This window comes from Stigmatopora argus, chromosome 19 (genome assembly GCF_051989625.1).
Source record: "Stigmatopora argus isolate UIUO_Sarg chromosome 19, RoL_Sarg_1.0, whole genome shotgun sequence".
In the NCBI taxonomy this organism is placed as follows: domain Eukaryota; kingdom Metazoa; phylum Chordata; class Actinopteri; order Syngnathiformes; family Syngnathidae; genus Stigmatopora; species Stigmatopora argus.
Window position 1 is genome coordinate 8,381,286 of NC_135405.1, and position 282,172 is coordinate 8,663,457.

At 41.3% G+C, this 282,172-nt stretch overlaps 15 protein-coding genes, 4 long non-coding RNA genes and 23 other non-coding genes across 60 annotated transcripts in view; 34 read left to right on the forward strand and 8 right to left on the reverse strand.

Annotated features, from left to right (window-relative positions):
• The first annotated feature begins 26,126 nt into the window (after nt 1-26,126).
• Nucleotides 26,127-26,198, forward strand: trnah-gug (transfer RNA histidin (anticodon GUG)). The gene has a single exon. It is a non-coding gene; the product is annotated as a tRNA-His (tRNA).
• Nucleotides 26,199-26,729: 531 nt separating this feature from the next.
• On the forward strand, nt 26,730-26,801 carry trnah-gug (transfer RNA histidin (anticodon GUG)). The gene has a single exon. It is a non-coding gene; the product is annotated as a tRNA-His (tRNA).
• A 444-nt stretch (nt 26,802-27,245) lies between these two features.
• On the forward strand, nt 27,246-27,317 carry trnah-gug (transfer RNA histidin (anticodon GUG)). The gene has a single exon. It is a non-coding gene; the product is annotated as a tRNA-His (tRNA).
• Nucleotides 27,318-27,728: 411 nt separating this feature from the next.
• On the forward strand, nt 27,729-27,800 carry trnah-gug (transfer RNA histidin (anticodon GUG)). Its single transcript has one exon. It is a non-coding gene; the product is annotated as a tRNA-His (tRNA).
• Nucleotides 27,801-31,313: 3,513 nt separating this feature from the next.
• trnah-gug (transfer RNA histidin (anticodon GUG)) lies at nt 31,314-31,385 on the forward strand. The gene has a single exon. It is a non-coding gene; the product is annotated as a tRNA-His (tRNA).
• A 287-nt stretch (nt 31,386-31,672) lies between these two features.
• trnar-acg (transfer RNA arginine (anticodon ACG)) lies at nt 31,673-31,745 on the forward strand. Its single transcript has one exon. It is a non-coding gene; the product is annotated as a tRNA-Arg (tRNA).
• A 102-nt stretch (nt 31,746-31,847) lies between these two features.
• Nucleotides 31,848-31,920, forward strand: trnar-acg (transfer RNA arginine (anticodon ACG)). The gene has a single exon. It is a non-coding gene; the product is annotated as a tRNA-Arg (tRNA).
• Nucleotides 31,921-32,070: 150 nt separating this feature from the next.
• trnah-gug (transfer RNA histidin (anticodon GUG)) lies at nt 32,071-32,142 on the forward strand. Its single transcript has one exon. It is a non-coding gene; the product is annotated as a tRNA-His (tRNA).
• A 287-nt stretch (nt 32,143-32,429) lies between these two features.
• trnar-acg (transfer RNA arginine (anticodon ACG)) lies at nt 32,430-32,502 on the forward strand. Its single transcript has one exon. It is a non-coding gene; the product is annotated as a tRNA-Arg (tRNA).
• Nucleotides 32,503-32,604: 102 nt separating this feature from the next.
• On the forward strand, nt 32,605-32,677 carry trnar-acg (transfer RNA arginine (anticodon ACG)). Its single transcript has one exon. It is a non-coding gene; the product is annotated as a tRNA-Arg (tRNA).
• A 101-nt stretch (nt 32,678-32,778) lies between these two features.
• Nucleotides 32,779-32,851, forward strand: trnar-acg (transfer RNA arginine (anticodon ACG)). The gene has a single exon. It is a non-coding gene; the product is annotated as a tRNA-Arg (tRNA).
• A 150-nt stretch (nt 32,852-33,001) lies between these two features.
• trnah-gug (transfer RNA histidin (anticodon GUG)) lies at nt 33,002-33,073 on the forward strand. Its single transcript has one exon. It is a non-coding gene; the product is annotated as a tRNA-His (tRNA).
• A 286-nt stretch (nt 33,074-33,359) lies between these two features.
• trnal-uag (transfer RNA leucine (anticodon UAG)) lies at nt 33,360-33,432 on the forward strand. Its single transcript has one exon. It is a non-coding gene; the product is annotated as a tRNA-Leu (tRNA).
• Nucleotides 33,433-33,533: 101 nt separating this feature from the next.
• trnah-aug (transfer RNA histidin (anticodon AUG)) lies at nt 33,534-33,606 on the forward strand. The gene has a single exon. It is a non-coding gene; the product is annotated as a tRNA-His (tRNA).
• Nucleotides 33,607-33,708: 102 nt separating this feature from the next.
• Nucleotides 33,709-33,781, forward strand: trnar-acg (transfer RNA arginine (anticodon ACG)). Its single transcript has one exon. It is a non-coding gene; the product is annotated as a tRNA-Arg (tRNA).
• Nucleotides 33,782-33,883: 102 nt separating this feature from the next.
• On the forward strand, nt 33,884-33,956 carry trnar-acg (transfer RNA arginine (anticodon ACG)). The gene has a single exon. It is a non-coding gene; the product is annotated as a tRNA-Arg (tRNA).
• Nucleotides 33,957-34,058: 102 nt separating this feature from the next.
• Nucleotides 34,059-34,131, forward strand: trnar-acg (transfer RNA arginine (anticodon ACG)). Its single transcript has one exon. It is a non-coding gene; the product is annotated as a tRNA-Arg (tRNA).
• A 102-nt stretch (nt 34,132-34,233) lies between these two features.
• trnar-acg (transfer RNA arginine (anticodon ACG)) lies at nt 34,234-34,306 on the forward strand. Its single transcript has one exon. It is a non-coding gene; the product is annotated as a tRNA-Arg (tRNA).
• A 150-nt stretch (nt 34,307-34,456) lies between these two features.
• trnah-gug (transfer RNA histidin (anticodon GUG)) lies at nt 34,457-34,528 on the forward strand. The gene has a single exon. It is a non-coding gene; the product is annotated as a tRNA-His (tRNA).
• A 282-nt stretch (nt 34,529-34,810) lies between these two features.
• Nucleotides 34,811-34,883, forward strand: trnar-acg (transfer RNA arginine (anticodon ACG)). Its single transcript has one exon. It is a non-coding gene; the product is annotated as a tRNA-Arg (tRNA).
• Nucleotides 34,884-34,985: 102 nt separating this feature from the next.
• Nucleotides 34,986-35,058, forward strand: trnar-acg (transfer RNA arginine (anticodon ACG)). The gene has a single exon. It is a non-coding gene; the product is annotated as a tRNA-Arg (tRNA).
• Nucleotides 35,059-35,383: 325 nt separating this feature from the next.
• trnah-gug (transfer RNA histidin (anticodon GUG)) lies at nt 35,384-35,455 on the forward strand. Its single transcript has one exon. It is a non-coding gene; the product is annotated as a tRNA-His (tRNA).
• Nucleotides 35,456-35,833: 378 nt separating this feature from the next.
• Nucleotides 35,834-86,874, forward strand: runx2b (RUNX family transcription factor 2b). Its single transcript, XM_077587618.1, has 10 exons — nt 35,834-35,970; nt 49,770-49,867; nt 51,949-52,642; nt 52,807-52,914; nt 71,446-71,756; nt 73,173-73,329; nt 75,385-75,489; nt 82,589-82,756; nt 82,963-83,124; nt 85,979-86,874. The coding sequence occupies exons 4-10, from the start codon at nt 52,857-52,859 to the stop codon at nt 86,473-86,475; spliced, it is 1,458 nt and encodes a 485-aa protein (XP_077443744.1). The 5' UTR covers nt 35,834-35,970; nt 49,770-49,867; nt 51,949-52,642; nt 52,807-52,856; the 3' UTR covers nt 86,476-86,874.
• Nucleotides 86,875-94,318: 7,444 nt separating this feature from the next.
• On the reverse strand, nt 94,319-100,477 carry clic5b (chloride intracellular channel 5b). 2 transcript variants are annotated; one of them, XM_077587718.1, is made up of 6 exons: nt 99,941-100,477; nt 97,022-97,131; nt 96,754-96,879; nt 96,400-96,506; nt 95,903-96,084; nt 94,319-94,818 (listed from the first exon to the last, which is right to left on the reverse strand). In XM_077587718.1, the coding sequence occupies exons 1-6, from the start codon at nt 100,382-100,384 to the stop codon at nt 94,654-94,656; spliced, it is 1,134 nt and encodes a 377-aa protein (XP_077443844.1). In that variant the 5' UTR covers nt 100,385-100,477; the 3' UTR covers nt 94,319-94,653. The 2 variants fall into 2 exon arrangements, with proteins under 2 accessions (XP_077443844.1, XP_077443845.1); XM_077587719.1 differs by lacking the exon at nt 99,941-100,477 and adding an exon at nt 98,269-98,509.
• A 760-nt stretch (nt 100,478-101,237) lies between these two features.
• On the reverse strand, nt 101,238-106,132 carry enpp5 (ectonucleotide pyrophosphatase/phosphodiesterase 5). 2 transcript variants are annotated; one of them, XM_077587845.1, is made up of 4 exons: nt 105,897-106,132; nt 104,271-105,134; nt 103,849-104,025; nt 101,238-103,391 (listed from the first exon to the last, which is right to left on the reverse strand). In XM_077587845.1, exons 2-4 carry the CDS (start codon nt 105,118-105,120, stop codon nt 103,006-103,008), a joined length of 1,413 nt encoding a protein of 470 aa, XP_077443971.1. In that variant the 5' UTR covers nt 105,121-105,134; nt 105,897-106,132; the 3' UTR covers nt 101,238-103,005. The 2 variants fall into 2 exon arrangements, with proteins under 2 accessions (XP_077443971.1, XP_077443970.1); XM_077587844.1 differs by having other exon boundaries at nt 104,271-105,137.
• Nucleotides 106,133-106,857: 725 nt separating this feature from the next.
• Nucleotides 106,858-109,106, forward strand: LOC144064996 (uncharacterized). Its single transcript, XM_077587928.1, has 8 exons — nt 106,858-106,875; nt 106,983-107,068; nt 108,160-108,254; nt 108,320-108,436; nt 108,503-108,619; nt 108,687-108,803; nt 108,871-108,987; nt 109,042-109,106. The coding sequence occupies exons 1-8, from the start codon at nt 106,858-106,860 to the stop codon at nt 109,104-109,106; spliced, it is 732 nt and encodes a 243-aa protein (XP_077444054.1).
• A 49-nt stretch (nt 109,107-109,155) lies between these two features.
• LOC144064863 (uncharacterized) lies at nt 109,156-111,795 on the reverse strand. Its single transcript, XR_013296915.1, has 3 exons — nt 111,650-111,795; nt 110,266-110,427; nt 109,156-109,260 (listed from the first exon to the last, which is right to left on the reverse strand). It is a non-coding gene; the product is annotated as an uncharacterized LOC144064863 (long non-coding RNA).
• A 3,662-nt stretch (nt 111,796-115,457) lies between these two features.
• On the forward strand, nt 115,458-119,566 carry hmgn3 (high mobility group nucleosomal binding domain 3). Of its 3 annotated transcripts, XM_077587877.1 has the most exons (7): nt 115,458-115,649; nt 116,705-116,755; nt 116,944-116,973; nt 118,150-118,230; nt 118,314-118,415; nt 118,528-118,627; nt 118,978-119,566. In XM_077587877.1, exons 1-7 carry the CDS (start codon nt 115,635-115,637, stop codon nt 118,983-118,985), a joined length of 387 nt encoding a protein of 128 aa, XP_077444003.1. In that variant the 5' UTR covers nt 115,458-115,634; the 3' UTR covers nt 118,986-119,566. The 3 variants fall into 3 exon arrangements, with proteins under 3 accessions (XP_077444003.1, XP_077444004.1, XP_077444005.1); XM_077587878.1 differs by lacking the exon at nt 116,944-116,973; XM_077587879.1 differs by lacking the exon at nt 118,528-118,627 and having other exon boundaries at nt 115,459-115,649.
• Nucleotides 119,567-122,852: 3,286 nt separating this feature from the next.
• Nucleotides 122,853-140,306, forward strand: phip (PHIP subunit of CUL4-Ring ligase complex). Its single transcript, XM_077587260.1, has 40 exons — nt 122,853-123,037; nt 123,169-123,227; nt 123,315-123,344; nt 123,483-123,542; nt 126,050-126,200; nt 126,335-126,433; nt 126,900-127,060; nt 128,111-128,332; nt 128,563-128,663; nt 128,891-128,961; nt 129,074-129,174; nt 129,475-129,515; nt 129,686-129,784; nt 129,967-130,123; nt 130,549-130,683; nt 131,049-131,177; nt 131,285-131,510; nt 131,772-131,933; nt 132,472-132,655; nt 132,790-132,892; nt 133,141-133,275; nt 133,399-133,496; nt 133,793-134,000; nt 134,079-134,189; nt 134,542-134,649; nt 134,789-134,913; nt 135,001-135,083; nt 135,150-135,261; nt 135,464-135,525; nt 135,601-135,756; nt 135,948-136,068; nt 136,146-136,271; nt 136,942-137,017; nt 137,082-137,141; nt 137,358-137,510; nt 137,819-137,971; nt 138,233-138,447; nt 138,516-138,742; nt 139,061-139,207; nt 139,345-140,306. Exons 1-40 carry the CDS (start codon nt 122,998-123,000, stop codon nt 140,136-140,138), a joined length of 5,601 nt encoding a protein of 1,866 aa, XP_077443386.1. The 5' UTR covers nt 122,853-122,997; the 3' UTR covers nt 140,139-140,306.
• A 3,221-nt stretch (nt 140,307-143,527) lies between these two features.
• LOC144064182 (uncharacterized) lies at nt 143,528-171,281 on the forward strand. The gene is made up of 5 exons (XR_013296730.1): nt 143,528-143,643; nt 143,722-143,802; nt 144,457-144,552; nt 147,443-147,500; nt 171,156-171,281. It is a non-coding gene; the product is annotated as an uncharacterized LOC144064182 (long non-coding RNA).
• Nucleotides 171,282-177,575: 6,294 nt separating this feature from the next.
• tbx18 (T-box transcription factor 18) lies at nt 177,576-184,724 on the reverse strand. Its single transcript, XM_077587897.1, has 8 exons — nt 184,448-184,724; nt 183,700-183,844; nt 183,350-183,451; nt 182,785-182,956; nt 181,741-181,908; nt 180,370-180,434; nt 178,923-179,017; nt 177,576-178,837 (listed from the first exon to the last, which is right to left on the reverse strand). The coding sequence occupies exons 1-8, from the start codon at nt 184,653-184,655 to the stop codon at nt 178,302-178,304; spliced, it is 1,491 nt and encodes a 496-aa protein (XP_077444023.1). The 5' UTR covers nt 184,656-184,724; the 3' UTR covers nt 177,576-178,301.
• Nucleotides 184,725-195,354: 10,630 nt separating this feature from the next.
• LOC144064972 (hormonally up-regulated neu tumor-associated kinase homolog) lies at nt 195,355-201,132 on the forward strand. The gene is made up of 10 exons (XM_077587896.1): nt 195,355-195,708; nt 196,226-196,348; nt 196,424-196,593; nt 197,860-197,915; nt 198,397-198,535; nt 198,618-198,745; nt 199,380-199,515; nt 199,990-200,158; nt 200,225-200,423; nt 200,524-201,132. Exons 1-10 carry the CDS (start codon nt 195,505-195,507, stop codon nt 201,024-201,026), a joined length of 1,827 nt encoding a protein of 608 aa, XP_077444022.1. The 5' UTR covers nt 195,355-195,504; the 3' UTR covers nt 201,027-201,132.
• Nucleotides 201,133-202,625: 1,493 nt separating this feature from the next.
• Nucleotides 202,626-207,550, reverse strand: selenoi (selenoprotein I). The gene is made up of 10 exons (XM_077587802.1): nt 207,318-207,550; nt 206,173-206,241; nt 205,797-205,905; nt 205,576-205,650; nt 205,246-205,508; nt 204,875-204,983; nt 204,706-204,754; nt 204,452-204,632; nt 204,163-204,342; nt 202,626-203,900 (listed from the first exon to the last, which is right to left on the reverse strand). The coding sequence occupies exons 1-10, from the start codon at nt 207,375-207,377 to the stop codon at nt 203,835-203,837; spliced, it is 1,161 nt and encodes a 386-aa protein (XP_077443928.1). The 5' UTR covers nt 207,378-207,550; the 3' UTR covers nt 202,626-203,834.
• A 1,173-nt stretch (nt 207,551-208,723) lies between these two features.
• Nucleotides 208,724-217,556, forward strand: agbl5 (AGBL carboxypeptidase 5). 5 transcript variants are annotated; one of them, XM_077586750.1, is made up of 16 exons: nt 208,724-209,153; nt 209,633-209,895; nt 210,004-210,175; nt 210,255-210,421; nt 210,543-210,720; nt 210,800-210,978; nt 211,498-212,038; nt 212,199-212,368; nt 212,439-212,574; nt 212,680-212,891; nt 212,998-213,194; nt 214,043-214,228; nt 215,423-215,544; nt 215,621-215,673; nt 216,128-216,228; nt 216,290-217,556. In XM_077586750.1, exons 2-16 carry the CDS (start codon nt 209,693-209,695, stop codon nt 216,340-216,342), a joined length of 2,670 nt encoding a protein of 889 aa, XP_077442876.1. In that variant the 5' UTR covers nt 208,724-209,153; nt 209,633-209,692; the 3' UTR covers nt 216,343-217,556. The 5 variants fall into 5 exon arrangements, 4 of the variants coding, with proteins under 4 accessions (XP_077442876.1, XP_077442874.1, XP_077442875.1 ...); XM_077586748.1 differs by having other exon boundaries at nt 216,591-217,556; XM_077586749.1 differs by having other exon boundaries at nt 216,594-217,556.
• Nucleotides 217,557-217,639: 83 nt separating this feature from the next.
• Nucleotides 217,640-218,425, reverse strand: ost4 (oligosaccharyltransferase complex subunit 4 (non-catalytic)). 2 transcript variants are annotated; one of them, XR_013296766.1, is made up of 3 exons: nt 218,266-218,425; nt 217,854-218,020; nt 217,640-217,745 (listed from the first exon to the last, which is right to left on the reverse strand). XR_013296766.1 is itself a non-coding variant. In XM_077586755.1 (2 exons), exon 1 carries the CDS (start codon nt 218,017-218,019, stop codon nt 217,906-217,908), a length of 114 nt encoding a protein of 37 aa, XP_077442881.1. In that variant the 3' UTR covers nt 217,640-217,745; nt 217,854-217,905. The 2 variants fall into 2 exon arrangements, 1 of the variants encoding a protein (XP_077442881.1); XM_077586755.1 differs by lacking the exon at nt 218,266-218,425 and having other exon boundaries at nt 217,854-218,019.
• On the forward strand, nt 218,282-221,330 carry c19h1orf198 (chromosome 19 C1orf198 homolog). Of its 2 annotated transcripts, XM_077586753.1 has the most exons (7): nt 218,282-218,410; nt 218,605-218,935; nt 219,379-219,429; nt 219,603-219,725; nt 219,815-219,982; nt 220,065-220,385; nt 220,473-221,330. In XM_077586753.1, exons 2-7 carry the CDS (start codon nt 218,630-218,632, stop codon nt 220,527-220,529), a joined length of 1,026 nt encoding a protein of 341 aa, XP_077442879.1. In that variant the 5' UTR covers nt 218,282-218,410; nt 218,605-218,629; the 3' UTR covers nt 220,530-221,330. The 2 variants fall into 2 exon arrangements, with proteins under 2 accessions (XP_077442879.1, XP_077442880.1); XM_077586754.1 differs by lacking the exon at nt 218,282-218,410 and having other exon boundaries at nt 218,584-218,935.
• Nucleotides 220,599-269,091, forward strand: LOC144064312 (pleckstrin homology domain-containing family G member 1). 4 transcript variants are annotated; one of them, XM_077586745.1, is made up of 19 exons: nt 220,599-220,683; nt 223,696-223,760; nt 228,871-228,983; nt 251,060-251,634; nt 255,567-255,667; nt 256,374-256,443; nt 259,182-259,228; nt 261,142-261,292; nt 261,533-261,664; nt 262,597-262,779; nt 262,854-262,949; nt 263,260-263,346; nt 263,536-263,569; nt 263,647-263,739; nt 263,828-263,889; nt 264,006-264,197; nt 264,298-264,417; nt 264,490-266,281; nt 266,469-269,091. In XM_077586745.1, exons 4-19 carry the CDS (start codon nt 251,209-251,211, stop codon nt 267,443-267,445), a joined length of 4,563 nt encoding a protein of 1,520 aa, XP_077442871.1. In that variant the 5' UTR covers nt 220,599-220,683; nt 223,696-223,760; nt 228,871-228,983; nt 251,060-251,208; the 3' UTR covers nt 267,446-269,091. The 4 variants fall into 4 exon arrangements, with proteins under 4 accessions (XP_077442871.1, XP_077442873.1, XP_077442872.1 ...); XM_077586747.1 differs by lacking the exons at nt 220,599-220,683; nt 223,696-223,760; nt 228,871-228,983 and adding an exon at nt 234,387-234,454; XM_077586746.1 differs by lacking the exons at nt 220,599-220,683; nt 223,696-223,760; nt 228,871-228,983 and adding an exon at nt 239,605-239,846.
• Nucleotides 269,092-269,755: 664 nt separating this feature from the next.
• tcp1 (t-complex 1) lies at nt 269,756-273,903 on the forward strand. The gene is made up of 12 exons (XM_077587800.1): nt 269,756-269,920; nt 270,515-270,600; nt 270,678-270,806; nt 271,027-271,124; nt 271,409-271,519; nt 271,606-271,787; nt 272,163-272,289; nt 272,549-272,724; nt 272,810-272,933; nt 273,004-273,196; nt 273,269-273,432; nt 273,528-273,903. The coding sequence occupies exons 1-12, from the start codon at nt 269,848-269,850 to the stop codon at nt 273,739-273,741; spliced, it is 1,677 nt and encodes a 558-aa protein (XP_077443926.1). The 5' UTR covers nt 269,756-269,847; the 3' UTR covers nt 273,742-273,903.
• LOC144065200 (small nucleolar RNA SNORA29) lies at nt 270,126-270,261 on the forward strand. The gene has a single exon (XR_013297094.1). It is a non-coding gene; the product is annotated as a small nucleolar RNA SNORA29 (small nucleolar RNA).
• A 909-nt stretch (nt 273,904-274,812) lies between the features above and the next one.
• Nucleotides 274,813-276,826, forward strand: LOC144064549 (uncharacterized). Its single transcript, XR_013296823.1, has 4 exons — nt 274,813-274,885; nt 275,622-275,699; nt 275,783-275,911; nt 276,723-276,826. It is a non-coding gene; the product is annotated as an uncharacterized LOC144064549 (long non-coding RNA).
• Nucleotides 276,827-276,867: 41 nt separating this feature from the next.
• LOC144064547 (uncharacterized) lies at nt 276,868-279,223 on the reverse strand. Of its 6 annotated transcripts, none has more exons than XR_013296818.1 (7): nt 278,968-279,222; nt 278,699-278,784; nt 277,538-277,654; nt 277,356-277,472; nt 277,173-277,289; nt 276,993-277,107; nt 276,882-276,937 (listed from the first exon to the last, which is right to left on the reverse strand). It is a non-coding gene; the product is annotated as an uncharacterized LOC144064547 (long non-coding RNA). The 6 variants fall into 6 exon arrangements; XR_013296820.1 differs by having other exon boundaries at nt 276,884-276,937; nt 276,993-277,096; nt 278,968-279,223; XR_013296821.1 differs by lacking the exon at nt 276,993-277,107 and having other exon boundaries at nt 276,868-276,937; nt 278,968-279,219.
• A 1,372-nt stretch (nt 279,224-280,595) lies between these two features.
• The window catches only part of acat2 (acetyl-CoA acetyltransferase 2), a 3,770-nt gene continuing 2,193 nt past the window's right edge, over nt 280,596-282,172 (reverse strand). Inside the window, exons 7-9 of the mRNA XM_077587173.1 lie at nt 282,120-282,172; nt 281,283-281,393; nt 280,596-281,213 (exon numbers count right to left, since the gene is read on the reverse strand). The exon at nt 282,120-282,172 is cut by the window's right edge and continues 102 nt beyond it. Of these exons, the coding sequence (XP_077443299.1) occupies nt 281,043-281,213; nt 281,283-281,393; nt 282,120-282,172 (335 nt within the window). The 3' untranslated portion in view covers nt 280,596-281,042. The remainder of the gene's footprint in view (nt 281,214-281,282; nt 281,394-282,119) is intronic.

The window sequence follows — 282,172 nt, forward strand, 5'->3', positions numbered from 1 at the left end:
ATTTAAATGTGAATCTAATTTGAACTCCTATAAGAGGATTTTGAAATTGTCAAATTAGGAGCAAGAAATGGACCGATAAGACTGCAACTAAAACTCTGCTTCTTTGATGTTGATGACTTTTTAGTGCTGTCACCGGGCGATTTTTCCTAAAACAGGACAGGAAAGTCGCGGGCCAAATAGACGTAAATAAAACGAGCTCGGGGAGAAGGGGAGCCTCCTGCGGGCCATGAAACTTTCCACAGGTTCTCCGTGTTTATGTGAAGTTGGCAGTTCTTCCGAGAGAGTCTGGTCTTGAGCTTCCCTTCTCCGCTCGCTATCTCTCCCGACTTTTCCTCCATCTTGCACTTTGTGTGCCCGGGAAAGGAAGGCCGAGGCGTTAAATGGCCTCAAAGTGGCCCTTGGGAAGGAGCCATGTTCCTACTTTACAGCCCCTAGTCACCATTGCTGTGTTAGCTGAGCCATGACACAGCTCCTTTTCCCAATCGCCAGCCTAGATCAACAAAGCTCGAGTAATAATTTCAAACCGTCACCGTCTCCAAATAAGGTATGAATTGACGGATCCCATTGGAAGCAATAGAAGTCCTATTAAACGGTCGGACATGGCTCCAGGACCGACCGCATGCCCACACAAACGCTGCCTGTCATTGAAGAAAAAATATTTTTCCTTTTGCGTTTTAGCCTTTTGACCTCTCACTTATGATAGTTGGAATCAAAAGGTTTGAGAAAGCACATTAGCAGAGTCACAAATTAACTTGGCATGTTAATGGGACTTTTGAGAGGGTCTTAGGGTCTTTGATTTTTATATTTAGATGGGAAATTCATTGCCAACATTCCCAGTTTAAATGGATTCGACATCTATCGCATCAATGGTGACCAATGAGTTAAAATGGTAATAAAAGGCTTTTATTCTTTTTCAGCACCTTAACCAAACCCAGTTGTCGTATTGTTCGGACTTTAAGTCCCAATGGGGTCTTTGAGGAAAACTTTATTTTACAATAAACAACAATAAAACTGAGAATATTAGTCTAAATTGGCGCCTGTTATCTTAACGTGATCAGTTATTCCGATAACTAAATAACACAAAATAAATGGACAGCAAATAACCCAAATTTCCATTTCTGGTAGAAGGCCATTTTCTGGATATGCGAGTATACGAGGCAGAGCTTAAATGCTAAGCGTTTTCACCCGATACTAATCTAACGTGGTCAGAGCTTTAGCCCAACGTTTCATCGTAATGAGTATCAGTTTTACTTTTGACTGGGGTGGGAGCATTTTTTTTTGTTTAATTCGGCAACCACCACCGCACAATGGCTGTAGTGTAGCCGCCGTCAACACCACCTATCAGCGGACATGTTTACTCTTCAGCTCTCAGTCGTGGCCCCCGTCTGGGGGCAGAAGGGCCACATTTGGGATATTTTGTTTACGATAAAGCAAGCGATACGAAACCCCTGCTAACCTTCGCGACACCTCCTATTTCTGGGCCCTTGGCCGTCCGCCCGGAGCTGAGAGCGGCAAATTTTGCCACCCGTGGGGGGCGGCGAGCATGACGAGAAAGTGTTGTTGATTGTGGTCAGGGTCTGAATGGGGAGTAACCGCAGTGTGTGTGTGTGTGTGTTTTTGTACTGGAATGAACTCGCAGTGCATGGGTCAACATATGATGTCCTGCAGATGCAGTAGTTGTCAGATGAACAGATGCTAATACACACACACAAACGCACACACTCGTGCGTGCTCGCGGTCTGTCTGACAGCTCACACTTCTGCTTTAAGCATTAAAGGTCTCCGCTGTCTGCGGAATGAGTCGTTAGTCGTAAAGAGATTCCCTCGTCTGGTAGTAAGCGCCGTCTAAATCGGTCATTTGCGGTAAAGCTCAAACATCGAACTGACAGTCCGAAGCCAGCGCGAAATGAAAAGTTTCTCACTCTTTTTTTTTGTTGACCGTTTGACCGCCGCCGCGGACGTCAAATTGAACGGAATCCATCGCTCAATTCGACTCTGCGGGTTGCTGAAACCGAAGTCCCGAGGCGTACGAGAATTCCGATACCCTTAACTGATTTTGCCAGGGAAATCTGCACCCGCTTGTTTGATCACGGCAGCTGATACGGCACCTCCTTTTAGTTGGATGGTGCAATATTACGATAAGCGCGAGTGTCGCCAAGGACAGGCGTGGCGCTGTAATGAAAACGGGAAAGCCGTTGTTTATTAACTTTCCACTACGGCTCCGACTCGCGACGCCTCGGCGTAGACGGCACCGAGAGTGTCAACAGTGGAGTCGACGGATACGATAACATCGCGTCTCCAGCTCGCTTTTTATGCTCTATGATTGTCGTATCAAAAAACTCCACAGCAGCGGGCCAAAATCAACCCATAATATCAGCCAACAGATGTACGATGTGTCACTCTTGGCTCTGTTGAGCGTTCAGCCATTTTCTGTCCAAAACTCCATCGTAAAAGTACATTACCTTGCAGAGCTCTTAATGTTTATTCATTTTTTTTGGTTTAATTTTGCACACTATAGCCCCACTTTATTTTGGGAGTGTTTTTTTTCAGGACAATTCATCAGGATAGAAGGCAATTTAGTTTTTAACGAAGTTACAGCATTTTTTAAAGAGGATTTGTTGGTACTGAAGAAAGATTGTTTTGTAACTGGCTGGAGTATGAAAATGTTTATTTACACTTAAAAGAACCGTTCATGAGTCTTTGTAGACCTAAAAGACAATTTGGGTACATGACTTATTTTGGCTAACCTTTAATGAATACAATTTTGAGTCTGCAAAATAACTTATCTGGAAAATGCATATCTTTTGTAAACAATGCCATGAGTTTAAATATCAAAGACTATGAAATCCTTGCTGAAGATTCGGTCTTCAACAAACCCGTTAAATCTGTTTTTGTGAACGTCAAAGACTTGTATGTAATCAGTCAACCTAACACGATGTTTTTCATACACTTGAAAGCCAGGTTAGTCTTTAACAAGTATTTTCGTACACACTAAAGGCGATTTACAGTCTTCACAGAACTTCACGTATTCGTAGCAAAGATCAACAGTGTCTGATTAGATGGGAGGCCGGCTCCATTTATAAAGAAATTATAGTATAAAGTAACCGAATTTTATACGGCGAGCCAGTTAAGAAACTGTGACAATGATTTACTTGATCCGTGATAGTGTTTCCCTACTGGGAACCACAAATAGGTCACCAAATATTAAAAGGGGGACGCAAATTGAGACGTGCACTCATAAAGGATAACGCATTAAAACAATTGTTGCTATAAATCTGTTTTATACTGACTACCTTTAAGTCTCTTCTTCAGTACAAATGGCCGACGCACGAGTGTTGTAGATTATTTTTGGACACGTAACTAGCGAGATCTATCATGGAAAGGAGGCAACATCGTATACCGCTGAGAAAAGTGTAATAGCTTTTCAACACTCGGCTGCAACTGACGCATTTTAAGCGCTGTTGTTTTTATGCTTCCAAATGGAAACCATACGATCGCTCGTATATCAACTGGGCCGCAGTAGCAGCTTGGCGTTGAGGGCATCTTTTAAGTCCAGACGTCGTTCCTGTTACCTCTTTGCAGTGCGGCTAAAGTTTAGAACGTTCCCTTTGTGTCTTTGGATTTGTAATGTGGTGTTTTCTCTTGTGGAAAAAGTGAGCTGTTATCCGGCTGCTAGATTTAGATTTTTTACTCTGCTTCCTGGTTGGCAGGGTGTGGAAATGCGGAGGGAGAATATTGCGATATTGCTGAAAGTTAACGAGGAAGTTTTATGGGAATTCATTTCTTCAACCTAAAGAATGCATTGTTTATTGTCGTGTTTACTTGGTTATGAGTCGTTTATTTTTTTCGTTCAATTATCGTTGCATATTGCGATATTATGACTCCAAACAACTCCGAACCAGTGTTTCTCTTCTGAAAAACATCTACATTTTGACAGTCTTTTAAGTCCGAAACGAAATCGATTAAAGTAAATTCTTGGAAAGCAATGAATAGTCAGTGTTTGACTCATCCAATATACATAATTTCAAAATAGTTACGCTAGAAAATACCGTGTTATCGCTTTATGTACTAATAATCGTCCATCGTTTCATGATTGACACCCGAGATAACAATCTTGTGTTTTTGTAATCATCAGATGAATAAACCTTCAACTCTTTAGTAGATATTTTGTAAATAGACCTCGCGCAATCCAAAAATGTTTGTTAAATATTCTTAAACTGCGATATCCCAATTTTTGGCCCACCCCAATGTCGGTCTTTCTGACCTAGTTAAGTCCATCCAGCCTACTGCCACTGTTCCAATAGTCCACCAAAAGGCTGACAAAGGTAAAAATTCAGTCCGTCTTTCGTAGAGTGGCTCCAGTATTTTTAATTCAAACACATCCAAAAAAAAGTTTCCTTTTGGTCAGAGACACCTCGACAGCGCCTTTTGGGTTTTCAATTGCGCTGACCTATTGGATTGCGCTTCAAAGTCCCCGATGACTCTGTGTAGAGCAAAAGAGAGGGAAAACGCACAATGGTGGCACAATGGCGTCTTTAAGACGTGTCGGCGGGGTTTGTGCTTTCGGTGGTTAGCGCTCTTTTGGAGATTACAACCTCCTAAATCCTGAGCGGCTCCAAATAATCTGGAAAGTGCATCAAGTTTTCGCACAGTTAGAGCGCCATCAAAAGAGTTGGATCGCCATCCACCGCGGTAAATCTGCATGCTCACTTCCTCAGGCGAGGTCGGGGTCGATCTGATCAAAATGCATGACCGTATGAAGGGCCAAGTCTCGGCACAGTTTGCCTTGCTACGATGTTTAGCCAGGCTTGTTTTCAGCCAAAACAATCACATTTCTGAAGCGTAAAAGCATAAAAATTGATATGCAGGCCAAATTTTTGGAGGGAAAAAAAGATGCAAGAAATTAAAAAGAACTTGGCTATCATGTCAAATATGACATTTACCAGGAAGCACATCTAAGGAGCAATACTAAAGCAAGAGTACTTTGAATATTTTAGGTGCGTCTGATTGTGTCAAACTGATGCATACCTCGTTTTATTATGATTGTTTTTACCACAATTTCAACGTCTTGTATTCTGTGTGTTTTAAAAAAGACGCTCTCACATTTTACCTTTTTTCAAATGCAAATTTAACCACACGTTTTGCATATCTATATATTTTATATATAACATACAAATCTGACTCATTAAGGACTACTCTGCAATTACTGCTCTCGTTCATCAACTGAAATTCGACTTCGTTTGCTACATTGATTTCGTTATGTCGTCAGATTTTGACCCCGGGCTAATGGAGAGGCATTGTTTCAGTGACTAGCTCTATCTAGTGTTGAAATTAAGAAGTGCAACACAATGTTGGCTGAGCTCGAGCTTCTTGTGCAGGTCATATTTAAAGCTATTTGCTTGAGGCCAATAAAAACTAGGCCGCGGACCGTAGTTTGGACACCACCGCCTTGGAAGATGCCACATCCAATTTGACGTCCTTTAGTGAGGATATCATATTCCTATGTGTTGCTTGGCTAGCGTTGGCCCTAATTCAGAGTCCAGGCACCCGATGAGCGAAGCGTAAAAAGCCAGCAAAGCCCGGAAAGGAGGCCAATAAAGCAGGATGAAGGATGAAAAGTCTGCAAAAAGTTGTAACCATAAATCAGCTGCGTTTAGATCCATGCAATGCTCAGAGGATGAGATTTATGACGTCTAGGGAGGTGGCATTAAGCGTGGCCCAGAGTTGCTAATGGAGAGGCTTTAACTTCTTTTACCTGGCTGTCAGAGTGATACACTTTCCCTTCACGCTGGGAGGAAACACTAGCCTCCCAGCTTTGAGGAGTCGGCGCTGAAAAAAAAAGACATCGATGTCATCACTCGGCGGGAGAAGGCGGACGCCGTATTTCTTCTTCTTGGAAAGTCGGCTTAACTCTTTAGAGTCGCCCGGGCGGGGCGGCTCACCAAAAAGTGAAAAATCGCCCCAGTCAAAAAGTTTCCCACGATGAAACGAGACGGCGTGCCAGTGCCAACAAAAGTTGAAGTGATTCATTTGACGGCGCTATGAAAACACATCAAATCCAAAATTGCGCCTCCAAGCTTTCTGCTGCACGTTAGAGCACTTTTGCATTTATTTATTTTTATATTTTTAACATTCGTTCTCATGCATTTTAATAACGACCTTCCACTTGAAATCTTCCTGCCGATCCTTAAAGCCGACCAAAAATAACAAGGAGTTCTGTGTTCATTATGAAATACTGCGTCCAATCGCTTCGTTAATTAGGAAGGCTGTCACCGCTTTGGCAGGATGACGGACAGGCCTGTTTGCCCGCTGGGGGGCCGTCCAATTATTGCCAAAGTAGCCACTGCTTAGAGGTTAACAAGAATATCAGAAGTTTGTATATATATATAATAACCCATTTTTATCCGCTGGCAACACATTTTGTGGTCATTTTTGACTCACGATCTCATTTCTGAGCGATCCAATCCAAACCTTTTCCAATTATATATTAGTAGAAGATTTTAACACGGTTTCCCGACAGTTTACTGATGCCGTAGAACTTTGAAAATTGTCAGGAATAGATTAAGGCTGGGTTAAGTAGTATACTCACTAATCAATTTAAGTGGTTAATCATTTTGAACCATGCATTAACATCGGAGTTACCAAAGAAAAAGTCCCTTAAATGATTGAAATCCTATTAATTTAAGAATGGCATTCCTTGATACAGAGACGAACTTAGCATCAGTTTTAAAGTGCTCTTCATACAATCATGTTATCTGATTCAGTGTGGTTCTTATATATACTACTAGTATGGGTTCTATGTTCAATTTTCTAGCTATAATTCGTTTTACAGGCTCAATTTGACTTAAATATTAAAAACGGAAGGGGAAAGCCAGGATAGATTTAGTACGACTATTGCTACTTTCTATACGAGATTTTATTATTATTATTATTTAATTATTTTTTGGAAAAACAACTTTTGTTTTGTTAGTGCGTGCATGCTATGAGATTTAAGGGCAGTTTATCGACATGATCTCATACTAATAATCACAATTGGAGAGGAAGGCATAAACAGGGCAGTATGGATGGATTTGGGTATGGCTAGATATGGCTTTATATGTTAATAATTTATTTTTAAAATGTATTTTTTAATCATTATATTAGTTTTGGTGGTGTGGTATTAATTGCAGGTTACCGCAAAAAATCTCATACTTTTAATCCCGACATACATATATTATTTAAAACACAAAAATTGATGGAGTTAGCGACATACCAGAAAAAAAAACATTCCGATTGCTGTCATGATTGCCTTCCAACAGGCTCCATTTTTTGTTGTACACATATACGAGGGGGCGAGGGGTGGATTCCTGTGGGACACCGTTCGTCACTCATCACTGCTACGTTGATAACATCATCGGCTTTTCTGGTATTCACACTCACACACAGGACACGGTCAGCTTCCAACTACACGTACTTGCAGATCCATCTGTGATTTGCAGATGTCTAACAGGAAGTTGTTGAGGAGTGTATAAAGCCTGGTTTCCTTCCTGCTCAGACGGCATTGAAGTCAGTCCAACGGCTCTTCAGCCCCCTCTGTTAGGGCAAATTGTGTACTATCCCTAACCTCCATCTCTGCAGCTGTCCCCTGATGTATTCAGCTCAGGGACCGCACATGTGTGAAAAAGCCTCATTGGAGTATCAGGAGGGCTGATTAGCGAGGCGGCATGCGTGAGCACAACCCCTCAAGGCCGCCGAGTCAAAAGAAAGGTTGACGAGATGACACGAGGGGGGCAGACGCTTTAGAAAAGGGGCTTATCGTGCAAAATTGCGCGTTGATGACGGTGTTGCCAGTTGAAATATTCAGCAGATTTCGCATTTACAGTAGAAAGGGAGAAAGGAGAAAAAAACATATATATAATTGAATGATTGGCCTTCAGGTCAAAAGCAGCTGCTTTGAGTTTGGGTGCAGTCGGGATACTCCAGATGTCCGAATATTTTAGGAGTACATTCGATGCTGTTGCTTTCATAATGTAGCCTATCTGTACATTTTTTAATGGAGACTATGACTACAAAACACAATACACAAGTTTTTATTACAACACTTTCAAGCATTGTGGACGAGGAGAATAGCAAAAGTCTCTTTTAAGCCTAAGACAGAGTTGACAAAGACAATGAATCTGGATTTGTACATTTCATCCATTTTTTTTCAATTACAGTTTTTGTGCTATTTGTGAAAAGTTAGCTCCTTATCAGATTGAAGCAAAACATCCTTGGCTGAGGTAAGAACCAAAAATAGTGATCGACTGATCGGAAAGTCAAAATATTTGAAATGGAGAAAGCAGGATAACCACAATGTAGATACAACAAAAATTAACATTTTGATCCCTTATATTTCCAATCTTGTCTTTTCAACTCATAACCAGAAAGTCTCTCACTTTTGATTAAATGGCTGCAAGTAAGTTAACTTTTTTAGCTAAAAAAAAACCCCTGCTCCGGCCGACATGAGGTCTAGTTGGCATGACTCTGGCCCGCGAACCAAACTGTGTTTGACACCGTATATTTAAAAGAATCCTTTTCACCCTTTTGAAAGCAATTGCCTTTTTGCCCTTATGTGCAAAAACAAAACATTTTACAGCAGCCAAACACAGACAATAAAACATCTGCCTTTAAATGTCTCCTCACACACTGTTCCTCCCAACGTGGCGTGATACCACAAACGACATACACATAGCCTTTGCCTCGAGGCCAAAACTGACACCCCCCTCCCCCCAAAAAATATCGACTCCTCACACGCTACTACATTCATCATACTCCAAGCACCCTCGAGAGTCATCTGATCGCGACGTATAGCAAAAGCAGGATGTCGCGCAAACGGCGTCAGTCGACGGGCGACTGACAGGAGGTTGGAAACGGGCGGGGGATTTTGGGGGGGCGTCATTATTTTTTATTTTTTTTCGCCGCCATGCTAATCGCCAGATGAAATGTCTGCTTGTTTGTTGCGTTCGAAGAGCTTCTCGAGAAGTTTACCTTCCACTGGAGATGAGCTAAAACCGCGTTCGGGATGATTAATAATTGCTTTCACATGATGGCGTTGCACCAGCGTGCGATTAAATCACTCCGCCTGGGAAATTGATAAATGCCCCAATTTTGGCGCCACGCAAACATGGAGCAGAATTATAATAATGTAATCTTTGCCGGGCCCAATTTAAATAAATCATACCGGAGTGATATCAAAAGAGAGCCAAAGGCGTAACTAAAGCCAGCTTTGTTATTGACAAATGGGGGGAAAAGTGGGGGGGGGGGGGATTGAGGAAACTGACTATTTCGTTTGCCACTGGGATGGTGCCTCTTTAAGAATGAAAACCGCAAATTGCTCCCAACAATTCCTTTACCTCTGCAGCTGACCACTTTAAAATTGGCTCGGTCGGAGATTATAAATACGGCTATTTGATGGCTCTGTTATTACGCGCTGTGAAGGGGGCTGGAGAGGGACGGGGGGCTTTGTGGCCGCAAGGACTGATGGTTTCTCTTGATGTGGGCGAGAGCTTTGAGCTTCCACGCCGCACACGTTTGGTGTTCGGCAACAGGAGATGGCTTCCAAATGGAGGCCCATGTGCGTGCCTGTGTGCACACTCCAGTCAACAGCGTGAGGTGACATGACAGAAACGCTCCACCGGACGGATTGTCACGGAACTCAAGGAAACAACTCATTACATTTTCTTGCATCTGGCAGAAGTGGGAGTAAAATGCAGTATCTTGAGGGCATTAGAGTATAATCTCGCCAATTTCCAGTTGATTGAATGACAAGGTGGGCTGAAGGTTGGGGGGTGATCTCACAGTCTTCAATTTTGTTCTTTTTTTTAAGAGCAGGGTGCCCAAACTAAAGGCAGTTGCCATTTTTTTAATCTGCCTGTAGCAAATTATTCAAATATCATTGAATATGGCCTGCACAAGAAGCTTGAGTTCATCCTACATTTTGGTGGGCTTCTCAGCTTTAACAAATAGTGCTTCCCCATAAGATCAGGACTTAAAACTTGATGGAATTTTAAAATTAATGTAATGTCATGAAATGTTGTCTTACATAAACATGGACAAAAACAGTCAATTTAGCTACCTTTGTTGAGCAGTTTTTTTCTCTTTGTTCTGAAAAGTTGTTTTCAGTAATGAAAATGCACATTTTCATTTCCAAATCGTTATGCCTGTTGCTCAATTTATTCAATGCTACTGACCGTTGTAGAATTTATTTGAACTAGGCAGGCCAATTTGACTGGGGATCGTTGCCAGGCTTCCCATTCAAAGTGGATTGGATAGCTATTGTCGTCAGACCCGATTAATTTTCCTTTGAAAATGACTGATTGGATGGGGAACTTCCTCAACAGTAGTTGTTTGCATCCAAATATGATCTTGGCTAATTAAGTAGTTTATCCAAAAGATTTGACTGAAAAGCACGACAACTTTAGAGTCGACTCGTGTTGAATTCCAAATAATTGGTTTTCGAGTGTCGACCACACAACAGAAAACGTTGGCATGAGCCTCCTCGCATGCATCATCCGTTTCCCCATTTTGCGGAATTTCCAGTAAACAGGGTGATTAAGTCCTCCATTTCTGTGCCGCGAGGTCAACAAAGGAGTCACAAAGTCAAACGGCGAGCGGCCAAGCGAGGCGCAGCGGGGATCTTTTTACGATTCCCCAATTTAACAGGAAGCGGGCCTTGTTTTCCCTCGCTCTTTAAACCTCCTACTTGTCTTTGTATATCTGGCTCCCTCGCAAGTACGCATTTCTCCAAGTCTCGCTGCCTCTGTGGCTCGTTGAGGCGGGCTGACTCAGCCCTCGGCGTCTATTCTCGGACCCCGACAGCTGCTCCGACGCCGTAACCCCCCGTCCTTTTTTTCTCGCCGCTTGACCTGCCAACCGATGAAGCGTAAGCACGCCACTTGAGGTCAACAGAATGAGTTTATGTTTCTCTAAGTGCGTCGGCCACTCCAAGGGAACGTGATAGGGCGCAAGCGCGGCAGCCCAACATAGAACTTAAGAAAACAAGATGACCACAACTATGTTGATGTGTTCCTAGGCTTCGGGGTCAGGGCGAGATGTGCAGATGTTCTTTAGAGCAGCGGTGGTTGCGATGACGAGAAGACATCTCATTGCTAACCAGTCCGGATGTTTTGGAACGCCATTGCTGTGATCTATGATTACCAAGCGGCAATTGGAATAAGCGGGATTTTTTAGTCATCAGCTCGGTGGTTCGCCAAGTGTGGTATGAGTACCACCAATTTCTAATGTTACGCAAAAGTTTGACTTGTTCATGCAACTTTTTGCAGACCATTAAGAAAGTTCTGATTTCAGGACTACTTAATCGTTCATAGGGGACTACAGAAACATTATTCAAATTAAGTTTTAACAAGAAACATAGAGTTGATGCCTAGGGTTTATACACAAAATGCTGTGGCCGGCCGACCTCTGTACTTCTAGATATGGAAATAGTCCCAAAAATAAATAAATAAACAATAAAAATATGGATCTAGGCATTTAAATTGGAATTCCACTCTTGGACCTTTAATGCGAATCCATGCTAAAAATGTTGAGTAGCCGTGCCCTGTCGGAATATGATTAAATAATGCATTTTTGGCACAACCATAATTGAGTTTACATTATGTATTTGCGCTGCGGCTTTGTCCAATATCGTGTAATTGCATTTAGCTTTTAGCAGCATTCGGTAGCGTGGTTAGCCTTTTCGTTGCACTCTGCGGTGAATTCCTGGAGCATCTGGCGTATGTTAGGGCCTCTGATTTTGCTGTTCAAGACTCAATAAAATCATTAGGTCCTGTAGCATGAACACAAGCTCGGACTCTACAATCAATGTTGTCCCATCAACGCCGCCTACCGAGCTTAGCCATGTTTTTTTTCCCCTGAACCCACAAACTAGCCGCTGATCTAATAAATCGGACTTAATCAGATTTGCAAAAGGTTTCAGATACCACAGCATTAACAGTCCAACACATTAGAGTTCAGCACTCCATGCTTTCAAATAAATACAGCCTAGAAATCTCCTTCCACCGTTTTGCAAAGCGCCAGTCTGCGATGCTGTTGTCCTCCTTTTTAAGACGCGACATGAATTCAAAGCGCCTTTTCTATTAGTGGCGGGTGAGAACGCGTAAACTGGAACCATCTGCCAAAGAGGCGAAGGCTGAAAGGTAGAAGCGCTGGCTGTCGTCGGGGCCCCGCGCCGCTTATTACTGGTGTTGAGAGAAAATAACAAGACGGAGAGAACAAGGTGTTCTGGAAAATAGCTCAAGGTATTATCTCATCTGAGAAGGATGCGAAAACCAATGGGCCTTTTAAGCCTTCTCCGCAACGCAGACGTCAGGAGGAAATTAGGAACTCGGAGTGGGAATGATTGATGGGATGCCTGAGGATAGACGGGATCGAAAGTTGCGCTGACACAAAATTTGGATCGGGGTGTCAGCAGGCCCTGCTTTTTGATAGCTGACATGGCGGATTGGATATTGAGTTGGAAATCTTAACCGACGTGGATTGAAATCTGATTGGTTACGAGAGATCTAAAGCATTACAGCCGGTAAACTCATGTCAGGGTTAAAAGGTTTTTCCCTATTTGGGTGTTTTGATTTTGAGTGAGATCTCTAATTTTAAAAATGACTTTGATTGAAACGTGTGAGAACACAAGACGAATAGAATGCGTTTCCCACTCCCGTCAATTCAAACTCCGCCTTAAAGAGAACCCAAGCGAGGCCTGCAGACCTCTGCCTCTTCTTTAATTGAAACAGGACCGCCAATCCAGCAAGAACGGACGCATTTATTTATTTTGAAGACGTTTAAAATGTCTGAGATCTTTGTCTGGCGGTGCTAATTGCTATTTCCGACAGGACGATGCAGAGTCCACGGCTAGTTTATGTACAAAGAGATTTGAATCTGATCCCTGATCTCCCGAGTTGAACTTTATGGAAAATATAAACCCAAAGAGCGTCTTTGACAAAGCAGCATAATCCTCGACTGTTTTGCTAAGGTCGGTAAATATTTAAAGTGTTCGCCCTGGCTGTAAACCGCGGGTAATTGGCCTGGCGTAGCGCTCGTTGAGTAGCGTTGTTTTGCCCGCATCTCTTCAAGCCATTACATCATGAGAATATTTGTTTGGGAGTTTGATGAGGGGTCTTGGAAAATCCACAAGAATGCACAAAATTGCCCATTCTCTTGGCCCTGGCGTACACTCGACAGGAGGCTGGAAAGCCTGGAGGAAAAGAATGTAATGATTGTGTTAGATGATCTTTTGTTGAATCCCATACTGACGACTTTTAGATTACTTCAGAGGAATGTCCAAATTTGAAGCCTACTGTCCTACTGAAGAGATCCACCCACTGTGACTGGGAAACATAAATAGAACGGTTCATTTTAACTTCAGTTCATGTGTCAAGTAAGGGCGGGAATTTACCGTTTCATAACGCGTAAAAAATATATTCTTATTCGCACCCTTTAAAACTACAGACGTGTTCAACCCTACAGTTGTAACATACAATACACAACAATGGAAATTACAAATCGCGTTAGTTTAATTCTAACATAAAATGGAATGCACCATTCAATAGCTAACCAAAATTAGCTTTGATTCGCTTCATTTGACCCGCAAAAGAGTTAACACGATGTAGTAAGCAATGAGCAATCTGAAGGATTATTGCTTATGACAATATATTTGTATTTCTTGAATATGAACATACAATTGTTTATAGTATTTAGTATAGTAATGTGTAACTAATTACTTACTTAAGGGAGTAATAAACTAATATAATTACAATTTCTGAGTGTAATTTCTAATATACTTCTCATAGAAGAGACTAAGTGTTCGTAATTATGTCATCTCCAAAATCTGAAAGAATTTGTTCAAATATTTTTATTCTATGCTCAAGTGTGTTCTTATATTTTTAAATTTGTTGATATTCTGTCTGTTTAAACAGGTTTGGTGCCTGTAGTTAGGTGGGATAGGATCTAGCACCCTGTACGACCCTTGTGAGGATAAGCAGTTCAGAAAATGGATGAATGTCTGGAATCTATTAGTGTCTCATTATTCTTTGCATCAACGGAAATACTTTCACTTAGTCAGCAAATATTGTATCGATACTTTGAGAAGCAGTTTGACTTACCCATAAAAAAAACGACAAATATTTAGGTCACCCCCAAAAAAACAAAAAACTGAATGAGTAGACCCAGAACAGAACACTAAAACATTTGAAAGTTTTAATGTAATCTAATAAAAGTGCTGTATTACTGCGAGGTTAGCCTTAGGGAAATGATTTTTTGGGGGTCTTGAAATCACTCCCATGCAGACGCCAAGAGTCTGGGGTGGGCCAGCCTTAGTCGATGGGGGCCACATGGATGAGTACGGCCTGGTGAGCCAGACAGTTACGGATCGCTTGCTTTTAATTAGCGGCTTCGCATGCTGCCCGCGTGGAGCTGCGAGCCCACCGCAAACGCACGGGAGATGTCACATCCCCCCGCGGACCCCCCCTCCACACGCTCTCTCTCAGGCTCCGGCATTACTGCAGCTTTTCGAAGCAACACAATGCCCAATGTGCACGCCAGACCCAAAGCAATTAGCTTCTAAGGTTCCCCCTCGAGTTTTTTTTTCTCCCCCTCGCGCCGTCTCTCTTTTCTTTTTAATGTCAGAGCTTGGAAAGGCTCAATATAATCAAGTCAAGAAAAGTTGATGCTGTTTAGAATTCCATGTGTTTCCACAGAAGGGGGGCGGGGGGTAGTGAGGCTGCATGTACCATCCTGCTTACAGTGGTTGGGTGGGCGGGAGTTTAGAGGGCGGAGGGGTTCGCTTTAGCAGACACCCCGGCTCCGGAGCAATAGACTGGCCGACTGGTCTTTCTAAACACTGCTGAAGCCGTTCTCCCGTCACTCAGCACGCAAGTAGGGTTCCAACTAGAACCCCCACCCCGCCCTGCACATTTTCCTCAGTCTCGCGTTTTGCTTTTTTAAAATTTTTTTACTTGCTCAGCATCCAAGACATTTCTGAAGTTTCAGTGGTTGATTGTCACCTCGCGTGTTCAAAGATGGTGTTGCAAACCATCGGGGATTAGCGTGACCCCGTCCGACAAGGACAACATTGAAAATAATCAAAGCGAGGCCTAAAAAAAAAATCACCTTGAAACGCTTGTGGGAAATTTTAGAATCATGCAAATGTGGTGAAGTTAACTCATTGGCATTCATTACCAGGCCACCCAGTTGAAATCAGATTTGCCGCAGGGGTCTTAAAAAGTCTTAAACTTACTAAGTGACTTGAAAGTCTTAAATTGCACTGCATTGAGTGAAATTGTGTCCAGAGAAACGTCCATTTGGCAAAGAAAAACTTAAATTCATGCCATTTCTGACATTATAGGAGTTACTCATTTTTTTCTTGGTTTTTTTTTAAGAGACTGGTGTTGAAATGGCAGTTCTGTTCTATATAGTCTTAAAGCAGTCTTCAATTTCTCTTGTTAAAATAAGTAGGAGCCCTCTCAAATGGATTTGACATCTGTCGCTGACTTTGGAATGGAATTGGTAGTTTTTTGATCATTTCAGATTGTGTACGCCACAGGTGTCAAAGTGGTGGCCCGGGGGCCATATCTGGCCCGCCACTTCATTTTGTGCGGCCCCGAAAAAGTAAATCTTGACTCCCGACTTTCTGTTTTGTGATCAAATTCAAAATACAGAATATAGATGTGTATTATATTTCCTGATTTTCCCTTTTTTACCCGTCCACTTTGCAGAAAATTTTAGACTTGTAACTTCGCCCTATGTGAGTAAATATGTGCCGTGTTGCATTTGTACATTTTTTTAATTGCTAAGCATGGGAACTGCAATCATTAATAAGGGGAGCAATTGGCTGAGGTTGGCAGGTATGCACTAGTGTGCTACGATAGGCTGAATTGATTGGATGTCTATTGCCTTCAATGGCACCCAGCAAGTTAAACAATGAAATTATTCCACTTTTGGCTTATTCATTTAGACAATTCTTCCAAAAGTACTAAAGCTGCAAAAACGTTTTCAAAGCAATTTTCCTCTATTTAAAGTTTCATTTTAATAGGCCAGGACGAATGAACTGACTATTATTTTTATTTTTTTTAGGTCCAGTAATCTCGTGAAGGCACGTCTTTAAATGAATTATATTTTTACTTCTCTATAGACATTATTTCCCCTAATTTTTGAATTTCCTCAGAAGACTCCTCAGGTTACTCTGTACACTCAAGTGCAACGTGCTAATGTGTTCGCACCTGCACGAGCTCAGGCAGGAAGTAAGGCTCTTTTACTTTGTGGGGGAAAAATGCGCGGGTGGATGTGACCGCCGCCTCATCCTTGCGGACTTCTCCGCCACCGCGAATAGAGGCGGGCTTGTCTTCTGTCAGGCTTGCGTTGCGCCATAAGGGGAAGCCTTTTCACGGCTGGCTTCAGAAACCCTAACTGGCTTGTATACGACCACTGTGGGACCTCCAGGGTCCCAACCGGTTAAGAATAACACCGCCTCAACAAATTAAGTAGCCTTTTGCTTCATAGGAAAGCCCTCTGGTTGTAGTTCTGTCCCGTCATTTGTCATTTGACCTTCTGCGTCAACATGCGAATCCCCAAATGACCTTAAGTAGAGCCTTTCTGTGTTTGATCGTTGGGTTTTCCAGGCATTTCATGTATCGTAATCCCGCCTTTGAAAGGTTTCTGCCAGGACTAATTAATAGCCTAATGCTGATGAGACTTAAATCAGAGATGTTTCTCTTGGCTAGCATTCGCGATGTTCTTTTTCATCCCTAAATTTCCTGTCTTAGAGCCAACCTTTGCAAATATTGTAATCACAGAAAAAGGGTAAATGTATTATTTTAAACTGATTTGTGAAATGTCTCAAATTGGGATTTTCCTAATTAGGGCCTTGAATTAGAACTGTTGTGCTTTTATAAAGAAAACATCTGTTTTAAAGTTCCGCTATTTGGACCTAGTTGGTATTTTGAAAGCTGACCAATATTATTTTATTAACTTTCGCTTCCATTGACGGTCATCCATTTTTGACTGGGTCTAATGAACAAAACAATGGTTCGCCCCAATGGCAGCCATACGTTTGTTTTACTGGCAAGGTCGACTGAGACCCAAAAAAAACAAGTCAGATTTGATCAAGTACAGTTCCTTAAAATGTGACATTGAAAGCATGACCAGAGGTGTTCAATTTGATTAAAATTGCCTTAGAATTTCAATTGGACTTCCTTAAACACCCAGATAACGCCCAGCCAGCAAAAGGGATTGCCACAAAACAGTTGTTCCCCATTACCGCTCGTTCCTAGCATTCGTCTTGGAAATAAATCCGCCTTTCAGTGGGGATGGATCGTCGGCAAACGCGGTGTTATTAATCCGTGTCTGCAGTTTTAACAAATGAAGCCTTGGGATCATATGGAAACAATCTGGCCAGAGACAGAAAACAGAGCCAAATGAAGAACATCCTTTCTCTTAAAGCCTGTAATTTGTTTTTATTACCTATTAGGTAAAACACCTCATTTATCAATGTCAGCGTGGCGCACAGAATGATAGCTGTCTGCATGTAAATCAGCTAATGCCATGTATGGCTCAGAATTAAGTGGGCCCTTTCTTATGAAATGCTCCACTCTGTAGGCTCAGTGACCCAGCGAAGCCACCCACGGACCAGACGTTTTTCTTTCACCGCGCTGAAAGAGCGAGCCGGCGGGCGACGTCTTAAAACGCAACTGATTAAGCACAGACCCGACTGTGTTTTTCTCGCCGTCCTAGCGTGAAATGATTGAAATGGAGAAATGGGATAGAATGGCACTGATTAGCTTGAAAGGGAAAGACAAGAATGAACTCCATGTGAAATGCGGATGGACAAATTATGACTCATGGGGCATCCTACTTCGCGGCCATTTCTGGTCTTCATTATCCGCGATATTCGAGGGATCACTGTAGTACCCCATAATGTTTATATTATGTTTTCAAACAGATATACAAACGCAACTGGTATACTGTATGTAATCGTAGTAAACCAAATTTCTCGTACAGTATTTGGGTTATTTGAAATTTTCTCAAGGAAAAATGATTTTGGAGGGGAAAAATAACACTTTGGAGGGTCACAATGTCATTGTATACTTTACCTCACTAGTTTTTCTTTTTTAATCTTGCGTTCCCACAATTTGGGAGTCCTGGGTTAAGATAAACACAGGTTTGTTCTAGTGTCCTGGGATTGGTTTTGTTTCGGCCTTATCCAATCCCCCCCCTTTCATTTTATACCTCATCTCTGACCCCATAAGTGTTAATCTCACATTCCCCTTCCAGCGCCTGGTACCCCCCTGCTGCTCAGCTCCACACTTCACATCATAAATAAAACCTTTCAGAGTATATTTAGGCCGTCTCCCGAATAGAACTGGCAACTTTATTTCTCACTGACAAGTCTAAATATTGTTTTGTCCGTGAACGCCTCATGTAGCGTTGCCTTTGCACGGGTGGGGGGTTTCTAACGCTCACGTCCGGCGTACATCCGCCTGCCAGCTCGTTGACCGTGAGGCGCGGCATGCCATCACAAGCAACCCTGAACCTGCTACAGTACGTTCAGCGCGATGAATGACCAGGCCGCTGCCAAGTAACACAAGTCGAAATTGACGATACGGAACCGTCCAGCGCTTTTTGTTCGAGCATATCTGTCAGTCTGGCAGCCGGCTCGCTGTCTTTTACAGCCGCCAGTAAAACGTCGGGAGGACGTGGTCCCGCTCGCACGAACAATAGCGGGATTGTGCTGCCGCTGCTCGTCTCTTTTTATTTTTCAAGCGTTTGTTATTCTCGCTCAAACGGGCAGGCCGGGGGCCGCCGTGGCGTCTTGGAACCCGTAGTCCACGCAGGCCAGGAAAAACCCGCCGGAGCCAGACGGATTAAAAAAAAAAAAGAAGAAGCACAACACGCCGACGCCACGCAACTCCCAACTCCCAATCTGGTTCCTGTCAGAGGGACATCAAGGGAACACCCGCAACGCAATCTCCAAGCGTCTCCCCTTCCTTCGCTTCTCTCGATACGTCTTACAGACGACTGAACCGTCGCCAAACCCTCTCTTGTGTCTATGTTTGGAGTTACGGATTGGTATCAATTTGGGATGAAATGATAATTACGCTGTCAGATTCAATTCGGCTACGATGACGCGAGAAACAGGAAATGAAATGAACACAAGCACAATCCCGCCTCGTTTAATTGGGAGCCGTATTAAATCCCACTCCATGAGCTCCGGATGGTCTGCCTATTCCGTGCCATCCCAACTGAGAGGCCTTCATGCCTGGCCTCGAGCACCCCCCGCCCCTAAAGTGTAATGCTGCACATAATTACCGAATTCCACATTCGGCTCGGAGACAGTGTGCCTGGTACCGATAATTTTGAAACGTCGCCTCAGGAGTAATGATTCGTGTGACGTCTTTCCAGGGAGATGATTTGGTTGCCTTTCCCCGAAGCAGTCTCTTTAGATTCATAGTATGTGGAAAGAAGGACATGAATAGCAAAAATCCTTGAGTAATTGCTCATACTAGAATGTTTTAAAATGACTATAGAATTCAAGGGGATACAATCCAGACGCAAACCATGATGGGTGAAAATTTGCGATTTCTATTTACCCACTTTTTTTTAAAACACACTTTAACTTGTAATGATATTCTTTAACCTTTGTTGAGAAATTGAAAGGAAAAATACTCACATTTCTTAGAATAATTGAAGTTTGACAAATGGAAACCTAAATATTGAAACAAAACATCTAAATGTGTCAGAAAAATTCAGTCGCGGTGTGGTAACAAACTCTTTTTGTTTATGTTTTACATATGGTTGCTATGAAATCCTACAATAGGTGACTTTAAACTGATAGAAGGCTATATTTTGGACACATCTGTCCATAAAAATGACAAAAAGGCTTAATCTTCGTCTTCTGTTCTCAGCTACTTTGCCCCTGACAGCAAAAAAAAATCTCCAAACAATGTATATGTGCGCCATTGACCAAATTCTTAACACAACTACTAAATTCCATAGTCCGTACATCTTTCCAGATAGACGCCTCAGTTGCCTGTCCCTCAAAGCCAGGCGCCCTCCGTTTTTCCATCAAGCAAGAACCAAACTTGAACCATACCCAGTTTGGCGTTGCGCAGCGTATTTTGTACTAGCCTCGTCTAGCCGGGCCTTTGCCCAAGCCAGGCTCTTATACGACGGGGGCCGATTCCTGGCGGACTGCGCTTCGTCGCATGGATTTGTTTAACCCCGGGGATCAACCTTCAGACGGGGCATGTGCGCAGGGTAATGGCTGCCAGATGAGCCCGGGACGGCAGTCTCGGAGGCCTCGCCGATCCCGCGAAGACGAAGAATGAGCGCTCACATGCGCGAACAAATGCAGGAACTGTTCTGGGAGACAACTGTGCAAATAGAACAAGTCGTCTTAGAGTCACTTTTTTGAAGGAAGTGTTGATACAAAGGCGGGCTAATGCAAGGCGCCGTTTGCTGATGTGATGTCACTGTGGCTTTTGAGCCGTCTGGCCGTCTTGCCAAATAGTGAGACGCGAACGGTTCAAAGGTGAGTTTGTACCGGTGGTGTCTGGACATCGGGCGACCACAGTCTGCCTGGATGAAGGCTCAACCTGTAATGAGAAATAATTGGAACCAATCCCACTCACGGCCGTGCGTCTTCCTTCGCAAAACTAACAAAAAATAATGTCGGCGATTAAACACGAGGGGCATCTTTGGCACTTGCCGTGACCACCCGTAAAGCCGCAGGGGCTCCTGATTTTAGCCGTCTCCCGCAGAGTAAACAAAAACAAAGCTTCATTGCCAAGGATGTACAGTGTGTAATTAATTGGGGATATTTTGTCAAGGCTCATCATCTCACGAGAACGCAACGGAAAAGCAGTCGTGTCTAATTTTAATCTTGTTCACGTCGTGCGGCTAAATGTAATTCCTTCCTTGAAATGTCATCATGTGCTACGCCGGTCGGTCTCCATGGCTCTGAATTAATTTGCTTCCTTCTGCAGCCCGGGCGGTCAATTTCCTAGTAGTGTGTAGCTTGGAGAGTATGATGAGCGCACCGGAAGATTGAATTAGAGCTCGGCGTCAGGATTTTCAAAAGTCCTTGAACGACTCAAAAGACATACGGCAGGGGAGGTCGGCAAGAAGCTGGACTCTGGCGGCTTGTTTTGGTTTTGAATCCAGTCCCAGTTCATTTTACCTCTTAGTTCAGCCAATGTAAACACCATAAACCAATTGGGATGCAGATTTTGGTAGAGTTCTAACCGAGTTCTAACCAAATTCTAACCACGAAAGCAATTTAACTGGATCCTGAAAACTTCAGGTTTTCCCCCTAGAAAGTATGAAGGATTTGCCAGACTGCAGGGAATGATAGTTATCGTAAAACAGCACTTTCTGGACAATGACTCCACATTTGCAGAGATATTCTGAGTTTGGTGAATTAGTTATTTCTATTGGTTAGATTATAGTTCTCTTAATAACTGCTAATATGTCAACTACTTTTCATGTTGTTCTCCTTTTTTTCTTGTTCGTATAATGTACAACAATTGTTGTTGGCTTCCGATGAAATCGAATCCGCCACCAAAATACGATTGGTACTTTAGATGTCGTTTATTTTTGGGCTCGTGCGACTTATAGTCCAAAAAATACAGTCATGTGCTTTCACATTTTAGATTCGTGTATTTGACTCCTTCCCCCCTAGTCAACAGTTAGTATATCAGTGACAGAAGCTTTCCTTTTTCCACCCAACTCTTGAAACAGGGTACCTGAAACTGATTTGGGCTGGTGACTAAATCCACAAACAAACTTTGCCGCTGCTCCAATCCTTTTTAACCGGGAGGGCTGGCAGCGATAAATCACTTGGAAGCTTTTCCACATCAACCACCGCTCAGGATAATTTATCCTGGCGACCTCCCTGCTCCGGCAGCGAGAACAGAACAAACAAGACCCAGGGGTTTGATAAAGATGCCGAGTGATGAAAAGGCTACCAGAAATCAACCCCTACTCCCCTCCTCCTCTTTTTAAGCCAAACATTCGCAACTGGCCTTGTGCAGTCTACTTTCCTCTTCCTGTATTTTTGGGGTGGGGGGTTTTCCCCATGTCGTTGGGAGCAGGTAAAGGGGGGCATTCAAGTGTCGGAGCCACCTGGGGCAGCGGCAGCAGGTTGAGGGAAACGCCGGTGAAGTCAGGCTCTGGAACATGTCTGTGGGCAAATTACTCTGCCGCTACCGATTAGTCGGGCCGGCTTCTCACCTGGCAAACTCAATATCGTGACCTCACCACAACAAGTGGTAGTGCTCGTTTCAGTTACAAGGTGTGAAACTGAAGCTTGCAAATCGTTACTATTACTGTTATGGCAATAAAGTTACTTTTGAATTGCGAGTGTACAGGTATTGCGGTTCCTTGATTCATTAGTGGCTGAACTTCGGAGCTTTTTCAGGCACAACAGTGATTTTGTTGTGTGTGGCTATAGTGTTAACACCTTGTTGCCTTTTTTGTCAAATTAATGACATTACAGATCATTGAAGCCTCAATGATTTGCTCCCATAGACGCTTGTAGTCGCTAAATTGCACCATACATAAATCGCATTTATTTCACTATTAATTTTCATAGTTATTTTCATGAACTTTCTCAAATTGTTTTAGCATCATGGCTTTGCGTGATCATGTTTCAGTGCCATGGACGGCGATTACTGCCAGCCTTCCCTGTCAAAATGCACTCGGTCTATATCCCAGTCATTGGCAACCAGTTAGTTTTATTTATTTTTTGCATCGTGGGTTTAACTTACAAGATGAAGGAGATTCTATGCTGGATATTAAGTGATCATTCTGTAAAACTAAACGCCATTACAAAGTAGAAATAGAAAAAGATTGGACATCAGAGCAAATGGCAAAAAATATTTCCAACGGCCATTTCAGCTGAAGCGCACATAATAATTAAGTCTGACCAAACTTTTCCTTTTCGCTCTTTTTCAACATCCAGAAATAGACGCTGCCTTTTGTCTGGGGTCAATAACCTCCAAATGCTGCAATGAGTATCCCCATCAGGGAAAAAGATGGAAAAACTTGAGAAATCGGTGCATGCTATTTCTTAGGCTTTGCGATACTGAATATAAATTAGACATATCCACATCAGTTTTTTCATTCCAATTGAGTCAATTGATTTTTAGCTTTGCCTGATATAGAGTCCATTCCGATACGTCGGTAACAAGTTATTGTTTGCCCTGTCAACATTTATTTAAAGGTCGTTTTGAACCAGTTCCATTTTCTAATCTGTTGCTTTTTTAACTTTCTCATGACCATGATCAGCTATCAAGATTGACCTATTTTTTACCGTTTTTGGTACAGTTTGTGTGTAGTTTGGAGTATTTCTCCGCATGAACTGAAATCCGATCATGATGTTATATTTTTCTATCAGTTAATACAATTAAGCAATTTGTAGTTTTTTTGGTTTTTTTGGGGAAGGCCGGGCCAATATATGAACTTTTTTTGGCCAATTTGTCGCTGGTTTACTTGTATTTATATGTTCACTGTTTGAATGATTTTTGTCGATTTGTATTTTTCACGAGTAACAAAAGAAATTGACGTAAATTAATATAATCTGTATATAGTGTAGTAAGTACCCAATGTTTGAACTGTTTGGTGTATAAAGTTGATCTAAAATGTCGATTTCTGAAATGGCTTACGTATCACTTACATTAACTTTAAAAAAAAATACCAACTTGAAACAAACACGCTTTTTGTCTCTTATTAGCAGAACTCTCTCCGCCAAAGTCATCTTTTGGGTTACACAAAGCGATGTTATATGATATTCTCCCCCCCTTCTTTTTTTTGGAGCGAGAACAGCCAAGTTTTCAATTGTGTGGGAGTGCTAAAACTAAAACAGAATTTTTTTTTTTCCATCAGATCGCAAGTTTTAACCGAATGGAAGTTGAGCGTCCAAGGAAAAAAAAAACAAGGTGAGGGTTCACTGTAAATGTGAATGTGTCAATTTTACAGTCTTCCACTGAAAGAGGATATTAAAATTCCGTCAGTGGCTGTCCGATGGTGTTTTCTTCTTCAAGCAGGGCTTGCTTATTATTGAATGGCGCCTGTGTGAGCTCAGCATAGGCAGGAGGACATCTTATTAGGAGGTTAACAAAACACTCATCAGCTAATACCGCTTGTAATTGCAGCGGCGGTGAGGAAACGCAGCATACTAACACCCGGTATGGAAACAATCTGAAAACGCAAACACTTCACCCAAGCCACAACTTGTGTGCGTGGAAGTGCGTGCGCGCAGATGGCGCTTGTGCGAAGCGTCAAATTGGAGAGGGTGCAGGGGCGCCGGCGTGAGCGCACATCTGGAGGGAATTTCTAGCATAATTCCGTCTATTATTGCTGCGGTCGGTGCTTAAGGAGCGCGCGTACAATTAGCGTCCACTCGACCAGGCTGCAAGTGGCCGCTGGCCTAAACTAATAAACTATGCTGGAGAGCGCGGGATTCATTTAGAGTTATCATCATCATCATCATCATCATAACGCTGCTGGTTCCTTTGACACTCTCTCTGGCGACTGTTCATCAATAGGGAACACCCCGCTTTTGGATTTTCACCAGCTTACCGTAATGTGGAAGCTAAAAATGCCCAGTCAGATAGGTGTGTTTTTGGGTCAGAAACATTTGCATTTTCTGTCAGGTTCGTGGGGGTGCTGGAGCCTATACCAGACAACTTTGGGCACCATGAATTGGTTGCCAGACAATCGCAGGGCACATGAAGACAAACATCTATGCACGCTCATACCTAAAGGGTGTTCAGGAAGGTTATCGTGCATGTTTTTGGGTTGTGGTAAGAAATTGGAGTACCTGGAGAAAAGCCACACAGGCACAGGGACAACATAGATATACTCCACATAGGAAGGCCATTGATCTCAGAACTGTGAGGCATATGTGCTCTTTCATCATACTGCTTTGCTGTGCATATGATATTAAATTGTGGTCTGCCTTTAATATGTTCAACTCCAAAAAAGTTTAAAAAAATGCTTACTCTTGTTTTCAGACTTAACAGATTGCAATTGAAGAAAAAAATTGAATTTATTCCATCATGCCTTGACTAGGGCTTCACTTCTTGCTTTAAAAAAAACAACAACAACAGTGTCTTTCAACCAAACAAAATAATGATAATTTTAAAAAAAAGATTTGCGAATGTCCTAGTGTTTTGTTGAGACAATGTGAAGCTCAAACTAATAGCTCTTTTAAATAAACTTGGTTTTAATTTTTTTTCTTCCTTAAATGATTATTGACGAGGCGTTGGAGCGTTAAGATCTCAGCCCGGAAAAGTGAGTAGCGCGCTTGATTTAGGAGCTTCTAACAGCTCTGGCTAAAGCGGCTCGTAAACCACAACAATAAAGCGCCGCCTTCCGTGACCTCCCCGCTTCTTCACTTTCGGGGTCAAGTAGCTACACGTGTCAGGTTCGTGACCTCTAACCCCTCCCCTCAGCCATCTTGAGTCACTTTTTCTTCCTTTCCTTTTTTGTTGCTGCTTTCTTCACACACTTTCCAATGTGCAGGCATTGTATGAAGTCACAAGTCAATTGTCACATGAATTGACAACTTTAATCACTTCTGTCATATTCCATCAAAGCAAAGCGATTAGATTTATTTAGTCAAATTATGACATTTGTATACGAGTATAAATCTGTAACCCTTTCGGGTAAAGTATGACCAACATATTTCTCTGTTGTCACAGTTACAAATTAGTGACAAGTAATATTTAGAAGGAAAAAAAAGAACAGCCCTGTTAGGAACTAAATACAACATTCTTTGAATTTTAATAAACAAAATATTATGGAATACCTCAAAATATTAAAAAAATGATGCTGTCAGAAATCTACAAATGTAATGTGGATATTGGGAAAAAACAAGGATTACATAAACAATGCACAAATATTTAAAAATTAAATCATTAGAAAAATTAGGTGTTATGTTTTACAGAAAATTAAACCATTCAAAATAGGACTGATTAAATATGTAATGTTCTTTTTAAAATTATAACATTAACACTGATGAGCAAGGATATTTGTAATACTTTCCTTTAAATTTGTTTGACTTAAAAGCATGGGATGGCCATACACCAACCAGGCAGACATGCCATGATCGTATAGTGGTTAGTACTCTGTGTTGTGGCCGCAGCAACCCCGGTTCGAATCCGGGTCATGGCACTGATTTTATCATACGTTATAAGCAAACTTCGTTTTACCTTAGTGGCATGCATACTACTGCATCTCACCTCAATGTAAAGTGAGTGGTGCAATGGTCTCACTACACTTTGAAATTCTCAGAATTTCATTTTATGTGGTCTTCCGCCAAATCCAACGCTGTTGTGTTCTTATTTTCACCTGCAATGTATGGGTGACTGAAAAATAACCTAGCGAGGATAACAGTGTGAATATTTTTCATAATCTGTGTTGTTCATTTGATTCACAAGTTTTTTAAATTGAAGTGTGTCTTTCCTTGGTATGAACATTACGTCATGAAAAATGGTATTTGCAATTTACAGTATATCAGAAGTATCTTTGCTATGCTCTAAAGAAATCATTTGCGCGGGATAGTGCAAAATTTTGAATTGTGTATATTTTGAATTCTAGATATGGACTGTTGCATTGCTAGAATGCTGTCAATCTTACTGTATATCGGCTTTCTTGCAGGTGGAAGTGGAAGACTGACATTCCAGATACAGAAAAAAGACCTGTGCCATGATCGTATAGTGGATAGTACTCTGCGTTGTGGCCGCAGCAACCCTGGTTCGAATCCAGGTCATGGCAGGTAAGGCTTGAATTTTTATTTAAGTTTTTAGCATAGCACAAACACAGTGGTATGCATTGGAGCAAGACCAGGTATAAATTTTCTTTGGCCCTAGTGGCTATGGCATAGGGCTAGTGGAGCAATGGATAACATGTCTGCATATACGTCCAGAGATTCTAGGTTCAACTCTTGACTAGTTCAAGTTCATGTTTTTCCCATCCCCTTTGCTTCATGTTCACCTGCCATGATGGAATTTTTCATTGGCTCAGATTGGCATGGCGTAGGGCTTGTAGGGCAATGAATAACGTGCTTGACTAAGAATCAGGAGATTTTAGCTCGTGTTCCTGTGTTTCATGTTGGCATGGCTTTGAGCGAGTGGCGCAATGGCTCGCTCGTGTTCATGTTTTTCATCTTGCGGTTTTCCCAATCCTCCACACTTGACCTTATGTCGACCTGCCACCTGTGCCGTGATCGTATAGTGGTTAGTACTCTGCGTTGTGGCCGCAGTAACCCTGGTTCAAATCCAGGTCACGGCAGGCATTGCAAGTTTTTAGCATAGCACCAATATACTGTCATGCATTGGACCAAGACCATGTATAATTTTCATTTGGCCCAAATTGCTACAGCATAAAAGCTAGTGGTGCAATGGACAACGTGCCTGACTACAGATCACGAGATTCTAGGTTTCACTCCTGGTTAGCTAGAGTTCATGTTTTTCATCTTGCGGTGTTCCCAATTCTCTCCTCTGTGCTTTATGTTCACCTACCATGTTGGAATTTTTCTTTGGCCCGATTCGGCAGACCATAGGGCACTTGTGCAATGGACAACTCGCCTCACTCTGGACCAGAAGATACTAGATTTGACTGCTGGCTAGATCAAGTTAAAGTTTTTCATCTTGTGGTCTCCCAATCCTCCCGTCTTCACTTTATGTTGCGTGTGTGCTCTGTGCCGTGATCGTATAGTGGTTAGTACTCTGCGTTGTGGCCGCAGCAACCCTGGTTCGAATCCAGGTCACGGCAGGTGTTCCTTGCCATTTTATTTTGTCAAGTTTTTAGCATAGCACCAAGACACTGGCATGGACCAAGACCAGGTATAATTTTTCTTTGCCCCAAATTGCTATGGCATAAGGCTAGATGCACAATGCACCTGACTATGGATCAGGAGATTCTAGGTTTTTCTCCTGGCTAGCTTGAGATCATTTTTACTCATTGTTACTTTGCTTGGGTGTTCTAATGAACTGAGTCCACATTCAACTCTTCTTAGCAATTTTAATGCCGCAGACTCCCCCTTTAAGATTCTAAATCTGGTAGTGACAGTAATTCTAATTGGAATCGGTCATACCGACCATTGACATTTTTTATCATCAGCCGTTATCGGTAGACCGAAAGTGCTTCATCCTGTTTTTTTCTGTGGGTGCTGCCCAGTGTTTACTCTATTATTGATCTAAATATAAACATATTGGGATGAAGCGAGTATTGGATGAGTAACGCAGTTGTGGTAGATCTCCACCCTTGATAATGACGGAGGCTGTTTTATTCCCCCGTCACCCACCAAGTGGTTTTGCCCACTTTTTTCTTTTTCTTCGGCCCCTGCTATGCTTTGTCACTTTTCCAGTAAATGTGTGCGTGTTTGCGTATGTATGTGTGCTTGCTTTTCTTCCGGGCAGTGCCTGTGTTTTTGTCTTTGTGACTATTTTTACAAGGTTTGGAATGTCAAGTCACAGAAAAAGTGTTTCTGAAGCATAAAACATTTTCCCCTCTTTTTGTGAGAATGGTCGATTCATTTGTTTGTGGTTTTTTTCTAGATGTATATAACTGGTGCTGTTTACTTGACAATGAAAAAATATATATTTAGATTTTTCAAGTTTATTTTGCACACTAGCAAATGTTTTTATTGTTTTACATTATGTTTTTAAGAGCTATCAGTTAAATAATAATGTTTGGGTGCCATTGACGGTGACATCCAATCTGTTTTGAACAGGAGCGATCGGTCAAAATGGATTGGAAATCTGTGGCCTTAAATTGAAGCCACCAAAATGTGATTGTTACATTTTTATTAGTGACCAACATTCCAATTAGGAAGCTTTATATCGATTAATCATTTTTTTAGAGCATTGGGTTAAGATTAAGTAACCAAACAAAAAATAGCCTTCCACTAATAAGGACTTTCTTGGTGTTGGGATTTTTATTACAGATGGGATTATTTTTCTTCATACACTATATTTTACTGTATAGTGATTTTTTTTGTCCAAGTGTGTGTGTGTGTGTGTGTGAGCAGGGTCTGGAAAGAATATATCCAGTGGATGTAAGAGTCCAGCTCAAAGGCATCCTGCAGCTCATTTGGCTCTGACGTCCTTGGAATTATCGGTGGGAGAAAATAGTAGAAAAAGCAAAAATTCTCAAACCATCCAAGGGAGCGTAACTGTTAATGACAACCTTGGGAATGAACTTTTACAACTTCCCCGTTTAGTTTCTGTTCATGACATATGTAATACTGAAAAAAAAAAGACCGTGCAACTTCAAATAGGGGAGGAGGGAAAAAAATCAGTAATTTGCTCCAGTTGGGTAATTCATTCCATTTGTTTAGTTCCAATGAGCTTTGGTCCAGCTGGTACAGGAAGCGACAGAGACGACCGTCTTTAAAAGCGAAACGACTGGCCGCCGATCAGTCGGACACTTTGCGGCGCGACAAACGAAGGAAAACGTAGTCTCGCCCAATCTTAGGCCTCCATCCTTGAGAGGAAACGGAGTGTCGGGCCTCCCACTCTGCCACTTAACCCTCTTTTTGATCTCTTGTAACACGCCAATAAAACCGAGCAGAGTTAATTCAATCCAAAGGAAATTCGTTAATTTGCCATGGCAACAAGCGCTAAAATTCCGGCAACGAGAAATGGTACTTTTACAGATCATTAAAGTTTTTAGGAGTTTGGATTTCAATACATGGAGTTTACTGTTTTCAAACCAGCGAGGAGTACTGTATCTGTCCAAATCAGAATTGTAGTCCACACTGTAGGTTTGCCTAATTCTTGTTGGCTTGCTTTGAAAAGCACCGTCAGGTTCAAAGGCAAACAAATCATCGTCACGGATAAATTGTTCCTACACATTTCTGCGATTGGTAAAATGGAAGCTTGTCGTCATTTTTAACGTCCGGCTCACAGCTGTGTCTGTCTTCGATCATTTTCCTTCCCTTGACAGGCTCCTGTATAAGTCACTTTTACATCGCTTGCAAATCGCTATCTATTGAAACCATGTGTCCCGTATTAAACCCTTCCACTTCCAATAAATCAGCCATACTTGACGTTCTAACTTTATTGCAACTGCGTTCACGTCATCGCTTGCGCGTTGCAGTATGGCTTATTAATTATTTGATTATTTGATCTTGACTTGGTTGCATCCGACATCACAAGATGGAACCGTGTTGAGAGATGATCTCAGTCAGATTGTTTGGAAACGTACATTCGGAATGTCATGTTGCTGTTTGAGAGTTAAAATGCTTTATTTGAGGTTGAGCTTTTGATATATATATTTTTAATGATCTATTTTCTAACTTTATAGGCCGAGGGTGTGCAAACTTTTTGTTCTCCAAGGGCCGCTTTAAAAAAAGTCCGAATTTAAATCCTGATACTTTTTTTCTTACGTAGATAATCGGAATAATGTTTAAAAAACATTTTAAATGTATGTTAAGTATTAACTCACCACTGCCAATCCTCCCAGTCAAATTGGATTGAATGTTTATCGCAGTCAATGGCAGTTTGACATGACTAATTTTCTGTATTTTTTTCAATATGTTCTCAGGTTTTGAGCCCTTACCTAATGAAGAGGTGCTGTTAAAGTGGCTAGCTCCATCTGGTGTGAAAGATGAGACGTGCAAGGTAGGCTGGATTTAAGTTTCTTGTGCGGGCCAAAGTCAATCATATTTTCCTCGTTTGTCGTGGACCAATAAAAACTGGATAGGGGGTTTTAGTTTGGATAGCCGTGTTATTGACTTTATACTATATTAGTCTTGTTGAAGACTTGAAGGAAAATCGATGTTTTTTGCCAATTTTCCCAAATCGATGAAATATAATTCTCTCAGTTCTCATCCTTCCAGGCCTTAGCATGACTTGTATTGTGTTTTGCAAAACCCAAACCCGTTACACTCCCTCTCAACCTTGGCTGTGGACCCTGAGAACCACAATAGGCATGGTGAACCCTCAGGGGGTCTGTCACTGCCTTCTCTGTATCCCATTATTTGCAGAAAATCAAAGCCAGATCACATATGAAAAACTTTTTGCAGGTAAATTTAAGTGCCCCGTCATTTATCATGAGGCTATTTTTTCAGACCCATTCCCAAAGAAATTCACATCTGTGAGAATCAAATGTAGAGACCGGATAAAACAATTGTATTGTGCTACCCTTTCTGCATTTTAAGTTATGAAAAATACTACTCTAAAAACATCATGTACAAAGTAGTCCTATTTTTTTCAGTTTCTCAGTTTTTCATCTTGTTGTCCCAATCCTCCTCTCTTGACGTTAGATTCATTTGTCACCTGTGCCGTGATCGTATAGTGGTTAGTACTCTGCGTTGTGGCCGCAGCAACCCTGGTTCGAATCCAGGTTACGGCAGGTATCGCTCACCCTTTTGTTTTGGATTTTTTTTTGCATAGCACCGACACACTGGTATGCATTAGACCAAGACCAGGAATAATTTTTCTTTTGCCCGAGTAGCTGATCTATAGGGCTAGTGGCGCAATGGATAATGCGCCTGACTACGAATTAGGAGACTCTTGGTTAGACTCCTGACTAGATTGGGATCATGATTTTCATCTTTTGTTTGTCCCATTCCTCTACGATTTGCTCTATGTTCACCTGCCTTGTTGGAATTCATAGAAGGAACACATCAGTAGAGCACAGGGCTAGTGGCGCAATGGACAACGCACCTGACTACGGATCAGGAGATTCTTGGTTCGACTCCTGGCTAGCTCGAGCTTGTGTTTTTCATCTTGCGATTGTCCCAATCCTCTCCTCTGTGCATTATGTTCACCTGCCTTGTTGGAATTCATCAAAGGACCACATCAGTAGAGCACAGGGCTAGTGGCGCAATGGACAACGCACCTGACTACGGATCAGGAGATTCTAGGTTCAACTCCTGGCTAGCTCGAATTCATGCAATTGTTGAAGTGTTGGAATATTTCTTCGGCCCATGTTGTCATGGCTTTGGGCGAGTGGCGCAATGGCCCGCTGGTGTTCATGTTTTTCATCTTGTTGTCCCAATCCTCCTCTCTTGACTTTAGATTCTTTTGTCACCTGTGCCGTGATCGTATAGTGGTTAGTACTCTGCGTTGTGGCCGCAGCAACCCTGGTTCGAATCCAGGTTACGGCAAGTATCGCTCACCCTTTTGTTTAGGAAATTTTTTAGCATAGCACCGACACACTGGTATGCATTAGACCAAGACCAGGAATAATTTTTCTTTTGCCCGAGTAGCTGATCTATAGGGCTAGTGGCGCAATGGATAATGCGCCTGACTACGAATTAGGAGACTCTTGGTTAGACTCCTGACTAGATTGGGATCATGATTTTCATCTTTTGTTTGTCCCATTCCTCTACGATTTGCTCTATGTTCACCTGCCTTGTTGGAATTCATAGAAGGAACACATCAGTAGAGCACAGGGCTAGTGGCGCAATGGACAACGCACCTGACTACGGATCAGGAGATTCTAGGTTCGACTCCTGGCTAGCTCGAGCTTGTGTTTTTCATCTTGCGATTGTCCCAATCCTCTCCTCTGTGCATTATGTTCACCTGCCTTGTTGGAATTCATCAAAGGACCACATCAGTAGAGAACAGGGCTAGTGGCGCAATGGACAACGCACCTGACTACGGATCAGGAGATTCTAGGTTCGACTCCTGGCTAGCTCGAGCTTGTGTTTTTCATCTTGCGATTGTCCCAATCCTCTCCTCTGTGCTTTATGTTCACCTGCCTTGTTGGAATTTATAGAGGAACACATCAGTAGAGCACAGGGCTAGTGGCGCAATGGACAACGCACCTGACTACGGATCAGGAGATTCTAGGTTCGACTCCTGGCTAGCTCGAATTCATGCAATTGTTGAATTATTGGAATTTTTCTTCGGCCTATGTTGTCATGGCTTTGGGCGAGTGGCGCAATGGCCCGCTGGTGTTCATGTTTTTCATCTTGTTGTCCCAATCCTCCTCTCTTGACTTTAGATTCTTTTGTCACCTGTGCCGTGATCGTATAGTGGTTAGTACTCTGCGTTGTGGCCGCAGCAACCCTGGTTCGAATCCAGGTTACGGCAAGTATCGCTCACCCTTTTGTTTAGGAAATTTTTTAGCATAGCACCGACACACTGGTATGCATTAGACCAAGACCAGGAATAATTTTTCTTTTGCCCGAGTAGCTGATCTATAGGGCTAGTGGCGCAATGGATAATGCGCCTGACTACGAATTAGGAGACTCTTGGTTAGACTCCTGACTAGATTGGGATCATGATTTTCATCTTTTGTTTGTCCCATTCCTCTACGATTTGCTCTATGTTCACCTGCTTGTTGGAATTTATAGAAGGAACACATCAGTAGAGCACAGGGCTAGTGGCGCAATGGACAACGCACCTGACTTAGAATCAGGAGATTCTAGGTTCGACTCCTGGCTAGCTCGAGCTTGTGTTTTTCATCTTGCGATTGTCCCAATCCTCTCCTCTGTGCTTTATGTTCACCTGCCTTGTTGGAATTTATAGAGGAACACATCAGTAGAGCACAGGGCTAGTGGCGCAATGGACAACGCACCTGACTATGGATCAGGAGATTCTAGGTTCGACTCCTGGCTAGCTCGAGCTTGTGTTTTTCATCTTGCGATTGTCCCAATCCTCTCCTCTGTGCTTTATGTTCACCTGCCTTGTTGGAATTCATCAAAGGACCACATCAGTAGAGCACAGGGCTAGTGGCGCAATGGACAACGCACCTGACTACGGATCAGGAGATTCTAGGTTCGACTCCTGGCTAGCTCGAGCTTGTGTTTTTCATCTTGCGATTGTCCCAATCCTCTCCTCTGTGCTTTATGTTCACCTGCCTTGTTGGAATTCATCAAAGGACCACATCAGTAGAGCACAGGGCTAGTGGCGCAATGGACAACGCACCTGACTACGGATCAGGAGATTCTAGGTTCGACTCCTGGCTAGCTCGAGCTTGTGTTTTTCATCTTGCGATTGTCCCAATCCTCTCCTCTGTGCTTTATGTTCACCTGCCTTGTTGGAATTCATCAAAGGACCACATCAGTAGAGCACAGGGCTAGTGGCGCAATGGACAACGCACCTGACTACGGATCAGGAGATTCTAGGTTCGACTCCTGGCTAGCTCGAGCTTGTGTTTTTCATCTTGCGATTGTCCCAATCCTCTCCTCTGTGCTTTATGTTCACCTGCCATGTTGGAAATTTTCTTTGGCCCAACTCAACAGATCATAGGGCTTGTGGCGCAATGGACAGCGCACCTGACTACGGATCAGGAGATTCTAGGTTCGACTCCTGGCTAGCTCGAATTCATGCAATTGTTGCAGTATTGGAATTTTTCTTCGGCCCATGTTGACATGGCTTTGGGCGAGTGGTGCAATGGCCCGCTCGTGTTCATGTTTTTCATCTTGTTGTCCCAATCCTCCCCTCTTGACTTTAGATTCTCTTGTCACCTGTGCCGTGATCGTATAGTGGTTAGTACTCTGCGTTGTGGCCGCAGCAACCCTGGTTCGAATCCAGGTTACGGCAGCTATTGCTCACCCTTTTGTTTTGGCAAGTTTTTAGCACCAAAACACTGGTATGCATTGGACCAAGACCAGGTATAATTTTTCTTTTGCCCAAATAGCTGATCTATAGGGCTTGTGGCACAATGGATAACGTGCCTGACTACGAATTAGGAGACTCTTGGTTAGACTCCTGACTAGATTGTGATCATGATTTTCATCTTTTGTTTGTCCCATTCCTCTACGATTTGCTCTATGTTCACCTGCCTTGTTGGAATTCATAGAAGGAACACATCAGTAGAGCACAGGGCTAGTGGCGCAATGGACAACGCACCTGACTACGGATCAGGAGATTCTAGGTTCGACTCCTGGCTAGCTCGAGCTTGTGTTTTTCATCTTGCGATTGTCCCAATCCTCTCCTCTGTGCTTTTTGTTCACCTGCCTTGTTGGAATTCATCAAAGGACCACATCAGTAGAGCATAGGGCTAGTGGCGCAATGGACAACGCACCTGACTACGGATCAGGAGATTCTAGGTTCGACTCCTGGCTAGCTCGAGCTTGTGTTTTTCATCTTGCGATTGTTCCAATCCTCTCCTCTGTGCTTTATGTTCACCTGCCATATTGGAAATTTTCTTTGGCCCAACTTGGCAGATCATAGGGCTAGTGGCGCAATGGACAACGCACCTGACTACGGATCAGGAGATTCTAGGTTCAACTCCTGACTAGCTCGAATTCATGCAATTGTTGCAGTATTGGAATTTTTCTTCGGCCCATGTTGACATGGCTTTGGGCGAGTGGTGCAATGGCCCGCTCGTGTTCATGTTTTTCATCTTGTTGTCCCAATCCTCCCCTCTTGACTTTAGATTCTCTTGTCACCTGTGCCGTGATCGTATAGTGGTTAGTACTCTGCGTTGTGGCCGCAGCAACCCTGGTTCGAATCCAGGTTACGGCAGGTATTGCTCACCCTTTTGTTTTGGCAAGTTTTTAGCACCAAAACACTGGTATGCATTGGACCAAGACCAGGAATATTTTTTCTTTTGCCCAAATAGCTGATCTATAGGGCTTGTGGCACAATGGATAACGTGCCTGACTACGAATAGTAGACTCTTGCTTAGACTCCTGGCTAGATTGTGATCATGTTTTTCATCTTTTGTTTTTCCCATTCCTCTACTATTTGCTCTATGTTCACCTGCCTTGTTAGAATTATTTGAAGGCCAACATTGGTAGAGCATAGGTCTAGTGGCACAATGGACAACTATTCCACAAAGGGCCGCAGTGGGTGTGGGTTTTCATTCCAACCCATTGGGAGGGCACCTTTTCACCAATCTAAGTGCAATCAGTGGATTGTCAGGTGCTTCTTGTTTTCTGCAGAAATATCAATGGTTAAACTGTCTGTGTATATTGGTTGGAACAAAAACTTGCACCCACAGTGGCCTTCGACGACAGGTTTGCCCATTCCTGGTCCAGGTTAGTCTCCATTCTGGTTTACCTCCTTTTCTTCTTGTGGTAGTTTTCCCAGTCCAAAACCCCTGTCTTTGATTTAGTTAATCTGAAATGTCTGGGTTACGTTAGCTAACTTTCACAAGGATGGCATCATGAAAAATAGATTCCTTTATTTGTTGCTGTGTTGGATGGACATTCTCAATGGACTTTACACAGAAAATCACTTTAAAAATCAGTGCATTGGTCGAACCACAGAAACTGGACTTTGACATACATTGTGGTGGTTATTTTATTATGAAGAAAACTCCCCTACATTTTTTGGCTGATTAACAACTGTCGCCAGGAAGACAGAAAATTTTAGCATTATTAACATTTAATTTCGGGCAGAAAATCTGAATACTTCATAACCTCGGTTGTCTATATTGATATGCACAGCTGTTCAGCATTCAGAAATGCTAACAAGCTTCAATCATGATTGCTTTTTTGATTCTCTGTTCTCTGATGTTCACTTTGCCACGGCAGCCTTTCCGTAAATATTTTCAATTCGGTCAATTCTGAGATTCCCCCGGCGGAGGCCGTCTGGGAAAATAAACGCTTTGCCGTTGCAGCCTTGCAGTTGTTACTTCTACGCGTGGAGACGTTGCTTATTTTGTTTAACTCTCAGAGTGGCGCTTCAGACAGTCTGAGGTGCAATTTCAACAACAGTGTTGCTCTCTGTAATTACCAGCGATGAACGATGTAGAACAAAGAGTCTTTGAACATAGACTAAGGCGGATAATGTTACAAAAATAAAAATATAAATTAACAAAGACACACATGGTAATTTGTCAGGGAAGTCTAATAACTCAAGTGTAGCATTTCATGTTGTTTGTATTGTTGCTTAAAATTTTCTACGACTTTACAGGATTTAGATCATATTCCAGATAACATACATGCAGTGAGCCAAATTCACTGGAGCAAATGTAATCAGAATTTATTGACAATTTTTCCACAAGATAATCTTTTCCCCACAATTTCGACAAAATACAGCTGGGTGTTAATGACATCCTTAAATAAATGCTCTATGTAAAATTATTTGAATTCGGAGCCATTACAACCCACTTGCTTTGTCGCCAAATGATGCAGTTTGCAGTTGAAGGCGCTATCTTCTCCACCATTCAGAATTTTAAATTAACAGCAATTTGCAACAGGCAAAACAAAGGTCTCTTTGAAACTTTTTTTAAACACAGAAAATCCCAAGAGAGCAATTTGTCAACTAGGACGATTTTTAGAGAAAACCCAGTAGTGGGGTTCGTTATTGCTCGTAATTCTCCAAGTCGTAGAAATGTTGACACATCGGCCTCAAAAATGTCCCGGCGTTAAAGCAGCATCGCTTCCGAGCCAATCGTCAGCCTCTGTTGCGAATGGGCCAGTGACCATCGTGGCCCACAACCCTCCAAGTGGTCTCGTTCCGAAATAGAATGGTACATTCCAAACCAATATAACAGCGGCAGCGCACAGTCGTGCGACCGCAGTAAATGGCCAAATTGTTGTGCATGCTCTGAGGCACGCCTTTAGAAAAAAAAGGAAGAAAAAAAAGTCCCAGTGGTGCTAACATCAGGTAGCGTTTAAGTGTCCTTCTGCCTTAATGTATGACGAAACATGCCCAACATGCCATAAAGACACCACCCGGACCTTCAAAAACAGGATATGGTCTGCAGTTCTCGTTGAGTCCGCACAAACACCCTTTAAAAATAAAGCCAGACTTCTGTTGGATAGAAAAATATCAAATGAAAAAAACAAGACAAATAGTCACAAAGCAACTGCCGCCCATTTCCCGGGAAACTGCTATGGTGCTGAAGACGTTTTTTAAGGGTGTACTCGCAGCTGTTTTGCCGCCTTGGTGTAGTAAAAGGCAGGAATGTCCCCAAGTTATAAGAATACGACAGGATGGGGAGAAAATTTAATTAAAATTGCTCAATAGGATGGTTTTGTTGCGCTCAAAACACATTAACTACCAGCAGGTTTTCTTTCGGGAAAAATATTCAAGAGGTCTTTAATTAGTTTGTTAGACAGAATAGTTGTTGATGAAAACTGTTTTGTCATTTTTCCCTCACCTGCCGCCCTATAACGCTGCTTAGATAGGTAGTTCCTTAAAGCATAAAACAGTTCTAATATGCCACAAGGGAGTTTGGTATATGCACTTGGTGGCTGTTTATTTTGTGTTGTTGTTTTAGAAAATGCATTTGGACAGAAAAAAAGCTTGAGGGGAGAGGCAAAAAAACAGGGTATGCTACCTAGTTGTACCAATCTCTCTATGGCAACTCTTGCCAAGTGGACACCATAGTAGACAAAAGGACAGGAAGATAGGTTAGATATGGATGTGAAAGAGCAGGGTGAGTTCACGAGCAATGATACTGATGTCTAGTGACGAAAAAATTGTTAAGACAAATCGCCTGTGAACTTTACTGAGTCGCCGTCATCCTACTTTTTTTAATCGCTAATACTGACACAAACAGTTATATACCAGTGCTTTGTGTCTAGTGATGTCTTGAGACACTTCTAAGACAACCAGAACAGTCTCATAATAATGGTTACAATGGTTGGCGAATAGGCAACACATTTCCCCTCGATGTTATATAAATGATAATACTCTTTGAATCTTGGATCTTTGAGCGTTCTGGAAGATCTGCATCGCCTTGTCAATTGTCAAGGAGCCTTGCGAGTCATCTGCTGCGTATCAAAGCATCGTCAGTTTCATCTGTCAAAGTAGCGTCGTCGGCATCAATGTGTTCCAGATCTGGCAACCCGATAGCCTTCCTTTCTTCTGCTCCGTAAACAGATCATCCATTCAAAGCCCCTCTGCGTTTCAGTTAAAGCCGGGCCAAGCTCGGTGTCCGCTGACTGCTTCCACGTGTGTGTAGGCGGCGTTGAGGTGTGCGAAGTGCACTGGTGGGTATGTCGGTTCACGAGTCAGCGGAGCGGGAACATGACGGAGACTCTTAGTGGGGTCTTACTCTCATTACCGCTGGAGTGTCTTGAGATGGCCTGGGTGGCAATCCTGAGTTTAGGGGTCAGGGGGGCCTCTGTGCACCACGCTTGCAAAGCCTAAGTTCACAGGCTGTAATTGTGCCTGTTCAAAAAGCGCTACATTACTCAATCAACAGACGCCTTGGCGTTGTGGATGTGCGTAGGTCGTCGCCTTGTCAACTGTAGCTGTAATTGCCGCTGAGTAATGTTTGAATAGGGGATGAAAGTTGGAAATCTGGAGGCCATTTTGGGATGTCACCCAACAGGCCAGAAATTTCCACCGTGAGCAGCCTCGCCTGTTACAAGCTCCTCGTTCAAAGGACGGCTTCACACCTCAGGTCCCGGTGTCCGATTCCCAATTAGTGCCGATATTGCAACAATACATGTTTTTTTCTAGGAGGTCACCAGTCCGCAATGTCTGTTGCTGGTACTTGGATTGGATTTGGCGCTGTTTAAAATTCATTAAATCATGCCGGCTTGTTTCAACCACAGACGATGTAAATCCGATTTTGGCCTGGCAGTGTGAACAGGCCCCAAGTGAAAAAGAAACACAACTCACTGCCAGCACAGAAGCCTCCAATCCATCCCGCCGTCCGCAAAGACAATGGGTTTACATGGAGGTTTAAGACACTCAAGCCCAAAATGACTTCCAGAGTTGAGCTTTCTCGACATTTCAAGAGAACAAACGCATGCAAGGGTTCGTGATTCGCCTCCACTGTCCCTCCTCCATTAAGAGGAAATCCACCAGCGCATGGTGACCATATGTTATTCGCATTAATCCCCATCCAGGAGAACATAAAACAGAAAGAGATGAACTGAAAGGGGTCGAGGTGGAGCGATATAAAACAACTACATAGACTCAAACGTTTTTATATTATTCACAGTGGATGTTCCACACTCTCAAGTGGGGTTTTATTAAAGCATGTGCAAATAAGTACAGTGAATTATCGCAATAAATCGCTCTTTGAATGATAGGCTGATGTAAAGGTGGTTTGGTCGTCTGAGAGTTTTTATAGGAAGACCAATGGAAATGTACGCTGTTTTGTTGTAATGTTTTTAGATCAAATTTTAGAAAACTGCCACGTGTCTTGGGCGATGACAGTCCATTGTTTTTTATTCTGTAAAAACAGCAGAAATATGACTTTGACAATGTAATAATTTGAACCAAATGTGTGCACATTTCCGTACAAATCGTATGTATTCTTCCAATATAAAACTGGCAGTTTAGTTTAAAATATCACAAGGCAACTTGATGATATGATTGACTTGAGAGGAATATTTTTCTAAATAATTTCACATTAATGTTCCTGAGAAAAGGGCAAAGGTATCCCGAAGCTCCTTAAGGTTCATATCTTGCATGTTACAAATAATGAAATTACATGCTGCCTACGATTTGCAGCTGTTGCGCTAGTTTTTTGGTTTTTGCGTTACTCTACTTTAGTGGTAGCTTATCAGAACCTGGCAAATAAATGCCGCATGTAGGGCCCCCCCCATCATGAATGTTCCCCTTTCACAGGCGTTTTGATAATGGTGTTTTTGGCCACAGCCCAGCCCTGCTGCACCTACAGTATGCATAAGTCAAATATTTGTCTTAGTTCAAAAATACACGGCTATATTGAGATGGGAGCGAGGAGACGTGATTTAATGGACACGCTAGAGAGAGAGCGAGTGAGAGAGTGGCTTCAGGCGCCAAAAGCCGTGCGAGTTTGGTGGTCTTGCCAAAGATCAAGACCCGCCGACGGGACGTTGCGGAGACGACCAGATGCGGCTATTCACTCCGGGGACATGAAAGTGTTAAGGAGATGGTGGAAGCTCATGGAGGGCGATTAGTGTGAACATCAAGGCACGTTTGGAGGCTTGGCTTTATGACTTTTTTTACCTTCCCTAGACAGACAGGGGGGAAAGGGTAACATAAGAATTGTCTTCTGGAGGATATTATTTCTCATACTGAGAGAATTTAGTGACATTTTAAATACAACGTTACTTGACCTGTGAGTGCCTCAACATAAGAGTTTCACAGATTTTTGTTGTTGTTGTAAGCCAAATATGAATGACAAGCAAGCTCTAGATATGCTGACGATTGAAGTGGAAAAGATAAAAGGTCGCTTACAGACAACATATTAAATGAAAGGAAAATATTCCTGTGCAGAGTTTACATATTCTGCCTGGGTTTGTGTGGGTTTTCTCTGGGTGCCCTGCAATTGGCTAGCCACAAATTCAGGGTGCTTAACCCAGCACCCCCATGACCCTTGTAAGTATGATAAAATGAATGAATGAATGAATGAATATTTCTATGGCATTCAAGGATTAAATTGATGTACTGCTGAATACATTTAGACTTAAAGGGGGACTAAAATCACAAAAGGTGAGCATCTGTTGACATAGAACTGTTTTCTTGCATATTCCTTTGCATTTATCATAAGAAAGAAGCATTTGTGGGGGATAGTGAATTTTTAGGTATCGCTTTCCAACCAGGTATTCTGTGCCATATTTGGATAGACGTTTATAAAGCGTATACGTCGCACTTCATACATCACCGTTAACGTCAAGCGTCACGGACCTAGAAATAATATTTGCCTTGGTTTATTTTCCTGTGTGTTCAAACGTTTGATGAAATGTTCTGGAGTTGCATTTCTTTGTATGTTGTCCTTTTGGATACAGCACATGTTTCCAGAGGGCTCTTCTAAAGTTACGCCAGGAAGGGAATGATGGTTTTTTACTCCCGTTGAAGTTCTCCAAATAATCCCGATGAATGATTTCCATACATTATCGAATATGATCAGTCGGTCTGTACTACTTTCCTAACTAAAAAGAAAGACAACATAACGTTGTCAACTTTGGGAAGTTGAGCTCAGATATGTGATGGAAAATGAAGAAATGTGGGGATAAACTTAAAAATTAAAGTGCATCCATTTTTTTGTGGGTAGAATTGGGCCTCCATTAATCATGTTTTGAGAAACCAGACAAATTCTCAAATTAAGGAAACAAGCGGTTTGGTGAGTAACACTCGATTAAAGCGAATAGAGTAAATACTTTATCTACAGCTACATACTTATCCTTTCTACGAATCAGACGGAACCTAGACTTTGTACTTAAGTCGGAATGTGCCTTCACTTAGCAATGCGATCGCGTTCCTAAAAATCATAATTATAGTGACTGTAAGACAAACAGTTCAATGAAACAGTCAAATGAAATAGACTAAGGATCAAAATTACCTCTTGCGTGACAAAATGTTTTCCTGACGCATATCCAATTGCACAGGTACCTTGATTGACAGTTTTATTTCATTTTGTCTCAAAATTCTGGTGTTATAGTTGATAAATTGTTCCCGTTCCAATTAATTCCCTCTTTGGCCGCCACTCAAGCCAAAGTGTCCAAAATAAATTGTCAATTGTCATCCACGCCAGACAATGTCCCTTTCAAATGAACCTGAAAAATCTGCCAAAAAGTCTGAATCCCTCCGCCAACTTTCTCCGTGAAGCTCCACTTCAACCCCGCCTGAAAAGTCGATGCTATTTACAGTCAGACACTTTGACAGGTTTGACTTTACAGCGTAGCGTTAATAGCAACAATTTGACAAAAGGCAAACAGCTTCTGGGGGAATTCACAAGTTGTTTTCTCTCGGCCGGCGTGGAAGAAAAAAAAAACGAGGGATGATTACAGACGCTGGCTCTTCGCAAACGTGACTCATGGCTTTCATGCCAAACGCCCTCATTTCGTTTACCCTCACAACAGCTGGGACATAAACTATCGCTAATCCCGATATGGGCACGAATGACAGCCGCCTCCTTGAAGGCTGGGCCGCTGCCATGGGAGGTTGACGCCCCTGCTAGGAACAACGTGCTATCACTTAAGCAAGTTCTTTATGACTGGTTCTTGCCGATGAAAGATGGCGAGGGCCGTGAAAGGGGAGACTCGTCGGCATGTCTGAGTAATCGGGAACAGCCATCGGCGTTGTCCGCGTCGATTGCCACCGTCCAAATGTCTTTTCGGCTGACTGGGGGTCTGATCACCAAATATTGGCGCATGTAAAAATGAGCCACATTTTAACCCTTGACCTCTGAACTGTAAGGTGGAAGTGCTGAATACTGTGTTTTTACGACTAGAATTGGCGGATTTGTTCAGATATGTGATAATGCCAAACAATTTGGATTAAGGGATTTTAAACTGGTTGTTGTTGTGTTGTTTAGACTCTAGTTATCTGAATAACTTCATTTTGTAAAGAAATACTTTGTTTATTAACCCGCTCCTCCCTAAAATGTATTTTTTATTGTGCATTGTTTGGTGTGATTGATAGGCTGACAAACACAGTAACTGTTTCTATGATGTCGTGAACTGTGCTTAGAAAGTGCAGTTATGAATCAATGAATGTTTTCATTGATTATAGTTGATAGGCATGAAATTATATGGAACATATCTTTGTTATTGCCTGTTTCAGATCTTTAATCCATGACAAATGCACTATTGTTTTTGTTATGTTTTTTTGTAACTGTTCAGATGCCTGGAAAACGGTATGGTAGAGTGTGTATAAAGGCTGAAACATTTGGATTGTGTCATTATCGTAGTAAGGGTTCAGTGAAAACAAATCAAAATAGTGATATGAAAACATGATTGAATATGCTGCCTAGCTGTAAGTAGCATTGCAAGCTCTTTGCAATTAGGCTTACCAAAGAGTCATCGTGTGGGGACAGAGAAGGATGAGTATGCAATCAGTGTTAGTCCCATTTTTTAGTGTACATTTTGTGAGCGTTAAAAGTCAGTTGGTTGTGTGTGTTTTTTTGGAATCTTATAAAGTCAGGTGATGACCAGTTTCGTTTTACCAGGGTGGCCGTGGTGCTTTTCTAAGTCAACTCGAGTATGCGGTTTACCATCGGATAAGCTTGGACATTTTCCACCAGAAGAACGTGTAACGTCACGATGAAATATTCTATACTGTGTACGTTTTCATCAGGCTTCCTTCCGCCCTCCGTCGTTCCCGCTGCCTCTCACACTGTCAGTTTGCATTCTGGGGAGTTCATCAGAGGCACTTGTATTGTTTTTGCGTGGTCAGACCTTTTTATTTTTGCAGTCCGCTGTTTGCACACCTGGCGGAATGGTGAAAGTTTGTCTTGGGTCATGTGCGTGTTTATGCAGCCCCGGCCCCAGAGGTAACCCCGTCACGCCGACGAATGGCGAGCCGGTCGTTCGTGTGTGATTGCGTACGTGAGTCCGCGATTGAGTGTGACAGAGAGGTTGTGAGTGTGTATGTGTGTGTGTGTGTGGGTGTGTGGGGCGACTTTCAAAGTGGCCTTGCTTGGAGAAGAGCCACGCTCCCTTTCAGCAATCAAGCATCAGCACCCCACTCTCCCGCTGCACAGTGTGTATGTGTGCGCACATTGCTTGTGTGCAAAGCGCTACCATGTTTTCAGAAGCGCAGCTCAATACGGTGCCTGCAACTAATGAAAGCCAGCTTTCATTGCTTCCAATTGGACAGCGAGACGTAAGGCATTATGTAACACGTATAGTGTAAACGGTGCAAAGTTGTCTCTCAACAAATTAGACATGTTCGTTTTGTGTTACGGACCGCTTACGCTGCCTCCCCAATGATTTGAAGGGAATAAAACAAAGGGATGGAATTTGTCAATAGTTTCGTGATCCATTTTAATTGTACAAACCGGCCTTTCACTCTTCCTTCAAAAGGGGAGGGGAAGGATTTGTTTTGCCCCCTCCTTCCTATTGTCTTCCTATTACACTGTTTCAAGAGCGCCTTCAATGGCGAGTCTGCAGGCAACCCACCCTGTATCCCCCCAATGTAGTATGTGATGTTATAACTGTCCAGTCAGGCTGTCCCTGGCATTTTTATTGTACTTATACATTGACAAAAAAGGCTTATTTGATCTGATTTGATCTTGTGAACTTGGAAATTTTGGATTGTGGTATTCTGAAAAGGACGATTATGCAACAGAAGTCAAAGACACCAGATTGAGATGTACAATTTTGCCCTTTTATTATTCATAGGTCAAAATTCTCAACCGAAAGCAAAAAGACAACAAGCTTGTTTCACTGTATAGTTTGGTGGCATAACAAAGTTCTCGACTTGCGTGGGTATTCTCTGGGTATTCTGGTTTCTAATGGTTAGCTAGTTGAACACTTTTGCCCTGCAGTCTGAGTGTGCCCTGCGATTGGCAGGCCACTAATTTAGGGTGTCCAACATCCCCCGCGACCCTTGTGAGGATAAGTGGTACGGAAAATGAGTGATGTAATGTGAGTATAAACAGATAATGGCTTTACAACCACACGGCGAGTCTGCATCCCTAGAAGGTGCAATTGGAGCCGTGGATACTTCTAATGATATCAGCGCTGCTGTTTACCTCTGCTCACCCCGTAACCGCGAGACGGTGAGTAAGCACGTAGCCGCCTGCTGCTTATGCTATTAGCGGCGCTGATGAGAGACGTCTGAACGTCTGTAAAGTCAACCTGTAATTATCGTGGCTGTGTGTCCGCCAGGCAAAGAAATGCAGTCAGATTTATAGATTTATTCCGGCTTCAAATTAGCATCGTGCCTCGCATTCCGGCATTGGAATGTTCTGCAAGTTGATGAAATGTGCGTCCAGTGAGTTGGAGTTGTTTGAGAATTCGGCGTTGACCCTGTTATTTTCGAGGCATAATCATGCATCAGAAAACCTCGGTACTTGGGTTTCAATCTCAGTATTTGATTGGTCGGGCGAGCTTGGTGACTTGCCCATATTTGGAAGTGGTTGCGAAGTAGTCTACCAGGAAGGCGTTTTTTCTGCTTGGTTTGACATGAAGTAAACTTAATGTCATGTTTTGTGTATGGTAATGCACATTTATTGACTTCCTCACTCGTTTTGACGCTGGTTTTTTGGGGGAAAATCTGCTAAATTTTGGGGCATTGGGGACTCTGAGCTCACTTGGAAACTGTTTCTTTTACAGCAATTTGATTGACATTAATCAATACAACAATGCTCCGTCTTGAAGCAGTAGTACTGGAGTCGGAATAGGGTCTGCGTGCTCGGGTTTCCCACCTTTTTCTGTGACTAGTCAGTAAATGCATTTGGCAACATACGGTTTGATGAATAATTTTTGTTTTGAATGTGTTGCCACCACAAGCAGAAAACATCCTCGATTTTTTTCGTTCAAATGACTCACATTTTCCACATTTAGGACCAGTCTGAATTTATCAGCGCTCATCAATTGGCATTCGTGGACAGCGGAAAGTCATAAAGCATTTTGATTGATGGTCTTTGGAGCTTAAGCGCTGTAATTTAATTAGGATACCATTGAGGACGATGCAGTTTGTTGCTTATAATTAAATTAACTCCTGTTAATTACATTTACAGGCCGTTGCTACTGTACTAGTGCATGGAACTGGAAAGTTTTGCAGGGATAGCTGAGCACAAAAATGAATGCATTTTTTTAAAGGGTTGACGCCGTTAATTCATGCAACAATGCAAGTCCTCCATTTTCTTTTTGTCATTTAGTTTAAGAAATAAATCATGATTATTGGAATCTTTTTTTACCCTTTTAGGTAAAAAAAAAGTGGTACAATTTAATGTTGATTTTGTGAAACTCAGACATCCAATCATAGGTCTATTTTCATTCTTCTGCTGTAAATTGCAGTGAATTTGCCATGATTAGACGTCAAATCTATTTGGAGTAGCAGGACTGGCCATAATAAATTCGGGATAGTTCGACCTTGGCAGGGGTCTGTATGTAAATAAAGTATGGTCATCATTTTGTTGGCATTGTCACAAATTCTCGATGAATTTTGGACACTATCATCACTTTGTTTTGCAGTGCTAAAATGTTTAAACAAATCTGCAGTAAAGATAGAAGGCTTTTTTTCTGTCTTAAATGATAACCACAAGTCAAAATTGTCTCTAATTTGGTCGCTTGGATGCTCCCCTCCCAGCTTCCATTTGTCATCCATAAATACTTGGATCTTCCTTTTTTTGCTGCAATGAAGACGAAAAGCAGCTTCTTGTCCACAATGTCCTAAATTCAGCTTTGGAAGGACGAGTCACGGCATTGTGAAATCATGTGAGGCGGGCAATTATCCGCCACTAGAAGAAGACAGCGGAGGCTTTTGTTTGCAGCATTGTCGCCGCCACACGGGCCGCACTCATAACGGCTCGCTTCTGAAACGGGAGACGCTCGCTGCCATCAGGCCGCCTTTGTTCTCGCCGGCAAATAAACAGATTGGAACATAATGGGCCGCTTATGTGTAAGATCACTTGGCGTGCCCTGCGCTCACTGAGTCACGGGCCTTGTGCGCCGTCCTCACACTTCCCAAGTGACACATTTCTGTTTATGGCTTTTGGGCGTCATGTGACTTGCGTCGGGCTTGCATCATCACGGCGACGGGGTGTTATTACGAGTGCTGACTTTGCAGTTCAGGCACATAACTGGACCAACCCGTCCGTGAAGTGTTCCACCACAGAAAAACAGAGGATGCAACTAAAGTGTTCCCACGCTCAATGTTTGTTTCCGTCCTTGCCATAACACCGTTTGTGGGTGGAATGCATCGGTAGAAGTTTCGAAGTCAGGGCTGCATTATTATTATTACTAATCTCAAATTTGATTTTGTAGTTCAAATAACGGGTTCATTAGGGATTATTACATTGAGAATTCAGCTTCTGCTGCACAGCTAATCTAGAAATTGTCATCATTAAGGGTTGATTAAGATGCTTAAATATCATATAAGCGACCTATCCGTTGGGTACTCGGACGTTTGGTCGCCGGACGTTTGGTCGCCCGGAGTTTGGTCGCCCGGACGTTTGGTCGCCGGACGTTTGACAACATGACAGAGAGTTTACTGTTGAAACCAGCTCTCAAAATTATATTCACGAGAGAGAGTTTAATATCTAAATATCTACTGTTGAAACCAGCTCTCAAAATTATATTTACCCGGGCGACCAAACGTCCGGGCGACCAAACGTCCGGGCGACCAAACGTCCGGGCGACCAAACGTCCGGGCGACCAAACGTCCGGGCGACCAAACGTCCGGGCGACCAAACGTCCGGGCGACCAAACGTCCGGGCGACCAAACGTCCGGGCGACCAAACGTCCGGGCGACCAAACGTCCGGCGACCAAACGTCCGGTCACGATCCGTTGGGTACATTTTATTGTGTTATCAATAGACAAGACAATCCATTCATTTCAGTTTTATTTTACATCGCTTACTGTTGCTCGAGATACTTTTTCACAATCCCAATATAGATTCAAACTAATTGACATTTTCGGCAATAATCGGGCAGTCCTTCTGTATATATGCAAGTATTTGAACACTACTATAGATGTATTACTAATCTGTTGTTTCTGGAGGTGCTTGGTATCAAAAGAAAATTTGAGAAACACTGTCCATGTCAATTTACTTGGAACAAAAGTTAAAGCAAGTTGTCTGCGAACACATAGCAATCACGCTCATCTGTCAGCATATACTTTTGAACTACAACTGAGTGTTTATGCTGCAGCTTGATTAAAATGAGCAATGAAGTGTTTGAGAGGAAGAAATCAGCAGCAGGCAGCCGCCTCTGCCAGTGATTTGACCTCCCCCAACCCCTGCTCCGTTTTTTATTCATATAAACTGTAAAAGCTATTCTTAATGCGTATTTAGGTTGCGCTTGTGCCATTTGATATTAAACATTTCCCTCTATTTTCCCCGCGACTCCAAAAACAGCCCTCCAGACACCACATAAAAGATCACTGGAACTCGTAGATAATCACTACTGGAGTCCATCAGAAAAAAATACTAAACTTTCCATGATACAATACAGCCTAACTCGCTAAATGAGTCACTTATTCAAAAGAATTGTGTAGCCTTGAAGATTAGATTTCTTCCTCTATGTTCGGTTTGCAATGAACTTTTACTTTTCCATGACTTGTGTTTGTCTTCCATTGAAAGTAATTCAAACTAGTTTCAATGAGCAGCAGCATTGGCAGGTAATTTCATTTTTGTGGCGTATTGGTACCGCGCAACACCAGTATAGGTGATGAGAAGGTGACTGCTCATTGGCTGCGAATGGATAGGTCTAAACCACATCCTCGTACGGCCAGACAATGCAAATTTCTATATTTGCGGTAGTCCTAAAAATATAGCCCAATGTGTCATCATTAATAATTTCATAGATATTTTAAAAGCTAAAAGGCAAAATGAATTAGAAATCAGATCTGGGTGAAAGAATGGGAGCTTTTTTTTTCCATTGGACCATATCGCTAAACCCTAGCTTCCACATTAGCTGTCATTATCCACTCGCACTTTTCCAGAAAGGAAAACAACCTCTGTCCGAGCTGAAGAAAGGAAGGAAACCATAGCGAGCGCGTGTAATTTTCAGCAACACGTGAAACCTCTATTATGTTTCTGCGAGAGCTTGTGATAACAACGTTGAAGGTGCTTACATGTGTGGTCCCGAGTGGTAGAGCGACGGGGTGGGCCTTCCAGAACCCAGACCAGAACTTACGGCGCGTCCAAACTCTTCATCTTTAACTTGAGTCGCCAGAGTATTCGGCCACCGGAGGAGAAAATCTTATGAATTAAATATTGTATTCCGTATCGTATTCCAGCCTTTCACGTGAATGCAGCTGTCAGGAATTGTCCAACACAGCAGGACTCCCATATTCCCCTTTCCAATACCATGCCTTGTTTACATCTAGCAACAGTGCGATTTAGAAACGTTAAATCCGCAAAATTCCAGGTTTCGCTTGAACTCCAGACGTCGTCACGAATGCAATCTTGCGTGACTCGCTCGGCTCCTCTTACGACGTAATTGTCCCAAATCCCCTCCAATCAAGGGCCTTCATCTTTGTGTTTTAGCCTCCGAAGCCCGAAAAACAAAAGCAGAAGCCAGAGTTGGCGTGTGATCTGGGATCGGTTGAGTTCAACCTCTGTCGTCCAGGTTCAGCATAGTGGAGGTGAGTAAATCTTAAAACACACTTTGACCTCTTTCAAAAATATTCAGATAATCTCATCTTCCCATTGTTTATCAATTGAAGTTCTGAACAGTAACGGTTTTCTAGAAAATGAACAAAATCAAAATCTGGTCCCTGCTTTCGATCTCCGTCCAATACGGCTGCTTTTGTATCGGGGGACCACATCGGATTTGGTTACAAGATCCAATCCGATCCGCTGAATAGGACTCCTTTCTTTTAGAAACTAACCCTATTAATCGGGCATTGGATCAACATTGGCTTGGCATCGGACCGATATTGGCAAAACCGATCTTGAAAAAAATTGCATAATAAGTCATAAAAGCAGCATCTGGACATCTCTACCAATCGTCTAAGTCTGCTCTGTAGATGTGACTGTTAAGTAGGGGATCTTCTATTATTGTCATAAAACCCCCAACAAAAACAATCACTTAAGATGAGACGTAATTTCAAAGTGGCTCACTGTATATGCGATGAAGCCAAATAAATACTAACAGGGTTCCTCTGCCGCCTTACGCCTTTCCTCGCCCTTTTTACATTTATTTTTCATTCCTTCTTTTTAGGCCGGGTCGTGACGTCTAAATTACTCTGCCGTCAGATTGCTGGTAATTTGCCGCGCTCGTCGCTCCCGCGCCTTTACCGCTTTTGACAGCGGGGCATCCGATCTCGTTGGCGCGGGGGCGCTAAAAGTTGTTATTCAGAAGGCTAACGTTTCCAAATATCCAGAAAATACAGCGGGGATATTTTTAGCGGGAAAGGTAAACGCCACGGCTGACACTGAGCATTAAATCTCCGAGTGAAAATAGCCGGCGTGTGTCTGGTCCATGCCCAGGGCGTGTTTGCCTGCCGCCAACAGCCGCAAGGCGACGTCCAATCCCGAGCTGCTCCCGTGACCCGGGAGGCATGTTCTTGTTTTAGCCGGCAAATATTTACCGAGCGGCTAGCGCCAAGGTAAATTCTTTGCCGCGCAGGAATACGGTAAGTGGCAAAGACGTGAGGAATTGCTGGGATTTAACGTCATTATTCTTCAGTGTCCTAAAACACACACATATGGAGGCTATTAAAATGCGTTTAATCACGGCTAATTGGGCCCCACCGACATCAATTATACAAATAACTATATAAGATTTCATAGCTCATAAATATATGCTTTATTGATTCAAGCACAGGATTTAAATATTTGACAATGGAACAAAACCTCAGCATAAAATCTGACACATGATTAGAAAATTGTGTTGAAATACAATCAATCCTAAAGTATTGAGACTTTGAGAGCAATTCCTATAATAATTTGCCCTGAAAATATTAGCGTTGCCATTAAGTCATGTATGAAATATATGATATTATATAGTGTATATATATATAAATATATATATTACCATGGGACCATGTGTCTAACAGATGTGTGTTCACCCATCCCAGGAAGACAATCCTGTCCAAGTAAGATTTCATCAAGCCAAAACTGTCACCCGAACACAAACATACTCACGTCTTATTCGTCAGAATTCAGCAATTGTGAGTGATATGGTAACAAAATAATATACAGAAATCAATAATTGAATACACTTTCCATCCGTGTCTAATTACGTTTGTTATTCAAACAATATCACTGAATGTCTATGCTTTGGATTCAACACTACATTTATTCATTCATTCATTGTACAAGCTTTTCATTATCATGGGGGTTGTGGGGGTGCTGGATTCTATGTCAGCCAACAACGGGCATTTAAACGAACGTGCTGACTACTGAGTTACTGAAGGCAATGAGCTTATTACAGTTTCAACCCGTTTTTTAATCGTACAACTTGGCAACCAAAGCTGCCATTATTTATTATTTCCTTTTACAGTGTCGACTAGTTGTCAATCAATGAAAGGGTGTATCCTATAAATAAAGTCGTAGGAGGAAACATAGACAAAACACACACAAATAATCCAACCCTAATGTTATTTTTATACACACCTTTATAATCATTTAAGTGACAATTTTGTGGGTAAATATGTGATGGAACATCCCTGCCTTTTATGCCTCTGGGATCAAATCCTCCCCCTTTTGTCTTCTTCTGCAGAGTCCCTGGCAAGTTAGCGACGCTAACCAGCTTCTCGCCTTCATTCCACACATTCCCGCCATGGCTTCTACGCGCACCTGACACACGGCGCATCAAACATTGGCCGGAACAGACGAAGGAGGCGTCTAGCCAGATATACGAGCCCTGACAGGATTGGACGCAAAGTTATTGTAACTTTAGGATGCGACAGCAACTTCACCCCTCAGAAGCATCTCCTCTCAAGGGACACGCCCCTCTACAAATCAGCTTCCTGCCACCTTTTCATGGAGTTGCCAGGCCGGCTTTTGCAGCACGTACGCGGCCTCCCCGGATCTCGCCGGGCAGCTTTCAGAGGGCAAAAAGCCGGCGCGAAGCTCCCGGCCGAGCCTACCGACGCACGGGGGAGAGCCTGGAAGCGCGGCTGAGGAAGAGGAGGCGCGGAAGGGAGGAGAGAGGGAAACCACAACGCCGGTCCAGCCCACCGCCGTGGTGACGTCGCGGGGGCACGTGAGCGAGGCTCTCCAGTGACGGCGCGTGGAGGGCAGGAAAAGCAGTTTTTAAAGCCGCTGGTGCCGTTTTGGGGTTTTTGCGCGAGGTGCTCCTCCAAAACAACCACAGAACCACAGACGCGCGGCTCGGGACTCGCCGTGGCCGGGGCGTCAATGGTTAATGGTCGCGGGCCAGCAGCACCAGTCAAAGGGACGGCGCTAAGCAAGTAAGTACACCGTAGCATCAGATTTTTTTTTTCTCCTCCTCCATAAAAACCAAACCAGCTTCTTCCTTGTGGTCATCCGAATAGTTGATAAACGCATGTCTCGCGGCTTGCCGAATTTCTTTTCTCACCCCCTGATCCTCCTCCCCCCTCGCAACATGGTTTAGGACGTGTCAAGGTTCACGGAAACCGCCGAGGAGCGAGAACTGGTCCCGGCATGGCGTCAAACAGCCTCTTCAGCACCGTCACACCATGCCAGCAGAACTTCTTCTGGGGTGAGTAGCGCTTGGATTCCTTACATGCTGCTTGGGAGTTTAGTGGGGAGTGGGTGTGTGGGTCAGGTGTTTGGATGTGGAGCATCCTCGATGACCAACAGAAGGAAACTTCTTATCTCTGATGGAGAGATGCAAAGCTTATTCCACTTGATAGAAGCTAAAGCTTGAGAACCTTCAGATGTGTAGTGGACAGTTCCAATTTTTCAATTCAATTTAGTGCAACATAGATCAAGCTTTAGATGCAACATTGTGGCCCTTGTTATAAAAGTGACTTTTAAACTGTGTTTTGCAAAAAAAAGTAGAACAAAACTGTTCAATGATGGCCATACGCAAGTGCTTTTTATTTGTTCTATTCCGTTTCTAGTCTAAAGAGTCCAAATTTTCATGGCAGAGTTGGAATCTCTTTTTGTCCGACAAAGCTCGAGTTCCACAAACCACGTTTTGGCACGTAGTACAAAAGCCAATATGTGAAAACTAATACTGTGTGTCCCAATTAAAATGTTTTCCATTGGCTTTATTCTGCCTGCATATCTAATTTAACGCAGCAGACGGATTTTTATATTTAACCACATAAGGACTGTCAGATCTGTAGACAATGCAACCATCCACTTTTGTTTAAGTGGAAAACCTCAACCATGTTTCTTCATATCAAGGAATTGTTGTTCTTTACGTATTTGAAGTTGGAATCCACATAGCTTGAATTTCTGGTACTACAAAACAGATTTTTATATAACATCACAAGCATGAGCACAGTTATTATAGCCCTATTTTAGTGCCTTCAGATTTTGTAAAAGGATGATCTTCAGATCTGAGGTGACCCAACTACGCTTCTACCTCTAAAAACGTTTGTTTTCCCTTTTGTCGGATTCGGCAACCACATTTTGGCAAAATACATTCTTGGAGCTTCCAATAAATGAAGCATTCGTCCATATTCAACACCCAAAGCTAAAGTCTTAAATTTCGCCAACTCTGCATTCAGATGATCTGTCAGATTATCAGATTTTAGTTCAACTCCCCCCCCCCAAAAAAAAAAACTCAAATTGAACTTGTTTTTATTTTTCATATATTAAAATATGGCAAATTTGAAGTTGTGTACTTTAAACTTGTTCAGGCAGTAACACTGGTGTTGATTATCGAATTATAAAGAACATAGCAAAACCCTTAAAGCTTCTTTTGTAAACAGTAAAAATATTCCACCACACAAAGCACTGTGATGTTATAATTGCAGTTTATTTGTAGTGTGTGTAGAAAATGTCACATGCATGATTGTTGTCAGACTTTTGTGCCCTGTAATTTATGGTTGTTGTCATGATATTTTAGCATTATGGTAATTTTCTTGTAGTCTATAAAGCAAAACAACATTGTGAAACTAGATTGATCCCCAAAAGTTGATTTTGAAAGATTCCTATCTGCTTAACAAAGTAGTTTTAGTCCCGTGTGCGCTGTAATTTATGTTTTTTGTTGTGGTCTTTGGGTATTGTGGTACTGGATCTAAATAGTTTCTCAGCCTGTGTTATTTTTATGGTAGAATCTGCAACAACATTGTGATGGAAACGAGCAAGACATCCCCAAAATAATTTTAAATAATTTGGATGCACTCTAAACAGTAGCGTTATGTTTTTGGTTGTGGGTTCTAATTTATAGTCTGTTTTTTTGCAATTGTTTTCTTGTCTTGAATGGAAATTCCGCCAATTTCTTGCCTAATTAAGGAGGGATATATTAGGGTGTGCAATTCGCAATAGTGAACAAAATCTTCACACCTCTGTGTGCTCTTTTTGTTGTTTGCACATTTTGTGGTATGCGTAATTAATTAGTAAATTCATATTTATTTTTAGCCCCCTGTAATTTATTGGCTTCTTTTGTTGTTGTTGTTGTTTTGGGGGATTTTTTTTGGCGACACTTTCCAATCAGGCAAGCTTAAGCGCTCAGATTTGCAACAAATATTTACGCGACTGCCGAGTCCAAATCAAATATCTACAAGATGTTTGTCAGAAGTCTCCTGGCTCCCCACACACATCTGCTGCGGGCCTCTCCACAGAAGCAGCGTCGGCCTCTTAATGCGCTCCAGCGTCTTCCACCAATCACCTCCGCCTATTACCGCGTTAACCTCTCACCTGCGGGGAGCGAGCCCGGCAGGAAATTGAAAGCAGGGCGATGCTCAGGTGCTAAGGGGAACGAGTACGGCGAGGGGAGGGGCGTCTCAGGCCGATGGGCTATCGATTCTCACGGCGACCCGCTGATTGATGTCGCCTCCGGCGCCTTTTTACGATCATCTGGCTTGTAAATCTGTCAGCGCCGCCACGAAATGTCCCCGGGACCACCAGAGCAATAGGCTGTGTTTGTAATTTTGAAATAAAAACAAGTATTATGTATCAGGGAAAAAGGAATGCACTTCTTAACTTAAATTGAGTCAAAGAAAAGGAGGGGGAAAAAACCTAACATAACGACTGAAGTTGTGTTTTTCCATTCTTGGTGTCCTTTGCCTTCATGAATTTGTATGTTTTAAAGAAAATAACACAATTCATGAAATAATACACTACATTTATTTTTTGTTTTATTAATTACGATTTATTTTTTCCCCAAAATGAATCCTTCAATTAATTCAATCAGTAGTTTATTTATGTTTAATTGCCCATCACAAAATACACGCAGGCAACACTAAAACTAGAAATGGATGTCAAATGAAGTGTGAGATCCCTCTCCAAAATTAATCTAAATAAAACAATTAAGGGAAAAAAAATCATAATTTGTGCATGAAAGGGTTAATATCCGATTTTTAATTGACCCCAAAGCTAAGGAAGGGAGAAATGATTTGTTTAACGTTTGTTTAATTGACCGCCCGCCCTCATACGAAGGAACATTCCTTTTTTTTAAAATGCTCGGACCTGAAAAATTGATTGCTAATTATTTGGCAGACCCCCAGGCAATGGCTCGCGGACCCCGGTTTGAGACGCCCTCACTTAGCTGACATTGGACATGTAAATTGCTATGTATATTTTGAGAGCACTAAGGATTAATCATCTTTTCCATCATCCGTCAACTTAAATCCCGCGCGTGAGATCCGAGACGTCCGCGATGTTTTCTCAACTCGTTCCTGCTGGACTCGCTTTTTTAAAAGGGGTGTGTGTATATGTGTGTGTGTGTGTGTGTGTGGCGGGGGTCTGTGTGCGTATGTGTACGTTGTGGCGTCAGCCTCTTTTTTTTGCCTTGAACGCAAGTTGCAAAAATCTTTGTTTTACTTGCCACAGCGCCACACTGCTGCCGTCACGGACACTTTTAATTTGGGCTCCCGGCGCATTCCCGCAGAAAGATGACGCGAACGAAATATTCCCATCGCCGTGGAGATTTGTCTTGGCCTTGGCTTTGCATTTAATTGCCCGAAATACATTTTCGGGCTTGGCAGAAAAGTCCTCAACCCATCCACAAGTGCCAATCCCTGTCTGGTTAGCATATAATAGGCCTATTAGAAACTTTAACATAGATAATTCGGTCTTTTGAGCCATTATCCTTGTGGGGATGGTTCTACATCAGCAGGATCCAGAAAGAAAAGCTGGGTATAGGTTGGAAAACTTATCGGAGCTCTTAGATATGAAAAGTTGTTGTAACAGGGGTCTCAAAGTCTAGCTGAGTGTGAGCCGAGTCTCGTATTCCTCCCCCAAAAATGGATTTTTATTAAAAACAGTTCAAGCCAGTTTAACAGTTCATCAAGACATGAACTTGATGGCTATTACAGTCACTTATCATTTATGGTATTGACGTTCTATGCTGTTTTATTCGTTAGTGTTGCAACTTTCTGCATGCGTTTCTGACACATCACTTTTCCTGAAAGCTGTTAGCTGCCTAAGTTTTGAGAAATACATAATTGGGACTGGGCGGCAAGGCATATTTTCCTCCAACTTGGTGCCTCTATGGAATTACATCTCAACCAAGTGACTAATGCTGCTAATCCACTTTGGCTAACTCATCGGCATACACTGCTGAAAACTGTCATGAGTTTGAATTATGGCAGCTTATACTTGAAGTAATTAAAAAAAAAGCTCCAAGACAAACAAACACGAAAATTTTATGCCAAGTACCGAGTCGCAAATTATTGTCTTGCGGGCCTCAATTGGCCCCCTGGCCACACATTTGATATCACCCCTGCATTAGTGTATTTACGCCCTGTACTTTCTTAACTTCCTATACGCTCTTAACTATAATTCAACAGATTACTCGAATAACTGACACAATTTAAAATAATATATAAACAATAGGGAATTGTCACTTCAGATCGATTAGACCACATGTGTCAAAGTGGCGGCCCGGGGGCCAAATCTGGCCCGCCGCATCATTTTGTGTGGCCCGGGAAAGTAAATCATGAGTGCCGACTTTCTGTTTTAGGATCAAATTAAAATGAAGAGTATAGATGTATATTAAATTTCCTGATTTTCCCCCTTTTATATCAATAATTGTAATTTTTTAATCTTTTCTTCTGTGTTTTTAGTTCAAAAATCATTTTGTAAAATCTAAAAATATATTTTAAAAAGCTAAATTAAACATTGTTTTAGATCTATAAAAAAACTGAATATCCAGGGCTTTTAATCCAGTTCTTTTAATCCATTTATTTAAAAAAATCTAAATATTATATCTAAAATGGTCCGGCCCGCATGAAATCAAGTTGACGTTAATGTGGCCCGTGAACCAACCCGAGATTGACACCCTTGGATTAGACATTGATCGCCATCCATCGCAGCAAATGACTGAACTCTAACTTTACTGGTTTGATTCTGTTGTGTAACGATTGGTAGCAAGTGTCACTAATAGTGGAAAAACATTCCTGCAAAGATAGTTTTTCTATTCGTACACCTCAATCTTTCTACCAGCGCGCCTAATGGTTTTACTGAGAACAAAGAGTGCACTAATCCTCAACCTGGATATCAAGGATCTCCAATAAATCCTCAAACAGCATTTCATTCCAACCACAAACTTGAGACATCTTAAAAGTCCAGTACAGGCACTTTCATTAATAGGTAATTTGGAAGAAAAAAAAAACGCTTCAGTGGCAGCTACTGTGCTCTTACTCGTCCTCAAAGGAGGCTCTCTTCGACCCGACCGCCGTGTCATTGAAGTCTCAAAATAGTGCACGTATAGCTTCACGAGCTAATAGCGCTTGTTATTAAAAACCCACGTAACTGCCATAGGCAAGCGGGGGCGTGTCTGCATCATCCCATTTTGCCGGTGAGGACAATTAATGGCTTTGTACGTTGTGGTAGTTAATAGGAGAGTGACAAGGTGTGGTAATGAGTGGTATTCTCATGCTTGTAGATAAACAAGTGATACCAGTAAGACGGGGACAACAGTTTAGATTTTACGTGATTGTGGGTCAGCTGCTTTTGCCAGTGACACAAAGTCTTTTAGAATCAAACTTCAGGTCATTGAAAATATAATACAGAATAATTCTGCGGGGATTATTATTTCGCCACCCGGTGCTGCAGTGGTTGTTTTTGGTAAGGGCAGCCTGGGATAGATTTCCACTGTGATTTTAAATGCGAATGGTTGTCCCTACGATTGGCTGGCGACCAGTTGAGGGTGGTGTCGCCTGCTGGCATAGGCTCCAGCACCCCTTGACCCAAGTGGTGTTGAAAATGAATGAATGAAATTGAAGTGTTAATTACCTACTGTCATTTAGTATGTCATTTTTTTAATTACTTCATTTAATTTGACTTCTGTAAACTACTCACTTTCTAAACAATTGTTGTCGGTTTAGAAAATAATTACGCATAAATTATACGCATATTTGAATGAATAAATGTTGAAATAAATCAAGGAAATTTCAGTAAAAAACATTTTTAAATGATAATTATAGTAATTAGAATTAACGTTGTAATGAGACATTTTTTTATGATTTACAAACATGTCAGTGTTAAATACTTTATTAATTACAGATTATAGTTAATCATTGTCTTTATTTTTTCCAACTCTTGGGAGCACTAATATCAATAATGTGTGTATATATAGATTTATTTTTCCATCCATAGCCAGTGATTTTGGAACGTTGATAAATGGCGGTTCACTGTAAACAGTGACATTGGACATAGAAAAACAAACAAATAAAATAAGATCAATAATTAGAAGGATTCCAACAGCAAATTGTTTAAACACCCAGCTACTTTTCCACAAATTCCCTCTTCCCTCGTCGAGGGTGTATTCAAGAGCGTGCAGCCTCGTGGGTGTTTGTTTTCGGCCCGTAATGATGTGAGCGAGAGCGTGGAGGTACAAGGCCTTACCTGTTCCTGGTGGCGAGGGAGGGAAGAGGTCAGCCTTCCTGCGTGTTGGTTTAGTCTGGCAGGAATGCGGCATCCCCTCCGATGTAAACTCACTTAACGGCGGCTCATGAAAGGAGCGACCGAGGTGGGATCTTAACCGTGTTCGGAGGTAATTTCCACTCTTGAGATGAGGAAACACAGAAGGTGTCGAAGCAGAAATGCCGATTTAAGTCTTTGAAAAGCACTCGCGTCAAAGCTGTCTTCGTATGATTGGCGAAACTTGCAGTTTTCATGAGTAGTTCAACGTAAAGTCGTGTCACTTGCGGTTGGCTAACCGTTTTACCGTCTTAGTCTTCAGTGCAAGGTGAGCCTCAGAATACCTGTAATTGTCAACCAACGTTGTAAAACTCACTTTCAAAACAGTGCCTTTATAGCCTTAGGTTGTTAACGCTCATTCGTGAAAGCAATTTAACAACTTTTATCGGCTTCTGTCACGAGTTTTGCTGGTCTAAAATACGAGGAGAATTTGCATTCGAAACGCTTCTGCAAACAGCAGTCACGATCCAAGTTTGAAAAAAAGAATTATCACTTGTTACCGGTCAAAATGGATTGGATGTCTAGTCAATGGAACTGAAAGATGAGCATTCACTGCCAGTCTCGCCACGTTCAATGAATATGACATGCATTTAATACGGGAGTTGATTTAAGAACATTTTCTGCCTCCTTTAGTGGCTAATTGTACTGCAATTTAAACTAGGGATATCCCAATCTGATTCAATTTTTTTTCCACTGTATTTTTTGCCAATACAAACCAAACTCTTTTGCCATTAGTTTACAATGAGAAACTGTCCCACTCAGCAGACATGTTTGCGTAGTGGATTGATTTACTGCAGTCAAAATTCTCAATGGTACTGAAAAAACTACTACTGGATTCCATCCCATCTTGTAACCTGCCTGATCCTCCAAAAATCGCCATATTGTGTGCCGATACCGATACTAAGTTTACTCGGATTGGGACATCACTGCTAGTTACCAGTCGACCAGTTCTGACCAAGTCGTACACCACTAAAAGCGCACTATTCTAAATTGTAATTCTATACTCGTGAAGAGATGCGCACATAGGATAATCTTGGTTCTGGCTAGCGTTGCAACGCGAGTAGTCGTGCACAGGTGTAGCCATCGCACGTGCACTTAAGGTGTCCATGACAGGAAGATCTGTCGTCTTGATTAATGCTCTCACTCAAACTGCCACCTGGAAACAATCCACCCCCTACGCTCTTCTGTTTTATTTTTTTTGAACGCCCCCGTACGTCCTTGCGTCTTAGCACGTGCATACCATGAGGGTCGACTGGTGTTGAGCAGATGCCACCGGGTAGGACGAGGGGGGTAACTCAAAGGGGAAGGAAAAGAAAAGAAAGGTACGTGTGAACAATAGCGGACGTGCAGCCGAGGGTGTTGAATGTCTTTAATAACACATTTTGCTCAAATTACCAACCTAACGGATCAAACGCATCCCTCGCGGCGACGCCCACTCTTTTTTTTTGCTTTTAAGGCCGTGTGGCCACCATGCCTGCTTCCGTTAGACCTCAGACTTGGCCATATGCATCCTCACTTATTGTTAAATTTATCGTTTTGTTGTGTTTACGGAAATGGATTTTACTTGTGTTCAAAGTAGTCCTCAAAAGTATCATCTTTTTTAACAAAGTTAAAAGTTGCTTCATATTTTAATATGTCGAATAACTCAAAATATGAGATGCAAGCCTTTGTGTAAGCATTCATTCATTCATTCTCTGTACCGGTTATATTCACAAGGGTCTCCGGGGGTGCTGGAGCCTATCACAGCTCATTTTGGTGGCCAGCCAATCACAGAGCACGAGGAGACGGACAACCATTCACACTAATGCCTATGGCAAATTTAGACGTTTGTCCAGGCTACTCTGCATGTTTTTGGAATGTGGGAGGAAACCGGAGTACCCGGAGAAAACCCACACAAGCCTGGGGAGAACTTGCAAACTTCACACATTGAGGACCCACCTAAGAACGAACCCTCGACCCCAGAACTGTGAGGCCGACCGACACTTTTTTTTTTACACTTACTCTTTTCCTGTGCGGTTCATAAAACCTTTACGACTGTAACGATTGGATTATTTCCAATTTCCGCACGACAGAGATACTTTTGTGTTGGCAAGCGAGGACAACCATGCGGTCCTTATTTTTTTTCAAAGCATCTCCCATCTGGCTAGGGGGGCGACCATTTAAGTCCTTCCCCCTCTTCTCCTTCTCTCCTCCTCACCCACGCCGTCAGGAAAAAGTAAAAAGCTGATGACAAAAGTAACTGGGCGGCGTACCACCTGTGGCACACGCTAACTCACATAATTACCTTGAACGTGGCCTAGAGACCCAAAAAGTGTGTGTGTGTGTGTGTGCAGGTGGATTTCAGTCTTTGAAGCTAAAATACAACACAGCGCTCAAATTGAAAGCTGGGCGGCTTTACAAACGCCCTCATTTCTACTTTATTTCCCCTCCTGGTAGAAAAGAGGAAAATCGGTATGCAGTCAGAGTTTAACCGAAAATTGGAAAAAACTAAGTCAAGTCACCTGAACGACTGTACCCAAAAAATAAAGCGATGAGGACCAAGAAGCTTCGTAGTTCTCCGGAAAAAAAATATGGTGTTTTGCATTTACAAGGACACATCAACTTATTTAATTACCCCTAATAAATCACTGTGCGATTGCGTCATCGTCGTCGTCTATAACCGACTCGTCATTTTAAGCAAGTCTGTTATTATAGCTGTCACCAAATTGCACAAGAATGTGTTTTGTTCCCAGAAAGTCGAATTAAAAATTATAGGAAAAGTTCATTGGTATGACAAAAAAAAGGAATTCAACAACATTTTAGAAAAGTTAATCTTCCTTCACTTGAAAACATAATTTTTAAACTCAAACAGCTACATAATTAACAGCAAGTTAAAATTCCTTCAATTCTCAGCCTTTAATTGTCCTCCAGAAAAAAAAAGACTAAAATTTCACGTATAATTTCCTAAAAAATTGTATCATATTGTAATATACTCAAAATTCATGTATCACATGTATGGCAATACATGATATACTCGTCATTTGATGAAAATATTCTTTAACCTGACGTTAAAACGTCCTATTAGTCAAAAACAGTGACCCCCACAAAAACTGTAATTATTGATTGCAAACTGCCCATATTTATTCAGGTTAAACCTTCAATTAACCATTTGAATTCTTTTTAGATTGTGGAATTTAATGGGCGTGGCCTGCTATTCAAATCCTGCCAAATGTTGTCAAAGTTTGTCCATAAAATCCCAAAGTGGAGCTCCTTTTCCGCTTGCCCGGCAACTTTCCCAACGTCAGGCGTCGCGCTAGCTCCCACTTTTGTCATTTTTCTTCTTTTTTTTTTCTTTCCGTCTCATCTTCCGCTTCCCCGGCGTCGTCTCTGTTCGCCATCACTCCACTCGAGTGAAGTCGGCGTCGTTTGTCTGGTATTTCCTTTAAAACGGGCGGAAAAGTAGGTCTTTCTTCCCGTCCTGATGCTGAATGAGCAAAAGGTACCGAGGAGACGGGAATATTTGATCAGAGTGATAGACGCTTTTGATGGAAATTTAAGATGCCGCGTGGAGAAAATCCACCCATTCAAAGTTAAACGACTGTGTCTGGAGCGCCTGCGTCTCGACACAAACAAAAACAACAAAAAAGCAATCCCTTCTGTTTTTTTATTATTGCTGACACTTTGCTGAATATAGACATTTTTGCTATTTACGTTGTTTTTATTTAATGGGAATAACAGGTATGTCCGTGTTTTTTGTACACCTAATGAGCATCTTACATTAGGATTTGCTTAAACGTGCATTTTTTTAAATATGTCATTTGAGAAACTCACCATATTTCACGAAGTAATGTATAAAAATAGCTTTTTCAACTTTAACTTTGAATTATCTAGGACAAAAAAATGCTATATGACTTTCCAAATGCAGCATATTTTTTTAAAAAGTAGTTATTATTGTTTCCGTTAGCATCGCTAATGTTGCGTTGAGTGAGTTTGAAGCGTGAGGACAGTGCTGACTGTGGTTTTTCATTTATTTATTTATTTTTAACAGCTTCTGGCGGTGATAAACTGTAATTTGGTGTAATTATTCTTTTTGCGAAAAGAACATCCTTTGGCTCACAGTATGATGGATATTTTCTTCCTTCTGACCGCATTTCCACTAGTAAATGGCCGTCCAAATATTCACGTCGAAAAGACGTCTGTGGTTTGGATTTATCAAGAATGCAAGGGAGGAACACAAAATAAGAGCACGAGCAATCAGTGAATATGAATTTTGGTAATGATAACACTGGGTTAGCAATGTTATGGGATTTAAAGTATAATTCACCATTCACAAATTCAACAATCAATGCATTTTTTCCGTAAACCTTTTAATTACTGAACCATTGACAGCGATAGATGTCCAACTCATTTATATTGGGATTGGTGGAATAAATTTAACCAAATATTTTTTTTTTAAGCTGAAACATTTATCAATTAAAGATACATTTAAAATCATAAGGGTTCAAATGTGGGAAATGGATTCTAATTTGAAAAAGAAAATGAATAATGAGTTTCACTGGCGAATGCACGTCCAATCATAATCGTGATCCAACCAATCACTGGCAATTTGGATTGGACGTGTATTCCCATCAGTTGCAGCCAATTAGTTAAAATTGGAATCAACATTTTCTGAAAGTAAAGTAAAAAAAACATCACAATGAGTCAAAAATTGGATTGTACATAAAACAAACAGGCAAAATATACCCAACTCAGAAAAACAACATTTTAAAAATGTCTTCCAAATATGAAAAAATTAAACAAATCATAATGAAAACATGTTATAAACCTAATCTAGATTAAACTCCGTAACAATAATTTCTTCCCTGCTCATCACCTGCAAGTCTATTTTGAAAATCTGTTTGGCAGGAAGTCAAACATTTGACTGGCGTTATTTCGAAGCCAAGATGGATGCTTTAATTGTCTGTCGGTGAGCGACGACCCAACACGGGAACCTCATTTTTTTTCTTCCCGGTTCTCCTGAGATTTCACGCGTGATCTACGAGGCCGTAAAGAAATCCGGCTTTAGAGATTTAAAGCCGCTCGTATTTCACACGCGCAATTTTAGTGTCAGCTCGCGACCGCATCCCGCCGAAAGCGTTGCCATCGTACAACAGCGTGAATGTTTAAGACTTGGAGAATGATTTTCCCGTTGGGACTCGCTGGCGTCGGAGCACAGCCGACGGGAATGTTTGGAGAAAAGACACTAAAGCGGCTGCGCAACTTTTTCCCCCCCGTCCATTGTTCTCATGTGGCTCTTGTCTGGCAGGAATGAGTCAAAATTTGGACATCTATCGCTGTCAATGGAGTCAAATCCAGCGCGAAAACAGTCGGGTTGCAGAGTTCAGCGGTGCGGTGTGGCTCGTAAAATGTTGACAGGAGATCCAAACCCTCAAAAAATCATTCACCGTCGCGATTATTATTATTATTTCCTGTTTGTCCCAGTTTGACTGCAATGCGTTTTGACAGGCCGTCTTTTCCTGCCAATGACATGAATGAGTGATTGTCAGTGAAATGAAGACAACAATTTCGCTTAGTCTGCAGCAAAAGCTCGTCTTTCTCAATTTATCCACATGTTTAATTAATTTAGGAATGGGAAACTATAATATGAGAACTGTTCCACTAAAGCTAGACATTTCTGACTGTGTCAAAACTAGTAATGATGCTTTCTAGTGGTGACATATGTTTGTTCACATTTTTTATGTTATCGGGGATTTTTAGGGTTTCGAATAAACTCCCTCATCAGAAACTTTCACAACAAAGTTTGCGTTGCCCATTAAGAGATTTAAGAAATCTACTAAAAACAAAAAAAAATTGAGGGTCGCACCAATTTTCCATGAATTCGGGAGTTGTTGTTTTTTCAAATTTGAAGGACAGAATACGATTCCATGACCAATTCTGATTTAGATTTAATTTAAAAGCACAATAAAGTTAGCCCTCGAACACCCGCAATACTAAAACGCATCAGAATAAGTAGTAACGTATCAGTTTTATTTTTCATACTTATCATCTGAAACTAAAGGCAAAAACGCTGATCTAACATCTGGACAACAAATATTTTATTACACTTAATAATAATAAATATAAAGATACAGTAGAACGTCAGTCTTTCCTGGCCTTCGCCACGTTCGCTCAACCTGGAAGCGGACGCGATAACCGATAGCTTCCCGGTGTGCGGCGCTCGACATCCCCGCGGCCGCCGTATCCCCCTCGCTTGAACCTCGTTAATCAGCCGCCATGGCATCAATCATCCCCAGTCGTGACAGACCGGCGCCGAGATCAGCGGAGTAGAAACGGCGGCCGATAAATCCGCTGTTAGTTTTACCTCGCCCAATGAAACGCCGGTCCGGATAACATGAGACCAGCTCATCTTTGCTGATGTACTCATAATATTTTGATACTCGTGTGCCGGGAGGAAGCGGGCCGCTGAAAACGCACAGAGGAGAGGAAAGGGGGCGGGGGGCGGGGGGCGTCGAGTGGAATGTTGGCCCGGAACAAACGTCTATATTGTCTTTAGCACCTTTGGAGGCTCAGCGTCCAAGAACAACGCTCCTTACCGGGTTCCCGTCGTGCTCCTCGATACGCCGCATTTCCTCTCAAACTAATCCTTGTGGAGGTAGGCGAATTCGTCGTTTGATTAATACAGGCAACCCCACTTTTTTTGTATGGCTTTTTACGGTATACATGAAGGTCTAGGTCAGGGATGTCAAAATCAGTTTGCTTCGCGGGCCACTTTAAGGCCAACGAGATCTCAATGTCGGCCGGAACACATCAACAAGGGCTGGCTCTAGAGGTGACTGTGTATTTCCCTTCAAAAAGAGTGCATTCACTCAAAGCACCTTCTCTGTCCGTGCCTGACATACCTGGAACTCAATACCAATTACCATACGTGAACTCCCACGCCAATCATCTTAAAGCTTGGCTGTTACACAAACATAATTGAGATCACAACCCTGTCTAAAACTGTGCTACTTGTTTGTATGTGTCATCATTTACTTTCAACCTGCACAAGGGACTAAAGATGAAAATTAGCCCTCGGCTACAATCTTACATATTTACGTACAGTTCATTAACATAAATACAAATATGGTCATTAATATGTGCTGTCCCTCATTAAATAAATCAAACTCAAACATTTTATTTTTGGCCCAAAACGTTAACTTGCCGCCATCTTTGATGGCGACACATGGAATGCAATGTTCATTCGCTGCCAGCCTCCCAGTTCATATTGATAAGATGTCTACGGCTGTTAGATGAAGTTAAATTCTCAACAGAAGGATGGAAAGAGCCACACTACGGTTAGCAGTGTCTTTTACGTTCAATGGATGTTTGCATGTGTGTGGGTTTGTTGTCAAATCGTGGGACTTTTGCAAAAAGATTGGATTTTTATCAGGACCATAGAAAGCGAAATATGAACTTTCCTGGTGTGAATAGAAACTTTGCAGTGGCAAATCAAGACCTTGAAGCAAACGTCTATCTGTCTTCACAATGTAATGTTACTCCATAGTCTCCCATTTCTCGAGAGCGTGTTTACTTTTTGCACAAAGTTGAAAACTGTTTATTTAAATTCCTTTAGATTTGCCGGTAACATGTTTAAGGTTTGCCGTCCTTTTGCCCCAATTCAGCTGGGAAAAGCTCCAGCAGACCCACGACCCTACAATAAGTGCTACAAATAATGGATGGATTTTGCATATGGTTTCTCTATACTCTGGGTTTTCACTGTTTAAATACGGGTTCAGAAAAGTATATCCTTCGAAACAAATGTGCCTTAGCGCAATCGGATCTGATTGAGTGACAGAAGGGAAAAGCAGACAACCTTGGAGAGACTCTAGGCCAAAAGTGTGGTGGCTCCAGGCAGGGTTTGATGGCTGGCGTGGCTGAACTGAAGTGAAGGGCTAATAATAGTATAACGAGTGACACAAAGGCTGTATAGAAAGCGGCGTGGGCCAAAAACGCCTCGAGCCTCCAAAGATATTTGGTTGCGTGCAAAAGCGGAAAAGTTGAAATCCCGTCTTTTTTTGTCGGCCGGTTTTTGGCCGCCAACCCGGGCGCTGTCATTCCATCAACAAACCATACCATTTTGTCTGTTTCCATTGTAAAGCAGCCCAAAGTATGCCTTTGTTTAGTTCAGGGGTGTCCAAACTACGCCCCCTTGCTCAGTTTTAAGTGGCCAGCGGCAAATGATGAAACTATCATTGGATGTGGCCCGCACAAGAGGCTTAAATTTAGCCTATATTGCACTGCTCAGATTTACTACTAGATGGAGCTAGTCTCTTTAATAATTCATTATATAAAAGTACTATTTTTTTAAATATCCTCTCTTCTTTGAATTGTTTTGTTACTTATAACCCTTAACTATGGAAGCAATCAAACCCTTATAAATCGCAAATAATTCCAATTAAAATAAATAGACATTGTCGGAAAAAAATAAATACAAAATAGTGCAGCCTGTGACTATTTTGCTCTGGAATTGTTATTTATTTAATTTTGACAACCTTAGACGTCCAATCCATTTGAAATGGGAGGAGCTGGAAACAATTGAATAATAATGATCTAAGTTTTTTTATTATCAATTCTCTAACTACTACACCATTTAATCTGCTATAATAGCATTTGAATACATGTCCTCTCTCCCTGAAAGAGTTTAAAAAATAAAAAATCATGCCAGGATTTATACCGCATACCGTCCCACTGCAAGACCATCTGAAATGTACCGCGCATTTTGATAGAAACACGTCGCCCCCTCACATGTGTCCTTGGGACTCTTTTAACGCTCTCAGGTCTCGCTGCTTTATTTTCCCTGCCAGCCCACAGAAGTTCCTCTCTGGTGCTTATTTTTGCCTGCAAGTGATGTCAATTAGAGACCTCCGTGAAGGCGCTAGGCGGCAGACAGTCAGAGCCCAGAGAAAATTGTCCTCCCAAACCCCTCCGCCCTCCTCAACTGCTTCGCCATCATTTGCTGGCGATACGGCATAATCTCTGGCCTTTAACCTATAAAATAAGGCCGCTCGGTGTACTCCGGAAAGGCCGGCCAGGTGACAAACATTCATTACGACCGCCGTGAGGTCAGCGCGAGTAAGGTTACCGGACGTCGTCATCTACTGCCCTCAAGCAGGTCAACCGTCTCCGGTGCCGGCCTTCCCCGGCCCGCTTTCATCCCGCTGATTGGCTCTGTTGGCCGTATCCCTGACCTGGCTGGGCTGGCAAACAAAAACGGCGTGGAAACATCTCGCCCGAAGCCTAGTCGGCGGCCTTCTCCGAGAAACTGTAATTAAGGGTCTTGAAAAATGCACCGCTGTGAAATGGAGCCTTAATCCTCCCGCCTTTTCCCTTACTCGCTGATGACGCTGCTTTAAAAAAAAACTGAAAAAACAGAGCAGGCCTCTGTTGCTCGCTCATTTTTTCACAATTTGTACTATCATACATTCACAACTGTGTCTTGACTTACAAGTTATATTTTCAAGAAAGACCAGATTGCCTTGTTTTCTTTCTATTATTATGACTATTATTGTACTTTAGCCTCCGGGAAAACCTTTTCACTGCTCACTGCTTTAACTCACTTCTGAATTTCATAATGATGGGTTGTTTACTATCATGCTTGTCTTGTCTGAATTATGATGACAGACTGTTATCGCTAAATGCTAGTTCGTTAACAACACTATGGGCAGGCGTGTAGAAATAATTGTGGTTTGAAGCAACTCCAGGTTGAGATAGGAACAAAAATGCTTGAGTGATATGTATAAACAATATGTCGACATCATAGAAAGCCTAAGTGATAAAACCACGCTTTGTTGCTGCTGCCAAACGGAAACCAACAAATACAAAGATTATATTGCCCATTTTAGATTAGGATATGCCAACATCTTGACTTTGTCCTTTGTTATTGAATGTTTTTATCATTTTGCGATCTTTACACGCAGCACGGTTTCGTAAAATTGCCTCGTAGTTCCTAAAATTATATATATAAATCCTACTTTGACTCTTCACGTAGCAAAACACACACGCTTCCCAGAAAACTTCAGAGTTGTGCATGTGAATGCTTGTTTATTTTTAATCTCTAATTCAGATAAAATCGGGACGGCTCATGTTCATGTTTGAGAATGTCGAAAGCGTATGTCAAGAGGGAAAAGTAACCTGACCATCATCTTGACCATCATTCCAGAAGCACATCCCAATTTAGAGTTGCACACCTTCAGTGCAGTACTACTTTCCATTTTAGATGAAACTTTGGAGTTCCAAGTACTTCAAAACCCAAAGGAAGCATGCTTTACTTATTATTTAAACATAAGGACTCAATAGAGATCTCTTTTTGTTCCAATAGTGCGTTTAATATCTCCTCCATTTACAGTTAACCTTTTGCAAAGGTCAAAACTGTAGTTTATCTTTATGTTATACATTTTTACCTTTCGCTTACTGGTGGGTTTTCCTCAGCTAAATAACGGCTCCCTCACAGTTACACACTTGCAGAAAGATTGGCGTAAAACAAAATGTATTCTAATCTAGTTCACTTAAAAGACGTGTGCCTCTTATTCTGGAAGGAATCAAAGCATGGGGATGCAATAAAAGTCGTTTGAGTGCAACGGAAAAGCAGCATTGGCATTGCACACACACACACACACACACGGACACACACACGGACACACACGTGTTCTTGTATGTGTGATGTGGCAGCCAGGAGACTGACTGGAGACTGATGTCCAATCAGGGGGTTGAGAAAGGGAGCGAGGATGAATGAGAGCCTCACAGAGCGTCAATGATGCCCTCTACAGTAGACACACTAAGGCCACAGATGCACAAGCACATAAAACTTTTCTTTTTTGTTCATTTCCCAAATATGGAAAATGTACCAAACTCTACATATGTATGTTTTTGAAGTGAGAAAAAATGTGTCCACTAATAGCAAGGCTCTGTATGTATAGTGAGTAGTTTTACAGATGTCATTTATTTTGTTGGCATACTTTTTTATTGGCTTTCTGATGGCTCGCCACCAATTCCTGCTGCACAAAGTCAGCTGGGATAGGCTCTAGCACCCCCTGCGAACCTGTACAGAAAGTGAATGAATGGTATTTTACAGAATGTATGGTTTTTTTTTAGTTTTTAGTGTGTTTTGTAACCTTCTTAAAATAATTGGTTGCGTCATGTATTGTAAAAAAATGTCGGTAAATGAAAATCTAGAATTCAACATTTTAGTTAATTTGTGTTAATTGCATCACAAAAGCATCTTTCTTTACACCATTTATTTTTTAAGGGGTGTATTTGAAATTCATATAATAGATACCATTTTTTGTAATTAAACTTTTTTGCCCACCAGATGGGAGCAGAATATTTCTGAAAGATTTTCAAGATATTATTTTCTGCCTATTTTTGTAAACACCACTTCAATACTATGTCAAGTTTTCCTATTCTCAATTCCGCGACTATTGTCAATATATTTACTTTTACAAACAATTGCTGCACATTTCCAGTCAGTCTGAATAGTTCATGACGAGAAACGTGAATGAGACGTGTGTGAATTGTGACAATTGTGCACCTTTTATTTGTTTGAAAGATATTTTTATATTCAAGTTATGAATCATAACTGGCCCAGTCACTTGTAGTTCCTGCGTGACGGAAAACGCCTAAACCAGGGGTGGGCAAACTATTCCCGAAAGGTGCAGGTTTTCGATCCAACCTATAGGAGGAAACCTTTTCACCAATCTGGTATCTTAGAAGTGTAATCAGTGGATTGCAGTCAGGTGCTTCTTGTTTTCTACAGAAATCTCATTGGTTAAGTACTTTTGCTGGATCAGTTGCAACAAAATCCTGCACCCCCAGTGGTCCTCGTGGACCGGTTTACCCAGCCCTGGTCTAGACTTTTTGTTATGCTTTGTGGGGCACCCCACGCGTGGCTGTCCATTTGATGTTATTTATAGCTGCACGTGCGTGGTGGACGCCACAGAGACCACCACGACCACCCTCCTCTTCCTCCTCCTCCTCCTCCCCCTCCCCTTCCTCCCTTTTCTCACACTCCCCACGCGTGGTTTTCCTCCTGCTGCCCGGGAGAAAGCAGGCTTTCCGACTGGCGGTGCTACCGAGGAAGGATCCCGACTTTTGTCGTTGACTTTTGACTTTGCCTATCGGCGATTCCGTCTGCGATTTAATCGACTCCGATTGTGTGTCATGCGCATCCCCGTAGACCCGAGCGCCAGTCGGAGGTTCAGCCCGCCGTCCAGCAGCTTGCAGCCGCTCACGGGGAAGATGACGGAGGGGAGCTCGCCCGTTGGCGGCGGCGGTGGCGGTGGCGGAGGAGGAGGCGGCAACGGCGGAGGGCAAGCGGACGTGGTCTCGGCGGTGGTGCCTCGGCTGCGCGCCCACGAGAACCGCAGCATGGCCGAGATCATCGCCGATCACCCGGCCGAGTTGGTGCGCACCGACAGCCCCAACTTTTTGTGCTCCGTGCTGCCGTCGCACTGGCGCTGTAACAAGACGCTACCGGTTGCCTTTAAGGTGAGTCCCCAGTCTACGTGATTTCACGTTTTTTTGCTTTTATTCGGGTTTTTTTTTTCCATCTGGTAACGTGACAATCAATGCCCATTTAGCCCTATCGTTCCACTATTTGGTCAATTCACAATTGCTCACCATAACCAGGGGTCTTTATTAAAAGTAGGATGAAGATCTTATTTTGAGTACAGAAAGTTACAATTTGTTTTAACCCTTTCAAGAACAGTGCTCACATAGTTATTGAAAAGCCAAGTTGTTTTTGGTAATTGAATGTTTTTTTTTCTTCAAACATTTCAATATTAGCATGTATTCTAATTATTATTGTGTTTCTTTATTATTTTATCACCATTAATCAATGCATAAATGCAAACTATAAATAAAAACTAAGTTGATGAAATTAAAATGAAGAAAAACAAACTTCTGAGGACACCAAGGAATACTCTAAAGTTGTTGTTTTTTCCCCTAATATTTAACTCATACTATGACATTGTCCAATCCAGTTTGACAGGGAGGGGCGATCACTTCATTGGCCCCTCCCATTAAAAATTTATTGGACGTCTAGTGCAGTCAATGGTAGCCAATGATTTAAATGAATGAAAAAAACATAACTGATAGATGAAAGGGTTATTTAAATTGAATTATAGAAGGAGTGCACTCTAAAAATGTTACCTATTTGTTTTTTACCAATTCTAAACAGATTTTCCAACTTGTTGTGATTGTTCATACATATTCAAAGATGGATCAACACATCAAGCATGTTGCTTGGCTACCAAACAAACACAAAACTTTACATAATTCTTTCCCCCCTTTTTGAACAAGCACTTTTATTGCTGTCTGGGTCATTTTAGCAGCCGCCGACGCGTTTTTTTCTTTCTGCTCTGTTATCTCCATCCAAGAATCTTAACGAGAACCTCAGTGAGGATTTTTTGCTGTTATGTGATGAATTAAAACACACTTTGAAGGTGGTTTGATGTTTATCAAGAGTTGTCTAATTACCTTGGCCAGGGAATTGGCAGGTTGCCATTTTGTGTCTTTTAAACTGGCAGCTGATAAAAACAAATATTCCACTTTTGGAATTCATTTAAAATACAGGAGGTGGCTACTGCTGTTGTTTGGCAATGGTGAGGTTTCAACTCCAGTTACCGTTAATTTAATTTATTTATTTTAGGAACCTTGGGGGGAAAAAAACCCTAAAACATTAGCATGCATATATTCGTTTACTTCTAAAATACAAAACAATTGTAAATGGTTTGAAATTTCCCTGTTGTTGTATTACAGTTAAGAAGTAATGAAGTAAAGTCCATACATCAGTTGGTTAAGCAACGATCCAATTATAAATCCAAAATATTGATCAACATTGACGTATTTTTTGACTGCCAAATTTTTACTGTTTTTCGCATCATCTTGTGCCTTGACCGCCAGGTGGTGGCGCTGGGAGACATAACGGATGGGACGGTGGTAACGGTGATGGCGGGCAACGATGAGAACTACTCGGCCGAGCTGCGCAACGCCTCGGGCGTGATGAAGAACCAGGTGGCGCGCTTCAACGACCTGCGCTTCGTAGGCCGCAGCGGCCGAGGTGAGGTGAAAAACACGTCTGCACTTAACACACTTAGGTGGTGAGGATTAGTGGTCTCCTTGGCTTACTCGCCGACCACATAATCTCTTCCACGGCCAGCAAAACGTCTGATTCAAAGCTTCTGCTTGTGTGACTCTCACCGGAGCAAAAACACATGCCAAGGCCAAACAATCTTAATTGGTATCCGTCTCTATTCATAAGAATGTTGTTAAAAAGGCGCAAAGAAAAAGAAACACTAAGTTAAAAAAAAGGATACTAAAACCTTGACTAGCTCTGAGTTCACAATTCCTAACGTTACCATTTGTATCTTCTTGATCCTCTGCAAAAAAAAAAGTTACTGCAGTTTTGGAGTGACTTTTAGTGGTGAATCTTATAATTTTTTGTCACCATCTAGAGGTGCATTTAACTCATTAGCAATCATTGTCGGAGTTAGACGCCCACACTATTTTTATGATTGCTGCCAATCCTTCCATCTCAAATAGATTGGCTTTCTATTTCTAAATTGCAATGCAATGGACTGTATTTTTTTTGGAAGAGGCTTTAATTAGTTCATGGTGCATCCATTTGTTTGAATTAATGTTGCACTAATGCTTGCATAATAGTATCGTAAAATGATATTGACGATCTCCCTAGCCATCCACTAAAAATTACACTACTATATGAGAGCAGTAAACAGGTTTTATTGCCAAATAATAGAGAAGATTTATTTTAAAAAAACACATGCAATCAAAAGTGAACATTAAGTACAGCAGACTTATCGTTTTGCGTGATGTAACCTTTGATATTTTTATTTAAAAAAGAGCCACCATCTCTTGTCTCGTTGCCCATCTGAGGCGGCCCACTTCTCCGTGTTTGGCCTGTTACCGCGGTAACCCGTGATACAGAATCAGGGGACAGGAAGTGACATAGGAACCCGGGGCCGAGAGATCAGACTACGAGGTGTCTGAAATGAAACACCGGGACAGCAATGACGAGGCAGAATGCCGATGACACATCGGTTGACGTGTCGTGACGATTGATCGCAGGTAGCTTAGTGTGTAAGGGAATACCGTCGATCGCATCGTCCACTTGAAAGAATGGCGGCGAAAGCTTCAAAGGCAATAGGAAATTCCTATTCTTCGCATTTAGTCAGGCTTTGTAGTCAATTAGCCAAGCATGTGTGTGTTTGCAAAGTGGCAGGAAGAAGTGGGGAGGCATTTCTAAACGTGCGTTCCAATATAACTGTCACTGAGACGAAAACTTGGCACTCGGAAGACGATCCGGCGGAAGCATCCACTTCATCATCCAAACATGGCGCACACCTGTCACATGTGGACTCCCGTTTATGTGGCGGACGCCCACGCGTGGACAGCTGCTGCTGTGAGTCGCTGTGTTGAACCCCTTTAGACCGCCCCCGTTTCCTGTCCCACACCCGCCCCCGACCGTCGCCACGGTGACATGATGCATACCTTTTGAAGGCTTCATAGCGTCGCCGATCCGTTACCTCTGAATCACTGCATTCCTGCCGCTGACGCGTTCGCGCACACAAAGATGGGATTCAACTCGAGGTCTTGTTAATCGCCACCCATTTGTTAACTCACCATTGAGTGCTGCAGTAGACGTGCAGACTCGTCTAACTTAATTCGTGTTGAATTGAATTGAAAAATACAATTTTCGTATTTCACATGATAGTGGAGAAAAACGTATTTTCCGGACTATAATTCACACTTTTTTTTCTCTCACTTACTGGGCCTGCCACTAATACTCAAGTGCGACTTCTATGTTTTTTCCCCTGTCTCGGACCACCGAAACACTTTATTTTTTTAGGCTATGGTTATCCAAAAAACTGTAAATGTCGCATTAACAGGTGCCCATCTAGCCTGTTGTTCTCCATTGAACTATTTTTGCTATTAACTATGTTTGTCCTTGGTTTCTGATCAAATAATAAATTGCCCTCTCTAAAATCAACTTATACTCCATTGCGACTTATATATATATATGTTTTTTTTCCTCTTCATTGTGCATTTTTTGGCTCGTACGATTTATAATAATTATGTCATTCCGATGTTGCGGCAGGCAAAAGCTTCACGCTGACCATCACTGTGTTCACCAACCCGCCGCAAGTGGCTACTTACCACCGAGCCATCAAGGTTACAGTGGACGGACCACGAGAGCCCAGAAGTAAGTGCATGTAACACATATATAATTTAGGAATAGGGAGCGTCTGCAAATATTTTACACCCAATGGCATTCATTTTTCGTAAATTAGAAAAAAAATCTTTAAAATGGCTCATATAAAATACGAATTCAGCTCCATGCAATTTAATTAATTAAGTTTTAGTGTTTAAGATCCGCAGCATTGGATGTATGTCATCGTCAGTGGCACTGAAAAAGACATTTCTTTTTGGTTGAAAATACATTTGCACCTAAATTTAGTTTCCAAAAGCTTTTCGCCCCTGGCGTCATTCAAAGAAAAAGTTTATAGGGATTTTTTTCTTATAGGCGGAGCAAAGGCAGTTGAGAGCAAAAGACTAAATTGACTTATATTTCTGAAATTCTGTCAAAAATATGATCTGATCTCATTTGAAAGTGTCTTGCTGTAGTAGTTGATCACACCTTTTTGCCCATCAATCCAAAGATATAATCACAACAATTGAATTTTTGCATTTATTTCATTATAAAAGATCATTTGAGTGGGGAAGAATAAATAATATGTAATATGGCGGTCGGGAAGCATTAACACTTTCCCACACTGATTCAGACACCAAGACAGTGAGGTGGAATATTCCCGGGTAGCAAGAGAGCTTGAATCAGCTCCTTTTAATAGGCCGTATTAAAACAACTGAGCAGGAAGTTGGGGGAGAAAAAAAACAAAAGAACTTTACTATAGTTGAGTTGTCAGTGCCAGCTGGTCTGGCACGCAGCTGTTTGCCTCCTTCTTGAGAAAGTCGCGCAAAATCAAGAGGAAAAAAATGTACTCCGACTTGATAAACAAGGCTCACATGTGGCACCGGGACAGAGCGGAGCCGGCAGGCGATGTCGTTCATCCCGCTAGGAAAGGAGCTAACGCTGCCAAGGACGGTCTCACTTGCACTCACAAACGCGCTCACTCACGCAAGCACGCACGGGTTTGATCAAAAGCATTTCCTGTGCGTACATCACATGACTTTTTGGTAGGCGTTTGCTTGCATGGCGGCCAACGGACGACACTTCACAACAACCAATTTGTCATTGAAGAAGTACCCAAATCAAGCATTTTAAGGCGATAACTTTTGAGTTAACTCATGTCTATGGACGTCTGTGGCCTTATGTAGACTGAAAAACTGTAATGTGCCACATGGGAGTTTGATGTAGTTGTTCATATTGTTTTTATTTATTTGGAGAGAGCAGCGGACAGGTTTTAGGAGGGCAGGGGCAGAAAACAACCAAAGAAAAATACAAATTTAGACACACTACCTATCAACGTAGCAATGCTTTTGTGATATAATTATATTTAGAAGTGGACACCATGTGAGGGGAGGCGACTGGTAAACAATGGAAATGAGAAGGATAAGTCGAACAGAGTTTCTATTTTGAATGAATAAAATAAATTAATAATTTGGCATCCTACTCTTTGCTATCTGATCGCCAATCTCAACTACCGGAATATTTCACCTAGTCATGCGTGAACCCACTTAACCCATTAAATGTTAGTTAATCGCAAGGATCTCATGCTATTACTCGCAATTAAAGAAATTTAAATATACTAGTTTTAATTCAGCCCCTAATATGTTTTTGTGTTGGTATGTGAGGCTCAGGACACATCTTGTATGAACGTGTGATTGTATGTTCATGGTGTCATTAGCAAAGTGCAGGCACAAGGCAACTAATAGGCCTCATTAAATGTCATTTGCGGCTAATGGGTGGCAAGAAGTGGCCGTGTGCGAGTCCAGGTTCCTCGTGTGTGTGTGCGTTTGTGTGTGTTGTGTATGAAAGCAAGAGAAAACACACCAAAAGGAAACGCTTCCTAGTGGCAAATCTGCTGTTATTCAATCAAATTGATGGAACCCTTACACGAGAGGTGACAAAAAACATTGTGGTGTCACACAAAGTTAGCTTTGTGGCCAAGTGTGTGTCTGTGTGTGTGTGTGTGTGTGTGTTCGGAGGAGGTCAGAGTGTTAACAAGTCTGGTGAGGAGGCAGCGGTTGTGCAGACCATATTAGTGGTTACTTGCAAAGCCCGCACATAGCCGGGCTTTTAAACCTACTCATCTATATAACGTGCCGTAATGACTTACTGACAACTTTATGTAAAAAAAAAATGCTGTGTTTCCTCAAACAGTACCGCAAATTGAATGTAATTATTATCATGTCGTTAGTGTCCTGTTTAAAACAAGTAGTTTGTAAAGAAAATGAATACATGTGAGTACAATTGTTCCTTTGGTGATGGTCAATTTGGGATAGTCAAAGTAAAAATGGCAATTATTTGGTATGTAGGAAAACAGCATTTCATAATATTCAGGACTTGCAATTAAACTGTGGAAATTCCCAGTTTTTTGCCTGAGACAAATAATTAGTGATAGCTGTTTGGCTGTGTTGACTCTTTTGACACTGCATGTAGTATTCTCAAAATCCACCAATTAGAGTGGCCAATAATTAAAAAATATATGTTTAAGTTTGACCACTTTTTAAAATAATTTGGAAAATTCCAACACTGAGAAAACCACTATATTTTGCACCTATAAAAAGTTGTAAACAAGTGCCAGACCGACAACAATTTTAACAAATGGTGTTGTCTAGTGTTATATATCGTAGTTATATCAGTTTAATCTTGAAAGACTGAATACAGACATGAACAATGTTTAGTAGCAATTTTTCTTTGACATTTTCAATCAACTAAACAGTAGAGAACCGTCAATTTTAGTATAGAAAACATTTTGATACTGACTAGATGTCAAGATATTAACACTATCACAGCCGACTGATATCTGCAAATGAATTCGACATCCAATGCCAAAGAGTTTATACGGTTTGATTAGTGTGTACCTCATAAAAAATCATTTTAAAAATTGCATAGCACACAACAAATCAGTCACATGACAACTAAAAGAAGCAAGAACAATGAAGTGAGTGAGAAGAAAGGACGAAAAAAGTGACAAAAGGGACCTTCAGGCTTTTCCAGAGGCAGCCAAGCCAGTCAGTTATGTAAAGTTCCTTGAAGATGTGCCAAGCGTGTGCGTGCAAGAGTGAATCAGTGTTTGAGTGTGTATGAGTGTGTGTGTGAGAGTGTGCGACACTAGGCACAAAATCATTCGGCGGCCGTCTGAAAAAGTCAGCCAGAAAAAGAGAGAAAAAAAAAAGCTCCTCTCACGTTCTGAATCATCTCTAATGTGTTTTTGCGTGAAATCATAGTATCGCCTCGGGGAGCTTTCCTGGACGTCTATATGCATAAGTGTGTGTACGTGTGTGTGTGTGTGTGTGTGTGCTTTCCCTTGCCTGGCTGGACCACACAGACGCCTGGCAACGTTCCACCACAGTCAGCATGGCTCCGTTTCGCTAGCTTTTTCCTCTTCCTCTTTTTTTCCCCTTCTCCTCCCTCCATCTCTGTTTTTATCATCGGCCCTCATTTCTTCCAATGCGTCCTCCCTTGATACAAGACCCCCGCGGTGGACGGGCGCCTGGCTGTCACCCTGCCGCCAGCAACCCAACTCCACACTTTTTTTTTTCCTTTGGCAACCGTCCACTGGAATAATGTTCACATTAAAAAAGTGAATATGGCCAAGGTGAGGGCGCGTATTTAAAAAAGAGAAGGGAATTCATGGATGATTGACATGCACGCACACGCGCCGGGAGGCTTTAATCCGCCGCAAAACATGCTTACTGTGGCTTTCATCTGCCAAAAAGGTACATGTGATGGCAAAGGTGGAAATGTGGCCGTAGCCGAAGAAGAAGCGGAAAGTATTGCGCAACCAAAGTAGCATTTAGGACATGCCCTAGTAAATATTGTCTCGGAAGAACACTTAAATTCAAAAGTCAGTGCTCTTATTTTCATCCAACTGATACACTAAATAGTGTTTATAGATGAAAAGACGGTGACAATATGCACAGTGGGCCCAAGTAACAGAACGTACCGAGAACGAAAAGTTCTCTGGAAAGAGATGAAGAAGAAGAAGACTACAACAGACGCCTTTGCGATTATATGAAAAAAAATTTGATAACCCTTTGACCAAAAGTGATTGTTAAAAATGCTACTTAATCTTCAGAGTGGTAATATTAAATATAATTTGAAGAATATTTTGGGGAAAATTTAAAATAAACTGCTAGGCTATATAGTCGATACAAAAAAATAGCATTTAAATGTTTTTCAAGTCACTAAAAAGGCTTTTTTAAATTTTATTTTATATGGATTTTGCGTGAATCGCATTTACTCCGGAAAAAACGTAGAAATGGCAGCGGAGGTTGGCAGCTTTGTAGTCTTTCCTACTGCCAAGGCTGAAAAAAAGCTAAACAAGCTAGAAACGGCTTAAATCTGAAGTGATAGGGTAGGACAATGTTGGCCTATCTTAGCATAAATCATTAGGAAAGCCACAAGTCTCTCTGCTTGACTTGTATTTTGCTTAGACAAAGCCAAGCGGCTTTCAATTCTGAGCTAAGATAACTTAGTCTTATGTTCTCAGATGCCTCCGAGCGGCGTTTGGAGACGGCCCTGTTGTCACTTTAAATCCCTGACACGAACGTGAAAGGAAAACCACCTCCATTAATTATCATCACACGGCTTCTTTTTTTCTCTGTCTGCATTTCTTTTGATCAGATTAGCTCCGGCGCGCCACAGAGACTCACTCGGAACAATAATAAATCCTCTCGGATCACCGTTCTTAGCACTACTCGCGAGTTAGCGAGTGAGTTCTACATCTGGTACGAATCTGTCCTTGCTTCCGCCCACCGGCTCGGGCAAGGAAGGAAGTGGCGGGGAGGCAGGGAGGCCGCTATCGCCAATCTGTACTGCCACTTTCCGGCGGTGGCTCGTAGCAAACACTTTAGCGTGAAGGATGTTTTGTTCTGCGCTTTTCTACGGTAGTTAAATTTCAGTCCTAGCAATAACGTTTAGATGCAATCTATTGCAATTAGGGTGATGTGAGTTGAGGATCTTCGTTTACACAGACGTAGTCCTTTGCCTATATCTGTCGCCCCCTATAGGCAATTACGTTACGGAATTAACGTTATTTTGCCAAGTGTCAATTAGATTTTCGGTGTTTCGGGTGGGGCTCATTCTACTTTTAGCAGTCTGTATTTGTATTTTGGTAGACACTGGAGTACTTTTGCCACCACTGCTGACCATGATAATGTTGTTGGAAATGTCAGGGACTTTCCCCAAATGTGGGTGAAATCATCCGGCCCCCTTTCCCGCTTCTTCAGAAACACCCGGGGCTCATTGCTCAGCAGTCTGAGCAGAGTGCCGATAAAACGGCTGAGACACGAGTTCCACTCTGGCAGCATACAAAGACTTATTAAAAGAGGGAAAAAAAAGAAAAAGGCTTTCCGTAAGGCCATTTAACCGCTGTGCAAATGGGCTCAATTTAACATTTTAGGGGCTTGAAGTCCAACCAACAAACAATTCTCAGGTAAAAGTAGGATTTCGTAGTTAAATTCCAGACTTCCAGAAATTCCTAACCCTAACTCTTTTAATAACAGCAATATTTGTCCAATCCATTTTGAATAGCAAGGCTGGTAACAATCTGCTATTCTCTGTAGAAACCAATGAGAAAATGTATTAAATAATAAGGAAGGTTGTTGATTTGATATGATATCTGCAGTTAATGTAAAACAGTTCATTTTTAGAGCAGAACTGGTTTGTCTATCAAAATTAATTGCAGCCAATGAGTTAACTGCCAACTTTTTTTATAGGAGGCTACTGTAATATTAAAAAGCCATCAAAGGCAGCATAACCGATAATTCTGTTTTGAATAAACTGCATTCAAATTAATCGTTAGCCACATGGTTTGCTATTAATAGACAATTTCTTAGCATGGGAGCAGCGACTTTTTGCGTGGAAGTTCGAAACCCTGCGGCAGCAATGCGCGACATGTGACGTTAGGCAGTGTGACAAAACGTGGTCGGGGGCTGTTTGGTTTTTACCAAGTCTTGTGACTAAACATTCTTCGCCAATAAAACGCCTTCATCCTATAAGAAAATGACATTAACACAAATGAATGAATTGAAGTCATTTTTAAATCGTCAGTATTTGGAGAGTTGTATTTATTTCACAAAGAGGACGAAAAAAAATGCTGAAAACGTGATTTCTCTGCGTCACATGCTCAGGTTTGCGATTGATGCCGTGCGGCGGGAATTCCTCTGTAATTTGAGAGCTGCGCAACATCAATAGAAAACAAAAAGTGATGTCATTGCGAGTGAGTCGATACCTGAGACTTCAAATAAACTCGTACAGTAACTCACACCTCGGGGAAGCACAAATGTGACAAAAGGGGCGACTAAATATTGCCAGAGGAATCCAGGAACAAAGCCAAAATCTTTTTGGCAGAGCGCGCGACTCCTGTAGAGATGAAGCTGTCGTGCCGTGACAGACTCTTTTTACCTGAAGAGTAAACCTCAGTTTAACGAGCAAACGACATCTTTTCGCAATCAAAGGAGAATCCGGAGCTTGCAAAAAGAGTAACTTAAACCAGAATTTTAGATTAAGGGAAAAATTGAGTATTTTTGACAGTATTCTAAGTCATTATGGACTCAATTGACTTCCCTTTTCTACCTGGTGATTCTCTGGTTTGAACTTGAATGGTAAAATCTATGCTAACCCACTTTCAATTTTTTATTCCGACTCATCACCCGATAACGTCAACGAGTCTCGGCTACTGTTTTCCATTGATTCGCACGCCTCTGAATACTCTATCAACTATGCAGATTCAAATTATGACTAAAATGATTTGTTATTGCACAATTTCAATAGTAATGTATCTGTGTGAGTCTTTTAAACACATTAAGATGATGATTTAACTTTTTAAAGCCCAAACAGGTCAATAATTGACCGCAAATTACGATTCTTTAAATATACTCCTTTAGAACAAAAACACTACATCGTTTCAAATGTAATTTGACACATTTTTGTATCCTATTTATATAATACATCAGTTTTTTTCAAGGAGAAACTCCTTGGCGATAGTAAGACTTTAATATATAGTCATATAAATCTCTATTAACCTCTACTTAGAAATATTATTATTGCCTTTTACCTCCACTTAAGTCACTAATAAATAGAAAGTAATCTAACCACTATGTTGCATTCACAGGGCATCGTCAGAAGCTAGAGGACACCCCCAAATCGGGCCTCTTCTCTGACCGCCTGAGTGAGCTGGAGAGGATGAGGGTCCGCGTGGCGGTGCCCGCCCAGTCTCAGCGACCGCCGCTCAACACGACGGCCAACTCGTTCACGCCGCAGGGACAGACACAGATCGCTGGTAATGCCATTTTAAAATCATCTACTGGTAGCAAACTCATTTAATTTCATAGCAGAGGCATGAAAAGAGCCACCTAATTGGACGGCAACAACAGTATTTTCTCCTTCATCCATAATTCCTTATTTGAATACTTAAACTTTCTTATGAAGTTCATTTATGGTAGGTGTTGTCTTCCCCTATAACCTTTGGATTTTTCCTCCGCTCAGACCCGCGGCAGTCGCAGTCGTCGCCACCGTGGTCGTACGAGCAGACGTACCCGTCCTACCTGAGCCCCATGGCGTCCCCCTCCGTCCACTCCACAGCCCCGCTCTCGTCCAGCCGGGGCACGGGCTTGCCTTCCATCAGTGACGTGCCCCGACGCTTGCCAGGTGAGATGCCTTCATGACTCAAAATGTCAATCATAAAAAACGCTGGGAACAACCTGCGAGGTTATCTATCCATTATATATTCCTTTAAAAAAAGCCACCTTGTGGTGTAGAGGTTCACTCGCCTGACTTCGGTGCGGGCAAGCGTTGTGTGCCCTACGACTGACTGGCGACCAGTCTCGGGTGTAGTCTGCCTTTCGCCTGAAGACAGCTGGGTCAGGCTCCAGCAACCCCCGCGACCCTTTCGAGGATGGGCGGTATGGAAGATGAATGAATGAATATTCAGTAAAATTATATATACTCTATATATATCACTTTTAAGTACTCACATGTGGACGCTGTGCCTTGATATTTTCCAATTTTTCATAGTTGTACTCGCATTGAATGTGATTGGACAGTAGGCATCCAATCAGAATCCCGACTGCTGATTCGTCTGAATAATGGCAGGCTTCTAACCTGAAATGAAGTGTGTATCCAAGAGTATGTTTCGAACACGTATGTGCAATTTCACGTTACATTTATGGAATTGTGACATTAAACTAGCGCCATATTCCGAACTGACCAACAAAGGCGTCTTCACGAGGACACGATACTGCTTTTTCGCTCACACTTACTATGCATCACCTCAGAATTTGTACGCACTGTCACAAAATAAATTAGGCGTTCCTTTGAAAATCTCAAAACGAGTTTAATCTGCGTACACCTGTTTGAATCGCTGCCATGCTTTAAATGGAATCAGCTGCCTTGTCATCTTTGATGAGTTTGGACTTTCCCCTTTGTTGCCTTTTATCTTGTCGCGCTTTGTTCTCGTACGTACGAAGTGACGTTTAAACTCAAAATAACATTCTATTCTCAACCAAAACCTCTCACACTGATCAGAAACTCTTTGAAGTATCCTAAAACGTACGACAAAAGCTTTACAGCCACCAAAATAATTTAAATTCATAGCAGAAGGATGAAAAGTTCCCACGTAATTGGGTGACTTTCGCACCGAAAGAGTTAAGAATATCCTTAAACACAACTTGTACTGCAACACGTGCAGACAGACAATGTAATTCACCAGTAGTACTAGTCATTTTTTCTTTTTGTCATGACTGTAGATTTACGTTGGGCACGTGTAGTCGTTCTAAACGTCTTCTTTGTCTGTCGATATTTGCCTGATACTGCCTTCTGGTGGCCAAGCGCAATCAGTTGGAAATATAATTTGAAACACAAAAGTTAAAAGATTTCTCTCTAAACTGGAATCTCAAGGTACCACCTTTGAGAAAATTGTCTACTAATTTTGTACATAACATAATTAAATTTGACATGAATATTGTCCATAACATCAAATTCCTACTAGAATAAAAGAAGGAAGAATTTGGGAATTAGCATCATATGATACGTGACTCCCACCCCTTTCGTCCTTGTTTCGCAACAGACGCGCTGACAGGGAAGACGCCTCATGATTTACGATACCAACGCCATGGCTGGACTGAACCACTGTGAGAAAGAAATGAGGGGGTCGCAGGGGGGGTTCCACGTAGACCTCCCATTCTCTATAAACTCTGCACCCAGCGCCGCGCTCGCCGCAACCAGTTAGTGGTTTTGGGGGGCAATTTTTTATTTCGGGGGAGTTGCGCGCTCGCTTGGAGCCGACGGGAGGCGGGTGCCGGAGCCACATCAGAGCCGGGGGTCCGCCTCATTATAGATCTCATGGAAACTGCTTCTTGCACAAAGTGTTTCCACATGTGCTGCTCCTCATTCGGCGCGCACACACGTAAATATGCGTAAACATGCGAACGCTTCGTCAGCGTTGGCCAGCGAAACAGAGGAGGATGATGAATAAAACAATACAGGCATTTTAGCCACATGTATTCCTCCCCGTAGGAAATATGGGCAAAACAAGTGCCTTTTTTTAGAGATTAAACATGCAAGAAAGCCCCTGACACTTGGTACATCCATCGAGTCTGACAAAAATGTTGATGTTTTCAAGTTTTCGGGTTTATGAACAAAACAATAACTCGGTAGCGCCCCCTGCAAATTGTCAAAAAAAGTACTGTTGTCCATGATATGTTTGAGTGTTTAAAAAGTGTAAATAATGTTCAATAGACACCGTAAAAACACTGTCCTTTACATTGCGGTTATTCACTTATTCCGGCAGGTCTTGGAATTTATTGACCATGTTAAACGAGGGATTACTGTATTGGAGCATTTAAAACACGTGTCAAAGTGGCGGCCCGGGGGCCAAATCTGGCCCGCCGCATCACTTTGTGTGGCCCGGGAAAGTAAATCATGGGTGCCGACTTTCTGTTTTAGGATCAAATTAAAATGAAGAGTATAGATGCATGTTAAATTTCCTGATTTCCCCCCTTTTAAATCAATAAGTGTCATTTTTTAATCATTTTTTTCTGTGTTTTTAGTTCAAAAATCATTTTGTAAAATCTAAAAATATGTTAAAAAAAAAAAAGCTAAAATAAACATTAGAGTTTAAGATCTATAAAAAACTGAATATTCAGGGCTTTTAATCCAGTTGTTTTAATCCATTTATTTAAATAAAAATATCTAAATATTATATCTAAAATGGTACGGCCCACATGAAATCGAGTTGACGTTAACTCGGCCCGCGAACCAACCCGAGTCTGACACCCTTGTTTTAAAAAGTCCAAATAATATTCAATAAACACCATAAAAAAAAAACTTTCCCTACATTACGATTATTCACCCATTGCGACAGGTCTTGGAACTTATTAACCGCGATAGACGAGGTATTACTGTATTGAAATTTTGAGTTTACAGTTGACTAAGTGTAACAAAAACTTCTATAAGTGCCTAAAGTTACAAGCTTGCTGAGCTGTTTTTGGTGATATACTTTCAGGTTCTTCGGACCTGAGCCCCTTCCCAGCCCAGTTTGAGCGTCAATTCCCGGGCCTGTCCTCCCTGACGGAGAGTCGCTTCAGCGGTCCTCGCATGCACTACCCGGCCACCTTCACCTACACGCCACCTGTCACCTCCGCCATGTCGCTGGGGAGTGCCCACTACCACGCTTACCTTCCGCCCCCCTATCCGGGGTCCACGCAGAACCAGAGCGGACCATTCCAGACCAGCAGCACTCCTTACCTGTACTACGGTGCCTCGTCCGGTTCCTACCAGATCTCCATGGTGCCGGGCGGGGGCGGCGGCGGGGAGCGGTCGCCCTCGCGCGTGGCCCCCCCGCCCTGCACCAGCTCCTCCACGGGGACCTCGTTGGTCAACCCCAACCTGCCCAGCCAGGCGGACGGCGGCGTGGACACGGGAGACGGCAGTCACAGCAACTCCCCCACCGTCCTCAACTCGGGGGGCCGCATGGATGAGGCCGTTTGGAGGCCTTACTGAACACCTGAGCATAAAGAAAGGGATTTTATTTTCTTGAACGCAGCTCATCGCGACTTGTGCGAACTTGTCTTCCTGGAATGTTTGGACCAAAGCTCTCAAAGTGGCAATAACCACCAGCACGTCATCCAAAACAGACTTTTTTTTGTATCGCTTTCATATCGACATGGATGAGATGAGACATAAACTCGAAAGAATAGAAACAAATTACGCTGACACATTCAAGTCGGAATGTTACGACAGGAAATGTTATAGTTCAAGGGGAAATGGCAGTGACAATTTTTTTAATATATTTTTTAAATCATACACAAAGAAAGAAGACTTTTGAACTTTTCTTGCAGACAATGTCCCCAACCAGCCTTCGTACAAAGCGGAAGAAGATGAGATGAGATCAGATCAGATCAGATGAGATGAGATGCAGACCATGTGAAATTTAAAAAAAAACTATATAATTTTTGAAAACTACCGTTTTTGCTCCATGGAAAAATTTATTCATAAAAAATTAAATTTTCCCAAATATTTACATCTTTTTAAATTCATGTTTTTTTGTTAAATCTACGATAAATACCTTTTTTTTAATTTACAACAAAAATACAAAGATATGTCTATTTTTTTTTACTTTTTGAGAACAGCCTCCAAAGCTATTTTTCCTCAAATTGTTTCAATTTTTGTATTTTTTTTTCCCCTGTAAAATTCCGACTTCAATGTGGGAGTGAATGAGTTCGACTTTTCTTTGCGTTTTTCTTGTACCGGTATTTTTTCTTTTTTTCTTTTTAGCATTAGGCATGTTCTATGTTTTTTTTTTTTTTCTATACGACAATACGGAGACGCACTGAGCAGCGAGACTTATTTAAACGTGTATATTACAGGGCGCTCCGCTTCCTGTTTAACTTATGAAGCCATAACTTATGTATTATTGTATTTTTGAAACTTGACTCATCCCAATATTTTTGCTGCGTCCTTATGATAATAGTTTTCAAAAGAACCACAAAAAGCTGATCATTTAAGGGAAAAAAACAACTCTAGTGACACCCAAAGATGCAAGTTTTCCAGCCAAGCCGACAATCAAACTTTTTTTCTTTTACATTTTTTGTTGTTGTGAGCAAAATGACAACTTTGAGAAAGTTTGTCAGGGTGTTTGACACTCACATTGTCTTTTATATTCATATTTTTTCCAGGTAGACACCATCTTGAATCAGTAAAAGCACTTAATGATGGTTACAAAAGTCATTTGATGCCATCCTGTTGCCCGATTGGGTGTTTTTGGTCCACAACTGTCTTAAGTTCGACATTCTCGATGTCCCATTCAAGTGGGATTTTGTGCAAAATGTAAAACAGGGTAGTAAGTAAAAAGCACATGTTTTTGTCGACCAGCAATATGATGAAATATGTATTTTTAACGTTTGTATCCTAGTCTGTGACAATCAATCCCAGCTCATTTGGTCATCCGATGGTAGGACTTTTTAAAAAAAACTTTTGTATGAGAACACGATAGAACATCAGAAAAATGCAGTGGAATTTTGTACCAAAATTAATTCGAATTTGTAGGCAATGTGCATTTTTCACTCAATATTTTCTTATGTCCGTGTAATGTCATTTAATTACATTTTCTATTTCAGAGGACCATCTTGTGATAAAAATTTCGTCAGATTTTCTACAAAATTAAGCATGGGGTAATTGATTTTAAAAATGTTGGAAAATGTGAAATTGGATGCAAAAAGTACTATTAGGACATTTTATTTTCTCTACCAAAAAACTATCTTAAATATTGTCTGTTGTCTTTTGTGGCGAAAAAATTAGAAATGAGGTTCTATTTTCTTTTCCGTTTGATATAAAATGTTATTTTTTTGTTCTTTTATTCTTAAATTGCTTTTTTTTAACTTTTCATTTCATTTAAATTATTCCTTAATTTAATTTTGTATTTTTTCAATGCCTTATTTAAAATGTACTTTCTATTTTGGTTTATTTACCCTATTTTATTGTTTGTTTTTGTTTTGTTTTTTATGTTACGTGAGCTTTTTTTCCTACAAAATTGTGACAAACAAGGAGAACCTTTTATCCAAATTTAGCTCACTTTCAATTTTTTTTTTGTAACCACACTTCTTCAATATTTTGGTTTTTCTTAAGAAATTCATCACTACAGACAAAGTTTTGCACTATCAGCTCTACAACAAACTTTCTTGTCTCAAAAGAGCCGCAGACGTCAATGGTGGGCGGTCGGTTGTCATATAATCTGTCACTTTGTGGGCGCTAATATCATAAAGTCATTTTGGGAGGATTTGATTATTGAAGGTTTGCACGCAGAGGGAATCAGCTTTTATACAAACACACTCACACACACACACACCCGCGCTTGACATTCCCGCTGCTTCAGCCTGAAAAGTCCAAAGTATTTGTGTTGTAACTGGAGAAAGCAAATAAAAAGCTTTTAGATGATTTGATGAATTTTAATGGTAGGATTTTTTTTCTTCTCACTGTCTCCTCGATAACTACCAACATCTGTCCCAATCCTTTCCAAGCTCTTTATTTATTTTATTTTTTGCATGTGTGTTTGCGTGTTTGTTTGGATGGGTGCGTTTGTCTTTTGTCGTGGTGATTCATATTGATTTACGACATTTTCGGGTTTAGTGGAATTCCATGCTGTGAATTAACGTGATTCATTTTATTTTTCAGGAAGTTGTCTGGCTTGTCGGCGACCCTCGTGAGGATTAAGCGGTTCAGAAAATGAATGAATGAATATCTGGATTCGTCTCGTCCAAATATGGTCATAGGTAAGTGTTTGCTCCACCTTCTTTTAACTCATTGGCTGCCATTAGTGGCGATACATGTCCAGATTGATTTTTTTTAATTGAATTGGCATCACTATATAGAATAAACATGCCTAAAATGTGATTTTTAGTTATTTATTCAATCCCACGAACAAGTTGGACGTCTGGGTGAGCAGAAAAATGCAATGTTCATCGTTTTGAAAGCACAATTTGGTATTTTGTGGTTAAAAAATGAACAATTTGTGCGCAGGTTCATCTATATTGTCATCACACCATATAAATACTGTGATTTATTATTTACAGTCTGAACAAGGACTATGTTTTCTTGTTGTCTTTGTAATATAAGGCACTGAAATATAGTAAGTTGCATTTAAGGGAGGGCGATTTTTTTATTTGATCAGAAACCAGGGACAAACGTACTTGAAAATAAAAATAGTTAAATGGAGAACAACAGGCTAAATAGGCAACTGTTAATTTTACATTTACACTTTTTTTGATAATTATAGCCTTTAAAAAAACGTCACAATTGAGTATTCGTCACAGGGTTAGCCGGACAATGACAAATAAGTTTGACTTATAGTCCGGAAAATACAGTACCCTGACTTTTCCGTGCGGCGTCAACTTGGGAACTTTGCTCTGTCTGAGCGTGAGTTGTCTTTGGACGGCGGCGGTGGCGGCAGTTAGGGGGGGTTGAGGCTGGGTGGTGGCTTCAGTTGGGCGTCGCTCCTTTAGACTCCCGCCGCCGTCAAAGTGGCGTTCCAGAGACGGGAGCAGAGACACGGACATGCCGGGAAGCTGTTTTACATTATTCCCAGACATAATAGAGCCAATCTAAGTGTTCACATGAGTTGGGAAGAAGTCGAAGGGTTGGGGGGGGGGACTTAGGGGGGGCTGAAGCTTCACCATCCACATGTGTGTGTGAGTGTGTGTTTTCAAGAAAGTTCACGTCAAGAACATTCTTGGGATTTCCCTGAATTTAAATGATTGTGGGTGGTGGAAAAAAAAAAATCTGTCACTGGTTTGACTTTGACTTTCCCGGCGTTGTGCAATTAAAGTAATGAAGGTAAAACAAGCCAGACGCCCAGAGACATTTGCATCACTTGACTGTGTGAAAGGTGCACAAGAAGGCCTCTTGCAAGTGTCAGTCTTTGTAAAGTGAAAATAAATACATCTTGCAAATTTGACACGCACACACACTGAAGAGCGTTGCCAAAGTGTTCAAAGGATGCTTTGAAATAGCTCAAAATCAAGAAACTTTTGTGTCCAAAAAATAGACACAAAACATAACAGGCTCTGACTATGTGATGGACATAGTTGCTAATTGTCACTAGCAATGCTTTGTTCCAACATTGTGAAGAACATCAGACTGTTTTGCCACTATAACTGATAGAATGCTTTTTCCATAGGGTTTGAGTCTGGGTTTTTGACTTGTCCAAACTGTGTAAACACCTTAGATCGACTTTGGCGGAGGTGTTCGCTCTCCTGGGAGGCTTTTTTAAAAGTTCAAAATGATTTGGTTTCCATTCACGCTGTGTCCTCCTTATGTTCATCTTGATTTCTCATTTGCGCTCAGGGGGTGAAGAGGTGGGGTCTGTCTAGCACGGGGGGTGTTTAGAACGCCCACATCATAGCCCACGAGGCCTACTCTGGAAGGATCGTTTATATCGGCCTCATAAAAAGGCGCCCAAGTCATCGTCAGTCAATATACAGGCCTACCTTAGCGCCCCCTAGTGGCTCTTTCAAATGGGGCCTAGATGAGGAGGGGGGCGCCCACCCATGCGGCCCTCCTCGGAGCCAAAGGCAGACTAGCTTGTGCTTATTAAGTTAGCGCTGCTCCAACACATTTTTGCCTCCGCAAGCTAAATGAATGCCAGATCCCATGCCGTCTCGGATTGGCGCCCCCACCCGAAATTCCCCCACCCCATCGACCCTAAACCAACTCATAAATGCGACTTCTTTGTTGACCCGATGCAAGAAATGATCAGCTGGCAGGAAAAGTCCATCCAGGCAGTCGGCCACAACCTCGCACAAGACAGAAAATCAGTCAAAAAGCCCCCAAGCTCCGCAGGGAAACACTTTTTGGGGACCGCAAAAATGTGTCGTATATCAAAAAGAAAACGCAATAGAGACGGCAATTCGTGGAGAACTTGCACATGGAGAGCTGAAGCATTGATGAGCCTTAGAAAGTTCTTGAAATGCAAAATGGAAGATTTTAAACCGGAGTCTTTGACACAATTCAGTTCTGGAAAGAACATGCGGATTATCTCAATACGTTTTGCTTTGATTGGCGAGCGCAAACTTGAGATATTAGTCTTATATCATGGCCAAACTTGAGATAGGAGTTCTATATCATGGCGCTAAAATAAAGACGCAGCAAGCAACATTTTGGACAAAAACGAGGTTTCTTTGGGTTTAGACTACGAAGTTGAGGTTTACTTTTCAAATTAATCTAAAGAGAATTAGACTTTGTGTATCTAAATAAATTAAATATACCAGTACTCATCCGCATATATTCTTTATCAGCTACAACAAAAAACAATCAACCTGAGTGACAGTAGTAGTAGTGGTAGTAGTGGTGATTGTGGTAGCAGTAGTGCTAGTGCTAGTAGTAGTGGGACTCTTCTTGATTTTTTTTTCTGCATGACTGCTTCATACTGCATCCTGGTGGTCAACATAGGAACACAGTTAGTTATTGAAAGACACTTTTTAATTTCAGAATTTAAAAAATGTAGCAAATAGGTCTCCCACATTGAAACATAGGAATGGCATTCATTTTCAAAGATATCAGGACCATGGACAGCGACCAAGCATGCAAACAAAGGACACCTTTGTCTGCGGACCCCTTTTGGGGACGGCTCCTGCATCCACGTCACTCTTTGAAATGACACAACATCCAAATAGGGGTTGGGGGGTAGAACTTCATGGGGAACAGACGCAGCCAAGGGACGTCAGGTCAAGCACCCTTGCATGTTCCCACTTTTTCAGGACGCTGTTCATTAACGGAAAACGGGCTGATGAATTTGATTACTACTGCCCACACACTAAGTTTCAATTAGGTTAACAAAAAGAATGGAGAGTTAAAAGCCACTTTTATACAGATTTTAGTTTATTATCAGGCAACACTGAATTACAACATTTTGCGGACTATAAATTGCACTTTTTCAGGGCCTGCGAGTAATACATAAGTGTAACTTACATGTTTTTTTTTTCACTCTAACCACTGACAGCCTGTTAGCTGTGTTTTTTTAAAGGGTGTAGTTATCTGGAAAACCTATTTTAACAGTTGCCTTTTTAGCGTGTTGTCCTCCATTTTACTATTATTACTTGAATCATTACCATAAAATGCCTTCAAATAAGCGACTTAAAATAATATAGAATCAAATAAGGGGTCTTCAACCCCCTAAAACATTTTTAGCCACCCTAAATTGTTGATTTTTTTATACAAAATATAAAAATGTTCTATATAGTGAGGCTTTTATCTGTTTAAAAAAATGACCATATATAGTAAAGCATTTCTCTGGGGGTTTTAATTGTTGAAATCTATCGTTTATTTGCAGTCACCGTCAAAGTGATCTACTTTCACGGTTACTGTTCCAAACCACAGCACGTGCTAGAAGCTTGATCAAGGTTGCTGCAGAAAAACTCGAGCCGTCTTGGTCCATCTTGACCCATTTTGCCTTTTAAATAATTTTTTTTTTAAATGATTCAAATACAAAAAACAAATCTGTAGATAAGATGATAGGTTGCAATTCAACAAAGTTTCAGTAGGATAAATAAAACGGGATGACGACACTTTCGAGCCGCAGTCAGCATGCAAAGGAAGCGCTTTTTAGTTTACTTTCAATGTAAAATATGACTAGGGCTTACCACATAGGATAAAGTTACATTTCCACTGAGTCGTTCAGTTCGCCAAAGAAATGATCTCCACTGATGGATTTTGTACGTCAAACATTATAGCATGACCGACCCCCAAGTTGATCCAAGGCATAGTCATACTAATCGCCAGTGTATTGAATAACTTCACAAGTCTTTTCCAATTATTCGCTCACCTTGTTTAAGATGACATTTTAATGCTCATGGCCATCGAAGATGTCCCCAGTCAAAATGGATAGGACGTCTGTCTCTGTTGATGGTGAATTTTTAGCGACATATATAATGACCAGACCCACCAAAAGTGGAAAAACTGTAGTAAAATGTAGATATGTGAATGATGGGACTAGAAAGAGATTAGAAATGTGTTTATATTTGTAAATGGACTTCATTGGAAGCTTTTGGTCAACAATAATGTCCGCTAATTGAGATATTTTTGGTGTGTGGCTCTAAGAGTATTGATTTTGTGCTTCCTAGTTTAATATTATTAGAATTGTTTGTATGTATTAGAGTTTGAATTGAATAGAAGCTAATGGGGAGTTTATTGTGGGTTCAACAATGTTAACAATGGGGTCAAATATTCCCAAAGGGTAGAATGTGTGCAATTATTGATTGTCTTTACCACAAATCCTCACACAGGAAGGTCCGGAGATGATCTAACCCTCCATCTAAGAGCTGTAAGCCCGACGCAATATCCACTGGAGCAACGGGCTGCCTAGAAAGCGTGCATTTTGGTAAGATTTTCTTGATTCAATTTTTCAAAAGGGGTGAGCAATGTAGTTCAATGGTTGAAATTACAAAAAAAAAATTAAGTCAAAAATAAAAAATATATATTTAATTGGGTTGGTTCCAAGTCCATTGGAAGTTAATGTTTCTTAGGGGGTGTGTTTTGTAAAAAAATGAAAAATAAAAAAAGGACTTTTTTGAAGGGACCGTAAATTTTGGAGGCTAATAAAAGTATGACGTGAATTTGAGAGAATTTTGGAATCGGAACAGAGTTGTGAATCGGGTGTAAAATGTGAGAGGAGATAGTTGCCAACGTTTTTACGACAAAAAGAGGAGCAAGAACGTGGGACGTTGCGACTTTGCCAAAGCTTTCCCGCAAATTTTGTTATGTTAGCGGAACAAAAGGGCCCAAACATGGTGCTCGCCTTGCTTGCCGTATTTCAATGTTTCCTTAAAAAAAACAAAAAAAGAAGAGAAACGCGTGAGGAGGCAGAACAAGCAGAGTTTAATGACAAGCAGTGGGAACATTGACGGCTCGTAGGCGCGCCGTCTCGGGGGGAAGACGTGGCGCAGTGGGAGCTCAATAATAAACATGGGACTCAGGCGAGACGTCCACGGGCGTGGGGATAAATAAATCTTAGCGCCTCGACGCGTCTGTGAGTCAAAGCTACGCACGCAGCACATGTGAAAGGGAGCTTTGTGTCACCAGGAATAAATACAGACAGCGGGATGGGGACCATCCGTCACATCTGAGTGCATTCGTGCATCCTTCAACTAATAAATCTCTGGAGGGCCGAGTGTAAAGGTTGCGTAAAGACTACTTGGCCAGCCTCTTGGCCACGTCCTTGTAGGCCATCTCGATCTCCGAGTCGGCGGCGCACGTGTTGCTGAACACATCACGGGCGGCCGCGTTCTTCAGGTAACGCCAGATGCCGGTCATATCTGAGGGGATGTCGTAATCGCGGTACTTTTTGGCCACCACCTGGAAAGTAATGGAGGACTATCAGTGTCTTTTAATTGTCCGGTGGGGCTAGAGTCTAACCTAGCCAACTCTGGGGTCCAAGTGGCGTGATTTTGATCATCTGATATACAAGAAATGTAGTTAAGTTGAAGAAAAAGGTATTAAATGTCTTTTAGCCACCTAATTTAAATAGAGGTCGCGACACTATAATCATATAAAAGAATGATTTCAACAAAACAACAAAAAAGGGTGTGTGTATGTATGATATATATACATACATGTGTGTATATATATATATATATACATATATATGTGTGTATATATGTATATACATATATATGTGTATATATATGTATATATACATATATGTGTATATATATGTATATATACATATATATGTGTATATATATGTATATATACATATATATGTGTATATATATGTATATATACATATATATGTGTATATATGTATATATACATATATATGTGTATATATGTATATATACATATATATGTGTATATATATGTATATATATATATATATATATGTATGTGTATATATGTATGTGTGTGTATATATGTGTGTATGTATATATATATACACATATATATACATATATATACATTTTTTATGTATGTATATATATGTATACATATATATGTATATGTATGTGTATGTATATGTATGTATGTATATGTATATATATATATATATATGTCTTAAGTTGAAGAAAAAGGTTTAAAATGTATTTTAGACATATATATAATATATATGTACATATATATACATGTGTGTATATACATATATATGTATACGTGTATATATGTACATTCATATGTATGTGTATGTTTATATATGTATGTATATATGCGTATATATGTATGCATGTGTATATAAATGTGTATGTGTATATATGTATATACATATGTATGTGTGTGTATGTATGTGTGCATGTGTCTGTATGTGTGCGTATGTGTAAATATATTTATGTGTATATATGTATGTGTATACGTATGTGTATATGTATGTATGTATAGGCAGGTCTCCTCGTTGAGAAATGGTATGCTTTTATTTGAATTTGGGGGCTCAATGCCCCAATCTGACCTTAACTATGTGCAGTTTGGGCAGCAGGTTGCAATCGGCCAGGGTCAGTTCGTTTCCGTCCAAGAAGCCTCTTCTGGATGTCTTTTCTTCCTCCGCGCTGTTGGCGTCAATCTCGTCAGGCAGCGGGCTGTTTAGGTAGTCATCCAGCTTCTTCAGGGATCTCGTCAGCCCCTTTTCCAGGCCTAAAAATCATATCATGTAATATGATCAAGTGTCAGAAGCGAAAATGTCCTCTAGAGGGCATCAAGCTGTTTAAAATGAAAAACGGTGTAGCCTGCTGCCCTCTACTGAGGATTTATTCACAATGCATATTTTTTAAAGAAGTCAAAATAAAAATGGATATTTTTCAGATTTGGGGAGATTTCACATTTAAAAAAAATTAAAAACTTACAAAATTATAACGACTCTTACATGCAAATGGCAAAAACATATTTTCTATTTCAAATTTGTTTAGCAGAGAACAAAAATAAATAAAAATAAAAAGTTAAGTGCCACACCGTCATTGGCATCCATCTTGGTGTTCTTGATGAAGGCGGAGAACTTGGCAAAGATGTCGTTGCCTGCCGTGTTGGACTCTCTTTGCTTAACCGACAGTTTGGGGTACCTCAGTTACAATTTGGAAGATAAGAGCGATTAGTAGTAATACATTTTATAGTGTGTGATCCAAACCATATACAGTAAATAGAATGTTTGTAATATATGTTTACACCAACTTCAGTTCAAATAACTAATCATTTTATAATGCCGTCAGCAGTGCAAGAGTTTAAAACATTCATTGGACAGTAGGAAAATCTGTCAATAAATTGGACAGCTGAAGCGTCCTAGTGGCCTAATTCGTGTGCGTGCGTTACTTTGGTGGCCCAAGCATTTCCTCCAGAAATTCTTCAATCTTGTTGATGTCCGTTTTGACGTCACCATTGTAGGTCAGGAACGGCGGATGGGTGCCAGGGGCCAGGTTGTTCAGGTCTTCCGGCTTTCTAAGGGAATACGACAAAAAAAGCAAGATTGTTTCATTTCCCTGCTCAGTGTTTGCATTGAAGCAATTTCCTACACAAAATGTATACACCATTGGATTTGCTGTGGGATTATAGTGATTATTGTATTAAAATCCTCGCTCACCTCTTGAGGTCCACCGTGGTGACGTTAAAGACGACTCCTTTGAGCCACAAGATCATGAAGAGACGCTGAGAGAAAGGACAGTTGCCAATGCTCTCGCCATCGCTGCCCGCCTGGGAACGATAGATCATGATTATTAAATAAGAGCAATACGTTACTCCTAAAAAAAACAGCTCAAACTAAATGAATAGGAGCAAAACACACTGCTCGGGTCTATTTTCTCTATGGGAACAACACTTAGTCGGGCACCTTGACTTCCAGTGTGGCCTGCCATGTTACAATATAACTTTAAAAATAGATCACACGTGTATGAAAAAAAATTGGGGCATGAACCATGAAATGTGATACAGGAAAGTGGGCATCCATGTGAAAATAGCGATGCACGAAGAACCCAATTGATTTGGAATGAGCTCATGTTTCAGTGTAGCAGAGCACTAACTCCTCTAACCAAACGTCTAAATTATACATGTCTCATCCACACACACACGCACACACACACGCACTCAAACACCAGAACGCAGCAGACCCGACTCGAAAAAGTTGTCGAATCGGCTCGAACGCACTCCACCATGTGTCATTGTTAGCACACGACGACATAACAAATACAACATAATGTGATACAATGACAGTAGCCAACATGGAAAACACACATACGCACACACACACACACAAAGGCTGCTAACCTGCTGATCTCCACAATGCATGATGGACCTGCTCAGACAAATTAATATGCTTAATAGTTCATTTACTAATGTGAAATACATTTTATGTCCATATGTATAAATACAGTACATCAAATTATATACTACACACTGCCATTACTGGGAAAAGTAACCTAACCCATTTGAACTCAGAAAAGCTGGCAGTGAATGATCGCTACACACACGCACATTATTTTCATACTTAACCTTGATATTAGTTATAGAACCCATTCACTTCAATGTAATTTGGCATCTAGGCCACAAACCATCTATAATGAAAACACACATTTTCAAGGCTTTTTGTTGCCAATTTTGGAATTCAGCATTATTGCCATGAGGATAATTTGTTATTTTCTTTTCATTCCATGCCACAGGTGCACACACACCCCTTCGTCTGCTCCCAGGGGGCGCCGAGCAGCGATGGAGGATGTTGCACAAGAGAAGTAGAAGCTGCACATCACTGAGCATCGCAGGTAAGTTTACCTCTGCTATTTTGTTACATGGAGCCACACATTCGCAGTCACATTTTGTCTCGTTTTTTAGACTTACCTTGACAAAAAGTTCAATATCCGGCTCTTTGTCAGGGCCTGACATATTTATTCCTCAATGCCCCACACTTGAATTTATCACTCCACTACATCCTATCTTCAAACTACACACAAACGGTGCCAAGGTCCAAGTCTGATGGTTCAATAGAGGGTTCGAAAAAAGGTCAGCTGATGAGTCGGGGATGCAGATTGAGGTCAGATTTGTCTGGTAAAGCAGCTGGAATGCAAGCAGTAAAGTGTTCAATGACACCGAGTGCAAACAGGAACAGGTGCCAGGCTATGTTGCATAGATGGAGGCGGGTGTAAGAGAGCCGGGGTGGGGGGGTACGAAGGGGGCAGAGCCTGTGCTGCATTTTTAATAACAAGTGTTCACCTATACTGAAAATGGAGAAAGTGAAGACGAGCAAAATATACAAGCTTTTCCACGTAAATCCATTTTCAAATGGGAACAAATGCATGAATAGGTGCAAATTTTCTACTTAGGAAGGGTTATATTAGTTAGTATATTTTATAATGTAATTCCCCTCCTGAAAATTAGACTTAAAGTTATGAGAATTCAAGCATTGTCCCTTCATTTTCTGTCCTGTGAACTTGCGTTAAACTGAGCAAATGTAATAAAATAGCAATTAAATATTTGTATTTCCTCAAGGGTTTAGCTATTAGATGTCCCTTTAAAGATAATGATAAGATTCAGGGACAAGGCTAATCATTCACTGACCTGTCAAATAGTAACACATATTAAGTCAAGTTAAGCCAAGGTAGAAATACTTGGAAGAATTATTATACAAAATAGCTTTGTTAAGGTGCCTCAATGCAACTTTTTTCCCCCGTTTAAGTGAAAAAAAACTGCCATTTTGGTTTTTTTTTGTTCCCAACTGCTAGATCAATTTTAAGACTAACAAACTTACATTTGGCATTAGACATTAATAATTATTCCCATTGATGAATGTTTAAAAAAAAATACAGTTGTTGCATTTTGTAGATTTAAAAAGTATGTTTAAAGTTCTGACATTCCATAATGTAATATTTAATTAATACTAGAGTAGTGACCTGATTCTTCTTTAGTCAAATTATGTCTTTTTAAAAAGCCTGCTTCTCTTTAGTGATTCACTGTCTAATTACATTTGAAATAAATGTTTGGCACATCAATAAAAAAACACACACACAAAAGGCTTGCTTTTGAAAATGTGATTAACTCTAAATTATCTACATAATTGTTCAAATTACTTAAATTACTTTCCACTATTGGTAAAATCCCTTAAATGTCACTTAAAAAAACAGTTGCCAAATCAGCAAAGATTCTAACATGGCTACAGTAGACCCCTGAAATGGATCACATAATATAATAATAATTCACTGTTATGGAAATGTGACTAAATGTGCATAGCTTGGGCGTGGTGCTTTACAGCAATGATCTCTGCCCGCTGTTTATCTGGGCAATAAAAGATAAGAAATACGGTGTGCGCACAATTTACTGTTGTAAATGGAAGGACGCTCCCCGAAAGATTGTTACAAACAAATGACTGTCACCACTGTGATGGCGGAGAGATAACTCTAAAAAAAACAAATTTCCAACCCATTCCACACTAATAAGCAGGCATCTTCACATACATTAAGGGCAACGTACTTGGTACAAATTTGACCTTTGAACTGGAGATGTAAAGTTGTCCTACCTTGACGTAAAGCGAGACCTCGGGATCGCCGGGCCCGACCGGAGCGAGGGAATTCTCATCCAGAACGACGTTCTCCAAGGTCATAATGCTGTAGTCCACCAAATCCTCCTTGGCCGCCTCGTCACGGTGCTTGTAAGCCATCAGCATCCCATCCTCGGCGTTGTCTGCCCTCCGGGAGGATGAAGAAGAGGAAGAGGAGCGTCTGGATCCGCCGTTCACTTCCTCTGCCTTGGTCTCATGGAGGGGGATCTTCTCTAATGTCGATACGTTACTGGTCTCCACACTCTTTTGGGTTTTTTGCTCTTCTTTGTGGCTGGAGGATGATGATGAGGACGAAGAAGAGCGGCTACGTTTTTCCCCGTCTCTGGTGTCCATGTATTCAGGTGAGGTGTGTTGCTCCTCGGCCGAGACGTGCACCGTGACATCGTCCACGGTTACTTCCATGGTAGGTTCTGGGATTGTTCCGATGGAGGAGTGGAGAAAAGCGATGGTGGCGGCGGCTGCCTCACGGAAGACTGAGTGAGCCTATGCCCGGCCGAGCAAATTCCAGCGATGACTCCCTGTAAAAAGGACCTTTGAACCTGGCAACCCAGTGATCATTTACAAAGTTTGCTTCCTCTCTGAAACCCGCTAGCTTCATTCGTACTTGGAAGTTTTGACGGGATCGACTCCAAAGTCACTTTTTCAGTTTGTTTATATTTTTATTTTGTAAGTTGTATCTAGTCTCACTAAGCGGGCAACATAAGGCCACATCATTTGTTATAGATATAAATCCCACAATTTATTTTTGAATTTATTTTTATATTGCCATTGTTGAATAGCCCCATAAATGTATCCGATACATTTTTTTGTACTTTTAGAGGCCTTAGGATTATTTTTTTTATTACAATTTAATGTATTTCCCCAAATGTAACTAACAAATAAATCAAGGGTTCGCGGGCCGCTTTAACGTCAACTTGATTTCACGTGGGCCGGATTTTAGATATAATATTTAGATTTATTTTTTTATAAATTGATTGAAAGAACTGGATTAAAAGCCCTGAATGTTCAGTTTTTTATAGATCTAAAACAATGTTTATTTTAGCTTTTTTTAATATATTTTTAGATTTTACAAAATGATTTTTGAACTAAAAACACAGAAAAAATGGATTAAAAAATTACAATTATTGATTTAAAAGGGGGAAAATCAGGAAATTTAATATACATCTATACTCTTCATTTTAATTTGATCCTAAAACAGAAAGTCGGCACTCATGAAATCATAACATTCCATTAACGCTCGAGAAAATAAGCCAAGTTATTCAAACTCAAAAGGCATTTTAATGCTTTAAACATGGCAAACATTTCATTTTATAATCACAGTCATGTTACACTTTATAAATGCAACCCATTTGTATCCTTTGAACAAATCATTCCGATAATTGCGTTTGTGCATGTGTATTTCATTCATCAGTCAGAAGACACTAATTTTCCGTTCTGTCTGAAAATATACAATAGAAATCGGAAAACAATACATCACAGTGTCATTTGAGGTCGGGGGCTTAGGTACCTTGTTAACGCTAGAAATACCTAAAAGCAAAAAGACAGAAAAATACTTATTTTCTGAACTCACTACCACTAGTTTGACTGCACTGATTTTTAAATCTATTTGGCGAGAGGCACCAACTTTTCTTTTTTTTGCCTAAAAACAAGATGAAGTGCAAAGTATACATACCCTACTCAGTACTGTCCTCTGTCGGTCATGTAGTGCAAATGGTAAGAACAGTTCTGGCCAGAAACAGCAAGAAATGAGTGACAATGGCAAAAACTGCACTTGACATTCTACTCACATAGAAATAGCTGAAAGAATTTCACGGCAAGACGTTACGACATACAGCGAGACTGAACAAATAACATGTAAGAGCAGACACGGGATGACATTTAAACACAGCTGGACAGGAAAATATGTTTTTTTTAAAGTGTTATTTTACACTCTTTGTAGGACAATTCAGCATACAACAACTGTCTTACTATTTATTTTTTGTATTCCTTTTTTTGAGCATAGTCGTATACTATTGTACTTTCCTTTTAACAATGTCTGTGTATGTATAGAAATTATTATTTTGACATCTTATTGGCTGTAATGGGAAACTTTTGCCAGTAAGACAATGGTTGTATTAGTCCAAGGACTTTTAAAATAGTCCTCGAAAGATCAAGTAAACACGTGATAAGAGGAAACATTACAATGTATGCAACTTTCATGAGATTGTCTCAAAGTCTTTAGCTTGTTTAAAAATTCAAACCCTCAGATTCACCATTATGATAGCAACGCTGAGAGTTGCAAATCCTGCTTCTGCTGCCTTTTGCACCTAAAAGGCTACATTTTGTAGGGCTTTAAAATACTTGCCCACAAAAAACTGCCGTTTGACCACGCAAGGATGCAAACAGCAACATGACAACTTCAAAAAAATCTGCACTTTTAATACTAGCTTACGAGGCAGCAGATTTTAAGTCGACTTATTTATCGTCGTTAAGAGTAAAGCAAGACGAGCTACTGTTGTGACAACAAAAAATGCCTGTTTTACACTAAGTAAAGGGTGTCATTGACAATCGAAATGGCATCATCGAATTTCACAATTAAGGTGTAATTATTGGAAACTTTCCATGAGAATTCAATGCATTTGCGGGGGAGACTGAATTTTAGTTTGAAGGCTAAGAGAAAACAAGTTGGGAAAAAATATATATTGTCATAACCTAGACTTCCAATATCAGACCAGGTTTCATTGACTTTTAAGGACTACTCAACTACCAAAAAAAAACTTTTTGGTTTATGGAGTGAGACAAAGTTGAAAGTACGAGCCATTCCCATTGAATTCACATAAATTCCTGTAATCACCATGAAAGGTTTTCAAGTTTGAAAAAGTCTACTCTTTACTCTCTATGTAATTTTACTGGAAACTTAAATGTTTCATCCTTTCAGAAACCTCAAAAGATCACATAAAGTGTTTTTAAATCCTACCACACTGGACCCGGATCTCCACCTCCTCCTGATTGGACCTCCTCCACCTTTTGCTTTCTTCCTCCAGCTACAGGTTCAAGTCCTCTTGCAGTAAAGGCTGCGACATCTCCCTGCGGATGTGTCTGAGCGAGGGGAGCTGCTTGAGCGTCACCTGCCGCACGAACGCCAACAGGAAGCCCACTGCCAGGATGGCCCCTAAGAGAACGCCCACCACCGTGCCGGCGTTCGAGATTCTGGGTGGGAACGGCGTAGACTCGGGCCGCAGAAGATCCTCCACATCTAGCAAGGAACCGTTGTTAGGCAGAGGGGGGACGGCCAGGATGTGGCACATGAGCGGGTACAGATCCACCGTGCGCATGGCGGGCTTCACGTAGTCCTGGCAGAAGGCCGGACCCCGGGCCAAGAAGATGGGCTGCATGCTGCGCAGGGTGTTGTCGTACCCGTGATTTCCCACTGAGAAGAGATCACAAGCATAGTCAATACGACATGAGTCTGTAGTGGGCTGCAGTACCCTAATTGGACAAGAAACCGATTAGATTTAAAAATCGTTGAGGCTAGAAAAGACACATGCTCAAGTCGTCTCAGATTCCACCATTGTTCTCGTTTTTCACTTTCACTGAGGACTATTTTAAAACAGCCCATCTTCTATTTGCACACGAGGAAGTCAGTCCTATTTTTAATACCTGGTTAACGCCACAAAAAAGTATCAAAGGATGAGAAATTCTGCCTGTCAAGCCTGATCAAGAAAAACGTCTTGGTTTCAGTTCATGCACACACACACACTCCTACACCTGCTTTTTTTGTTAATGACATCAAAAGGGATTCAGTTCTATGAAGAACAAGCAAAGCGAAGAATCATCGAGGGAGAAATCTGCACTAAAAGGAATTTGTAAGAGGCGTAGAGACTTACATGTGATCAGTGTGCTCCTGTTCTGCACAATAATCCATCCTTCTTTGGCCTCCAACAAGATGGGCATGATCCTATTGTTGTGGCTGTAGTGGAAGCGTTCGGGGATGGCGTCTTTCCGGTAGACCGCCATGTACGGATTGGCGTCAACCAGCTTGTCATAAACCTCGTCCAGCTTCCCTGCAAGACACATTCACACTCATTTTAATTGAACTTTGGGACTTTCCCATGGAATATTTTTTTCTTTGGCAGTTTTGGATGCTCATTTTTTTATTCCTCAGACTATTGGTAGGACAATTAAGTCAGTTACAAGAGTTGCTGCAGCTTTGAACAGATTTCCTCTAGGAGAAAAATTAAAATCAGATAGTACTAATCTTTACTCATTAGTTGAAATCATGACTTGTGATCCAATTACGTAAAGTTACCTTCTTTTGGTAGTATTCCCATCACGGGGCTGTTGTCCACCCAGGTGTAAAGATCTCTTCCTACATACACGTCCAGTTCAATAATCTTATCGGGGAAAACCTGTGACATGCCGTGGTCGCTGGTCACCACCAAGTTGACCCTCTCGTACAGGCCCGCCGTCTTCAGTCTGTTACGCAGGAAACCGAGTTTTTCATCCAGGTCCGCGATGACAGCGTCCATCAGGGTGCTCTCGGGTCCAAACTTGTGTCCACTTATGTCTGGTTCTCCCCAGTACAGGACCCCGAAATTGACTGCCTCCTCATCAGGTGCAGAGAACCATTTGATCAAGTTCTCTACCCGGGACTCAAAACTAACTGAATCGTCAAATGGGAGGTAATGAGTCGGATGCATTCCATGGATCTTCACATCAGAACCGGGCCACATGGCCGCCCCACTCCGCCCCCCGTGCTTCTGAACGGTAACCCACAGAGGCTCCGCCTGCTCCCACCAACGGGACTCGTGGACGCTGCCCTTGTCAGAGGAGAAGTAGACGTCGAGGCTGGGGTCAAACATTTGGTTACCGACGATGCCGTGGGATTCGGCGTGGAGGCCTGTCACCATGCTGTAGTGGTTGGGGTAGGTCTTCGTGATGTACACGTTCTCCACTTGCTCCACCGTCACACCTTCCTCCATCAGGGCATGGAAATTTGGCGTGGGAACACGGTTTACGTAGTCCCAGCGGAAGCCATCAAAGGACACCAGCAGCAGCTGGCGCTGCACTTTCAAGTGACGGAGACAAACTAAAGGCAACTCGAGACTCCACAAAAAAGCCAGGTAGGCCAGACCTCCACGTAGCAGATGAAATGGCATTATGGAGTTTAAACCTGCTAACAGAAGACAGAGTAAATATTTAGTGGCCATTTCATCTGCATTATAAATCAGCTCGACCAAAGACAAGTCAAGACAGGTTTGATAAATCATCACCCTCTTAAAATAATTGTCTGATTATGTTTTTAGTGGTTCAAAATTGCATGCAAATCACGCAGACATGACACATAAGTAAAACACACCCAATCCACCAACCCCAACACTTGTAAGTGAACATTTAGTGTTTTAAAAAAGAAGGTAGGACTCAACATGGCAAATCCTATAGACTCACTATGCATTTTGATGTTTGAATATACACAATATCTAAAACTATTGCACATGTCAGCTTTATATTAAACTTCAAAAAGAGAAGGAACGCCATATAAGGCAAAAATATTGACTCTAAATTGAAGAACTCTGAGTAATTAGGTGTAATTAAGTTATAAAAATATAACTGGGCTTGGACGGATCCCCACAATAAACGGTGTTAACGCGAAAATGAGTAAACCACAATGTAGACATATTAAAATGACAAAACGTCACATTAGACGGAGCCAAACACGAAGATATGCGCGGTGACAAATCATAACATGCGTTGCTACACGCGAGATGCGCTGAATTTCTGGTCCAATTTGCTCTAGCCATTTTGGACCTGATGACTATTTGCACGGTTCACACAGCAATTGCACGTCGTCAATCCGACAAAGTAAAAGACCATAAACCCAAACCACAAACCCGATTTAAATGACATTCACCATAGTCGTCAATATGAGGCTTACCTTCCTATCTGATCGGTGTACTGTTATGTGTGCGCACTGTGATAACCACCCCAACTCTGTTGACAGCCGGCAGGAAGTCCCGCCTATTCGGCAGTGTTCGTGTATTTATTCTGCGTATTTACGTTCTAAAGCAGCTTAGATGAAGAAACGACACGTTATTAATGGCGTTATTGCGCTGCAAGCAAACATGCATGGGTGGATGGATGGAAATGTGAATCGCGTGAGGACAAGTACGCCTTTGGTGTGACGTCATATCGGCTCAGGGACTCGGGGAGCAAGAGGAGGGGGGGTTATATGTTTGCTGGTTCAAACAGTATTAAAATAGATTTAATAGTGTATTTTTACTTTTCAGGGCTGAATGAAAATAATGCCAACAAGTATCATTTAAATGTCTAGAAGTAAAAAAACAAATACTAAAGTGCATGTCATCACAATGTTCATAATGTGCAATATACTGTATTTTAAAGGATTAAAGCCCAACCAAAAAGTATTTACAGCTCCCCCCACTGACTAAAGCACGTTATGATGAAAACAATGTATTTTTTTAAGTATGAAAGCCCAATCAACACGTAATTACAGCCCCGCCCCCGACCCACCCACTGACTAATGATTATGAAAACAATGTATTTTTTTTTAAGTATTAAAGTCCAACCAAAAAGCATTTGCAGCCCCCCATACACACACACTGACTAATGCACGTTATTATGAAAACAATTTATATTCTTTTGTGTGTCTATTTTTAATAGGCGTGGCCGAGGTCAGAGTTTAAATAGCCGACGTCAAACCCCAAAATGGCTGATGAGCCAGGAGGGCAGCACGGACGTGCACTGCAGAGCAGCTCAAAAGTGACGATTTGCCGAAGAAAGCCTGACAAACTTCTCACAGGACGATGCAGCACATTCGGTACGTTGTCATTTGGGGATTTCGAAGCCCCAGTTCTCGTCTTAAGAGTGATAAGAGCATGATTCGTTGGCGTAATGTAGCCCCGCGTGTGTGCAGACAGCAAAATGTTTGCAAACAAATTGGCTACATTGTGTCACCGATCGCTCTTTGTTTAAAAAGAAATCATTCCATTGTGTGTTTCAGTCCCTCAACGAGCACAGACTGCTGGGAAACATCAAGAATGAGGCCAAAACGACCAGAAAGGAGCAGCTTGTCGACGCCATAACAAAGTGAGTCATTTTTAAATGGTTCCGATTTTCTCTATCCGTGTAATATTTAAACGTCAGCGTTCAGTATTCAAGGATTTGCGCAATTGGCTCGTTTTTCATCATTATACATTCAAATTTTGAATGAAAACACTAACTAGTTTGGTACTTTTTTAATAGCTAAACCTGTGGATAAATCACCCACACAAATGCCATTAGTGGATGCGTGAAGAATAAACAGTAATCCCTCAATTTTCGCGGTTAATGTAGACCAGACATGGCTGTGATAAAGGAAAAACTGAAAGTACGATCATCCCTATTGAATTTAATTTAAAAATCAATACTATAGTGGCAAGTGAAGGAGTAGCTTTTCACATCTTTCTGAACCTACAAAAAATCTGCCATGTAGTGGCACTGTGCACTTAAATAAATTATATACTTTTAGCCCCTTAACTTTCTTAAAGACCTCAGGGCTAAACAGTAATCCCTCAATTATTGCGGTTAATGTAGACCAGACATGGCTGCGATAAAGGAAAAATTGAAAGTAGGGTCGTCCCTATTGAATTTAAAAATAAATACTATAGTAGCAAGTGAACGAGTAATTTCAATGTGGCTTTTCACATCTTTCTGAACTTACAAAAAATCTGCCAAATAGTAAAACTGCACTTAAATAAATTATATACTTTAAGCCCCTTAACTTTCCATTTTTAGTTTAAAATGTGTTTTTGACAAAACCTAAACGACTTTTCTTCAACAATAGTGCAGGTGTCATTTAAATATAAGAGAAAACAGAAGCTCTTTGGATATTTAATATGATTGACTGAAAAACTCGAGGCAGAAGTAGGAATTATTTTCATGTAATTTGTACCTTGCAGGCCCCTGTCCAGTATGTTTTCCATATTTCCCACCACATGGTCAAGAACCTGATTGTTTGTGGAGGAAAACATGGAAAATAAACTGGATAATTTTTAGTCTCTGCAGCAGACCTTGTCTAATATTGTCTTTTGCAGTTTTATAGAGAAAAAAAAAGCTAAATGTAGGAGTTTTTTGGTCAAATTTTGACTTCATTAGGCCCAAGTCTATTTCTTTTTTAATGTTAATCTATTGTGCCCCAGAATTCCTGCCTATGTACAGATAGGCTGCGGCAGCACCATTTTTTACGGTGCTGGTGGTCACGCGAAAACCTCAGTGAAGTTTTTCAAAATAAAAGGTGAGACCTTGCGAATGTTTTTTTACTTAACTTTGTGTATTGACCCCTTTTTTTTGTTTTCCCAGAATTCCACAAGGGGGACCAGGTTTCCTGCCTATGTACAGATAGGCTGCGGCAGCACCATTTTTCACGGTGCTGGTGGTCACGCGAAAACCTATCAGTGGAGTTTTTCAAAATAAAAGGTAAGACCTTGCGAATGGTTTTTTACTTAACTTTGTGTATTGACCCCTTTTTTTTTGTTTTCCCAGAATTCCACAAGGGGGACCAGGTTTCCTGCCTATGTACAGATAGGCTGCGGCAGCACCATTTTTCACGGTGCTGGTGGTCACGCGAAAACCTATCAGTGGAGTTTTTCAAAATAAAAGGTGAGACCTTGCGAATGGTTTTTTACTTAACTTTGTGTATTGACCCCTTTTTTTTTTGTTTTCCCAGAATTCCACAAGGGGGACCAGGTTTCCTGCCTATGTACAGATAGTCTGCGGCAGCACCATTTTTCACGGTGCTGGTGGTCACGCGAAAACCTATCAGTGGAGTTTTTCAAAATAAAAGGTGAGACCTTGCGAATGGTTTTTTACTTAACTTTGTGTATTGACCCCTTTTTTTTTGGTTTTCCCAGAATTCCACAAGGGGGACCAGGTTTCCTGCCTATGTACAGATAGTCTGCGGCAGCACCATTTTTCACGGTGCTGGTGGTCACGCGAAAACCTATCAGTGGAGTTTTTCAAAATAAAAGGTGAGACCTTGTGAATGGTGTTTTACTTTGTATTGACCCCCTTTTTTTCTCCAGATTTCCACCTGGTGCCAAGGGGAGTTTCTTCATCCATTCTCACGTTTTTCAAAATAAAAGTTTAAATGTATACATGTGTTTTGTCTTTATCTAACAAAAAAATGCAAGTAACAATCCAAGTTAAAACATTTTATTAACAGGTAAACATTTCAACTTTAGCTTACTTAAGAGTTGGCATTACATTGAAGTGTTGATTGGTGTGGCCAGTCTTTTCTCCACCTGCAGATGTAGACAACATTGTTATAGATTAACAAAAAACACTTAGAAAATAAAAAAATAAAATTAGGAAAAAAATGGGGAATAAACACTTGGAAAATAATATTAGAAAGAACTGGGAGATTGAACACTTAGAAAAATAATGGAGGATAAACATTTGGGAGATTGAACACTTAGAAAAATAATGGGGGAAAAAAAACTGGGAGGATAAACACTTAGAAAATAAAATTAGGAAAAAAAACTGGGAGGATAAACACTTAGAAAATAAAATTAGGAAAAAAAACTGGGAGGATAAACACTTAGAAAATAAAATTAGGAAAAAAAACTGGGAGGGTAAACACTTAGAAAATAAAATTAGGAAAAAAAACTGGGAGGATAAACACTTAGAAAATAAAATTAGGGAAAAAAACTGGGAGGGTAAACACTTAGAAAATAAAATTAGGGAAAAAAACTGGGAGGGTAAACACTTAGAAAATAAAATTAGGGAAAAAAACTGGGAGGGTAAACACTTAGAAAATAAAATTAGGGAAAAAAACTGGGAGGGTAAACACTTAGAAAATAAAATTAGGGAAAAAAACTGGGAGGGTAAACACTTAGAAAATAAAATTAGGGAGAAAAACTGGGAGGGTAAACACTTAGAAAAAAAAATTAGGGGAAAAACTGGGAGGGTAAACACTTAGAAAATAAAATTAGGGAAAAAAACTGGGAGGATAAACATTTGGAAAATAAAATTAGGGAAAAAAACTGGGAGGATAAACATTTGGAAAATAAAATTAGAAAGAACTGGGAGATTAAACACTTAGAAGAAAGAACTGGGGGAATAAACACTTAGAAAATAAAATTAGGGAAAAAAACTGGGAGGATAAACACTTAGAAAAAAATGGGGAATAAACACTTAAGAGGAAAAAAACTGGGATGATTAACACTTAGAAAATAAAACTGGGGAAAAAAACTGGGGGAATAAACACTTGGAATTCCTGCTCCAACATTAAATGAGACCCTTCTTACCTTAAAGATCGAGTCAAGAGCTGTGGAAATGAATGGCCAGTGAAACATCACCATGATGATTTAAGGCTTTTATTTAATTTGGATTTTCAGAAGTACAGAGACACCATGTGATGCAAGGGAGACACCTTCAAGTGGACAACCTGCGAGGCAGATCTCTCGGGCCTGTTGCGAGCAAAAAAAAATTAGCAAAGGTTAGAATATATAGACTGGAGATTCAACAGATAGGCTTAGTTGTTTTTTTGGGGGGGGGAAATAGTTTTATCTTGAAGCTTAACAGGGAAAACTTGATTTAACCAAGGTATTTGGGGGTTGCCAAACAATTACAGGACAGAGAAATCTTACAAGAAATTTAATAAACGATCAAGATAAAGAATGAAAATAAGTTAGCGAGTGCTAAGTGCTATTTTCGCTTTTCCAGACAAGGCAATTAAATATACAGACTGACGTTAACAGCTAGGACAAGGGTGTCAAACTCGGATTGGTTCGTGGGCCGCAATAACGTCAACTCGATTTCACGTGGGCCGGACCATTTTTGAAATAATCATTTTTTTTTCTATTTAAATTGGATTTAAAAAACTGCATCAAAAGCCCTAAATATTCAGTTTTTTTATTGTTTGAGCTTTTTTTTCCATGAGGGAAAATCTTATAATTTGTTTTTCATTTCAAAAGGAAACAAAATATTTTTGGGAATATGTTCAATATAAAAGTGGAAAACAGAATTTATATATATATTAATATATTCTTAGATTTTACTAAATGCTTTTTGAACTAAAAACACAAAAGGAAAAAAATGATTAAAAAATTGCAATTATTGATTTAAAAAGGGGAAAATGAGGAAATATAATATACATGTATAATCTTCATTTGAATTTGATCCTAACACAGAGTCAGCACTCATGATTTACTTTCTCGGGCCGCACAAAATGACGCGGCGGGCCAGATCTGGCCCCCGGGCCGCCACTTTGACACCATTAAGCTAGGAGAAAGTTGGCTTAACAGTTTTGTATTACCGATTTTTTTTTATAAAAACAGAACAATTACAAATCGGAAACGGGTGTTTAGCACTCGCAATGAAAACTCTCATTACATACAAGACAACAGTCTCTTATTATATACAAGATAAAGTCTTGCTACACGACTCAATAATGGAGAGAAAACAGACAACATACTTTTTAAGCCAAATCGTGACGCTAACGCTAATGCTAACTAGTAACATACGGCACACAGCCGGTCGAAGAAGCCCAAACTTAAATTTTCGACGGTGTGTTAAACCTGGCATTAAACTAAGAGATTTGTAGGCGTTTTGGGCTCAATTGATTGCTGTAAAATCTCCCAATAGCGTGATAAAAACGCATTTTGGCCAGTGAATTGCTCTACTCCTTACCTTGTCGGCGTTCTGGTCGACCGTCAACGTGTGAAAGGCTTCCCAACAGGAACGGTTACTGCGCATGCGCTTAATTAACTCCGCTGCGTCATCAATAGGCGTAACCATGCCCATAGTATTGCCCCGCCACATTGAAAGTGGAAAAGATGGTGGCTTGCTTACCGCGCTCTAAGAGGTGGTTTGTCCTCCAAACCCATTGTCTATGTTTTGAAGATGACGTGGACAGTCGTGAGTTTTGTGGTCTTGATGCTATAAAACAGTACGTATTAGTAAACAATTTTCACCAAATATTGAGTAACATTTGACTTAGTATTTTACATCAACCACCATTATTCCAAGCCCGTTGACTCCATTAAAAGTTTAAAATTTGACACGCAAAGAATGCTTCATTGTAAGGCATGTGTGTCAAAGTGGCGGCCCGGGGGCCAAATCTGGCCCGCCGCATCATTTTGTGTGGTCCGGAAAAGTAAATAATGAGTGCCGACTTTCTGTTTTAGGATCAAATTAAAATGAAGAGTATAGATGTATATTAAATTTCCCGATTTTCCCCCTTTTAAATTAATAATTGTAATTTTTTAATCATTTTTTCTGTGTTTTTAGTTCAAAAATCATTTTGTAAAATCTATAAATATATTTAAAAAGCTAAAATAAACATTGTTTTAGATCTATAAAAAAACTGAATATTCAGGGTTTTTAATCCAGTTCTTTTAATCCATTTATTTAAAAAATCTAAATATTATATCTAAAATGGTCTGGCCCACATGAAATCGAGTTGACGTTAACACGGCCCGCGTACCAACCCGAGTCTGACACCCTTGTTGTGTTGTATACAATAACTCAGTGGTGGACCATCAAGGCCTGCAAGGCCTTCTCTGTTGGTCTAAAATAGTATCTGAAACAGACTGATGTTTATTATATTTTGTCCATGAATAGTTATGATGACCATGTATAGTGAGGCTTTTTCTTGCAAAAATGACCATGTATAGTAAGACTTTTTCTTGCAAAAATGACCATGTATAGTAAGGTTTTTTTTCTTACAAAAATGACCATATATAGTAAGGCTTTTTTCTTGCAAAAATGACCATGTATAGCAAGGCTTTTTTTTTTGAAAAATTGACCATGTATAGTAAGGCTTTTTTCTTGCAAAAATGACCATGTATAGTAAAGCTTTTTTTCTCGCAAAAATGACCATGTATAGTTAGGCCTTTTTCTTGCAAAAATGACCATGTATAGTAAGGCTTCTTTTCTTGCAAAAATGACCATGTATAGTAAGGCTTTTTTCTTGCAAAATGACCATGTATAGTAAGGCTTTTTCTTGCAAAAATAACCATGTATACCAAGGCTTTGGGGGGGGGGAATGACCATGTATAATAAGGCTTTTTTCTTGCAAAAATGACCAAAACAATATCCATCCTCCTTTCTTTCCTCCTTCTTTTCTATCGCCATCGAAGCTAATGCTGAAAGTCGAGCCTATCCTGTCGCATTTCTGGCAAACGTTTTTATTCGCTTTAGTGCTGAAAATGTTCGGTCCTGACTGTGACAGGCTTGCTTGCTTTGTAGTTGACCAACCTTTCTTAATGATGTCCAGCTTTTTTTTCTTGAAAAGTCCGTCTTGACAATGGCTTTGACAGTAAATCTGCAAACAAATCAATTTCTTCTCCTTCAGCCATTGTGGTTTGACAAAACTGCTATTAAATCAACACAACAATATATTTGCTTGTGCAGCTCGCTCCAGATACAACTTGCTAGCTCTGGCTAGTCCACTCTATCACTAGCTAATCATAGTTGGTGAAAGCGATGACGTATCCCTATGCCTGCGAGAAGGCAATGACGTATCCCTACGCCTGTGAGAAGGCCTTTGTGTCACCAAATCGAATTCTGATTGGTTAAAGCAACAGTCTTATCAACGCTTGTTTAATGCAGCAGAGCCTGCAGAACTGATTGTGAAGGCCTTGAGGCAGATTTCTGACCCTGGCAACAAATAATGGCTGAAATGTGATTGGTTAAATGCTTCAATATGAAAACACACATCTGGAAGCAGTGCAACCAGGGGGAAAAGCAATGAAAGGAAGCTAACAGACAATTGGGATTTATTTCATAAGTATTCATAGACAAAATATAATTAACATCAGTCTGTGATTCAGATATTTCTTAGGCCAGCAGAGAAGGCCTTGAAGTCCCTGACGGCGCACCACTAATGATTTGTACATTTGACCCCATAAAAGCACAACATCTAAAGCATAACCTGTAGTACTCTGGGTCACCGCAAGATAGTAGTCAAAGCCTAACTTTTATGGACTAAAAATTACAACGGCACATTATATTTGTTGTGTGGTGCTTCTTCGGTGAGGTAATTGTGGCATGGCATCTATTATAGGGTGAAGGCCAGGATTTGGGAAATAGCACTTAAATCTGTCAGTCTTACGTGGTATTGATTCATTACATTAATTTTGCCATTTTAAATAACATGCCTATTGATTGATTTTTTTAATCAAACTACATTTACACTGGTGTCACACATCCCAAAGTTCTACCCCCCTAAAAAGGCTGATGTAGTGTTCTTTATGAAGGGATTCTATACATTTCTATATACACTTGGTGTGTTACACGTGTGCTCCTCATTGTTTAATTTAGCTGACTGTGGGTTTTCAACACTTGCATGCTTCATGACGAGGATTTTTTTAGGTTTGTTTTGTCTGCAGAAAAGCTCTTTTGTCATTTCTGTGGCTCTCACTACAGACTTCTGCTCGTGTGATTTTACAAACAAAAGCCATGTGTATAGTTTCAAAGCTTCTGGAGTCAGGATTACCAAAAAAAATCACAATTTACATGCACTTCATATGTTCATATCAGTATTTATTATATTATACATACTACAACAAGCAATATTATTGTCTGAGGCTTAATGCTAAATTCACACAATAAAAAAAGATGGCATTGTGAAATACTGACCTCTTACACATGCAGGTCATCTCTTTTGGCTATATAAAAAAAGGAGAATAGGAAATACCAAACCCTCCAAGCCATACAGTTGTTACCTGTCTATATTGTACTATTGTTTTCTATTAAGGAATCAATTGCTAACAAACCATTATTATTTGCCTTATTGATGCATTGTCCTTTACAAATCGGTCTGACTCCCATATCACATTTGGTATGAAACATTAGTCAAACTTAACTTTTGTGAGCTGGGCCACAAATTGATGTGATAGCCTTAAGTTTGCCACTTAGAGATGACAAATGTGGTCAATCTGTGTTTTTGCGATTGAATTTCACCCCTAAAATTATATTAGGATAACAGTTTAATTTGATTTTATTTTTAAATAAATTGTCCATGTCAATCATAATGCTTTTGCCATGTGTATGCATAGTGATTCAAATCATCCTGACGTGCATTATGTCAGAAAATAACTCTACAGTTACTGTATTTACATATGTATGCCTTGTAATCAATTGTTATTGTTATGTAGAAGTGGAAGAATTCCACAGCACACTGTGTCAGTTTTTTCTAGATATGGTCCATGCATGGCATTGTGTGTATTTTACTGCCTCGTTTTTTGTTTTTATGTGTGTTTTGTTGAGACAGTCAACAATACGCTCCGACATGTGCCAGATCCGCCGAGAGCCAGGAAGGCTTGGCTGTCACTGCTCGCCTTGAGAAGAGCAAGTGGGCGGTTTCCCTGCTAGGCCGCTCAGCCAATTGGAAGCGGCCAGTGACGGCTGTCAATCAAAATGTAAGTGACGCTCTTATTTACATGGAAACAGCATTGACCAATGAGGAAACAGCACGGGAAAGAATTTAGCGTGCGCTGGCCAATGGCGTTCAGAGGCACAGAGTTTTGGGGGAGTGCATAATAATCAACATATTAGCCAAGGTGCTTTTTAGATATCGATCCTCTATAGCGAGCTAGTTGGAATAAACGCATCGTGTGGACTTTTTAAAAGCTTGAATTTATAAATAGCGTCGTTTTGGGTGCTCCGCAACATGCCGAAGAGGAAGGTGAGTGTCGCCGCTGCTTTTGACCGCTCGTCCGCGTCGCAATTTTGGCTGTCAAAAAACAAGCATCGCGCTTAAAGTAAACCTAGATTTTTGTTCCACTCTCCGACAAATCCTTGTTTATTCTTAACTTCGTGCTTTCCGTGGGCGATGTCACGGAGACGCGTCGTAGAATGAACAAGATGCTCAAATGGGAGAACGATGGAGTCCACCATCGACGATGTCGTGCTATATAAAATAATAATAATTCATAAATAATACGGCAGCGTTGCGCTAAAAGCGATCAACGCTGATTTTAGTCGTTGTTGTACATGTACCACCTGGATTCTACCATTGTGTATGTATGTATGTGATGGGGGTCTTTGGGCCCATTCTAAACCAACATTGTGGACCCGCCTCCTCCGTCTGTTTGTATGGGATTTTGCGCATGCGCGTTGAGTAGCCCGCCTTTGTAGTTCAATGATGATTCTGTTAGTGTTAATAACTGGGGGCAAATTACATATATGATATTGAATTCTCATCTCATTTTCTGAACCGCTTTATCCTCATTAGGGTCGCGGGGGGTGCTGGAGCCCATCCCAGCTGACTTCGGGCCAGAGGCAGGGGACACCCTAAATCGGTGGCCAGCCAATCGGAGGGCACCAGGAGACAAACAACCATTCACGCTCACACTCATACTTAGGGGCAATCTATAGTGTCCAATCAGCCTACCATGCATGTCTTTGGAATGTGGGAGGAAACCGGAGTACCTGGAGAAAACCCACACAGAACATGCAAACTCTACACAGGTGGACCGACCTGGATTTGCACCCAGATCCCCTACTGTGAGGCAGACGCGCTAACCATTCATCTGCCGGGCTGCCCCGATATTGAAATACAAAGTGAAATTAAAAAATATAGAAAAAACAATTTTGTAATTGTGGAACTCCATAGACAGTGTACAACATCATATTTTTAGATAATGGACTGTAAAGGTAGAGGTAAAAAAAGAATAACATTCCTTAGTGGTTAAGTTTGATCCTTCATGGTACTGATGTATGTTTTGCTCACTTTGACAGTCTCCTGAGAGCTCTGAGGGCAAGGACAGCTCCAAGGTCACCAAACAAGAGGTAAAAGTCAGGAGACACCTTTTTTTATGTAAATGCATGCTATTTGATTTTGAATTTCATCATTCGAGCGTCCCCACAGTGAGCAGATCAGGTAAAGACAGACTGCAGAGGTACAACTGATGTCCTTCTCTCTCTCTCTTTCTGTCACTGTCTCTCTCCCTCTCTCTTTCTTTTAATTATCATCTTAGCCCACCAGGAAGTCCGAGAGGTTGTCAGCGGTAAGTTTGGTCCTCTCTACCTAGCTGTCTTCACCACTTTTCTTCCTCAATGTCAAAGTCTTTCATGCATTTGTCTTGTAATTGGTGTGTTTATTGTTTGTTCTAAGTCCAGTGTGGTGCAGTAGCAAATAATTCACTAAAATGGGTTAACAAGAACTAAAATGTTAATTCAGCATAGCAGTGATTTTTTTTTTTTGTGTTTAGACAATAAAGTTAATGGATGAGTTTAGCTGGAAGTGTAATGGGATAAAAAAAAGAAAAGAAATAAGACCAGCTATATATTACAAACTGTTATGATCGCACCGAGACGTCGTGGCGCAATCGGAGTGATTTGGACCCAGTAGCGGGGAAGCAGGAGGAGGCGAGACAAACTGAGCTCATGACAGTAACTTTAATGACTCAAAAGCTTTACAAAATAACAAGGACTTGTACATCCCAAAACGAAACAAAACCAGAGCAGGGAGAACTGTACCTTTGCGGCGATGTATGCAGTGTCACACAGGACAACCCGACAATGACTAACCACTTCTGTGGTGCTTAAATACACACATCAGGAAGTAATCAAGGATCACTTGCAGCTGCTCTAACTTAACGGCAAGCCAGGAGGGACAAACGAGCCGCTCCTGACACAAATGCTAGTATATAACATTCTCTCAAAAAGCTGCTTCACCACACAACTTTTGTTTTGTTTCCTTGTACTTTATACGTATACGTTTGCATGGTTTATATGTTCAATGTGGTGGGTATTTTTACTGTTTGAAGGTTGCGCCCCTTTAAATGCACTTTTTTTATACTTACACCAGTCAATTAAAAACTCTGGGCATTGAATGATTGCAAATGGACTTTTCTGGTTGTATTAGGGGACTTTTCACCTCAGATTAGCTCGTGCTCTTCTAACCAAGTCTTGCTGCATGAATTGATTATGCCTGCTCGGATGAGAGAAAGATCGACAAAGTTCCCAATTTTGGTTTAAAGTCAACATTTCAGGCTCATGGCCATTTCATTATCGGGGTTCTTTAAGACAACTTTTTAGCTAGCTAATCACATTTAAACCAATACCACCGTGCTCCACTGAGTTCTACATAGATGTACAAATAGAACAAAATTAAAAGATCATACAAAGCACTCACTGTCCAACAAGCTAATTAAGCAGAACCGTGTTCTGTTGGCCTGCAGAAGCCTGCGCCCTCAAAGCCTGCACCCCCAAAGCCTGCGCCCTCAAAGCCCGAGCCCAAAGCCAAGAAAGTCGTCATCAAGGTAAATACCGCACATAAAATACAATTTAAAAAATCCACTATAATGATAAATAAACATAACAATTACATGATTGACTTTTGCAGAAAGTGGCTGATGAAAAGGGGGCAAAAGGGGCACGGAAAGGCTCCACCAAAGGGAAAAAGGAGGATAGCCCTGCACAGAATGGAGACGCCAAGACTAACGAGGTTTGTGATGCGCATGCAAAAAAAAAACCTATGTTGGAAGCCCATTTAATCACAATTTTATCCATTTGTCTTAACGCACATGCATATATGCATACACACACACAACACACAGATCTTTGTGTGTCGTCCATCTGTAAGTGTGTCTTCCATCAGAAGCTCAGCTCCCTCCACCATGTCAGTGCGAGGGCAGAGCGAGACAGTCAAAGTCAAGGGTATGCAACAGTGTCACGCTAACCCACCTTTGCGTGTGACCTACTAACCAATAGCTTCATTTTCAGAGTAAAAACCCTGGCGTGAATTTGTCCTAACATTTCCGCACATTCAACTGCGCACTTTAGGGGAGTTTCTATTGGCTCCTATTGATTCGGCTCCATTTTTATCTTAGATTTTTTTTGTGTGCAACATTAGTGTCTTATTTTTCTACATTCAATTGACTTCAATTCCAAATCTCGATGACTAAAGAGGTAAGCTGTGTTCCATCTGCTGTTTGCTGTGTGTTAAAGTGCATCTTAATCGTTGAAAAGTCACTTTAAAAAAATCTTGGTTATTTTGTTCCTCACAGGCGACTGAGGCTGCCGAGGAAGCAACCGAGGAAAAGGAATAATAGACAACAAGCACCACTCCTGCCCCCTTTTTCCTACAATTTTTTTGTAAAATGCTGAATTTTTGTAGAATTAATAGATGCTCGAGATGAATGACCAGCATCCCCTAAAATCCCTCTTTTATGTTCACACTCCCCTTGACTTCCTAACATTGCATTCACAATCAAAACTGGCTGTTTTGATCATTTTAACTTGTTTTTTTTAACTTACGGTTAGACAGCTGCTTTTGTTCTCCATCATGATCTCCATATTAGTCATACAATTCTAGTCGTAGGAGTCATTTTTTGAAAACGTGGCGGTCACCATGGGGAACACCTGCAGCATTTTTACAGCTTTTTAGAATGATGCATTGCTCCTTTTTGTATGTAAGTGCTGGATGAGATAGCAGGTCTTTTATTTTATTTTATTTTGACTTCCCAACCTTTTCCCTCTCCTACATTTAACCCCCTACCCTAATTTTTTTTTGTCTTTCAGCAGTGACATAGCAATAAGCATCGGTGCTTGTTTTCTGTTGGGGAAGTATTTTCAAATAAACAGAAAAAACTTGAACACTTGTTCTTTTCTTCTGCAATGCTCCATTTAATAGTCATATTTCTAACTTAACCTTCCATGTAAATAGGTTGGGAGATTTTTCCATTCTACTTAATACGTTCCAGAGTGATTTTTGACTATTTTCAAGCAGAGGGGGGCCCGGCAAATTGGTGCGTATGAATGTGGCTTCATGGCACAGGCGAATACAAAAAAAAGCGCTGCATCAGAAAGTGAAAGGTCAGCATTCAACAGAGCCGATGTAACATCTCTTTAGCCTTCACAACAGGTAAACCCCTTTTTGGCGCTCTTTTTCAATTAAAGGGTTAAATTCTAAATTCTACAGAGCAAAGTCACACAATACTAAAACTTGCATTGGTTTCAAATTAATTTTCAGGAATCTATTTGTGAACACACACACAACGTATTACTTTTACGCCTTAATAGGCTTTGCACCCCAAATTTGGTGTATGACATAAAAACACAACTATTCTATTAAGGCAGAAAAATGGAATTTTTAATCGTGTACTGTTTTTTTATTATTATTATTATACTTCAAATACAAGAGTTGACACAAAACTTCTACAAGAGTACATCACAAGTTTTATCATCTGTGTTAAAGAAACCAGGTATCATGAGCATTCATAATGTTCATTTTCTTTCACCAGCTAATAATTTGAATTACTAAATAGCAGTTATTGTATTGGATGAAATTCCTTTATCAACAAATAAAGGTGGGACCAAAGAGGCTGCCTCCCTGTGGCTATGGAGGTCATTACTGTCCTTCAAAGGCTCTCAAGCAAACTCTAAATTTTAACTATAATTACTTGTCAGTTATCGACATCCAGTCCAAATTGAGTGGTCCTTTTTTTAGGCTGAAGGCTTGTTGTTGTTCTTGTAGACACTAACATTGAAATCCTACTCCTTAATCATTTGTCAACTGATCGTCTTGTAATTTTGTGATTATGTAGTATTGGTGAGTTATGTATTGATTGCCTGGGCCCAATTTTTATATTTTATATAAGGGATGATTAATTTTAAATTCATTGATGCCTATCTTGCCTGTAAATTGCAAGATATTTCACATTTAAAAGTTTGTCTCGCACCACCACGGCTCCAAAATTAATTTGCAAAGTGTTATCAGCAATATTAAAGAAGAACTTTGAAGTTTTACACATATTTCTGGACCAATATGATTTGTGTGATATATGCATATTCATTTTGAATCTTTTATTTCCTGGGAAAGTGGGAATAAAATAAGGTGAACAGACAACTAATAATTTGGCTGCAGGAATTTTTTTTGTGTAACTTCTTAAGCAAAAACAAACACGGAAAAACTACTTACCGCAAGTCATGCGGGACCTTTGTAGCTGAGGAGTTACTAATTCCCCAAACTGTCTTGAATCATCACACTGTAGCAGCTTTAGGTACACTTTTGAGTCATAGAGCATTACAAGCATCTTTGTTTCATTTTATGATGTAGCACAATTGTCATGTACATGTGACCTTATTATGGTAAATATTAGGGATGATATATATTTACCCAGAAATTATGATAAATTATTGTAGCTGGCATAGGTCATATTTAATGCCATACATCTTAATAGTACTGAATTATATTGCTATTGAACACTGCTAATCAAATGTAGAATGAATTAAACATATTGGATTGGCAAAAAAAAATAGATGGTACAAACTCATCTATACTGCCATTGGCAACAATAGACGTCTTACCCATTTTAACTCAGTGGGCTGGAATGAATGCTCATTTTTCAATCCTATTGATAGTGATAGACAACCAATCCATTTGAAGTGGATCACTGCCAAAGCGTCCAGTCAAAATGGAATAGACACTTAACTTATTCACATGCATTGAGAGCACTAAGTTCTGTCCACATAAATTGTACTGAAATATTTAACATCAGCAAAGAGAATTGGCGATGCACGAGAGCCACTTCACTAAAAGTTTTCATGTGAAGCACAACTTAGTTTATGACGGGTGTTAACAATTTATCGAGTCCATGGAAACACGATTATTACACTTTTTTCATGTAATGAGTGGTATGGTTATGTAGGAAAGACTATATACAAACACTGATGACTACTGTTCATGTTAGTATTGCAACATTTTCATCCAAGCAAGGCATGTTGGGCATTTTTTTTACATCACAAATATGCTACATTTTATGTTGATGATGTTGATTGTGCAACTGTGGCAATGTTTCACTTTTTTTAATGTATAAAAATACAAATTCTAGGACTGTCAAGTGTTATGCATCATATGCGAACATACAATATATCTTTCGGAATGCAACTTTGGAACAACTTGTAGGAAAAGACTTGACTTTAGTGCAGGGGATGAGACCTAAAATAAATGGAACACCTGAGAGAATGGAAATTCTTGATACAATTCTATACTACTTTGCTTACTGAGGACAGTTGATGGAATGTGCCCTTGAGCAAAGCTTTTCAGCTTTACATCTTGCAAAATGTAAACAAAAGGGGGGTCACCCTTAACATATGTAACTGAATTTGTCTATATGGGAAAACTTTTATTGTTGATTCCCTTCAAATGAATATAAATTGTTTCAGTATATTGTGGTGGTCCTTAATAATTGACATAACGTAGCATTCTGTTCCAGAAACTCACGAGTTTTCCTTGATCATTAATTTGTGTTGTTGCCCCTCTGCTTCTGACAACAACCCTTCCCCCATTTTAACGTCACGCGGCGAAATGGACTTGTTCCGCACCGATCAAGCTCCTGTAAAGGACTGTCGTCTTTGCGAGACATATTGTAGAAGAAAACCCCAAATAAAATCAACACGAACTAAACGCAAAGCCAAGTTGGCTTTTAAGGAAACAGCTAGCCAGCGAGCGCGGACTCGGCAGCCATGTTTTAAGTCTTAACATTTCAACGTTGAATACACCCGCTGCTGGTTAAATGATCAATTATTAGTTGTCAACTCGTTAAATGTGATCTAAATGGAACGCATCTAGCAGTTTAAAGTAACAAATTCTCTCATCCCCGACAAGGCTGCCATTTCATCCTCCTCTACAGTGGCCTCTGCGTGAAACACGCTGATATCCCTCCGCCGACTGCTTGCCTTTAGAGGGGGAGGGGGAACCTGTTAAAAAAGGCGAAATGAACATTAAATATTCCACCATTAATATTATCCTTTCCCTATTGTGTGATCGCGAGTCTGCGTATATTCTGCGTTCCCGTGATCTGCGGTAGTGTGCGGCAGGCAAACCCACCCGGGGGGTACTAGACTCGGCACCGCGCGGAAGAGCACGTTGAGCGGCGAGGAGCCGGGACTGTTTTCAAGCGCCTGAATGGAGGCAGCCTCTTCCTGGTGGATAAACAGTGACAGCTACAGGGCAGCCACCGACACCCAGCGGCCCGGCTCCGGCTCCGGCTCCGGCGCTGCCCCCGCCGAAGTACGGCCACAACATGGCTTCAGACAGGCCGCACCTCGCGCAACTGACTTCTGGTGAGTAGCGGAGATCAGGGATCGGGCCGAGGTAGTCGTTTATGTCCCCCCTTCTCCCTCCCCGTGTTCGGCGCCCTCTTGTAACGCAGCTCCCCCGTTCTTCTTCTCTCTCCCCTCCGATCTACAACCAGAGCTGTACTTCCTAATCGCCCGCTTTCTCGAAGCCGGACCCTGCCATGAAGCAGCCGAGGTTGGTATCGGGGAATCGGGGGGCTCATTTGGTGCCTATCAAGGCGGCCATGAGGCGTCATGTTGTCTTTTTTTAATCCATTTTCAGACGCTGATAAGGGAGGTGGAGGATAAGGAGGTACGGGGAGTGGAGTGATGCGCTGCAACGTTGCCCCCTTTTTTTGCTTGACTTTTCCTGCTTATTTCTTGAAACGATCTCTATATTTTTAAACATGATCACGATTTTACATGTTAATGTGGCTTCTTTCGTCTTTAGCTGCTCCCCACGAGGCTAGATTGGACCGGGCAGGAGCACCCAGGGACCTACGACGATTTGGTAAGGGAGCTTCCCTCTCCTTTTGCTGGGAGAAAGTTTCACACGGCAACTTTACGAATTGAATTTCCCGCATTTCCCCCCCATGCTGGCAGGAAAAGTACCTGAAAATCTGCGTGTATGTGTGTTTTATCATCAATGCAATGATCAGGATTTTAGATGAGCATTTAATAGGAGGTCAGGACCTGGCATCTTCAACCTGGTGGTGTCCCACGCAGGTCCTTAAAGGGGAAAGTGGAGTTTTAAATGTGTGGAATTGTTGCTACGTCACCAGTGTTGTGGGTGCAGAAGGCAGGCATGCATGCATGCATGTAAGCAGGCAGGCAGGCAAGCAGGCTGGACTGGAGCACCATCTTTCCCTCCCCAGCTTGCTTCAGGCACAACAACACTCGTCTTCAAGTCCAAACTGGATTATTGAACGCGTTTTTAATTCAAATTCAGATTTGGATTGAATCCGGATTAGCCGATGTCACTGCCTCAGAAGGAAGGAATGCGGTGATGGATGTACCCTTTTTTCCCTTTGCTGTGGTTTTGTTGTTTTGGACTTGGAGATGAGAGGTAACACGCAATTCTTTTTTTTTTATTAGTAATCTTAAATGATTGGCATTCATAATCATTTATGGGGAAAATCCACTCGCGGTTTGCTGTTGCAATCCACGTGGAGAGAACAAGATAACTCATGCAGGTTTGCAAGGTGACATGGCAGATTAAATATGATATCTTTAATTTTCATATTACCCACTAATGGGCTTGGTGCCTTGCTTAAGGACACATTGACAATTATTCAAAAGTAGACGAGGGTCTTTGTAACAAATATTGTACTTCCCATTTTCTATTTTCTCACATAAGGGATTTTGTGAACATATGGTTCTGATCTAAAAATCTTTACAAATTTGCTCTTCTCATTTGCCTGTTTACAAATATTGCTCTTAATTAATGTAATAATTAGTATGTTAAATTGAGGGCTTTTTGAGACCCTGGAAGAATGCACTAACCTCTATAGTTGACCACATTTATATACCAATGAGGTCTAAATGTGCATTATTTTGTTAAGAAAATTAATAGTTTAATTAGTTATGGTGAACAATTGCATTCAAAAATCTTTAAAAAAAACAATCATATTTTCACTGCACTCACAGACACACATTATACATAAATCTTTGTGTGAGCTGTTAGGGGATGTGAAGGTCTAATGTTTATGGAAATATAGAGTATGTATTCGTGAATATGCCCCCGCTCTCCCCGCACCCCTCCCAATGGCTGTCAATCAAATACTGCCTTCTTTGTTTTCTCTTGAAAAATACTGCTAATAATAATCATTTTTTTAAGAGAAAGACATTTTACTTGATGGATTGGTCTTGGTAATTTATTTTATGTTGTTTTTGATTTGCTATCTCACCCTTGAATTGTGTGTTTACTGTAGCTTGGACAGTTGCGATGGGATATTAAATACCCATATTAATTAGTCAATTCGTTAGAATGCAATTAAATGACCGGTACATATTTCACAATACAACACAAGAAGGGAATATACAACGGAGAAGTTTATTTTTGTCAGCATTTTTTTAGACTGCGAGCCATCGTCACATGTTGTATTGCAAACATTATGTTTGTTTTTTGGTGCTGCACTGCATGATGTGAGACAGTTATGAAATGTTTTTATTTTTTATTTTTTCGCAATTATGTGCAGCGAGCCATTCAATAGCGTCACAATGTGTGCGTGTGTGTATTGTGATATACTGTAGCTGCAATGATGTTGGATGTAATAATGTGGAGACAGTAATTGTGTGTGTGTGTGTGTGTGTGTGTGTTAAACAGACTGTTAATGCACTGTGAAGAGGTGTATGTTGCATGTCTAGTATTATATTTGAACATGTTGCCAGGTACAGTGCTAATTTTGTGTGGTCATTAATGGGCATTAATACATTGTAATTAAATAATTTATGATTAAAATGCAGCGTACATTAATCATATTTCAAAGAAAATCTATCAATTCGCTGTCAACTCATTAGTGACATAGCTGGTTTATATCCTGTTTAACAAATGCAAAACTAATGAATTAAGATTGTACTAAATGATTATATGTTTGCATATTCATGAAGTAGATCAGATGCAGTATTTTTTCTTTCTTTCGCAGCAGATTTTATTTTGAATGGAACACGATGCAAACAATGATTGATATGGAATAAGGTCATGTTCTAAGTACTCTATATATACGCGTTATAGTTTGAATGCTCCTAATATGAAAGTAAAAGTACAAATGCACTTTGTATGAGTTAAAAAAAGAGTATTATGTTGGAAGCTTCTGCAAAGTTTTATTGATATTGCCCTGTAAACGCTGTGTATTATGTAATATGTTTTAATGTTATGTTCATTTTTTTTTCAAGTTTGTAAAAATAATGCTGTTTTGAAATAACTACTACTGGGATCTTATACTATATAAAGCGGTTATTTTTAAAGGTGGCTACGAGTAAGCACATCTAATTGTGATTATATGTGCTATTGTGTAGGTGAAGCTGTACCGCCACATCAGTCCTGAGCATCTGCTGCACGTGTGCGCCAGGGTTTGTCCTCTACTGGAGCGGGATGTCCCAGCCAGCGTGCCAGGACTAAGTAGCCTGCTGGGGGCAGGGCGGCAAAATCTTCTTCGTACAAGCAAAAGTAAGAGGGCTTCTTCCTTCTTCCAATGGCTTGGTGGAAAGCTGCCCATATCTTGAAAGCTCACTTCAGGACATATTATTTACACTAAGTAGTAGTACTAAAAAAAACACACTTTGGTTTGTTTTGTCGCCCAGGTTGCAAGCATGTGGTATGGAAGGGTTCAGCGCTGGCGGCTCTTCACTGTGGAAGACCACCAGAGCCTCCTATCATCTACGGGAGCCCAGCCAACATTGGTAAAAAACACCTTTGGTTTTTATTCCATTAGAGGACAATAGTGTGTACTGACAGTCCATGGAATATTCGTTTCTTACTACCTATACTCTTATGAATACATTTCACAATTAGTTTTAAATAGCTATTACTCATTATCCTTATTAACGTTAAGGACATTGGTGTAAACCCTGAACTTTGATCCCAAACCAGATTCTGTTCACCGCCCGCTGTGCAAAGACCTTAAGAACTAAATACTAGTAAACAAAAGACTTTTGTAGAGTTAAAATTCATATGCTTGCTGACTGTGATGAAATTTCCTCATATTTACTGTGATGTCTCATGTAACGATAATAGAATTTTGAGATGTGATGCTAAAATATGATGAAACAGTGTAGTTAGACCAGTAAAAATTCAAACTAAGGTCAAAACGTATGTCTGAGGCCTTGTGTGATAGTTTGTCATGTTTCTTGCCTCTCGCTGTCACAGTGGAGACGAGCCACGGTCGGCGACTGAACGGTTCTTACCGCCTGCGCCAGCTGGTGCCAACGGCAGTGTATCAACATATGAAGATGCATAAGAGGATCCTGGGACATCTTTCCTCAGTCTACTGCGTCACATTCGACAGGACTGGACGTCGCATATTTACTGTAAGTATGTGCTTAGAGATTAAGTTGTTAAGATGAATTATATCACTTTTGGATCTTACGGTACTAAAGGGGAGCCATACCATCCCTCTTTTGAGACTCAGGTTTTCTGGCTATATAGTGAGAAAATGCAAAGTACTGCGGTAACAAACCTATATTTTCATGCATTTTGGCATATTGTGCAATTTTGTTACATTGACAAAAATCCATTTGTGTACTTCCACTATCAAAAGTTGTGAGTACAATTTTGTACCACATTCCAGCTTACCTTGTCTAAAAAAAAAAGGATTTTTTTTTCAGAATGAAATGTTAGTGTCCATCCACAAGAGAGATTTGCTCCCCCTTGTATTTGTTATATGAATGATGGCCCCTATTTTATCATTATCAACCTCTGATTGTCTGACTTTTATTATGCTTTGCTGCCTCCTTTCATTTGCAGCTTTTATATATTGAAATGGTTGCAGAGTGGGAAGAAGGTGGTGTTTAGGCGCGCAAGGGGAATTTTATATTGCCTCCTCCAGTATCTCTTTGCGTCACTTTTTACATTTCCTGGGCTCGCTAGCATTTGCCTTTCTTTTTCTTCTCCCGTGCAGCCACTCCTTTGTTCCATTCCCTTCCACCACCCCCTCCCTTTTGCCTTTTTCCCGCTTTTCCTTCTCACAACTGGAGAGTGAGAGTGTATCTACGGCGGCACTTGCTGGATAAATGCCAGAATTAACATTCATCCTCTGTCTCTCTCCTCCCTCCTGTTTGCACACATTTAATAAACACATTTGGATCTTTTTGTATGTGACATACATATGTTGAATATACTTTTTAATGAGAATTTGCTCATGTTTGCATGTAGACTTGAAATACAGATGCTTTATGATGACAACAAATGAACAGGTTACCAAAATGTTGCATTGATGCATTTTATCCAATTTTCCTTTTTGATTCCATAATGAAAATTTGTGCAGGTTAACATCATACCACTTTTTGGCATGTTCACATTTGAATATATATTTTTAAGTCTGTCTGATGTCTGGAATGACTCTTTTATTTTGTCCTCAGGGCTCCGATGACTGCCTGGTGAAGATCTGGAGTACTGACAGCGGCTGTCTTCTAGCCACATTGCGCGGGCATGCTGCTGAGATCTCCGACATGGCGGTCAGCCATGAGAACACAATGATCGCCGCCGGCTCGTGTGACAAGACAATCCGCGTTTGGTGCTTGCAGACGTGCGCTCCCTTAGCCGTGCTAGAGGGTCACGCAGCGTCCATCACTTCTCTACAGGTGAGCCATTCATGTCTATACAAATAGAATATCACCACTCACCACACATAACTGACTTGGTTGCCGCTACTAGAAAATAAGATATGATTTTAATAGGTTTTTATCTGATCCCCTTTGTGCTGATTTTCACACAATTCTCAATAACCTGGGGTTCACTGTGTGTCTTCACTTTTTGTTGTAGTTGTTGTAGACACTATATACAAGCTGATGTAAACTGCTTGTGTTTGCAGTTTTCTCCACTTTGCAGCGGCTCTAAACGCTACCTGTCCTCCACGGGTGCTGACGGCACCATCTGTTTCTGGCAGTGGGATGCTCGCACACTCAAGTTCGGGTAGGACATAACTGCATTCTGCTGTAATGTGTATACTTGCATTGCCTTTATTATACAGCAATAGTAATATTGTTTTTTTTATTAACAAATAGCCTCTATTAATACACTGGATCTCCTCGGTTTAACACAATTTTACATTTCCCATAGGAAATAATGTGATGAAATAATTTCATCTCTTCCACGATTTTTGTTCAAATTTTATTACATCCACTTTTCTTTATGTCCAGTCAGAGGCCAAGTAAGTTCACTGAGCGTTCCAGGCCTGGTGTCCAGATGATGTGCTCCTCATTTAGTGCAGGTAATTTGTTGATTCACAAACTATTCTTTATAAACTTCAACATGTGGATGTTTGAAACTATTAGATGAGTTTGAAATCCCGACTTAAATCCGAGATATTTTTTGGGGTATAGGTGGCATGTTCCTGGCGACAGGAAGCACAGATCACATCATCAGGGTCTACTACTTTGGTTCAGGACAACCTGAGAAGATCTCAGAACTGGAGTCCCATTCGGTCAGTAAATCCATTGAATATTGAAAGATAAACTCTGATATTAATCTCAGATATGTATAAGGCTTTTATTTGGGCGAGACAATCGCAAATACAGAGGCATAGATGACACATGGCACTTTATACGAAAGCTAGTTTCTATACCAGAAGAATAGAACTTTAATTCAGAATTGGGGTAAAAGTTGGTTGTTTTCCAAAAATATATCAAATAATGAATAAAAAGTATGGCTACATTTAAAATAAAGATTTGTAGCTGATAAAATGTAATAATTATAAGACTATTTCTGTATTTTCATCCACTAGGATAAAGTGGACAGCATCCAGTTTTCACACTGCAGCGACCGGTAGGTTTCTTACTGCGAGCTTATGTGGCAAGTTGTTGTTTTTGAACATGTTTCAGTCACTAGGCGGTTGAACTGTGTGGGGACATTAGTTGGTAGATGTGAGATGTTGTGGGTACCTAATTATTGTTTGTTTAGTGACTTTGTAGATATGTTTTTCCGCCTGATATTAGGTTTGTGAGCGGCAGCAGGGATGGCACAGCACGGATCTGGCAACTGCAGCCTCAAGGCTGGAAAAGCATCCTGCTGGACATGCAGACCAAATTGCCAGGGTATGTTTTGTTCTTTGCTAACCTCTATTTAATAGGATCACATTTAAAATGTGAGCAAGAACTCTATTTACATGTATTACTCATTTAGGACATTTCCATCGCTTCATAATCATTTGAACTGTCAAGATGACGATACCTTTCAGCTCTTTTTGGAAAACAACAATTTGAGGCCTTTTTTTTAGGAAGTACAACCCACCACCATTAGAAGACAAGGTGACCAAGCTGAAGGTAACCATGGTGGCATGGGACCGCCACGACGGCACCGTAATAACGGCAGCCAACAACCTGACGTTGAAAGTGTGGAATTCCATCAGCGGGAACCTGGTTCACGTCCTTATGGTATGTATAGCTATTTATGCACATTAATATGTCAATGTGATGTTTTGGTTTCAACATGATTAAAATATGTTTTTTAAGAAATCTTGTTAAAGTTAGTATTTGAAAATTTTGTTAAAAATTGGTCAATTTGACTCCAAAATGAACTCTTCAAAACAAAAAGGCAAACTTGCAACTTGCACTTGAAATTTTTATCTTCTTATACTTGACATACATATCAAATTGACTGGAGTTTCCTTTAAAAAAACTCACCTACAAACTTGCTCGGATCCTTAACAAGCTCAGTTCACAGTCAAAACATTTACAAACTGTAAAGGCATTTCAAATCATGACTAACATTGGTGAAACAAAATAACAATGTGACGCTTGGGAATGCAGCGCAACAATGTAAGAATGTTAAACCTCAATCTGCACATTTCTTCGGGCAGGGTCATGAAGACGAGGTGTTCGTCCTCGAGCCACATCCCTTCGACCCACGCATCCTCTTCTCAGCGGGACACGATGGCAATTGTGTCGTGTGGGACCTAGCCAGAGGGGTCAAAATACGCTCCTACTTCAACATGGTGAGCTGTCCCTGACAAAAAGATCTGGATTTCTGCATGTTTTTCCCTCCTCACATGTGACACAGATGTTTTACTTTAATTCTGGCATCTGGATTTAATGAATAAATGAATACATTTAATAATTGTATACGCACTGGCGCCTAGAAAAATGATTGCTTCAGCAGCTTTTCACAAATCCCCCATTTTGAGTAGTATAATTGATTAAAGGAGCAGTCAAATACATACTTTAATTGTCCAAAAAAATGTACGGCCTTTTGTGGACAAATTAGGCTTCAATACGGAAAATACATAATCCCAGTACTTTCATATTGTACGTCTACACGTTTGTGTCGAGAATTTCTGACAACTCTTTCACACACATCCAGATTGAGGGTCAGGGACATGGAGCTTTGTTTGACTGCAAATGTAGCCCAGACGGTCAACATTTTGCTGCCACCGACTCCCATGGTCACCTGCTCATTTTTGGCTTTGGTTCCAGCAGCAAGTACGACAAGGTGAGATCCTTCGCCCTCACATGTTCACGCAATTTCTGCTCTCCCACACAATACACACATGTACATGTTTATGCGCACACATTTACTTCTGTTCTGTCATGTTTAAGATCGCCGACCAAATGTTCTTCCACACCGACTACCGGCCTCTAATCCGTGACGCCAACAACTACGTGCTGGATGAGCAAACTCAGCAAGCGCCTCACCTCATGCCGCCCCCCTTCCTGGTGGACGTGGACGGCAACCCCCATCCGCCGCGATACCAGCGGCTCGTACCCGGCCGGGAGGGCTGCCGGGACGAGCAGCTCATCCCGCAAATGGGAATTACTTCCTCCGGTACGAAGTTTTAAATTCCTAGCCACATTTAAAGGAATTCAACATAATTAAAATTTAACTATGTTGAATGTCAATCTTTTAGCATGCTTAATGAAATTCCTCTAGTGGAGCAGTTACACTGTACTACTCTCTGTTGACAAGCTACTGAGTTTTACTAACTGACAGCACATAATTAAGATGAATTCAAGTTTATAGGACTACTGTAACAAACGCCATGTTTTGATTGAATGGTTCTATTCTCACTTTTCTTTTGTTCATTAGGCTTGAATCAAGTGGTCAGCGAGCAGGCAGTGGATGGCTCCAGTCCTCTGGACACCATGATCCAAAGACTACAGCAGGAGCAAGACCAGAGGCTGGGCTCCAATGATACACCTGCCGCCACTGCTGCGGCCGCCGTGAATGCCAGCTCGCTAGTCAGCAGAGGTAATTATGCTTTGCGAATTACGTTCTAAGGTTTTGGTGATTAGCTTCATGATTTACTTGCTCGTGGAAATAGGCAGCGTTTTGTTAAGGAGTTGAAACGTGGAAAACACTTGCCAACTATTAACAAATTTCAGCATTCAGGCATTTCAATAGTTTCCAATTTGTCATCAGGATTGACGTCCAATTTAGCCTGTCTTTTCACTTGTATAAAATGCGGGAGTAACTTGAGGAAAACACTCATTGAAGAATCAAGTATTTTCCCCTATGTTGTATGTCTTGACTGAAAAACAATGAGGCAGGATGCATATTGTAAAAGAAATCTATTACCTTTAATTGGGGAAAAAAAAGAAAATTACAACATACACCAACACATTTGCATTTTTGATCTTAAGCTATTTACAACATAGTATTGAGTTACAAAAATAAAAGTACGTCTGATTGAAAACAATAAATGGAAATGCTGAGCATGTCTGTTTTAACATTACATTAATAAATCACACAATCTATCAAATGAGGATTCTCCTACCTTATCCTTCAGCGTCTGTGGGGTCACCAACTGAGGTGCCCTCGCCGCCCAACGTGGGCCTCCGTCGCAGTGGGCAGATTGAGGGCGTGCGACAAATGCACAGCAACGCCCCACGTAGTCAGATGGCCACGGAGGGAGACCTTGTGGCGTGGAGCCGCCGGGTGCTGGTGCCCGAGCTGGAGGATGCCTCTGTTAGGTAACGCATGATGAACTTCCGAATTAACCTGCCATAGATACAATTTCTTGTTAAAAGAGACAGTTTACATTTTGTGGAATTTTAGTTTGATTTTTATGTAATTTGCTGACTTTGTGGTTTGTCTGGTGGTGTAGGAAACAGGTGAATTGGCGAGAAGCCAAAGGGGAGGAGGAGATCAACATTTACCAGTCAGAACGCCGTCGACGAACCATCCATTCTTTACCAAAAGAGAGCAGAGTAAGACTTTATATACATGAATAGCGAAAACCTCCCTTATTTTCTGTTGCATTCAATTTTTCAACCTATCAGCATCCCTTACTCTCTATTCGTTAAGAACATTTTTGATGAAAGTAGTAAAGTGTTACATTCACCTTGGCCAAGATCTACCTTACCACATTTTCCCTGACCCGATCATTATCCTGCTAATGGTTGTTTAATGGACAGATTCACATTGGTGCCACGCTTAACAAATTCTTGCCTTACAGGGTCATCCAACTTCAGACGTGGCTGACGAGGGGAGACGGAGTCAGGGTAACCATGGATACCAGACTCGGGCAGCCGTAGAGGAGACGAGCCGCCAGAGCGCGGAGGCGGCCGATGACGATGACAGTATTTCAGAGGTATGACGTGCCAAATACATGCAATCAATGGAGGTTGTATCCTTGGCGATCTACGTAATTGGCACCCCTGATCTAAACAGTCTCCAAAATCATTTAAAAGTGTTCTTACGTGCGTGTTGCCAGGGCGAGACAGAGGTGCGCCAGATCAACGGACACTCATCAGAAGAGGAGAAGGATGAAGAGCAAAAAGAGCCATGGCCTGATGATCACAGCAGTTCAAGGTATGACTGGGTATCATAAAAAACATTATTTTTTAAATTACTTTTTTTTTTTTACCCATCCAAGACAAAATAAATGGGGAATACCTCTTGGAACAATTTTCCTTTTTGTTAAATCTAAAACACAATTTATAATGATGAATTGAGTTGGCTGGTCTATATATAACAGTGTAACTAAGAGTTAAGCTAATGAGCAGCCTTTTATTGTGCATTTATCACCCTGATAGTTTGCAGTAACTGTATTATATGTAAATGAGAGCAGAAGCTCTAGTCTGATAATTGTTGTCTTTTCTGCACAGTGATTACTCCAGCGATTATTCTGACTGGACGGCTGACGCGGGCATCAACTTGGAGCCGCCGAAGAAGAGTGTTAAAGTGAAGAAGAAGAGTAGCGGCTCAGAGGATGACGGCGAAAAGAAGCGTGACTCTAAAAAAGAATGCAAGAAGGACAAAGCCGACAAGGATGGAGCTTTACCAAAGAAGAAAAAGCCAAACGAGAAGAGGAAGGTTTGTTAATTTATAAAAATAAAAATAAGACAGACGATTTTTTTGTTTGTTTCTTTAAGCAACTATTTTGTCTAGCAGAGGGCGGAGCTTCAGGAGCAAGGACTGAGTTTGGAGGAGTGGCTTCCCTCATCCTGGATCACAGACCTGATTCCCAGGAGGTGTCCTTATATTCCACAGATGGGAGACGAGGTATTTTGAGATAGATATTATCATTTTAAAGGTCCTGCAAAGTCATTTTCATGATTCTCTTTAAGAGCCACTGATGTATCTTTGATTGTACACCCTTCATAGTATTTTTTTGCAATGGTGTTAGGGGTGGGGACATTAATTATTCTGTTGGTGACTGTCACAAATTTAACTTGTCTTCAGACCTGTTTCTATAGCTAAAAACATTTTCTGAAAAACTTGATAGAATTTTGTATTAATTATTTATAGCAGTAAGTAATGTAACCCTCTCTGTATCTTGCAACTGCAGTAACACTTTATGCTTGGAAATACATATTTTTTCGTGATCTTGTGTAATACTGTGTTTCTTTTGCAGTTGTATTACTTCCGCCAGGGCCACGAGGCATATGTGGAGATGGCCAAGCAAAAGAAAATTTACAGCATCAACCCAAAGAAGCAACCTTGGCATAAAATGGAGCTTCGGGTAAGTATGCAATAATACACTGAGATTACAATGAGTCAAAGAAGACAATTATTTTAAAGTTGAACAAATGATTTAGGTAACAGGACTGAGCCAAGTGAAAACAAAGGGACATACGAAGAAAAATACTTGTGTGTTTCAGGAGCAGGAACTAATGAAGATTGTGGGGATCAAGTATGAGGTGGGCTTGCCTGCATTATGCTGTCTCAAACTGGCCTTCCTTGACCCGGACACTGGAAAACTGACTGGAGGATCCTTCTCCATGAAGTAAAGATTCTAAAAGTCAACCGAGTGAACCTTTGTGTATAATTGAGACATAAAGTGGATTAATGGATGGGTGATTTTATGCCACAGGTATCACGACATGCCGGATGTCATCGATTTTCTGGTCCTACGGCAGCAGTTTGACAATGCCAGAAAAAGACAGTGGACTATCGGTAAGGCATTTTTTTTTCGTTTTAAATATAAAAAGCAGAACTTTAGTCGTGACCTCCTGCCTGCAGGTGACAGATTTCGCTCGGTCATTGACGACGCCTGGTGGTTCGGCACCATCGAGAGTCACGAGCCGTATCAGTCGCAGTACCCCGACAGTCTCTTTCTCTGCTACAGCGTCTGGTAACTCCACGCAAGCTATTGCCTATGATTAAAAACAGTGCTTGGGTATAATGCCTATCTCAAACATCCAAGGCGGGCAGTGACCGATCCCACTTTAGTGCAACTGGATTCAAGATCTTATTTCCCTCAAAAGCAGCTAATTATTTCAAAACTAGGCTTGTAAAAATGCGTTACTAACCGCTAACACTATTGTTGTTTCCAGCTGGGATAACGGCGACACCGAGAAGATGAGTCCATGGGACATGGAGCTCATACCTGACGAAGGTGAGTTTTTGTTACACACACACACAGCAAGCTTCCCCAAAGTTCCTTTTTTTAAACATCCCTTTGTCCCTCCAGCGTCGTTCCCAGACGAGCTGGGCACTAGCGTCCCTCTCACAGAAGAAGAACATCGTGAGCTTCTGTACGTGCCGCTAGATGGCGAATGGGGATGTCGTACACGCGTCGACGAGTGCGAGCGTATCATCAAAGCCATCGACCAACTCTGTACTTTGGGTAGGACATCATCAGCATGAATGTGATCTCGGTTCTTGTTCCACTTTGCCTCATTCCAGCTGGAATAACATCAGTATGAGAGTTTGGGGGAATTGTGTCACATTAATCGTGGAGTGTTATCTAGCCTTAAAGGGGTTAGATGAAATCAATTCAGATGTTTGTTGAACACAACCCATATTGTTTGTCGGCAGACATTGCGGCGCCGTTTGCGTTCCCCGTAGACCTTCAAGCGTACCCCACCTACTGCACAGTGGTGGCTTACGTCACGGACCTCAGCACCATACGCCAAAGGCTGGTCAACCGCTTTTACAGGTATCGCAATTTGAGTGTTTCTCACAGGATTGAACAAAGTGGATTAAGGTGTGTTTGTGTGCTTTTTGTTTTTTTAGGCGACTGTCGTCTCTGATGTGGGAAGTTCGTTACGTGGAGCACAATGCTCAAACGTTTAATGAGCCGGGCTCTTTTATCGTCACGACGGCCAAGTTTGTCTCCGACCTCATGCTGCAGTTCATCAAGTGAGTGGGGGACACTAATGGATTTGTTTTTTTTTTGTTCTTTTTCTTTATGATGATGTAGCAGATTAAGAAATCCTATTAAAATTCTAATAGAATATAGTCATACATTGAGATACGAGCTTAATGCGTTCCGGGACTGAGCTCGCATTTACTCGTATCTCAAATCAACGTTTCTCATAGAAATGAACTAAATACAAATTAACCCTCTGAAAAAAAACACCAAAAACTGGATATTACAATGGAAAACATTATTTTATTGCTTGTAATTCACCATCTACTAACAGTAAGACTTGGTGGTTATGATGTTTAATAATAAAATAAGACATTATTCAATACAACGCGAAGTTCATGAATGGGAGAGAGAGAGAGACATGAGGGATGCACTCGAAACATAACATAAACTTTAAATTTAACTTAAATGAACTTAGATTTGGAGAGTCAAAGTCAAACTTCACTTGCTTTGTAGTGGGGACAAGCAGGATGAACTGCTGTGTAGCAGTTGAACGCTACAACAAATATTTGCATTTGAGTCACAAAACAAGAACAGGAAATCAGACAGTCACTAAGAAAACGACTTACTCCAAAAAGAAAAAGCAAACAGTGAATTGATGGTGTTGCCCTGAGTACAGTCAACACGGAAGGACTTTATACTCTGTTGTTCCTTTTTTAGGGACCAAAGTGTAACTGACTTAATGCCACTCTACAAAACTCTGAAGAAGGCCACCTTCTCTGACTCTGAAGACGAGGTGTGTTCCTCAAGACATCAAGCAAAGTTCAGTATGAGAAGATTCATGTTTGTTCTCTATGTAGGATGAGGACGACGATGACGAAGACACGAGTACACCAGGAACCTCCACCCAAAATCACAAGGTTCCTTTCTTTGTATCACTGATTTCCCAAGTGCATCCATAACCAAGGAATTTTTGAATTAAATTCAAAATTAAATGTAGTTTAAAAACGCAAAAAAACACCCAACATAGTAGAATCAGTGAAAATGATTTATCAATAGGTAGGATTGTTTCTTGGATTTGAAAAAAAATAAGTTGAGAAATTTGTGATCATTTGTGATGATATCACCCCGCACAGGAGCGCCGTCCAACCCGGCGACATCTGCGCACGCGGCCGCCTTCGTACGACCCTCAAGCATGGCGAGGACGCTGCAAGGAGCTTTTGGACCTCATTTTTCAATGTGAGGACTCTGAGCCCTTCAGAGAACCTGTGGATCTGCAAGAGTACCCGGTAACTACAACTTGGATACTATATATTATTTACTATGCATTTAGAAATACAGGAGGGCTCTGTGCGGTGTACAATTACTGATATTTTAAAATAGATATATAGATGACGTAATGGAAACAGGGTGAAATGTATTAATAATGGCTAAATATAGTTGCAAGATCACAACTTGGTGTGAAATTATGTTAAGATTAGGTATTGCAGCACTACCTGTTGCTGTGTCCTGCACATGACAACCTGTCAATGTGTTGTTGTGCTGTTATGGTCATTCATTTTCAAATTTTCTGCCTATCCCACTATTCTTGGTTCAGGATTACCTCCAGATCGTTGACTCGCCAATGGACTTTGGCACCGTCCTCAGCACGCTAACTGCCGGCAAGTACCAGACACCCATCCAGCTCTCCAAGGACGTGCGCCTCATCTTCAGTAACTCCAAAGCGTACACGCCCAGTAAAAAGTCCAGGGTAAGAGAAGCGCACAGGCCTCACCTTGAAATCATGTAAAATGCAAATTCTCTTTTCCTAGCAGCTCAATACAACTCAAAATTATATTTTAACCTGTTTTTTTAATTGCACACCAAACTTGATTTTGAATGGAAAAAACATAGTCACCCTTGCGGTCTTCTATTGGTTTTTAGGGGATCATTTCTGATTGATTTCCATGGCATTGTTAAAGATCACGAACATTAAAGTCAAAAGTTGATGGTATTTCGTGCATGTTTTTAGATCTACAGCATGAGTCTGAGGCTGTCCGCCCTCTTTGAGGAACATATGAGCTCCATCCTGGCCGACTACAAGGCCATCCACGGCCTGACGGACAAGCTGACGCGACGGACCGCCGATCGCCAGGCCCGCAACGCCACCCCTGAGCAGCGACTAACGCGGCACAACGTCAAGAGGCGACGGCGAAGCGAGTCACCACCCAGCAGCACGGCGTCAAGGTAGCACTACATACAACCGGGTGTCTTCCAATTAAAGCGGCAGTCACGTGACCCGGCCTCATCCGCAGCCCGGAGAGGAAGAGACGAGTCTCGTCTCGAGTGATGAGCAGGCGCGAGCCGACGCCGCCTCCTTCTCGGCTCCCGTCCCTGAGGCAAAACCTCGCCTCAAAGAACACGCTGCCGCTGGTCAACGGAAAGACGGACACGCCGGGCATCGGACGCACGCGCAGCGCCGCAAAACATTTTGCACATTCGCCTCCCTCGTCGGCATCCGTGTCCAATGCCAGCACTACAGGTCAGATCAAGAATATCATTATTATTATTTCTAGTTGTAAAGCTTTGTGGTTTGGATGCAAATTGAAATGAGGATCACTGAAATTATATTTACTACTGCATAGCAAAACACCAAATTCAACTACCGTATTTTCCGGACTATGATAACAATAACAACAATAATTAAAAACTGCAATAAATGGAAATAAAATATTTGCAGAGACGCTTACTTCTTTTTTTTTTTAGGGAAAAGGTGAATACAAGAGAACATAAAAAAAAACAATTGCATTATATAGTGTATGATGGTACTCAATGTGACGTGACCTTTTTTCCATCCCAGAGTCGACACGCTCACTGAGAGCTCAAAATGTTGTCTCCACCTCCACGCCACCCTCAGCAGCTGAGAGGACGACGCCCACCCCGGCTGCGGAAGGCGGTGCGGCTGGAAGCACTCGGCGGAAACTGAGGACACCTGTGAGAAGATTGGGTAAGTATATCTGTGAATCAGCTATTAGCAATTTCTTCTGTGTTAGCTACTTGTTCATAAGACAAATTGAACTTTTAAGTCCAGGGGCAAGTGGTCCTCTATTTGGATGTGATTGTATTTTACCTTCTGTCACTTAGGCTCTCCTGAAAGCCCCTCCTCCCAGAGCACAGCCCACCTGAATGGACACGGCAGTCACATGACCGCCTGGGCGACGAGGAAAGGCCGGAAATCCCGGGCGGAGCCACCTCCGAGTTCTCCGACGGACCCCCCGACTCCGGGCAGCCCCTCGAGGAGGCGCGGTCGCCCCCCGGGAAAGAAACGAAGCAAGAAATGCAAAGCGGAGCCGGCCAGCCCCGCCCTCGACGACAATCTCGACCAATCCACCGGCGACGAAAGCGCCTTGTCAGCGCCGGACCCCGGTACGCCGAAGAGGAGAGGACGGCCGCGGGCGCTGAAAACTGAGGAAGTAACACCCCCGCCTCCTCCTCCTCCTCTCTCGCCTTCTCCCCCAAACCCTTCGGAGACACCCGAACCCTCGCCGCTGAGGAGGAGCGGCCGGCGAGCGCACGACGACGTCACGTCTCCGCCACGGACGCTAAGAGGGACTCGGCGGGACGAGGCGGCGGACCACCACGAGGGTGAGGACGAAGAAGAGGATGAGGCGGGGGGGTCCATGCGCACCCGTAATCAGGGGCGACGCTCGGCCTCGGCGGACCACCACGAGGGTGAGGACGAAGAAGAGGACGAGGCGGGGGGGTCCATGCGCACCCGTAATCAGGGGCGACGATCGGCCTGGTACATAGAGGACGACTCGGAGGAGGAACAGAGGCAGCTCCTTTTTGAGGACTCCTCCATCACCTTTGGAACATCTTCTAAGGGGCGTGTACGAAAGCTGACAGAGAAGGCCAAAGCCAATCTGATTGGCTGGTAGCCCCCTTACTCACAAATACACGCCCCTTTCAGACTGCCCATCAAAGTTGCTGGTTTCCGTGAAAAATCCCGATACAGAAGGGTGAAGAAGCTTTGGAGGGAAATACTCTGTTTAAGTTTTTTCTTTAGAGTCCAAAGATGTAATTACTAGGGATAAAGGCTCTAATTTTTTTTTAATTTTACTCAATTTTTTTTATTAAAAAAAAATCTTAAACGGTTTGGAGAAAAAGGCCATTTTTTGACGACTCAAAATGTTGTTTTTTTATTTTTAATTTTCCTCCCTTTTTCAAGTGGCAATGTTGCAGAAATTCTACCATCCATCCATCTGCGAGGGGCCGCACACACTCACGCTCGTTGGCCCAGCTGCTCTAATCCAAGCTGTGCCCCCCCCTCACCTCATCGCTTCCTTCCTCCTGCTCTATTATTGGTCCATGTTGGACCCCCCCTCACTTCTCTTAGTACTTGAAAAGAAAAGCTGCAGGAGGAATGCTTGCTTTATGGAACTACTTCGTTTCCGCCGGGTTGGTGGGTGGAGTCAAAAACGCCCACTTGAGCCCAGAACTTTTCCCTGCTCTCCCTCAAATGTTGTTTTTCTACACGCCTCTTCCGTTTTTTTTCCTTCTTTTTCTAACATTTATATTTGATGCTTCGCCTTCTGATGGAAGTCTTACGTATTGCTGTCCAATGAAAAGCATGAAAGTCCAAACTGATGTTCAAAAATTGTACACTACACATGATTTTTTTTTCCAGCTTTTAGCCAAAAATATGTTTTTAATTCAAGGCAGAAATTGTAATCCATGCTTTACAGTGGACAACATAAAAATGTCGAGTGAGTGGATATGGGTGTGAGGAACATCTTTAGCAAAGTTTTTATTTTTATTTAATCCCAACGATATGAGTGTATTCTCATTGTCCATGAAAATGTTTTTTTTTTTTAAACAAATTTGGTGATTTTAAAATGTGTGCCTCCTTAATTCTTTTAGCCACAATTGATTTGTTTATTATTTTTTTTTATAAGATGAAAAGGCAACTTTGGTGATGCATGTGGTTTATGGTGCAACTGTGCGTGCGTGTGCTGCTGTCCAATGAACAAAAGTTATTAATATGTGATTTTTCATTATACCTTTTATTTATGCCACTTTATGTGTGGGGGTTCATGGTCTTCGATTTGGAATACCTTTTGTTTAGAAACCAAAAAAATGCAAACCTCATTCACATTTGTTAATTAAAAAACGTTTTTTTTTTGACAAAAAACATTTTTAATGCAACAAAGTAAAACCTTTGGAGATACATGCCTTTTCAGTGGACAACATTTCCCTGTCCAATGAAAATCTTTCTCAGAAATGACTTTTGGAAGTACTGAAACCGTTACTTCAAAACCAGTAGTTGAAAATTTTAGGGATGATCACAAGAAACCACCAAATTTGGTGAACTTTTTTTTTAGAGAAGCTCACAATATGTGTATATAAATATATATATTCTTCCCATTAGACATGGACAACATGGCTGTGTGTGCTTTAAAACCAAATTTTGGTCAGGAGGGTTATATTGTTTTATTTTGTCAACATAGACAAGAGAGAAATTGTGTGTACATCTGACTGCAATGTGCCTTTATGTCTTAAATGTATGTGGATGAGAGAGAAACAAAAGTTTTCTATTTATGACATCATGCAACTCGGCTTATCACATAATCAACGCTATCGCCACATGCACTTACCGGCACAGCTTCTTCGCAATGTGCTCTTTACTGTATTTTTTCCCCCCCAACGTTACCACACGTATATTAAGGCAGTATTCAAGCAAATTAGGCCAAATTGGCAAGTGACATATTCACGGTCTATGCTGGTGTGCCTTGATAAATCCTCCCAGGATGTTTTTATTTGATCAGTTGGCTTTCAAAACCAGGCCAGGCTGGATTTTCCCCCAAACAAAATGGTTAACCTCTTTTACCACAATGGCACCCACATAAATTCCAGACATGATCTGTCAATTTAACGGTAGATTATTGATTTTATTTTTGGGACCCATTCGTACATTGTTGATGTATACCTAAGACATTTTGACTGACAGTTGTTTTGATTGGTGCATATTGTGGCCCATAATTTCATAATTTCTCAATACTTGGCACACACTGGAACCTCCAAATGTCCTGTTTTTCAATATCCACCTTGGGTTGGGTGATAATGGTTTTATAAGGCCACCTCTTATTTATTCCCACATGAAAAACTATATTAATGGTGCCTATCCTAGATGATGCAAAACCAAGGACTGGTCTTTAACCAAAAATTGAGCAAAACACATCTATATAGCGTTCCACCGCCCTTTTTTGGTGTTAATTTAGAAATCATTCTGCTCATTGTATGTTAGCCAGAATTCAAATCCAATTTCTCAAAATCCTGTTCCGCATACTTGAAGATAATTGCTACAAATAGAAAAAAAATGAAGTGCGAAAATAGTTTCTGCTTTTCCTGGTCTTGCGTTGCTAAAAAAAATGTTAACATTAAAATTATCTGGACAAACTGCTGATTTTGGAGGTTCCACTGTTCATTTGACAACAAAATCTGCTTCCCTGAAACGTGTCATGGACCTTATAACACTGGACATAACCTTTTTTCATAATAGTAATGCTTTATTATGGACTGGCAGCTTTTTTCCTTTTAATACCATTTTAATTTAAAACCAATTCCAAAACGAGACCTTCCCCATTTTTCCAGTTTTTTTTTGTTTCGATATCACGAATGAATCGTCCCTGTATTTATATTGTATTTGATCCTGATTTATCAGCCGTCCTCAAACAATTGAAATGATCTTAAAGGGGCCTTAAATAGATGGACCGGTGGGGATTAAAGTGTGTTTGTGTGTGTATGTGCCTGTATGAATGAGTGTTGCCAGTTGTCATAGAGAGTGGCATGAAGGGAAACCCTTGTTTCACACGTCTTTGTTAGTTTGTATACATTTTTATATAAATATATTACTGAAATCAATGAGAAAAAAAGCCTAAAGATAGAATGTATGTATACGTTTTTGTGTGTAGGCAAAGTACTGCTGTCCTGTTAGTTGATACACACAATATTTTAAAGAAATAAAGCAGTTGTTTCTGTATATGCCTCTTATTACTTCATTTTGTGATGATGTACACAACAGAAAAGTTTTGTATTAATAATGGCAGAGGTAGTTTAAATATGGATTCATCACCACCCATATTGATTCAGGTTGTTCAAAACAGCACTGGCTGTGGGATTGATGATTAGTGACACATTCAATATGGCGGACGTCTTTACGTGCCACTACAAAGACAGATAGGCGAAATTTCTTCCACCTGTTCAATTATTGATCCACTGCATCACAAGTAATTTTGCGCTATTTATTTATTTTATTGTATTGGGATCCTGTTCTAAAGTTTGATTAGACACAAAACTATTGCAACGCACATCACACCACACCTGAACTTTAATTAAATGATGACGTTATGCGGAAACTACATGGAGGTCGCTGCTAATTCAGAGGTATACATTCATCACTACTATATTTGTTTTTAATGTTTTTTTGCTCTAATTGATTTTTTTTCTCGTGATATATTACAGATAAGATAAGTGAGCTTTGGGATGTGGCGTCGTTGCACGTCGGACGTTTGGCCTATTACGATCACATCATATATTTAAAAGGTAGGCTACATTTCTTGTGTACGTAAACTTCTTTTTAGGATCCTACAAACGTTGCTTATTCAAATACTTGTGCGATATCCTTACAAATGCAAGCAGTTCTGTAGCAAGTCAAGTACAGAACTGGTTTTTGCAGGACTCACAAAACAAACTAAAAACTACAGTTGCAGAAAATGTATATTTCCACTCATTTCAATATTATTATTATTTTAGCAGTGTTCTTTTTGGTCACTAGGTGGAGACAATGTAACATAAGTAAAACGCAAAGTAGTATTGTAGTTTCATCATGCAATTGCTTTTTAGATAGTTCATGGCCTTCAAACATAAACGTATGTCCTCAATTTTCAGTGTAAAACTTTATTCTATAATTAACTAATAGTTTTCAAACTGTATGATTTTTGCACTTCCCATACTAATTCAGTGCATTTGGCCTTTCAAAATGTTGTAATGTCAAGCATTGACTTCCATACAAGTGTACTTGTAATTATGGAGGACGTAATTGTCGTATGCATGCACGAACGAACCGCCGATCCCAGTTGTGGACAACGTTCCTGTTTTTTGAAGGCCGCAGTTTGTTTGGCTTCAGCCACGCATCAAACTGTGAAAAGTGGATTTTATACTGGCAACCTAAAAATACGGAGGCCTTGTTTGTTGTAGTTGTCTCCAGTTTCAACGCTCCCCTGCCATGATCCATGAAACCTAAACCTCTGATGTGCGATGCCTGCCAAAAAGGACCAAGAAGCTCACAAAAAGGTTGTTTTTCACACACTAAGGGGAAAGTCGTACACGAACTGTTGGATTTTAATCACAGTGGAACGCCGAAAACGGTCAACACATTGAATTTTGTTTGGATTTTATAACATTTTTCCCACAGGAAATCATGAATATAGAAAGCATCTGTTCCAGGATAAAAAAAAAAATGAAACCGGGTTTCAAGTGTATAAATAAGCTTAACATTTTAAAAGAAGGCTTAATGCAACATTGGATTTTCACACTAATATTGAATATTTTGCTAGCTAAACATTCAGTGTAAAAAAAAAAGAACAAACAGCATATTACGTGCAAAGAATGAGAACTATGTTGTAGTTAATTGTTGGTTTTAAGTGTTTTTAAAGGCCTCTAGGAAAAGTCTCGGTCTGAACGGTCACAAAAGCTTGCATATGCCAAAAAATAAAATCAGATTTGTGCATTAAAACTTGCGGTAGGCCTACACTGTGATTAATTTCCGAAAGCACTATAAATACGGATGTCTTGCAAAACGATTTTGCTACGAGACAAAAATGTCGCCGGTACGTTTTGTTGGAGAAAAAACATTGTGGTCAATGCACATGGCATTAAACTACGTGTGTTGGACTACCTTTTTTTTAAAAGCACAAATTCCTGATACCCTCTTGATATTTGTAAAAGTCACTTTACAGCTCAGGCTTGCCATATGACGTCATGATTTATGTAACGGCAAAAAAAAGGAGGGAAAATAAAAGGTGTCGATAAAAAACTCGGTGAAATGAACCCTCCTTGGAAGTTGGCTTGGGTTCCCTCAAAGCGACCCCCCCGTAACACCCCCACTGCCGGAGACCGTGGCCACGTCAAGGAAAAGTTTTGCCTTTAATGGTCTCTGAATCTGTTGACGTCCTTTCTCGCTTGCTTGCTTTTTCAGATGTAGCAATAAAGTCGGCCATTTTGGAGCGGCGCCACATCCCTGTGATGACCACAATCGAGCCCAGCGCAGCTTTATTGCGTCTTTTTATTTTCATATTGTCTAAAATCTCCAGGCCCTCCTCCCACGCCGTAAATCTTTTATTTTGACTCTGCTTCTTTTGTTTTTCCACAAATTTACGAGCGAAGGTGCTAAAAAGCAGCGCGGAGTCAGCTCGGCCGCAACTCGTTTTGCGCTGGACGTTCTTGTGAAAGGGGAAGAAAAGTCAACTCTGATTTTCCCTGTCCTCATGTGATTTGCGCCATAAAATGGCTCGTGTGCCTTTTCAGGTTTCAAACCGTAAAAAAATTCAAACATGCCAGTGTCCCCTTGCGAGATTAATAAAATCCCCCAAATCATAAAAGTAAAAACCAGGCAAGCAACATTCTGTCTCTAACTTGTAATACGCTACCTATCCATTTCTTGTGCCAAAACATATCTTGACTTTTTTGTAGTTATGAACCTTTTTTTTCTCAGGAAAATTTCACTTCTCAGGGAATTTATACCCAACCCTTTGCCCAGTTACCCTTTCCTGCCCGTGCGTCCTTCACACTTTACTAATAGGAGGTTTCCATGTTGTGCTTCTCTCTCACGGGTGCCTGCATACACACACACACACACACTCACACACACACACTCACACACACACACACACACACACACACACGAGAACGTGCATAAACATCTGGGCACAGCTGAACCTGTTGTAAAGACCTCATAAAGACTCCACATCTGTTTATTGCAACGGCTGCCTGCCGATTCGCCAACACGGGCAACCCACCCACATAACGTGCACCCACATAATAACCCGCATTAAAAAATATATATGATACATACACTTGCACTTACTATCAATAGCATAGAGTTAAGACAAAAACTACAATTAACTCCATTTGAAAATGGGACATTTCCATCCGGCAGTACTGTGTGCAATATAAATAAAGTGCGTTAGTTTTTAATAAAACCTGCTGTTATTTGTTCCCAATATAAAAATCTTAAACTACTAATTGATAAAACACTACTTTTAGCTAAATTTGAGTAATTTGAGTAGATTTGTGCACCGTGCTGTTGAATTTATGAGGCGCAATTGTGTTTCTGTAAATATTGCAATACTTCACAACCAAAATAAATCCATTAGTGACTCATTCCACACTTTTTAGTCTTGGATTGTCACTGCAAGGTAAAAATATTTAATACTGTATACATAAAAGACTACACTATAGACTTTGGGTGTTAAATATACGTATCTGAAACATATTTTAGTTCACTCATACTGTACATAATCATGTTTTTCTCCATAAAACTGTAAGTGTAGTATGTGTATGCCTAAATTTATTTAAAAAACAGTTTTTCCCCAAAAAGGACAGGTGCATATGTTATCCATCATTTATTTTAACAACTTTTTAGTGGTCCGACTCCATTGTCCCCTCCGTAACTTGTTTGCCACCTCCTTTAGTCCTTCTTATTCTGTCTTCGGGCCCACTCGGCTTTTCGGGACTCCACTAAAACTTCAAAGGTGGTGTTTACTACTGTAACCGGAGCTAGTCTGAGCTATAGCTCGCACTAATGAGTGCACGGACCACATAGTGCACACAGCAACACATGTTCCCCTCACGCAGGCAGGCAAGCAGGCAGCAACATTCCCGAGCGACACCATCACCGCCGTGTCGGGGAGCCAAAGATCCATCACAGATTAACTACCTTTCAGCACCAGGCTTTGTTGTCTCCATTCTTGCCGATGAAGATCTCGGCCTCCAATGTTTACATCTTGCTCGGTGTAGATGTGTGCCAATTATCCAGCGTTAACCCACATTTCAAAACAAAGCTTCAACATGTTAAGCAGTTGACAAAGGGATTGTAACTGTGGGAAGTAGAAATGAGATTTTTCAGGTGTTTCTATTGCAGACTTTTGGGGTTTTCTATTGACTTTTTACTTTTATTCCACAGCGGTGTTGTTTGCTGCTTATCTTGTCAAGGCAGGATGGATGAAGAGACAGAGGTCAAGGTTGGTGTCATTTCTCTTTTTAATTATTTTAATTTAGTTTTAGGGGTGAAAAACCACACACTAAAGGAACAATAATAATGTGTTAATTATCAATTATTAAATTATGAATGTTGCCTAACTCCCAGTTAGCATGATTGGTAAATTTTGAAAATCCACTTACATAAAAGGCTGCCCACACTTCTCCAAAAATATTTCAAAGATTGCATTGAATTGTACAGGTTAAGTGCCAAACTAATTCCATTTTTAAAATAATTATTTCCCTACATCTCTTTGTATACTCCCCAAAAGCCTAACATCTAAACAGACATATTCCTTATACGTAGACTGCCTTAAGTATTTTCCTAATATTTTATTATTCACAAATACAAATGACTCAGTTCAATGAATACAAATGGAATCTTATGAGATAAAAAACAAGAATGCAACAACATTAATGCAACAAATATTTCATAGCTAAGGTAAGTGAAATTGTTTTTTGGGTGGAATTTTAAACAGACAGACAACTTTTTGTTTATGTTTTTTTTTTTAAATATTGATGAATGTGAAAAACAAGGTAAGCAAAATGCCTTAAGAATGCGCGCACACACACAGCTAGAGTTTGGCCCAGCCTAAATAAGTCCATTCCAGACGTCTAATCCCTAGGTTCGCCGTGTTTGTTTTTGTGTTTACGGAAGAATGTCAGCCCTCCGAGGACGCGGCTCGGAGAAAGGCCAAACCACGGGACCCCCGGAAAGATTCGGCAAACATGATTAAATTCTAAGTTGTTATCGAAGGGATGCCATTAACATTTGCGCCGTAAATGCAGGCTTCCCTCGAGGCTTGAATCCATAGAAGTGTTCAACACAAGCATTGTGGTATGAAAAGTATCTTGGTGACATTAAAATGCGGGATTCTACCGAGGCTATCTATCATTCTTAAATTCAGTTCAATGAGCAAGGCTAACTGTGCCAATAGCACCAAATTGAATGTAAATCAGGTATATAAAATGTACTTATTAGCTTTTGTATCGCGAGATCATAGATCATCATACTGCATCTCAACACATAAAAAAATGCAAATACCTCTCACATAACTATATTTCAACAGTTTGAATTTTTTTGGAGCTGCACCCCTAAAATCATCACCCCAAAAACAAAGAGTGTACAGTACATATTTCACATGTACTAGTGCACTTAATGTTCCCTCAATGACTTTCTGAAAGCCAGAAATCCAAAACGCTTAAATGTTTATAATATCCCGCTTATAGCCAACTTGCCTTCAGGGGAGAGTCCCCAGCAGTGACCCCCTCGCCTCTGCCGCTGTTTGGGTGGGTTGGGGTTGGAGGGGTGGGGGGGGCTTACATGCTTCATTCCCATTCTCCTCGGTCTCCTCCTCCTGCGGTCCGCTTCGAGAATGTTGAAAGGAGAACAAACCGTTTTCAAGGGAACTATATCTGAGTTGGTGTTCCGGGAAGGTCGCTGAGTCAAAGTTGTTTTATAGTGGCCGAGCGGCAGCTCAAAAAACCCTCGTGGCTTCGTCCCGCCAAAAACCGATCCCAGCCCATCAAAAGGGCGCTCCATGGAAAATTTGTCACCGCACCACAAAATCCAATTCCCCCCCCTTTGTGGGACTTGACTCGCCGTCTCCACCTGGAGGTATAGCACCTGCACGGCTCTCTACGATGACCATCTGTCCATCAAGCCCCCTAAGAACCTGTTGTAAGACGCACTCAAAAACGTTGCCCAGTGGACTGGGGTCAAAGTTTAAAGCGGTCCCATTTCCTGTCCAGACATACGAGGACTGAGAACCCCCTCCTCCTTGAAGTGCACTTTTTCTTTCTTCCTGCTTTCGACACGTTTGGAGCTCTGTTGTTCTCGTGGGATTAATGCTCAACACCTTTTAAAAAAATTACTTTTTTAACCAGTGCAGCACCACTTTTAACTGCGTATCAACGTATGTTTAAATGAGGGCAGGTCGCAGGGTTGAAAGATAAAGTTGCGAATCTTAGACTTCTCATTTGCCAACCACTTCGTCCAGATCATCCAGGCGGGGATTGTGATGTGTTCCCTGAAGACGTAGTCTCTCTAGCATGTCCTGAGTCCTTTCCGCAAGCATCCTAGAGATATCCATGCTTTTGGCTTTTCTAAATGCGAAAGAGCATTTCTTCTGAACCTTTCCAGATGACTGTGATTCTCCAAAAGAAAACAGACACCCTTTAAGTGAAACTTATTTCGGCCGCTTGTGTCAGAGATCTTGTTTTCTGTCACGACCCACAGCTTGTGACGATAGATGAGGGTAGGAATTCAGCAAAGTGGTAAATAGGGGCCACAAATAAACGATAGAGTCCGCCAAGGCCAAACTGTTAGGCAGAACTAGTACGTACATCAGTAGGCTCCGTTTTGGTTTTGAAAGATAATGGGAAAAATGTTTTTTTTAACATCTCAACTAATTTTTAAAACCGAAAAAAACTACAAAAAAAAGTACTTTCTTACTACACTTAGTGTTGTGTACTCAATTGCCAACACAGAATAAGATACTAATTAAGATCTCATTTGCTTTAGTAACATTCAGACTGCCGATAATACAGCCTTAAAAACCTGATTTGACTTAATAAAAAGCTCTTTAGACTGCAGGATTTTTTTCCTTCACACACATTTTTTTTCAGGTTCCATACCGAAACATAGCATTTTTTTAATTTTTACTACCTATTCACAAAGCTTGGTGAAATCTGGGACTGTGTCTAAATTGTGTGTGATTATTTAGGTTAGTTTACTTGAAAAATGACAGAAGATGAAAGGAAGCTTACTCAAACAATGTGAAAATAGATTTTGACTATTATGATCATGTTTCTTGTGGTGTAATCCTACTAGGTCTCAAATGAACAAACTCTAGTTGTCACTTTTTTGCGCTTGTCAGCATAAAAGGGGAAGAAACAGCCAAGATTTATAATACTAATGCTCCAAAAGGCTTTTCCCCAACGATCTTATGTTACATTTAATTAGGGGCAGAATCGTTTTGTGGGTCGTTCTGGTCCAAATCAGTTGATGTATGAGCAGAAAAAACACAATTTAATAAGTTTTGCCACGTCACGCTCTGGTTTTGTGCATGCGGGCAAGTTCTGGCCATCAGGCCGTTTGTACACCGACACCCTTTAAGCGTCCCCCTGCAAGGTGCCATCCGGAACTGTAGCCAGCCAAACGGCTAGTATTTCTACCTTGGGAGAGCCTGTGGTGCAGCGCTAATAGTCGTCAAGGCAAGATTAATGTGAACTCTTATTGTCGTAATGATGGAGTGCGCCATGGTGGTTTCAGCCTCTAATTTGCGCATGTGTGTGGAAAGAAACAGATGATATTAATTGACATGTTAAGCACGCACATGTATGGAACCTTAAAATACACCAACTATAAAGTCAATGAAAAAAAGGCTAGCTCGTTACAAAAACTGCAGTTTAGTCCAATGAATATACTTGAGAAAACACATTGGGAGGCGGTCCAGTATGATTTCATAGTGTGTTAAAATTAACTTTTTAAGTTGTGTTGTGTTTGTTCAAATCAAAGACAGATAATCTGAGATACTGTATACAGCGCAGGTGTCAAAGTGGCGGCCCGGGGGCTAAATCTGGCCCGCTGCATCATTTTGTGTGGCCCGGGAAAGTAAATCATGAGTGCCGACTTTCTCTTTTAGGATCAAATTAAACTGAAGAGTATAGATGTATATTAAATTTCCTGATTTTCCCCCTTTTAAATCAATAATTGTAATTTTTAATCATTTTTTCTGTTTTTAGTTCAAAAATCCTTTTGTAAAATCTAAATATATATATAAAAAAGCTAAAATAAACATTGTTTTAGATCTATAAAAAACTGAATATTCGGGACTTTTAATCCAGTTCTTTTAATCCATTTATTTAAAAAAAATCTAAATATTATATCTAAAATGGTCCGGCCCACATGAAATCGAGTTGACGTTAACGCGGCCCGCGAACCAACCCGAGTCTGACACCCCTGGTATACAGGAAAATATGATTTTTGAGTCTCAAGTTTTTACTCTTTCACTTTTTGTACTTTTGTGTTATCTCTTGCTTGCTTTTATTATTTTATATTTTAATGTAGAGGGCTCAGCGGGTGGCAAATTGCAACTTCCATAACCATGCTAAACCAGTCATCACTAAATGCGGTTGATATTGAGGTCGTAGCTTAAGCATATAGTTCAAGGGTTGGTCACAGGGTTGGGAGCTGAGCAAATATGAAGGAAAAAATGAAAAACACCTTCACAATCATGCGCCTGTGCGAATACGTGTTCGACGCCAGCGGGTGTGATGTGATGTTGAAGTGATTGACAGCCGAGCGGTCGCAGGGGCAGTTGTGGGAAGAGAAGGTCCTCCTTGCTTTTGGTCCCTGAGGGAAACCTGTGGGTTGCGAATCTAAACACCTTAATGAGGAACATTGGGATGTGCTCACGGACATTAAAATGGCTCACATTCCGACCTCAACCGATTTCCTAGTGACAAGTGACCCCCAACCTCACCCCTTATTTGTGGGAAAGACTGAGGAGGCTTATGGAAAGGTGTTGCGCAATGATGATGTCATGCTCTCGCATGAGTTGTTGGTAAGGTGATGCTCGTGTGTTTTATGTAAGAAAAAGTTGGTGGTTGATTAGGGTGGATTGTCACTATATTAGTGGTTATATTTTCGTTTTTCACAACAATATTCCCTATCTGCAATAATTTTTGAGATCAGATCGCCCATTAAAATGGATTGCATCAAGTATATAACTGAAACACATATCAACATCTGACTGCTTTAATTTTTTTCAGCCAGTAATAGAAGCAAGAAATTTAGTAATTTTTCGCAATGGTTGCTGTTTAAAATTTTAGGCGCTGTTTTATTATTGTTCAAAGTAACCATTATTTTATGTTTTAGGTATACTTCTCTTCAGTGAGTGTTCTTTTCCGACATATAAAAGCACAAACATTGTTACACTCCGAGATTGTGTTGTTGATTGATGGCATTTTAGCTAAGCTTTTAAAATATTTTAATATAGAGTAATTATTTTAGGATAAAATAACAGAATTAAGAAAGCTAAAACCAAAAGCATTGTATCTATTTTTGAACACCTTGAACACAAAGAGGGCAATTGAAGAAAAGTAGTTGAACAATGACATCATTGTTAAGTGGTTCTGCTGTATTAAGTGAAAGAATGACCGATTTGTTGTCTTTACGAGCATTATCAGCCAAATCGTGGGTGTCGATGACAAAGATAAACAGAATGAAATCACACGCTAAATTCGTCCGAAGAATTGATAAAGTCAGAAAGGCACGATTGGAACGCAGATATGATTAAAAATCAATTTTATACGACCATATAATTTTCGAAATGACAACCGATTTATTCTAGCCATGTCCAAGTTGCATCAGCAGTCTGACCCAGTTGAAAATAGCATGCAGATGATTTGACGCCAAATGCTTATGAAATTACTCTTAAAAATGGATGGATCAAACTAAATTGAGTTTTGTGAGTAATTTGTCTGTTAAATTGTGTTTTTGTATTTAAAGTACTACACAAACCATGCAGAACAACACATTAAGCAACTTTAACATGAAGTTTCATATAGTTTCATAATCTTTTGGCCTATGCTGAGCACAGTCTGCACATAACATGACTGTTTTTCTTCCACCGCATCGCCGCAGGGGAGCGCGGGCCAACGGCCATCTGGCATTCAAGGTGTCCTTCGAATGTCGGGAGGTGTGAATCCGATTCAGCGAGGGTTTCTTGCGTGGGCCACGGATCAATAAAGTTAATTGAAAACATTCACATATGAAATTAACCATTTCACGGCTCGTTGTTCCTGTAAAAGCAAAAAAAAAGACCCCCACTTGGATTTATTAGAAAATGGAGGAATTCAGGGTGTGGGGTTTCAGTGAGGTACAGTTAGGTTTCTGTTTGGATGCAATACTAAACCTCAGCATTGGTCTTGTAGTTTTCTGCTTAACACAAAAACGAACCACTTGGTTGTCAAATCTAAATAAGTGTGGCTCACCTTTTGATTTTACTTTTAGTCATGACAGAGAAGTTTTAGTATCGGGATTGAAATACTATAAATATATCATTGAATTTATTTTGCGATTTCCATCGTAAATCACTGTCTATTCAGTATTACTTGCATGTTCACGATCCAGGTTTTTTGAATGCAAATTTATGAGCATGCTCTTTTCGGAAACGTCATGAACGTGACAAATCGCGTAATTCCTGATTAAATCCGCAAATTCAGAATAGCGGGTTTGTTCATGGTTATTTTAGCCTTAACCAAGTTCTCATGGGTCATTTTTTATTCCTCTAATCAGAATATGGAATTCCCCTCATGACCTTTTTTTCCTCCTAGATATAATTAATTTGTTTAACACTCTTAACCACTACCCGTGCATGGGACACAGTCCATAAAGATGATTAGTTCAGCCATATCGTCCTGTTTTTTTGTATGATGATCGTTTGGTCAGGCGCTCCCTCCAGGCCACGCAGGAAAGAGGAAGGAAGAACAGTCAGTTTTTTTTTAAATAGCCATCTCTCACTGTGGCAGTTTACCTTAGCCGCCGTTACGAGATAAATCCTCCTGACAGTTGTCTGACTTTCACGAGACTATTACATGCGCTTGCCGCTTTATAGCAAAATCCTGCACGTTAAAAAGCAGGCATGGAAGGAATTAGCCCGCTTATGCCCCACTTAGTGTGTTGTCAGGGTAACATTATGGGATGAGCAGTGTTGGGAAGCAATGAAGTGCATTGGGTGTTGTTTTAGATGTATGTTTTCTTGCTATTTAATGAGTTTAAAAAAACGGATTTTCCAGTCCTTGCTTGTTATATTATTCAATCGCTGTTGAAAATGGCTTATTGAAAAATTAGTGAGGTAAAAGTTGGAGTTTAAGTTTTGGCTGATCGATCGGGTTTGGGGGTCGGCGGTGACAGAATTTGATCCAGGGTTCATCACTGAATTCAAACATAAATTGAGAGAAGCAATATATCTCCATCCATGGCCGTATTTAAAATAATTGGCAACTCCATAATCATTTGTGGCTATCTGGAACCCAGGAATTATCTAATTTAAAATAACAGACACACAAGTAAGGTGCATTTTTCTTCCCATTTCTTTCACTTGCAGATTTACCATTTTATTAATCACCTAACTAGTCCCAGTCAAAGTGGATCAGGCGCCAAGTGCTAGGTTGGATGTGAAGAAATAAACTGGTTCTGTGAAATTAAAGTTTGGTACATACTTGAAGTATTTGTGTTTTTTATGTGTGGCTTGTTTAGATGTGGCCTAATGAGTGACAACATAAGATGCAGTCAGGTTTGGCCAATTTACAAACTGAGTGTGAGCATCCCATTGTGAGTTGTGGTCCACAGCAGCTCCTTGTGAAAGTTCTCATTTTGCATACGTGTCTGACAGTTTGGGTTAAAAAATGCATCGGTGACTGTAGTTTAATTGCTCCCTTCTTGATTTCGTACCCAAGAAGGTAGTTGAAGCCTGTGCAATGACCACATTCCTAACTCATAAAAACTCCAATTGTCATAAGTCAAGGTAATATTGTGCTTGAGTACAGCATGATTGCAATCTAGCGAACAATCTGACACGTGTGACGACAAGCCCCGAACCAAAGCGGGTCACCAAAGACACTGGGATTAGGAGCGTTCGGCAAGGAGGGCTTTAGCGTGAACATGTGTGAAACGCTCTACCGCGTTTGTGAGCGTACGCGCCAGATCGCGTGTTTACGCTGCTAATGGCGGTTTAATTTGATAAGCGGTTGGCGGATTTGTCGGCGCTCGGCTGGGACGGAGGCGGCCAGCGCTCTGTATATTTTGGGTAAACACAGACAAATTCATTCCAGGTTTCCCTCCTGCGACTCTTGGTCTCGCTTGCCTGTGTTTGTCTGTGTGTAGTTTGACACGGAGCGTTTGCAGTGCAACTATTTTTCCTATAAGGAGAACTTACAAAATAGATCACAGGTGTCAAACTGAATGCCATAATGTGGCCATCCGTGTCATTTTTTATGGAGCACGCTAAAGTTCCTCTCGCTACTCGGACGACACGGATATTGCACGTATGCCTGCACCGTTATAGGAAGCTTTATTATAAATGGATTCAAATGTGTAGGGGTTTACACTGTCTTCATCTGGACCTCGCCTGGCTTCAGAGGGTGTCCTAGGTGAGGCGGAGGCGTTTTGAGTCGGACCTTCTAGTGTAGTCACAACATAGGGTTCCGAACCAGAGGAAGCAGCCCCCCTAACCCTCCCCAGCCCGTTCCCAAACAGGATGGGAGGATGAGACCACACGCACTAAGTTGTGTGTTCTGTACATATATCTACATATGGATCAAATACATACACCATGTTACGCTCGATTGGATTCCGGCACCTATTCTAATGATTTCTGCTTGACCCTGATGCGTTTCCGACTCCCACACACAAGCACGCGCTCGCTCGCACACACTCTTTCACACAGTTCGTGTCGGTACAAAGCACCACGTTCCCAGAGGAAGCCTCTCCATGAATGGCTCCACTGTTTTCCTCTCTAATCTTTTTATTCCTCCTTCTCCTCCTCTTCCTCCTCCTGTTGCTCACAAGGAAGTGAAGCCAGATAGACTATCGGCATAGATAGGCCTGTCCAATAACTCATGAAATATTACACATAACAGAACAAGTGACTCTTCCATTTCGTCCTCCATGTGCTTCGGGGTTTGACAATATATCCATTCGCAATCAGTAGATTCGATCTTTTCGTAGCTATCTGCGAAACATTTTGCAGAGAACTGCCTCAATTATTTTTTTTTTATGACCTGTGCAAATTTTATTCATTCCATAACCAAGCTTGTAACTTAATTTACTCGTACTGCAAATACTCCAAGCATTGAAAATTATTGATATTAAATTTTATTGCTTCATGCCACTCCAAAACAAGTATTTTATTGTGAATTTCAGAATCCATTATTTGTACTAGGCTGACTTTGCTGAGCAAACTAGAAAACAGCGATGTACTGTAACTCCAACATACAAGCAAATGTAAAGAAATAAGTCTTGGTGTGTCGGTGTGCGCCAATAGAGAATGTTGTTTAGTGTGACCTTGACTCTGACTCCCATCTCCGATTGGCCATTTAGCGTGTATTGTGTTTGATCAAAATAAAACTTCCGTTTCAATAATAACCCTCCAACCAAAGTATAGCGTAGCCAGACCGTAAACCGTCGTGTGTGCCGTTTCTGTGCGTTTTAGTCATGTTATTGCAGGTGTTTGGTAAAGGAAAGTGTGTAAGAATCAGCTGGGTGCACCATCCTTCATCACCTTGCATTGCGCTCATGTTTGAGAGTCGAGATCCAAAGTATTCTTGCCGTGGACGTGAGGGTAGCCTCGCCGAGATCCGCAGCCACACTGCGATGCTTTGATATATTATATGTGGAAGCAGAGGGGGACAGGAGGTACACCAGCAGCGAATGTGTGTGTGCATCTGTGCACATGTGACAGTGTAGATGTGTGGCAGCGGAGGTAGCGCAAGTCTGTAAACACTCCCCACTGGCCGACACCGGCACCTTCACACTATGAGGCGTCAGGACATCCTGTGTCCTAGAGATGAAGTTGATAAAAGTTGCATTTAATCATTTGTTCCAGATGGAGTCTTCTTTGTCATTGGCGTCGTACTGTTTGGATTAAAGCGGCAATATGTAGTAGTTTGAGGTTCAAATAACCACACACCGATGCTGAAGTGGAAAAATTGATGGGATGTGCCAAATGTGCTGGGCAACTGTTGTAAAATTTGTCGTCGCTACCATGCTAAAAACGGTATTTTTTCTTTTCCGTTGGGTTTATTGAATTTCGTGATGAAAGCGTGCAGGGCTATGAGATTTTATTTGACACCCCACCTGGTTGGCCACATCATCAAAAGCCAGCAGGCCTCCAACGAGCGGGGCGAAGCGAGATGGCTTTCGCAGCGTCTCCGCTCGAGCGACACACCCCGCTTGCGAAGCGGCGAGTGGTGAAGGGTGCACCACGGTCCAGTGCACCCACAAAATCACCGCGGTCAGCACGTCTGCTGCGCGAGGGAGTGGCTTCGAGAATGAGGCCCGGGGTAAAGAAAAGCCTCCGCTACCAAAGCAACAATGAAAAGTCTTTATTTTCTTAACCCCGTCGACCTTCAGCTGACTTGGAACCGATCGAAGGTGACGGCAGTTTACAGTGAATTCGCTTCAAGGCGGAATTATTGAAGCCTCGGGACGTAGTCGTCTGTTCGCTTCGAGGGAAGGGAAATACAACATTTTGAAAGCCATCCAATCCTTTTATACTGAAGCGAGCCGGGCCCCATCTTGTCTTGTAAAATCACATTTTTTTCCCTCAGGTGGTGACGGCAGCAGCTGTAATTACTGAGCTCTGTCCAGTCCCAGTTTAGTCGTCAATCGGTCACGAACCGAAGGATTTTCCGCCGTCTTTCCAACATTGGTGCACGGAATGACGAATAGGATCGTGCTTCCGCTACATAAATGTAATGGAAAAAAAGGTTAGGAAACACTACCCTAAATCATGGTTGGTCCAAACTAACTTGTATCACAATATCAATTTTCTCCTAAGTAGTCTTTTCCTCCATTTTGCCATCGTCTTGAACAAAGAATCACTTTTCCACGACATCATTTGACTGTACGTACTGTACTCGTATTCATTTCCTTGAGTTCGACTCAGCATAGTGGCTTATCCCACGGCACTATACAAATCGAATCGTTTAGTAATGATAACATCATACTCCTTGAATGGATTAGCCTCATGTTTTCCGCCATAGGGGAGGGTCCAAATCTGGCAGGCCATTTGTGGCTGTAAACGAAGGCAGCCTTTAATGTGCCCATGCTGTAGGTAAAAAGTGCTGTCTTAACAGTCCCCCTCTGAACTTTGCCCTAACGTCGAGGGAAGCGACACCATTTGCTTCTCTGCTGCTCGACGACCTTCCAGGACCTGGACCCGCCAACCACCCACCCGCATGTGTGGGTGGGGGGTAAGCCAAGTGCTCTGAACAGGTCCTGCAGTTGTTAAATGGATGTAATGCACATCGGCATCTAGTTACTGTAAGTTTGGAAGTGGATCAACTCCAGAAAACCTCACAGTCACTTCCACCTTCACAAGGATGAAAGGTGTTCTGTGGTTAAACCCCCCTCATGCCCCCTTTTACTTTGCTCACCCCCTCCCCAACCGAGGGTGTGGGAGTATTGCTCAGCGTTTTGGCGCCCGCAACTCCTGTGGCCGCAATTCCAGCATAAGCACATTACAAATTCACACTTGGGCCCCCACCTACTCCCCATTCAGCGCTTTATTGCCCCCAGATCTGATACAGTCGCAACACGGCTACAAAGAGGCCACTAGGCAGGGGGCGCCGATGAGTGTGCGGAGGTGGCAAGATGAGTGTATTTTGGCAGGGGTTTCTTGTTTGTAGTAGTAGTAAGTGAAAAGTTCCTTTTATTATTTTCTGTTATACCTTATTTACTCTAATGAATTTAAGTTGTAGAGTTGAGAACTTGAATTTTCACAGTTCAAACTAATAGGATGCTAATTCTTGGAAATCAGTACCAGAATCTGGTTTAATCGGAAATTAAACAATGTTATTTTGATTGGAACAATCTTTGGACCTTCCCAAAAACACACTTGTGTCATTGAAGCTAATGTTTGGCTTGGAAGTGGAATGCTGAAAAGTTAAATGTTGATAGAACTTGCTTCTAAAAGTTTTTTTACATTTTTTTTCAAAATTCGAGGACTCCATGACACCTGAAGGATAGGTTTCCGCCATTATGTAAATTTTCCGGATTGCTACATCCGTTCTACTTCTCCACGCACACACACCCACGTCGGCGGCATGGCAAGATTGACACTCAGTAAACTTTTACAGGTGCGCCCAAGCGGATAATTTGCCTGTTAGGCGCGACTAATGAAATCTCCACCCATGAAGCCTCAACTGCAGCCGGGGCAGAGGCCAACTTCCTGTTTGGATAGGCACCGCTTTAAAGCCGCGCTAGAGAAGTGCATTGGTGTCCACATGTGTGCTGAGTGAAAGAAGGAAATTTAAGTGGGTAAAAATGCAAAAAGGGGCAGGTGGTCCTTTCACCTGGGGGCTTCTTCAAGGAAATGTTAGTCCTATGCAAGCATACATATGTCAGCAGATTGTAGGGGCCTCATTTGGCCTTTTGCATTTGAGCTCTAAATGACTTCATGATGACGGCTCGTTTAAAAGCTTGGATTCGTTGGTAAATCGTTTGGGCAATAACGAGCAATTCCTTATGCTTTCTTTTATCTGCTCTTTCTTGTTTTATTTTCCTTTCCCCCTTTTTATTGGCTTTTACTTGTTACACAACGCTTTGCTTTTCCATATTTTGCACTTTTCTTTGGTTTTAGTTCGAGTACTATCATTTTAGCATTTTGCTTTTGACTTTTTTCTTCCTTCTAAATTCTTTCTTTACATTTATTATCTTTTTTTCTCAAACCTTTAATTCATTTGTCCTTATGTTACTGCCTTTCTTCCTGTCCTTTACTTCACTCCCCACCTTCAATGCAGTTTTATTTTTGATCCAGTTCATCTTTTTTGTCTTTCCACTTTGTTTCCTCTTCTCATCCTCTGTTTATTCTTTCCTCATTCCCTCACTTGCCTCCCCCTTCCTCACCCACTCTTTTACCACCTAAATAAAGTTAAGTGGTTAGACCCCAACCTCCCAACCTTTTGACCGTGATGCGACGTATAGAGATGTCATAGCGCCAAATGCTAACCATTTTATATTTAAGACTGAGAAGATTAATGAATAATTCTGATTACCTCAAGGACAAAAACTGTATTTTTTGTTAGCTGTCAGTTTATTGCTCAAAAATTATACGAACAATATTAACTAGAAATACAAAAATACACGAGATCAACGAGTCGGCCGGTTAACAACAAAATGGGCGCCGAGCGGTATGCAGCGCTTTGTGTGCTAACGAGCTATGTGCACGTTACCGCAAAAAAACGGCAAGATGAAAAGGCCTTTCTAGAAATAGCCCGAGAGAATGATGTGTGTGAGAAGACGCAGAAGAAAGCAACACAAGCACAAATGGGATCGTGTGGGACCGAATGTTCTGATGACAATTTCAGATGCAACACTTAAAAGGACAAAGCATGTGTGCGTGCGGGCGGGTGTTTCCCTAATTGTGATCCATAGTGTGTTAAGTAATTCAGCATGGAGGGTGAACATTTCCTTTGCATTCTTTTCCCTTCATTCATGTTTCTTGAGTTTTGCTTTCCTTCGTCTCACGGCTTTTATATTTGCCTTTTCTGACCTTGCTTTTTGTTGACTTCATTTACTTTTGTCCCTTTCCTGTTGTGTTATTAATCCAGTTTTTTTATGTTTGCTTTCCCGTCTTATTCATTTACTTTTCCAATGTGGCTTTCTTCTCTCTTTGATTTGGATTTTTTTTTACATCTGTCCTTTTTTGTCTTTCCCTATATGTGTGATTACGAGATGGTATGATTGTCAGATGTTCCAGTTTCATCTCATGCCATACCCTCTTAAAACTCAATATGTTGGGTGTGAATGCCTGCAGGCCCGAAATATCGACTTTGTTTATAAAGATCTGGCCCATTTTGGTGAAGGCCCGTAAAAAGCCAAAGCCTTTGGTTCCAATCTGGATTGTGCCTGTTAATGAGCTTCACCACAGCGCCGACTTCCCTTTGAAGGACGCCCCGTTAAAATGTTTCATATTGTCCCTCGTCGAGTTCGTTCAGGAAAAATAACCCAAAACCTCCAGACCGCAAATCCACATAAAGCGAAGCGAACGAGGAAGCGAGCGAGCCGGATCGGATTCGCACACACTGACCACCGCATTTCAAGCCTTAGCTGAGAAGTTAAGAAACAGCGGATATATTTGGAGCTAAGCTTCAATCGAATATTCGGTTGATTAAAAGCAACGTGTTTCCGCTTTAGAGTCCCTGTCGTGTGTTTGGTTGGTATTTTAACATTCTTATGGTCATTATAGAATCATCTGAAATACATTTGTGTAGATTTAGATATACAAAAACATTCACACGCATGTATTCTTTATCCTCAGCGTAAAATTACTATTACTGCAGGTTACTAAGTTGCTATTAGTGAAACTCTTCTTCATTTGTTTGAATGTTTGTAGTATACTGCTGCCCTGTAGTCAAGTTCCTCATCAAAAAAGGCCACGGTTGATTAACTTGTCATTCTTTGGAATTGCTATTTTTACATGTTTTTATATGGTGGAATAGTACACAAAAATAGGGACATGTGGACTTGGACAGATGAATAGCATTTGACATTAATTCCAGTGCTTTGAAATGGTTGAAGTGTGTTATAGGTTTTGAGTCATGTGATGAATTAATGACATGACTTAAGGCACCACAGTATTTCTTCCCAGTAGTCTGTTTTTTTCCCATTTTATAGGGTTTGTTTTGGCAGCACTACTTCTAGTAGCTGTATATGAATACTGGATTTTTTATGGGGTCAAATCAGGTTTCAGGATTTGTGTTTCTGTGTAAATCTAATCATGAAATCTGGTTTTGTTATCTGTTGTTAGTGACATATTGATTGTGACTTGCTCCAGATGATGTACTTTGGAAATCTGCTTGTTGTGCATTGCCACTCTATTTTGGGGCCATTTTTCATAAGCACTGACTTCTTTGTTTTCTGAAGAGAATCGGTGCTGAGTTCCCTCCCTTGAATTAGCGTGGCTGAGAATAACCAGCTTTGCTCTTTTATCGGGATGTGTCAGCTTTTCAGACATGGCCGCCATGGACTCCCCTCCTCTCCTCTGTCTCCATCTGTCTGTCTCCTTCCCTCCAACTCTATCTGTAAAATTATTAAAAGACGCCTCGGGGTCGGTAAAAACGTGGGCTCGATTTCACGAAAAGTCTCTAAGGATGATGGGAAGGTTATGGGGTGAAGGGTGAGAATCTTGACTGATGGCTGACTACCCAAGAGGAACACCTGCACTATCTAATGACATCCAATGGAAGAAATGTATTGATGACCACCAAATTATATTACTGGGATGATCAAGTTTGGAAAAACAACTCCAATTTGTGTTTACGTACGACTTGCTGGATAGTATTGGAAACAGAAATTGTATTTGAGGGAGTTTGTATATATATAACACTGAGGTTGAGTACAATTATGATAGATTTCCCTTGTAGTATTGAACACCTTAAAAATCTTGGGGGGGAAAGGATCTATTATAGGGGATATTTGCAATAGCTTTAACTCTGTCAAACTATTTCCTGTGTTGTGATTGGCCTTTCCCCATCATGTGACTGGCGCAGACCAGCACCATTCGGGCAAAATTCTTGGGCTCTCCGCAACCTTCTCCAGGATGGAGCCAAGTTGTCGTTCATCTCCTTCCTGCTATCATCCCCTTATTTGTCTTCCGGACCCTCTGTCTCTTGGTGTTTATGTAATTACTAGCCAGTGGTTCAGCTTGTACGCCCTCGAGATAAGAGCAAAGATGGTATTAATGCGCCAAGGGAAGGAGTGCATTATCGTATTAATGAGGAGACACCTTATCAAATTTATGAGCGCCGGAGTCGGCGAGGCTCATCATTCTGCCGATATGAGACAAGTAATGAAAGAAGTGGAGATGGGAGAGATGAAGGACCCCCGCCATAAAAGACCTTATTGATGGATTCGTCTATTAAAACGTACACTGTGGATTTAGAGTGTTTTCCTATGATATTGATACGTCGCACTTCAAACGTTGCTTCCTCTGTGGTTTTCCCTCTCAGTGGCGCGCCATCCTGGCCTTTAGAGAGCGCAGGAAGTGGAGCGCACTTAAAAGGGACGTGCTCGCTCTGATCAGGAAGATGTTTTAGTACAGGAAAGGTTCAGTTTTAGACCGCAGGAAGTGTCAAACTGGTGTAAATGTCTTCTGAGAGGGCTCGTGCTTACTTGTACTTCCTCGTTGAGGCCTTGATCGTTTATTGAATTATCTTAAATAAGATTGCCAAAGTAACTAAACTCAGGATTTATTCTTTGGAGGCAGCCACCTCGAACTCTGATATCATCCAAACGGTTATGTGAACAGTTTTAAACGCAGTTATGATAGTAGACCAGTATTGAGACAGGTCCATCCTCTGGTCCTTTGCTTAAATATTTTTCCGTGAATGTTTGGGCTTCAGAATAAACTATTACCAAATCGCGGATCACCATACCTGACACTTTGTCCGGGTGAGTGATAAAAGACTACCAAAATCGTTGGTTAGTCTGCTCAAATTTTAGTGTAAATAATGATCCCGAAGGTCTAAATGGTTGATTTTGGAGCTCAAATATTTTGACTGGGAATGATGTGCGAAGTAACATTTCTGTCACCATTGTAATCAAAATGTTTGACACCAACAAGCTCATACCTACTTCAGAATTAGCGGTATGACGAGCTTTTCGCCGTGACGGGTCATAAATCAAGCGACACTTGCGCTTCAAGTACGTGACAATCGCTATCAGCACCGACGCTGACATCCCAGGACGCGACGGAGACGCTGGACAGAGACCTCGGCTTGATTTTTCTCACCCTCTCCATTGCTTAGAGGCCCGATAAGAGCTCATGGCCACCAGATACGACAAGCACTCTGTCAGCTTTGACACTGTCCGCTCCGTCCACGCTAGTAACGGACGCGAACAGTGCATTCGCGCCAGATACTTGTTTCTGAAGGCTTTGCAAAGTACATGGAGCAATGTTCACTTTGTTTTAGTGCAAGGTGTGCTTATTTAAGTGGTGGGAAGTAACAACGTACAAATATGGATTTTTTTTTAGAGAATCTGTAATTTATTTCAGTTTGACGAATTGGTACTTTTACACCAATGTGAAAAATATATGTATTAGTATTAGTACCTTGGACTTGTTTCAAACAGTCTTCAGTGGAAAGCAGTTTTGCGTGGGTAAAGTATCTTACGATAACTATTGTTGTGAATCGGGACTATTTAAATGACGCGTGGGAACTTTTTTTAATAGACTTGACAAAAGAAGCGTAAGGAAAATGCAAGGTTTTTGGTCAGGATCCAATCAAATGTAAAACAGCAGGTTAACAGCTTATGCCTATTTCTACATTTTCTGGTGGTGAGCTGATGAACAGCTGATAGTGCTTATGGGTGATTCCCCCACCTCCCCACCATCCTCATCCCAGCGAGCAACTTTCTCGCACGCTGTAAATCTGACTAATAAGGCCTCAGAGCGCCTGGCCGACCTGCTTCATTTTCCCAATGATGAATAAGCGCTGCCTCTCCCAGAAGACAAGCAACCTGATGACATTCAACTCACTCAAAAGTCACCTGAAGCTGGCACTCTATTAAATGACTTTATTCAGCGAATTTTTCCATACCCTCTAGCGATTACCCCCCGTGCAAACTAGCAATCTGCAACGGGTGGGCCATAAATGGGCACCAAATTGAAGCATATTGCGGAGACCCCGTTGCGCTCATCAAAAGGTCCATTATTATTATTCTAATTCATTAAGGTATTTTATAGTATTTTTCTTTTTTACACGCATTTGTAAATTAATACAATGTGAATAAAAGCTAAATTAATGAAATTAAAATAAACAAAAGCCAAAATACACAATAGTTAGTACCACTCTAAAGTTGATTTTTTAAATAGAAATTAAATCATGCATGTCTTTGACGTTAATAGACGTCCAAATTAATTCAAACTGGGAGAACTGGCTGTGAATGCTCATCTTTCAGTACCATGGACCAATGAAGGAATTCGTTCATTCGCCCCCTCCCAGTAAAAATGGATTGGATGTCAAGCGGCATCAATGGCTGTCATTAAGTCATAATTCATGCATGAAAAGGTTAAACTGGGAAATTTGCCGTTCATTTTTTTTAAATTCTTCTACAATCACCGCAAGGTCAACGACAGGCTAAACATTGGGCCAGAGGCCGGTTCTGCTTTTCCTCGCCACCGCCGCCGTCTCTCAGGTAATCGGCTGATTGCGAACCCGGAGACAGACGTCTGAGGGAATGTCCTCACCCCCGCAGGCTCGTTAATTACGCGGCGCAAAATGCGCACACGCCGGCGGCGGGCGCTTATCTCCCGCTTGAATGACGCTAGCCGTGATACGCTGGCCTCTGACGGGCTCGGGGAGGAGCTGAGTGTGATAAGCGTGCTGGGAGAATGCGAATGGGTGAGTGGGTGAGGGGCTCCCTCGCACTCTCCTAAAGTTGGACTGTTTACTGGAGGATTGCAGTCAGGTGCAGAATTTTAAATTTTAAAATGACAGTAGACTATATTTTGGCCACACATCCATCTTCAAAAGTTGCAGTAATGATTCAATTAGATCCTAATTAGTTTTCCTTTCTCAGTTGCCTAGGGCCGCCCACAAAAAATCTCCAAACAGATGATGTCATACCCAGAATGAGCTACAGATTTTTTGCCGTCTGGTAGCATGCTATCCATAGGGTTTCTGTTCTCTGGTGGCCATGTGACCGCTATGTTTGCAGTAGAAAGCTAGACATAACCTTTAATTTTGGTTGTGATGTCACAATCAATCCCTAATGCATTGTTTTTGGTGAAATAAATATGAAATGGTAAGATGCTTACTGAAAACTGATAACTGGGAGTACTTTTTACAAAGATATTCAAATATCTCATTTTCAAGGTCCCCTAGCCAAGGATGTTTTGCTCCATCTCCCGTTTCCTGGTCCGCGAAGCATCGCTTCGGACCATAAAGATTAGATCGGCCCTTGGCGTACCCCCCCTTGAGCCCCTTCCTTTCTACACATTTAGGGGAAGCTTTTATTCAATTACGTATGATTCCTGTGTTAAGTTATCATGCGTTGTAAAGCTGACAGTAAATGCTAAAACAATATGTGGAATGTGGAGCCGGACTGAAACGGGCCATTGGAAAACAACGTGCCATAGATGGATGCTCGTGGATCCTAAAGTTCAATTAGGAATGGCTTTGATTTACTGGAGAGCACATTACTGCTCGGTAAATCTCTCATCACTTTTTTTTGTTGTTGTTTTATGGCAAAAAAGTGCTGTCGTTTGGGAAAGTACAAGCGAGAAAAGTCCAACTTAAGGTGGTGGACCACGAAGAATAGGAAACATTCATCCACACTTTTAAGCCGGCAGTACAGTTGCAATGGATTTGATAGTCTAAAACTGACTTGGAACCTTGGCAAGCAAAACGCAACACGCTGTTGACTTGATGATTTTGAGACTCGCAACAACCTGAATGAAAGCCAGCATGTTTTCCGCATGTGGGGCCTACATCTTGTCTCTGTTTATTTAGCATGGCCAGACAACATCTGCTAATAGGACTTTTATAACCAACTGGTCCTCAAATGGGATGGTTGGTGACGCTATGTTTAGTGTTTACACGCCGTCGTCTGAAATTAGCCCGGCCGCAGGAGCCCTTTCTAAAATGGACATCCTTGTTAAAGAAACGCAAGACATTCTTTGGTTTCCGCTTCTGCCGCGCTCCCTTCTCTGATCGCAGCACTAATCACAAGCGCTCACTAGGATCGGCCTCGCTATGTTTAGTGTTTACGACACCACGCTTGTACGGGGCCGCAGATGCGAGCGGAACATTTGGTGGCTCAGTTTGAATTCACAGGTTAGCACATATGGGAGAATTCTATTTTGGACTTTTGTAGTGCAGACTCTTTAGCTAGTTAAGAAACAATCCCAAGATTGGTTGTTTTTTTTACTGGGTCGTTTTTCCACTTTCACTAGTTGTGATTCATTCGGACTGTTTACTCATTTGCTGCTATTTAGTGTTTGTTAGTAGAAAACCTAAAGTGTTTCAGAAAGTGTGTGTTTCTGGGGGATGCACATGCAGTGGAATTACGACCTAGGAGTTCAGAGTTCAAGGCCAGGTTCTCTCTGCAGTGTGTAGCACAATGATGAAACGTTTTGTTTTCAGCAGGGCATCGATAGGGAGGGTGTTTTCACGGACGGTCAGGCGTGTGACGGAAGACGTTCACGTGGAATTTGGATTTCCGCGCGTAGAGAAAATAAACTGGCGGCAAGACGAAGAGGCGACATGGGAACATCCAGTTCGCGCATCTGGTGAAGATTGTTAGCAGTGCCTTTTTTTGATGGCTCTCAATTTAATTAATTGGTTTTACCCCCAAATGTTGATGTGTAAAAAGTCCTATATTTTTTAATTTTTGTCATAGCAAGGTCCATAATGCGAGTTTCATGTGACTCACCCAAACGTAATGGACATGTGGCAGGCGGTGGGAACGTCAGAGACCACAAAATCATAAGAGACCATGACGTTGTTTTATTTCAATTACTGTGAAACGTGTTTATTTGGTCATGGGTGTCAACCGGATAGAAAGGTGTGGGCAGCAGCACCTATGGGAGATGATATCACACCCGCGCACACACATTTACACGCGGCGGACTCACACCATGGTCAGTATTGCGGTGGTTCTGGCCTCATGCTACATTGGCACCCGAAGTCCGTGTCGTTCCCTGCAGCGTGAACGGTCGTGGGAAATGAAGGCAGACAGGAAGTCATTTTGGCGCCTACTAGAAAATAGATATAAGAATAATAATATGTGGGAAAAGGGTGTTTAATCTGTACTTGTCTGGTAAAATGAGATTCGCATTAGCTGTATGTTGAAAGTGTTCCAACTCAAGTATTCTTAAATCACTAGTTTTGTAGGTTTTTTGCAATATTATGAATTCAAACTCATCCTGGCTTTATATTGATTACATTTCAGAAAATAAATAAAATAACCATAAGTGTTTTTAATGCACATGACTGTAATGGCAACTAACCCGCTCATATTCAAAGATGTTTGTCTGTCAACTGCAATCGATCAACAGGAATTCCGCCCTAAATATACTCTTTTTAAAGTATATGAAACGGCAAAAAAACTGGAAAATGTTGGAAAATCAAACCTCCAGGTTTTGTGGGGCCCCCCAGTTTTAGAAATCACTGGTCCAAACAGAGCCAGAAATCAAAACAAAGCTCCTTCACTTTGCCTTATTGTGAATCCAATAGTGAGTTTTACTTCTCCCAATCCTTCGCCACATCTGATGCGATGAGACGTTCCGATAGTCTCGCCTCACCGCCGCCGTGCACGCTCGAGCTCTCGGGCGCAGATTATCCAAGTCTTTTGGCGCCCGACTGCGGCTACGGAGCTGACAAAGTGTCACCCAGATGCTGAGGGTGCTGACAGAAATGGGGGATATTGATATTTTGGAGTGGCGAGCGGGTTGTTGATGTGAATTCATTTCCCCTGGTGAAAGGTTGCCGTTTGAACTTTGTCTTTGTTACTTGACGGGATTACTGTAGGAGGAGACCATAATACAGTCCATAACATCTAATGTTTCTCAATCAAAGGACATTTCTCTACATGATGGTGAACTAGAACATGAAGCTTACATATTTATTTCATATCGATAACATATATTTTCCAGATAATGCTTTCAATGACAGCACTTTTGCCTGTCAACACTTGAGATTCAGTAGCTTTAGACATTAAGGATGCATTCAAAATAGACTTTTTTTTTCCAGGCTTCTATGTACTTAATGTGATGTCATGCTACACATACTTAACACGCCCAAACTTTGTCCTTGACACTTTCACACCTGAATGGCAAACACTAGCCTATAGCTATATGGACACAACCTACACACACATCCGTTAGCACATTAACAAAAACATTCACAAGCACTTGGTTATCAAAAAGAGAAGTTGCAGCTGTAAGGAGGCCTGCCTACTGTAGGTTCCACACACACACATACACACTAACTGATAAAATGTAAGAATTGACTGAATTTTTGTCAGCATTGTTCAAATACAGACAGATATAATATTTTTAATTGCATTCAAAATGAAAGCCTAAAGCAGTGTTCATTCTGCATGTGCACGAATTATGAAATGACATAATACGACATTTGTTTTAATTCTGTGCCGTTGTTTTATTCCATTTCAATCATTTTTACGCGACATTGAGGTGTCATCTTTGAGGAAGCAAGATGGTGTTGGATATTTCATCAGCTTCCAGCACTCTATGACAGCAGATTAATTGTAAGCGTTCTGTGTGTGTGTTGTGTTTAAAAGGCAGAGCCATTTCCGCCACTCGCGACGTGGATGTTTTTGTCTGCTTTAAAGCCCCTGTGGAAATCCAATCTGTGCTTCCTCCTGCACACCGTGCAGTCAAAATATACTTGTTTAGACTTGGCCGACATTTTACGCCCTTTTCCAGGGACCGCCCCTGGAATTGAGGGCAATGTGGGAGGTTTAGAAAAGCTTAATGGAGATTTGTGGACAACCTTCTGGATTTTTTTAAGGGGAAGTGATTTAACTAGATGATGGGCAAACCCTTTAGTCTTTAGGTTTGTAGTTAGTTCTCCTAGAGTGCCATTCTGACTGAGCATCATTTTCCATCTTTATATGATTATTTTAAATCAATTTTCTCAAAGGTACGAAACTAAGGAATGCCCTTAAATGTCAAATTCTCACGCATTTTCCCACTTGATGAATCCGTTGACTTTACTTGAAAATTCTTCTGTGCCTCTTTACTGACTGATACTTTTTTAACAATGGGATCTTTGTGTTCTGTGGTTTGGGATAAACAGTAGGACATACCTACGTACTAGAACATCTCAGTTCTCTCTATTTGGGTTTAACAAATTGATTTTAAATCTTGGCTGGTGTGTGACCCCAATTAACATTTCAACCAGACTGTCCAAGTTTATTTTTTATATTACCTTGTATAGTATAGGTCACGTGTGTCAAAGTGGTGGCCCGGGGGCCACATCTGGCCCGCCACATCATTTTGTGTGGCCCGGGAAAGTAAATCATGAGTGCCGACTTTCTGTTTTATGATCAAATTAAAATGAAGAGTATAGATGTATATTACATTTCCTGATTTTTCCCCTTTTAAATCAATAATTGTAATTTTTTAATATTTTTTTCTGTTTTTAGTTCAAAAATCATTTTGTAAAATCTAAAAATATATTTAAAAAATCTAAAATAAACATTGCTTTAGATCTATAAAAAAACTGAATATTCAGGGCTTTTAATCCAGTTCTTTTAATCCATTTATAGAAAAATATATAAATATTATATCTAAAATGGTCTGGCCCACATGAAATCGAGTTGACGTTAACGCGGCCCGCTAACCAACCCGAGTCTGACACCCCTGGTATAGGTCATATTAATGTTACTTTTTACATGAAAATATACAAATAGGGGTGTGTAGACTTTTATTTTTGAACATTTGATGCTAAAATGACTCAAGATAAAATACGATCATGCAATCTTTTTAGGCCTAAATTTTATTTGTTTGTGATCGCCACTTGCTGACATGCGCGTGGGTTAATCCCTGCCCTTGCCGACCGGTCACACGTGCACGTTTTCCCCCTGTGGCCTACAGTAGCTGCTGTTTGAGCATGTGCTCAGCCCCATACAGTAATTCCTGTCCATGCACTGTAATCACAGATCAATAGAAAGTGATCAATTACACACACGCACTTCCATCTGCTACCTGTTTATGTTTACAGATGCTGCTGGAAAAGCCTTGTGTAGATTTATTGTAACCATAAAAAGGGCCCAATCCCCTTCTTTTTAGACATTTACACACATACACACGCGCAGTCTACAGTATGGCGGCGTCATTAATGCAATGAGCCGGATGTTTATGTGACCTTTCTCTCTTTAGGCCTGACCCCAGCAGATGACCCTGGAAAGGGATTAGGACATGATGCGTCTAATTAGTCCCCCCAATCCTATCCAGCCGCCTCTGACTCATTAGGACTACGCACATTTGTCTGAAAAATGGGTAAGTCCTTCACTTGATGTGCCTATTACAGAAATTTGTGGAGATTTAGCCTGAGTTCATACAAATATAAATATTATTCTTTATTGATGGTACTCGCATCAATGGCAGGTTATGCTAAGATATGTGAGGTCAAGAGATTCATTAAAAAATAGCTATATAAATTAAATATTTTCTAGTTTTACTATTTTATTTATTCATGTTTTATTCATTTGCTTTTTTAGTTGTTTATATTACTATTTCTATTCATATTTTTTAGTTGTTTTCTTTTCTGTTACTATTTAAATGTATTTTCCCTAAATAGATGTTTCATTGAATACATTTTATTTGCAATTCTTTCAGCAGTAATACACTAATAACACTAATACTAATTGGGGGCTTGTGGGCCGCAAGTTTGAGACCCCGGTTCTATATGAATGTAAACAATGTGGATGGAAAAAAACAATTCATGCAAGAAAGGGTTAATAGGTAGAAGCTGACATTTTGTGGCGAATGAGCAACGAGTAGCAGCCTTCTCCTTGTTTTGCATTTTTAAACACAAATGGCTAATTATCATCCTAAAACCAAGCATTTTTCTTGGGTTTTTTCCCCCTACGTCTTGTAGATATTTATGCCTGCTGACATTTAAACAAGTATCCCGGGAGGTGTCAAAATCCACCATTTGACTTTCAAGCACTTTATAATTGTTTGCACCCTTTAGCGGCTGTATGCGAGTGGTGATGTCATACATAAAATGTGTCAGCAAAGAGGTAAAGATGATTTAGGAGAGTGTTCATCATGTAGAAATTCCATATGGATAACCCCCCCCTGCCCCCATGCCAAAATTAATGAAGCAACGTCTGCTTTGAATTGGAAAGATGAGCTCATTGTCTTCAAGCTACTCTTCTGCACCCTTTAAAGACAGCTTTAACACCCTTCACCCCCAATTTAAAAGCGTTAAAGAGCTTTTGACTGCAGACTTTAACATCATTTTAGAGATTTTCAAGTGTAAGTTGTCTACTTGGTGGGCCTGATTGACAGCTCTTCCTGGGTGGTTGCGAAGCAGCGCCCGCTCCGTTCCTACGGCAACAAACTCGGCAGGCGAGCCGATCAGTGAGCGAGCGCCCCAGGGGACCCATCACATCACACGTGCACATGGTGTTAGTCGTGCATGTGCGGCGACCGGGCGTAGCAGGGTCCTCTGTTGACATCTTTGGGTCGTTGACGTGAACGTCACGGGAGAATGATCCCCGAAAGCAACACGCACGCACGCTTGGTCAGCTGCTCTATTAAAAAGAAACAAACGAGGGTAGTTTTTCTCACCAACGGACCTCCATGACATGGGGAGTTGTGTTCTGTAGATCCGAGTTCCACCAGTTAACCAAAGTAGACACAATACATAAAGATATCCAAGTTGAAATCCAATTGATTACCATTTGCACACATGGAAATGTTTATTTTTTTCCGAAAAGTGATGTTTTTGTAGATGCAAGGTTTACACCTGGCAACAGTGAATATGGCTACAGTTTAACCTTTGTTTGTGAGGTAATAAATCAAGCCGCTTAATAAAAAGGAAGCCAAAGCAAGACCACATAAACAGTAAATAGTTGAGTTTTTTGCCAACACGTTGGAAAATGCTCTTCCTGAACAATAGCTTGTTGTTGTATTACATTTTAAGTACCTAATTGTCCATAAGCAAGCAAAAGAAAAGGCAAATGTTCAAACTAAGGTTGCTTGCGCAAAATTTCTGATGAATTTCCCCTCAAAGTTTGTGAGATTGTGCGACTTGATGCGGTTTGTTATCATTTGGACCTATTGTTGGTATTCCTTTTCTATAAGGTGTGTCACTTATGTGATTTTTGAACATTTAATGTCAATGCATTACTTCCCCATCCCATTTGCGTCCTCTATTTATCTTTCCTCCTGCTTTCCCTTTCTTATTCCGGCATTATCGCCCATCAGCTCCTCCCGTCTTTGTTTATTTCAACCCCGCCACCTCTGTTTATGTGTCCTTCTCCCCGCGTACATAAATCGCGTTGGCGCTGGCTGTTGAAGTGTGAGGAATGGCACATGTGACGTCTCCTCGCAGCTGCCGTCGCTACCGCCCGCCTCTGCGAGCGGCAGGCAAAATATACAGCAAAATATACACCATGCGGCTGCACGCGTAAACATTTTGAGCTGCTTTGATGTCGGCCTCCTTCATCCAACCTAGAAAAATGCTGGAAAAAAAGATGTCATGCATTACCTTGACTCTCTAGCCCAAATCTTATCCACCTGTATTCTGTCTAACGTAATTAATCCATCGTTCCACGTCGTCTTAGCTTTTTCTACTACATGCGTGTCATCTTGGAAACTAGAAAATTGGTGTATCATGGGTGGAAAACTAGATGATGTCAGTGTCGTTGTAGTATTTTCAACATAACATGACCATGTAAATATTTGTTGCGGGTGCGGGAGTGTGTGATGTTTTGCTGTTGTACCAAGACATATTGTCCTGTGTCAGCAGAGCTTCACAGCTCATTGACAAATATTCCCTCACCATGCCTACCTCCTGAACGACCCTCTGCCCTATCTCACACACACACATACGAGGCCGAATGTGATACATTGCCTTAGCATGTGACCCGTCTAGCGTGCAATGATAAATTCCAAGGTTGTATCTGAGGAGTAACAGGGGGAGCGGCGCCTGCGTGTAAAGGGATAGCAGAAAGCAGAATAGTTTTAGCTTCCTGTGAGCAGGTGCTTTGCTGTTTTGTTTTTTCGCATCATTTTGTACAACCCACCAAAAACAATCATGTGTATCGAATTCACGTTTCCTGCCAAAATATCATAATTGAAGATTGTTGTCACTTTAAAAAACAACTAACCTCAGCGTACATACAGTTCACAGTGCCAAGTGTTAAAGGGAGTATTTGAGAGTTAAATATAGCAGAAAAAAGGATGTAGCTATTGTTTCATTGGTTACATGCCACTCAGACTTTAGCCCGGAGTTGCATTAAAGCAAAGAAACTATTTTACCAAGTCATTAGGGTCACCTCCTGTGGTAAACTCTTATTTTCTCCCATCCTGATCTTTCTTCCACTCCCACCATGCTCTTTCACCTCTTCCTCCTCCTCATCTTTTCTCCTTCCTCCCATTTACACTCGTCTACTGAACAGTGATCATGTCGGTTGTTTCATCAGCTCTTGCTCTTGCTCCACACTATTGAGATTGATGAGCTGCTGGTCTATAAATGACCTCGAAACATTATACACACTCGTATGTGGGCGTTGGGGTCAAGATAAGGCTTTGTTTTGGTTACGTCCAAACATATCCACCTAGTAATGGCCTTACATTACTTAGGTTTGACTACTGCCACCTTGAGGAGTGGAGGATTGTTTCCAATCATGGAATTATTCATTCAATAAATGAATGAAGTTTGCCAGACTCGCTCTCATGTCATCTGACCTCTCAAAATGTTGGAATTTTCCATCCAAATCGTTCATAATCCGCAAGAGTAGAAAGCAATGTCCTGGCAAACTGACATTTTTTATCACTGCAGACCAGAAACCTCAAAGAAAAATTCAGTAAAGGCTAGAGCAGATTTTATTTGTGATGGAAGACTTATTTGATTTCCCAGTCACCTCCTGTCTGGGTTCTACTTCTTCTATCCAAAGTGTGGTTTCCGCCTTATCCGTCATATCAACTGTCTAAAAATAGCGAAAGCATGCGAGCTGGACTGTCCCTGGAATGTTTCGGCTCGGTTACTGCTCGAGTCGAGTTAGCGGAAAACTTAAAATTTTTAGTTTTTTGACTCTTTGTGAGATATTGGCATTCCGACATCTTATTTCGGGATTTTAAATTGTATCCCACAATTCTATTTGTCCTCTCCTATGGTTCTGAATCCACCGTAACGATCATGGGTGGCGCGTCGTAAATCAGCACTTGACTTGACAAAGATTTAACAGCTGTAAGGTAAAGCACAGCCTCGAAGCTCGAGTTCTTGCGACTGTCATCAAATAGCTGTCGAGTCGTTAACGGCTCAGGCGGTTAACTGAGCCTCGGCACACCCACTGTGTCAGCCCAGCCTTCTTATGCATCCTAACTCGCTCACCAAAAACACAGGTGGACATCAAACCTTAATCAAGACCAAGTTCCTGCTTTGCAGTGTTTCAGTTCTTGAAAGTGCTCAAGGATATCTGAAATATGCATGTGGTCCAAAACCTGGAACTTGAGGCTATTTCAGTAAAACTTCATTTAACTACGTTGGCAATTCAACAGTTCCCTGACACTTGGACAATGTTTGATTCTGGAGGGTTCTTGAACCTCTTACCACTACCCACAATGACCTCACCTGTAGCTTTTAATGCCCAGTCACGAACCCTACGTCCACAAAGCCAAGGCCAACGCGTCGGAGGCCCGTAATGCAAATGCGTGCTTCCATGCCGAGCATGGCTGAAACCACACAACTGGATTCTATGCAAATACTAACTGCAGTGGTGAGAGATGTTAGTGTTCTCCCTCAAAATGGGGGCAATGTACATTATCACACTTCTCACACACATGCCTAGATACTGGCCCATGCAAAGAAACCCCCCACCGCCCAACCCTGCACCCCTAACTTGCTCCTGGCAGCTAGGGTGACAGATTTGACACCTTGGCACCTGGACGTAGACAAGTGTTTGTGTCCCCACCCTGGCTGAATATCTTTATGTGACTGTGCGTCCATATCAAAACAAATATCCTGTAAAGATCCGTTAAAGGTTGAAACCAGTATTTTTGCATTTTAAAGTGGAGTCCAACTTGGAATTTATTTTCTGGATACTGTATGCAAGCTGTTGAGTGTGTGTGTGTGTGTGTAGTAGCAGACGGGGGTCCCGTCTCGCCCGTCACTCTTGGGCAACAAGGCCACCATTCCATGCCATCTAAAATAAGATCCTCTCCTGCTCACATGTGCTCGTCTTGTCAGCGTCCCCTCACCCTCTTGTTGACAGTGAGCAGCTCGAGCCAGCAAGAAATGAGTTTTTCTTCGTCTTTTTATCAATTTTGCAGGGATGCCCAATTCTTGGATATGTCACCAACATGGCAAGGCTTCTTCGCTTCATTTTGAGTCAAGTGTGTCATTAAGAAAGGGAAAAAGTCAGGCTAGGATTCTGCTTTTGTGGTCAAATCTGCTGTGCCAAAAATTTGTGTTTTCATAGCAAAACCTCTTATGATGAATAATTGAACCCCATGAATATAATTTCATATTCCAAATACTACTTTTGATGCAGAAATGACATTACTGTACGTGCTGTTAACTGCTGAATGTTGGGAGCGGCGTGTAAGGAACACATTTTAGCATTGGACTAACTTGACCGATGCGGTCATCCAATGAGAATGCCTTTGGAGGAGGAGGGAAGAAGGCCAGTGGGGGTTCTTTGGGATTTTCTGGGATCAGCATGACCTTTTGAGAAGTCTCAACCACCTGTTGCCGCACACATTCGCACCTTCACACCCGCCTTGGCGAACACCCTAGCTCTCGTGTGAGAGAGAGAGAAAGCGCTTGGTCGGCGAGGGGTGTTCGTTGACTCCGTTACGCAACACTTTTATTCACGCTCACTCTTTATGGCTGCGTTGGAATAAGATCAGGGTTTGGGCTAGTCCGCTGGAGATGTCAAGGTTCACATCGGGGGCATTTGGAATGTATTCCCCCCTGGTGTGACACGTCCCTGTGAAGTGTGTGTTTGCGCATGTATGTGCGAGGTATTCCACATGTTACCAGCGCATAAATCACTTGAGTGCTTTTGCTGTTGTCGTGACACTGTAAGAACTTTGAGTCGACATTTACAGTTCTGTACAATGGTAGCAAAGAACATCCTTAGAAATCAGCAAAATTCACACTATAATGATTGTACTTTTATATAATTGCTCACAAATTGTAAATTGAGGATTCGGTGTAATCATAAGTCAAGAAGAACTAATGATATTGGTTGAAGGTCTAAAATATTCTGGCTATAGTGTTGAACCCACATCAAGATAGAGGCAAGTAATTTGATAGTGTAAACATTGTTTGTAATTGATTGAGATTAATTACACAAAAAGCGGTATGACAATTCAACAATGGTGTGCACGCTCGTGTCTGACAAGTTCATGGTTGGAAAGCAGGTGCGTAATTGCAAAAGGCCGTCTCGTTACAAGTACTAGCCAATAGGCATCGTATGGTTTCTAGCTCTTTTGGTATACTGGGTGTAGTAGGTTTCCCCCAAATACTGCAATACCTGGTCCATATTCCATTTTTTTTACCACCTTTCCAGTTTTTGATAGAAAAAAAATCATTGTGATTTTAATAACTGATTGGCAAATTTTGTCTACCCGTGTTTGGCTGATTGAACGTGTAGAAATCTGTAAGGAGAAGAATTCCAAAAACTGTTGTCCTTTTAATTATTTATACTGTATTTATACATAGATGAGGGCAACAATACACTATATAAAATGTAATGTTATTCACGTGTAAATGTCTACCTTGGTGTATATTTGCGTGTCTGCCCTTGCAAGTTTTTTTTCTTTGTGTTTAGTGAATAGAAACACAGCTATGTGGGATGTGTCAAAATCTACTTTTAAATACACAGTGAACAAAAATAAATATATTGTTATACACTTGGATTAGGGTACAGCTGAAGAGTGATTCCAGCCTTAATTGGAATTCAGACCCACAGTGTCAATCCAGCCTAAAATATTCATTCAATGCATATGTGACTTTATTATTATTTTAATATCCAATACTGATTGTTGTTCCTTTAAAAAGAAAGTTTTTCGTCTCCTCACCAACAACAAGAACAAAAGTGCTCACTTCATGTCACTGGGCCTTCTCTTTCCATAATCGCTTCCAGTTTTTTACCCCAGTTTTGTAATCACTGTGATTGGCCGGCGACCATCCGAGGGGTGTATCCTTCTTTTCAACCAGTCAGCTGCTATAGGCTTCAGCTCACCTTCTTTAGGATAAGCGTTACAGAAAATGCATGAACGGAAAGCTTTCTCAAAGTTCATAGCTTTCCCGAGTGTCTTTTTTTTAATGTATGATGACTAATTTCAGCCTAGATGGGCTGCGACCTGCGAGCCCCCACTCCCCGACGTGCTGCCCGCCAGCCCCAAAGTCCTAGAGTCGAATAAGAACCCCTGCTGTCCGGCGGCGAGCACCCCGAGGCTGTCCGTTAGCGTCCCACTAGGGGACGAGCCCAGAAGGGCGTTTTGCTGGTTGGCGGCGCCGCCCATTTTGTCCGGGCTGGCAGCCAGGCGGGGCGAGGGCGGGAAAGTGTAGCCGTATAGGCCGTAGGGAGGCGTGTGAAGGCGGAGCCCGGTGTAGCTCTGAGGGGCGGGGCCGGACAGGTAGCCCAGTTGCGACGTGGGGAGGGGGAGGGGGCAGAAGGTTTCGCCCTCGTAGGACGCCGGGCCCCGGGGCGGCGGAAAGGGATCCGTAGGGGTGGCGTAGCGGTGGAGCGGGAGGGCCGGACGGTTGCAGGGGAAGTCGGTCGGACTAAGGGGGCACACCTGGAAGGGCGACGAGCATGGCGAAGGGGAGAGCAGGTGTGCTGAGGCGCCGATACCTCCGTGGGGCCCCGGGACTCCTGCATAAATAGACATTTGATTGTGATGAAGCTTATTTTAATTAAGGTTGCGCCCGTTTCTTCTAAAATAAAAATCCCCCCGCACCTTGTTTGGCCATGCCGGGGATGTCGTCAAAGGTGAGGGTCCGCAACGACGGCCGCCAGAAGGCGTACGACTCCACCAGGGCTTCCAGGCCCATCCTGCGAACACAAATCACGTTAGCCGCCCCGCCTCGTAAAGCGCGCACCTGGCCGCCATCTTGGGCTCTCTCTGTGTCTGCCCAGGTAACGAGGGTGCATAAACGCCACGTCGCCATTGGCCGCTGCCAGCCGGGCGCTCCGAAGTAATTGCTTTCACGCGGCATTTATGAGCCGATCAGGAGCAAGGAGGCAGGAAGCCACAGTGAGGATTTATGAGGTGGGATAAAACCCCCCCGCCGCCCACCCGTCCTCCAAGGTGGGTTGGCGTGGAGGCCTAATGCAACTCTTCTGTAAGACCTTGTTAGCGTGAGGATGAAAGTCACCTCCCCCAAAACTATGCGCACACCCGCGGGGTTGAAGCCGCGGCGATAATTTACACAAGATGCCCCGCGAAAAGCATGAACACATCGTGCAATTTTAACTTATTCGAAAAAGCAATGGAAACATACTTTTTTGGATAACATCGTAAGCCGACTTTAAGAAAATTGGCCCTACATTTCTGGTAAAATCCAAGGAAGTCGCGGATATTTTTCTTTCTCTGACATTGAGCTGTTAAATTTCATCATATTATTCTGATCTATTTTTATCGGTGATATATTTTGTCTTGTGGCTTTTCCTAAGAATTGACATTTTGATTATTTGTATGGATGACATGGTCACAAAATGTAGTAATTTAAAAAAAATGTTCATTTTAATATTCTTGTAATGTTTTTGTTAGTATTTTTATAGAATTATTCTTGTTTTAAAATATAAATTTTGGTATGGTTTTTGTCATTGTGGTTGGTGACAAGCTTTAAGGAAAAAAACTAAAAATCTGTAGATTTCACATCTATATATTTCATTTCATTGTATGAGAAGTGAGTCTGACAAATTTCAGACATTTTATTTTTTTTAAATTCAAATTCTCAAATTTTTTCTAAATATTTTCTTTTTTCCCCCTTTTACTTTCCATAATGTTGCAGTATGTCTCTAAAGAATTCAGTTTCTCTCTCCGTGCAAGTTGCTGTTGGTTAAAACTGCACGTTTTATGCTCCTATTTTACTTTTAATATTTCAGAGTCTGTTATCCGATCTTACTCGTCACTCCGCCACAATAACAAAATGACAAATACGCCAAGATTAAATCTCCTGAAGGCTGCGGTACGACTTGATTATTTCCACTCTGCGTGGATTCTCACATTCTTAGAGGCCCGTCGTACACTTGCGTGGAAGAAGAACAAATAAATGCATGCTGCACTTTTTCCTTTCCCGTAATATCACACTGGAATAGCCGTGACAACAAAAAAAAACAACCCACAGGCCAGCAAGAATATCAAACATGACCCAGTTGCGGCGGCGAAATCCTCCACTCACCGATTCCTTCCAGAGTCTCTGAAACCTTTGGCAAAAGGGTTCCTGTCAATTTTCAAGCGTGTTATCTGGAAAACAGAAAAAAAAATCCCCCCAAATCTTATGACAACACACACAGAATGCCAGCAGAAGTAGCCTTTTGTTTGTGTAAACCACGCTCGTGTGCGGCGACATTATGCTTTTTGACTCTTGGCATTTGGGGAAACTGAAGCAGTGTGTTTGCCCCGCCGCACATGTGACGCTTCCCGGTCAAAAAAGAATTGTTTCAACCCTCGTGACCCGCAGCCAACGTCAGATGTTCAGGTTCTCTGTTAGTTTGCAGGATTAAGCAAAAATGTGTCTTTTTAAAAAGCCTACACGGCAAGATTTTTTTTTTCCCTCTGTGTGCCCATATTTTTTTGTCGTTTTTCCAAAATGGAAACTCCCAAATTTGGAGAGCCATACTCTTTAAGGGACAACAGTGGGTTTGTTTAATGGAAAAACCATCACTGACAGTTGCAGAGTTTGTACTAATAGGATTATCCTTGAATCAGAGGGCATTGTGGTTTAAAAATTCTTGAAAAATATGCCTTCAGGTTTTCTGCTATTCATCGATAATAAGAAAGGCTTGATTTGCTCAGTTTACAGCTCAATGCCGACATCATTTCTTTGATATTTACAATATTTCGTCTAATCACAGCAAGATATTTCTAATTTTGTACTGATGCTTTTTCCCTCAGAAAATGAAGCAAGTAGTTAAATTTAGCTGTCACTGCTGAGCAATGGGACAAACTTACTAATGTAATTAAGCAAAGGAAAAAAGGTCTTATTTAGCATGCATAACATGGTTACATAAAGACTCATGAGGGAATGACATTGACAAGGCAAGTAGTCGACTACATCTTGACTGAAAAGGGAATATTCATCTTTTAGACAATTTTGGTGGGAACCTCATGGTTCCATTGTAATACAGTGATATCTCTTTAAAATTATATACCCATTTTGGGTAGGAGCAAATCGATAACCTATTCGGATACAAAGTGTCCCCATATATCGCTATATAACGTAAAATGTCCTTCAATTCTAGAAGGATCTACGGTACTACATGCTTTAATTACTTGGCTTTACATTTAAAACTTTCAAATTGAAGTGCAGAATCCGTTCAAGCGGGTTGCCCACTCTATCCAATCCCACCCCCCACCCATGCTTAGCGACCCCAGTGGGTCCAAATTCACGCCAGCTGAGAACCTGGCAGTGAGAACAGTCAGGGCGGGCCTGAGAAGGCGAGATGAGGATGTGGCTGAGGCCTGCACTCAAATGTGGTGCAAAATTCGACTCCAATTCTTTTCATGAGTTTGGAGAGGCTGACTGAGGTGTTGACGAGTATGTCCAAACCTGTTGGTTCTGGTACGCCGTGACTGTGGTGAAGACCGTCTCCGGGAACGAGAAGGTGCGCGTACCGTCCCCAGTGGGTACGGCCTTCACCGCGGACAATTCTTCGCCGCACTCCTTTCGGATGACGTGCACCCGCGGCTGGTACTTGTGCATAGAGTGCAGGATTATCTAAAATAGAAAGGAAGAAGTGAGGGTTTCATGTTGAGTGAGCTAATATTGTGTTGACACTGGTTGTCATAGTTAGCGGTGCTTTGTTTGTACTTCCACCGCCTACTCTTGCTCAAATTGTTTGAGTCTTGCCAAATGCAACATCATTGACATACGTAGGTGGTTAAGAGTTTTGCCTTGAGATATGAGCGCTCTCCAGAGTAAGGGATATTTCGCAGAATGCTATGTACGTATTTAAGTTTATTTGAGTTGCAATGGTATACGGTAACGATAACAGCAAAGGGTGTGAATCCAGAGTTTGCTTTCCAACAAAAGATAAAATGTGACTTTCTATACATTTTTTTACATTGGTTTGAATTTGAAACTAATTGACATCATAGGAAAAATTTGTCAATCAAATCAATGCTTGCTATAGTCTTTCAACGCACTTGATCAATTAAGGTAAGAACTACTGGAAAATCACTTGCCTGAATTTTCTAGAATTAGGATTGACTTGATTTTCTCATTTGGATTTTTTTTTAATTAAAAGGTAGTAAATATTGAGTGTTTTTTTAGTGTTTCAACAAGTAAATCACACATTGATTAATTATCTTTAAGTTATATTTATTTCACATACAAATGCAGTAATATTTCTCTTGTGGGAGTCATTTCCCAATTATACTAATTATTAGAATGATGATGTCAGTGATATTATTCATAATAATTGAGGTTTAAGAGATATGCAGTGTCCCATTCAGTTGTAGGCCTGTGATTTTTTTGCCATCAAAATGGACATGGTGTTAAAGATGAGTTTGTCATTTTTCCCATATTATTAGTAACATGGTCAATTCAAGTTAAAATGATAAAATCAGGTATGATAATAGTGCAGTGACTTACATGTCCCTGGTCGTCAAGCTCGTTATTGGTGAGCTTAAGCTTGTCAAAGCTGACCACCTGTCGCATCCACGTCTCCCCGGAGGCGGGGGAGTCCGGATGGATGTAGACCCGGGGCGGGACGGGGGAGTCGGCGTTGCCGGCCACCATCCACTTGGAGCTGTGGTACACGTACCTTCAACCACACACAACACACGAGAAAGTAATTTAGGGGGAAAGCCAAAGAAGTGAACTGAAATACTGTACAAATAATAAGAAATGGCAGATTTTTGGAGTTGGGATTCTTTATATTGCTTGAAAAATGCAATGTAGGAGAAAAAGAAGAATGTGTTGCACTACATGTAAATGTAGTAGCATTAATTTATGCACAAAAGGCACTTGGGATGTTGTGTTTTTTTTTGGTTTTGTTTTGTTTTTGGTCGGATTACAGCACATTTGCTGCTTTGACCTTGCACGCCGAGGTTAAAAATCCAAAAGGAACAACTAAACAACATGTACCCAGTGCCATTTGTGTCTTGAAAAAAAAAGAATTGTGATTGGAATAGGTTCTAAATGCTATTTTTCTTACCTGTATCGTTTATTGTCCACGGGGATGATATCCATGGCGATGTAATACTGCTGGTGTGGGTCCAACCCGGACATTTTCACACGCATGGCAGGGAACATCCGCCTAGGAAAAAAAATATATTGAATAGTATATCTACGAATTATCTGTCATGTGTGGGATTCTTATTTGTAGAAAGTTTGGAATTTTTAATTAATTCAAACAATATATTTAGTGTACACTGGATCCCATTAAAGTGGACTGTGTCAAGTCATGGGTGGCTTTGAACCTAATGACACTGACAACAGATGCAAATTGTTTATAACTATGTATATATATTGCCCAGAAATGAAGAATTCAGAACTGCATATTACCTTCCGGCCTTGGTGATGATCATCTCCGTACCGATCTCGTGGAATCGTTTCCACAGGTCCGAGCCCTGGAGCTCCACGCGTGGGTCATCGCTGCCGCAAACGGCCGCGGTGGGCTGCGGGCTCAACACGAGCGCGTCCTCGCTCTCTATTGCACAAACACCGAATATACTATTTGGATTATTTCAAAAATATGCACACGTATAATATCCATCACTGGGTAGTAAATTTGATTTTTTTAAACAAGTCATATGTGCGTATGTATCGATTTTAGACAATATTTGGCTTTTTTGGGACACATTAAATTGATGCATGGGTTTCATTTATCGATTATTCCGATATGTAAGGCAATTTATCGCAGGATACTTTTGCATCGCAGGCCCCGAGACATAAAAAAATGCCTTTTCCCAAGTTTCCATCGCTTTTCGGTGCGTTTTCTCTTGCTGCTAATTGGCTTAGCGTGTTTACGGAGTGTTTACTCGGAGCCGTAATTGTCGCACAGTTTTTGCACGCGCGCTGACCGTAATATCGCGTCTTTCCTTTGAAACACGCCGATAATGAAGGAAATTCAGCATCTTGATTTGCTTTTGGAGTCATTTCCAGCGGGCCTATGTTGACTGTGAAATATAACCATGTGTGTAATATGTATTGTGGGAGTCACGTCAAGTCAAACAATAGCGGTCAGAAGTCTAAACATCTGTAACTTTCTTCCATCTTTGCAGTTTTCGGGTCCAGCCTCGCTCGTACTTACGGGATCCGTCGCTGGTATATTCCGCCCCGCTCGCCCCGCTCGCCGCCGGAGGCTCCGGGCTGCCGGGCGTTCTCGGGACGTCGTAGCCGGGCGACGTCGCGCCTTCCCCGGCCGTCCTGCGCCTCTTCTCCACCCCGATGAGCGCTTCCACCGAGAAGGCGTGCGCCTTGACGCTGAGCGCGCACGGCGAGCGCCGCTTCTCGGCCATGACACGGATCCCAAAGTCCCGAGACGAGGTAGGAGGCCTCCACGAAAGTGTTCCTGGGTGCAAGTTTCTCCGCGTTCTGACGTCTTGGTCATCCGCCGCTTTCTTTGGAGGGAGGTGTCGACATTATAAGGGGAAAAGGAAGAAGGGACACAAGGAGCTGTCAGTCAGGGACAGACTCGACCAATCGGGAGTCGTCCTTCTCACTACTCAGGAAGCGCTCGACCCTCAGGCCACGCCCACTGGTGAGCAGCCCTGGATCAAACCCGGCGGACACATTACTTTTTTTTCTTCTTTTTTCTTTTACTTTTATATTGCGGTCATGATAACACACGCGAGACAAAGGGTTGAATCGAAATAGGATGCAACATTTCAGAAAGAAATAAGAAATTGGACTCTATTAACGAAAAGATCCATTTAGGTATGGTTAGGATTAGATACAAAGTCAGAAGTCTAATCTTTACAGTAATATCACTTTATCAGGATATTTAATCGCTCTTTGAAGAATATATACACTTATGATTATGTAAAATAACGGTGTCTTGCAGGTTGAAACAAGAACATGCATGCAAAAATACTTGGAGTAACTTGGATAAAATACACCATAGAGTAAATGAGTTATTGTACTGTGAAAGTTGATATGTAAATCTGAATTATTTTGCACGTGCAAAGTATGACTGCAGAATTAAATATGCAATGCACGGTTGGCCTTTATTATCACTCATATGTACCTTTTCTTTTTAATTAGATTGGGGTCCTGAAGTTTGAATTTGACCACCGATGAGCAAGCAAGTGAAGGTAAGATTTTTTTCTTGGAATTATTTAGGCCTTAAAAACGTGTGACTTTTTACGCACAATAAATGATGTCGTAAAAAGTAAATGCAGCGTTTTAAAATGAAGCTGTTAAATGAAGATGACAGCTGCTCAAATGCATGTTTTTGGCTTTAAATTACATATGCTTGAGCATTTACAAGTTCTTTTAATGTCAGAAGTATGAAATAGTCTTTGGGTTTTTTCAAGGCTTTATTTTTTTGTATTTCAAACTGACATGCTTCATACAGTCTATTTCAACTGTTGCAAATTTCCCCATTCATCAATATTGCTGGTAATTTAAAAATGATGATTAATAACCTTAAAAGCATATATTTAAAAACATCAATCTTGCAACTGACGTGATTTATAAGTTCTTCCATTACTCGTTGTTATTATTATGTAGCAATTTCATATCTGGCAGCAGTAGGAAAATAATGCAGTTTTTTCCATTTTAATTATTAATATTTGATACTTTCCTATATGCACGTATTTATCTACATGGAAGTAAAAAAATGAGTACCTATAAGTGACTGCAGCTGACTTTTGCTCACCTGCGCGTGCCACTTTTGCCAATGAGCACGCGTTGTCTGGGAGGGGGAGGGGCCTATTCGAACGGTTTTTAACGCTTTTGCGCGTGTCAGAAACGTGTCTGTCTGCGTCGCTCCTCGAACCAGCGCGTGTCTGCGCGTCGGCCGTGCAGGCCTCTTCTTCCTGCGGTCATATTCAGAAAATGAATCACTGACTCCAAACGGATGAGCACGAATGCAGTGTCAATGCAACACTCCTGCAATGTGCAAAATGTGCATTGTTTGAATTCAAATTAAAAAAAATAACCCCATTTAATTTGATATAATATTATATTTGGGTGACCTCATCTATTTAAAATGTTAAGATTTTTCAAACCCTTTGTAGAGTGATGAATACAGAACTAAAGGGAATAAAGAGCAATCAGTTTTAGCATGAAATTAACTATCATGAATTAATTGTATGCATATTTACTATATTTATTTATATTGCAAATTCTCCAAGTCTTGTGAGAGTTGAAGGTTTGCAATAATGCACTAGTTTTTTTAAATTACATCTAAACAATACGAGTACACCACACAAAAAGCCAACACAAAGGAATTTGTATGATTATACATCCCAATAATTATACAAAAATATTATATACATAGATAAATAAATAAAATACTTAAGAGGCAGGCTGTATGACACGTGGCAAAAATATACATAGGCACCTAAAATTATATTTAAACAAGAAGGAAAAAAATCACCTAAGGCCCATTAAAGAAAACATATATTTTTATTAGTATGCTTAAGTGTATTCACAGAACACCTGTTTGTCAATGATGCCATCTTCATCAGGTATCGACCCCTAGTGGAAAACATGTCCTGTTTCAGATTGTTGAAAATATGGCTTGTACTGTTCCCCAAAATATAGTTTTTTTCTAGAGTTAAATTTCTTATTTTATTTTTAGTCAAAGACGATTAGTTTAAAATGACATGTCATGGAATTTGAAAGAAGACAAAAGTTAGAAATATAGTTTCCAAGCAAACGCTTCCGACGATGACGTGAAAATCACAATCTTGAAAGGCAAACATCTGCAGCTCGTAATTGAGCTTTCAGGGGCGGGGGGCACACGTGCATCTTTAAAAAGAGGCACAACAACACTTAGTTTCAGTGCTTTTCTTTCTACGGCACAACTGGAAACATTTAAGATTTCTTTTTTTTTTTAAATCAGAGAACAAAGTCATAAAAAAAATTCCGAATCGGGCGCTAATCCCGCCTTTGCACGCCCTCTAACTAGCATTTAGCGCATTTTGAAGGAATGGCTTTTTATTGGCGTGTTTAGGGCGTCCAAATGTGCACAAACACATTCAGTTTTTTATAGTGAGAAGAGGAAAGAAAGTGTGCCAGTGTTTCTGCCGCCCGTTCCTATTTTTACCTTTTCCTAATTGGTGGTAATGACTCCATTTGAACAGCAACATGAAAGCTGTACACACACACATTACATGTGTTCCCCTGACAAGCGCGTACTTTATGCCGCGTTTTAATATCACAATAATACTTTACATTTAGGAGTGCGTTCAAAGCACATTCATTCCAACACGTCAATTTTGCAGTAGTTTATCCACAAAAAAACTATATGGGAAATCATTATATATCATGAAACATATTTCTGCCTTCCGCATTTTCATGGTAAAGCAAACAAAACTACATTTTGGCACAAAAACAATATCCACTTTCATATTGCGGTATAACATCAGTTCTGTTATTGCATTGGAAATTCCCCCTTTTTTTAGATTATCTTCCGTTAGATCATCTTTAAAAATGTAACTTGATATTTAAAAATGTTACATCTTTTGAATTTAAATGGCTGCTCACTTTGTTGCACTGTAGCTCATTTTACCACTGTTTTCCCAACCAGCATCTTGATCTTTTTCCTCCCCTTTTTTGTCCTTTTCGTGACTTATTACCAAAGCAACACCCCGAATATATATTTTAATGGGCCCATTGGACTTTTTCAAACATAAAGCAATCGCAAGACGATGTGTTTGGGTGTCTCCCACTGGAAAAAAAAGAAAAATGAAATAAAATAGGAGCCACTCCAATGTATTGCAACGTGCGCTTTCATTAAAACCAGGCTTTGACAAACAGGGAATAGAAACTATTAAGATGTTGCAGTCATTCAGAAGGTTTGGAGAAGTTGGAATTGTGGACTGGACAAGAGAAATAACAAAAATGATCAAGATTTGGGATCATTTTATCAGAAAAATTCATGCGGAAAGATTGTTTTTGTTTTTTACTATTGAGAGGAATAAGTGGGAAATGCCAATTGTTAGGATAGAAAACGTATTTTATTATGTCAAAGTCAGAATTTGTGAGGAAGGTAAACTAAATACAACTAAATGATAAAAATTGAACAATTATTTCAAGAAAAAAATATTGATGTATCTTATGAGTTTGAATTTACCTGCATCTTTTTCCCCAAAAATCTTCAAAACGACAAAAATATTTCAATTGATTTGAAGAAAAGCATTTTCACACTTGGACCTTTTGTCCTGTTGAACCCTGGTTCTTGGCTTTAAGTGTATAAAAGGAAAAATAGTAAAAAGAATAGACAAAAAAAACACAAACTCATTCATTGCCAGCTCAGATATACTTTATGTACTTCCATCCTCAGAGTACATATTATATGAGTTTGTTCTACAAAAAGACATATTCTATTTAAGACACCCATGAAGGGGAAAGCACGTCCAGTCAAAACGGATCGGACGCCCATTCCCGTCGACGGGAGCCAAAGAGTGACGGCGGAAGTCACCAATGCCGAGCAAAGGTCATTTATTTCGCACGGAGCCTCTCGTGTGCTTTTGGCGGCGCTGATAGGGCCCCGGGCGAAAAATGTGTTTTTCATCCTGGGTCTCTTCCTCCCTCTTCCCGGGATAACGGGGTCACAGCACGGAGACCCCCAATGACTCCACACCTGGAACAACAACGCCCAGAATATCCGCTTTGCTTTGGCCCGGCCTGTGCACATGTCGTGCGTGTGCACGTGAGCGTACGTGCACGCTAATCCTTCTTCGACACCTCTTCAGGCCCTAAATGAGCCCCGGGGTGCGCCGAGTATGAAACACTCGAGGCGTTTTCTTTTTTTTCAAGTCAATCTGTGCGTGTGCGTCGCAGGCGACGCGGCGCTGAGATGTGATTAATAAAAGATGAGTGCAGGGGAAGTCAAAGTGTTTGGATTCAGCCTTTATGGGATGAAAGGCGGGTAAAAGGGGGGAAGTGGAGCAAAGGGGGGGCACCCTGCGAATGGGCCTTCGGGGTTAGCGCGGTGCACCAAGTGATGACAGTGAGAAAATATTCCCATCTGCCACCTTTTGATGCTCGCGGCGAGCCTCCGTCTTTTCGAAATGTCGCACATGATAATCAAAAAGGACAAAGTTAATTGTAGTTTTTGCAGGATGACAAATCTTAGCTTGATTGACACTTGCAGTGAAATCTTGCCCTGGCATATACTAGTCTTTCCTACCCTCCCTCATGAACGCCATCAAAAGACACTGAATGAGTTAACAAAATAAGAATGAAACATGCATTCTCTACTTAAACAAGTTCAATGTTTTTTTTCGTCCAATAATAACTTTACTGACAGAAAAAATGATAATTATTTTTCCTGTTATCCTCAAAATACAATACATACATACATTTTTTCCGCAAACAGTCTTATAACATCAACTTTCCATGTGATGCAATCCATATTTTTGTCATAGTATATTTCTACTATCATTTGTCAAAATTGTGCACCCCCTCTAATTATACATGTTTAATTAGAAAATTAATACCTTAGTTTAAAATGGACTTTTTTCCCTGTCAAATTCTTTTAATGTTTTAACAGCCTCAGTATTATTCCATTAACAACTATATCTTCTTCACGTGAACTTCCAAATGTGCCAAAAAGCAAATACACTTCTCTTGCAAATAAGATCATAAATGTGGAATTTTACAGGAAATACGCCTTGTGTTGGAATGACTCCATATTTTTTACTTAAGTTGGCTTTTTCAAGCAGCATCTGCACGGCCCTTCGTTTTCCAATCAAGCCAAGAATCCACGTTTTCTTGACTTTCCACTATCCGGGAGGTGTCCCATTACTTTTGCCTCGTACTTGCACTCGTGACGTGGGTTGCTTGCTTGGCGTGGACATCACACAACTTGCCATAAAAGCCGCACGTGCAAAAATCAAAGGCATTGAGGCCCGCAGATGAAAGGCGGCCAAAGGCGTGGAAGGACGCCAATTCAGCCCTTTGACTTACCAGTTGAATGTGCAATTGAATTTACTCGCGTGTCAAATCCATTTTCCCATTTCCCTATTAATCGGTTTCAGACTCCTAAAAAATACATATTTTAGGGGGAAAGGGGGCATTTAAAATTTGCTTTAATGAGATTGAGAGCTCTGTAGGTAACTTCTTCTTCTTTCCCTTGTTTTCTCCTTTTCCATCTGGTTGGAGTAAACAGCAGATTAGCGCATTAGCGCAGGCGACTGGCACCCAAAGGAAGGCCCAATGTCAAAATGCGTCAAGCAGGACATCTCGATGACGAGCCCGCATAAAATTGGAGTTAAAATGGAAGACTAGCGTCCGTTAACTTAGTAAAATGTTGAATGGAATGGAATGGAGTTGAGGTCGCGTTCATGCTTGACCTTAGAATAAACTCCAAACTAACTTGCATACATTTTCATTTCATCAGAAGTCTTAAAAACAAATCAAATTGTAATGTTTTTGTCGGCTTAATACTAGCTTCTGTGTATTTCAATCATATTTTGATTCAATTTTTACTCTCCGGGAAATTTCAACTGACATTTTCCACTACAAAAAGTATTTGTGTGCTGTTTAGTGTTTTCAATTGATAGATTGCTTATTTTATTTAATTTACCTAATTAAACAGCACATCGAATTTTTGAAAATATATTATTGCAGACTTGCCAAAACCTGTATTTAATTTAATATAATATACTTAATTTTACCACGTTGGTCCTACTACACATGCCCTCCACCCAACTTTATGTATTCCAATATAATCCCACACTGTTTATCCTGTCCAGGGTAGAAAACCGCAACTGCAGCTCGCAAATCCATTTTTCCCCATCATTTTCTTTTACAAACACACACACACACACACAAATAGGCAAGTCTTTGTAGGGCACACCAGCACAGTTTTGTGACGCTTTAACGGCCTCATTTTTTTGCCAGCCAACGAGGTGCACTATTAACAACATAACACATGCTTAATGAACGGGGGGCGCGCGCACACACACACACACACACTATTACTGGAGGATGCATTTTACAGCGTGGCGTTCACACAGAAACACATTTTTACTGCACGAGTCACAACAAAGGTGTCACGGTGAGAGAGGTGTGACGGAAGCTCGTGTCAATAATCCCCTCTAATTCCATTTCCTCCTCTTTTTTTTCATTTTAAGATGTTTTCCAACAGCGATGAGGACAAAGATGACACACAGACTGCTTTACATTGAAGCTCTTCTTCATGACCAGGTACCAGATTCTTCCTCAGTGGATTGTTATGACTCATTCCGATCAATATTTTATTCCGAGAACGGATTATATCATATCAGCACGCATGAAAAGACGTATTCTAACATTTCAAATTGTCCTTATTGCATATTTCTGACATGTTGGTAAACAAGTTTCTGTTATTCCCGAATGCGAGTAGAAGCAAAGCGACCAATGACTGAACGGGTCTTTTTCTGAGATGAATACATTGCTAAAGGTATTAAAAGATCTTCAAATTGTTCGAAGAAAACAGAAACGTGATTTAACAGATTTTAAATTGAAATGGAAGGAGCGATGTTTTGTGTTACAAAGTCGCTGTAGCTTCTTCTACTACTGCTTTTTCGATAGTACATTTTCTCAATCCCCCATGTCAAAAACAATTTGGTGTGACCAGCCGCACGAATAATATTTTCATTCTCCATTAGAACCGTGCAACCGATCATATTTTTAATCCAAAATGCTGGTCATTTGAACTTAACCACAGTTGGTCTGTAAAACAAGTGTTTTTACGTTAACATATTAACACATCCAATTTTGAGATGAGGCAAACAGCCCAGAATATTTCCCCCAGTAATGACGGCTTTAATTGGATTGGATAACTTTATTCATCCCGTATTCGGGAAATTTCGTTGTCACAGTAGCAAGACGGTGAGAATGCAGAAATAGGAAAGACATTTTAGACATAAATAGATAGGTAATAAGTAAGTTAATAAATAAATAAATACATGAATAAATATATAAATAAATACGCGTGTTGCTGAAAAAAACAATATATGTATATATATATACATCTACATATACACACGTGTACATACACATACATAAATATAAGCACATATATACATACATACACATAGATGTATACGTATGCATACGGCAGGTCTTAACACTCAGCCATTTGTTTTGTTAAAGAGCCTGACATTTATCTCATTCACTACGTTAGACCGTTCAAGAAATCAAATTCATTTTAATGGTCATGGCTTGCATTGACCGATCATTGATTGAATCCAATTGGAAATCCATCGCTCCTCAATGCATCGCAACTGCATTATCTTTATTTTTGTGGACATGTATCGCCTTCCTTATACTTTCTTGGTAGTTTTGCAACACGTGGCTCAAGTGACTGAGACCCGCTTTCACGGGCCAATTAGAAGCTCACAATTGGGAACAGATTCCACCACGCGCTAATCACCCACCCACCAACCCAAACACACACACACACACTACAGTACCACCAGGCTAATGAGCTTGAGAGGAAAAAGCTTAAGAGGCCGCACCATCAGCGAACAGGTTGTAACTGGGAACAGATTCCACCTCTGTGTGTGTGTCGTGCACACAAACTCCCGCTGTTCCAGTATGTTTCCTCCCCATAAAAAGCAACACTTAGCACTTCATTGGCATTGAGCACTTGTGACAACATTATGCAGCAGAAAGCATATTCAGGGAATATTCCCTCTTTTAATAGCGGCCTAATTGCAATCGGCTATCACTTTCGGGGATATTCGGCAATGGATAATCGATCTTATTGGTCAGGAGCGTCCATTTTGACGTCCGCCAATGTTTTTTTCTTAACGAGGCAAGTTCCAAACGAGGTGAGCAGAGGAAGGGGAAGAGATGAGGGGGTGTGTTTGGCGTCGCTGTGGGGAATATTTCACAAGGCAGCGTCATTAACAGCCCGCCTTCAAACGCTGCCGTTAAGCGAGCCATTGTGTTCACGCGCACGCCAAGTGGCGTCAACGGCGAGGTTTTTTCACTGACAAGCGGCCACTCTTGTCGGGCACAAAGTGGACGTTGATGCCACTGTGCCAAATATGCCGTTTTTCTCGATCATGTCTATTTTTTTTAAAGTATAGGTGCCTTGCTTTCTTCTTTCTTTTGCAGAAAGCATCAAATGTCGCATTTGTTGCTTCAGTGGTAGTAAGCGGTCCTATTTTAATTATCTGGAGAAAAAAGCTTGGAAAATTGGAATCAATCACATTGTAAAATTGTTCCCAAATTGAATTAATCCTTTATTGTCCAAAAAATTCTCATTTTTAAGATAGTTATGCAGGCATTCACTCTTTTCAAGATCGTTCCGTACAAAAAAATTGGATTTGTTTTGTTTGTGTTGAAGCTACAAGAACTCTAATGATTTTGTTTATAGTCTAAAATATCACATCATCATTCGGTGAAGCCTTTTGTTCTCATTTGCGCCCACATTTTAATGACTCACAGTACATATTTTCAAAACTAGCATCACTGCTAATGTGGAGCGGGTGTGCACACGTGCACATTGTGTATGTGCGCGCTTGCTGCCCGCTGCGCCGCTCCCCAAATTGAAATGTGAAAGAAACATGTTGGAAGGTGATGACAAGAATGAAGCGAACCAGTCATTTCCTGGCGGCTCGACCCACATGTGTCACACACATACCCACACACACACCCACACACACATGCATTAAACACACACATGCACTCACAAAACTTCACCACATTCTGCTTTAATAAGCAGGACATTTTAGCAGAAGAGCGGTTATGTTTGTGTGTGTTCAGTGCATACCAGTGTGTGTTTGTTTTTTACTTTAATTGGCCTTTTCAGTGGGGAAACCCTGCAGAAAGTTGAAGGGGCCAAGCCTCACGTCACCACTCCTCTCACACACGTACACACAAGTGTGCACATAGTAGATATGCACACATACACACTTTCATAGATGAAAATGGTCGCTGGTTCTTTGCAGAATTATATAAAGAAGTTTCCGCACTTTGTCAGCTGTCACCATTTTTCTAGGTTTTAGTGTGTGTATGTATTTGTTTGTACATGAATGTGTTATTGGGAGTAGTTGAAGTAGCAACATTTGTTGTTGGATGTTGAAATTTAAGTGCTGAATCAGCATTAATAACCTGTGAAATGCACTGTCGTGCTATTGCCAGGAGAGGGAAGCAGTTACAGATTATCCATTTTGGGTCACAGAAATGATGAGAGTTATCCAATTTAAATATATTGCAAAAAAGGAAATTGTGACAGGATACTTATTGGGGAGGAAATACATGAGATATGTTTTGAACAAAAGTTTTTTATTGATTTCCCCCATAAATTATGACTGTAGTTTTTAAAATGGATTTCATAACTCAAGCATTACATGCGGTCTGTTTTATGATGCCAGTGTTTTTTACAAGTACATTAGAACGCTTTGATAATTATTGTATAATTAAACTCAGTTCATGGTTGAAACACAAGGTGAACTAAACGTTGAATAAACTTGATATTGTCAGTTCATGGTTAAACCACAACATTGATTCAATGTTGGATAATTTCTGATATTGTGTCACTTCATGGTTGAAACACCAATCAGAGCAGAGTATATTTTGTGTGTGTGTGTGTGTGTGTGTGTGTCACGTTACACGGCGTATTGGATCTACTGAGTGAGGCAGTAGGACAAACTGCAATCTGAGACACACACACACACACACACACACACACACACACACACACACGTGGTGATAGAGTTCAATGGCAAGCGCTAGTGTGAAACTACACCTTTGTTTTCCACTGAAGAACAGTTGAACCTTTTTTAGCCCTTTAAATGACTGCTTTGCACGTAGAATCCTGTCTGTTTTTTTAAATGAAACATTTTTAACCACAGTTCTATGTGAATCCTTTTATTTCTGTGTGAATTGATCATAAAATGTGGTCTGAGCTTCACTAAATCTCAAAATCTCTGTTCCAGGACGATGGTTCGCCAGAAGTAGAAAAGAGCAGCTTGAAGTAAGAGCGTCTGAATTGTTATCGTGTAACTATGAGGAAGTGGTGAAGTGGGGAGGTCATGTGTGTGTGTGTGTGTGTGTGTGTGCATGGGAGGTGGGGGGCGTAATTAGGGTGTCACATGTCTCTAACAGAAGAGTTAATGATGCACTGGAGGCTCAGCAGGAAGCCGCTCCGATGCATTTTGGCCGAGTGGGGCAACACACCATGGGGTACGCTCCTCCATGCCGGGCGCCGCAGTGAAGGTGAAAGGGGACGTTGGCGGCAGAGGGAGCAGGGGCCCGGCCTCGCTGGCGCCCCCCTGCAAGGAGCTGCTGAGGAGTTTCCCCCACACCAAGCGAGTGGGCTCCTACCTGGTAGGAAAGATGATCAACAAGGGTTCCTTCGCCAAGGTGATGGAGGGCCTCCACTTGGATACAGGAGAGAAGGTAAGAAATGCTGTTAGATTTTCAGTCCATTTTGACTGGGAGAGTTGGCAGCGATTGTTTGCCGCTTGCCCCTCCCATTCAAAATGGATTGGTCTATTGGTTTTCAATTTAGCATATATATAATGCATACTGTCAATTCAATTTACTATCTACCTCGCATTTTTTAAATGTATTTTACTTGAGTTTCAAACTTTGTGACAAGATGAATTCAACTGTCATTTCCATGGTAACAAGCAAACTCACTGCAGTTGTGTTTACATATGATAACCTTTGAACTTGTTCAAGGGGGACCTCCACCAGGAAGAAAGAAATACTGTTTGTGGGGTTTTTTGCAGTGTGCAACTTCTGATAAACAGTTTAGGGTTATTTTTTATGTACGTTATTGTTTAAATTTTTTGATTTCATGATTATTAACACTGCATGGACTGGAAAGTTCGGATGGATTGCACGTTTATCAGCAAATGACTTATTGAGACGTATTTTCTGAAAAAGCTTTTCCATCTGCTTGTGCTTTAAGGTGGCCATCAAGGTGGTTGACAAGAAGAAAGCCCGTCTGGACTCTTATGTGCATAAGAACATGAGGAGAGAAGCGTACATCCATCAGATGATACGACACCCAAATGTCGTCGTCCTTTTGGAGGTGCCCAAATTGCATCGTTTAAATTTATGGAAATACTGAGAATTTCTCCAATTTATTGTGTGTGTGTGTTTGTAGACTCTGGAAACGGAGAACAGCTACTACATGGTTTTGGAGTTGTGTGCTGGCGGCGACCTGATGGAGCGCATTTGCGACAGGAAGCGTCTGCCGGAGAAGGAAGTCCGGCGATACACGCGGCAGATCTTGTCAGCGGTGGCGCATCTCCACCAGCATGGCGTCGTGCACAGGTGACCCTCTCGCACCCGCGCGCAGTGGAAAGATTGGAAAAGTGCTCACGTAAGGCTTAAACTTAAAAGTCTGAGTACAGGCCTGACCAGTTTTTTTAGCAATTCTGGTTGTGACATCACAACCAGAATTTAGGATTGCCAACAACAGAATAGAACGCACAAATCTGCAGCTCTTTTTGGTTGTGATATCAAACTTTGTTTTATAGTTTAGTGGGCTCCCCCAAAGACAGGTAAGAAAAGAAGACTAATTAGGATCCACTTTTGTTATAAAGACTTTTTTTAACTTTTTTGATTGTTTTTCGTCAAAAAATATGATTTTCCGACATCAAGGGCAGCCAATGACTTCATTTTGATTGCCTCGCCTGGCCCGAAAATCAGATGCAAGGAAAATAAGTCTTGAAAACTACTTAATACCAAAAAAAGCTTAATACAGTAACGAAGTAAAAAAGGCTTATTACTTCCCAACACGGATGCGCACAAACACAGAGAAATTCTTATGAAGCAAAATGTGCCTGCAGTGTGGGACGAAAAGGTGTCACTTTATTGCACACACACACACACACACACACACAAAACAGAGCTGGATTTTAAGAGGTTTGGCTCCTCCAAAGGTGGGAATGTGATTACCAGGCAATGACCTCATCACGTTCCGCCGGCGCCATGGTTCACACATCATCACGACATCACCGACTTCCTCTCTAATGAAGTCCCTCAACGATGACCAAACACACACACACGCACACAAAGAGGCATGATTAAAATGGACATAAATGGAAAATTTGCACTTAGAGTCACTTTCCGCTCCCCCACGTTCAGGAGGTTTACCGCAAAGGTTTTTTTCTCATTGACGGCGACGTCTGCGCTTCCCTCGGTTCTTTGTCGTCCGTCTGGCTTTGTCTCCTTCCGTCCTGTTTCTCAGCATCTGTTGTTGAGATGAATGAACTTGAAAGGAACGCACGCCATTCTCTGGCCGGATGACGAGCGCAGATGTTCATTTAGGTTCAAGTTCTCTTTGGGTGCTTCTCAGGACACCAAAGTCAGAGTTTGCACCCTAAAGCAGTCTTTCCCAACCCTGTTTTGCATTGGAAAAAAATCTTAAAAAATATATATTAACAATATAAAGTCATTCTCACTCAACTGTTATCAACAAGAATCTCATAAGGATGAAATGGCGAAATTATACTCCATCCTAACATTGACATTGACAATACGTATCATGAAGTTATATTGAAAATATGGGACCATAATGTCTTGTTCTGTGTGCAGAGATTTGAAGATTGAGAACTTTCTGCTGGACGACAATAACAACATCAAGATTGTGGGTACGTCTTTATTAGTATATGTATTACAATTGTTGAAAAGCTGTGGAGAGCTTGTAAAAACTCTTTGAAATAAATGGATGTTATAAAATTATTTAATCAAACATTTTATAAAAAGGAATATTGAATAAACTCCTCATTGTTTAATTAACTCTACGGGCTAATTTTAACCTAAGAATAGGTGATTACTGTCCCATTGTTAAAGTTCAAATTCCACAAAAAATTATGATCATTGTCCTTCTTTGTTGAAAATTAATAGAACAGTCGGTGTCCTAATTTGTTTCATTTTTACATGTTTTTATTGTTCTTTTTCAATCTTTTTTTGATTTTTGATTTAGGAGTTTGCTTCATTTGGTTGCATTTTTCAATAGAATTTTCTCATTCCCATCAATTGCCGAATACCATCAATGCTTATTGATGTTAAATAAGTTGTCTGATCCTTCAAAGGCCAGTGTGACTTGACATGTTTCTTTTCCGCTCGCAGACTTCGGTCTGAGCAACACGCTAAGGTCGGAGTCTCTGCCCGCCGAGTTGCTCAGCACCCAGTGCGGAAGCCCCGCCTACGCCGCCCCCGAACTCCTCGCCCACAAGAAGTACGGACCCAAAGTGGACGTATGGTCCATGTGAGTCACGCCGTCCGTGATCATCACGAATGCGATCGGAGTTAAGTTCAATTCTGAGCTTCTAAGTGACGTGTGTTGTCAGAGGCGTGAGCGTGTTCGCCATGCTGACCGGCACGCTGCCGTTCACCGTGGAGCCCTTCAACATCAAACAACTGTACCACAAGATGGTGGACGGCAACATCGCACACATACCTAGTGACATTAGCAAAGGTCATATTCCCCTTTAACCTGTGGCTCCAAAGCCAAATGTGGTTCTTTTCATCCTTCTAATGTAAATTACAATTAGTTTGGAATTGGATATATAGCAGCATTTCGGTCCATGGAGTCGAATGTAAGGATCAAGTAGTATAACTTGTCATTCTCAACTTCATTGGACCTTCATGGTAGCATCACTGGGAAAAAAAACTTTGACATGTCACATGAAACTGAAATATCAACTCTTTTTGAAGGATTGAGGAAAAAAATGACCCTAAAAAAATCAAGTTACCATGTTGAAACTCAGCATTTTTAGTAAACAGGACTTTTGTTAAGTACTTCAAACAATTAGACTTTAATTATTGTGAATGGCTGCCATACAATTCAGGTTGTACCTGTTTACTGCACTCCAATTTTAGTAAATATATACAAAGTGAAGTAATGTCAGCATGACACACAAACTTGATCATGTGAGTTCAACTGATCAGATTAGTTAAGAACACTCAAAGTAAAACATTACTATTAGAACTTTACAAATGTCAGTGATGTCTATAGACTACATATTTCTTTCACACTGTAAAAAATGTCTCTGTTTTTAAAACAAACAAAAAAATCAGAAATGACTAACATTTTCATTTGGGCCTCACAGGTGCGGTGACCTTCGTGTTGTCTCTGCTGGAAGCCGACCCTGACGTGAGACCCAGCGTCCGAACCGCCATGGAGGCGCCTTGGATCAGCCAAGGTTACGCCAAGAGGCCACTACACACACTCTGGTTCGACAACAGGTAATCTACGGGTGCTTCTTGATTCTCTTTTTGTACGGGTTCCGAATTTTAGCGGTATGAACTTATTCAAATGTATCGAATGGATCGGACGTCTCTCGCCGTCAAAGGCAACGAATGAAATATGAAGCGGATTCGGTCGGGTAATTCCGGCCTGACGTTAACCTGTATTTTTCCATTCGATTCCGCCGCAGAAAAAAATTGCATATTTATTGCTCCGGTGATGTGAGTTTTGTAACCCGAGAGCGTTGAGCAAAAGGAAATGAAGGCGAATGAAAATTGTTGTGGTCGTCAGCGTGACAGCTTTTGTGGAAGCGTGTGGGAATGTCATCAGTGCAAAGCCTACTCGCCACGCAAAGACGCCCCTTAGCGGTCGCGTCGTTGGCTTGCGAATGTCGTGAAATCATTTCTTCGAGTGCAATAGTTTGGAACTGTAAAGTGTTGAGGGAGAAAAATGTACTCGTGGTGGTCCCGCAGGCTGCACGCCAAAGACGTGGACGCCTCGGTGCTGGCGTACATGACGGACACGCTGGGCCACTCGCCCGCGGAGGTCACTCGCTCGCTCGCCAGTAATCGGCCCTCCGCCGCCATGGCCGCCTACTACTTGCTGCTAGCCAAGATCCACAGAACCCCCGGAGGTCTTAAAGTTAGTTACTAGTCGGCTGCTCCATTGCTGTTGCCAGGATCGTTAGCTTTTTTTTTTTTCTCGCAGAGCGACGTCGTCAAGGTGAAAAAGTCGCCGAGCGGACGCCCCAAAGCCAACAGACAAATGGGAGAGCGCCAGCGTGCTGGGACAAGAACCAATCAGACGGCACTAAAAGAAGATCTCGGCAGAACATCGTCTCCTCTGAAACCGTCACCCGAAGCTGTCGTCACCTTGAGTACAAAAGAACCTTTGATTCTTCCTGACGGTAACAAATACAAAAAATCATATTGTTATAGAAGCTTTTCATTGTTGCATTTGATTTAATTTACTTTTTAGATTGCTAACAATTCCCATTAATCTTCTAGTGTTGGGAACGAAACAGCAAGTTATCCATCTGTCTCCTCCAATAACTACCCCATCACACCTGTGCGACTCCGCCCCTTCCCACGTGCCCATCGATCCACCAGTAGACGGCGGCGTGCAAAAGCTCCTCCTACCTGAGCAGCTTCTCATTGGAAAATTGCGGTCCGACAGCGGCCCGCCGGAGGCCATCCTAAGGTCGAATGCGCCACGGAAAAGCCCCGCCTCTCCCAGAGTGCACCTGGACCCCGCACAGGGAGCTCCGCCCACCACGCTTCCACGCTTATGCAACCCAGGGCCGAAAAACACAGGCGACGGGAAGGCTCTGTGGATCCCAGTGAAATCTCCAGGCCCCGCCTCCAAAACTCACCTTCTGACGGGGAAGGGCGGCAAGGCGGGGGGAAGCAGAAGGACTTCAAGACGAAGGATGACGGGGCTCAGCCTGCCGCTACTTCCTGCCGCGCTCCAACGCAAAACGGACAGGAAGTTGCGCAGCATCGACTGCTGACACGTTAACTCATAAATATTTTTTGCCGAGTGGATAGCGCGTCGGCCTCACAGTTCTGGGGTCGAGGGTTCGATCCCAGGTGGATCCTCACAGTGTAGAGTTTGCATTTTCTCCCCGAGCTTGCGTGGGTTTTTTCCAGGTGCTCCGGTTTCCTCCCACATCTCAAAAACAGGCTGGTTGAACACTCTAAATTGCCCTGGCTTGTGATTGGTTGGCCACCGATACAGGATGTCCCACGCCCGATGGCTGTAATTGGCTGGGATAAGCTCCAGCAACCCCCGCGACCCTTGTGAGTATCAGCGGTTCGGAAAATGAATGAATAATTCAAAACAATTTAGAAAATTTAAGATGTTACATGCTCCAAAAATTATTTAGCTTAAATTGATGAAAAAAAACGACGTTAGGGAAAACAACTGAGAACGTGACTAAAAAAAACCTTAAAAGTTAAGGCCATTTCTTTGTCTTTCTGAACCAATCAAAGCTAAGCTTCAGCAGCCAACTGGCATTTGTACCCAAGCAAGTGTCAATTGAGAGTCTGTTGTATAATGGATGTCTCCAATGATAGCTGAAGGTGTGCCGCTTCTTCATTTAAGTGGGTGATACGACACCACAATAATCGTGGGTGAGCAGCGCGTCTAGTTTCTAACGACGCTCATTCATAATTGAGCGTGGTCTGCAGAGTGGATGCCTGTGTGGCGGGGGGTCAGGCCGACTAGGAGGCCATCTCGATGGACTTGGCCGTGGCCTTGTTAAGTCAGAAAGGGTCAGCGGCGCACTAAACGTCCCAACGTAACGCAACCTGAAGCCAGAGCTGTAGCACGCTAAACTGCCCGACAAATGCAACACTATCAGATCAAATGTAACTAGTTAACAAACACACTATCAACCTGTGTTGTAACATTTAGTAGATTCAGAATTGCCAAATCGGAACACGACACAGTTGACTGTCTGATATGATCCAATGTAGACCACTTGATGTTTTATTTACCAAATACCCGACACATAACAAATAATTATTTTTGATATCTCTAGATATTGTATATCCTCCTAAATCCTTTTTTTGTGACATCACATTTGCTTTTTTTCTAGATAGCACAACACATACTTTATAAGCTAATGATAACTTTTGAATATATGTCTACTGTAATGACCGTTGTCCTTTGTTTAAAGGCTTAGCTCTACAAATAATTGTTAGAATTTTGCTTTTCTGTTAATAATTGATCGTTTTCCGGTATTCATTTCTGTTCAGAAGCCTCTGCTAAAATATTTACAGCAAAAATAATTCATGAAAATACTGTCCTGTGCAGCAGCAATGACAATTACGAAGGCTAGAAACCAAATAACTACTTGTCATGTGACCAACAGTCAATGTACATTAGGTGGGGAGAATTTTTTTTTAAGTTTAATGCATTTACTCTTGCCAAATAGTGAGCTGTCACAAGATGTCATTTAAAAAAAAGATCTAGTAAGAAAACATGCTAAATAATAATTCCCTAGTTCTAACCTATTGTAGATTTACAGCATCTCCAGACTATTATAAATTACAGCACTCGCCCTTCTTGACATTTTCAACTGCTTATGAAAATAGTTGCCCACACATTTCAGTTTAAGTAGCATTTATTCTGATATTTCCAGTTGTATAAAGCACTGCAGACACCCATTTGCTCACATCATTAAAAAAACAAACAAAGCAATCACACAAATAGTGGTGCATCCAACACGGTGGTTATTAAAATAACAAAAATCACTACCATGGACATTTTCTTATTATGGAGTGTGAATAGCACCACACAAATCTGCCATGTTTTGATTCGAACCTTCCATAAACTCCATTTTTTTTCTTCCTTGACTACAAAGGCCCAACAAACATAAACACTCCCGATAGGCACACAAACTCAGATCACTGGAGACAATGTGCATCATTCCATGTTAATCAGTGTATGAAATAAGAGGACAGACACACAAATAGTTGACAAACATCCACTTGAGCTCCCTCTACGGTTCATGTGCTTGAAACGCATGCAGATTTTCCTCGAAGCTCACCGGAAATTGCAATCTGATTGCAATCTCTTGCGTATAACAGATTTTTTTTTTAATTGTTTCTTTTAAATGTTAAAAAAAGCATTTTGGCAGTATGTGTTCGCTCCCTTCAGAATGAGTCCGCTCCGTCACGCGGATTTTGGGACCCACTCTTCATTCAAGCGGCTGCCGTAGCTACGTGGAAAATGACGAAAAGAAGAACGAATCGGCGCGAAGGACACGGCGCTTCCCCGTCGGCACAAAGCGGATCGAATCCTAAATGGCCGCATCCAGAAATCAGGTCTGCTTGCAAACAATATTACGAATGCAAAAGATGAAAAAAAACAATGAGGTAAATTAAAAACGTTTGTTGTCAGACAATTCCATGACAGTGTGGCGTTTTCATCAAGGCTTGTTAATATTATTATACATTCATAATACTGTAATTATGTGTCTGTCCGAAAGCAGACAATGTGAACGTGATTATGTGGCTTTTGTGTTTTGTGTAGAGGATCCCGGCCCATAAATGGAACACATTTCCGTAGGAAACACTCGATCCTCATTGGCTCGACGCAGTGCACCAATCCTCCATTGAGGTAAGATGGAGTCCTTTGAGCTCTCCAATCACATAAAAAAAACAGTTAGATCACGTGGTGCGTGTGTGTGTGTGTTTTGGGGCGTACTCCACAGGATGTAGAGTATATACTGTTGCCGCGGTGACAAGAGTGACGTGTCGCTGCGAGGAGTCTAGACCTCTGCTCCTTTTAAGCCGATTCGTTCCTCCTCCTGTCAATCACTGTTGGGCTTCTTTAGGGAGAAGGCTCGGATGCCAAAATGGCAGCTGAGTTGATTCACCTGCACACAAAGCAAATTCATCATTGACATGATTGCAATTAGTGTTGCACCGATACCGATTCCGACACCCGGCCGATAATATTACTACTACTTTACCAGTAACACGTTTTTTTTTTTAAACAAAAACGTTCATGTTCTTTCTTTTAATACGAAATTAGTGCATACTCATTTGACCGTAATGTTATTGCTATCATGGTTTGGCCCTTTTTTAGACATAGTATGTAAATGTGTTGCAATCAACATTGAGGGCGTGTCCCCTTACCACTGAAACGCCGTAGTGCACGTGCGCTAGCAAGACAGCGGCTGTCCAGAGGTACAGCAGCATGGTCTCATCAGGCGCCAAACCCGACACGGCCAGCGTCACCACGCCGACCATCGGCAGTAGGAGCCAGCTTAGCGGCTGACAACGCGTGTTGCTCATTTGGCATACGATCAGCTTGCACTGCAAAACACGCAACATGTACCGTTAAGGCTAAATTTGCCCAGATGACAAGGCGTGAACCTTTGAGTGCTAAATGGCTCGTAGTGCAAATCCGAAAGCGAGCACCCACCGTCACGTTGGCAAAGGCCGTGCCCAACATGAGGTAGTAGAGCCTGGGCTGCCGCTCCAGGACGTCAGATGGAGAAAGGAGCACCCAAATGGTGGATAGGATGAAGAGGAGCACGGGCGAGAGGAATGGGAGGAAGGCCTCGTACAAGCTGCTGTGCTTCAGCGTGTTGCTCCGGTAGGCCCTGAACAGATGCAACTATGTCACCTGTGTGCCAAAGCGCCGCTCTGATGAGCAACGGCAGCGAGGAAACCTACTTTAGGACGTTGTAGAGGCTCATGGGTAACGTCACCAGGAAGGAACAGGCTGAAAGTCATCGAAAAATAAGGTTAAACATGTGGTAGTATGCTGACAAGCTTCCAAAATAGGCCTCATTTTAGCTCAGATTAAAGGGTCGAAGTTAGTGGTACTTAGTTTGTGTCTCACCAACAATCATGAAGGTGAAGAAGTCTCTGTAGAGGAAGTGGAACAGGACGGGTTGGGACCACAAGTCTACGCCCACAACCGCCGTCACCACGTACACCAGAGAGATAGTCTTGAAGATAGAAGCATGAGTCACACTAAGACAACATGAAAATTAGCTTTATCACATTAAAGTGAGTGCAGTTGGTGGTCAAATGGGGGTAAAAAAAAAACAGAAGAATCTCTACTCAGTCTTGGAACAAACATTTTGCAATATTGTCACTCCAGTTTTTATGATTCAAATGAGACTGACTGTAAATCTGCATATCTTTTGTAGTCATCCATTTTACTGGTCGCGTGGATCGCGAGATGAGATGTTCAAGTCCCATCCTCACCACTTGGCTGACGTCGTAGCCCCAAGGTAGAAAGAGCACTCCCGTGTTGTACTTCTCCCAGTGCGACAGGATGAAGGAGAACAGCACCACCCAAAGGATGTAGTAAAGCGTGGACACGGCCACGCCGCTGGCGCCGCGCCCGAATATGGAGTAGACGGTGGCCACGAAAAAGATGCAGGCCCAGCTGTCCAGCCCGTGGTCAAACAGCTCCCCCAGTGGCGTGGACGAATTGGTGCGGCGCGCCTGCTTACCATCCACGCCATCTGCAAGGAGGTGAGTGAAGCGGCGTGCGTGGACGGAACGTGGGAAGCGTAAGACGCGGTCGCTCACCTAGCGTGTAGGCCAGAAAGTTGAAAATCCCCGCCGTCACCCAAACCCAACTGGGCACGTGATCGTGGCCAGCAGCTGAAACGCACAAAAACCCAAATGTAGATTCAGGCGTACACGTGATAAGGTTGCCGCGACATTCCTAAAATGACTGCCTGTTAGTCATTAGTTTAAGTCAGATTTCAGTTAAAAAGAAACGTCTTTTGCGGGAGAATTGTAAACACCTGAGGCGTTGAAGTCAACGTCGTAGAAGGCCAGCATGAGGAAGTTCACCACCAGGAACATGAAGCCGGTGAATGTGATGAGATTTGGGGCCAACCACTTTGGGAAAAACTACAGTACAAGAGAAAAATATGAGTAATCATAGCAACTTACTAACAATTAAAAAAAAACGTGTCTAATATCAAATATTTCTTTGACAAGGAAGCAAAGTGACGATGGGAGTTTCAATCACTCGTAACATGCGCAATAGAACCGTAAAATGCATTTAATTGGGTGCAAAGAGCAGCAAAAAGCAAACATGTTAATATTTAATTAATTAATTTAATTCTAATAAAAAATATTTGCACACAGCTACGCATACATGTGAACTTGACTTACCTTCACCAAAAAGTTCCAGAAAGGATGCATGATGTAGACAGATAAAGGATTTGAGTCCACCGCACTGTACTGCAAACACAAACAAACACGCCATCAGTTTTAGTCGTTATGTTGACACATATACACACCATGGAGAGTTGAGGGTTATCATGACTAAAACATTTTTACTTTTTGTAATTCATATCTTGATCGTGTTAATTGTTAAGGGACTAAACTTGAAGATGCTAAATAAGTGTGATGCTAATAATAGAATGTAGGAAACCACATTGTGCCATGTGACCACTATCTGAAGCTGAAACTGCTACAAGAAGTCACCATCACTAAATTCTTCGAAATTGTCAAAGGAAGCATAACACTTAGCGTGCAAGCCTTTGAGCTAAATCATGTAAAAAGTTGTCAGGAGAAACTTAATTGTGATTTTTTTCCTCACATTTATGGCAGAGCAATCGCCTCTCCCAGTTAAAATTTGGACGTCCATTACTGTCAATGGAGCAGAATACACATGGTCCACACTTGTTTAGTAAATGTGTCTTTATTCTTTTGTATTTAGAATTATTAATATTTTGTATTACACATGGCTTTTATAAGGAATATTTTTTTCATTAATTTTAATTTATTCTGACTTAAATAATTTAGCTATTTTCCCAAAATTGATTTTTAAATTTATTAAATGTATTCAAAATTGCTGCAAGTTGGAGACCACATTACTATAACAATGTCATAAAGGATTTAGGGGAAAAATCGTAATTCATGCATAAGACCCAAATAACAGAAAAATGTGTATAATAAATTTACATTCAAATTAGTATAAAAATAAGCATTCGAAATACAAAGCAATCCCCCTTCCTTACGCTAAAATCGTACTACTTTCCATGCTAAACACATCTTTTAAGATTAAAAAAAAGAAAAAGATCTCGCACTTTTCCACAAACCAGCAATCAAACAAAAATTAAACCTAAATACTGTTTATTTTAATCATTTGCAACAGCGAACTATTATGATGATGAATTTGATGCCTTCAGGGACCATTTTAGTGTCGGGATTTTTCACTGCTGTGAAAAATTCTCAGCTAGAACAAGAACATTATGTCCGGTTTCTTGGCCGATATGATGTGCTGTTTAAAACCCAGCAGGCTAGCATGCTACCTTGTATTTGTCGAAGCCTGCGAGTTGCTCCTGCGTGACGTATTCGTACAGAAGAGCCATCGTGGGGCAGTACGTCGCCACGACGCGATGTAACAAATGACGGCTTAACTCTTCGTGGCGTCGGGCGAACCTTTGAGGAAAATCTTGGCGGCCGAGGCGACGTTAAGTAATCATAGAGCGAATCCTGTGTCGGTCACGCCGACTGACGTGAGATCGGAACACTCCCAGGCCGCTTCTTCTGTCTACAGACAGCACCAGGAGGTGGATCTCTTTAGCGCCACCTCTATTCCGGAAGACCACATCGCTAGCACAAAATTCAGAAGGCTTTTAAGGGGGGCTTCGATTTGCGGATTTTATTCTCAGCATTGCGGTTTCGGTTCGATTCAGAATGTTCTTTATATAATTAATCATTAATAGAACAGAATTACATCATACCACTCAAACGCCACACAAATATAACATGGATTCTCGAGTTTTTAAATGCCCGTTACAAAAAGCAGTAATGTTTGCTTCGATACATATGCATAAATATGAAAAGACATTAACAATATATCTTGTAATCATTTTAAATGATTTTTTTCCAGAATGTAATACTGGAAAGTGAACTGTAACTATTCCTAGAAATTAACAGATCCTGGGTCAGTCAAATATCAAACAATGAAATACATGAAATACAAAAAAAGGCGAGGGACAACATTATATTTCATTCTGTTTGCCTCTATTAATAAATGGGGGGGGGGGAAATAAGCAACGACATTTAAACTCTTGTTAACATTTCATTGTTTTTTGTTGCAGGAAGAACGATCAACAAATTTAGCGTCACAGTCCGGTGTCGCTCTGTGACCATGGTAACCGATTTCATCACAGTGCAACGTGTTTCGCGTCTCCTGAGGAGTTTGCCTCGTCGACGTCACAAAACGTGGACACGTCAGAAGAAACTTTGTCCTCCTCGACCTCCTTAACCCAGTTGACTTTGGACCCGAACATGAAAACCTTCTCATGATAAAAAAAAGGTGAGCAGTCGAACTTCAAATGTGAGAAGGGGTCTTCCAAGTTCTCAACTCATTCTTTTGACTCCCCAAATTCATGTTGCAATGAAACCATGTTATTGTTTATATTCTTAACATAATCGATGATATGCCACAAGCGCACTTCTTCACCCTTGACGTCACGTCTATACATCGAATCTTTGCTGCGTTCAGTGGCCAAGAAACAGTCACTGGCTTGAATTCAGATTTAATCCAAATAAGATGTTGTACGTGCTTCTGGAGTTAATTCGATTCAGGAATAGACGCAAAATAAAATAGTTTAACCTGAGTCATGGACAAGAGACTTCATTATGATGTTTTAATTGTAATAATTATAGCACGCCTCATAGAGTTTAGTATTTCCGACATGTCCTTGAACGCTTCAAGCAGTGCGACCAACTGGAGAGTTAAAGGGGGCAAATTGACGTCAGAAAACATAAGGCTATTGATGGGCATTATAATTAATATTCTGGAAATTTACTCTTGTGCGATGGATTTCGAGCTAATATCAAGTAGCGATGTCCTCGTGAATTTAGATCAATATGAGCATTTTTCTTTCTAGCAACGAAGGTTAGCTCGTGGCTAAGTTGTCCTCTGTGGCTGAGTTCGCATCATCCATCGCGATTTGAGAGCATCCACGGAGATGTTTATTCCTTCAACCTGATGGAAATCAAACGCACGTGAGATCGCAAAGGGGCTTTTAATCCTCGATGTCTGGGACTGTTTTGTGGGTCAGCTGTTCGTCGAAGAGGCGGCGGTGGGACCAAACCTGTGCCATTGTTCTGTCCTACCGGGTGGACATGCGCTGGTTAGTCGAAACAAAATCACAGTCATCACCATTTTATAGATTTAGATTCAAATGTTCCACAATTAAGTATTGTTTTTGAGTCATTGTGTCGTTTGCCCCGAGTTGTAGTTCCTACACCGACCACAGGTAGTCGCTGTTATCTGTTTATATTGCTACGCCCACCATTTCAAATGTCAAGTTGGGTGTTTCAAATATATTTAGTTACTTTAATATTTTATATATGTGACTCCCTTCCCGCCTTATTAAAAAAATCATGGTTAGTTTTGAATGTTTTAAGCAAGTGTTGAACAAAAATCGTATTGCCCATCAGAGAATCTTTTAGGAGTTGTTACCTGTGTAATATCTTAAATATAACAAATTATTTAGCTATAATCTAATTTGATGAGGAAGCAAAGTTTGGACAGCATAACACATAAACTAAAGCATAAATCTGAAGTTTTCAATCATCTATAAAAATGTATCACTTTGTTTTATTTTAGGGTTCAACAGGTGTTGTGGTGTGTTTGAAAGCATACTAAGAGGAAGTTCCTCTCCCGGTCATGGAGGCTCGCTTTGGCAACATTGTGTTCAGCTCTAAGTTTGACTCGGGCAACCTGGCTCGTGTGGAGAAGGTGAAGCTCACACATAGCCTCCATAGTGATCTCACTCCTACCGGGGGGACTGCATCCAACATCCCTGACTACGAGTTCAACGTGTGGACACAGCCCGACTGTGGCGGCTCGGAATACGAAAACGGAAACAGGTGACTACATTTTTCATATTACGAGAATAAACATGTATTCGTTCAGAGTAAAGATTTTCTAGAATCAAGTATATTTCCGTAAGAATGATGTCATCATTCTGGTTTAAGGTCATGGTTCCACTTCAGCGTGCAGGGAATTGCACCCGGGAAACTGTTGAAGATCAACGTGATGAACATGAACAACCAGAGGAAGCTCTACGCTCAAGGCATGGCGCCTCTCGTGAGGACTTCTCCTGGAAAGAACAAGTGGGAGCGGATCCGAGAAAGACCCGCCATCGATGTACCAAACACGCCTACCCAATAATCACAGCGGCATTGTTAATTATAATGACACGGCTCTTTGCACGTCTGCTTCTCAGATCCTGCACAACCAGTTCTTCCTGTCCTTCACTCATCATCTGCCGGACGTCCGAGGAGCCACCACCTTCTTCGCCTTTTGTTTCCCTTTCTCGTACGTCCAATGCCAGGAGATGCTGCAATGCTTGGATGAGAGTCACATCGAAGCAGCGATGAACGGACCGGCCAGGTAGCAACGACAAGTCATCATCAGCCATTGTGCAACATCTGATCGAAAAACAAAAACAAGTTACAATTCGGTTTCTGTGAAAACATCCTCAAACGGTCCTGATGTTGCCCATGTGTGTCAGCGCCCCAAGCGCGATATACTACCGGCGTGAGCTGCTGTGCCGCTCTCTGGATGGCAACCGTGTGGACCTCCTCACTGTGACTAACTGCAGCGGCATGCGGGAAGATCGCGAGCCTCGTCTGCCGCACCTCTTTCCCGATGTGGAAACGGCTCGACCTCATCGCTTTGACAATAAAAAGGTACAAACATGCCCACGTTTTTTTAGGGATGTAGCCCTGCTTGGAAAGAAACAACATTTCTTCTGATTTTCCCTTACAGGTGTTTTTCCTGAGCAGTCGGGTTCACCCTGGAGAGACGCCGTCCTCCTTTGTTTTTAATGGTTTCCTGGACTTCATCCTGCGGGAAGATGACCCACGAGCCCACATGCTGAGAAACATGTTTGTCTTCAAGCTTATACCCATGCTCAACCCGGATGGTGTCGTACGAGGCCACTACAGGTTAGTACAACTTCACGCCCTTGTTTGTATATGGGACAGTTGCCAAAGTGTCCACATCACTTTGTACACATGCAAAAGTAAATCGTGTGTGTCGACTTTTGTTTTTAGTTATTATATAATATAATATACCAATTATAAATTATAGATGTACAGAGAATATTTACTGTTTTCATTTTTAAAAAGAAATACAGAAGTGCACATTTCCTACTTGAGAAAATGTAATATTTAATTTTCAGTTAGATTTCTTTGGTCAGAAAACATGTAAACATTTTAAAATAATTTACAAATACCAGAATATTTCCTATTTTCCATTTTTATTTTGTAACAAAATTCAAATATATTTCCTAAAATATATTTAAAAAGGAAATATTTAATCTCTTCCCCATTCTAAAAAAGGGTGAGTTAATCATTTTCAAAAATCTAAACTAAATATTTAAGGGGGGCTCTACTTTTTTTAATCGCAAAATATTTCTGTGTTGAAATAAAAATGTGCGCTCATTAAACATTCTCCCTGTGTAGGACTGACTCGCGAGGTGTGAACCTGAATAGGCAATATTTGGATCCCTGCCCCGAGTTGCACCCGTCAATCTACGCTGCCAAAGCACTGCTTCAATATCACCACTTGCACAACCGTGCAACGCAAAAAAAGGAGCAAAGCAGTGGGCCTCACGCTCCAGCACCATCCCTGGACGTCCACGTCCCTCTCACCCACCCCGAGGCTGCCGTTACGCATGAAAATCCCACTCTGACACCCCTCGAAGTCAGCCTAAACCAGCGCAACATGGCAAAGGGCGTCATAGCGACGGAGGAAAATGGCTGGACGGCCAAGGACGGTATCAGCGGCTCCACAAAAATCGCCGTAGCGACTGTTCCGCCGCCAGATGGACCGCCTCAGGCTCTGCAAGACCCCAAACTGACGCTACCGCAGGCGAAAGAAGAGGACCTGGAATCCATTCCGGCAAAGGAGGGAGGCGTGGCCTACTATGTGGACTTGCACGGCCACGCTTCCAAGCGGGGCTGCTTCATGTATGGAAACAATCTGCCCAATGAGAGCCAGCACGTATGTTATAAATGTCGAACATTTAATTAACATTCCAATTAAATTGGAGTCACATTTTTATTCATGAATTATTTTAATTATTTATTAAAGAATATATAACACTGTTGTCTGGCAGCTAAGCATAAAATGAAGAGTTGTGGTGATTCCTGTTTGTTCACAGGTGGAGAACATTCTCTACCCGAGACTGATCGCCATCAACTCGCCACACTTCGACTTCATGGGTTGCAACTTCTCCGAGAAGAACATGTACGCGCGGGACAAACGCGACGGCCAGTCGAAGGAAGGCAGCGGACGGGTCGCCATTCACAAAGCCATCGGAATCCTGCACAGGTGAAGTACATGGAGGAGATCACATCATTATTCCATTGTTGTGAATGAAATGTCTTTGCTCTTTTGTTAGCTACACATTAGAGTGCAACTACAACACAGGAAAGGCCCTGAACGCCATCCCGGCGGCGTGCCACGACAACGGGCGGGCGACGCCCCCTGTCATACCGACGTTCCCGCTCAAATATACCCCAGAGATATTTGAACAGGTACGATACCATGGTCTTTATATCTAAGGTTTATCCTTTATTTTTCATGGGACGCTGTTCTTTGGGATAATGACGCGGGTTTACAATTCCCCGTGGCCTGACCAGGTGGGCCGTGCCGTGGCTATCTCGGCACTGGACATGGCCGAGTGCAACCCGTGGCCGCGCCTGGTTCTATCGGAGCACACCTGCCTGGGTAACTTGCGAGCGTGGGTTCTCAAGCACGTCCGCAGCACCAAGGCCCTGAGTGCCCACGTCAACAACCAACCGCCGTCCAGGGCACACAACGGCAAAGCGTCCCCACCCAAGACCTTCTTCACGTAGGTTTGCGCGCACGCACTCAGAAACACACTGGTCCTTCCCTTCTTCCCTCGTTCTCCAATTGCTAACTTTTGAATTCCGTGTGTTTGGGTGATGGCACGGCAGCGGTCTGAGTGGCGCGCAAGCCGAGGGGGCTTTCAGCCGGGCGCGGTGCAACAGCCAGAGCAGCAGCAGCTTGACACCCTCACCCAAGATGGCCAACTCGCCCAGCTTTACCTTTGGGGCCTCGCGGGCGCATTCGCAAAATCACAGCAATGGCGGCGGCCGCGGGGGCGGTAACAAGTCTGCTGGGCCATTGCGAGGTGAGTTGCAGTTTTACTTTTCTTTCGACGGGAAAAGTAGGGCCATCAGCCAAAAATGTTGAGCGTTCGAGACATCCCTGATGCAATTACTTGTTTGGAAAATGGGCACGATCAGAGAGATCGGGTAAAAAATATTCTATTCGATAGGGGACAAACATTTGGATATACTTTTTCCCCTTTCCTTAGGCTCGGGTTGGTTCGCAGGCCGCGTTAACGTCAACTCGATTTCATGTGGGCCGGACCATTTTAGATAAACTTAGACTTTTTATAAATGGATTAAAAGAACTGGATTAAAATCCATGAATATTCAGTTTTTTATAGATCTAAAACAATGTTTATTTTAGCTTTTTTTAAATATATTTTTCAGATTTTACAAAATGATTTTTGAACTAAAAACACAGAAAAAATGGATTAAAAAATTACAATTATTGATTTAAAAGAGGGAAAATCAGGAAATTTAATATACATCTATACTCTTCATTTTAATTTGATCCTAAAACAGAAAGTCTGCACTCATGATTTACTTTCCCGGACCACACAAAATGCTGCGGCGGGCCAGATTTGGCCCCCGGACCGCCACTTTGACACATGTGCTTTATACCGTTCCTCGTTATTGAATTGTGACTATATCACCAGATTTTCAAAATCGGATGAATCGCACTCATGCAAAAATATGTGATCGGGACGTCGCTATCAAGAACCCAAAAGTTAAAGAAAAATATTGCTTTAGCAAAGTTAACGTTGTATCCAACTAAGCTTGATTCCGGGCGCCAATCGCATGGTCCTTCAGCATGCCCCTCCCACCCTCCACTCGTGCATGTTTGTCAGGTATGTGTCTGTCTCTGTAGACTCCAAACCTGCAGAGAGGAAACACCCGCCTCCTCACCATCGCGCCGTCCTACGTTCCCCCGGCAACAGCCACGCACCCATCCGCAACTTTCCACCTACCTCACCTCCCCCTTCCCCTTCCTCCTCTTCGTCGTCGTCTGCGTGCGGGGCGGCGGCAGCAGGGACAATCTCCTCGGGCATGGCAGGTGTGTACACCTTCCCTCCCCCCAACATGACCGCATTCCTGCCCCCCGTGCTGGCGTTCCCCCATCCTCGGGCAGGGAGGGTTCCCAAGTTCAGCCCGCACCTCCTTCAGGGACGGCAAGCTCCCAAAAACTCCCTCGCAAGGGGGATGAAGGACTAAATTACTTGGATTTTTTTAAATTATTATTTTAAATCAATTTTTGACCTGTGTGTGTGTGTATTACGGTCAATCTGTCCCCATCTTTGTGGTGCTAAATGCCATATTTTTAGATCTGGTATCCACTTGCAGCCATCTAAGGACCAATACTACATGACGATGCAAATACAAAACAACCTTTAATGAACAAATGAGGCACTAAGTTCCATAACAGAGTAATTAACTCATTCAGTGCTATTGCTGATGGCAATAGATGCCCAAGAAGGATGACAGGAAAGACTAGAGTAAGGCAGCGCAGGGTGAGTACGACATTTTAAGTCGCAATTGTCACACTTTGTATTCATTTGTCACTTTTTTTTTGCAAGTAAACCACAGTAAATGACATCCTTTTGTCATTATTTTTTAATTTTATTAAAATCCATTACATTTTCATCAAATTGTGAACACAGGTATAGTATTTTTTTGTTTTTTGTTCACAGCTGTTAAAAGGCTAAAACCAAATTTGTTTGGTTAGGTTGCCAAGACATGACATCACATACTATTACGTGTTTAAAGAAGTTTTGTGCCCTTTTGTCTCAATGTTCTCTTTTTTTTGCTATTGCTAACAAATTGTGGTTTTTACACAAAATATATTTGTGTTTTTTGAACCAAATATTTATACTGCACCATCAATGAAGGAAAATTCATGGTCAATGTTGTGGCTTGTTATCAGTTGCATACGAGTTACGTTGTGTTTGGAAATATGTCGTTAGGGGTGTTCCTTTTTTTATTTTTCAGTATTTAGCTTTGACTCAAAAACTGTATTGATCTTCTTGATCAAAGTGTAACGCACGTTATTTAGTTTTTAATTATGGCAGTACTTGTTCTGAAACCTTCATTTTAAACAGTATAGGGTCGTGTGCCTTTTCCTCTTTCTCAGTGTGGTGCTAATTGTCACTAGCAAATCTCTCCAATATTCAATTGTGCTGCTCTTCAATAAAATACGTTTTACAAACATCTTACTCTTGGACTCCCGCTTTGCTATTTTTTAACTTGGCAGGCCTGGATTGTGCAGACTTGAAGGCAAGCTCGTCGGCAGCCCGGTCCAAATCGGCTTTACCCGTACGTGGCGGCCGAAGCGGAAGAGGAAACCGAAACTTTGGCCATCGCGCCACGACCATGGTCAGTCTCTACTCGTTTTTATTTGTAAATTATTTAGCATTTGATGCAGTTGTCAACATTATCTCCATTTTCACAGACTACTAAAGACAACGGGCCTGAGCACATCCTGGCCTCTATCAAATTTAGCAAGTGAGTACCAAACTTTTTTATTTTAAATGGGGTCTGACCCTCAGAATGTCCATCTAGTCTTTAATACTTTGTGCTTTTCTCTTATAACATGGCTGGGCGTTTTCTTTTCCTAAATATAGATTGCTTTATTTTGAATTAATGACTCTGAGAACAAACTGGCATTTAATTGGCCTCAACAAAGACTGAGTAAACTGTGACTATAAAACTACAGAATGTTCTGTACAAGATTTTTTTAAAACAGGAATATTAATGTCACATTTAACCGTCAGTAAGATTTAAAATGGTTATTCAAGATCAGTCTAAATGTAATACATACTGCAAAATGTTGACCCTAATGCAATCCTTGGTAGATCATAAATTCAACCTTTATTTTTCCCATATTCATATTTTGAATAGGCATTTTATTATATATACTTTTCTAGAGAAAAAAAAGACTGAATGTGTTGCCGTGCAGGTGCGAGCTGCAGCCAGTGAGTTTACGCAACAAGAAGGCGGGGGCGTCCGATGGTCCCACGGCACGTCTCATTAGAAACCGCCCCATCATAAAAATTCAAGGTAATATGGTAATTAGATATTATTTTTAATGTAGGGGTGTTCAATTTTTTTTTTATCAAAGGACCTCTTACAGAAAAATCGCATCCTAGATTGGAAATACTGGAGAGTCAATAAGTGACTACCTCCATCTACTGTTCAAGATGAGGAAGGCAACAGAATGTAGGCTGAATTTTAGCTTCTTGTGAGGGCCATATGCAGCGATATTTGTATAATTTGCAGCAGACCACAGTTTGGGTTTCTTTATTTTAAGGCAGGATGAATAGTAAGTTGTAACAGATGAGTTTTTGAATGTTTTCCTTTTTCTGTATAACTTCTTCAATTGCATTTAGCGTAAATTGTTATCATTTCACTGTGGCTCGCAGCAGCTGACGATGAGCGAAGCAAGCAGCAGACTTGTAAATCCCTCAAGAAGACCACTACCAGAAGCCATGTTGTGAAATAGGGACCCTCTCGTGGGCAAGTATGGGAATTGCGCATTCAATGGAATAATTGTTGACTACTGCAGAGGATATTTTAACTTTTAAAATTGTATTTGTTTCTCTGCAGTTACATTCATTCGACCATTTTAAATTGAATACACTAGTTTGAAGTATAGTTACACATTATCTGTGTACACAATAGTTGTTGTCTAAGTGCCTTCACCTCAATAATTCTAAAAAAGTAGAGATAAGTGGATTCCATATCACATTTCTATATCCTCACTATATTTGTTCTATTAGCTCATAACCAAACACTAGTCTATGATACCTTCACTTATACCTTGATTTATAAGTGGACCAACTTATGAATGTTTTTTAATTATGAGCTGTCACAGGACAGTCTACGACAAGTGTTTTTTCCCCCAGAGCTGTACAACTTGGATTAATACCAATGACGAAAAAATATTGGATAAGCAACTAAATTACGTTATGCGCTTGGTCAATATTGTAAGTCAAGGTACCAATATGTAAATACACAGTTGAGTGTTGAGCACCTTGTTAACTAACCTCATAACATATGATGTTGCCTATATGAAATTTTCACTTTAATGCTGCACCTTTTAAAAAAATAATGGATGTTGTCTATGATAATACTGCTCAAAATGGTTGGGGAAATTAGTTAAATGTTTTCCTCAACTTCATATGAGCAGATCAAGATTTTTTTCTGTGTAATGATAAACATTATCCATGCAATATCTTTGTGGACCAATACGTGGTGAATGTTATATAGTATTTTGTAACCACATTTCTGTCAGTTTTAACATGTATGTATACATTGCCATTTATGGCTGGCATATAGTATACACTTGGTCCAAAAAATAAAATGCCATCTGTTGATAGACTAAGTCATCACGGAAGTAAATGTCGCTGATTTTTTTTAGCATGCTGTATAGTAGATATTAAGTTTTAAAAAAATGAAATGCACGAAGAAATCTGTTTTTGCATGTTTTATTAAAAAACTACAGCACACATTTTAAGGAAATCATGTTGGGGGAATGTTTTAGTTTCCTTGGTGATGGTGGTAGAGATGATTTCCATCTGTGGAAAGAAAAATAATTGATTCCATTAAATATTTTCCACTATTCAAGTAAAAAATTACCTTGGTTTCATCTACATTGGAATTTTACTAATGATTTTGTTTCATACCAAGTGTTCGTTGGTGAGACTGTGCCCTCCTGGCCAGGATCTGGCTGGTTTTCTAGTCCAGTTTCTTGGGATTGTTGACAGCCACATAGTGGTACAGGACTACCAGGAGGAACAGGGACACGCCAAGCATATTGGCAAAGATGGCCAACTGCACATCTGTCACCATTCTGTTGTAGAATATTAAGAGGGAAAATAAATAAATAATGCAATAATACTAGATCACAGCAGGAAAACCTTGAGCCAACAAGTTATCTGATATTTCATGCAGTGTATACAGATATCAGTTGAGCTAACTGCCTAGCTTCTATAATCGTGTTTCAAAAGCACACGTTAAGTAAAATCCGCATTGACATGATGGCCAAAACAGAAAATGTAAGGTTGTAGTAACTTTATTAGGGATTGTTGTACTTACGTTATCTCTTTAATTGCTTATTTTCCCCAGAAATGTGGTAATTTGCAGGAGATAGCTCAAGCAAGACAACAGCTTCACTATCTTCCGGTTGAAAAGGAAAGACACGTCACTATAACTGGAGCGAATGCTGCGTTCCCTGACACTCGTAAATATAATTTATAATACTTATTTTATCCTTATGACCCAATACATTGTCATAACGTAAACACCCCTACTTACTTATACTTCCTTGAGTATAAATATGTTCACCTCTGTTTAATTTTCATTCAATTAAAAATCTCACTGGGCAACATTACTAAATCACAGGAAGTAATTGAATCAGCCATTTCTGGTTCTCAGTGACGTTTTCATCAGCTGTAAAACGATGGCGGCCGCGTCGGTCGCGGGTCCCGATGCCCACAACATGGATGAGAGAAAATTTCAATACTTCTCCTCCATTAACTCGATGGCCAAAAAGATCATGCAAGAACGGGAGAAAATCAAACACAATCACGGCTCGACGTGGGACAAAATGTCGCCGCAGGAGCAGGACAACGCCATCGACAGCTGCATGATGGACCCCCACATCCAAGCCCGATACGCAATGCACCGGGTGGACCGGGAGGAGGTGATCTGCTACCCCAAACTACTCATTCAAACCGGTCAAAAGATAGTCCATTTCGGGGATGAGGTACGTAAAACCAGATCTTTTAGGCCATACGCCTTTACTGCTAACCGATAGCCACGTAGCGTTGAAATGCGCACCCTTGTAGTTTTTCCTAGTTTATACCTTGACGTTTTCAACGTTTTCCCCTCCTAAATATGTATCTGAAATGACTCGATAACCATCAAAATTTCATTATAATGAGTTTGAAATTCTGTCACGCTATTCCTGTGTTGTGATCATAGCTTTTTTGATGACGCCACGCATGTTTGATGATTATGGATCACGTGGTCGCCATGGCGTTTAATCATATAAATGTAATATTTCTACTAGTTCCAGGAGTTACTCTATCAGTTTCTAAACAAATACAATTATATGATCATAACAATCAACTATTTTGATAATGAGATGCATCGAGATGTTTGTTAATTGGAAAATACTCCTAATCCTTGTTACTATTTTTTGATCAGGATCTAACATGGCAAGATGAGCATTCGGCGCCTTTCTCGTGGGAAACCAAGGTAAACGTCACCCTATGCCTAATTAAACTGATAATTTATTCATATATTTATATATATTCATATATTATATACAATGTGTTCTCAAACGAGACAAACTAACTTCTAGCCAGAGTAATTTTGGCCTACAATAAGATCTAAGAGACCACCTTTGAACCTTTGTTGCTGTATTTTAGAGCCAGTTGGAATTCAGTTTGACACCCAGCCCTGATCAGGGTGTGTCCATCTCCCAAGGTGACCCCAAACCTGCAAAGACCCCTCACTCCAATCAGTTTGGCAAGAGTGCCAATGGAGCCAAGGTACTGTATGCCTAACATTTTTCTTTTCTAAACTATGTACACACCCACTGTTCAGTAAACACAAGGCACCCATTGTGTGTGTCTCGCAGGTGTCGGTGAGCGAGAGCAGACGTCCCGATGAGGAATCTGCTTTCTGGAAGATCAGCGCCGAGCGATCGCGGCTGGAAGGCGAGCAATCCGACTTCCATTCACTGACGCCCAGTCAGATCAAATCACTGGAGAAAGGAGAGAAGCCGCTGCCGTCGTACCTGCGCCAGGTGGGTTGCTTTTCACGTGTAATGTTATACCAGTTTCGAATTCCTTTTAAGAATGAATTTGAGTTCATCCCTTTGCCCACAGGAGACATCTTTCCCCGCCAAAGATCCAGAGCCGGAGCCCCAGCCCGCCGCGCCGTCCAGGCCGGCCAAGCAACGGGCGCCCAAACCTCCGGCGCCGCAGCCTCCCGTCGCGGCTTCCATCTCCATTTCGCCAAACCCCGTGCCTCCGCTCAGTGTCTCGTCATCGGTGGCGGGCTGGGAGCGGTCGCAGAGCACCCTTCCGGTTGTCAGCTACACCGTAGATGAGGTTTTCCCTAATCCTGGCCCCCTCGCCAAGAGCCCCACAGTCCCCAGCAACAAGGAAAAAGAGAGCACCTCTCCCAGTAGCCCTGCTGTTTCACAGGTAAACTATCGTTATGCATTTATTATTCTTATCAAAACTGAAATCGTAATCCGTCCCCGCCCCCCAAAAAATGACTCCAACTTGCAGTTGAACAGTAATAACAGCGTCATGAAGACCGGGTTCGACTTCTTGGACAACTGGTAACAGCGCAGAGAAGGATGGCCATTGGATGGGATCATCACCACTTCACCAATGACATTCCCTTCATCCAATCACATGCCCCGATGTACTTTGTTTTCCAACGCTTCTCGCCAAACACTGCCAGTCGTCTCGACTCCTTCACCGGACCTGTCCTACGGTAATTACATTCGTGTCTCTTCACATGATTGGTCTCCGCAAGAAACCTTATTGTTAGGGAGCTTTTCTCTTCAAGTGCAAAATGTTTAAAAAAATATTGGCCACAACTTCAATGTGCTTTAAATTAGTGTTTGTTTAATCGGGATTTATGCAGAATATTAGCTTCTAGTGCATGCCATGAAGAATTTGTTGTTGTCTGTAAGCCGGATGCTAAATGACTTTGCTAATCTAATGAAAATTAGTAGTTTATTTATAACTTGAAATATGGTCATTTATATATTTAATTTCAAATTGAAAGCCAGCATTTTAGATACAGTTGAGCAACCGTGTATTCTTACTAGCACTAAAAATGACCAGTGGCTTTTATTTGTATTTTGAGCACGCATTTAAATTTGAAATGAACTGTGCTTGAGTATATATCAGGTACTTTTGTAGCTTTCACACAGAAGTTAGCATCATAAGCTGCCATTTTTGTATGCGCTTTGAGTGACACACTTTGTAAAGGCGTAATAAATGCCTCTAGAGAACTATTTTATGCATATAATATTAATGCACTGGTTTATAGGACTACCATGCAAGTGTGCTCGCCTTGTACTCAATTATTTTGAAGTCACACATTACAATAAAGTCAGAAAATTGAGAAAAGGACTGCTTTTGAATAGGAAACTTAAAATCTTTATAGATTATTTATTTTATGAGAAAATAGGTTTTTTTTTTCAATATTGGAAGGAACTCTGAAAACACTTGAAAAATAGAAATTTATAAATGATTCTCTGAGACTCATTTAGAAATAATTTCCTTTGCAGGCTCTGGAATGCTGTTGACATGTAAACTAACTGCAAAAATAACCCAATGTCTGTTTTCAGTTTCATGCAAGCATTCCCTTAATTCATCAGATGGTTAAATCTTGCTAAATGACAGCAATTTGAATGATGAGTGGGAAGACTCATTTCTTCAGCTTGCAAAATGATTTGCGATTAATAATTAAAAAAAGAAATAGCATCGCACACCATGTTCATGTTTCACTCTCCACTTATAAATAAAAAAAATCATTGCTTCCCTTTGTTCGGATAAACATCTGCTTCATCTTTGTCAGCTATTTTCAGACATCTCGTCATCAGTTATTTCAGTTTGGACTCCTTCATTTTCCCACTTAAACGAGAGCATATGAAACTCTTTTTCACTCACAAAATGGGGGACTATAAACTCATTTAGTTGTCTTTTACCCTCACTCTTGAAGCAAGTTTACATCTGAAATGCTCAAAGAAGATCCAGAAAGTCAAATTAACTTTCAGAAGTGGCTATTTTAACAATTCTAGCCCCACCCAAAGTCTTTTAAATCTGAATCACTTTCCTTTTTCTGGTAAATGGGTGGAATTCCAGATTCTCTGCCTCAGGGGGGAAATACAAGCACCCCCCCACACACAACGCCCAACCCTACTAATGACACCTCCCTCGCTTCCAGAGAATTTTCTTCCACGATATCACTGACAAATCACTGCAGAGTCAGTCAAACTCTCGAAGATATTGAAATTGTTTTCTTGGAATTCAGAGGAAAATTGCAGGCACCTGTTAAAAGAGGCGAGGAAAGCTCACCTAATCGGATACTTGAACATAAATAAAGCCTATTAAGCTGTCGAGAACATGCTGGGAATTGTCCAAACAGGCGTCATCACTTATGGGAGGTTTAAGGATGAACAGGAATACATATATGTATATTTTCGGGGAAATTACAAGGATGTGCTCCATATTGGATCAAGTTGACTTTCCAGTGACTCTTCAACTGGAACATGTGACTATCCCTCACTCATTTTTGCGATGAATTGCTTAACTTGGGAATGCTCTTTGAGGGTAATTTAACCCAGAACTTGAGCAAGGATGAGACACATTTCAAATAAGACGAGAACAGATGTGCTTTTCATGTTGTTATTGCCTCTCGGGTGGGACATGGTGAACTGATGAAACAATATCAGACACCAAATGAATAGACATGCTTGACCCAATTTCATTGTCTGATTGAATCCAGTTTGTCTTTTCGGAGAATCTCACAAAAAATGCTTTTTTATCCTGTTATGTTTTGCTTTCTTTTAGATATTTGCTGCCCTCTGCCAGGACCTCATTCAGGTTTTTCCTGACACCAGGGAAATCTGTTTCCTCTGCTTCCCTCACAGCTCATTATAGCGTGAACTAATTGAATTCTAACTATAGCAAAGCGGCAGCCTACTTATATCTGTCCACTATTTGGAAAGTAGGGTGGGATGATCATGTGTCGGGATGCCAGATTACATTCGGAATTCAGTCTTTATAAAATCACAAAGAATTGTAAGTACTTTTTAACCACCAATGTGTGCCTTGACTGCAACGGAACATAAACGCATGCTAAATTTAGCATCAGAGTTGCCTGTCATGAATATGAAAACAATTTTTTACCCACTTATGCTATAGTATAATAGAGATGCCACATGGTCATTGGGCAGAGATGCATTACACATCCTCTCAGGCATTTCCTGCTTTCTTCATGACCTCATGCACTAATGTCCATTAATCCTGGCAAACTCCGGACAGCCCATTCTGTCTCGGTATGGCATCACAAAGGCTCTCCCACCCGCACGCAGAAACGCATATACAGTCAGCAGACTGCCTTTATTTCCCCAGCTGATGGTTAAGATAAGCTTCCTCATGAGTGGAGGTGTCTGGTTTTTTTGTATGTGTGTGAGAGTCCATGAAGGCCTACATTACGCCGCCATACAATTTGGCTCAGGGGAAAAGTGAAGAACAATGTAATCGTCATGCCCATCTTTAAACTGCTGTCAGAATGTCTTAACACAGTAAAGTAAACGAATGTACACATTGGCCTGAAAGATGGTTTTTCACCTGCCGGCTTTATTTTTAACCTCCTTTTTACAGTGTGTAATAAATGAAAAGAGAAATATGTCATCAGAGTGTATGTAATGAACAATTGATAGCCCTAATCTGGCCCTAAAGAATGATTTTATCTTCATTTTTGTTACAGTCTGTTTGCATTGGAGTCTATTGGTGCGGTGCTCAACTATATCTTCATGGAGCTGCACTTACACGGTAAAAACATTATTGTCTTGGTCATCATGATTTTTATGGATACTTAAGTGTACATTATATTGTGCTAATTCCATGTACCGTATTTTCCGGACTATAAATCGCACTTTAGTCATAGTTTGGCTGGGCATGCGACTAATAAGTGGGATTTACATGTTTGTTTTTTTCTCGGACTACCGTCAGCCTATGTTTTTTTAGGCTATTGTTATCTTGAAAACAGATACCTCCTTATTCTGTTATTCCCTATTTAACTATTGATACTTCTATAAATATATTTGTTTCCTCTTCATATTCTTTGGCTGGTGCTACGTATTCAGATGTGATTTATAGTCCGACAAATACGGTAATTTTTGTTTTCACAAAAAAAGTCACTTTTTCTTTGGATAGCTTATAATTATAGTATTAAATTTGGGGAAGGGAGGGGTACGGAAAGTGAAAAGTGAAGGTATTAATTGTAGCTTGAGTATGCAGCATCAAATATTCCAAGCCAAAAGGAACGATGAGAGTTTAAGCCCATCTATGACCATATATGTTTGACTTGAACTCCAAACTATTTAGACCAGGAAACTTGTCTATTCACGTCGAAGGCTGGAAAAACGATTATAACCATCTAGAACGTTTTTCACTGGAAGTCGAGCCGTCGGCATGCCAAGAGGTCAGCAATGTTAATAGACAGCTTCGACATTGTTTGCCTGTTCAGCTGCTACCTGAGGCTAAAATGCTTATCACTGTCGAGATTTTGCGGGTTTCAGTTGACAATGAAGTCATCTGGCTTTTGGAAAGGTGATCTGGTACATGCAAAAAAAAATGTAAAGGTCGCTAAATCACTGGCCTTTTTGTTCACTACAAAATATACTTGGAGCTGTAAATCACTTTGAAATCAACAATGCAGTCACCAGACAAAAGCCATGCAAACATCCCCGTGCACCGCGGAACGTGCATCCGATATTTCTCACTGGAATAAGATTACATTCAATGAGAGAGAGAAATAAAAGGGGTTAGCAAGGAGGGGCTGGGATGAGAATAATGGACATATGTCGCTTCCTTCCCTGGGGTTTTCTTTATGACCCAGTTTTCAATAATTGTGTGTGTTTGTGTCTGGATAATGGGATTTTAATTCAGAACCAAGGTTTTGGTTTACACACACTCATGTGTCGGGGAATCCTCCTGCCTGGGATCGTCTGGACCAGAAACTAAGGATTGATGTTGGAGTTAACGTTCAATAGTTGCCGAAATTGAACAAAAGTGATCATGTTTAATGAATTATTTACATCTATGTTGAAGTCTCATTTAGAAAGTTATTAATGCCTAATTACTACCTTGACCTGATGTCAATAAAATGTACAACTTGATATTTTTAAGTACCACAGCAAGGATAAAAAAGCAGAACACTTCGAGAGAGAACGTTATCCTAAAACTAGTGAAATGGAAGGAATCCTTACAGACAATTTTGTGAAAAAGTGCCTTTTATAGGTAAGATTTGAACGCGAACTCGAGGTTGCCGAGTCCTCGTCTAAATGCTGGTTGAAGATAAACGATTGGTTTACATCGTATCGTTAAGAAGTAGCAATGTGTCAACTATTTTTTTATTATCCATAAAAACAAAGTGAACTTAATGCAGCATGGCTTGTCCATTACAGTTTGTGATGAGCGCTCAATAAGGTTAATAAATTAAATCAAAGCTAATTTGCCTTCAATTTACGCTAGTTGAATCTTTTTTTTTCTTGCCCGCATCATAGCTTGTTTATTTTGCCCCTTTTGAATCTCATGAAACCATAACTGGAGACTCAACAACATCTGGCGGTTTAGTGTAACTTTGAACCTAGTACAACAAACATTGCCCTTAATGTTCTATCAGATGTTAGATTAGTGAGATTTACTTTTTTTTTGTAAATAGATATAAAAGCATGACAAATAGATCATGAAAATGGAAATAGAATACTAGACACTGAATTTACTCAATGAAATGATACTTCTGACAGTAGAATTATGAATGTTGAGCGTGCAGCTGTCAAGTCTTTCGCTTTACTGTATGATGAATATTTTTAGTGCCGAACTCAGGCGAAAAAAAAAAAACAGAGAGCTCTCCACAGGATGTCTTTCCTTTTTTTTTGCTGTATCACATTTCCCTCCCTTTGAAGATACATAATCTCAACTCATCCTCCGCATGATGCCTTATCTATTCAAGTTTCCATTTGGTTTCCCACCAGGCCGCACGGTTTGTTTTAGTCCCCCCATGCAAAACACTTTTTGTGCATTCCTTTGTCAGAAAATTGTCACTCTGTGATCAGTGGTTTAATTCTCCATCTGGCATCTGTAAAGCAATTGAGCAATACATCAACATATGTAAGAAAATAAACCCTTCAATTTGAGGAATATTTCTAAAAACTAAATACTTGGAAGGTGATCCATAGAGGAAAAAATGAACATCTGCACCTGAAACCGCTTAAACCAGTTGCTATAATGCATTTGGTAACCAACATTTGTGTGGTTTGGCTCGGTTAGATGGATACACAATCTGCACTGCATGAACCAAAAGCCTAGCTAGATCCACTTTATATGACATAAAACAGAAAAAAAATGTCAACCAGGACCCGGGCTGAACCAACAAACCACATTACAAGGAAAATTACACTCTTCAAATACTGTGATGTCACTGTGTTTACGCCATTGCCGCACAACCAACACACTTGGAAGAAACCCGAGCTAGGAACAGGGATTATCGTTCTTTAACGTAATGTGGTGAATCCAGATGAAGGTTACCACTTGGTGGAAACATGGTTAAAGTGTATTTGATGCTAGAACTGTATTGACTGACGTAAATATTACGTGATCACAGAAACATCTTCTGCCTCGTGTTAGTGAAACCGTATTTTAAGACCTAAAGTGTTGTTTTCTTGAATGTAATCCGTTTAGTAGTGGTGATTGCAGTGGACAGCTGTTTCAAAGTTATTATTAGTTTAACTAATTCACAGAGTATGTGCTGTAGTAGTTAGTAAAAGAGGGAAATTGATATTGAAAACCTTTCATTCCAGCTCTTTTCAGTTATAAAGAATTGGACATCTATTCTTGTCAATGGCGGTCAAGGGGTTGACTATTGTGTGGTCAGAGCAAAATTATTTTAAAAGATTAAAATTCCCTAAAGGCATACAGGCAACACAAATTTGTTGTTAATTTTCTTTGGGTTTTTTCACTTTAGTACAAAAGTTTAGTTTTATGCATCTTAAATTAATTCCAATTTATTTCCAAATATTTTTAGATTTTTTTTAATTGTTGATCAAAAAAGTATGTTACAACATTAATATTACAATTGGTTGCCAACTGGGGGCTCCAATTGGCTCCAGTTTGAGACCCCTTATAAAATAAAAACTATTTAACGACTATAAATCATTACCTTGCGACTTTTTGACCTGACCGGATGCTGTAATTTGTCCTTGTAGGTTTGGAAGTGAAGCCTTTTTGTGATTAGAGATGTGATATTTGCTTGTTTTACAAATCTTGGCTTGAGGCAGGAGGGTGAACCCTGGCTGTTCGCAGAAGGGGGGGTCACGACCTTTCACCTGGGTCTGGCAGCTTCCTCTGCTGGTATGTCGCACGTCAGAAGTCAGGCGTGAAGGAACTGACAAATGGGGGGAGAAATTGAGGGCAGAATGAGAAGGGTGCTGGACCTTAGAAATGGGTCATTTTAAAAATAATTTTAGTAAATGCCAAGGCTACAAATACCACATTTGCATATCAGAAGGTCAACAAGAAGGATGTTGAGGAAGTTAAGATAGACTATAACAATAGAGAGAGCCATTTTGTGATAAATTGCTCATATGTCAAATGATTCACAGTGTGTTAAGTGCTGAGAAACTTTGTTTTAAATAAGAAAGATGGCTGGATAGAAATACTTATTTTTCCAGTTAGATATCATCAGAAAGTGTAAAAATTTACATCCAAAATTCATTAAACTCAACATGTACAATATTCAAGTTATTGGTTTCATTAAACACAGTACAAAGTTGTGATATGAAAAGTAATATAATAAGAAATAAACTATTTTACATGAATAAAATCTTAGTACTACATTTGGTGCAGTACTTTGCATTTTTAACCCTTTAAAAATAATTAAACTTGCTTTAATGGTCACTTGGATCAAAAAGACAATTTGTTACAACATTGTATTTGTATGTTACATCATTTTTTTATCATGGAATTAAAAAATGCTCATAATTCATGTTTCAAATATGATAGGATTAAGGAATTAATGGTGAACAAATGACACCTACTTACATACTAGCACGAACTGTAATGTACCAAGCATGTTCCAAGTTTTTATCTCGATATTTTGACAAGCATTTTACCTTCTAACACACCCAAAGAAATCCGTTTCAATGGGGCTACTTCATAGTAATCCTCTGATTACAACGTGGTCCAAATGGAATTAGTGGTCATGCCTGATTTAGTATAAGCTGTAGCCTATCCATCATCTCCTTTGCCTTACACTGCACAGCTGACTGATTTTTCCCGCTGGCCAAGCAGGAAAGGGAAATGCTCTCTACACAACTCAGCATCTAGTTTTACACTTGTTCATTGATACTACATGTTAAATCCCCTCGTGAAGGTATGCTGTCCAGCTTGGGCGAATCACGTGCCATGGACTATCAGCACTAGCAACTCCGCCTGTTATATCTTTGACATGAACCCCGACGAAATGAGAATACGCATATTACAGCACTTCTATTCTATAACTGTACCATCAAAATTCACAAAGGTGATTTATGACCGCAGTGTGTTTTATTACCTATGAACAATATCATCATTTAGAGAATTATGAGATCAGGCAGTTATTTTGTGTGAAAATCCTCTGTTGAAATCAGTCTGTTTAGTTGATTCATTTTAAGGCGGAACGGTGGTTGAGTGGTTAGTATGTCTGCCTCGCAGTATTCAGATCAAGGGTTAAATCCCGATTTCTCATCACGCATGTCCGGTTTTCTCCCACAGTGCACAAAACGTAGGTTTGAACCATTGTATGAAATGTTTGATCTTCTGCCTGTAGGTGGCTGTAGTAGGCTCTAGCACCCCGCGATGAACAGTTCAGAATGAATGAATGATTCATTTTATTTCCTAGATGGAGAAACACATGCGTCCACTGCTTCCTGTTATAATCCAGACAGCTTTATCATACTTCTGCTGTATGGCCAGACTTGATGCGTATCACCATGTGCTTCCTGTTATAGTCAGGTAAGAGTGTATATATTTGTCTTTTATGGGAGTAGTTTGGTAACTCTTTAGGCCCAACCCATATTTCCACGCCCGAGAGAGGATGCAGCAGACAGACATGCTCAGACGTGCTCATGGGGTCGTGATATTTTAGGAGATTTTAAGAGAATTCCCCAATGTATTGAAATAGCGGCAGCAACACGTGTAAAACAGCCACTCAATTCACGCATGGCTGTTTAAAGCATACGCACACGTGTACGATGTGTCAAAACAGGTATAATGGGCATCAGATGACAAATGTAGAATGTCAGCGAGGAAGCGCATTCCTTTTATCACACCTGTAAACGGTGATTTAAAGCACGTTTTTACTTTTCTAACCCAAGCAAAAACACATTTTGTGTAATTACAAGCTTTAACATATGGGAGGGAAAGTCGGCCCTGGTTTGGCTTCAAGTGCTGATCTTTCAAAGGGAAATATGCCATAGACCAGAGAGTAATCTTTAGTTGAACTATTCTATTTTTGCAATATGATGTTATTCATTTGCATCTGTTTGATAAAGAGTGTCTTGGCAGTACAGGTAAGTTTTTTTTTTTTTTTAATGTTGGGTATGAGAATTGTTTAGAGATTTTGAGTGCAGAATCAAAAGCTGATATCAGTGTTTCTCTATCATTTTAAGTTTTTTGAACTTACTGAAATATTATAAGCAATAAGAAGACAAATCTGTACTCAACATATGCTTGTTTTCTGAAAAAATCCAATTTTGACATGCAATGAAATCTAAAAAATGACTGAAATTTACAGTCAAGTTATGTTAAAAGAAGACCATGACATACAGTACTGTATATATATTATATATACTATATTATTATTAAAGGGTTGGCCTCTGCCTGGAGGCCCAGTACTCCTTGGAGGTTATTGTCGGGTAAAGTGAAGACCCAGTAGGTCACTGGTCCGGTGAAACTAAAATAACTCTGACAGAAGCAGGCCAGTTGCAGAGCACATGTGAAGAATCCTTACCTTAGCCGCGATGCATCAAAGTGCCCCATCGCGTTATAAGGCATGACGAAGGTCCCATTGCAATGTTAAAATAGCAATAATGTATGAATTCCCACTTGTTCAAGCCTTTCTAGTCTATGGGCTTCTTTGTTCTGACATGAAATCTGGGATGTTATCAGATATGATCTCGAAAGATTAAAGTCTGTCAAAGAGGGATTTGGCAGGAGATTATACCTTCATTTCAATTTCAACAGCTCTGCTGGTTAATTATAGGATACAATGAGAAGGGTCTATTTGAACAGGTTGTCCCAAAGAACAATAATTGTTATCTCTAAAGACAAACGTGCCTCTCCGAATCTATATTTCACCTGATTTTTTTTTGTATGCATAAAGAGTCCTATAAATTCCATAGAGTTTTTATGCCTGTGGTGTCTAAACTCTGGCTCGTGGGCCAATTGCAGCCCCCTTTCCATTTTTGACTGGCCTGCGGCGAATTATGAAAATATCTTTAAATAAGGCCCACAGAAGAAGCTTGAATTTAGCCTACATTCTGTCTCACTTCTCTTCTTTAACACTAGATGGCGTTCATCACGTAAGCAACATGAATTCCAATCTGTAGGAAATTGAGTAGAATTTCAGTGCTTTATAATATAATATAACATGATAAATTGAGCCACGTTGCTTGTGATTTTCTTGACTTGTTCTGGCCATTTTCTCTTTATTCTACAAAGTTCGTTTGGCAGCCAATGAGTTAATACATCTGTTTAACAAATGAACATAAAAGGATTTTGAGTGGACCCAGCCTTTCATTTTTCTGGCCTGGGAGGAAAAAAAAGTTTGCAGACCCCTGCTTTAGGCGAAAGCTAACGCCAATGTGTATGCAAAGTCAGATAGTGGAGCATTTAAGCCCCCCGGCCCGCTCTCTGTGAAGCCTCGTATATGGTTTTGCCTCCCTCATGTTATGTCTACAGTCTCCATGAAAACGGCGTTGGTTCTATTCTCGTCCGCACATTCATTTGAACCTACGTGAGAAAGGCAAGGAGTCGTAATGAGCAGTTTAAAAGCAGTGGCAAGAACGTTGGCAAACATTTCCATTTATTTAGCTGCCCTATTAAATTAGAGAGCAGGCGGACGACGTGATCTGAAGTAGCTCAAATAAATGTTTTTGAGGCAATCGTTTGCTTTTTGGCTCCTTTTGCTTCGCAGCTGCTTGCGTGGGTTGAGCAGCTGTGTTTGAACGTTGGCACGGTGCAGTTTAAAAGTTCTGAATTTCAACTTCTAGCGTGGCCACACCATGAGTTTTGTTCGTATAAAAGGGCGTTTCACAACGGGGTCCTTGTTATGGGCCAACTCATTTGGAAGTTTTGGTGGTGTACTTGGGAGCTTCTGAAAAACAGGTTAAAATGTATACATATATATTTCCAAATGTTAAGTAGCTTTTTGCTGAGAATGGTGGTTGAAAACCCAAATTCGTACTGAACTGAGTGGTGTTGTAAAACTTTCTTTGGTTTCAAGTGGCTTTTTTCAGATTTTTTTGCATCAAAAGCATAAGAAATATTGAATATTTGAGTCATTTAGTGCATTCTGATCAATTGAAAAATAAAGGCTATTTCTACACTGACCCTCATTGTAAATGGGTATCTGAAGACAAATGGTGTAGCAACATGCGAGGATGAAAAATAACACAATAATCAGAGGCACATTCTTCTTTATCCTCTGCAAAGAGTGACTAATATTACTACCATTGTCAGGAGCTAAGACTTTCTTCATGCACAAAGCTTATATCTGTAACAAGCAAAGATAATTCCAGATACGAGTGCTTATATCTCCAGAAAACACTGTAGGTCAGTCAGTGCTAACTAGCTTTCATCGAGTCCGATGCCTACGACAATGTCTTAGCGCCCCTCTACGACGACAGGTCAGCATTAGGTTTTGGTCTTCAACGTCTTTGTGGTCGTGTCAGTGTGTGCGCCGCTTGGTGGGGGGGCGGCCTCACCCTAACAACAAACATAAAAGCAATTTATCTCCCCCACATGGAAAAGAGAGAAGGTCCCCCTCCTCCAGCTTCCCTCAACGGCCCACCACCGACTCCTTTTTATCCAAGGCTCCCACTCAGCAGCTGTTCCTCTCACTTTCCGCACTCGCTAACTCCCCCCCGAACCAGCCGCACTATGACGCCTTTGTTTTATTGTTTGGCAGAGTTTGGCGCCCCGCCCCCCTCGTCTGCATCGGGACAGGGGGTCCGACTCACTCGGAGTGCGGATGCTCGGCCGTAAACGTCGGATTAGGAGCAGCGGTTGGCTACCAAAAGAGCTTTGCGGAAGGCCTTGTATTTTGGCTTGCCTTCCAGCTCTTAGCACCTGTTTGTCTGGCGCCACGCTTTTGCACAATTCCCCAAGTGCGGGAGATGTCAGGCTCGCAACAGCAATTAAGTTTATTGAAAAGGGTTTTTTTTTACTTGTTTTTCTGTATTTATGGTCCTTGGTTTGTCTATTAATTAGGTTTTCGATCCTGTTGTCATCCGCTCTTTTGTTTTTGTTCTTCAATTAGCTTGACCCCCCATCTTGTACGGTTTTCTCACTTTGCTTGTATTTTGTTCCCTTGCCTGCAATCGGGTGGCCACCTGGGATAGGCTCCAGCACCCCCTGTGATCCTTAAGAGGATAAAACGGTTCAGAATATGAATGAATTGAATAGTTCCATTTTGTCTTTCTCATGTCGTACTAACTGGAGCATCGACACAAAATAAAATCCTTTACTCAACGCATACTTTATTAACAATAAAAGCAATATTCCAATGTATGAGTACAAAGTTAAAAATTACCATATCATCCAAATTATCATTAGAATGTCTCACAAATGCTTTAGTAGTATGACACCTAATTATATAGTACATTATATGTTTTACCCTGACCTGGTTGAACATTCCCAAAATTTTAAATCTTTGCTGGTGTAGGCTTATGTTTTGCATATTTTTTCATTTGAGTGTTTGCCGGTTTTAAACACAAAACAAGAGCTGAAAATACAGGAAGAGTACTGCAACTCCAAGAGCTGGTGGCTTTTGAAATAATGTTGATTTCAGCCCATATTTGTGGTTCTGTCGTTAAAGAAGCAGGCTGCAGGGTAAAAATAAATAGCACATTGCTTTCCACTGCAATGCCGCATGTGGACTCATTGGGACGATAACAATCAGAGGTGTTTACCCGTCTGTGCCACTTTTTCCCCACCGGAAATAACTCAGAGTAAATGGACAGCGAGAAAGGAGACAACGCAAACTGAAATAGAGATAACCACTTCATGGGGATTTGGTCCCATATAAATAAATGGCTATTTCTGTTTTGGGAACTTTTTTGTTATTTACGCTTCATGTGACTTTGACTCTTTGGGACTGTCGAAGGTGGCAAAAGTACCCACAATCTGTAATTCAGTTAAAAAAATAAAAATAAAAAATAAAAATACAATATGGAAGAATAAGTGGATAAAAAGTACAGACTAATATTCACATACGTTAACTTTTTAGAAAAGTTTTAGTCAATTATACAGAACACCAATTTTAATAACCTTAGTTGAATATTCTGTTTTCTAACGCTCTTAGCACCAAAACTACTAAAAAAAAGAGTTGACTCTTATAGTCAAAATGAATTGGACGTCTAGTGCCTTCAAAGTTAGCCAATGAGTTAAGAGTCTCCTGAAAGGCTAAAACAATAACAATAAAAAAATCATAATTCAATCATGAAAGAGGGCTAATATTCCTTCATTATTCATCTTCTGAACCGCTTATTCTCAAAAGGGCCAGCCAATCGCAGCCATTCACGCTCACACTCATACGTAGGAGCAATTTAGAGTGTTCAACCAGCCTACCCTGCAGTTTTTTGGAATGTGGGAGAAAACCGGAGCACCCGGAGAAAACCCACACATACCTGTGAGTGGAGAACATGCAAACTCCACACAGAGTGAGGATTGACCCCCGAATTGTGAGCCCGACCCGCTAACCACTCGCCCCAAAGGATTAATATTGTTTAAAAAAACATACAATGTTGCACTCCAATGGGAAAAGGCCTCGTTGGCTCCAGTCCAGTAACAAAGTATGTGGCTTTTGTTAACCTCGTTCCCTGCTGACTGTGCTAGCCTTTCTAGCCGTGAAGGTTATAACCTTGACCAGTGGCTCTTTATCTGACTTCCCTCTATATCGAAAGAGCGGAATCTAACAAGCTGCCATCTCGAACACTCAGCAAAACGTCAGGTCGTGCCAGCACCCCCAACGTGCGCCTGCGCTGCCTCGTCAGAAAGAATGGCCAACAGGTGGTATCAGCTTTTGGAGTCACCACTCAGCGCTTGAACAAAAGGGAGTGGATATTTTCCAATGCTGGCTCGCGTCTGGCCTCTGTCCTACCCTTTGTGTGTTATGTGTGTGTGAGTATGTGAGTGTGTGGTCAGCTCCGGACTGGCCATTGTGCCATTGGCCCTCAACAGATGTGGTCTGAACAATGAGTTGGGTAAATAAAAGGAAGTGGTGTATAAATAACCCCTTATGTCTGCATGAGTGGAGCTCCACTGCAATGTACACGTACATGTGTGTGTTTGTGTGTGTGTTCCTGTTTGAAGTGACTGGATTGCATTGTAGAAACTCACGCTGTGTGTATTGAGATGTTACAAGTGCAGTTTGTTTGGATGTCAAGATAATATATCCCATTTCCCAGAAATATGTTAGCTTTGTTCTGGTTACTTTCACCATATGACTTGATTTGTTTGGAAATGCCTTGAGACAAAGAAAAAGCTACTTAGAGAGTTTTAGAGCAGTAAGAGAAAAGAAATTGGGTACATTCCTCAGAACAGTGGTAAATAAAATGTGGGTGTCTATTGGTATGTGCTTTTGTGATTGTTGTTTTGCCGTGTTGCTTACCAGAACAGTAGTGTATAGGTTGTGTATGAGTTGATTTAATGTGTAAAAGTGGTTAGCACATCTGCCTCACAGTTCTGGGTTGGAGGGGGTTCGATCCCTGGTGACTTCAGACCTTCCTTTTGCATGTTCTTCCCATGCCTGTGTGGGTTTTCTCGGGGACCCGGCATAAAAAGGCGGTGTATCCATGCTAAAATGAAAACCATGTTTTCCCTTTTCTGTGACACACATTCCTGGAGTCAGGCCACGTGGACTAATGCACATCTTACCGAGATTTTTCTAGTAAACACGTTGACGTGCGTTCACAAGACGTCGCAAGCCCTTCTGTCCTTGAATGGGGGTTTAATAGAGTGACAGTTGGTCGTTGACGTAATACTGGTCTGGCATGCTTGAAACAGCCCTTTTTAATTTTCAAATTGGGTTATATACGTAAAGTGGCTTCTCTTATCTTGAGTGATGGTTTCAATTTCAAGCCAGTATCTCTCTGGGGTAGGCGTCCTAGATTCTGGGTTCTGTTACAGCTCCGCGGGGACGTGTGCTCGCCCGTATATATATATGTGTGTGTTGCAGGTTGGGGGTCCGGGGCGGGTCGAGGCAGCCGGGGTTGTCAGTGAAACTGCTGATGGCCTATATTAACAGCACACTTGATGTGAAATCCAAACCGGTTAGTGAAGTGGGCAGTTAGGCGAAGGACAGATAACAGCACAAAGAAAAGTACAGTTAGGAATTACTCAAATAACTTGAGCCTGCTGCCTTTATATAATTAGTGGAAGGTGCTGAGTCAATGTTTATGGGGGTTATGGGACATATCTTCTCTTTAGTTAAGGTGGGAGATGAGTTTCGACTTGTTGCCTACATTTGGAGGTAGCCTTAACAGCAGGGAATATTTTAATATGCCTGCGTGGGTTTTGTCTGGGTACTTCACTTTCCTCCTACGTTGCAAAAACAAGCATGCTAGTTTCATTCAACACTCCAAATTGGATACACTTGTGAATGTGAGAGTGCTTCTTTGTCACGTTGTGCTGATTAGGTGAAAATGTCAGTTGTTTTTAACAGTTTTGACATTTTAAATACAATATACCTTCATTTTCTATGGTATTTCATCCTGGATGAAATGAAAACTTGTCCGGGTCACATTTTGACCCATGATGTGCATCAAAGAGGTTAATCGGATACATTTTAACAGTATTTTGATGTTGATACAGTTATGTCACTTAAATCTAAGTTCTTGACGTCAACAAGTAGTAATTTTGGACAATCGTATGCTTCTAGTTTGAACATGCACATAGCAAAGTAAATGAAGCCATGCTTGGATGAGTTTGGCGTGGAAGCAGTTAAGACCCATAAATTAAGAAATCCAAAGCTTTTATTTGTTTTGGACTAAATTCAGCTTGAGGAATTCCCCCCCCCCCCCCCCCCCCCCCCCCCCCCCCCCTTGATTAGTCTGGACTTTTTGGGGGACAGGGTCAGGTTTTATTGGGCTCAACGTAGATTTGCAAAGCTTTAGTTGGGCTCACCTCTAATTTTGGGCTCACTGGCAACAAAACCCACCACTTACCTTATTATATCCGGCCGGGGAGACGAAGCTAGGCGCTGAGACTGGGCGAGAGCAACGAGGCTGAGAAAAGGGGACGGCGAATGAAAGCCAGGGATTGGAAAAGGGCAAAATAGGGAGCGCATTACGAGGAGACAGACGTCTGACGGTCTTCGAGAGGGGAGCCATTTTCTTTTGCTACTGTAAATAATAGCCCCCGCTTGAGTTGGACGGCTTTCACGGCTCCTTTTGTGCGCCGTGACATCTTAGGTTCCCTAAAGAGAGAGAGGCGGGCTTGAGCCTGGCATGGGAACCTCAGAGTATTAGCGCCATATGAATATGAGGTAAAGTAAGCCCGGGCAGGTCAAAGCCAAGCTGCCAACACACTCTCCTGCCTCTTTATCCCACTAAAACCCGCACAGGCAGGAGACCAACTAATAATTCACATAGCTCTCCTCACCCGTGGCTTTATTCAATTAAAGTTCCAACAGTTCTGCGACCAAATTTGTTCTTAAATCCTTCTTATGCACGCTTTGAAAAAAAAAGGATTCAACAATGTTGATACAGTGCAACGTCCAGGAGTGAAAAGAATTCCCAATCCAACACAGAACCTTTGACTGTGCTGCCATGCATAAAGTTTTAGTCTTACTGAGAGTGAATGCCGAATATCAAATTGCTTTCACTGTGATAATCATCTCCAACTAAACCATATTAAACCTGAAAAATGAGCCCAATCTTTTTCAGAGGAGACCTCCAAGTCATAAGACGCCTGCCTCAATTAGTGGCTTTTTAATGGAATATCATCCCCGAGTTTTAAAATCATAGGCTATGGATTGTTTTTGGCAGCTATAGAACACACACACAGGAAGTTTAAAATGATTTTTTTTCCTGGTGTGGTTTGAAGTTCGTAGCTGATCGTGGCTCCCTTGCTACGGTCAGTTCATGTGTTTAGTATTAAGATGAAAAGCATGACTTGTGTCAAGAATAACAAGGAGGCTGTAGTTGAACCGTCCAACTTGCTCTTAGTGGAGGTAGGCAACACAGTCGGGCTCATTCAGCGGCATGTTGGTCCATTTTTTTTCTTAGGGGGGGTTCAAGGATGTGAATTTTTATATGCGTATGGGTTAAGATGTCAAGGTCGCTGTTAAAGGCTCTCTGTTCAAAAAGCTAAACCGACCTGTAGAGGGATTTTTTTAAATTTACCAGTTGCCACTTAGATAGGCTTAAGATTCCCCTATTGGTACTTTGTTGGGTTTAAGTCAGAAGACTAGCAAAAGGACCTAATTGTTTCTTGATCAACTTCTTCAGACTATGACATCACGTGTCATTCATTACCTATAACCAAAGGTTGTTTTAAGGCTCTCTTACTTTATCTTGGCGAACTCGTGACTCATGAAAGGAGTTCGTGATAAAGACGTAAGCAGCAAAACAGCAAAGATGTCAGCATTTCCTGTACTGATCATCATACTGTATTCCTCTGGTGGTCCGAGAAAAGGGACAATGACATCACTGATATCTATGTTGTCAACATGGCTGTCACATGAGCATGATTCACCTGCCTAATGATCTTGCATCCTGTTTGATAGTTCTATCTGTAAACAACTAAATGAGACGTGCAGGAAATAGGGTGGAGCAGCGCAGTGATTATTCTTCCTGTTGTTTGCAGAAACATGGGAAGGGTTACAAAATGAATTTACCGTCTTTTGACAAGCTAATTTGTGATCATTTTAGAAAATCTATGATTATCAGGCAGCTTATCTCCATTTGTTTCCGTTTAAAAGTGCAAGGTGAGGCTTTAACTTACTAAGACGCAATGTAGTTGTTTGTGGGTTTTAGAGGTTTTTGGGATAATAGCAGCCTGCTGTTGAGCCACAGCGTCTCTGTTTACACCGTTCACCTGACGGCAAAGGTTAATTGACTTGAAGCTATGCATATGGAAGTGTCACACCATCTGCAAATGCAAAGTAAACATGTGCACTTCTGTTTTTACTGAAAAACACAGCACAAATGTTCATAACATTTATCCGTGTCAGGAAGCAGGCAGGAATAGCAGCCACCGACTCCCATGGAGGGGACTTTCCTCCGTCCTCCTCGGTTTAGGGAGGCAGAACAATGAACACATGAGTCTCCCTCACACACACACACAATGATCACAAACTTGTGCACAATTGAGAACAGGAGGTTGCATTTGCGCCTCCAAGATGGCCGATTCCTAATCTTTACTGGCTGTTATTTTTTGCTGTTAAGTAGGGACCAGTTTTGGGAGTCAATGATTATGAATTCCTTCCCTTCTGATGAGTAGTGTTTTTACACTCAAGATGCAATGACCGCAATGACAGGTCTAATGACTATATTCTGTCTACATTTTGATAACAAAAGGTTTTCTCTTGGTCTTGGTCATCTTTGGTCCCGAGCAAGTCTTTGTCTCAGCTAGCTTGGTTCTTAGTATAGCACCAATGAGGAGTATGCTTTACTAATCTAATCTAAGATTTACACATCCAAATTAATTCATGTTGGTTCTCAGGAAATCGAATTGATCATAGCTGGACAGTTCTGGTTTATGGTCCTAGTCTAGTCATGTCCCCTGGCTTCTACTGGTTCCAGATCAAGACCTGGTTTGGTCTCATGTCAGTTTTTCCTCAAGACCCGTCACCATACTCAACTCGAGTTCTGCACCTAGGAGGACCTAATCAAGAATTATCTTGTACTTGCACTAAAACTCCTAGAACAATCAAAACAGGACTGTTTGACTGTCAAATCAATGCTCTGTTAACGAAATGAGAATATTCACAGGCGAATTTTCTTAAATCAAGACTTTGAGTCTTGAGTTAGCTCATTCCATCTCCAATGTAGTCGATGATCCTGACCAGATCTCAGTGTCCAAGTCAGAAATTAGTTTGGCAGCATGCCCTCCTTTCCTTTCCTCTTCCACATGACTTAAAGACATAAATTGGAATCGCCCTTGTCACATTTTGGGTCAGTTGCCCACCGCAGTCCTGGCTGCTCCCCTCGTCTTTGCATCCATCCCCCAACCGCACAAACCCAGGAAAGGGGAGCACGAAGGCCAGTTGGTAAGTCAAAGTGAGAGGAGCCAGTCTTGCAGCAGTAATTGGTCAGGAAGTGGGCTGCTCGGATTCACGAGCTCCTCTCACTGTGTTCCCCACCGCCTCCTCCTCTTCCTCCCAGTCAGTAGGCAGTCACTTTTGTCGCTTCCATCATATCCATCCCCGCTCAACCACTTCCCAGGCTCTCTCACTTTGCCCCAGCGTCCCAAGCTATCGAAGCTGACTTCATACAGGTGTGGAGCACTTATCGGACCGCCTTAACAAGACCAACCATGTCTGCTTTTAAAAAGTGCTACTGTTGAAACCCTCGGACATGGGATTATCACATGAAAGGATACTGCGCTACTGGCTTCAGAGGCAAGGGTAGTCCTGGGAATGTTCGCCCTGAGGTGAGTGACAGCTTGTCATTGTCTTTACGATGGCGACATAATGAGTGTTGTCCAAGTGCAAGACCCCAAACTGAGCTCATTTTGTCTGTTCCAGGAATAGATTTACAGTATGGAGCTTTTGCATCAAAGATATTTGGACCTCTTCAATTGTGGAGTCCTAACTTTCAATTTAGCTTAAATGCCCCGTTACCTTACTGGTTTAATTAGACAGCATGGCAGAATAACACATATTATTTAACTCTTTGGATTCCCATGCCCTCTGAGGCCAGTTAAGAAGTCGTTCTGTTACATTTTGTTTTCTTAAGATAACCAGCACATCCTTTAAAAATCTATACCTGCTTATTTAAAAAGGTTTTCTATCTTTACCTGAAGCACAGGGTCATTCTGCTACCGATTTGGGTACCGTCACGTCCCCATTCTGTTGAACTGGGACAGCGACAAATGGGACACACACCGAGGGGACAGATTTATTGTGGCTGACAGTGGTTGACACCATTGTAGCACCATGTTAATTAGATCTATGCATTCAGTCAATTAGATATTTTCAACCAATGTAGAGTTTTTACTTTTGCTTCAAATTTAGTTTGAAAGCAGATGAGAAAATACCTACTTTATTTATTACTCTGGACAAAATTTTTACTTGATCGTAGGTGACATAGTTTTAGCATGAACACTTATGATGTTATTTTAGTATGTGTCACGTGTTTCCCTTTGATGGCTGAAAAGTCCCTCGCTCCCCGCTCTGCTGGACTCCTTTTCCTGAAGTTGGACCCCCATGTTGCATTTTTAATCTCAGGCCAAACAGAGCTTCCTCCGCATATCCGCCACTGTATACGCTCAATAACTCACATACCCCTAAAACATAGCAACTGTGGAAAGAAAATATAGGATCTAAGAACACGTAGTAAATCACTTGTCTCACGCTTAACTCTTAACTCGTGCGGGAAGCATACATTTTATAAAGCAAAGCGAATGCGTCATGGATTTTTGGAATAGTTGTTCACAAAGTATGCTTATACTTAGAACATGACACACTTTTTTTTACAGTGTAATCTGCTATCAGTTTTGCCTTTCCTACAGTACAGCCACGGTGCCACCCCAATAGTTATTGTCAGGATGCCATTGTGTGTAGTTTCAGTCTGCCGGACATTCCTTTCATTTCCCTTTGGACTCTGATACTTTTAAAACTGAAATCTCTTTGAGGATGACAGTAAGACTCCCAAATTCCTGGACTTGTCTTGGCACTGTAAACGGACAGGAGAAAGCTTGGGGAATACCAACTGGGAATCTGGTGCGATAAAATCTGGCAAAGCGTCATCGATACACGATTCAAGCAATTATTCAATACTTGAACTGATGGATCGAATTAAACTCTTATTCTTCCTAATATGTCAAGTTCATTATTTGAGGCAGTTACGTAGGGAAAAAAACGAAATTCAGAAGTAGGTGGTAATGGTGCTCTAGTATTAAGGTTTTAAAAGAATTTAAGAGGCAAAGACTAGGAAGATTGTGCTAACAATGAGCCTTGTGAATTTTGTGTGTGTCTGTCTATGGAATGAAAACGATGTGTGTCAGTAGATGATCCATCTTGCCGGTGACAAGCACAGCGAGGGGCTCCAAGGGAGGGGGAAACTGTATATGAATGCCCTCTCGAACCTCCACCACCCGCAAACCCGTGCCATTAGTCACAGTCTCACTCATTCTTCGCATCCGTTCTCTCTGCGTGTCTTATTGACTCGTATATGTCATACACTGGTGTGTGTGTTTTTTTTGTCTCGTTACACGCACTTAAACACTTAGGAAAAGACGTTAGCTTCAAACTTCAGCTTACTACGCGGTTCACAAGCAAACATCGTATGTGTGCTCCAGTAAATGTTGAATAGGCCGTGTGTGTAAACACTGGGCAGTCTGATGGGGAATGAAGCATCTTATTGGCTGGATCCTCACATCATGACACTTTCCCTAAGGGTGGAACGTTTGTTGTTACCATAGTGATGCTCGGAGAACTACTGTATAGCCAAAAGAAGTCACTCGAGATGACCAACACAGCAAACCAGTATGGCAAAAAAATGTAATATTTGACTGGTAGATCGAATATGGGTTGAAGATTTATGAAAATATGTATTAATGACATCACGTGGAAGGGCAAGAGATTTGGGATACCCACATTTGATTGGGTAAAATTGTTCGGGCATCGGTAAAATGACTGCTCTATGTCAGGTAGCCACTTCCTGGAAACATTGGGGTTTATTTATGTTTCTCTCCATTACAAAACATCAGAAAAAAACAATTCTATTTATTTCCAATCTATTAAATAAGACTCTTTACATTGGGATTGGCATCTTTGACTGCAATTGATGGGAATAGATGCGACAAAAGGGGGAGGACATGAAAGACTAGGGTATGTCAGGGCAGGGCGAGTAGGACATTTTAACTCATCCAGGGATTTTGACTTGGAGTCTAAAATGGACGAGACGTATATTTCTGTCAATGGTAGCCATAAGCATTGACCAATTTATCTGCCTTATGTGTTGTGAAACTGAACTAATGTAGCTCTGAGGTGGACATTCTTCGGGAGCAACCATGGGCCATCAGATAAGGCAGTACGTCGCTGCATTTTTCTGTCATCAGCTGGTCACGCTCGACTGAAGCGAGGCGTTGGGACTGTCGCCGCCGTGTGTGTTTACTAAAGTTCGAGGTGCTCATTACGCTCGGAGGGGGGCGTTTGGATTGGGAGTGGAGCTTTTAGGCCTTCGCGGGTCAATGGACCTTCAGGCCATTAAATTCAGAGGTCACGCTTCTTGGGGTCCACAGAATAGTATACGGGGTCTTGATTATTGTATCGCCAGGGAGCTGGGGGAGAGGCCCCATGCTGCTGGGACCAATCCCTCAGTTTCGCCGTCTGTCTTCGTCAACACTATTGTTCTCCTTAAAGAGACACATACGCTTCTTTCTCTTGTCTAATGCGCCTCGATTGTGATTGCAGCACCCCAAGAAAAGTACACGAGTTCCTGGATTTACAAGGTTCAACTTCTCTCATGCTAATTTGTCTCCCTTTGTCTTACATTGGATTTATCTTGTTCTCAATTGACTTGATTTGACATGTATCTTGTTTTATGAACTGATGTGAAGGATTTGAAGTCCCTCATCAATCAACTTTAGGCTTGTAACTCAAAAATCTTGAAGATGCTGTCTTGCTATACTGCATAGCTCTCTTTTGGTATGTATTTACTATTTCACAGATCAAATGCTCTTACATGTGGGAAACAAGAACCTTATTAGACTTTACAACCCATTCTTTTCCATTGTTTAGGGATTACTTGAACATTTTAACATGAACCTTTTTTGCCAATCTGTAGAATGCAGTAGAAAAAAATATAATCAAAAATGATTTTAACTCGTTAGGCTGCCATTGACAGTAATAGATGTCAAATTCATTTGAAATAGGAGGGATGGCAGTGAATTAACATTTGTTTACAGTTAAAATGGTTTGGACATCTCCTAGGGACAAACTAATTTAAAGACTTAAGTTTTTAAGAGCCACATGATTGGATGTCTGTCGTTGTCAATGGCACTGAAAGAGTTAAATCTTGTTTTTTTGTGTTACCCAACTGACAGCAAGATTTGAATTCTGGTCAAGGTAGCCAACTGTTGTTAGTTTTCGCCAATGTATGAAAGATGAGTTTTATAAGCGATTTCAAAACTAAAATATCCTTAAATGTTGGTTGTGAGCAGTTCATTGTACAACCAGCCTAAGTAAGTAAAGCGATATCATAAATTTGAATGAATTTCTTATATATGAATTCAGTATAAGGCGGCATACTATAATCAATTACATTTTAGAGTTTGATCATAGTCTGGGACTGGTTTTGACATGGGTCATTTCTTTGACCCCCAACCCTAACATTCATGTACATGATGTGTCCCCCACACCTCCTCCCATGTCTTTTCTTACCCTTCTTTGTACTGAATTTTCTCTGATCTTCCACACAATGCCGCCTCTCGCCTCGGAACCAGGATCTTTTGTTTCCGACTGGACTACCGGTCAAGCGCACCCCGTAAAGCCTGTGATCTCTCCCCTAATCGTTCCGCTCTGCTCGTACGTGAACTCGGGACGTGGGGAGGAAAGATGAAGAGGCAGGAGAGAACTTAATGGGGAACTCCTTGTCATATTTGCTTGGGAGAGCCGGGCGGAGGCGGAGTCAGGGGGAGGGGAAGGAGCCAGCGGGGAAGGAGCAGAGGCCATTCACACAACCAGAAACACGCATGCATTCAAAGGCGCTCGGGAACGCTTTTAGACACACACACTCATGCGTGCGGTGGATGCGTTGCCACGGGAGGGAAGGATGAAGAGCAGGGCGAGGAAGGGATCCGCTTCACAATTGCACTGAGGCAAAAGGACACAGTAGCCAGCCCGCCAGTCAGTGTATGTATGAGTGGACTCCACACGTTTGCTCCCGGGAGAAAGGACTCACTATGAAAGGAAGAATGCTGGAATTGCTGGAAATACTTCTGGGAATACTTGGACTATGTGAACGCCTCCGCTAGATTGCTTTGAAAAGTTTTATTGGTCATCATGCCGACCGGTAAGCACCACAACTGAGTTTGTAGCCTGGTTTAAATGGTGGGGAAAAGGTCATGGGATTAGATTATTGATGGTGATAAAGAGTTTCTCTGGAGTGTTTAAACATCACATGCAAGTTTACTGCATGATTAGTTGCTGTGATCGTTGGCCGTGTTGCTATTTGTTGCTGTGTGCATGTGATATTTTGTCCTCAGTTGACAGCTGTGTGCCAAGTGGCACCACAGCGTCCGGCCTGTTGGATGAAGCGCTTTTTTTCCTCACAGAGGGTGTTGAAAGGCTCACAGGTTCAACAAGAAATGTGTCAGTTCTCCTATTTGCGATATTCATTTGAATTGACTTTAAAGCCAGAAGTTTTTTTGTTTAGTTTTTAAGACATTTGAGGGTTTGTGCTCGAGTGTGAGACGTCCACATGGTCTTGATGAATTCAATCTGATTGTTATATTAAGCTGATTTTAGAGTGAACAGCTGCAGGATGTGGTCTTCTGTGGTTGGGCAAATCTTGTCAATAATGTCTTTTTAAGAAGTGAAATTTTGTTAACTGTTGCATTTAAAAAAAAGATTTCACTTCTGTTCCTCATTAGCAGAATTTTAAGGACATAAGACAATTTCTTAATGTAATGCATTTGACTCAAAAAATATCTTTAAAATGATATTTTATTGACTTGAATTGACCAAGTGGGAAATTTGCATGATTTTTAATTACTATGTGCATTTGGTCAAATTTGGGGAGAACTTTTTGACATCACTTTTTTCAAAGCACTCAAATCTACTTCCTTATTTTGGGATTAGATCTTGAGACAATGAAACCTATTAATGTGAGACAGTAAGTTAAAAAGCAGCATTGTGATGTCTCCAAAGATCCTCATGAGTTTGCAAACTGGTTTAATGCTATGTTAGATTAAAAGTTGCATTCAAAAGAACCCCTTTAAATGTTAATTAGGGATATAAGTAGCATCTAGCTTTACTCCAACTGTGGGAAAATGTTGGCTTGGTCCTAAAACCTATTTTTACATCCCTTTTGATATTGTATAGCAACAACAACCACAAATTGCTGTACATGAAAGTCAGCAGGGGGGTTTGATCCTTATGGTGGACCAAAAAGAGGCCCTCTCAAATACAATACATTTTATTGTGTAAGTCCAAAATCATCTGTTGTGCCAATAAATTAATCAAAGCCACGACAACAGTTTTATGAGTTTAACAGCTTATTGCTCTGACAGACAATATGTGCCAGCTTCCTCTCTTGGGAGTTTGGGATGCCATTCTGCAGCCGGTGACCCAAATTAGAGCCTTAAGGGTAACCGTATTGGGGAAGGCTGGGGGGGAGGGGTACAAATGGCAAAGCAAGGGAAAAGGGGGGATATAATTACTGTTTAGGGCAAACTATTTGGTTCTGAGGTGATGGAGACAATAGTGAGCCCTCCGTCCATGCCTCTCTGCCCTTTGACCCCCCCCCCCCCGTTACCACATCACATCATCAGGCAAGCTACTGCATGAGTGGGTGAAGAAGGGTCAAAACAGAGGGCACGTCCCTTTTGGAATCATTTGTTCCAATCAATAAGCCCTCTTTTAAGTGTGTGGAAAATGTCAGGGGTTGGACACGGCGCCGAGGTATTCCACCGGGCTGAAATCCAATCAGGTCAGAGAACGAGGCAAAGGTCGCACGGGTGTCCTGAAAGGGTGGCGGTCCCTAAAAATAGGCGCTGTAACTTTGTGCTGGGTCATTTTCCCACCCGGGCGACACACTGGGGATTTTATCAACGCTAAAAGTAAGACAGTGCAATCTAATTAAGGAATTTATCACTCATCGTGTTTGTGCATGTTGACCTTTATCCTTCTTTGCCAGGATATTTTGAAACTTCTGTGTGGATGTTTACTTTAGCCATTCTCATAATATTTTTTTAATCAAGTCCTGACACACTGAATTGTTTCTTACACAAGGCAAAAAAAAGTTCAATACATAGCAAGAAATGTTGCACAATGGAATCTTTTTATTATCAACAATAACTCCCACGTTTTTTTTGGGTAAAAAAAAATCATGAGAGATGACTAAGACATTGGCACAATCCATCCTGTTTTAAATCAGGCCTTCAAAGTAAAGCCACACTAGTAAATATTAGATATATGGTGACCTTTAAAATGTGTGCACTAGTTTTGAAAAATCATTAGAAAGATTGTAATTAAATGTAAAGTTGGTTTTGTTCTTTTTCGCAATACAAACTTATGTTATTTGACAAAAAGTACTTCATTTTAATAGTGTTGCTTTAAAAGTAAAACTTAAAAAAAACTATAAAGTAATAAATAAATCATAGAATAGAAGTCTTTGTATTTCTCCAAATTAATTTATTGGCTCCCATTGCCTGGGCTTAAAGTCCAATCCATTTTAAATGGGAGGGATTGGCAGAAACCACTGCCAACCTTCCCGTTCAAAAGAACTGGACGTCTCTTAGTGACAAACTAGTGATCAATTGATTTGTATATTATGAAAACAGAGGAACGACGAGCAAGAGCTTTAATATTTTCCACAAAAATAAACCTGATGGATTATCTAGTCAGCAACAGGTCTTTGTTAGGACAGATGAGAAATTGCTCCATGCAGGAAACCACACCTCCTGAGTACAATCCCAGCCTTGGCCTCTCCCACCTCTGCCCACTCTCCTCTGTTATTCCCAAACCTCTGGGCGCTCCTGTGAAATCCTGAGTGACACCTCAAGGTCCTTAGCGTCAATTGAAATCAAGCCTGCGTCTCTATTGTGGGGGGAGGACGACAAATTTGGACTTTATGCTGAATGGTTTCAAAATGCCGGTTTCTTTTGGATGGGAAAGGGAAACATAAAGCGGGGGGGCATTGGGTGTGGGTGGCGTTTGACCTTTTTGTCCTCCCACTTTCATTCTTCGGGCCTCTTTCTCCCTCTTGTACATATTCCACATTTTTGCAATATTACTGTATCTTCTCTTATGTTGCGTATTTTGAACATGAGCTCAGTTGACCTAGAAAAAGAACATGTGATCTTTACCTAGGTTGGGCTGAATATCATAATAATAATTATGGAAGGCTCATAGCATGCAATGAGAGGCACTGTTTATTAAATATTTTACCTCCAAAATTTAGAACACATACTGATAAAGTATGGGGGAGTTGAGATAGATTTTTTTTATGACCCAAAACAAATGTGAATAATTGAATCTTTGGGCCCAAAAATGCATGTTTGCAGAGTCTCACTATAATGTATTCAGAAAAAAATCTCTGGCCTTTAAAACAATACATGTACCGTGACCGTTTATCCTGGAGCAAAATGCATTTAAACTTTCTTTATTTTCTGTGTGGAAACGTGGTTAACCAGCATCTTGGAATGGATTCTTTTCATCCTCTATACTACATACTTGGGTTGGCGCTCTTCTGATCATTTCTCACATTTCACCCTTGTTTTATTTGGCTTTCTTATGTGTTGTTTTGCACCGTATAATATTCAAAAGCAATCGTGCGAGTAATGTTCTTGGACTCCGCCGAGCTGTATTTTAGTGGTCAGCTGGTGGCAAATAACATTGTGTCAAGCGCACCAATTCCAACTTTCACTTGACCGTGTGTTGTCCGTTCAATATCAAAGTACTAAAAGGACACTAGATTTTTTTTGTCTGTGCTCCAAGTCAATCACTCCCCGCTAACCGTGAGAGTGCACACTTATGTTCTCATATTTGTGAGTACCCTTGCATGTGTTCCACTTGGTGGTCCATAGTCAAATGCAGCGTATGGGTATTTTTACACAGTAAAACTATATGATTTAAGAGACGTGGTCCGCCCCCATGGGAATGCACTGTGGTAATATGCCTACTGCGCATTTGAATGATGGGAAATGGAGGACAAATTGAATGGCAGGAAAACGCCGAAGGCCACTCGTTGTAGAATATTTCACATATTTACAGCTTCAATTCATTCCAGCTATGAAACAAAGTGCCCTGTTACCTTAGTAACATTGTTTTCAGCTATTTTGATTTGAAATCTCTTGAGCAGATCTTCTTCACCTGTCCGCCGTAGGCCACTCGCAAATCGTCTTCAAAGGGGGCCGTAAACAGACGAGGGGCTCGCGGTGTGCCGGCCGGTCTGAGAATAAAGAGCACTTCAACTTAGGCCATAAAGTGTGCAATTGAGCGGCGAGGTGAAGTGTAACACAAGTGGCTGACTGGTGGAAAAGCTGTAGAGGAGTCTCACACTGCATCTTTGCAGTTGGTTGTTGACTTTGTGACATGTAGGTTGAGCTGAGTTCAAACCTCGACAGAAATGACTTGGTGAACTCTTAAATACTTTACGTGAAATAACAAGACTCCCACTTTTGGTGAGTAATGATCACAATTGCCCTAGAAAATGTGTGTTAGAACATCAATATGGGAAAAGACTTTTTGAATTACTAGTTGTTTTCCCAATTGGCAAGACTCAAATTCATCATTTGGCTGCTTTCTGTGTTGGTGGAGTGCTGCATTGTCAGTTTGATGGTTCTTGCTGCTTTGGCTCCAGACAGGCCTGATGTTAAACATATTAAAGTTGTCTGCCTGGTCCACACGACTCCCCACCTCCAACCGCAAACCCCTGTGCTCTTTGTTTTTGTCAAACTCAATGAAAGGCAGAGATTCAAGCCCGGGTTGCTACGCCAGCTTGAGATGACTCACCGATTTATCTTTTCTGGTGTGGTAGGTAACAAACACATACACACGGAAGGGGAAAAGTCCCAACCTGTACGCTTAACAGCCGAATTAGAGATCAGTTACACGGATCAGGCTGAATATAATCTGGAAGGGGGGGTAACCAGATCTGGCTTGTGTTAGCTCTGCGTTTGTATGTCGCCCTATGTGTGTGTACACAAGCCAATTCACCCAGGAAACGTGCAGGGTGGGTTCCAAACATGAAGCTGTAAGTTGGGAAGGGGGGCTTGGGCAAACACAAGATGGAGCAACTTCATGTTTAGGTTTCACCGCCCCAAAAAAAAAAAAATGCATGCTTTGGCTGTAAATGTGTCCATCGTTAGTTTTTTGAGTGACCCACATAAGGAAAATGCTAAAATGTCTTGTGGACATTAGAAACCCTTTAAAAGTGTGTTAATACACGTGCCCGCTGCCTGCCCATGTCCAAATAGGATACCTAATGGAAGGGTCATTAACTCACTTAGTCTTATCTCCTTCGCAATAAATCGGTGGTTTAAGTGACACACACACACACACACACATGCCATAGTTTAGGTATATTGCTCTACTGATAAGCAAGAGCGTGGGACTGTGTATGTATATTTGTTAAAGGGCAAAGGAAATGGTCAGTTAGCCATTAATATCACCATCACTGATATTGTAGCCCTTTGTCTTTGTGTACTTTTGTTTTGTTTTAGAAGACGCTCCACCAAACTAGATTATCTCCTGCTTTTCTTATCAAAGAATGAATGAGAAAAAGATGGGGACTCAGAAAATAGGAATATCCCTTCAAGTTAGGGATGCTTGAACTACTTTACGCCGTTGTATATTCTTCTGGAAGCACTCGTGCAATAATTCAGTAGATTTATAGACCTATCTTAAATGGATGAGGCACATGCAACAACAACTTTACAGGGTGGTGTGTCAGCAGTTTTGCTTATAGATTGTTTAGCTTGTAGGTCCCTCTTCCAGTTGCAGTTGCCACTATCAGTCCAAGCAGTGATACTCTCATCATATACCAGTTCAGTGTGGCAGAGAGCTCTCTTACGTACTTACTAGAAAGGTGAGAGTGTGTGTATGGTATAGCTTCCTTTTGAGGTTGCGCTCCGTTTCATGTTTCTTTTTTTTTGTGAAGGCGAGTGTGTGATCTCGGTCGCTTTGATGTGAAAAAGCCTCAGACGTTTGGCAGGTAGAGGGCGGCGCAAAGGGCATCACATGTCGGCGTGTTACTGGAATACTGGACCTGAGGGATCATAAGTGAGCCGCTATGACGAGGAAACGTAAGTTTTATGATTGACGGTTGATTACTTAGATGGTTTGTTAGTTTTTACTATTTAGGTCAGTGTTCGGAATATCTGACATTTCGGACACGTTGCCACCACGGTAACGCGATTGCAGACTGCAGAAACTTTGGAGATGTCAGTGGTTGTTATGGTGATGTTTAATCTGATTCATTTAGTGGGAGTGCTTTCACTTTAGCTGTCTTGACTGCGGGGTTCCAAGCTTTAGTGATCCCATCTAAAAGGCTCCGTCCACGGACACGAGGCTAAGAGCCAGTTTGGCACCGTCCTGACGCGAAATAGCCACAAACATAAACCTGCCTGTTTTTAGGAAAATAGGCCTCTCATTCATTGCTTTCGCCGAGTGCTGAGATTTAGACTGTGCGGTATCTTAATACATCTCTTCATCTAAATGCTCTGAATTCCTTTTAATGAGTGGATTATCTCACTTGGCATGGTGGTAGCTGCTGGCTCATCCTGATAGAATTCTTTCAGCGGCAAAACAGTTAGCGCTCATGGTTTGGCAGCTGGTCACCTTGGTTGTGGTCAGCTGGAATGTGAGGAATTATGTTTGTAAGCAGATCTGTGGAGAATGTGAACGTGCTTTTGTTTGGGCTTTTTAATACAGTGTGTCTTTTCAATTTCATCACGATTCCCTTCTTTCTTTTCAGACGACTACAGTTATCTACCCGATGCATTGCCCCCTGTCCCTGAAGTCCCGGACTCTGAGTCGGTCCTGAGCTCCAGCGACATCCCCAACCGTTGCCTCCGTAACCCGGCCTTCCGTTACGCGTCCTTGCGCTACTGCTCGGCCCACAGCATGGACTCCTCTCCTGACAGCGGCGAAAGACCCGTCAGCTACAGCTCCACTTCGTCCTCCGCTTCCTCCCGGGATAGCCACTGCTCGCTGGGCAGCCGCTCTACCCTCGTCCATACCCCCAACTGCAACCCAGTGAACTCCGACCAGGACTCCGGGGCTATACGTTTGGAACTGGTTCCCACCCAGCAGCTGGGATGTAGCGAGGAGGTCCCCAGGGATGATGGAGGAATGGAACCAGGAAGGGAGCCAGGGAGGAAGGGCACGGAACAGACACCGACAGATCACTCAGAACCGGAGCTTGATCTGGACAGGGGCGAAGAAAGAATCAGTCAGGTGCAAGGACCCCGGACGTACGTAGACCGTGTGGTGCAGGAGATACTGGACACAGAGAGAACCTATGTCCAGGACCTGAGGAGCATTGTGGAAGTAAGTCTTACACATACTGCACATCACTTTTAGCTCCTATAATATGAGAAGAATTCAGAACCTTGTCCATTTTATAGTGCTTATCCTCTCCAGAGGTCAAAGTCAGTTAAGTCTAGCGTGACGGTTGTAAATGTTTTAGTCCACCGGATCGCTGACTTTGACCTTCTTAGGAGTGTGAGATGGATTATGAATCAGCTAATAACAAAGACACACAGACATGCTTTGGGTCTCGGTGCTTCGTGTCACACACGTGACACACAAATACACACACACACACACACACACCGCCGCTTGTTGTCGGTCAGAAACTTTCAACACAATAGGGTCACCTGTGCTTGCAGCCTTCAGGTTCGGTTGAGTTACACGACACCGGTGCCTTTGTACTGCAGGAACAGGCGCACATTGAAAACGTGTATAGACATACGCTTACACAGGCACACACACACACACACTGTACACACATGTTTATACAAATGGGGCTTTTTAAAAGAGGTGAATGGATCTTGTTTATCAGCTTTAAGACATTCCCCAACTTTGGTTTGGATAGCTTGGGCTCACCTTGCTTGATCCCTCCTCTGTGTTATTGTCTCTTTCTTAGTCTCAAATGTGTTGAGCAAATGTGACATCTGTTATTCATTCCTGTTTACCAGTTTTTAATCAAATTTATAGTTTTGTTTTTGTATGCTTTAACCCACATACAAAGTGCCATAGACTTTTTCATTCTATGGTGATTATTTATTTGTGACGACATGCTTTTACTTCAAAGATAAATAATTTAACCAGCATGGTGCAAATTGAGAACCACGAGATAATTGATTGGATTATGGGACAAACATCAAGAATATGCAAAATCATAAACATCTAGAGAGAAGTAGGAAACATAAATCAAACCTGATGCCATTTTAACACAGTTTATGTGCATTTTGCTCATCAGAGCCATAACAGTAGAACCAGAACTTCGACAAAGGCAATGACTGCAAGTTAGTGCAACAACCCACGTGAAATGAGTCATGAGTTTTGATCTTCACTCGTGAATACCAAAAACGTTATTATTTCCTTATACTTGATACTGTGAAATTCAATAGTTGACTCACCACCTATTTTGCATCCTACAAAACAGCAGTAGAGTGGAAAGCCAGCAACATGAAAAACATGACTGGACTACACACAACATCATTCTTGAAAGCATGATTTGGGCATTTTGTGCACAAACTGGCGGCGATAAATAATTACGTCTTAGAGTTTCTTCTGCTTTCTGTGGAAACAACAAAAGCATGTCTAACAAAAAGGACTGCCAGAATCAGTCTTATTTTTAAATGACTGATCCCTTCCCAAACTAGACTAGAAACTGGCTTGATTCGTACCCTAAGTGTCCAGTTTCATAGATGGTCCAAAACAGGAACAATGTATACACAGGAGCCAGGATGAGTAGGGGCATTGAATTTTGCCCCTGACATTTTGGATTGATGTTCCGCCTTCTGGCGTTCCTTCATATTTCCCCTTGTCCTTTTCGGATGCAGAGGTGAGGAAAAGGGACAGCTCGACAGGAGTCTAGGAAGAGGGATTTAGCTATGAGATAAGAGTGTCTACAGCAGGTTAAGAAAACACAGAAGAGGGCTTAAGCGCTGCACTTAATCACTCTCTACTGCCTGCCTACAGACCACCATCAGTCTACATTAACGGACCACCCAGTCTTGGACTACATCTTTACATGGCAGGAGAGTTTTCAACAGGATGTAAGGATATATGTGAATTGAAACTTTCCTTGCCTTTTTAATATCAGTTCCAGTGAGGGCTGATTGTATCGGCTAGCAACATTAACATCCATTTGATGGTCACCAAAGCCTGCATTATTGCAACCCCCTCTTCCATAATCCCCGAGTCCATGCTGCTTCCTGCGAGCAAAGAGGGTGTGGCAGAGTTAAGACAAATATTTACCCAGACTCCCATGGGCTCAGTTCTTTCAGCAGGGGTGAAGTTGGTGGCCATAGCTATATGTCAAACCGTTCCTGCGCGAATGTAGTACTGTTTGAGTCCCAATATCACTGGGCTTTACACACTCATCAATAAAATGTATGACAAAAAATTAAAACCATTTTGTCAAGACTCACCAAAATCCCAAATTATTTAAATTGAGATAAAAATATGTTGAAATTGATGACAAGGTAAGGACAGGTGACTCAATGGAAAAGGGTAGTCGAGAATTGTTGTAGTTATCGTGCGACGAGTTGAAATATGTATCATAAATTGAAAAGTGGGTCAGCGGAGGAAGCAAGTCTCCAAGAATATCATTGTGTGTAGATTTTACAGAAGAAGAAAATCACTTTGATTAGCTCTATGATGATCTATTTCGCAAGGCTGTCTTAATTTTGCAGACTCAGTACTCCTTTTGCAATCTTGCTCAATCAGAGTTGGCAATGAAACCTGACCAGACTGGTGCAACCTTTTGGTTTTTTTTGCACCATGACACCTGAAATGTGTGGTGGCCTTTTGAAGTTAATGTTTAGAAGTCAGCTGCGACATTTTCAAAGTTCGATAATCTGGTTGTTTACACAAGGAATTGTCATGAATAATGACTTCCTACTACACTGTAGAGTAAAGTGTTTGGGTTATAAATGAGTGTGCACTTTAGAGGTTAATGCTTAACACTAGAGTGTATCAAGTTGGTACATGTTGCTTTGCAGGGAGTGTAACTTCAGAGAGGTGTACGCGTTTGCCTTGGCCATTGTCATCCTCAGGCTGGAGGGGAACGCGCTGAGTGAATCGGTCAAAAGGGGTCACATCCATGACCCTGTGACTAATAAAGCATTGCCCTACACGCTACCTACCATTACATCTTAACATGAGCCCCTGTAAACATGGCCCCTGGCTTGAGTCCCATAAACTGCACTTTTAGAATGTGGTTGCAAAACAAAACACAAAAAACACACAAAGCAGAAACAGAAATGAATGACCAAACAATATTCTAACCTTAGATTCACTGGTGATGCACAATAATTTAAGTTTTTTTTGTTATTATCACTTGGTATCATTGTTGATTAGCGCTCATGTCATAACAAAATTTTGCTTGTGGGAATACAAACTTAAGTGCTTAGTCAAATGGTCGCAGTTTATTTCAAGATGTTTTTATTGGCAGCTTTAAAAACAACTTCACTCTCTCTCATTTCTGATTTCATAACCTAAAAAAAGTCACAGGACGTTTTTCTCATTGTGCACTTTTATCCGGGAATTAATTTGAATCACCGTTTAAACATTCTTCATGGATTAACTGTATTTTTTTTGTACTTAAATTGCTTGTAGCAACAGAAACAATTAATGCTGAAACCCATCTGTCATTAAGAGAGAAGAGCAAGAGAAGCATTACTGCCAAAAGAAGCGGTGCCTGTCAGATTCTGAGTTTTATACACATTATTTTTATTGACTTTAATTACAGGCTACAGAGGGTAAAGCGGAATATAATGCGTAATGGCAAAACACTGGCTTGGATCGGAAGTGAAACCTAAAAAAATAAGGAGATGCCCTGGGATGAATTTATGTGTTGATTGTTCATTTATCTAAACAAAGCAATACTGAAACTGTGATTTTCTTTCATCTTTATCTCAATCCACAAAAAGGTTGCAAAGGTTGAAGTGAGTGGAAATGTCGGCTGACTGACTTTGAATCTGGGGCAAGTGGATGATTAACTCTGAAGATGAGCGCTTTTATTGCATGATTTTATAGATTAGACATCTGAAGACATAGCCTAATTTATTATGGAGTTCAGATTAATAGTCAGCGGCCATTCCTAATGTGTGCAAGGTGAAAGGTAACGCCATTGGTTCGCCATTGTTACTTTACTGTGAAACTGTATAACAGCAGTACAGAAATGTGTCAAAGAAAACTTTATTGAACCCATTGGGGAATAATCCATCTTTTCTTCTTTCTCCTTGCAGGACTACATGGAGAATATCAACAACCAGGGTTTGCTAGGTTTAAGCTCCGAGGATAAAGGCTCTCTATTTGGCAACATCAAGGACATTCACCACTTCAACAGGTTCGGCTTTTAAAGATTATACTCCATTTATCGTAATACTCGAGAAGGCAAATAGCTTTCATCCAGGCACTTAAGATTTAGTGTTGCTAATGATCATTTTTGGAATTGATTTCACAAACTTGGATCAAATGTCAGCCTGGTGGATGATTAATAGCTTGAACTAAACGGCCTGTAAAATACGCTTGCCTTTATTAACTATAGAGGTGACTCATAATGAAAGTGAACGTGCAGGCTGATTTCAAGGAAGGAGAACAGTTGCAATAAGTAAGGTGGGGGTGTGTAGCTTGAAAGACAGTGGAGCATCATGGTGGTCTTTGGACATAAACATTCTTTCTTCTTCTGCCTTGCCACCCAGTCATTTGTCAGCTGTCGTTCTCCAAAAAAGAAAAGAAATGGGCCCGTTAAGGGAGGCTTAAAAGCAGTTTAAAGCAGTGACCTCATGCTTTAGTCATGAGACAATAACTTCACGAGTGGCCCTTTTCCATCAAGGGGATAGTTTTGTGCACACAGGAGCTGTGGTTTTGAATTCAAGGAAGTTTCTCAAAGGCAGCGAGCTGCCCTTATTCCCGATTTCTCTTCCTGGTGTGACTTGTGAAGATACAATAGTCAGAAACAATAGCCCAAAGCATTATTCCATGATTGAATAGTTGCGTTCATGTGATATGGGAACATGTCAGATGACTATGAAATCTAATTTTTTTTTCAGGGATTTGCTTCACCACCTGGAAAAATGCAATGCGGACCCTGTGGCCATCGCTGAATGCTTCGTATCCAAGGTAATTTTTTTTTCTTTAATAGTGGTATTGTGCCGATACAACACTAAAACTAGGCTTGCGTATTTTACATTGAAATGATCACATTGTCATTAATCAATTAGATAAGAAATACTTTAAAACTTTAAATGCATCTATGTATGTTGATCATTGGCCATTCTGTGGCATTTTACATTGAGTTTTTGCCATAAGCTAATTGAAGGCCAAAGGGTGGGGCTAATTTAATGACACCTATAATTAGGATTTAATACAAAAAAGTTGAATCTACATACATTTTTTTTTTATAAAATACATCTTTTTTTTTGCCACAGACACAAACTCTGGACAGAGTACAAAAAAACTGCTAATTTATGTTTATGCTATTTATGTGACAAAATTGTGAATGGTACATTGGTCAGTTCTTGGAAAGAATTCCTGTATTTTGAAGAGTCAAAAATTGCTGATGTTGTTTACGCCTTTTGTGTTCAGTCCCTCTTCCAAAAAAAGCTTGAGGATTATATCTCATGATTGCGCATTCCGGCATTTCCCCTGAAATGCACCGTTAAAATCTCGATCCGTCGCGCAGGCGGCCGCAAAGCCACCGGTCTGCCTGTGGCTGAAGAAACATGCTCTTCCTTTTGCGTCACCAACTCGGTCCACAAATGTCTTGGCTATTGTTGTAAGGGGCTCGTTTCACTGCGGGCGCACAGCGGCGCTTCCAGCAAAAGCGTAAACAAAGCAACACACCCACATAACCGAGTTTTTATTCCCCGAAACAAGCAAGTCTAGGTCGTTTTTTGTACCCTGTATATATTATTTAGGATAGTTTAGTCTTGCTTTTACGGTAGAAGACTTTTTCAAGCAAATATAGTATCTCTGCACATGATCTACCGTATTTTCCGGACTATAAGTTACAGTTTGGCCGGGCCTGCAACAAATACTTAAGTGCGTTTGAGGTTTTTTCTTCTTCTATTGGACCACCAAAAGCCATTTTTTTTAGGTTATAGTTATAAAAAACTGTAAATGTTACATCAATAGTGCCTTTTTAGCCTGTTGTTTTCCATTTAACTATTTTTACTTTAAAGTATGTTTGTTCTTGGTTTTCCCATTTTTTTTAAATCTGAAAACATTATAAAAAAGGTTTTATTGGTGGTACAGTATCGGCTGATTCCACAGAATTGGTACCAGGAGCTAAAAACTAGAATCAGTGCTACACTATTTTTAAGACTCTCAGCAATGCATGGACACTACAACTGTCTATTTGAAGAAGACAAATTAAATTCAGTAGCTGGCATGACCAAAAAATCATTTGGTGCATGTGGATGAGTGTATAAGCCTGTTAAGTGTTTGTTAGTCACTCGACCAAGGCACTCGAAACACAATCACGAGATGACTAACTCTTGTCGTTCGCTCTCCACACTTCTAATGACAACTTGTCAAAAAGGGACGGACTCATTCAACCGTATTCTTTTAACTCTACGTTTCAAATGTATGGATAATTAGTTTCTGACTGATGTCACGTAGTCATCAAATGAAGACATACTAAACACGTGTGGTTGAGTTCGAGGGCATGCTTATGGTATGTTTGTATGCATTTTCCCATATGTATCTTCCTTGCAAATTTGTACCCCATCAAAACGTCGACATGTCCTGTGGTCTCCGCACTTGAGTTCAGCAAGTAGGTATTAGCGCTGCATGTGTCAAAAAATGGATGGCATAGACATCTGGTTGTATTTAGGACCGGTCTGTGGTAGCAGACTAGTGGAGACACGGAGGAGACCTCTGCTCTCCAATTTGGTTCCTTTTCCCACGGGGCGTTCTGCTGAATTATTGGCTTGAGGTCCTTCAAAAAAAAGGAGAGATGGAACTCTATGTCCACATTGACGGTGACATGGGGCGATATCTGATGAACTTCCCCACATGTTTATGATGTTGCTTCCTGTGTCAGCATCCTGAAGCCCCCCCTCAGTGTTTATGGACGCAAATAGAACGCAGCCAGACACTGCTAGTGTTATGCAACAGCAGGGGGGTCATCTTGAGGAGACAAACGGTCGGGAAACTTGGGTAGACGTACTTTAAGACTGAAAAATACAGACACTCATTATTCGCTTACAATGATGGGAAACCTCAAATAAAAATGCAGTAAATTCTAATGACCTTATTTTGGGGCGGGGGGGGGGCTATTTCAGACTATAAAAGGGGGAAAATGTCTCTGAAGTATAAATTGAATTTTTTTTTTAATAGCTCAGAAATCAAGAACAAACATTATGTGTTAAATTGAATTATTTCACTGCCATTGACTGTTATAGACATCAAATCCATTTCTGTTGTAAAGGCGGGCATTGAGTAGACATGTTTTCCTGCCATTGACGGCAATAGTCAAGCTATGAATTTAAAAAACGACTTTTTTGTATCCAAAATGCGAAGTGGCCGTGTGCTATGCAGATGAATTGTCAAAAAAACTGCAGCTTTCCGATGAAGTCACACTGCCTCACGTCTGGTATGAAGGCAAGGTCTCAATTAAAGGGGCGGTGTGGTTCCATGGGGGGGTTGCAGTTAATCCCAGCACCCAGTGCTGACTTGAAATAACTTCAAACTATACAAAATATGCTCCTGCACCGTCAGATTTGCATGGAAAGCCTTGCTTGCACGGTCTTTTTAAACACAGCCTGACGAGTAATATTACAGAAATTTAGGAATTAAATAAATTGCTTGTGTCTTTCCAGTGACATCATCTAATTTGCCCGTTTTTTTTATTTCAGAGTGAAGAATTCCATATATACACTCAGTACTGTACCAACTACCCAAGGTAAGACTATAGTGTGTTTTAGAGCAGTAGAGAACACAATGAAACCTATTTTTTTCAGATGCTCACATCTCTGAAGTCTCGTGTGACATTTCACATGATGACACGTTTATATTTTGAATTCTTTCTACTGTACAACAGCATTATTCCAGTGTCTTTGTGGCCCTGATCTCATCTCCAAGTTTCTTCCCAGAGTCTCATATAACGCCGCTGTGTTAACTCCTCGCTAAGGAGTCAAATTGTCTGCTTGCGGTTGCGCCTCAGGGTCTTTGTCCCTCCCTCTTTCTCTCTTTTTTTTAATTCTCCCATTCACTACTTATTGACAGACTTATAGCACACGTTACTGACAGTTGTTATCTTTTGAGACACACTTTTGTTTCTAATGCTTTATTCTTATTTGGGTGGGGGGTCCTATGGGACACCTGTATGAAATAATGGGATTGTTCAGTTTGAAGCGTGAGGCTATTCCTCATGCCAAGATAAACTATGACACACCTTGCCCTCTGGATACAATTTCTCTCTATGGTTTATGATAATATTCCAAAATATAAAAGCTCTGGTGTGAAGCCACTACTGTAAGCCTTTTGGACAAGGGCCCGTCTTTGTGTCCGCACCGCAGCTGGTGACCCCAGTTTGGGTCGGACAGGACGAGCACACGCGGACGTATGGACAAATCACCCGCGCACACTGCAGATGTATCGAGGTCAAGGTCGGGTTTCCTCCAAGAACAATGTGAAGACTGTACGGGGATACGCTGGAATTTAGACATGCAGAAATGCATGCTCGCAAACACAATGATGTTTGAGACCACTCATTTCCAGTTAATCACACACACATGTATCCGTTACATGTCAGTCATCGCACACAAAATGTGTGATTGACCACTTTTAATGACCTAAGGTTCGTCAGTCTTTTCTTCATGCTTCAACAGTGATTGGTTGTCTTTCGATCTTTTTCTGGTCAGGTCAATTTAACCTAAAGAGTTTGATGATGAGTCTGTATGTCATTCTTAAATACGGATTCGGTAAAATTACAGTTCATGTCACCCAAGGTTAAGCGTTCGGTCTCCATGTCGAGTCATGGCATTCGGCACGAGCCATGGTATCATAAGTAATGAGTCCTTTAATATTCATTGGTCTAGATAAGGGGTCGGGAACCTTTTTGATGGAAAGAACCATAAACAATTCATATTTTTTAAATGTTAATACTTGAGAGCCATGCTCGGAATTTAAAAGTCAACATAGTACATGAAAATGAGTGCCTTTTTAAGTCACCTCACCACTTTTAAGGTACAGAAAGTCTCTGAATTCTTTTGACAACATTGTTACGTTGTTGTTATTCAATGAGTATAAATGAGACTATCCATGCAGAAGAGTGTAATGAAAAAAAAAATGATTATAAGGCGCTGGAGGTGGTGTCAATGCCATAATACCAACGTAACGCTCATATTCCTACGCTTTCTTACCAGCAGTTTCCATAGTTTACCTCATAGGTTAGTGGAGAGCCATATGCATCCATTAAAAGAGCCATATGTGGCTCCCGAGCCATAGGTTCCCTACCCCTGGTCTAGCTACATGTCGATCATAAGCGGCGATTGTCTTAAAATTTTCATTCTCGGGTCAGTAACCGACTAGTTTCTTGATTTCTTTTGACCCAAGGAACCATAAATTTCTCATCTTGAAAGGGTTCCAGCAATAAATAAGATTTTCCTTCGTCTTATAATTCCCGTTGATTTGCATAAATATATACATGCACAAATCCACCTAACCACAGTTGCTAAAAAACAGTTTACACAACATAACAGATCATATTAGGTGTGATCCGCGCCCACCAAAGCTCATGACGTACTGTACGCTTCCAGTATATGTGCCGTGAAATTAAGTCGACTCCATAATAGCTGTGTTTTGACTCCACAGGTCGGTGGCTGTGCTCGCCGAGTGCATGAGGAACAAGGCGTTGGCCAAGTTTTTCCGCGAGCGCCAAGAATCTCTGCGCCACGCCTTGCCTCTGGGCTCTTACCTGCTGAAGCCGGTGCAGAGGATCCTCAAGTACCATCTGCTGCTTCACGTACGTCAATGTGTGGCACCCCCAGCTCCACGAGAGCTTCTCTCGAACGGTTAAACCATCCGTTAAAGCCGCAAAAGTAGGCCTGACATATGGTACTCGGCGTGAATGTTCCTGTGGGTGTACGCCGTGCTGTAAATAGACGAGGATGTAGCAAAGCACATTTAGTTTCATGCGTTTTTGTTGTCGTTGGGCAAACAATAAATGCAGCCAATCACTTTCGGTGTTTGTGTGGATTCGCAGGAGATAGCCAACCATATGGAGAAGGACACGGAGACATATGAGGTGGTGCAGGAAGCCATAGACACCATGCAGAGGGTGGCTTGGCACATTAACGACATGAAGAGGAAGCATGAGCATGCTGTTAGATTGCAGGTAAAGTAAACAAACATCTATTCTACTCCATTAAACTCATGCGAAACCAGCTTTCATCGCTGTAATCACATGCCCCATTCAAGTCTTTTCAGTGAGCCCTTTTTTTGTGTGTGCTGTTGAATGAGGCGAACAGTGAGTTGAACTGAGCCAAGGCTCTGATGCTCAGCCATGTCTTGCGCAAGTCAGTTTTCCACGGGGCCAATCATGGCCTTGGAGCGCACATAAGAGGCCAGCTTGTTTCTTCTATCAGCTGGAAGCCGGAATTGTCAAATGAATGCAGGAATGTGTGCTGGGGGTTTCTAGAATTCTTTTGGGAGCAAATTACCATCCATGCAATCACAAAATGATGCCATTTGTCACATTTAGTCCATACCACAAGGTGCATTGCAACTGTTTTTAAAACCACGTAATGACATTTAACAAACTTTTTGTTGCCAAGCAAGGTATTAATCATTTTTTGCCATACACAACATAAAAAACTAAAGAAAACTAATCCTCCCAATCCCCCACGTCATATACTTTCAATAACAAAAAAGATTTGATGGAAATAATGACGAATTATTGTTGTTTTGTCCAGCAGAGTTTAAGAATCAACACATAGAAAATAATCGGCAATTCTTATGACAGGTTTCAAGCTTTGTCAAAAAAACATTTTTTTTCCAATTTGGAAAAATATAGCGTCTCCTCTATTCAATTTGCGGGTAAATGTAGGACCGGTGACTTCCATCTTAAAAGAATTGGCCTCCTAAGTAGCAAGGTTGAGAATGCTATGAGATCTTCTTATAATCATGTAGAGAACATGCAGCTGGAACCACGCCAAATAAAGCGGTTTGGAAATTTGGATCAATATTCACCTCTGTTCTCTCGGATAAGACACAAAAAAATGTCTTTGGTATGGACCTCGTCATTCCTTTGATCGGCTGTCTTTACAGGAAATCCAGAGCTTGCTGACCAACTGGAAAGGTCCTGATCTGATCGGCTACGGAGAGCTGGTCCTGGAAGGAACGTTTCGCTTGCAGCGAGCCAAGAACGAGAGAACGCTCTTCCTCTTTGACAAGCTCCTGCTCATCACGAAAAAGCGAGAAGAAACCTTCACCTACAAGGCTCACATCTTGGTCAGTCCCAGCTTTTTTTTTATATAACACATAGTGAAGACCGATGGGGTGTTTAACCTAAAATTGTATTGCAGTGCTGCAACCTCATGCTCGTGGAAGTTATCCCGAAAGAGCCACTCAGTTTCAGCGTGTTTCACTACAAGAACCCCAAACTACAACACACTGTCCAGGTACCATAACATTAAATCCATACACAGGTGGTAAAAATAGGTCACAGACATCATAGGCGTACTGAAATGACGTGTTTAAACTATTATAACCGACAATGCAATCCTACTGGAACGGTGTTTTGCTTCGACATGTTCTCGGAAGATAATAACAGCCATGTAACCACTGTTTTGCACTAAAACTAGAAATGGCAATTGCGTAAGAAAGAAGCGTTCCAACATTTTGGGGCTTTATCCCAAACAAATCACATTTGTCCTTTTTTTAAAAGGCCATGTGTGATGTTATCTTTGTAATGTTTGACGCTGCCCGCAGGCCAAGACCCAGCAAGATAAGCGCATGTGGATTTTACACCTCAAAAGGCTCATACTTGAAAATCACCCTGCCAAAATTCCTGCCAAGGTGAGGATAGTTTGCCTGAGGACGGCTTCGGTCCTGTTCAGAAGCTACGCACTTTGTGTAATGACCCCAGATAGACACTATGAAATTAATCTAGCATGATGTTATCTCAAAGTTTTTTTGCGTGTTATGGGTTTGGCGTCACCTAGAGTCCAAGATTAGAGCTAACCTATAAAATGTTGTCTTTTATAGGCCAAGCAAGCCATCCTAGAGATGGATGCCATGCGTAAGTCCCCAATATAAAGCATGGTTTATTTAGGAAATAAGTGTAGATGTACATCTTATATTCAAACGTTTTTGCAGACCATCCTGGATTTCACTACAACACCGACGGTGACAAGAAGGATTCCCCACAGACCAAAGAGGGTCCCACTCCTCGCAGAGGACGCAGAAAAGGTGAGGATTTATTCGAGCAAATATTAAATCATTGAACATCTTTTGTTTTTAAAAAAGGAAATCTTAATGGTCCATTTTTTCCAATCAGAACCGCTTTCAAAATTACTAAAGAATGCCAAGCAGAATGCAGCCAACACAGATGGGGAAAAGGTTAGTCATAAACTTCATAGGTACTTTAATATCTTTATTAAGCAAAGGGTACTTTGTTGAAATGATCCAAGTTTTTTATACAACTGAAACAATCATTTTGATTTCCTTCACCCTAGCGAACAAGTCTGGGTGCAACGCTGCTCTCTCCGGTTTCCCAGCTGGCCCTGGGCACAATAGGCCGAAGCCGCAGTCTCATCAACCAATCACAAGAGTCTTTGGACCCTAGTGACCACTACTACCACAGCGACAGAGAGGAAGGGGAGGAGCCACACCAGCGAGATGCTGATGATGAGGATGACAGTGGCCTGGTATGTGTAAATATGGTTTACTAGCTTTCAAAATTCAATGGATTTCAACTGTCTCGCGTTGTTTTGGACGTGTTTGTAAAATTTGTGGCTCCGCCTTCAGGGCGGTGGAAAGAGGTTGCGAGTTCCGGGCAAAAGCAGTCGAAAGAGGTTGAACCCTCAAGCGTCTGTGGACAGTATAGAACAGTGGAAAACCTTCAACATGAGTCCTTCAGATCTTCAGGTAAGGGACGGACGAATAGAAAAGCAGCTTGTATTTGAATGCTTTACTCATTTCTTGTGTTTGGACATTCAGAGAGCCAGAGAATCCTTTGTAAGGGACGGAAGTCACCATCCGCCACTGCGCAGGACGTCCCGCGTGACAGAAGAACCTCCAGAGTCCCCCATCCCATCGGTGGTTGTGACCGAAAACGATCATTCTGTCCAAAACATCTGGGCGGACCACCGCGCTCGGAGGGCCATGTTCCCCACCAGACAGCGAACCATGCAGCCCGACGACGACGATGAAGACATCTATCAGATGTTTGTCCCCACTGAGCCGAGAGGGCCAGAACCGGAGCCTCCCCCCGAAAGATCGGAAGCCCCGTCGTCTCCGAGGACGGCCCGGCCTTGCAGCTGGCATGTGGAGCAGCTCCCCTCCGTCCACGTGGAACCGCCGTCCAGTGATAGCAAAGTTTTGCGGAGGGCGAGCAGCGTAGGCGAGAATGCCACCGAGGCTCGGAAAAAGACGGATGAAGGCCGGGATTGTGGCAACCTGGAAGTGATAAATGCAGAGTCATCCGGCAATGAAATATCGGGGTCCTCGTCTGCCGAGCAGCTGACGATGGACGACATTGAAAATGTATATGACAACATCAGCTATGAGGACCTCAAGAGAATGGGCTTGATCAGAAGGGATTCTGATGAAGGCCACGCATGGAAAGAACCTTATTCAAATGTGCGGGTTCCCCCGAGCCAAACAGCTAAGACACCAAGTATTCCGGATTCCGCTAACGTCTCAGAGCCTATGAATAAATTAGACAATGCATCCAGCGTAAACAACCAGTCCTCCGCCCAGAAAGGAAGACGAGAGGGGTCTCCTGAACTCAAGATAGTTGAGGAGAACATCTACGACACCATTTGTTTCAGGGATCCGCCATCTATCGACGTACAGCGGACAAATGCAGTGAATAAATCGGATCCCAAAAGGGACGTTTTAATATCTTCTCAGCAAGACCTAAATCGAGCCTTTCCCGAGTTTGTCTCGCAGGACAACCTTCACTTTGGCGATTCCCCCCATCCCATCCCATGTTCCTCGGAGCTCGACTACTTCTCGTCATCCACTTCACTGGCCTCCCAACCGTCGCCGAAAGGCGACAAAATGTCGGAGCACGTCGACGAGCTCTGGACGGACCTGGAGAACTACATCAGGAAAAATGAAAAGAAAGCCGACCGACTGCCGGCCGCCTTCCCAGTAAGCGCCAGCGAATCAACCCCAGTCAAAGCTAGTCCCACAAAAAAGCTTCCTGTAGCTAGCCATCCCAGGAAGAGTCCTTCTACCCCTCTACCTAAACCCCCTCCTGCACATTTATCGCACTCCTTAAGCGTCCCATTGATCAACCTCATTGACGGAAGCGACGGAACCCCTGAAGAAAAAAGTCACACTCCTCTTCCTGATTCCCAACCCGTCATGCCAGAACCCCAGCCGGGCACGGTGAAGAGCATGCGTAACAGACTGGCCCGCCTCAGCAGTGGTAGCTTCCGGCTAGAGGACGACGACCTCGTGGAACTCCCTCCTCTCAGAGACAACGCCATCAAGGATATTCATCATTTGTTCCCGGGACAATTGGCAGGTCTGGACTCCCCGATAGCCTCTTCCTCCCTCCTCTTAGGTGAGTCAGTAGACTCTCTGGAACTTATGGACAAAAACAAGAGTCGCGTCTTTTTGATGGCTCGGCAATACAGCCAGAAGATAAAGAAAGCCAACCACCTGATACGCATGAGGAGCATGGATCCTGGGGACTCTTGTAATCGGGCAAGAAGTGACAGAAGGCAAAAAGATCTGGCCGCCATCTTGGAGGAAAAAAAACAGGGGGGAGCTGCAATAGGTAACGCAAAACGTACAATTCCAACAACTATTTGTGTATGATCTTGTCAATTACTGTAAAATTAGCATCTCCAAGAATGTTGGGAAACTGTTAACCAGAAATATGTCAGAATAGCCTCTGCATTAGTGTGTCACACAAAAAAAAATCTTGATCTGTTTTTTTTTAAACTTCTGTATTCTGTCCACAGGTGCAAGGATAGCCGAATATTCCCAACTTTACGACCAAGTCATGTTCAAGGATTCTTCTGCGTCCATTGGGCACTCTCATCCAGGTCTTTCCACTTCTCCGTCCATGCCCGAAACCTCCCTGGAGGAGGAATGGCTCCATTCCACATATAGCAACGGCGAACTCACCAACTTCATTTCCTCCGCCGGCGACCTTCGCAACGCTCGGGCTTCTTCTTCGCCTCAGCGCAGACTCGCATCTTCCTGCTCCATCCCATCTCTCAAGAGCCCCAAGCCCTCACCCAGCAGCCCCCCATCCCAGAGATGGAGCTCCTGCATATCGGCGCCCGTCGAGAAAGAGGACCACGTCTATAGCACCATCAAGAGACAACCTTCCTTAAAGGCACAATCCTCCCCGTCGAGGAACTGCCAGTCGACCGGCACTCTAAATTGCCCGCAGCCAGACCAGAAAAACCAGTGTGGACCTAAAACTGATGGACCTACTGGAAATGGTTCCAAAGAAAGACTCCGCGGTCCCAGTTTGGCCAGTGCCGGCCGGCAGAGTAGCCTTCCGGAGAGGTCCTCCCGAGGGGAGTCGGACCTCACCTTACACGACGGCCAACAAGTGGTCGTCCTGAACCGAGCGACCGCCCTGAGCTTCCTCGCCGCCACCCAGAACTACTTTGCCAACTTTAAGGACAACGGGGAGGACGACGACGACTACGTGGAGATCCGCTCGGAAGACGAGGCGGAACCGCAGCGGGGTAGGGCGGTCCAACCAGGTGGAAGCTCAGTGGCCGGCCTGAACTACCAAAACCGGGGTGTCACCCATTCGCGGAGTTTACCCTGCACCCCTGTGCACTCTAGCGACACGATGAGATCCCTAGAACGCGAACATCTGGAGAAGTACCTATGGAGCGAACCGCAGCAAAATCAGCCAAACATTGTCCAATCTCTTCGGGAAAAAATCCAATGTCTGAGCTCTAGTAGCTTTGCCTGAATTGACCTCACAACCAAAACCGAAATATCGATAAAACACGTTACATCCATGCTAATTCGACCTAAAGGGATCCTGCTACTACTACAACTACTCTGCCACTATTTCACCTACAAACAAAAGGGAATTTAACACACACGTAGCACAAATTCTACCGAAGCCAAAAGCGGCATTTGCTAACACCTAACGTGTCAATACCTAGTCGTATATTTTATGTGCGAGGCTTCAAAGAAAACTACATTGGTTGTTAATGGTGAGCAATGGCGCTTTGAATTGTGCATGTAAACCACCTTAGCACTTCCAGTCTTATGAAGTAATCAAACCACAAGTAGGTGTTTCCTTCCACTGGGGTCTCGTGCCAATACACTTATAAGATCTGTAACTGATTATTCATAATAGAAGGCCATCAGGGGCCCACCTAGAGAAGGTCTTATGACTTTTGGAGGACCTTGTCATCTTTAAATTCAAGCACCTCGCCTACAAAGCTAATGTTTACAATTGTGCTTTCAGCATTAAATGCGCTTTCCAAATATTCACCTCTGCAAACTAGCACTTTGCACTCACATGTATCTTACAAATAAATGGAACACAGAAAAAACACGTTGGCAATTACAAATATAATTAGTCTCATTACTAATTTTATCAGCATTTATAGTGCTTTAAGACAAGAAATCCTGCTGGTTATTATCATGATAGATGAGAAACGTAAGTGTTCATATTTATTTTAAACATGAGCAGAATTCAAATGTTTGATCGGATACGTTTGCGTCTCAATGTTTCATCTCATGGATTTTCATATTACAACATATATTCTGCAACCATGTCGGTTTAAATACTAATTCTGTAGTTCTGTTTAGGGATGATCATGATTAATCAAGTAATTACCAATCCGTTATTGATTAGCTATTTTTCCCATCCCTATTGTACATGTTTCACTTAAATGGACAGCGAGGGATTATTACAAACATATATATCAAACTACTGATTATACACTACATCCGTTGTTTTAGGGAGGTGTAATAAAAGGTTTTATCAATTTATAGTTTATACAGCAGCAGCAGCAGCAATTTACAGACTACTCAAACCATTTTATTTATTCAAAAACATCCCCATTGATATTTTATGACTATTCATGCAAGGGCAGGTCCATTACAGGTTGTAAATGAAAGACTAATGTATTTATTAAAAGATTATTCAGATTTTTGGGGGTGTTTATTTGCCAAATTCAAGTCAAATGCTGTGAATTGGTAGCTTTTTTAAATCATGCACTGCTTGATGCAAGTTCCAAACGTTAAGTCAAAAAGCACAACAATACGGTCTACTGTTCACGTCAAGACACATGCATAAAAAACACATTCGTAATATGAAGTATGTTCTTTTGTTTTATTGTATACGTTTGTCCTCTGCTTCACCGGTGGGGTTTAATCAGTCTTTGTAGACTCGTTTTTTCTTTTTTTTGCACTTTTCTTCCAAGGTCTACTTTGTAAACATTTTGTAAAGATGTACATTTTAGGGAAGTTATTCTTAAACGCCATAGTATGCTTTACAATGCTTTAATGTTTAGGTCAAGTGTACTGTATTTTTTTTAACGGCCTAGTTTTCATTGCTCAACAAAAATGTATTGAGGTAATAAATTTCAACCTAAATTATGTTGTGTTTTCTCTCCTCATTATACATATAGGCACATACACACATGTTCTATATTAAAGACCATTCACACTCCTATTCATTCTGCACCTTATACAATGTAAAAAAAATATTTCATTAAACCCAGCACAGGTTTTGGCATGTGGGTCTAAATCTTGGAACCAGGGTTAGCAAAAAAATCCTTCTCCCAACCACATGGAGAGCCTGGAATCACTTGACTCTGGAACAGAATTGTTAAACATAAAACAGTAACTTCAATGTATATATTCTTATCAATAAGGTAGAGAGGGCTGTAAAATGTTCTGAAAGGGAATAATGAATGACATAAAATAACAACTAAAGTAATTGATAATTCTTAATAACAATAATTGAACATGCAAATCAAGGAAAAATAAAAAACTTAACTTTATTATCAACTACTACTACTATATACCCCAGCAAACGTTACCTGATAACACCAGTAGGTGGCGCGCTGTCAGAATACGAGGCTACACTATACCCTATCACGAAGAAGAGTTGTGAAATTCCGGGAGATGTAGTTTATTTACCGTAACAGAATAAAAACTTGATATTAACGCAATTTGGGCACAATTACGGTTCTACCAATGCTATATATAGTTATAAATAATATTGATCCAAGTTACGTTCGTTCTGGGAATAATTAGCATTTATTTTTTTCTCGAAGGTTCTGACGAAGTCCGGCTTACCCATAGTGCTTTGCGTCTCTGCTTTCTCCTCGATCCCTGGCGTGCTCCAAAATGTCGCTGCTAGAAGGTCCGTTAAATGTTCTCGGCCAGCGAACAACTGGCGAATCGGTTCGCACCCAAAATGGTGAGCAGTCCCGATTAATACGCTTATGTGTCTACTTTGCTTTTTTGTGATCTGTGAGATCCGTAAAACGAACACTTTATGTAGCGCACGTGCCAAGCTGCTTGCTAACGTTAGCCTAAAATTCTTTGTCATGCTCTGTCGAAGTTCTGCTTAAGCATCGCTAGATGCACCTTATCTGATCATCTTCTAATCTATATATGAACAACATCCCATTGAAGTACCTTCCATTCTTACAACCATGAATGGATGGCTATGCTAATGGGATAGAAAAATTCTGTCATGTCTGAAGGTGTGGCAGCTTCTGTAGTTCTTCACCCAATAAATTGACCGAATAATCTATGGAAAAAATGCATTATGTGATGAATCCATGCGCCTTTCTCGCACAATTTCACTTAGCATGTAGCAAAAATATCAACCTAAATAAATAAATTCGAGTTGGTAGCGCTAACGCTTTGTGTTTGATGTATTGCTCTAAATAACATCATAATAAGAGTGATATTAAACGAAGCCATCAAGCAAGCCACAGTATTGCAATCCAGTGCTCAATTTTTATTTTGATGCTAAAGGTTTAAAATTTGTAACTTGTCATTTCAGTCATGGCTGCGTCAGCCATCGCGAACATCGTCAAGAGCTCCCTTGGACCTGTTGGCCTTGATAAGATGTTGGTGGACGACATTGGGGTCAGTTATGATTGCTCGTTGTTTGATATTTTTTTAATGTGGTTTAGAAAATGTATCTTATTCAATTGTATTTGTAGGATGTGACCATCACCAATGACGGAGCGACCATCTTGAAGCTCCTGGAGGTGGAGCACCCGGCCGCTAAGGTCCTGTGCGAACTGGCTGACTTGCAGGACAAGGAGGTTGGAGACGGGACCACCTCTGTGGTAAGGCACAAGCTCTTCGCTCGCGTCCTGTTATAGTACCACACATCTGCCCACTAACGGGTGTGCGGCTATGCGAACAGGAGAGAGAAACTCCCATCTGTGTCTGAAGGGGTAACACAGCTTCACGTCTGCTGCCCCTAATGAAAAGATGGAACATGAAACATGCCAAGTTTTGTTTTAAAGGATGTAGGTACAAAAAAAAATTCTCTATATATATTAGGTCATCCTTGCTGCGGAGTTACTGAAGAGCGCGGACGAACTGGTCAAGCAGAAGATTCACCCCACCTCGGTCATCAGCGGATATCGTCTGGCGTGCAAGTATGATGGCTTCCTTCCATCCATACATTGTCAAAGTCATCTCTTGGTTTCCTTCGGGGAGAAATTTTGTCTGACAACGCAAATAAATGTATATTATGGTGTCATTACTTCTACACAAATATCTAATATTGTTGTTGAAAAAAAATATTTCACAGTAATTATCATTATGGTTTTATTGCCCAACTCTACTTTAAAGTATGTTTGTCTTGGTTTCTGAGCAGATAAAAAAAATTGGACTCCCTAAAATGCCTATGATTTGTTTTTGTGGCGTTTTTGCGGTCCAGGGAGGCGGTGCGTTACATCAATGAAAATCTGACCATTGGAACCGACGACCTGGGCAGGGAATGCCTCCTCAACGCGGCCAAGACCTCCATGTCCTCCAAGATCATCGGAAGGTATCCTTTTTATTTAATTTTTTGCTTCTGGCTCGATGCGAGCGAGTCGACCCACACCTTATCGCGTCTTAACCCCCCGTCCTCAGTGATGCCGACTTCTTCGCCAACATGGTGGTGGACGCCACCATGGCTGTCAAGTTCGTGGACGCCAGGGGGATGGCCAAATACCCCATCAATGCCGTCAATGTGCTAAAAGCGCACGGTCGCAGCCAGAAGGAGAGTTTTCTGGTGAACGGCTACGCGGTCAATTGCACGGTGGGCTCGCAAGGTACCTTTTCAATGGAAAGACCTCCATGTTATTCCCATTTCTTTTTGCCGCTTTGTCTTTTGTCATGACATTTGCGGTGATACGCGTGGGATACAGCAAAAGGGGTCTGTCGATACAGTCACCGGTTTTTGTAGCCCGTGACGACTCTCGACTGGCCTGACAATTAATTGAGTTGGTGGTCAAATGTAAGAAAGCAGCCCTGTTCAATTCGACTGCGCCCTTTATTTGTTCTTGAGTTATCTTGAGCGCAAATCAAACAATCTATTTTACTTGATGAACCTTTGCAATCACCCCTTCCGTTTAATATCTCTAACAATAACCTCCAGAATACATAACAACCACCGCCTAACTCCCAGTGTGCCCGTTTATCCGCAGAAATGACAAAGCGAGTCCTCAACGCCAAGATTGCTTGCCTCGACTTCAGCCTGCAGAAGACCAAGATGAAAATGGGCGTTCAGGTGGTCATCAACGACCCAGAGAAGCTCGACCAGATCCGACAAAGGTTGGCGGAGTCTTTTCTCTTCCTTCGCGCCTCTTCAAAGTCCCATTTAAGTTTGCCGTGTTGCTGGTTCGGTAGTCAATGCGGTGATACACGTGGGAAAAGCGACAGCGTCCCCTCAACTTAAGACGGCAGCTGGTTTAGTGCTGTTTTCTTTAACGTGGGGTTGACAGTTCAAACAAAAAAAAAAACTGCTACGCATCATCGTTTGGTTAATTGATGATGACAAAGAAAAGCACGGATATTTTTAATTTTTTTTTAGGGAGTCCGACATCACCAAGGAGAGGATTCAGAAGATCCTGGCGGCGGGAGCCAATGTGGTACTGACCACTGGCGGCATCGACGACATGTGCCTCAAGTACTTTGTGGACGTCGGCGCCATGGCCGTGAGGCGAGTTCTCAAGAGGGACCTCAAGCGCATCGCCAAGGCTACGGGAGGTGAGACGAGACTCCCGCCGCCGCCCAGGCTTTGACGCGTGTGTGACCTTTTACTCCTTTTGTCCCCCCCTCTCCCCTCCATCAGCCACCCTCTGTCCATCTCTCTCCAATTTGGAAGGAGAGGAGACGTTTGAGGCCACCATGTTGGGTCAAGCGGAGGAGGTCGTGCAAGAACGCATCTGCGACGACGAGCTCATTCTCGTCAAGAAGTAAATTGAACGCGATGGCGAGTCGTCTTTTGTTTTGTTTTTTGACCGTCTGTTTTCTTGCCCACCGCAGCACCAAAGCGCGCACGTCCGCCTCCATCGTTCTGCGCGGAGCCAACGATTTCATGTGCGACGAAATGGAGCGCTCGCTGCACGACGCGCTCTGCGTGGTGAAGAGGGTGCTGGAGTCCAAGTCGGTGGTGCCAGGAGGAGGCGCCGTGGAGGCGGCTCTGTCCATCTATCTGGAAAACTACGCCACCAGCATGGTGAGAGAGGAACGCCCGGCGCCGTAACCGGAGAAGCGAATCGGGAAGTTTATCTCTGCGACATCTGCTCAGGGTTCCCGGGAGCAGTTGGCCATCGCCGAGTTCGCTCGCTCCCTGCTGGTCATCCCCAAAACGCTGGCCGTCAACGCGGCGCAGGACTCCACGGACCTGGTGGCCAAGCTCAGGGCTTTTCACAACGAGGCGCAGGTCAATCCCGAACGCAAGAACCTCAAATGGTGAGTGTTTAGGCAGGAGTTGTCTCACCTGAGCTTTTTAGGGACACTGAAGAGTTCTGGGGGGAATGTTTTTTTCTTTTTTTTATCTCTCTTAGGATCGGCCTGGACCTGTTGAACGGCAAACCTAGAGACAACCGGCAGGCGGGGGTGTACGAGCCTACCATGGTGAAGACCAAGAGCCTGAAGTTCGCCACGGAGGCGGCCATCACCATCCTGCGAATTGACGACCTCATCAAGCTGTTCCCCGAGCCTAAAGAGGGTGGCCAGTCTTACCAAGAGGCCGTCCAATCTGGGTCTCTGCAGGGTTAATTTATGGGACGGGACGGCGCTCTTCGGGGGGCTCTCGCGCTTAAGTCTAGGCTTAGGCTTTGCACTTTGCCTGTTCACTGAGTCCCTGCTACCTACCCACTCCTCTTCAACTGTAAGTGATTTGCTCTTTTGTTTTGGACAGTAAATGATTGCTTGATCAACCTCATTTGTCCTTGGTCTTCATTTTCTTAGGAAAAAAAGGAAACCTGAGCTACTGTATATGTCGTGAGGGGACACGTTTTTAGTAGGAGATAAAGGGTGTTCCAAAATGTTTGACCTCATTTTATAGGTCAATAATTTGGACAATTTTCATTTGAATGACCTCAAAGTAACGTTTGGCATTTGTATCTTTTTAGGTTAAGAAATGCTGTTAACTTCAAAAGAAAGGGCAGTTTGTGTGTAAATCAATAAATACATAATTTAATAATGAAAATTACTATGCATAGCAAGGCTTGTATGTTCAAAAGATGACCGCGGTTAGTGAGGGTTTTATTTTTTGCACAAAAGAATTACCATGAATACTAAGGCTTTTTTCTTAACAAATCAAAAGTAGACCAAGTACACTAAGGCTTTTTTGTGAAACAATACTGTGTATATAAGGGCTTTTATTTGTTAAAAAAATGATAATGAATAGTACGGCTTTAAAAAAGACTATATTGGTAAGGCTATTTATTGTTGAATCACCCTGAACAGTAAACAATAACTTCATGTCTCCATTCTAAGTCTACATAAAGTTTAAAACTATTGGGGGAAAAAAATGGACGTTTTTTTTGGGAATAATAGTTTACTAATACAGGTTGTCTATTTTTAATATGCCTGGAATAAAGGTTAGTTGATGTTGTAATATACTAAAATGTTACTCAATATTTGGTAATAGTGTACTAACATACTGTTTTATAGCATCGAGACCTCAAAAATCACGACTAATCACGTCATCTTCAAAACATAGACAATGAGTTGGGAGGACAAAGCACCTAGAGGAGTTTGGTAAGCCAGCCACCATCTTTTTCACATTCAATAGGGCGGGACAATATGGGCGTGGTTACGCCTATCGTCACGCAGCTGCGTAAATTAAGCACATGCGCAGTGTCTTGCCCTTTCGAGGAGCCATTTCTATGCTGAGGCCCGACCGGCATCCATCGAGGTAAGGCGTTGAGCAATTTACCGGCCTAAGTCCACTATTATCACGCTACCGGTAGATTTTTTAGGAATCAATTGAGCCAAAACGCCAACAAATCTCTTAGTTTAATGCCAGGTTGAACACGCCGTCGACAATTCAAGTTTGGAGTCATTTTCCCCACCGCCTCTGTGGCATGTGGACAGCTAGCTTAGCATTAGCGTCACGAAGACGCTTTCTATTTGACTTAAAAAGTATATTGTCCGTTTTCTCTCCATTATTGATCCGTGCAGTCGTGTGTCTTTTTAATTTAATCAAACAAAGCCGAGACATCAACGCACTTAGTTCCTGTTGTTTGTTGTATGTAATGATAGTTTTCATTGCGAGTGCTAAACACCCCTTTCCGATTTGTAATTGTTCTGTTTTTACAAACAAAATCATTTATACAAAACTGTTAAGCCAACTTTCTCCAAGCTGTTAAAGTCAGTCTTGATATTTAATCGCCTTGTCTGGAAAAGGGAAAATAGCACGTAGCACTCACTAACTAACTTATTTTCATTCTTTATCTTGATCGTTTGTTAAATTACTTGTAAGATTTCTCTATCCTGTAATTGTTTGGCAACCCCCAAATACCTTGGTTAAATCAAGTTTTCCCTGTTTAGCATCTAGATAAAACTACAAAAAAAATAAGCCTTTCTGTTGAATCTCCAGGCTCTATATATGCTAACTAATGCTTTTTTGTGTGCAAATTTTCCCTGTTTAGTAAGCACCAAGATGCAGCTCTTCCTGCATGCTTAGAGCGCTCTTGAGGTTACAGAAGAGGAAACTGGGCCAGATCATGGTAAGTAAATCCACCCCCTACCCCCAAAGTTCAATCTCCAGTCTCTATATATTCTAACTTTTGCTGTTTTTTGCATGCAACAGGCCTGAGAGATCTTCCTCGCATCGTATGGTGTCTCTGTACTTCTGAAAATCCAAATTAAATAAAAGCCTAAATCATCATCGTGACATTTCACTGGCCATTCATTTCCACAGCTCGTTGACTAGATTAAGGTAAGAAGGATCTCATTTAATGTTTATTCCCCCAGCTTTTTTAAAAAAATATATATTTAAGTCAATATACCCCCAGCTTTTTTCCTAATTTTATACTAAGTGTTTATTCCCCCATCTTTTTTTTAAATTTTGTTTACTAAGTGTTTATACCCCCAGCTTTTTTCCCAATTTTATTTTCTAAGTGTTTATTCCCCCAGCTTTTTTTTTTTAAGTCAATATATACCCAGTTGTTATCCTAATTTTAATTTACTGAGTGTTTATACCCCCAGCTTTTTTCCTAATTTTATTTACTAAGTGTTTATTCCCCAGCTTTAAAAAAAAAAAATATTTAAGTCAATATACCTCCAGCTTTTTTAAAAAAATATTTAAGTCAATATACCCCCAGCTTTTTTCCTAATTTTATACTAAGTGTTTATTCCCCCAGCTTTTTTAAAAAAAAAATTTAAGTCAATATATACCCAGTTGTTATCCTAATTTTAATTTACTGAGTGTTTATACCCCCAGCTTTTTTCCTAATTTTATTTACTAAGTGTTTATTCCCCCAGCTTTTTTAAAAAAATATTTAAGTCAATATACCCCCAGCTTTTTTCCCAATTTTATTTTCTAAGTGTTTATTCCCCCAGCTTTTTTTTTTTTAAGTCAATAGATACCCAGTTGTTATCCTAATTTACTGAGTGTTTATACCCCCAGCTTTCTTCCTAATTTTATACTAAGTGTTTATTCCCCCAGTTTAATTTTCTTTCCTCTAATTGTATTTTCTTGTAAGTGAAAATTTTTTTGCAAAGCTCTAACTAAAATGTCTTGTCTACAGGTGGACAAACCAGAGAAAAGACTACACCAAACACTTCAATGTAATGCCAACTAAGTATGCTAAAGTTGAAATGTTTACCTGTTAATAAAATGTTTTAACTTGGATTGTTACTTGCATTTTTTGTTAGATAAAGACAACACATGTATACATTTAAACTTTTATTTTGAAAAACTTGAGAATGGATGAAGAAACTCCCCTTGGCACCAGGTGGAAATCTGGAGGAAAAAAAGGTGGTCAATACAAAGTAAAACAGCATTCACAAGGTCTCACCTTTTATTTTGAAAAACTCCACTGAGGTTTTCGCGTGACCACCAGCACCGCGAAAAATGGTGCTGCCGCAGACTATCTGTACATAGGCAGGAAACCTGGTCCCCCTTGTGGAATTCTGGAAAACAAAAAAAAGGGGGTCAATACACAAAGTTAAGTAAAAAACCATTCGCAAGGTCTCACCTTTTATTTTGAAAAACTCCACTGATAGGTTTTCGCGTGACCACCAGCACCGTGAAAAATGGTGCTGCCGCAGACTATCTGTACATAGGCAGGAAACCTGGTCCCCCTTGTGGAATTCTGGAAAACAAAAAAAAAGGGGGTCAATACACAAAGTTAAGTAAAAAACCATTCGCAAGGTCTCACCTTTTATTTTGAAAAACTCCACTGATAGGTTTTCGCGTGACCACCAGCACCGTGAAAAATGGTGCTGCCGCAGACTATCTGTACATAGGCAGGAAACCTGGTCCCCCTTGTGGAATTCTGGAAAACAAAAAAAAGGGGGTCAATACACAAAGTTAAGTAAAAAACCATTCGCAAGGTCTCACCTTTTATTTTGAAAAACTCCACTGATAGGTTTTCGCGTGACCACCAGCACCGTGAAAAATGGTGCTGCCGCAGACTATCTGTACATAGGCAGGAAACCTGGTCCCCCTAGTGGAATTCTGGGAAAACAAAAAAGGGGTCAAGCCACAATAGATTAACATTAATGAAGTCAAAATTTGACCAAAAAACTCCTACATTTAGCTTTTTTTTTTCTATAAAACTGCAAAAGACAATATTAGACATGGTCTGCTGCAGAGACTAAAAATTATCCAGTTTATTTTCCATGTTTTCCTCCACAAACAATCAGGTTCTTGACCATGTGGTGGGAAATATGGAAAACATACTGGACAGGGGGCTGCAAGGTACAAATTACATGAAAATAATTCCTGCTTCTGTTTTCTCTTATATTTAAATGACACCTGCACTACTGTTGAAGAAAAGTCATTTAGGTTTTGTCAAAAACACATTTTAAACTAAAAATGGAAAGTTAAGGGGCTTAAAGTATATAATTTATTTAAGTGCAGTTTTACTATACGGCAGATTTTTTTGTAAGTTCAGAAAGATGTGAAAAGCCACATTGAAACTCACAAGCGGAAATTGCTACTATAGTATTTATTTTTAAATTCAATAGGGACGACCCTACTTTCAATTTTTCCTTTATCGCAGCCATGTCTGGTCTACATTAACCGCAATAATTGAGGGATTACTGTTTAGCCCTGAGGTCTTTAAGAAAGTTAAGGGGCTAAAAGTATATAATTTATTTAAGTGCACAGTGCCACTACATGGCAGATTTTTTGTAGGTTCAGAAAGATGTGAAAAGCTACTCCTTCACTTGCCACTATAGTATTGATTTTTAAATTAAATTCAATAGGGATGATCGTACTTTCAATTTTTCCTTTATCACAGCCATGTCTGGTCTACATTAACCGCGAAAATTGAGGGATTACTGTTTATTCTTTACGCATCCACTAATGGCATTTGTGTGGGTGACTTATCCACAGGTTTAGCTATTAAAAAAGTACCAAGCTAGTTAGTGTTTTCATTCAAAATTTGAATGTATAATGATGAAAAACGAGCCAATTGCGCAAATCCTTGAATACTGAACGCTGACGTTTAAATATTACACGGATAGAGAAAATCGGAACTATTTAAAAATGACTCACTTTGTCATGGCGTCGACAAGCTGCTCCTTTCTGGTCGTTTTGGCCACATTCTTGATGTTTCCCAGCAGTCTGTGCTCGTTGAGGGACTGAAACACACAATGGAATGATTTCTTTTTAAACAAAGAGCGATCGGTGACACAATGTAGCCAATTTGTTTGCAAACATTTTGCTGTCTGCACACACGCGGGGCTACATTACGCCAACGAATCATGCTCTTATCACTCTTAAGACGAGAACTGGGGCTTCGAAATCCCCAAATGACAACGTACCGAATGTGCTGCATCGTCCTGTGAGAAGTTTGTCAGGCTTTCTTCGGCAAATCGTCACTTTTGAGCTGCTCTGCAGTGCACGTCCGTGCTGCCCTCCTGGCTCATCAGCCATTTTGGCGTTTGACGTCGGCTATTTGAACTCTGACTTCGGCCACGCCTATTAAAAATAGACACACAAAAATATAAATTGTTTTCATAATAAAGTGCATTAGTAAGTGTGTGTGTGGTGGGGCTGTAAATGCTTCTTGGTTGGACTTTAATAATTTAAAAATACATTGTTTTCATAATAACATGCATTAGTCAGTGGGTGGGGCGGGGCTGTAAATACGTGTTGATTGGGCTTTCATACTTAAAAAATACATTGTTTTCATCATAACGTGCTTTAGTCAGTGGGGGGAGCTGTAAATACTTTTTGGTTGGGCTTTAATCCTTTAAAATACAGTATATTGCACATTATGAACATTGTGATGACATGCACTTTAATGTTTGTTTGTTTTACTTCTAGACATTTAAATGATACATGGTCTTTTATTTAAAGCCTTACTATACACTGTCGTTTTTAAGAAAAAAAAGCCTTACTATACTATGTCGTTTTTTAAGAAAAAAGCCTTACTATACTATGTCGTTTTTAAAGAAAAAAAGCCTTACTATAATATACTATGTCGTTTTTTAAGAAAAAAAAAGCCTTACTATATACTATGTAGTTTTTTAAAGAAAAAAAGCCTTACTATACTATGTCATTTTTAAGAAATAAAGCCTTACTATACTATGTCGTTTTTTTAAAGAAATAAAGCCTTACTATACATGGTCGTTTTTTAAGAAAAAAGCCTTACTATACTATGTCGTTTTTAAGAAATAAAAGCCTTACTATAAAGATACATGGTCGTTTTTTAAGAAAAAAAGCCTTACTATACATGGTCGTTTTTTAAGAAAAAAACCTTACTATACACGGTCATTTAAAAAAAAAGCCTTACTGTACAATGTCGTTTTTTAGGAGAAAAAAAAAAGCCTTATTATACACTGTCGTTTTTAAGAAATAAAAGCCTTACTATACATGGTCGGTTTTTTAAGAAAAGCCTTACTATACTATGTCGTTTTTAAGACAAAAAGCCTTTCTATGCCTAGTAATTCTTATAATTAAATTATGTATTTATTTATAATAAAAAATGCCTTTCATTGAGTTGACAGTACCTGGAATTGCCAGGGAGTCTCCCATCCAAGTACTAACCAGGCCCAACCCTGCTTAACTTCCAATAGCAGACACATTTTCAGGGTAGTATGCCATAATCCCAATGAGGAAATAGGATCCGATAACTTAAATATCACCTACAATTTCAAAAATAGCAAACTCTTACCTCTCTAGTGCCCACAAATACAGCATGTCCCAAAATGTTTGACCCCCTTTCATAGGCCAACAATTTTGAGACAGCAGAAACAGTGGAGCAGAATCGTGAAGCCTTCTCGCGTCGTCCTCGGAAGAGCGTTACAAGAGAAAGTGTGGAAAACCACATTCCAGCCATCTCCTTGAAATTTTTGGGTGCCAAACTCTAATTTGTTTTGTAGTTGGTGCCTTCTTTGCAAAATTTGTAAAAAAGGCACGCTGCATTGTCATACTCTTACACGCAAAATGCCTTTTCTTTTGAAGTGAATGGCTTTTATTAACCTAAAAAGATAGAAATGGCAAACGTTACACACAAAAAAGAAACGTTTTGACACAAGCTGTGAAAAATATGAGGTGATTCCAATGGAAATTGTCAAAAATGATTGGCCTACGAAATGGGGTCAAACATTTTGGGACACCCTGTACATTTCAGTCAAGTAAATTTTACGTAAGACTGGCAATTGATTCACTGTTTTCCAGTCATTCTCAGTTGTTTACACACTTTCTGGCACTTGATCATGATTTACAGAGTTTGTCCTGATTTACAATTTTGACAAACAACAGTAGTATTTCATTCTCTATCTAGCTGTTAATACAGAAATCTATTCAACAATTGATCCCATTTATCTCAAAAATAACAAATAGGTGGCAAGTGAACCTATCTGTTGTTTCATTCCCCAACCTGGGGGCGACATCAGGGGCACTCGACACACATGGCGATGCCCATCCCTCCACCGATGCACAAGGATGCCACGCCCTTCTTCCCGCCGGTTCTCCGCAGTGCGTGGAGCAGGGTCACCAGAATCCTGCAGCCTGACATTCCAATGGGGTGACCCAGTGCGATGGCGCCACCATTCACGTTTACCTGAAGTGAGAAATGACTAACTAGTAGCTACGTTACCTTAAAAAAAGCAACTTGATAAAGCAACTTTACCTTTTCTTCTTTGAGTCCAAGCTCTTTAACCACAGCGATGGACTGTGCGGCGAAAGCCTCGTTGATCTCAAAGAGATCCACCTGGTCCAGTTGCCACCCCGCCTTCTCAACCTGGAGTGCCAAAATATTTTTAAAAAATACACAATGTTTTCAACATATTTAAGAGCATACAAATGGAGCCAGAAACATCAACGGTCTACAGCAAGGGTGTCAAACTCCCATTGGTGGTTGGAGTTTATTTTTGGCCCCAAAAAGTTAAATTATTTGCTGCCATTGATGACGCAAGAGGTCCAATTCATTTTGACGGCGAGGACCAGAAGTGGCCCCCGAGTTGCACTTTTGTCTACCTGGTCTACATCGTGTGCGGTCGATTGGTCGCCGGTCTTTTGGTCGCCCGGACCGCGACAACGGGCGACCAAAAGACCGACCACCAAAAGACCGGCGACAAAACAAGGTAAAACAACACAGTCTACGCATCAATAAAAGCCAACAATGGCCATGAGCAGTTTCATATAAGAGTTTGTAGGTACATGCGTTGTCCCTTTAAGAAGCTACGTCAATCAGGGTCTTAACAAGTTCTCCAACAAAAAACAATAAAAGTACGGGAAATTTTGAGCTTTTCTTTAGCCTAATAATTAATAGGGCATTAAGTATGACTAAACAGTCATTCGCAGTTTGTATGTAGGGAATTTGAGCAATGATTTAAATGGTAATTATCAATAACCTTCCGGGCGACCAAAAGACCGGCGACCAATCGACCGTGTAAAATTAAGAAAATAAACTGGCAGCCCACCGGGCTTATAAAGAATTGGGAGAAACCCTAGAGCACTTTTTTACCGCTTTCCTGATAGCCGGCACGGGTCCAGTTCCCATGATGGACGGGTCAATCC

Bases quoted from the DNA above. Each gene is read 5' to 3' on its own strand.
- runx2b (XM_077587618.1), top strand. From the start codon at position 52,857: ATGGCGTCAAACAGCCTCTTCAGCACCGTCACACCATGCCAGCAGAAC. The intron at 71,757-73,172 runs GTGAGTCCCCAG...CTTGACCGCCAG, and splicing joins CGCTACCGGTTGCCTTTAAG to GTGGTGGCGCTGGGAGACAT. The intron at 73,330-75,384 runs GTGAGGTGAAAA...ATGTTGCGGCAG, and splicing joins CGTAGGCCGCAGCGGCCGAG to GCAAAAGCTTCACGCTGACC.
- enpp5 (XM_077587845.1), bottom strand. From the start codon at position 105,120: ATGCCATTTCATCTGCTACGTGGAGGTCTGGCCTACCTGGCTTTTTTG. The intron at 104,026-104,270 runs GTAACTTTACGT...TGTGTCTTGCAG, and splicing joins GGGAATACTACCAAAAGAAG to GGAAGCTGGACGAGGTTTAT. The intron at 103,392-103,848 runs GTAAGTCTCTAC...ATCTCTTCTCAG, and splicing joins CAGGAGCACACTGATCACAT to TGGGAAATCACGGGTACGAC.
- clic5b (XM_077587718.1), bottom strand. From the start codon at position 100,384: ATGGAAGTAACCGTGGACGATGTCACGGTGCACGTCTCGGCCGAGGAG. The intron at 97,132-99,940 runs GTAGGACAACTT...TATCGTTCCCAG, and splicing joins AGGTCTCGCTTTACGTCAAG to GCGGGCAGCGATGGCGAGAG. The intron at 94,819-95,902 runs GTCAGATTGGGG...ATTACTTTCCAG, and splicing joins CCAAACTGCACATAGTTAAG to GTGGTGGCCAAAAAGTACCG.
- LOC144064312 (XM_077586744.1), top strand. The intron at 255,668-256,373 runs GTTCGGCTTTTA...TTTTTTTTTCAG, and splicing joins GACATTCACCACTTCAACAG to GGATTTGCTTCACCACCTGG. The intron at 256,444-259,181 runs GTAATTTTTTTT...TTTTTATTTCAG, and splicing joins CTGAATGCTTCGTATCCAAG to AGTGAAGAATTCCATATATA.
- hmgn3 (XM_077587877.1), top strand. The intron at 118,231-118,313 runs GTAAATACCGCA...TGACTTTTGCAG, and splicing joins CCAAGAAAGTCGTCATCAAG to AAAGTGGCTGATGAAAAGGG. The intron at 118,416-118,527 runs GTTTGTGATGCG...CACAACACACAG, and splicing joins GAGACGCCAAGACTAACGAG to ATCTTTGTGTGTCGTCCATC.
- c19h1orf198 (XM_077586753.1), top strand. From the start codon at position 218,630: ATGGCGGCCGCGTCGGTCGCGGGTCCCGATGCCCACAACATGGATGAG. The intron at 218,936-219,378 runs GTACGTAAAACC...TTTTTTGATCAG, and splicing joins TAGTCCATTTCGGGGATGAG to GATCTAACATGGCAAGATGA. The intron at 219,430-219,602 runs GTAAACGTCACC...GCTGTATTTTAG, and splicing joins CTTTCTCGTGGGAAACCAAG to AGCCAGTTGGAATTCAGTTT.
- ost4 (XM_077586755.1), bottom strand. From the start codon at position 218,019: ATGGTGACAGATGTGCAGTTGGCCATCTTTGCCAATATGCTTGGCGTG.
- LOC144064972 (XM_077587896.1), top strand. From the start codon at position 195,505: ATGCCGGGCGCCGCAGTGAAGGTGAAAGGGGACGTTGGCGGCAGAGGG. The intron at 198,536-198,617 runs GTGAGTCACGCC...GTGTGTTGTCAG, and splicing joins AAAGTGGACGTATGGTCCAT to AGGCGTGAGCGTGTTCGCCA. The intron at 200,159-200,224 runs GTTAGTTACTAG...TTTTTCTCGCAG, and splicing joins GAACCCCCGGAGGTCTTAAA to AGCGACGTCGTCAAGGTGAA.
- LOC144064996 (XM_077587928.1), top strand. The intron at 108,620-108,686 runs GTGAGACCTTGC...TTGTTTTCCCAG, and splicing joins GGAGTTTTTCAAAATAAAAG to AATTCCACAAGGGGGACCAG. The intron at 108,804-108,870 runs GTGAGACCTTGC...TGGTTTTCCCAG, and splicing joins GGAGTTTTTCAAAATAAAAG to AATTCCACAAGGGGGACCAG.
- selenoi (XM_077587802.1), bottom strand. From the start codon at position 207,377: ATGGCTCTTCTGTACGAATACGTCACGCAGGAGCAACTCGCAGGCTTC. The intron at 205,509-205,575 runs GTGAGCGACCGC...ACCTCCTTGCAG, and splicing joins CTTTCTGGCCTACACGCTAG to ATGGCGTGGATGGTAAGCAG. The intron at 204,984-205,245 runs GTGAGGATGGGA...TCTATCTTCAAG, and splicing joins GCTACGACGTCAGCCAAGTG to ACTATCTCTCTGGTGTACGT.
- tbx18 (XM_077587897.1), bottom strand. From the start codon at position 184,655: ATGGCCGAGAAGCGGCGCTCGCCGTGCGCGCTCAGCGTCAAGGCGCAC. The intron at 182,957-183,349 runs GTAAGAAAAATA...GTGTGGTTGAAG, and splicing joins GTGGACAATAAACGATACAG to GTACGTGTACCACAGCTCCA. The intron at 178,838-178,922 runs GTGCGGGGGGAT...CTATTTATGCAG, and splicing joins CCCCGGCATGGCCAAACAAG to GAGTCCCGGGGCCCCACGGA.
- phip (XM_077587260.1), top strand. From the start codon at position 122,998: ATGGCTTCAGACAGGCCGCACCTCGCGCAACTGACTTCTG. The intron at 129,516-129,685 runs GTAGGTTTCTTA...GCCTGATATTAG, and splicing joins TTTTCACACTGCAGCGACCG to GTTTGTGAGCGGCAGCAGGG. The intron at 136,272-136,941 runs GTGAGTGGGGGA...TTCCTTTTTTAG, and splicing joins CTCATGCTGCAGTTCATCAA to GGACCAAAGTGTAACTGACT.
- tcp1 (XM_077587800.1), top strand. From the start codon at position 269,848: ATGTCGCTGCTAGAAGGTCCGTTAAATGTTCTCGGCCAGCGAACAACT. The intron at 272,725-272,809 runs GTGAGACGAGAC...CCCCTCCATCAG, and splicing joins CATCGCCAAGGCTACGGGAG to CCACCCTCTGTCCATCTCTC. The intron at 273,433-273,527 runs GTGAGTGTTTAG...TATCTCTCTTAG, and splicing joins GAACGCAAGAACCTCAAATG to GATCGGCCTGGACCTGTTGA.
- agbl5 (XM_077586748.1), top strand. From the start codon at position 209,693: ATGGAGGCTCGCTTTGGCAACATTGTGTTCAGCTCTAAGTTTGACTCG. The intron at 212,039-212,198 runs GTATGTTATAAA...GTTTGTTCACAG, and splicing joins TGCCCAATGAGAGCCAGCAC to GTGGAGAACATTCTCTACCC. The intron at 214,229-215,422 runs GTGTGTACACCT...TTAACTTGGCAG, and splicing joins AATCTCCTCGGGCATGGCAG to GCCTGGATTGTGCAGACTTG.